Raw genomic sequence first — 264,918 nt, 5'->3', positions numbered from 1 at the left:
TCACAGCTCTTGGGGAACACCAGAACTTTTTTTTTTGTCAGAGCACTGAACCCTCACCCAGTAATAAAGCCAGCCCAGTTTTCAGTAGCAAAACTTTTCTTGATCTGGAATGGTGATTTGAAAAGCCATTTTTACCCCCCCCCCCAAATAGATTCTGTTTAGAAAACAGTTCTTGTGGCTTAATAATAATAATATAATAATAATAATAATAGCTTTATCTTGCAACATTATCTCAATTTCAGTAGCCTTTCCAGTTGTTAGCCAGCATTTGTTTCCTTTTAATCCCCATCACCACATACTATTTGTATAATGTGTATCCTACCAACTAAGTTCCCTTTGTTGATTCTGAAGCACATATGTTGTCTTACCTAGGTAGTCCACAGGGGGCAGTGTTGCCTCACATATATCTTAGGATCGCGGAGTTGGAAGGGATCTTCAGGGTCATCTAGTCCAACCCCCTGTAGAACAGAGGTAATTCACAACTACCATCTCTTATTTGAAGAGAAAATCATAGACTTGTTACTGTGAAGTGCAACTCTGTTCTAGGAATGATGGGGGCATGAATCTGCGGACCCAAACAAAGCGGTGTGCCATATTTAGCGTTGGAAGTCTGGGACTAGAGCTGGGGAAAGGTGGGGTTTGGCAAAGGCGAGTATAATGCCACAGAGTGCATCCTCCAAGGTCACCATTTTCTTCAGGACAACTGATCTCTGTCATCTGTAATTCCAGCCCTTGATCGAGGTCAGACTTGCAATTGAAAATTTCCCTTAATTTCACAGTGTCTGTGACTGCAAGAGGAATACTGTTCCCAATTTCAGTCACCCCCCTATTTTCCGATGGCTTACCTGGGAGAAAACATTAGACTTGCATGTGAGAAAACACTGTAATCCCTTGGATTGAAGAACAGTATTGGGGTGAGTTCTGGACAGCTCTCACCCCGTTTGACTACCTCTCTTATCCACAACCCCTAATCAGGGTCCAATGACTGGGCAAATGATATCCTCTTGACTAGCTTTGAAATCCCAGAGCCAGGACCCTGCGACCAATCAGATACAGCCCCTTTGCTATTGGTTGTTCTCTCCCGTGCCCTGCTCCAGGGAACAGTCTTGAATGAGCTTCCCATTTGCATGAAGGGGGCGACCTCTTGTCCTTGGGGATTTAAGAGAGAACTGGAGGATGCCGTCGAGATCCCCTCGATGGCCCCATCCATCTTTCCTGCAATGGCTCAGACCTTGCTTCTCCTTACAGTTCTGGTTTGCGTGGGTAAGAACAGTTCCCTTGATGAATGAAATAAAACACACTGGAAGAGCACAGAGAAATCCTCCATATTCTTCATGCTTGACATTGCTGACTTGTGAAATTTGCTTTCTTTCAGTCCCAAGTTTCCAGCAACTGGAATCCCTGAAGCCTTCGGAGACCGTGTCTCTAGGGGGGACCGTCACTCTGCCCTGCAGATTTAGCACTGGAACCATTTCTGATGGGAATTACCCCTGGTGGCTGCAACAGAGGCAAAGGGGAACTCCACGAGCTATTATATACACCACCAGCAGCAGACCATCTGGCATCCCAGCCTGTTTCAGTGGGTCGAGGTTGGGGAACACGATGTCCCTGACAATCACGGGGGTCCTGGCAGAAGATGAAGCGGATTATTACTGTGCTGTGTGGACTGGGAGTGAGAGGCACAGCCACACATTCAGATGGGGAAGTGAGACAAAACCCCTCCATGAATCAAAGCTGAAATGCTTATGCTAGCTTTTGTTCCTCACGAGACCTGGCGTTCAGGCTGGGAGGCAGAGAAGGCTGCAGTTATGGATGGTGCATCTTCAGAGAAATCTTCGAAAAGCCATCCCGTATTCTGATGTTTGATGGGAGTTTGGCTTGTCAAATTTTACCTCAGAATGGAGAACGTGAATTTTAACCTCGAATTAAAGACATGGGGACATTAGACCTTTTAATTGTTAGGATTTCATATGCAGGCGTCCATATGAAATGTTTTCAGCTGTTGCCTGTCAGGGCCAAATACCTTTGCAGGCTCACAGGTTTCCTAGGTCTACTGACATAAAACCTAGCCAAACAGTGTTACGTGTCATGTACTAAAAAATGCTGCATATTGACTGTGCATTGTGAAAGGCCAAAATGAAATATTGTCTATGTCAAATCCAGATCAGATCTTTAGAGAAAACCATATCCCTAAGTAGCATGGAAGTTTCCCTTTAGTGACAACTCCAGCTTGGTGTAGTGGTTAGGAGCACCGAATTCTAATCTGGTGAGGTGGATTTTATTCCCTGTTCTTCCTTCACATGCAGCCAGCTGGGTGACTGTGGGCTCGCCACAGTGCTGATAAAGCTGTTCTGACCGAGCCGGAATATCAGGGCTCTCTCAGCCTCACCTCCCTCACAGGGTGTCTGTTGTGGGGTGGGGAAAGGGAAGAGGATTGTAAGCCACTGAGACTCCTTCGGGTAGAGAAAAGTGACATATAAGAACCAACTCTTCTTCTTCAGTAATATCAGGACTCTCTCAGCCTCACCTCCCTCACTGTTGTGGGGAGAGGAAAGGGAAGGTGACTGTAAACCACTTTGAGACTCCCGGTAGAGAAAAGCGGCATATAAGAGCCAACTCTGCTTCTTCTTCCTATTGAGGCCTGTATTACCTATTTTATCTACAGCTAAAGCAGTGGCAAAGTAGAGTCAATCAGGCATTCTCTTGGCCAACCTCAGTAGAATGGCCCATTAAGTAGGCCACCCGCAGCTCCTGGCGAACATCAGAACCGCTCTGTCAGGGCAGCAAACCCTCCGTCCGTGATAAAGCTTGCCAAATGCTATGTGAGCATTGAGAATAGCTGGCGGCCATTTGATCATCAACATTCAGAGATATTTTGCTCTCAGAGTCCACATTTCATACCCAATTGTCAAACTGTGAATCTGAAACACACACCAAATCTGTGGGAGCCATCCTCAAACCATAGAACAGGGGTAGTCAAACTGCGGCCCTCCAGATGTCCATGGACTACAATTCCCAGGAGCCCCCTGCCAGCAAATGCTGGCAGGGGGCTCCTGGGAATTGTAGTCCATGGACATCTGGAGGGCCGCAGTTTGACTACCCCTGCCATAGAATCATAGAATAATAGAGTTGGAAGGAACCTCATGGGTCATCTAGTCCAACCCCCTCATGCACGCAATCTTGTGAATTTTTATTGGATGCTATAACCTTCAAGTCATTCCTGAATGTAGGCCTGGGTCATAACTTTTCAAAATGGCAGGATGTTAAGGATGCTCTAAAGTATTTTTTTTTCCTTTCCTGTGGTTCCAGGGGCAAGACGGGAAACATCTGCGCAACTCTGTCACTGGAATAAATGGGAATGCTGCGTCACACCTTTAAAAAAGATAGATTCAGTGAATAGCCATTTGATCCAAAGCAGCAGGGCAAGGTTTGGGCCCAGGGGCACCTTTAAGATCTACACCTGAATCAAACTAGGCTGGTTTAAGATACCCCCAGATTGGAACTTTGTTTTACCTTTATGTTGACTGCCTTTAGGGGGAGCTGTTGACTCAGTTTACTGAACTCTGACAGATGCAACAGGTGGTTTCCATCATCTGTGGTGTGAAGTGATGCAGGAGAAAGTTTCGGATACTTGAGTCCTCTCGGTGGTTTTTCAGATCACTCTTGCGTAGAGGACTGTGATAAAAACGTTTTTCTTCACCTTAGCCCGGCCTGGCCTAGGTAGGCATGTGCTGCAGCCAGGGCATAGCAGATGACCAAAAGTTCTTGGTTTGCAGCTTTGTGGCTGAAATGGGCTGAAATTTAATATTCATCATAATTGGGGCTTTCCAAATCTTGAAAGGAAAAGTGGGGCAAAGTTTCCACAATCAGTGTTAAACAGTGCCGTTCTCCTCTACATGCAGCCAGCTGGGGCGACCTGGGCCTAGTCACAGTCATGTTAGAGCTGTTCTCACAGAGCAGTAATATCAGAGTTCTCTCAGCCCCACCTTCCTCACAGGGTGTCTGTCATGGGGAGAGGAAAGGGAAGGTGATTGTAAGCTACTTTGAGTCTCCTCCGGGCAGTGAAAAGCCAGGGTATAAAAACCCAACTCTTCTTCTTCTCAGATATATTTTTGTCCTGGTCCAAAGGTTTATTTATTTGTTCCCTACACATGTCCTTCATGCACGTTTGCAACCGTGTTCACAGTCACTTTTTCTAACTGAAGAAGTGAAATTCTAGCAGAGTTGATGACCGTGAAACTCATTTGCATGTAGGTTCGCTTGTTGTGGATGAAGCAGAGGGAAGATCTCAGCTTGCTATCTGCTTACTTCAGAAAGCCAGTCTCCCATAGAGAATTTGCGATGGATTGGGTCCTGTTTTCTCTTGCAGTTCTGGGTTACTCCTCAGGTAAGGATGTGGAGAACTTATTTGACAAGAATAGACCTAGCGGGGCCATCCCTTTTGGGAAATTCCGGGAGGTTCCCAGGGAGGGAGGGGAGCTCAGCAGGAATGCAATGCCTTTGAATTCATCCTCTGAAGCTGCCATTTCCTCCAAGGGAACTTATCTCTGTAGTCTTGAGATCCATTGTAATCAGGGTTGCCAGCTTTGGGTTGGGAAATTCCTGGAGATTTGAGGGATGGTGGGGTTTGAGGATGGGAGGGACCTCGGAGAGGTATAATAGCACAGACTCCACCTCCCAAGGCAGCCTTTTTCTCCAAGGGAACAGATCTCTGTCTATCTGGAGACCAGTTGTCATTCTAAATGATCTCCAGCCACTATCTGGAGGTTGGCAACCTTCATTATAATTCTAGGAGGCCTCCTGGCCCCCTCTGGACAGGCCTACAACCTAACCAGAAAAGTCATTTATGTTGTGTGCTGGTAACACGAACAGTGCTTTTGTGATATCTGAGAACACAGAAGAGGAATTAAAGTATTTTTTTCTTTGTTCTTCTTTTTCAAAGGTGTCATTTCCCAGGCGACCTTGACTCAGCCTGCCTTGGTGTCTGTGTCCCCGGGAGAGACGGCTAAACTCTCCTGCTCAATCAGTGGCTGGGCTGGCAGCATTTCTTGGTATCAGCAGAGGCCTGGCCAGGCCCCTCGTTTTGTGCTCCATGGCACCAGCACCCGGGGAGAAGGGATCCCGGATCGGTTCACCGGTTCTACCGCTGGGAACATTGGCTATTTAACCATCACCAACATCCAGGCCGAAGACGAGGCGGATTACTACTGTGGCACTGTAACCTACTCTGATTTTACAACAGCGGATTGTGATCATGTAGAACTGACACAAAATCCTTCCTATCTGGAAAATGGGGAGTGCGGAGCTTAATCTGGTCTGCTCTTGAAGCTGTTTGGATCTTAGACCTGGAAGGAACAGACAGACTATCCCATCCTGGTTTATTTCTGTTGGCATTGCAATCAGCAAGTAATTTGGTGAAGTCTGCCTTGAAGGGCTGTTGTTAAGCTGTTTAAACAGCTGCGTGCTCACTAGTGGCATCAAGTGGTCACAGGTGAGGTTGCAATGCAAAAAAACCGCAAACACATGTCACAAAGGATTCCTTTGTTTAAGTTGGGCTCCTACCCACTTCCTCCTTCTTTGGGAATAGGAACTCTGTGTGTTTTTTAGAAGCAAGAGGAGGACTCCATCAGGCTCTCAGTTCTCTCAATCTGCTGATGTGTGGGCATGTAGTCTGCTTCCAGGCTAGACATAGAGGCTTTCAATGCGCTGCTTTTGTAACTTACTCTTTAAGCTTTTGTACTCTGTTTCAGTAAGGAGACTGAAGCCGATGAATATGATATATTTTTGTAAATAATCTTTCCAGTAAATATTACTCTCTTTCAAACCTTTCTAATATTACTCTTTCAATTTGTTATATATTTTTAAAATTTGTTAAACATTTATTGGGTGATACGACCATTGTGGTCATGTCTGCCCCCCTAGATCATAGAATTATAGATTCATAGATCATAGAATAATAGAGTTGGAAGGGACCTCCTGGATCATCAAGGGGTCCACCCGCCCCCTCCCAAAATGTGGGGGTTTAAATTGGGGTTTTATGGTTTGTTATTGTAATTTTTATCATGATGTAAGCCACCATGAGCTGGCCTGCTGAGAGTGGCAGCAAATGAATCTCAAAATGAATGAATGAATGAATGAGCAGACTGACTGACCCACCCACCCACCCACCCACCCACTGACCAACCGACCCACCAGCCTACTAAACCAAACCCTGGTTGAGAAAGCCTGCTCTATACTCTGCTTTCTGACTCCCTGGAAACAAGTAATTTACTTAGTTAACTTTTTAATTCAAAATGTCTTGAGTCATCAGTAGGGGACAGCAGAGACCATAATTTTAGAAATAGTCAAGTATACCAGAATACATTTTGATCTTATAAAAGAAAAATCTTGATTTTTTTTAAAATCATAATTTGAACATTCCTGTTTAGGGAATTTTCAGCCTGACATCTATTCCCCATTTTACATTTGAACAAATGGCCACTTTCCTGTGAACTCAAGGGCTATTCATTTATTAAAATACGAATGACCCAGACTCCCAATTGCATAAAACAAAGATTCCCAACCAGGTGTCTATGGCCCCCTGGGGGTCTGCAAGAGCTCTGGAGGGGGGGGGTCCACAGAAACTCCAGAACTCTTGGTTTCTGTGCCTGGGAGGGGGTGAAACTTGCACACCTGCTCCCACCCTAAACTACCTCCCGTTTCCCCCCCCAGTCCTCCTTGAGCCTGCCTGTTAACATGGGTGGTGATGTCACTTCCAGGGGGTGTGGCAGGGAGGCGTGGCCAGCTGATATCACTTCCGGGGTTCCTCGAAGCCTGAAAGGTTATTTCAGGGGCTCCTCCGAGGTCAAAACATTGAAAAAGGCTGGCATAAAAGGTTAATACAACACTGGCTATATTGTACCCGAATCAGAACCTTTCAGGCATTTCCCTCACGATACATGGAAATAAACCTGTCAAAGGTCCACTAAAGAAGGAGTTCTCCCCCTCCAAACAATGCCCTTTCCAGGCTGTAACTCCCCCCTCTCCCCCTGCAATCTCAAGGCATTTCCCAAAGCAAAGCTGCCGAAACTGCATGTTACATTTTAGGATTACGTTTTTTGAAAAGCTATACGTCTAAGAAAGCTGTCGCAGGGGAATGTTTTCTGAGGAACACTTTCTTGGGCTGCCTTCCAACCAGGCTGGTTTTTCTTCCCTGTGATTCAACGGAGGGCAACGGTGTCCATTTTAAGCTCCAGATTGTCACAGCCAGGTTTGTGCTGTGTTTTTTAGACACAGCTCTTTGTGAAGGCTTCATTCTCGAGTATGCGGAACGCATTCACACAACCGCTGGAGGCGTACTGGAAGAACCACGCCGTTCCTGGGAGAAAGGTCAACAGATAAGTGCGAGGAAATCCCAAGAAAGGTCATGGGCTTCCCCTGCTGCAGTGTGACCCGCTTTTCCATATTAAAGCAAAGCCCTGAAGTCCAAGAATTGACAGAGTTGCTCAAGAGGAAGCCCTGCTGGATTCAGTAGAATTATTTACTATGCAAAGGATTCCGGCTATGTAACTGGACCCCGTGTACTTGAACCTTGTAAATCCAATCCACCCCAAACCTGGAGGGCACGTAGAGGAGAGTCAGCTGCAGATCCTCCATGAATTTGGTGCCTTTGATTTACACTATAAAGTTGTGACGCTTATAGTTTGTTTAGCCCTTAAAAGTCCCTGACACTTTGTGGTTCATGATCCAAGCACACAACGAAGCATGAACTGAACCGCATTGTCCTAATTTTTCGCCCTCCCTAATGCTCAGTACTTTTAACCATCTCTTTTATGCAAATATGCTCCATGGTCATGGCCTCTACTGGAGTGGAGCATATCCCCTATAGAGACAGGAAGTTCTAGCATCACTAATGAGTGCATTTGCATGGGGAGGAGGACTATTATTCTGCTGGGGGGGATTAAATACAGGAGAGCAGCAGGAGGAGATGCCACCTGGAGATCTTTGGGTTTCAGAAAGTCCTTTAAAGGAACTCAGGATGGGCTGGACTGTGTTTTTCCTTGCACTTTTCTGTTACTGCTCAGGTATGGTGAATTTGCACAGTCCTGTAGACCAGGGGTAGTCAACCTGTGGTCCTCCAGATGTCCATGGACTACAATTCCCATGAGCCCCTGCCAGCATTTGCTGGCAGGGGCTCATGGGAATTATAGTCCATGAACATTCTGGAGGACCACAGGTTGACTACCTTTGCTGCAGACCAATCGCAAAGCAGCTTATTCTCCACAGGAAAATAATGTTTGGTATTTCACAGAGCAGATAGAAGTCACAGGGATGGATCCCACCAGTCCAATCTCACCTGTTTCTCCTTGGTTACTACTATACTACATGGCTTTTGTCTATGGAGGCCCCACCATTTGGTGGTCAAAGGCGACCCCTTCCTCTTCCTTTCACCTGTGGAGAAAACAGCTTCAACTGTTTGCCTTTTCTTTTTACACAGGTGTCTGTTCCTAGCCGACTTTGATTCAGCCTCCTTTCCAGTCTGCGTTGCCAGGACAAACGGCTAAACTCTCCTGCACGGCCCACGGCAGTGTAAGCCACACTCACTGGCTTCGACAAAGACCTGGCCAGGGCCCTGGCTTTGTCCTCACGGGTGCCAGCGAATGGGGACCAGGGATCCCAGACCGGTTCACTGGTGCGAAGTCTGGGAATGTCCACTCTTTAGTCATCGCAAACCCCCACGCTGAAGATGAGGCCGTTTATTACTGTGTTTCCTGGGACACCAGTGGTAACGTGTGCCACAGTGGTATACTCGGATGGGGAACTGAGATAGAAACCTCCCGTCTTCCTCCTTACAGAGGGCAGCACAGAAGAATAGCAGCGTTTCATTTGATCTGTGCTGGAAGAGAGGTTGAGCCATATTTAGAGAAGAACAGGACCGGAAGACCCGAAGGAGTTCCAAAGCACCTTCCCCTTCCTCCCCCAACACCCTATGAGCTAGGTGGGGCTGAGAGAGCTCTAACAGAAATGCTTTGTGAGAACAGTTGTGAGACAAGTGGGACTAGTCCAAGGTCACCCAACTGGCTGCATGTCGAGTAGGAGAGGGGAATCAAACCCGGTTCTCTCTGTTTCCACTACACCATGGTAGCTCTTGATGCCGTCCTGGCTTTACTCTTTGGGTTGGATTCAGTCACTTTTTTTGCTGGTCTCTGTGCAGCTGAGAGAGGTTCAGCTCTGATAGCATCCAAAACCATGAATGGAATCCATGGGATACCTTTTGTTAAAGTCAGCTCACACTGATTAAAAAAGCAGGGTGTGCGTCTGCATATGCTGAATCTGGCATAGAAACATGTTTTCAGATTCAGAAAAAAAGGCTGATCATGCATGTGGGTATTAACTCCATAGAACAGCCATCTTTCAATGTATTGGGGATTTTGTGGGTTGGGTAGTTTTATTCTTCTATTTAATCTTTTATTGTAAACCGCTGCGAGACTTTGAGAGCGGCGTTATATAAAAAAAGGTAAAGTTATCCCCTGTGCAAGCACTGGGTCATGTCTGACCCTTGGGGTGACGCCCTCTAGCGTTTCCATGGCAGACTCAATACGGGGTGGTTTGCCAGTGCCTTCCCCAGTCATTACCGTTTACCCCCCAGCAGCAAGCTGGGTACTCATTTTACCGACCTCGGAAGGCTGGAAGGCTGAGTCAACCTTGAGCTGGCTGCTGGGATCGAACTCCCAGCCTCATGGGCAGAGCTTTAGACTGCATGTCAGCTGCTTTATCACCCTGCGCCACAAGAGGCCCCGCGGTATACAAGTCAAAATATAAATAAATAAAAAATAACAGTGCCAGATGTGTTGCTAAAGAAAGGGCAATTGTGGGTCAACTTGCTACCAAACATTCAGAGGTTATGCATGCCTGGCACAGTTCATCTGTCAGTGGTCAGGAAGTGTCACTGTTACCTCATAGCTACAGGGTTTTTTAGTTTAAGAAGAAAGTCAGCATTTGCTTCAGGGAATTTTGATTCTGGTCTAGCATCCTACGGAGAGGCATACGAAGAGGAGGATGAAAAGACTTTCTGGTGTGCCTCAGAGCAGGGGGGAGGGAGGGGAGGCCCAAATGGTGGGGAGTGGTCAGGGTATTTCTGATAAGGGCTTGGAGGAGCTGGTCTCATGGCTTAAATGCCACTCAGTGCTCAGTGTGGCTGTCCTGCCCCTGAGTGCCTCCTCCTCCAACTGGCTTGTCTGTCTGTCCAGCAATCAGCTAGTTGCCTTCTGTCCTACACACCTGACCACCCCCTCCAACTTCCACTTCCCTCCGAGACTAGGAGGCTGCAGATCCCTGCTGCTTGAGAACTGCCCCTGCTGGTGAGTTCTCTTCCTGGGGGCCTCCAGCCTGCAGCCTTTCCAGGTCCTGGGGGAGGAAGAGGCCATCCGCAGAGTTCTTCCACCCCCCCCCCCAATCTAGCATCCATTGTATTCCCGAATGCAACGGGCTTATCTTGCAATTATTCAGGGGATTCAGTAATGTGATGCCTCCCCTCATCACAGAATTTGTGGTTCTCTGTCACAAAATCTACGTGCTTTCATTCTAGCAGTCTTGGCTGGCGGGCTTTCAAACTCTGCCTTGCAAAATTAACCTTGCAAAGGCTGAAAAAGTAACTTTTTATATGAATGTCATTCAAATGTGTTGGAGGAGGTGCTTACTATTTCTGGTGGGAAACCGGATACCTAATGGCCACCAATGAGCTTTGACTATATTTGCATTTAGATGGGAAGGTCTTAAAGTTTAGGGAACTGAAATGGATCTCATCCGAGGAACTGAGCTGGTGATACCTCTGTGCAAAAACCTGTTTGGCAAGGAAGCTGAAGGTCTCCCACCATGGCCAAAACCTCAATGCTCTTCCTGATTCTCACTTCTTTCTGGGGTAGGTTGGAGATGTTGTTAAAATACTTAATTGGCCAACTTTGCTTTCTTTCCCTTTTGCTACTTCATGGCAACCGTGTGAATCCTTTCGGTGTGATCCTTCTGTCCCACTCAATTTCTGACTCTGATTTTGTTTCCAGGTTGTGATGCACAAGTTACAGTGACTCAGCCTCCTTCCGTGTCAGCTGCTGTCACAGAGACTGTTAAAATCTCCTGTGGAAGAAGCAGCGGGAGCATGAGCAGCTCCTATAACTCCTGGTACCAGCAGAAACCCAGCAAGGCTCCGATGCTGCTCCTATATCTCAATAGCAGGAGAGCGTCAAGCATCTCTGACTGGTTCTCAGGTTCCCTCGACAGCTCTGCCAATGCTGTCATCTTAACCATCTCCAATGTCCAACCAGGGGACGAGGCCAATTATTACTGTTTATCTCATGACAGCAGTAACAAACACACGGTGATCCAACCCCATGGGGAAGTGAGACAAAACTCACCGGGTGGCAGAGGTGCTTTGCATGGGTTATGCTTGGTTGACGCACCAGCAGTGTCTCCTGTGACCAGTCTGGTTAACTAGATGTCACGGATGATGGTGCCACCTTCTATCAGGCTGTGCATCAGGCCTGAAGGGATGTGGAACAGAGAGGGGGTTTAATAGGAGAAGAATGTGCGGTGAGGTCCCAACCCACCTCTCACTTGCAGCCTGTTTCTTTGCAATCCCATCCCCACCTGCTTCTATTCCAGCAGGGCTCATGGGCAGTCTCCCAGCCCTCTTGAAGTGGCGTGGGGGTCGCTCTAGTGGACCCATCTTCTCCACACAGAATCACCCCTTCCCTCCATCCCCCCCTTCAGCTGCAATCTAAAAGGCAGGTCTGCCACTGGCATGGCCAGGAAGCCACCTAGGGACTTCTAGGGGCTTGAATATTTGTCAAGCAGCAGGCAGAGGCTGCGGCTCAGTCCCAATGGCATCCCAGCACCATAAATAAAATCCATGTAACGCCCTTTGTTCAAGTCCCCTTACCTCAATGAAAAAGCCCTCCGGGATATGTATATGCATGTCCTGAATCTGAATTCATTCATTCATTCATTCATTCATTCATTCATTCATTCATTCATTCATTCATTCATTCATTCATTCATTCATTCATTCATTCATTCATTCATGTGATTAATATGCCACCACTACCATACAATGGCTCGTGGTGGCTCACAAAGTCCTCATTAACAAGCCATTAAAGCCCCCATTAAAAGGACATAACAATACAATCCAGAAAGACCACAGCAAACGGCAATAAATAACTCTATCCCTGCGCCCAAAAGACTGATATACCCACTATCGGGGAAGGGAAAGGGGGCCTAGCTGGCAACAACCCAAGTGCTAACACCAGCCCTAGGAAGGGGGCGGGGGCGGCATGATCTTCCTCAATGCCCTGGCCTCAACCAAAGACCAGTTGGAAGAGCTCCATTTTGCAGGCTCCATTTGCAAATACAAATATGTGTTCAGATTTAGACAAAACTCATGCATATCAAAATAATAATGCCTAGTGTACTCTACCGGTACAACACAGGGGTAACACTGCCGGATGTGTAGCTTCCCCCAAAGGGTTAACGGTGTGTAAACCTGCGATCGAACATTCAGGTTATGCATGCCTAACACAATATGTCACTCAGCGGCCAGGAGGTGTCACTCATACCCCATTGCTAGGTTATTTTTGTTAAAGAAGAAGCAATTGCTTCTGCAAATACCGTGGAAAGGCTGGTGTAGAGGAGGAAGATGAGAAGAATTCTGGTGTGCCCCAGAGCAAGTGAGAGATGGGGTGGAGGACAAGTGGGGGGGGTTGCCCCCCCCCCGAAGCTACAGGTATTTCATCTTCCAAAGCAGGACTGGAGCATTTTGGCTTCCACCTAATAAGAGCTGGTGGATGCTTAGCTTTGCTCTACATGTCATCTTTTTAAAACTGGTCTTTTTATGTTTCCAATTTTTTCTATTGTGGGGTGGGAAGTTCAAACATCTGTGTCAACTTTGTGAATTCTTAAGGCTGCAGTCAGTTAAACAGGAGGGGACAGAACATAATAAACTTTACCTACCCCCCCCCCCCAAGTTTTGTGAGGATTGTTTTTTGGACAAGAGGCTTGGTCCCTTGGCCCCAGATCATCTTCGTCGCTCTCCTCTGTATCCTTTCAATTTTATCTACGTCCTTCTTGAAGTGAGGCCTCCAGAACTGCACACAGTACTCCAGGTGTGGTCTGACCAGTGCCGTATATACAATGGGACTATGACATCTTGTGATTTTGATGTGATGCCCCTGTTGATACAGCCCAAAATGGCATTCGCCTTTTTTACCGCTGCATCACACTGCCTGCTCATGTTTAGTTTACAATCCACAAGTACCCCAAGGTCTCGTTCACACACAGGGTTACCTGGAAGGACCCTTTGTAACTCATACGTCTCTTCTACTCCACAACCTCCTCATATTTAGGGAAAAAATCATTTCTCAGCATTCTTAAAAAAAAATAGACACGAAGCTCTAGCATTTCTAATGAATGCATCTTTGGGCTTCAGAAAGTCATTTACGGAACTCAGGATGGGCTGGACAGTGTTTTTTCTTGCACTTTTCCGTTACTGCTCAGGTATGGGGAATCTGCACAGTCCTGTAGACTGGCTGTAAAGCAGCTTATTCCATACAGGAAAATAGTGTTTGGTATTTCAAAGATTGTCAGACTTTTATCTTATCCCAAGGATGCAAACGTCACCTTGATACGGACATTATTCAGAGCTGTGGGAGGATATCTGTGACAAGCCCACAATGCCTCTGAGTCTGGAGGGAAATGAATTATCTGGTAGCACCAATGAGCTTAGCCCACATTTGCATGTAGGGAGACTTCTTAAAGTTCAGGGAAGAACCGAGTTCAGCCAAGAACCCAGTTGGGGATACTTCTGGGCAGCAGTCTTAGGAAACTGGGAATCGCTCAACATGGCCAAGGCCTCGATGTTCCTCCTCTTTCTCACTTCTTTTTGGGGTAGGAAAGAGACATTCCTAAGATACCCAACGGTCCGACTTCCCTCGATTTCTGCTTCTCCATTTTATGGCAACACAACAGTCGTCTTTTCAGTGGGATCCTTCCATTTGACATTAATTCGTGCTTCTGATTTCGTTCCCAGGTTGCGGGGCCCAGTTTACAATGACTCAGCCCCCCTCTGTATCGGCCTCTGTCGGAGGGACGGTGAAGATCTCCTGTAGAAGAAGCAGCGGGAGCGTAAGCGACTACTACAACTTCTGGTACCAGCAGAAGCCTGGCAGGGCTCCCGCAATGCTCATATATCTTAATAGCAACAGAGCATCGGGCATCTCCGACCGATTCTCAGGTTCCCTCGATAGCTCTGCCAATGCCGCCCTCTTAACCATCTCCAGTGTCCAAGCAGGGGACGAGGCCGATTACTACTGTTTATCTTATGACAGCAGTCTTCAGCCCACAGTGATACAACCCCACGAGGAAGTGAGACAAAAACCTCTATGCAGCAGATGTGCTTTGCAGGGCTTGTGCTTGGCTGATGCACCCGCTGGTCCTCTGACCAGTCTGGGTAACTAACCACGCTAGATAAAGGTACCGTCTTTGAGCCTTCTGTGTGCATCAGAGAGATGGTTTTGCAAGACAAAGAATAGGGGGTACCGAACCAACCTTCCGCCTACAGCGTTTTCATTCCCCTGCTGTTATTCCTTGTGGTTCAGGTACAGCCTCCCAGCCCTCTTGAAACAATGCATTGAGTAACCTCTGGTGGGCTCATCTGGTCCACTTAGAGACACCCCTACCCTCCCTCCCTCTTCAGCTGGACTCTGAAATTCAGGTCTGCCACCATCATGTCCATGAGGACACTGTCACAGTCCAATCAGCCCTGAGTTCCAACCCAGAGCAAATTCATTTCCCTCATCTTTGTGAATTATCAAGACTTGCTGAGCAACAACAGAGTCAGTTAAATAGGGCGGGGGGCCCAGTGTGATAAACCGACAGTAGGGTTCTGAGTGCAAAAGACACACAGCGCTATATAAATTTTGAAGTAAATCCAAACAACCATCACGAGATTATAACCATGTAATAGGTGAGACGATGATACAGAGGAAGAAGGGTTGACCTTTCTGCCCTTTCGTATCCACCCTACGGCCACAGGCTGAGGGGCTTCTTTCCAGGAAGACTCCACTCAAGCAGGCTTGGAGGAAAAATTAATGAACCATGAGAAATAAACTAAGTGGAAAGAGCTGGAATGTGAATGATTGCAGGACAATGTTGTGCGGAAACCCAGGGGGAAACCCCTGGGCAGCTTGGGAAATTTGTGTTCTTTGTCTGTATGGCGACCACCTTTAGTTTACAACAGATGTGTCTGGGGGGGTAGGTGAATACCTGAGGAACCTGTGCCCAGGCAAGTAGGCATGAGGGGCTCTCCAGCTCCTTCCCCCAAATACATGAATCATAGAACCATAGAACCATAGAGTTGGAAGGGGCCATACAGGCCATCTAGTCCAACCCCCTGCTCAACGCAGGATCAGCCCTAAGCATCCTAAAGCATCCAAGAAAAGGGTGCATCCAACCTTTGCTTGAAGACTGCCAGTGAGGGGGAGCTCACCACCTCCTTAGGCAGCCTATTCCACTGCTGAACTACTCTTGACTGTGAAAATTTTTTTCCTGATATCTAGCCTATATCGTTGTACTTGAAGTTTAAACCCATTACTGCGTGTCCTCTCCTCTGCAGCCAACAGAAACAGCATCCTGCCCTCCTCCAAGTGACAACCTTTCAAATACTTAAAGAGGGCTATCATGTCCCCTCTCAACCTCCTTTTCTCCAGGCTGAACATTCCCAAGTCCCTCAACCTATCTTCATAGGGCTTGGCCCCTTGGCTCCAGATCATCTTCGTTGCTCTCCTCTGTACCCTTTCAATTTTATCTACGTCCTTCTTGAAGTGAGGCCTCCAGAACTGCACACAGTACTCCAGGTGTGGTCTGACCAGTGCCGTATACAATGGGACTATGACATCTTGTGATTTTGATGTGATGCCCCTGTTGATACAGCCCAAAATGGCATTCGCCTTTTTTACCGCTGCATCACACTGCCTGCTCATGTTTAGTTTACAGTCCACAAGTACCCCAAGGTCTCGTTCACACACAGGGTTACCTGGAAGGACCCTTTATGACTCCTACGTCTCTTCTACTCCACAACCTCCTCATTTTCGGGGAAAAAACCATTTCTCAGCATTCTTTTAAAAAAATAGACACGAAGCTCTAGCATTTCGAATAAATGCATCTGGAGATCTTTGGGCTTCAGAAAGTCATTTATGGAACTCAGGATGGGCTGGACTGTGTTTTTCCTTGCACTTTTCCATTACTGCTCAGGTATGGGGAATCTGCACAGTCCTGTAGACCAGCTGTAAAGCAGCTTATTCCCTATAGGAATATAGTGTTTGGTATTTCAAAGATTGTCAGACTTTTATCTTATCCCAAGGATGCAAACGTCACCTTGATACGGCCATTATTCATAGCTGTGGGAGGATATTTGTGGCAAGCCCACCACGCTTCTGAGCCTGGAGGGAAATGAGTTATCTGGTAGCACCAATGAGCTTAGCCCACATTTGCATGTAGGGAGACTTCTTAAAGTTCAGGGAAGAATCGAGTTCAGCCAAGAACCCAGTTGGGGATACTTCTGGGCAGCAGTCTTAGGAAATTGGGAATCGCTCAACATGGCCAAGGCCTCGATGTTCCTCCTCTTTCTCACTTCTTTTTGGGGTAGGAAAGAGACATTCCTCAGATACCCAACGGTCCGACTTCCCTCGATTTCTGCTTCTCCATTTTATGGCAACACAACGGTCGTCTTTTCAGTGGGATCCTTCCATTTGACATTAATTCGTGCTTCTGATTTCGTTCCCAGGTTGCGGGGCCCAGTTTACAATGACTCAGCCCCCCTCTGTATCGGCCTCTGTCGGAGGGACGGTGAAGATCTCCTGTAGAAGAAGCAGTGGGAGCGTAAGCAGCTACGATAACTCCTGGTACCAGCAGAAGCCTGGCAGGGCTCCCATTCTGCTCATATATGAGGATAGCAACAGAGCATCGGGCATCTCTGACCGATTCTCAGGTTCCCTCGACAACTCCGCCAATGCCGCCCTCTTAACCATCTCCAGTGTCCAAGCAGAGGACGAGGCCGATTACTACTGTTTATCTTATGACAGCAGTCCTCAGCCCACAGTGATACAACCCCACGAGGAAGTGAGACAAAAACCTCTATGCAGCAGATGTGCTTTGCAGGGCTTGTGCTTGGCTGATGCACCCGCTGGTCCTCTGACCAGTCTGGGTAACTAACCACGCTAGATAATGGTACCGTCTTTGAGCCTTCTGTGTGCATCAGAGAGATGGTTTTGCAAGACAAAGAATAGGGGGATTCCGAACCAACCTTCTGCCTACAGCGTTTTCATTCCCCTGATGATATTCCTTGTGGTTCAGGTACAGTCTCCCAGCCCTCTTGAAACAATGCATTGAGTAACCTCTGGTGGGCTCATCTGGTCCACTTAGAGACACCCCTACCCTCCCTCCCTCTTCACCTGCACTCTAAAATTCAGGTCTGCCACCATCATGTCCATGAGGACACTGTCACAGTCCAAGCAGCCCTGAGTTCCAACCCAGAGCAAATTCATTTCCCTCATCTTTGTGAATTCTCAAGGCTGCTGAGCAACAACAGAGCCAGTTTGGTGTAGTGGTTAGGAGTGTGGACTTCTAATCTGTCATGCCAGGTTTGATTCTGCGCTCCCCCACATGCAGCCAGCTGGGTGACCTTGGGCTCGCCACGGCACTGATAAAGCTGTTCTGACCGAGCAGTGATATCAGCGCTCTCTCAGCCTCACCCACCTCACAGGGTGTCTGTTGTGGGGAGAGGAATGGGAAGGCGACTGTAAGCCGCTTTGAACCTTCTTCGGGTAGGGAAAAGCGGCATATAAGAACCAACTCTTCTTCTTCTTCTTCTTCTTCTTCTTCTTCTTCTTCTTCTTCTTCTTCTTCTTCTTCTTCTTCTTCTTCTTCTTCTTCTTCTTCTTCTTCTTCTTCTTCTTCTTCTTCTTCTTCTTCTTCTTCTTCTTCTTCTTCTTAAATAGGGCGGGGGGCCCAGTGTGATAAACCGACAGTAGGGTTCTGTGTGCAAAAGACACACAGCGCTGTATAAATTTTGAAGTAAATCCAAACAACCATCACGAAATTATAACCGTGTAATAGGTGAGACGATGATACAGAGGAAGAAGGGTTGACCTTTCTGCCCTTTCGTATCCACCCCAAGGCCACAGGCTGAGGGGCTTCTTTCCAGGAAGATTCCACTCAAGCAGGCTTGGAGGAAAAATTAATGAACCATGAGAAATAAACTAAGTGGAAAGAGCTGGAATGTGAATGATTGCAGGACAATGTTGTGCGGAAACTCAGGGGGGAAACCACTGGGCAGCTTGGGAAATTTGTGTTCTTTGTCTGTATGGCGACCACCTTTAGTTTACAACAGATGTGTCTGGGGGGGGGGTAGGTGAATACCTGAGGAACCTGTGCCCAGGCAAGTAGGCATGAGGGGCTCCCCAGCTCCTTCCCCCAAATACATGAATTATAGAATCATAGAATCATCGAATCATAGAGTTGGAAGGGGCCATACAGGCCATCTAGTCCAACCCCCTGCTCAATGCAGGATCAGCCCTAAGCATCCTAAAGCATCCAAGAAAAGTGTGTATCCAACCTTTGCTTGAAGACTTCCAGTGAGGGGGAGCTCACCACCTCCTTAGGCAGCCCATTCCACAGCTGAACTACTCTGACTGTGAAAATTTATTTCCTGATATCTAGCCTATATCGTTGTACTTGAAGTTTAAACCCATTACTGCGTGTCCTCTCCTCTGCAGCCAGCAGAAACAGCATCCTGCCCTCCTCCAAGTGACAACCTTTCAAATACTTAAAGAGGGCTATCATGTCCCCTCTCAACCTCCTTTTCTCCAGGCTGAACGTTCCCAAGTCCCTCAACCTATCTTCATAGGGCTTGGTCCCCTGGCCCCAGATCATCTTCGTCGCTCTCCTCTGTACCCTTTCGATTTTATCTACGTCCTTCTTGAAGTGAGGCCTCCAGAGCTGCACACAGTACTCCAGGTGTGGTCTGACCAGTGCCGTATACAATGGGACTATGCCATCTTGTGATTTTGATGTGATGCCCCTGTTGATACAGCCCAAAATGGCATTCGCCTTTTTTACCGCTGCATCACACTGCCTGCTCATGTTTAGTTTACAATCCACAAGTACCCCAAGGTCTCGTTCACACAGTGTTACCTGGAAGGACCCTTTATAACTCATACATCTCTTCTACTCCATAACCTCCTCATTTTCGGGGGAAAAACCATTTCTCAGCATTGTTGAAATAATCTGGTAAATTAAAGAATGTGACAGATGGATCCCCCTTATCCCACGACAGAATTTGGGTTGCTTTGCTGCGGGATCGATCTGCTATCATTCTAGCTGGCTGGTGGCTGGTCAAACTCTTGTGTTATCCTAAGGATGCAAGATTCAGTTGTGGGAGGAGCTTTGTGGCAGGCCCTGAATGCCTCTAGAGGGAAATGAGTTATCTGGCAGCACCAATGAGAATAGACCACATTTGCATGTGGGGAGACTTCTTAAACTTCAAGGCACTGAAATGGACCTCAGCCAAGAAGCACATTTGGGATCCTTCTAGGCAGCAGCCTCTTTGTCCCAAGAAACCAGGAATCACTCAGCATGGCCCAGACCTCAATGTTCTTCCTCTTCCTCATGTTTTTGTGGGGTAGGATGGAGGCATCACTAAAATACCTCATCTGTCAACTACCCCCAATTTCTGTTTCTCCTTTTTATGGCAAGTCTGAGATTCCTTGCAGTGTGATCCTTCATTTCCACTTCTTCTGATTTTGTTCCCAGGTTCCGACGCCCAATTTACAATGACTCAGCCGCCTTCTGTGTCGGCTCCCATCGGAGAGACGGTTAAGATCTCCTGCACAAGAAGCAGTGGGGGCATAAGCAGCTCCTGGAACCACTGGTACCAGCAGAAGCCTGGCAGGGCTCCCATTCTGTTCATATATGAGGATAGCAACAGAGCATCGGGCATCTCCGACCGATTCTCAGGTTCCCTCGACAGCTCTGCCAATGCCGCCGTCTTAACCATCTCCAGTGTCCAAGCAGAGGACGAGGCCGATTACTACTGTGCATCTTATGACAGCAGCTTTCAGCCCACAGTGATACAACCCCACGAGGAAGTGAGACAAAAACTTCTATGCAGCAAATGTGCTTTGCAGGGCTTGTGCTTGGCTGATGCACCGGCCGGGTCTCCTGTGATGAGTCTGCTTGACTAACCGTGAAAGGGGAATCGTGCCACTCATGGGTCCTGCATCGGGCCAGGTGTCACACTGAGTGGAAGTGAAAGAGAGCCGAGGGTTGCAGTGTGTGTGTGTGTGTGTGTGTGTGTGGGGGGGGGGGGTCTGACCCCAACTCCCACCTGCAGCCTTTCCCTTGGCAGACCCCACCCCCGTCTGCTTTCATCCTGGCAGGAATTGTGCACAGGCTCATAGCCCTCCTGAAACCTTGTGGGGAATGTTCAGCACCCTTCACGCCCCTCCCCCTAGTTCTCCTCTGAAGCCCCCCGTGGCCTTTATAACTAATCCAAAATGCAGGTGTTCCACTGACACGTCCCCTGAAGCTCCGAGGAATATTATTTATGTATTTAAGTATTTATTTATGTATTTATTTAGATTTTTATGCCGCCCTTCCCTACTGCTCTGGGCGGTTAACATAAAACATTTTGGAACATTTACATAGAACACTATCAATATCAATGTAACAATAACATACCAACTAGAACAATTAGAACAGTATTTCAGCAATAACTTTGACACTCCCTTGGTAGGTTCAACCTCTCCGTTGGGGGTTTCTTTGGAACTTGAATATTTATGTGGCTCCAGCTGAGACTGTGGCTCCGTTCAGACATCCCAAAATCATAAATGCCCACAGCAGCCTTTGTGAAGGCCAACCCCAGCTGACACACAAACCAGTGTGGGCAGGGTGGCCAGCTCTGTGTTGGGAAAGACCTGGAGACTTTGGGGGTGGAGCAGGGAGTGGACGGGATTTGGGATAGGGAAGGTCCTCAGTGGAGTCTAATGCGATGGGGTCCCCCCTCCCAAGCAGCCATTTCGTCCAGGGGAATTGATCTCTCTTGCCTGGAGATGAGCTATAATTCCAGGGAAACCCCAGGTCCCACCTGGAATCTGGCATCCCTAGACAATACCATATTGTCCACTCTCCAAAGCACCAATTAGGAAAATACAAACTTGGGATTAAAGAAGAAGATATTACAAACCACCACAAGTCGAATTTTTCTTTGCCCCACCTGGAATCTGGCAACCCTAGGTTATTTGCATGCACCGAACCTGAAATATGCCTTTTCTGCCAGATTCAGTCTGAATGGTATTGCATATTGAGATGATCATGTGTAGTGTGCTCTCCTGATGCTGGTGGTAGCCATGCCAGTAATGAGCCATTTTGTGCACACTTGTGATCAAGAACACAAAGGTTATATCAGCATGGCCCAGTATGAGAATGGCTGGGAGGGTGTCACTGCTACCTCACAGCTATCATTGAGGTTGGTGTAGAGCAGGGGTAGTCAAACTGCGGCCCTCCAGATGTCCATGGACTACAATTCCCACGAGCCCCTGCCAGCATTTGCTGGCAGGGGCTCGTGGGAATTGTAGTCCATGGACATCTGGAGGGCCGCAGTTTGACTACCCCTGGTGTAGAGGTTAAGAATATCAGCTTCTAATCTGACCAACTGGATTTGATTGTCCACTTGTCCACCTGCAGCTGGTGAGGCGACCTTGAGCCAGTCCACCAGGCTACAAAGGCCCTGGCTCAGGTCAAGGTCATGTGGATGACGTTGAGGCCAGGGATTGGCCATAAACTTGCACGAGACCAACGGAGTGCTCCCTGGGGAATATATTGAGAGAGCCGGTCCTTCAGGTCCCAGGCTGTGAAGGGTTCTAAGGGTCAGCACCAACACTTTTAACCTGGTCCAGAATTCCACTGGGAGCCAATGCAGCTGCTGGAGGACTGATCGAATATGGGCCCTTCATGGGGTCCTCATCAGAGCCCTAACTAATTCCCACACAGCGGGCAAGGGAAGGGAGCTGGCGACAGGACCAGAAGAACGGCAGCTGCCTGACTTATGCCCCCAGTTGCATAAGAGAGTAGCCAAGCTCAGTATGAAGCATCCAGAGGTTATGGTTGCCTGACAGTACACAGATGGCCAGAAGGTGTCACTGCTACCCCACAGGTTGTTTCTATTATTTTGGGTAGCCACAGTCCATGCCCAGCTCCTTTGAAGCCAGCCAGAGGAGGGAGTTGACCTCTCGGACAGATTCTCAGCTTGCCCCTTTGGAAATTAATCTCCCCATGGATCATTTCCCCACTGGATGTCCTCCCGTGATGTCACCCACTCCTGCTGCCTAGAGCCAATAGCGGCCAGCTCAATTTGCATAAAAGAAGCAGCCCTTTGCTTTAAGGGAAGAGCAGAGCAAAGTCATTGAGAAACAGAAGGTGTGGATTCCTCAGGCAGTCATGTGGGGACCTTTCGTTTCCTTGCTGGTGGTATTTGTCTCAGGTAAGGCCACCTCTCTGGCTGAAGGCTTCACCTGAGGCATGCGCATAAGTGTCCGTGCAGACTGAACGCCCTAACGCCCACGATCTTCTTACAGGTTGCACATGCAAGCTAGTGCTGACCCAGCCGTCCTCCGTGGACTACTCTCTAGGATCGACGGTTAAGATCTCTTGCGCCGTGAGCCGCGGCTACAGCGTCAGCAAAGACAGAGTCTACTGGTTCCAGCAGAAACTGAGGGGGCCTCCAGTGTTCCTGTACCACTATTACAAGAGCACCGACCAAGCCAGGAGCCCGGGGATCCCTGAGAGATTCACTGTTTCTCCTGATCCCTCCAACAACCTCTGGAATTTAGTCATCACGGGAGTTCGAGCCGAAGACGAGGCTGATTATTACTGCTTCGACTGGGACGAGCAGCTCAGGACGTGTCACGGTGATTCATCTGCGTGGGGAACCGAGACAAAAACCTTCAGCTAGTCACACACCCACAGGGCCAAGCATCTGCAGAGGAAACAGCAAAACATTGCCAGCTGAACTAGCCGAAGCGAAACATGGGACACAGCATGGTGTAGGGGTTAAGAGTGGCGGTTTCTAATCTGGTGACCTGGGTTTGATTCCCTGCTCCTTCACATGCAGCCAGCTGGGTGACCTCGGGCTCGTCACAGTCCTGATAGTGCTGTTCTCATCGAGCAGTCCTGCCACAGCTCTCTCAGCTTCAACTACCTCACAGAGTGTCTGTTGTGGGGAGAGGAGGGGAAGGGGATTGTAGACCACTTTTAGACTCCTTCTGGTAGAGAAAAGCAGCATATGAGAACCAACTCTCTGTGGTTGTAATCACTGCTATTCATTTTGAATAGTAGGCTGCTATCTGCGTAATTTTTTGAAAGCTCTAAAGAAGAAGAAGAGCTGTTTTTTACACCCCACTTTTCTCCACCCAAAGGAGTCTCAAAGCAGCTTACAATCGCCCTTCCTCTCCCCACAACAGACACCCTGTGAGGTAGGTGTGGCCGAGAGAGCACTAAGAAAACTGCGACTGGCCCAAGGTTATCCAGCTGGCTGAATGTAGAGGGCGGGGGGGAATTCAACCTGGTCCTCCAGTTCAGAGTGTATCACTCTTAATCACCGCACACACCACACTGGCTCTCAAGAAAGCCCTGAGTGAATGCTAATGCTTACATCAGGGGTAGTCAAACTGCGGCCCTCCAGATGTCCATGGACTACAATTCCCAGGAGCCCCTGCCAGCGAATGCTGGCAGGGGCTTCTGGGAATTGTAGTGCATGGACATCTGGAGGGCCGCAGTTTGACTACCCCTGGCTTACATGAATGTGCCCTGCAATTGACAGTCAAACATAAGGAGAAATGACAGGTCTACCCCCCCACCCCCAGGCACTGAGACCTTCTTCCAGGTTGAGGGGAGTAACCCCCCTCTTATTTCTAGATTGCACCATTAATTTCCTCCTTTTGCTTGGAGGATATATGCACATGAATACATGAAGCCACCTTGTACTAAATCAGACGGTGTCAGTCCATCCAGGTCAGTATGGTCAGCTCAGGCCAGAGTCTCAGGTAGAGGTCTTTCCTCTCACATGTGTGCTGGTCCTTTTAACTGGAGATGCTGGGGAGGGGATTGAACCAGGGACCTTTTGCACACAAAGCAGAGGCTCTGCCACTGAGCTACAGCCTCACTCCCTTACTAACTGATTGCAGTTGATTAGATCATTCTAATTGCAAAATGAGCTCCACAGAGTGTGATGGGACCAAGTGTCCAATGCTTTCCTGCTGAGGATGTTTCAGAAGTCACATTTCCTTCCAAAATCAGGTGGGGCACTAGAACTCTTGGCCCCAGCATGCCCATGCACTGCAGTTCACCGAGTGTCCTGAAGAGGGTGCTGGTGATACAGAGATGCCTGCTGCTCAGAGTGAATTTTGGGCTCCATGTTGAATCTCCAGCTGCCAATGAAAAGGAGATGATGCTTTGGATGATGTCCCTCAGAGCAGACACTGATGAGCTAGGGACCTGAATGGCCCAGGCAAACTTCATCCCATCAGGTCTCAGAAGCCAAGCAGGGCTGGCCTGGGTTAGTATTTGGATGGAGACCTCCAAGGATTTGGACGGAGTTCCTCCAAGGAACACCAGGGGTCATGACATGGAGGGAGGCAATGGCAAACCACCTCTTGAATGTCCCTTGGTTGGTTGCTGGACAACCCTCAGATTGCCTGGCTATGCTACATATATGCCATATAATAGATAGAATAGAGGGCCCACTAGTCAGAAAGCACAAAGAGCACCTTCACAGACACCTATTGGGAGAGGGACTCTCATACCCACACCAAGTGGGATGTTGTAATGCAAAGCTTCCCCAGGAGAACTTTGCAAGATAGAAAATAAATAAATAGAGGAGACGACCGAGAAGGGATCTGATAGCCATCTTCAAGTATTTAAAAGGGTGCCATGTAAAGGATGGAGCAGAGTTGTTCTCTCTTGCCCCGAAGGGACGGACCAGAACCAATAGGATGAAATTAATTCAAAAGAAATTCCGTCTAAACATCTGGAAGAAGTTCCTGACAGTGTGAGCGGTTTCTCAGTGGAACAGGCTTCCTCAGGAGGTGGTGGGTTCTCCATCTTTGGAGATTTTTAAGCAGAGGCTGGATAGCCATCTGGCAGAGAGGCTGGTTCTGTGAAGGCTCAAGGGGGTGGCAGGTGACAGTGGATGAGCGATAGGATTGTGAGTGTCCTGCATAGTTCAGGGGGTTGGACTAGATGACCCAAGAGGTCCCTTCCAACTCTGTTATTCTATGATTCTAATGGGCTGACTCAACAGAAAGTGGTCTATTTCCCAGCTACAGCATTAACATAACTATAAGGAAAAACAAAGAGACTGCAGGCAGCCCAGGCTGAGTGGCTTCCAAGTTCCTTGGCCCAGTTTGTACTGGTTCAGCCACCCTTTGTATCTACATCCCCTGGAGAAACTGTGCATTGCAATTGCAATTAACCACATATCCTGATATCAACACAAACCCGGCTCTATGACTCTAAGACAGGGAAGGAAGCTGTGTTCCATTCCCAATTCGAGACCTATCAATGACTAAGGTCAGACAGCCCTGCAAGGGAAAGCCAATGGGAGACAGCCACATTTGCATAGAAATCCCCCTGTATGGGGATTTAAGAGAACAGCTGAGTGAAGGCCTCCCTGAGAAAAGGCTTGTGTGGTTGTTCTTTTTGCACCAATGCTGGTCCCTTTGGTTTTGGTCTTGGGGGTGTTATGCCCAGGTAAGGAATCTCCAAGCGATTCATGGCTGGGAGGCAGAAGTGCAAATGCAGATTTGCCAGGCAGTGAGTTGTACAAGTGAGAGGGTCAGAGGAGGATCTGGGGGTCCAGTTTGGAATCCCTGCCCTGAGATCGAATCTTGCCGGGTGACTGTTCTTAGCATCATCTATGTTGCAGGCTGTGATTAGGAGGAGAACCCGGGGGACGGAGACAAAGTTTGAGCCCAGCGGTCCCTTTAAAACTGCCAAAGTGTTCGTTAAGGCGGAAGGTTTCATGTGTAACTGAAGGAGTGGGCATGCTCCCGAAAGCTCAAACTTTGAATAAAACTTTATCAGTCTTGAATGGGCAACTGGACTCAAACTGTGTTCTGCTACTTATGACCAACCCGGTCACCCGCTTGACTCTATGGAGGAGAGAGAAATGGTTTTATGAGCCGCTTTGTGTCTCCGTAAGAAAGACCGGTGTGGTATAAGCAAAGAAAATAACTTGGTCCACTGTCTTGTTGCAGGTTCCAGGTCCCAGCTAGTGGCGACTCAACCACCCAAAATGGCTGAAGCGCTAGGATCGACAGTTCATATCCCTTGCGCCCTAAGCAGCAGCCAGAACGTCAACTCAGAGAGGGCCCGATGGTACCAGCAGAAATCGGGGGGCGTTCCTCTGTTCCTCTACCACTATTACACGAGTGACAGCCAAGGCAGGGGCCCAGGGGTCCCTGAGAGATTCACCGTCTCCCCTGACTCCTCCAGGAACCTCTGGAATTTAGTCATCTCCGGAGTTCAAGCGGAAGACGAGGCTGATTACTATTGCAGCACTTGGGATATTAAGCTTCAAGGGTATCACAGCGGCTCATCTTCATGGGGAACTGAGACAAAAACCTTTCCTGTCTCGCACGGCCTCTTGCAGCAGCAGACGAATCTGGTTCGGTTTGAAAAAACACAATTCAAAGGAAAATCTGACATCTATTATAATAATTATATGGTGGTAACAATAGGAATAATAGTAGCATTACTACCCTGGGGGCTTTGCCTTGTGTGGGCTGGAAATGAGACAACCTGGACTCTTCCTCCAGAACAGGGGTAGTCAAACTGCGTCCCTCCAGATGTCCATGGACTACAATTCCCAGGAGCCTCTGCCAGCATCTGCAGATGCTGGCAGAGGCTCATGGGAATTGTAGTCCATGGACATCTGGAGGGACGCAGATTGACTACGCCTGCACCAGGAAATATACCAGTAATAATGTTTTTAAAAATGTCCTTTCTCGAGTTTGCTTTTAGTTTATTTCATTCCAAGGACGTCAGCCACAACGGTTTCCCAGATAAAATCCGTTTTCGATTATCTTTTCCTCAGTGGCAAGTCCTCTCTTCTTTTAAGTGCAATAAATCTAAGCAGTGTTTCTTCCACAACCTCAATACAAGTAATAATATAAATTTCCCGATGGCTCAAAACAGTACGGAGATCCTGGGCTAGAGGAGGGCTGGTTAAGGTGCTCTCTGAAAGCCACAGTCGGAACTGAACTTAGCTGGCTCAGTCGATAAGGCAACGTTACATTGATTGGTGAGACAGATACCAGAGAGATTTCTGCAGAAATCTGCAAGAGGGCAGCAGATTCCTTCTCCTCCTTTCATTTGAGAGCCAGTTTCTCTCACATTTTTGCCTTTTAACTCCCAAAGAGGTAGGGATGATTGAGGCTCCCCCAATGGACTGGCAGCATATTTGCAGGTATTTGCATGCTCCACTCCTGGGGGCTTAAAAATAAAGAGGAAGACCCTGTTCAGAGAACCCTTTTGTCTCAGAAAGACATCCAGCTTCCAATCCCTGGCCATGGCTCCTGGACCTTTCCTGCTCCTCCTCTTCACTTACTGCGCTGGTAACGGAGAACAGGCGTTTTTCTCATATCACATCCCCTCCCTCCTTGACGTCACATTTTCTTGTGGTACTGAACAGATCTGATGGATCCACAGACAACACGGCTCCTTTATGGAGTTCCTTCCCTTTTTTCTCAGCTTGGGAGAATAAAAACGTCTCGATTTCTCATTTCCTTCCAGGTGCCTTGGCCCAGTTTACATTGACTCAGCCGCCCTCTGTATCTGCATCTTCTGGAGAAACAGTGAGGATCCCCTGCGCCAAAAGCAGTGGCAGCATTACAAGCTACTACGTATCGTGGTATCAACAGAAACCTGGCAGTGCCCCTAAACTGATGATCTATGAGTTCAGCAAGAGACCTACAGGAATCCCAGATCGCTTCTCTGCCTCTACAGACACCTCTTCCAACACTGCTACCTTTGCTGTCTCCAACATTCAAGCAGAAGATGAAGCTGATTATTACTGTATGTCTTATGCTGGTAATGGCCAGTGCACAATGCTACAATCTCATGGGGAAGTGAGACAAAAACCTACTTCTAGCATTTTGCAGTGAGTTGCATTCGGTTGAGGGAAGGTCAGAGCCTGCTGGTCCCTTCTCTTGCCAACACTATGCAAATCTTCTCTAAATTCCTTGGGAATATATTTTAGCTTTTTGCACTCGGCTTTTCTCCCCAGTGGGGGAACCCAAAGTGGCACACATTGTCTTGCTCTCCTCCATTTCATCTTCACGACAATCGTGTCTGAGAGAATGTTCCTGATCCAGAGTCCCCAGCTAGCTTCCATGGCAGAAGGATTAATTGAAACCAGGATCTTCCACATGCTAGATCCAAACTCTTACCAGGGGTAGTCAAACTGCGGCCCTCCAGATATCCATGGACTACAATTCCCATGAGCCCCTGCCAGCAGGGGCTCATGGGAAATGTAGTCCATGGACATCTGGAGGGCCGCAGTTTGACTACACCTGTCTTAACCCCTATACGACACTGGCTTTGAGCTTGTGCTTCTCAGATGTGGTACCAAAGTAGGTCTTTTTGCTACAATTTTGGCTGAATTTGCAACTATATTTATTTTGGTCACTGAGAAATTTGGAAGTTCTACTGATGTCATTATATATATCTCATATAGTTATATTTATTTGAAAATATTTAAAAATCTTCTTTCCTCTATCCTTTGTCTAAAAATTACGAATAAACTTTATTTTTTTAAAAGCTGGCTAACTTACGGTGGTGGTTTTGGTGGTGGGAATACCCTGCCTTGAGGATCCTTGAGCATCCCTGGCTGGAATCCTCTATTCCAAGAGGTTATGTGAACACCGACAGACTCTCCCTTAGCAGGGCTAGCCTTATGAGCATCTCCACATGGATTTGGAGCCGTCCAGAGCACAGGGCTCAACTCCCAAGCAGATTTTCAGCCCCAGCACCTCTCATTCCAGAAAAATTCAGACCTGCGGAGTGAGGCCTACTGAATAGGCTTGAATGCAGGGATGCCAGACTCCAGGCAGGATTGGAGACCCCCCCCCCTCCAATTACAGCTCATCTCCAGGCAACAGAGATCAATTCCCCAGGAGAAAATGTCCACTTAGAAGGTGGACTCTTTGCCATTGTATTTCAGCGAAGTCCCTCCTACTCCCAAGCCCTGCCATTTGCAAAGAACTCCCCCAAAGGCTCCAGGCTTCTCCCAACTCAGAGCTAGCAACCCTGCTTGAGTTTGATCTTTGTTGGACTAGTTTGGGGACATTCAACAAATGAATCACTGTCTCTCCATAGAACCGCAGTTCTCAGAGCCAGTTCTGTATCTGCTACTTTTCAGGATCCCCATGCGAAGTCACTGCTTCCTCCTCCCCCAGTGTAAAATGGGTCAAACTCACAAGGAGCGGCCACTGAACAGGTTGAGAATTCATTTCCCCATTCTGGTATGTTCTAAATATATAGCAGCATAGAGAGACGGGCGGTGTTTCATGGTCACCGTGCGCATGATGTGCAGGGGCAAAACCAAATTTTCCATTGAGTCTCCCAAAGCCTTCCAGCCCTGCCTTGTGACCCAACCACAAGAGTGTCACAACCCGCTTTTGGGTTCCTCACTTACAGTCTGGGAAGCTCCACCATACAGCTTTTTGGACTCGAGGTCATTGGAGGAGGTCACACACCCCTGCAAGGGAAAGCCAATGGGAGAGGGCCACATTTGCATGGAAATTCCCCTGTGGGGGGATTTAAGAGAACAGCTGAGCAAAGGCCTCCCTGAGAAAAGGGGTGTGTGGTTGTAGGTTTTGCAACAATGTGGGTCCCTTTGGTTTTCTTCTTGGGGGTGTTATGCTCAGGTAAGGAATCTCCAACGGATTCACGGCCAAGAGGCAGAAGTGCAAATGCAGATTTGCCAGGCATTGAGTTGTACAGTGAGAGGGTCAGAGGAGGATCTGGGGAAGCCAGTTTGGAATCCCTGCCCTGAGATCGAATCTTGCCGGGTGACCACTCTTAGTATCATTTATATTGCAGGATTCTGATTGGGAGGGTAACCCGGAGGAGGGAGACAAAGTTTGACTCCAGTGGCCACCTTCAGGTAGAAGGTTTCATGTGTAACTGAGGTAGTGTGCATGCTTCTGAAAGCTCACACTTCGAATAAAACTTTGCCAGTCTTAAAGGGGCCACTGGACTCGAACTGTGTTCTGCTGATTCAGACCAACCTGATGATCTAGAGTAGCTTAGCAGTGGAATAGGCTGCCTAAGGAGGTGGTGAGCTCCCCCTCACTGGCAGTCTTCTAGCAAAGGTTGGATGCACACTTTTCTTGGAGGCTTTAGGATGCTTTGGGCTGATCATGCATTGAGCAGGGGTGAGCAGGGGGTTGGACTAGATGGCCTGTATGGCCCCTTCCAACTCTATGATTCTATGATTCTATCTGCCAGATTATACGGAGGAGAGGGCCATTGTGTTATCAGTCGCTTTGGGTCTCCATAAGGCAGAACGGTGCAGTATGAGCAAATAAGATAACATGGTCCACGATATTGTTGCAGGTTCCTGGTCCCTACTGGAGGTGACCCAACCACGCAACATGGCTGAAGCGCTAGGATCGACAGTTCGTATCCCTTGCGCCATTAGCAGCAGCCAGAGCATCAGCTCAGATCGGGTCCGATGGTTCCAGCAGAAGTCAAGGGGCGTTCCTCTGTTCCTCTACCACTATTACAAAAGCAGCAGCCAAGACAGGGGCCCAGGGTTCCCCGAGAGATTCACCGTCTCCCCTGACTCCTCCAGGAACCTCTGGAATTTAGTCATCTCGGGAGTTCAAGCGGAAGACGAGGCGGATTACTATTGTATCGCTTGGGATATTAACCTTCATGTGCATCACAGCGGTTCATTTTCACGGGGAACTGAGACAAAAACCCTTCCTGTCTCACACGGCCTCTTGCAGCAGCAGACGAATCTGGTTTGGTTTGAAAAAACAGAATGCAAAAGAAAATCTAGCACCTGTTATTGTTATTGTGCGGTAGAAGTAATAGCAATAATAGGAGCATTACTACTCTGGGGGCTTTGCTTTATGTGGGCTGGAAAGAAGAGTAGGAGCTTAGAAGACAGCCTGGACCCCTCCTCCAGGACACACCACAACTGACCTTCCCTCTGCAGAGCCTTCCATGAGAAGGTGGTCACAGAAGGAGCCGGAGATGGGAAGGCCCAAGGTGGTAGGGGAAGGGGGGAGCCTCCTGTCAGTGCCACCTCAGCAGGGTCAGAGTGTCCTAGCTCCCTCCCTCTGGGATGCTGTCACCGAACAGGTGCCATAGCTTTGTTAGCTGCAAGGCTGAACAGTGGGCAACACTGAGGGGAGGAGGGAGAAAAGGAGAAAGGAAGGTTGAGTCCATTAAGGCTGGAGGGAATTCCTGCTGGAGCTCCTGTGGACCCACAGGGGTCCGTGGCAGACCTCTTGTTGGGAATTCCTGCTTCAGAGCAACAGGACAACAGCCTCCCCAAAAGTTTTAGCATTTCCGCACATTGAAAAAAATAGCGTTACGCCAGCAGAATTGCGTAGCACTAAAAATTACCGCGCCTCCTCACCTTATGGTCTGGCTTCTGTTTGCTGTCTTTTCACACTTCTTACACTTCACATTGCCTCCTGGAAATGGCGGAATAGAGCAATGTGCTTTACATGCAACCTGTCAATCAATCCTGGCAACCAATCCCCTTTCTCAATGTTTTAAAGGGCCCACGATGCCCACTAATTTATTTTTAAATTAAATACTTCTCTGTAAATTAAATACTTCTCTGTAAATTAAATACTTCTCCACCCTTATGGAATCATGAGTCTTGCTGCAGGCTGTTCTTAATTTTTTAAATAGTACTTCCCATCCCCAGGAGAAGGGAGAGGGAGGTGAGGATTGAGGGCGGGACATTGGAGGCAGAGGGAGCTCTTCTTTGACGTCACACATTTCTGTGGCTGGTGGCCTGCTTGTTGCTCTGCCTTAGCTCATGCTAAATAGGTTGGGGAATCCACTTTTTGGGATTCCCCAACTAGCACTTTAATTCGAGGATGTAGCAAGCAGTTTTCTGCCTGAATGTAGCAAGCAGTTTTCTGCCTGAATGCTGGATGTTGGTGACGTCATGCGGAGCGGCCAGAATATAATAACTACCTAAGGTAAGCATTAAACTACATTTAACGTTTGCAGAATGGCCCTTTGTGTTTTCAAAAATATGTGCAATAATGCAATAATATGTAAATCCAAAATTGTTAGCCCTGTTTATTATCCAATCCTTGGAAGCCAAAGAAAATTATCTATAATTCATACAACCCCCCATCAGAGCTCCCGCAGACCCCTTGTTGGGAATTCCTGCTTCAGAGAAACAGGAGGCATGCATGCTGATCAAACCAGCAGATGGTGCCATTGCTCCATATTTGTCATTTCCCCCTATTCTCAGGAGATGGGACAGCTGTGTCTGGCAGCTGGAGGGGGATTAGCAAAGGTCCACTGTAGAACTTGCCCTGGGGATGGGGGAAGGGAGATATGTCCCCTCCCCACCCACCCAGCAATCTTCCCTGGCAGAAGCAGGGATCTTCCCTGGCAGAACCTGGGTCTGGATACTTAAGCTTATTCCTGTACACCGGACCCCAGAAGGTACTATAGGGCTTCAGGCATCACAGGATTTCCTTCCTCTGGTTTTGCTCCACCGGCTTCCTTCTTGATGCTCACCCATGCTCTGGCTTCTGTTCTGTCTCCACGTGAGGCGGACTGGGGAGATTTGCATCCAGCCTTTGCAACCCCACCCCGTTCCCTTTGATCATTTAAAGGCCCTGAAAATGTTTGTTATCCTCAAGGGTTAGGCCAGGAATCAAGAGCAAACCTCCCGCAGGGTTGGATCTGAAGGAGGGTTGCCGGCACATGAAAGCATATTCCTCGAATAAAACTTTGTGGGTCTTGTAGGTCTCCCTGGACTCAAACTTCTGGGCTCTCCTGAAACTTGCCTGATGATGGATCTGCTGACACGACCTCTCTGGCTGTTGGGGCTTTTCTTAACAGGTAGGAGCAATACCGTCAGAGCCCTAGGATAGGCCTCAAGGACCATCCAGCTCTTCTGCCTTGCCAGTAAAATAGCAGCGGTACTGCTGCCTTGCAAATCCCCCACTTTGGCCTAGGTAGGGGATGATTGCGGCTGTTATTCTAGTGCAGGGGTAGTCAAACTGCGGCCCTCCAGATGTCCATGGACTACAATTCCCAGAAGCCCCTGCCAGCATTCGCTGGCAGGGGCTCCTGGGAATTGTAGTCCATGGACATCTGGAGGGCCGCAGTTTGACTACCCCTGTTCTAGTGCTTTGCACGTGGAGTGGTTATGAGGAAAGTTATAGGGTTGCAGACAAGTTGTGAATTGGCAGTCTAGGGCGTTGTCACCGTGACCCACGCCTGTAGGTGTGCCTTTCGATGCCTGTGGTGTGTTTGTGTGTTCCCACAGCAGGTGGCACAGGAGCGACACTGTCTCAGCCCAGCTCCTCCTCGGCACCTCTCGGCAATGTTGTGCAACTCTCCTGCACCCTGGCAAGTGAGAGCATCACGGCCTACACGGTCTTCTGGTTTCAACACAGACTTCCCAGCCCTCCGAAAATGCTGCTGTCCTACAAAGACCCAGCGAACCAGCATAAAGTGACGGGGATCCCTGACAGGTTCTCTGCATCCAAAGACGCCTCTGGCAACACCTGCTCTCTGACAGTCTCCAGGGTCCAAGCTGCAGACGAGGCAAGTTATTACTGTCTGATCTCCAAAGGGGGAGAGTAGCACACTGCCCCAGCTTACTGGAGGACTGGGACCAAAACCCCTCCCCATCCCCGGGGGACACCCAAGCAGGCAGGTGCTGAGGTCACAGAGCTGCCGGATGAGTCTGGCCAAACATTTGCATGGAGATCTTATGCCTGGACAGTCTTAGACTTCCGTTGGCTTCTCTGAAGAAGAAAACTTGTTGTTTATACTCTGCTTTTCATGACCCAAAAGAGTCCCACAGTGTCATACAAACAATTTTCCCTTCCCCGCCCCACGACAGACACCCTTTAAAGTAGGCAAGGCCAGAAGAGCTCTGAGAGAACTGCTCAGTGAGAACAGCTCTGAGAGAACTGTGACTGGCCCAAGGTCACCCAGCTGGTTAGAGGTAGAGGACTAGGAAATCGAACCTGGTACTCCAGATGAGAGGCTGTTGCTCTTTGAACACAACACCACACTGGTCAGAAGAATTTTGCTACGATGTTGTCATGTCAAAGGTGTGCTCAGTGAACCACGATCTCAGCCCGCTGGGACCTTTCCCCGTCTCCTGTGTAAACAAATGGGGCACGTGCAAGGCAAACTGTTGAGGCCTGTTTGGGGCTTCCCTTCCCTTGAGAACCCTACAGGTTGGCTTCAACTTGGCCAGGACATTTGGGGCTTCTTGGGAAAATCTTACATGCATTACGCACATAGTTAGGTACTTATTTTGCAAACCAGTGCTGAGAATTCTCTGTGCCTTAATGACTAAACCTTCCTGAGAGATGAGGCTGATTGCTCCTGTTTTCCCAAAGCCCCAACAGCAATTCCCCTCACCCCCACAAATGTTCTGGTTTTCAGAGGAAACACATCTCCACTTAAGGCTGGAGAAGGTGCTCTCGGAGAACCATCTTTGGAACGGAACTGAGCTGGCTGAGCAGATAAAGCAGCTTTGGTGAATCAGAAATTCAGGGAGATTTCGGCAAAGAGGGAAGCGCTCAGTAGATTCACCCTCTCCCTTGTGCCTGAGAGCCAATCACTGACAGCAAACCTCTCACGAGCTTTTTTTCTTTTATCTCGCAAAGGAGGTAGCGATGTTTAAGGAACCCCCCAATGAACTGGAATCACATTTGCATGTATTTGCATTCTCCACTCCCGGGGCCCTAAAAGTGAAGAGGGGGACCCCATTCAGAGACCCTTTGTCTCAGGCAGGCAATCTCTGGCCATGGCTTCCGGACTGCTCCTGCTCCTCCTCTCCACTTACTGCACTGGTAACAGAGAACAGGCATTTTGCTCATATCACATCCCCTCCCTCCTTTAAGTCTCCTTTCCCCTGTGTTGCTAAACAGATGTGATGGATCCACTGACAACACGGCTCCTCCATGGAGTTCCTTCCCTATTTCCTCTGCTTGGTAGAATAAAAGCTTCTCCGTTTCTCCTTTCCTTCCAGGGGCCTTGGCCCAGTTTACATTGACTCAGCCGCCCTCCATATCTGCATCCCCTAGAGAAACAGTGCGGATCCCCTGCGTCAGGAGCAGCGGCACCATTGCAAGCTACAACGTATACTGGTATCAGCAGAAAGACGGTGGTGCCCCTAAAATGATGATCTATGACTTCAGTAAGAGACCTACAGGAATCCCAGACCGGTTCTCCGGCTCGACAGATGCCTCCGACAACTCTGCCATTTTAACCATCTCCAGCCTTCAAGCAGAGGATGAAGCTGATTATTACTGTTTGTCTTATGATGGCAGCAGCAAGTGCACAGTGATACAACCCCACGAGGAAGGGAGACAAAAACCTCCGTTCAGCAGAAGTGCTTTGCAGGAGTTATGGGGAAGTGAGACAAAAAACCTGTGTTAGTGGTAGGGAATATTTGGTTGGCCAGAGGCTCCCGATCCCTTGCATACAGATCACCATTGACAGATCTCCTCTAAATTACTTTTAAAAGTACATTTTAACCAAGAGCGGTTTGCTTGTTTCTTTAATTCATTTGCACCTGGCTCATCTTTCTATAAAAGAGTTCAAGGCCATAAACATAGCCTCTCCCCTGAATTTATCTTCACAGGAACCCTGTGATGTCGTTGAGGCTGCAACGCTGGGACTGGCCAAGGTCTGGACCTGACCATGGTTTTGAACTCAGGTCTCCCAGGTTTTAGCCTAGCCCCTTAGCTATGGCTTCACTTTGGTCATCTCATGGTTTCATTGTCCCACGGAGCTGATATTTAACCCTTTTTACACTAGGGATAGGGAAGTGATGCTTAAGGCCTCTTGTAGAATCCATCTTAAGTTAATACCCATCCTAAGTTATAAGTTAATACTGATGCTACTTTCCAGGACCTCCGTGCCCCTTTCCCCTTCCTTGGTATGCAATGGACAAAACTCAGAACTCATGGCAATTGTATATGTTGGTAATTTCCCCATTCTAGTATTTTCTAAATCTCAAATAACTTGGAGCAACAGGTGACGTTTCATGGACACTGTGCACATGATGTGCAGGGGCAAACCCAATTTTCCCACTGACTCTCCCAAAACCTTCCAACCCTGCCTTGTGACCCATCAATATGTGGAATTTCTGCTTGTACATCCTCGCATGCACAGTCACAGATACTGAAGTGACGCATGACGGGAGAATTCTGTTTCTATTAGCTTTGACGGTTATTGACTATTTTGTGTGCTGAGACCGAGAATTAATTGAGGCTTTCTGGCCATGCTTAGAAGTCGATCCGAAAATGTAAAATAAACTCTGCTACCTTGTTGTGAATGTCAAAAAGGAAATAGTGTAACAAAACCAACTGGGAAACAGACAGAAATGTATCCCCGAAAACCAGTTTTACCTCAGAGGAAAGTGACTGTTGGAAGTTTTATATTTGAACACTTTAATAGCATGCAAGTAAACATATTTATTCTTACTAAAGAAGCCTACATAGTTTATTTTTAAATAAGAAGAAACTGGCCAAGAAAAACCTGTTGTCACCAGGCAGTTGACACAATTTTCCTCATTTTGCTGAACAAACTCAGTCTGGGAGGTGTGTACAAGTTATCCAACTTTCACAAAGATTTCATTGTATTTTTTACAGTTTGGATATTGAAGGAAATATTCACCATTAGACAAGATCTGCAAGAGCGCCGTGACCTGTTTTTTGGTTTGAAAACTTCCACCACAGAATACTTCGAAATCGAGGTCGCCGGATGAGGTCACACAGCCCCCGTAATGTAAAGCCAATGGGAGAGGGCCAGATTTGCATAGAGGGGGTGGAGTTTGGCTCCCTGTGGGGGGATTTAAGGGAAGCAAAGGCCTCCCAGAGGAAAGGGGTTGTGTGGTTTGTTGCTTTTGCAGTGATGTGTTTCCCTTTGGTTTTCTTCTTGGCCATGTTATGCTCAGGTAAGGGATCTCCAAGCGCTTCACGGCTGAGAAGCAGAAGTGCAAATGCAGGCTGGCCAGGCAATGGGGTGTACTAGTAAAAGGGTCCGTGGAGGATCTGGAAGAGCCAGGTTGGAATCCCTGCTCTGAGATTGAACTTTGTTCTTAGCATCAACAGTCGATGGCGACTCAGCTCAGTCTACGGAGGAGGGGACAATGCTGCTATCAGCCGCTTCGGGTGGCCGGAAGACAGGACGGCACGAGACGAGCAAATAAAATAAAATTGTCCCCAATCTTGTTGCAGGTTCCAGGTCCGAGCTTGTGGTGACCCAACCGCCCTCGATGGCCGAAGAACTAGCATCGACTGTGAATATCCCTTGTGCTCTAAGCAGCGACTACAGCATCAGTGCTGACAGGGTCCGGTGGTTCCAGCAGAAATCGGGGGGTTCTCCACTGTTCCTCTAGCACTATTACACAAGCAGTGACCAAGGGAGGGGCTCAGGGGTCCCCGAGAGATTCACCGTCTCCCCTGACGCCTCCAGAAACCTCTGGAATTTAGTTGTCATGGGAGTTCAAGCTGAAGATGAGGCAGATTATTTCTGCTGCAGTTGGGATAATAAACTCCGCTCCTATCACTCATTTTCGTGGGGAACTGAGATAAAAACCTCCTGTGTCACACGCTCTCTTGCAGCAGCAGACGGCTCTGGTTTGCATTGACACCAAAAAGAAAACGTACTACCTATTATGAGTATTATTTGATAGTAGCAGTGCTTGGGGCAGTTCACAATTTTACACCAATTTTATTTTATCAGTACATTCAGATCGTTCCAGCATCCCCTTGGCTTAGCATCCCCCCTCCCGTTCTCCTTTAAGAAGCAAAATATAGTGATCTTGGGAAGCTCTACTGACTTGGCTCCCTCTGCAGAATCAGAGGCAGGCACAATGTAGCACATCAGTGGCCTGTAGGTGGCGCCGATGGGCCACCATTGCCGTTCCTTTTCTGCTGTAAACGGCTGTAACTTTGCTGCAGGGCATTTGGAGGATGAAGGACGGGGGACGCTGTTGCAATTCTTAGGTTTGCCCGGTTCTGTTCAGCGATATCCTTTTAAGTATGGTTTCCCGCTTTGGTGAATCACCCCCCTCCCCTGGACAGAGGCAGTCATAATCCAGGATGAGGCCCCCGAATCACTGTCACATTACTTCTGGCCTCCCCGTCCCCAGTGAGGCTAAGAAAGGGACAGCCCTTGCCCCATGTGAGGTGGGTAAGAACCACTGCCCCTGCTGGAAACCAGCTGCCCAATCCCCAGACAGGGCACGTTCAAGTGGTGGTAGATGCCTGCTCTTCTTTCCTCCCTCCTCCAGGGGGCAGGTTTGAGACTGGCAGAGCCTGAGGCACTGTTGCCCATTGGCTGAGACATTCCCGTCCTTGAGGCTATATCTTTTGCTACGCAATCTGTCCTGGATCAGCCTGACTCCCAATCCCCTCAGTGGATGGATTGTACCCAGTCTTTTGCACATCGGAAAACTGGTTTTGTACATTAGAAATATATTGCAGAAGCTGGAGTTGGATGGGCAGGAAGGGTTGTACTTGGCTCTTCTGGCCCTTTCTTGCGTGACCAGGACAAGCCCGATTGCCACTTTGGTGTTGGGAGTGGCCAGGGATTGTGTTTTTTTTTGGGGGGGGGAGGCATAATCTGAGCCAAGAATCAGGGGCACTGTGGGTGGTCCGGTGGTTGTGAGTTTCCTGCATAGTGCAGGGGGTTGGACTAGATGACCCCGGAGGTCCCTTCCAACTCCATTGTTCCACGATTCTCTCCACAAACCAGAGCTTCGGAACTTGGCTTTGAGGTCCAAGAACTAAAAGTGGTGGTGTTGCCTTCATCTGGCATGTGAGGGAGGCTTGTTTAAAAAGAAAACAATGAACAGGAAGCATATTTGCATGCATTTGAATCCTCTCTTTCGGGAGGGCTTAAGAGCAAAGATCGGGAACCCATTCAGAGGATCACTGACCTAAGAGAGCCAACCTTTTCCTCACCATGGCCTGGGGTCCTCTTCTGCTCCTTCTCTTCATTTACTGTGCAGGTAATGGAGAGAACAATTGCTTTTCTCCCCCCCTCCAAATATTTGCTTCCCTATCTCTGATTCCTATCTTTTTTGCTGCCCTACTGCCAAGGAAATTGTTCCTCTCTGACAAGACCATTCAGAAAAGAATTGATTGGTTTTCTCTCCATTCGAGAGAATAAAAGGTTTACCGGCAAGCACCTCTCTGTGTTCTGTGTTTCTTCCAGGTGCCTTGGCCCAGTTTACATTGACTCAGCCGCCCTCCATATCTGCACCCCTTGGAGAAACAGTGCGGATCCCCTGTGCCAGGAGCAGCGGCAGCATTACAAGCAACTACGTATCCTGGTATCAGCAGAAAGACGGTGGTGCCCCTAAAATGATGATCTATCAGTTCAGCTATAGACCTACAGGAATCCCAGACCGGTTCTCCGGCTCGACGGACGCCTCCGCCAACTCTGCCACTTTAACCATCTCCAGCGTTCAAGCAGAGGATGAAGCCGATTATTACTGTTTATCTTATTACGGCAACCAGGCTCACGATGATACAACCCCATGGGGAAGTGAGTCAAAAACCTCCTTGCAGCTGTCAGGTGCATATTGTGGATTGACAGGACGACAATACTGTACAATGTCTCCAGCATTGCTGTGATTATAGTCCTCCCCTTACCTCCCAGAGCTGTGTTGACATCGGTATTTTCCTCTAAACCTGGGTCCACAAAGCAGAACTTCCATTGACCGAACTGGCTGAGAGGAATTTGCTTCAAGTGTCAGAGAAAGGTACCCCAGAGGTGTAGGTAATGCTCCAGCCATTTCTCCTGTAATACAGGGGTAGTCAACCTGTGGTCCTCCAGATGTTCATGGACTACAATTCCCCATGAGCCCCTGCCAGCAAACTCTGGCAGGGGCTCATGGGAATTGTAGTCCACGAACATCTGGAGGACCACAGGTTGACTACCCCTGCTGTAATAGATCCACTGAGGTCCTTTCCTGCCTCAATTCCCACCCATCCTGGCTCCACCCCCAAAGTCTCCAGGTATTTCCTGACCCAGAGCTGGCAACCGAGGTGTTCTTAAAACCGATGGATTCTAGCAGAGCTAAGGTCTGACCATCACAGTTGAAAGGAAGCCTTGTGCAAAAGTATTTTCAGGATTGAGACTCCCATTTAAACCTGGGTGTGGTGGAAGAATACCCTGGAGATGATTGTAAGGGTAAGGGCAGTGGCTTCAGGGTCGCACTGCTCATGTGTCAGAAGCTCTGCAAACCTTGTTTTGGCCACCAAGAGAAGGAGGCTGAAGTGGAGCAGGATGGTGAGTAAGGGAGAAGGAAAAGGGTTGGGGGGAGGCAGAAGGGGCTGCTTTCAAGGCCGAATGTTTTTTGAGTTTGGAAGGTGTTGTGCTGCCAGACTTAACTACATGGCTTAATTTGTAATAAACCTTTTCTGGGTTTAGCCTGAGAACCCATTTCTAGCGCCTGGTTGTTGATGAATATGTAGGCTAAGACAGTGATGATACGTTCATGTATTTTAGGGCTGGCATCCCAAACAAGTTCTGGGTTTACAAAATGTCTTGTTTTACAAAGTACTAGTTAATGGGCAAGGACTGTAGGCCACAGTATGGCTTCCAAGTACACCTGAGCCCCGGGACCTCTTTTAAAAACTTAAAAAAGTTGTTGCCACAAAACTCACTCTTACCTCCCCCCTGGGAATGCAGTACAAGTTCTGCTTAACTTCTTGTAAAAAAAGGACAATTGGTTTCTTATGTCTTACTTTTTACTACCTGAAGGAGTCTCAAAGCGGCTTACATTCACCTTCCCTTTCCTCTCCCCACAGCAAGACACCCTATGAGGCAGGTGGGGCTTAGAGAGCCCTGAGAGAACTGCAGCTGGGCCAAGGTCACCCATTAGGACTCATGTGTTTCAAGGCTGCTTCCCGTCGCCTTCCCGTCTTCTGCCTACAACAGAGACCCTGTGACATAGGTGAGGGTGAGGAAACTCTGCTTGAGAAAGCCTCATCTAGACACTATGCCACATACTTTTTGTGTGTCCTAAATTTGACTTATATTGCCACCCTTTAGCTAATTATTTGAAGAAATTGAAATCCAGCTGTGTTAATGAGAAACATTGGATTAAAATAATGCGAAATGTGAGCAACTCAGCAATCATTGTAAAAGTAGCTAAGTCTTTGCTGGCAATTTTAAATGAAAATCTTTCTACGATGGAATCTACATCTGGAACTGTTTGAAATTTTCGTTTTATGCTTTGCAATGTTATGTAAATAAAGGTACTCTGACACTGTGCATTTCTTTAGCCCTATGGTTATAGCTAAAAATGGCTGGTAAAGACCTGACCAGTCTACAGATTCTTTCTTTCTTTCTTTCTTTCTTTCTTTCTTTCTTTCTTTCTTTCTTTCTTTCTTTCTTTCTTTCTTTCTTTCTCTCTCTCTCTCTCTCTCTCTCTCTCTCTCTCTCTCTCTCTCTCTCCCTCTCTCTTTCTTTCTTTCATGTTTGGGAAGAAATTATTAAATGGACAGTGCAGAGCATGGGGGTTGGGGTTGCAAGTATTTCTAAATACTGTTCAGCTGTTGAAAAGTTTGCAAATGATAAGAGGCTGAAAAGGGTACTTGGGAAAGTGCTCGGGACACAAGACACCCCCCCCCCAAATAGTTAAGATCAGTTGCATTCCTTGCGTGCTCATGTGATTGGCTCCGATGACCAAGTCGGCTGCTGGAAGGGCATGAATGTTTGCACTGGAGCCATAAAAGAGAAGGGCTAGAACAATGCCCTGAGTCCTTCTTGCTGATTGTTTGCCCTGCGCTGGAGAGACACTTGCTTAAGATGCAAGGCCAGGTCAGTATGCTTGTGAGATTGGGGATGAACCGACCAACCAATGTCCTTTTTTAAAACCCTGTTTTAGTAAGGAGGCCAGAATATTAGAAAGGCATCCTGACCTGCAGGCAAGTTAATAAAAGTGCAAGGTCCCTTTTTGTTGGAATTGCAATCAGCAAGTAACTGGGTGCATTCAAGTGGATAGCCGTGTTGGTCTGAAGCAGCACAACAAAAACAGAGTCCAGTAGCACCTTTGTGGGTCTTAAAGGTGCTATTGGACTCTCTTTTAATTGGGTGAAATCAGCCATGAAGGGCTGTTGTTAAGCTGTTTAAGCAGCTGAGCTGTACCTGTGCACTGTTGTGTGCATCAAGTGGTCCCAGGTGAATGGAAAAAACCCTGAACACCTGTCCTGGGGATTCCTTTGTTTAAGGTGAGCTCCCACCCACTTCCTCTTTCTTCAGGAAGGGGAGGGAGAGAGAAATCTCTAGTACATTTTCATGCAAAGAAAACTAGACTGTACTGGCTTTTGTCAAGCTTTGGGGATGGGCATCCTGGGCAGGCACACAGAGGAGTACTAGCAAGAAGCACATAGCATTGGAGGGCGGTGATAATAGAAGCTGAAACTATAACCAGTTGGGGGTCACAGATCAGCCTTTGGTGAGCTGGCTTTTCCCAGCCTCGTCTCTGAGGATCCTCTTTTCTCTGTTGCTTAGTTTACTGTTCTCAAGTTCCGTGGTCTGTCTGAGAGTTCGGTGATCTGGTTGGGGGAACAAGAAGAGCTTAGCACTTTTCTTAATTGGATTTATAGCCCGCCACTCTCGATAATCAGCTCATGGTGGATCACATAAAAGAAAATCCATACAATAAAAATTAAATAAAACCCAATCAAAAGCTCTGGGGTGGGGAAATCAAGAGAAGTCCATCTCCGGTGGCGACTGGCTCTCAACAAATCAGGAACGTCTGACTTTGTAACATGTCTTCTTTCCTTCCCTCATGTCCCCGGACGATGATCAGTTGGTGCTTGTGATAGGAGACCTTCACATCCCCCACCGCTGTGCCGGCCTTCCAGCCAAGTTCAAGAAGCTCCTGGTCCCTGGGAAGATCCAGCACATCCTCTGCACGGGAAATCTCTGCACCAAGGAGAGTTATGATTACCTGAAGACGCTGGCAGGGGACGTGCATGTTGTCCGCGGGGACTTGGATGAGGTAGAGGCCCTTCGGTACAGCTTGGTGGAATGATAGACTTCACGGACGGCTCTTAGCTGAGAAGCTATTGCTCAGGAGAGGGGCAGGTGGCAAACGGCTTTCATGCCGAAGGGCTCAGGTTCGGTCCTGGGTCTCCTAAGTCAAGGATTCTTGGTGTACGGGCTAGGAAAAGACTTGAGAACTTGGGTGGTCTTTTGAGTGCTAGGATTATGGTTCCCTAGCACTGGGTTATGGAACATCAACAGTCCCCTCTTAGCCCATGTGATGAGATATTGGTAGATGGGTTGTATTAGATTTGGCCACCTGTGGTTTCTATGATTGATGGATGTTCTGTTTTAATGGGGTTTTTATTGGGGTTTTTATGATGGATTGTCGTAACCCGCCACGAGCTGGCTTCAGGAGTGGCGGGGAATAAATCCAACAACAACAACAACAATAACTACTGAGAAACCCTGAAAAAAAATTATATACAGTCACGAACAATGGATCTTCATGCCATTGGTCAGTTTCGGTTTAATTGCTGTGAAAGAACATTTGTATAATTTTATAGTTGGGGGTCACCACCACATGAGGAACTATATTAAAGGGTTGTGGCATTAGGAAGGTGGAGAACCACTGGACTAAATGAACAACCATCATAAAGTTCCTGTAGAGCGGATGACAAGAGAAAACAGGCTGCATGAAGAGTGTGTAGGGTGTTTCGGAGGGGTCCCATATCCAAAATACCAAAGATGTTTCTTATAATGCAGTTTGGCAATGCAGGCGATGAATTCAATACTAAGAAGTGGCTGAACGGATTATGTTGGTGGCAGGAGAGAGATGGCTACTACTGACGACCAAATATCCTTCCCCCTTTTCCTAGGGCCTGAATTACCCAGAGCAAAAAATTGTGACGGTTGGGCATTTTAGAATTGGTCTGATCCACGGCCATCAAGTTATCCCTTGGGGTGACATGGCCAGCTTGGCAATTCTGCAGAGGCAGTTGAATGTGGACATCCTCATTTCGGGCCACACACACAAATTTGAGGCTCTGGAGCATGAGAACAAGTTCTTCATCAACCCCGGATCAGCCACAGGAGCCTACAATGCCCTGGAGAGGTGAGGCTGATATCCTTGGAAGTACCCTTGAGAACGTTTTCCCTTCTGTCTTCCAGGGGTTGGAACAGGAGAAAGGCATGTTTCTAGACCCTATTGCTACAGGAAGATAAATGTGATATTTCCCCCATGGGTCATGGGCCCAATAGGACATTCTGTGTATCTTCATCTTTGCTTTCACCCTTCTACAATGCATGACACCCGACCAGAACGTACAGTGCAAATTCTATATATATATATATATATATAAGGATGTGAAATTGGCTTTGACCAAGACCACGGCCTTTTCGGCTTTGGCCCCAGCCTGGGGGAATGCCCTGCCAGGAAAGATCAGGGCCCTGCAGGACCTAAACGAGTTCCCGAGGACAGACCTGCTCCACCAGGCCTACAGTCGGGCCCCCGAGAAACCTTCAAGAAATGCTGGCCTTGCCACCATGAACTCAGACTGGACCCTCCCAATCAAAACCGGAATCAGTTTCTATTTTATTTATTTAAGATTTAATTGTTTATTAATTGCTGTCACCTGCCCTAAGGGTAGGAAGGGTGGGTTATAAAAATAAAGATTATTAGTATTGAACTGTCAATATATTAGAGGTATATCCAGATGTAGGACAGAAGAACTCTTTGGGTTCCACGCTTCTTAGCTCAACCCGTGGAGGTGTTTGCGAGACCCAAACAACTGCACTCAGTAAGGCTACTGGCTTGCAGGTGAGCTGGGGTGTTTGTGTTAGCAGAGTAAACAAGGCAGTAAGGTTGCACACCCTGATTGAAGAATAGGAAAGGGTTTATTAAAGAATTACCATACTTGATAGTACAGAGGAGAGTCAGAGACAGGAGCTGACTACATGCCTAGCTAAGAGAGAGAGAGAGAGAGACTGGGACTGTGGCTTCCGAGAAGAAACTGGAAATTGCCCCTAAGTGTAGCAATCTGGAGACAGACAAAGAATGACACTTAACAGGAGAGAAGCTATGGGACAGTCTTCTTGCTGCCCTCTGCAGGGTCTTCTCCTCTTCTTCTTTGTACACCAGACATTGTCTATTCTGACAATTTGAGCCCTGATTTAATATCTGCCGTTCCTTCTAAATCTTTACAGAAATATCACTCCTTCATTCGTTCTGATGGACATCCAGGCCTCCACTGTGGTCACTTACGTGTACCAACTTATCAGAGGGGAAGTGAAGGTCGAAAGGCTTGAATTCAAGAAGTCTTAATTCGAGCCCCTGAACCAGAAGCTCTTTGCAATGTTGATGTTCGTGGATTTGGCTGCATGCGTACATGCGCTGAGATTCACCCACTGCACAGAAATACAGACCAGGATTATGCTGTACACATGCCTTCTTGGGGGTGTGGCGGGGGTCTTATTGTAAATTTCATTGTTCCTGGAATTTTGCTAGCAACAAAAGTGCATTAAAAATGACCAACAGTCTAAAATCCTAGTCTGTAAATATCACAAACTTCATGTAATGAAAAAACTGCTGGGAAGAACATGGTACGGATGGCTCAGAATGTACAAAGCTTTTCTAAATCCTTTATAAAGTAAAGCTTTTCCCCTCTGAAATACGTGATTGCCTGAGTGATTGTACACCACCCACACACTATGAAAGCTGTTAGGCAGAGGCTGAGAGTTATGCTTTTGCATGATAGAATTTCAGAGTTGAAAGGACCTCCTGGGTCATCTAGCCCCACCCCCTGCAGAATGCAGGAAATTCACAACTACCTGCCCACCCACAGTGACCCCAATTCCATGCCCAGATGATGTCTCCCCCCCCCCCCAAAAAAAAATAATTCCAGGAAAGTCTGAGTTAACAGGATCCTTTCTACTGTACGATAAAAATGATATCATTTCAGACATTTTAATGTATTTCAAATATTTCTTTCTTTCAATGGAGCTCAAGGTGGCTTACACTGTTAATACAGCAAGGCCAAGCACAAGTCCATGGAGAGGATGATCCATCAATGTGGGACTGCCAATGAAATGACCCTTTCTCCTGTACCCAACAATGTCTTTGATCAATGGGGTAGACAAGAGGGCCGTCTCTGTGGTTTTCTGTGCCCAACAACAAACGCAGTGGAATTCACCATCTTTTATCATTTTTGTTTATTGCTGGAGTCACAATTTGCAATTTTTTTTGCATCCTGTGTTGTTCTCCCTTTGGCCTGCAGGGGGAGCTATTGACTAACGCTCCTACATTTAAAAAAAAACAGGAGAGACCAACCTATGGCTCTCCAGATGTCTGTGGACTACAATCCCCATGAGCCCGTGCCGGCAATCGGCAGCCTGTCCATTTCTTTCTCTGTCCCAGAGTGATATCCTCAAATCAGACAGAGGGCTGGGACATGAACAAGGACATCCGATGGTGGCCTCAGTGCTCTGGATTATCTACAGGCCCATCTTGGAGAAGGCTGTGCTTAGGCTACAGTATTCCCAGAAGGTGTCGGTTAATACACACTCAATGAGGGTAGAACGTGAGGGAAAGAATACTGGGGCTCCTTTTGCATTGTGGAAACAATTTAAATGCTTCTTCTCAGCCGCGCAAACAACAAATGCGCATTGGAGTGACTTCTATCATCTTCTAGAAAGCTTCTTAGAGTTCTCTGTTTTACTATATAGCAGAGGTAGTCAACCTGTGGCCCTCCAGATGTCCATGGACTACACGAGCCTACGGGGAGTGGCGGGAAATAAATCTAAATAATAATAATAATAATAATAATAATAATAATAATAATAATAATAATAATAATAATTCCCATGAGCCCCTGCCAGCGTCATGGGAATTGTAGTCCATGAATATCTGGAGGACCACAGGTTGACTACCCCTGCTATATATGATTTTGGTCAAAACTACAAGTTACCATGGCCAAAGATGGGCACTCCCAAAATGAGGTGAGTGGGCGGTTTTTGCGGGTAAGTGAGAACGGAGAAGTGGGGAAGAGTCTGTCCCCCTTCTTTTATCCTTTCTACCAAAGCCAGCAGATGGGGTTGACATTTGCATGCCCCGCCCCTCCTTTGGACATGAAGGTGTTTAAGAGAGAACAGGGCAAGTTCTCTTGGAGATCTCCTGTGGCCACAGAAACGCCTTTTGACCGTCACCATGGCCTCGGCTCTGTACCTCCTCACAGTTCTGCTCAGTTGCTACTCAGGTAAAGGTGTGGCAGAGCAACCATTCATAGCTCAAGAGGGGGGGGGCTGTTCTGTTTTGTGTAGGTATCATAAAATAGAGTGATCATTGCTGGGTGATATTTGAGGGCATGGAAAATGCTCTCAATTTTGCCTGCTCTTTTTCTGTTTTGTTTTTGTGTGGGTCAAGGTGTCACTTCACAGCCATGGACTCAGCCGGCCATACAATCTGCGTCCCTGGGACAGACGGCAAAACTCTCCTGCGATACCAACAGTGAAGGTTACACCATTCATTGGCTTCAGCAGAAAGCTGGCCATGCCCCCCGCTATGTCCATTATTCTGGTGGCAGCCGGGGACAAGGGATCCCGGATCGGTTCACGGCTTCCGTCTCTGGGGGCACCGGCTATTTAACCATCACCAGCATCCAGGCGGAAGATGAGGCAGATTACTACTGTGCTAGATGGACTAGCAATGGTAGCCAGTTCCACAGTGGTAAAAGCTAAGGAGGAACTGTGACAAAAACCTTCCTTCTTCCTCCCTAGAGTGCAGAATTCAGAAGCATTTCCCCTTCAATTTGACCAGCACCTGCCATGAGAATCGAGGGCAGGACGTATTTCAGAAGTTAAGAGCTCTAAGAACATTCAGTCCAAAAGCAAAAAGTCAAATGAGGCCCATTTATCATCTCAATAAATGCTCAGAATCAGAAAGGACAAAAACCTTCCTTCTTCCTCCCTCGAGTGCAGAATTCAGAAGCATTTCATGTTTCATTTGCCACACACCTGCCATGAGAACAAAGGGCAAGATGTATTTTAGAAGTTAGGAGCTCTAAGAACGTCCGGTCCAAAAGCACTAAGTCAAATGAGGCACATTTATCAGGAAAATAAATGCTCAGAATCAGTCCAGGCTTTTTGCACAGACATTTAAGAAACCTTCCATTTTCCCAGGGAGCAGGAAGTAGGAGCCGCATCAAGGGGAGATGGACATGTTGGGAGGGCTTCTGAATTCGGTGTACGTGTGGATCCTGCATCGGCATAACCCTATTTCATTCTCTGGGGCTGTGCTCACCGGGCAGCGGATTTGTTTGCTGGTGCCACTGCTTTCCAGAGACTTAGTAGGATGCGGTGCTGAAGATGGCATGGCACAGCAAATCTGTTCTGCACATTGTGAAGGGAGGGAAGGGTTGTGGCTCAGCGGTAAAGCATCTGCTGGGCATGCAGAAGGGCCCAGGTGCAACCTGTTTAAAGGATCTAGCATAGGGGATGTTCAAGATCTCTTTCTGAGAAAGGCCTGGCCTCAGTGGAAGATGGTCTCTGATTCAGTACTAGTCAGATTCTACTTATAGAATTATAGAATCATAGAGTTGGAAGGGGCCATACGGGCCATCTACTTGTAGCCACAGGTATGATATTTTCTCTTGAAAATGTGCTGTGGATCCCAGTTCTGTTCCAGGGTCAGGGGAGGTGGAGGTGGGTCTTCCCTCCTGGGCCAATCCTGCAAACAGAGTGAGGGGTTGTTTTAGTCCTACTAATGGGGTCCACTTGTTCTGGAATCATCATCAATGAATTTTTTCTTCCTATCTTCGCTTCTCAATATACACCATCTTCAATGATATCTACAAGTTACAATGGCCAAAGGTGTGCTCTCCCAAAATTGTTTTGGCTTTCTCTGTCCTCCCCTCATACAGAAGGCTGGGAGATTAATAGGACTTCTCAAGGTGGCCTCAGGAAGCTCTACAGGCCCATGTTGGAGAAGGCTGTTCTTAGGCTGCAGTATTCCCAGAAGGTTAATACACACTTTACAGGGGTAGAACCTGGTGGAAAGAATACTAGGATTCCTTTTGTGTTGGGGAAACAATTTAAATGCTTCTTCTCAGCCCTGCAAGCAATAAACGTGCATTGAAAGGACGTCTATCATCTTCTAGATATCTTCTCGGATTTCTCTGTTATACTATATATATGATCTTTGGTCAAAACAACAAGTTACCATGGCCAAAGATGGGCACTCCCAAAATTGTTTCGGCTGCCATACAAATACGGGTTGAGTGGGCATTTTTTGCAAGTGAGTGAAAATGGAGAAGTGGGGAAGAGTTTGTCACCCTTCTTTTATCCTTTCTACCAAAGCCAGCAGATGGGGTGAAATTTGCATGCCCCGCCCATCCTTGGGTCACGGAGGGTATAAGAGAGAATGAGGGACGTTCTTTTGGAGATTTCCTGTGGCCACAGAAACGCCTTTTGACCCTCACCATGGCCTGGGCCCTGTACCTCCTCACAGTTCTGCTCAGTTGCTTCTCAGGTAAAGGTGTGGCAGAGGAACCATACATGGCCCTGTCTGTTTCATGTAGGTATCATAAAACAGAGTGATTAGTGGACACAGAAAATGCTCTCAATTTTGCCTGCTCTCTTTCTGTTTTGTTTTTGTGTTGGTCAAGGTGTCACTTCACAGCCGTGGACTCAGCCGGCCACACAATCTGTGTCCCTGGGACAAACGGCAAAAATCTCCTGCAATACCAACAGTGAAAGTTACACCATTTCTTGGTATCAGCAGAAGCCTGGCCATGCCCCCCGCTATGTCCATTATCCTGGTGGCAGCCGGGGACAAGGGATCCCGGATCGGTTCACAGCATCCGCCTCCGGGGGCACCGGCTATTTAACCATCACCAGCATCCAGGCAGAAGACGAGGCAGATTACTACTGTCTTAAATGGACTGACCATGATAGCCAGTTCCACAGTGGTAAAAGCTAAGGAGGAACTGTGACAAAAACCTTCCTTCTTCCTCCCTAGAGTGCAGAATTCAGAAGCATTTCCCCTTCAATTTGACCAGCACCTGCCATGAGAATCGAGGGCAAGACGTATTGCAGAAGTTAAGAGCTCTAAGAACATTCAGTCCAAAAGCAAAAAGTCAAACGAGGCCCATTTATCATCTCAATAAATGCTCAGAACCAATCCAGGCTTATTGCACACACAGGTGAGGAAAGTTCCAGTTTCCCAGGAAGCAGGAGCAGCATCAAGGGGGGGATGAACATGTTGGGAGGGCTTCCAAACTCGGTGTAAATGTGGATTCTGCATTGGCATAACCCTATTTCATTCTCTGGGGCTGTGCTCACTGGCATTGGCTTTGCTTGCTGAGACCAGCTGGTATATTCAAGATTTTTCAGCTGCTGTCTTGTCCTTTACGGCAGAAGTAGTCAACCTGTGGTCCTCCAGATGTTCATGGACTACAATTCCCATGATGGGAATTGTAGTCCATGAACATCTGGAGGACCACAGGTTGACTACCCCTGCTTTACGGGAGATACCAACCGATAAAAAAGATCGAGGACAAGGGAGCTCAATAATTTTTCTTTATTATTATAAGAAGAAGAGTTGGTTCTTATATGCCACTTTGCTCTACACGAAGGAGTCTCAAAGCGGCTTACAGTCCCCTTCCCTTTCCTCTCCCTCCTACAGACACCCTGTGAGGGAGGTGAGGCTGAGAGAGCCCTGATATTACTGAAGGAGAAGAAGAGTTGATTCTTATATTACCTCCCGAAGGAATCTGCTCCGGAGACAGGGAGGCTGGAGGTGGGCCTTCCCTCCTGGGCCAGTCCTGCAAACGAAAATAGCTCTCTCTGCATCTCTGTGGGTTTGTTGTGGGTATTTTTGTCCTACTTATAGGAGTCCACTTCTTCTGGAATCATCATCATCAATAAATACCTTCTTCTTACCCACCCTTCTCACTAGACTCAGGATAGGCAGCATCGAGAACAACAGATGTGGCTGAATTCAAGACCCCTGACCTGCCTTGCATCCCATGTCTTGTGGGGCTGCACCCTATGTTTAGCCTTCTTTCTCCCTGCATAAGAACAAAAGAAATGCCCTGAAGGTTCAGAGCCATCCCATGTCACCCACTGAGCATCCTTTTCCATAGAATGGCCAACCATCATCCTCGTAGGCTGGCAGACAGAGCAGAGATAGAGGCCATCCCTTGCCTCTGGATGCAGATGAGGGTTGCCAGAGGCAGCTGTCAAGGCTCCTGGTTTGCTAGCTTATACAAGCTGCAGGAGCTAAACTGGTTTCAAACCACTTTCCATTGGAGGTGCAAAGGTCCTCAGGATATTGGGCCAAGCATGATATGAGAGCATGGCGTAGTGATTAAGAGCAACGGCTTCTAATCTGGAGAGCTGGGTTTGATTCCCTGCTCCTCCACATGCAGCAAACTGAGTGACCTTGGCCCAGTCACAGTCCTGATAGAGCTGCTCTCACTGAGCAGTTCTGTCAGAGCTCTCTCAGCCTCACCTGCCTCCCAGGGTGTCTGTTGTGGAGAATTAAATCATAGAAGAAGGGAGAGGAAGGGAAGGCAATTTTAAGATGATTTGAGACTCCTTCAGTCAGTGAAAAGTGGGGTATAAAAACCAACTCTCCTTCTCCTTCCTCTTAAACCTCCTTGCTTGGTGCGCGCATGTATGAGCATGGGTTTGCAGTGCTGATTCACATGTGCTTCCGGGGAGGGGCCCATTATAGCAACGACCATTGACTCTTGACAGTGAATTTGCCTAAGCTTGAATTATATATTGGTAGTGCAGTAGAGGGCCCTTGGTCTCACAGAGCTCAGCAAATTTGGAATTGACAGCATGGCCTGGCCGTGGTTCTTCCTCCTGGTCTCCAGTTACTGCGCTGGTAAATTTCAGTTTGTTTTTCTTTGGCCCAAGTCGGGCATCAGTGTCTCTGCAGCTTGAAATCCCAGTGAACTCCGCAGCAGAATTGCCGAGGGCTGTATTTAAGTCATTCTCTCGCTTTCTCTTTTTCCAGGTTCTCTTGCCCAGTTGTCTTTGATTCAGCCGCCCTCCGTTTCAGTACCCCTTGGAGGCCCAGTGATACTCTCCTGTATGCATGGCAGTAGCGGTGGCACAGTAGGAACTGTCAGATGGTTCCAGCAAACGACTGGAAGGAACCCAAGATACTTGCTGTCATACAACACAGAGTCTAGCAAGCATCAGGGCTCAGGGGTCCCCGATCGTTTCTCTGCCTCCAAGGAGTCCTCCGGGAGAATTTGCTATTTAACCATCACCAACGTTCAGGCAGAGGACGAGGGTGATTATTATTGCCTTGTGCACACCACGGGAGGTGGTGTGCACACTGTGATTCAGTTCAATGAAGACGTCAAGCAAAAACCAACATCCTTCCTTCCTCAGGTTCCTCCAGTGGGCTCTAAAAGAAACCTTTCTCGCAGGGGCTGGGTGATTGTAGGGAAAAGTACCACTGAATTAGGTAAAAAATGTATCATATTATTTGGCCCTGTAGTGCTACATCAACGTATTTGATACAATGCCTGCTGGTCTTTCTTTGGTCTGATGTTGGTCTACCGTTCACATATTTGATAGGAAAAACACTCCACCGTACTTCTTGAAACTGCAGCCATGGCTTGCAATGAAGCAAATAAGTCATGCAGGATTTTTTTGCTTGGCTCTTTCTACTCATGCACAAGATCAAACTACAAACGGCGTCTGGCTGGTCCCTGCTCTGTCTCTGTGCCCCTCTGGTACAAGGGGACACATCCTCCAACCTGTACCTCCCTGTTCTGCCTATAGAGCATGCTTTCTCAGCTTTTTATTGTCAATAAACCCCTGGAACGTTCTTCTGCTCAACTGAAGAATTGATTCATGAAGAATCTGACTGTCGGTATACATTCAGAGCTGTAAAAGTTTTGTAGTGGAATACAAATTTGGTTTCCCAGAATCACAGGATTCCAGCTATAAAACCCCAAACTGGGAAAGTGGGGGGGGGGGGGATTCAGAAGTTGGCAAATGTTTGCAAAAAAGAGGGCATGCAGGCAGAAGAATTTGAATCTGTACCTTACAAGACCATTCCACTTAGGAAGATGTTAGGTTAAGTCTTTGTTTTGGCTCTTCCTCATAGTATTTGTGAATTCCCGGGCTTGCCTTGAATGTAAAAATTGTTGACACATATGCCTTCAGGATCAACCCCTCCCCCCAAGCATGGCTTATATATGTTGTTGCCACTGAGAACTGTGCTGCTGCTTGGACAGCATGGGAAGAGGTCACCCAAGGCCAAATACTGCCTAGGACCAGACATGGTCCAAAGACGTTGCCTGCTGAACCTCTCCAGAAACCTCCTGGGGGTCCACCCATGGTTAACTGGCTCAAGCCCACTTCTGTTTATCTGCTGTTCTGCCTTTGGCCTGATGGGGGAGCTGTGGTTCCATCTTCCACTCATTTCTTAGAATTGAATTCTTCCAGAGCCTTTGGCCAACCTGGAGCTGAACAGGAAGTAGTTGAGGATAAATGTGTTTCCTGGTCTCTCCTGTACACTGGTGCAGAAGAGTAAACCCCAGCCGTCCTTGGCAGAAAGGCCTGGCCTCAGTGGAAGATGGTCTCTGATTCAGTACTAGTCAGATTCTACTTATAGAATCATAGAATCATAGAGTTGGAAGGGGCCAGACAGGCCATCTACTTGTAGCCACAGGTCTGATATTTTCTCTTGAAAGTGTGCTGTGGATCCCAGTTCTGTTCCAGGGTCAGGGGAGGTGGAGGTGGGTCTTCCCTCCTGGGCCAATCCTGCAAACAGAGTGAGGGGTTGTTTTAGTCCTACTAATGGGGTCCACTTGTTCTGGAATCATCATCAATGAATTTATTCTTCCTATCTTCCCTTCTCAATATACACCATCTTCAGTGATATCTACAAGTTACAATGGCCAAAGGTGTGCTCTCCCAAAATTGTTTTGGCTTTCTCTGTCCTCCCCTCATACAGAAGGCTGGGAGATGAACAAGGACTTCTCAAGGTGGCCTCAGGAAGCTCTACAGGCCCATGTTGGAGAAGGCTGTTCTTAGGCTGCAGTATTCCCAGAAGGTTAATACACACTTTACAGGGGTAGAACCTGGTGGAAAGAATACTAGGATTCCTTTTGTGTTGGGGAAACAATTTAAATGCTTCTTCTCAGCCCTGCAAGCAATAAACGTGCATTGAAAGGACGTCTATCATCTTCTAGATATCTTCTCGGATTTCTCTGTTATACTATATATATGATCTTTGGTCAAAACAACAAGTTACCATGGCCAAAGATGGGCACTCCCAAAATTGTTTCGGCTGCCATACAAATACGGGTTGAGTGGGCATTTTTTGCAAGTGAGTGAAAATGGAGAAGTGGGGAAGAGTTTGTCACCCTTCTTTTATCCTTTCTACCAAAGCCAGCAGATGGGGTGAAATTTGCATGCCCCGCCCATCCTTGGGTCACGGAGGGTATAAGAGAGAATGAGGGACGTTCTCTTGGAGATTTCCTGTGGCTACAGAAACGCCTTTTGACCCTCACCATGGCCTGGGCCCTGTACCTCCTCACAGTTCTGCTCAGTTGCTACTCAGGTAAAGGTGTAGCAGAGGAACCATACATGGCCCGGGGGGGGGGGATCCTGTCTGTTTCATGTAGGTATCATAAAACAGAGTGATTAGAGGACACAGAAAATGCTCTCAATTTTGCCTGCTCTTTTTCTGTTTTGTTTTTGTGTGGGTCAAGGTGTCACTTCACAGCCGTGGACTCAGCCGGCCACACAATCTGTGTCCCTGGGAGGAACAGCAAAACTCTCCTGCAATACCAACAGTGAAAGTTACACCATTTCTTGGCATCAGCAGAAGCCTGGCCATGCCCCCCGCTATGTCCATTATCCTGGTGGCAGCCGGGGACAAGGGATCCCAGATCGGTTCACGGCATCCGCCTCCGGGGGCACCGGCTATTTAACCATCACCGGCATCCAGGCTGAAGACGAGGCAGATTACTACTGTCAGAAATGGTTCAGCAGTGTTAGCCAGTTCCACAGTGGTAAAAGCAAATGAGGAACTGTGACAAAAACCTTCATTCTTCCTCCCTAGACTGATGAATTCAGAAGCCTTTCAGGTTTAATTTGACCAATACCTGTCATGGGTACTTATTTCAGGAGCTCTAGGAACGTACAGTCCAAAAGCACTATGATCTAAGTTAAAGGAAGCCCAATCTGGAACTGCTTTGCTGTGTAATATAAAAAGCTAAGGCCCTCAGAATTTGGACCAATAGGGAGGCGACACAGCCCGCCCCCAACCAGGCCAGTGGAAATATGGCAAGCTCACAGCTTGCTGACAGGGACACAGTAAGTGACTGAGGGATGGTGGCCTCCTTCTCACTTTTGGCCACTCCTGGCTTAGATTTCCCCCAGTTTCTGAGATATCCCCTCTATCTAAATTGTCATTGAGTACCAAGTATACCAGCTCCCCATCTTGGCTTGGAAACACCTAACATCATTGTATAGACATCTGTTTCTATGAAGGGAGCTTGTTCTGCTCAACTGAAGAATTGATTCATGAAGAATCTGACTGCCGGTATGCATTCAGAGCTGTAAAAGGTTTGCAGTGGAATAAAAATTTGGTTTCCCAGACTCACAGGATTCCAGCTATAAAACCCCAAACTGAGAAGGACCTCTCCAGAAACCCATTGGTTCAAGCCCACTTCTGTTCATCTGCTGTTCTGCCTTTGGCCTGATGGGGGAGCTGTGGTTCTGTCTTCCACTCATTTCTTAGAATTGAATTCTTGCAACACCTTTGGCCAACCTGCACCTGAACAGGAAGTAGTTAAGGAGAAATGTGTTTCCTGGTCTCTCCTGTACACTGGTGCAGAAGAATAAACCCCAGCCGTCCTCGGCAGATGGGCACCTCTGCAAACTCCACCTGCCCCTGTACCATTACATTTCCCTTCCCCCAATCTGATCCTCCCCACCTGCTGCTGGTCTCGGATCAATGGTATTATGTCCTCACCCGGTTTTGCTTGCTCTGCATTTGCTTCTTTGTTCTCCAAACATGTAACGTTGCCAACCTTCTAGCTGTAATTCTAGTAGACCACAAGGCTGGCAAATTAAGGCAGGGAGCGACAACCCACATCCTGCAAAACCCTTTGAGGGCCAGGCGGGACAGGTATTTGCTAGGAGAACTTTCTAAGGACTTTGGTTATCCTGGTTGATTCAGTTGCTGTGAGCTGTCCATGGTCCTGATCTTCTAGGGATCCCCTTGGGCCTCACTTCTTCGTTGAGGGACCTGTAGAGGTTTCCTGAATGGATGGGGATGAGAGAATTTTTAATATATTTTTAAAATTCAGTAAACATTTACATGGTGGTATGACCATGTCTACCTGTTTCTTCCTCCCAAAACAGCCAGAGATGAACCTGGTGGGGAGGGGAGGGGACTAGGTGGGCGAGTACACAGCTATTGCTTCCCAGCAGCATTCTGCATGGCTCTGCCACTTCTGGGGTTTCCTGAAGCCTGAAGAATGTCTTGGGGGTTTCTCAATAGTAAAAAGAGTTGAGAGCTGCATTGGACTCATGCTTGGCTTTGCAGAATGTCTCGAAAGATCCCAGAAAAGCCTGTTCTGTCACAGAAGCAAAGGATGGCGATGATTTATTTTTAACCCACCCTTCTGAATGCTCAGGGAGGGTAACATCAGTAAAATCAACATGCAATTTAAAACTTGAAGACAATCACCATGCACAAATACCCCCTCTTAGTTCCCTCCAGGCCGTGAAAAGCTTTAGCTGCTCATTTTCCCAGACTAAGCTTCTATTCAATGGATGGGGCATCTTTCTCCAGGCCTGGTGGCATCCCGATGATGGACTTGGGCCTACAGGAACTGCAGATGAAAACTGGCTGGTCAAAAAGAGGAGAAAAATCCAAACAAACATCTCTATCCCTGTAAATTCCTTCGGATTGCTGTTACTCCCAGGTAAAAGTACAAGCAGAATGAAGTAAACATGATGTTATGTGTTGAAGATGTCAGGATGTGATGGTCTCCCACCTCTACTGGGTGGGTTAAGCATGGATCCTTTTACTGCTCATACACTGCTGAAACCTCAGCCATCATAGGATCATAGAGTTGGAATCATAGAGTAGGGTCATCTAGTCCAACCCCCTGCAGAATGCAGGAAATTCACAACTACCTACCCATCCTCCTTTGCTTTGTAAAGGAACCCTGCCTTCACTGGAGTAATGGATTTCTTTTGACAATTCTCCTACTTCCCTATGAAAGATCCCTTCACACAGCCAGGTTCTCCAGTCATGGGCTTGACTGCTGTGGATCGCCTGTCCGGAGGAGGTGTGGCCTTATGGGAGAAGCCAATGGGCACAGACTTATTTGCATGAGGAGCCCTTCCTCGGATCCTGGGGGATTTAAGAAAGCAAAGAGCTAGACCAGCGCCAGCTTCACATGTTCAAACCCCACTTTGTTGATGCCATGGCCTGGGCCCTGTTGCTCCTCACGCTTCTCACCTACGGCTCAGGTAAGGGGGCAGAAAGAAAGCACTGCTGTCTTTGTCACAGTATCACCATGTCTGATGATGTTTCAGAGCTCAGAAACGGACTATAGACGACCCTGGAGGTCCTTTCGAACTCTGTGATTCTGTGATTCACGCGTAGCTTTTTGCTGTTGTTTCTTTCTTGTCCAGGGGCCAGCTCACAAACCCTGACCCAGCCTCCCTCCCAGTCTGGCTCCATCGGACAAACCGTGGATCTATCTTGCACCGTCAGCAGTAACAAAAATCCTTTTGGCTGGCTTCAGCAGAGCCCTGGGCAGGCCCCTCGGTCTCTCTTTTACGGCAGCACAAGGGGGACCGGGGTCCCCGCTCGGTTCAGCGTTTCTGAATCAGGTAATGTCGGCACTTTACACATCGGGAACCTGCAGGCTGAAGACGAGGCTGATTACTACTGTTACATGTGGCCCAGCGGGGGCAGCCAGTGCCACAGAGGTAAAATCTGTCTTGGAACACAATCAAAAACCTGCTCACTTCCTCCCTAGAGAGGGGAAGCCAGAGGGCCTGCAGAGTGAAATGTGACACGGGCCTGATATTGTTAGAAGGGGACTGTTGGCTTTTATAGAAATTCCCTGGAATCCTACCTCCTGCTTGGGGAGAGGGAAGACATGGAAGGCCTGGGAGAGGCTGCCTGCTGGCCCTGGGGGACCAGGGGTGGCCTTTAAAAGCTGCTCTGTGGTACACCTGAGTTCGGGAGGGCTGCAGAAGGCTCTGGAAAGGCCTCCTACTGGCCCTATGGGGCCTAGGGTGGCCTTTAAGCTCTGCTCTGGGCCCTCCCTCTCTCTTTCTCCCTTCCCTTTCTCCTGTCTCCCTTCCTCTTACTTGCTTGCTTTCTTCCTCCGAGGGGGGAATCAAACCCGGCTTGCAAGATTAGAAGCCACCACTCTCAACTGCAATACTACATTGACTCTCTTCCAAACTCAAAGTCTATCCAGTTCAGCATTCTGCTGCCTGCAGGGGTCATGCAGTTGCCCTGGATGTCAAGGCCTTCCCCGAAGCTGCCTTGTTGCACAAGTGTCCAGTTGTTAATCCCTCTGAAGGTGGCAATTGGTCGGATTCGGCCCCTGAGGTTCAACTCTTGTTTTGAACTACACAGCAATTAAAAATGTTCTGTTTTTCACAGGCTCTTGCCTTCCGAAGTAGGCTGCCCTGGCTTCAAAGGAACCCCTTGTGCCGGTTTCTCCACAGACGGCAGAATGACATGGGCACAAGAGCCACCCCTTGCGTCTGTGACACGAAGTGAAGCAGAAGCGAGTTTGGAGTTCAGGGTTCCTCTCTCTGGGCCTTCCAGGTCACTCCCCACTGAACATTTTCCTCTGCCCTAAGGTATAAATTGGGGACTGGACTTCACTATATGGCAAGGATTTTCAGATGTTGGCCTGCAAGCTTTCCACTGGGAACATATCTCCAAGGTGTAGGAGTCTCAATTTGGAAGGAGATTATGGCACAGGAGGAAAAGGCTGAAGCCCTTCCATTCCTGCTTTTTTTCTGACCAGAAATGGATTAGGGGAGCTGCACTTTCCCCTGTAGCTGTAGTTCATTGGTTTGCCTACCATTTAGGCTCCTCCACGACTCACTCCCAGTCCTATCTATTCGGTTGATCGGGAGAGTAACTCGAGGATTGGTGTCCCTCTCTTGTGGTTCATGCTGAAGGGAATGGAGTTAATGGAGCATCGGCATGCATCTCCAGTTGAGGGCTAGGTTTGCCAGCCTCCAGGTGGAGCCTGGAGATCTCCCACCATTAAATTTGATCTCCACCCTGGAGAGGAGATGACTGAGAGGGAATCTGATAACCATCTTCAAGTATTTAAAAGGCTGCCATGGAGAAGATGGAGCAGAGTTGTTCTCTCTTGCCCCAGAGGGACGGACCAGAATGAATGGGATGAAATTAATTCAAAATAAATTCCGTCTAAACACCCGGAAGAAAGTTCCTGACAGTCAGAGCGGTTTCTCAGTGGAACAGGCTTCCTCGGGAGGTGGTGGGTTCTCTATCTTTGGAAATTTTTAAATAGAGGCTGGATAGCTATCTGACGGAGAGGCTGATTCTGTGAAGGTTCAAGAGGGTGGCAGGTTACAATGGATGAGCAATAGGGATGTGAGTGTCCTGCATAGTGCAGGGGGTTGGAGTAGATGACCCAGGAGGTCCCTTCCAACTCTATGATTCTATGATTGTACCCTGGAGAGCATGGCCACTTTGCAAGGTGGAGTCTAAGTCCCTCCCCCAAACAGGCTATCTTCGGGATCCACCCCCATAATCTCCAGGTGTTTTTCAACCCAAATCTGGCAATCCTATTGAAGGTACAGAAAAGTACATAGTAGAAGGATCATTGAGACTATTTCTGGAGTGAGGCAAATATTTGCACAGCTGGATTTGGACCCTGGGTCTCCAGATGTTTATCCCTACTCTCACGCAACAGATTTCTCTACTGGGCCTGGATCACCATGACTTTTAATTACTTTCTTGCATTTATGAGTGCGGAAGTTGCATTCAAAAAAGGCCCGTTACTCATAAGCTCAAAATGGGAGGTACCAGCAGGAGCCAATCAGTGAGGCCTTCATTTACATAAAAGGCGTGGTTTGTTCTACATTCTTGCTACATAACAGAGACCAGGAAAGTGCTGGGCATTTATCATTCATTTATCATTCAGCGCCTCTGACTTGATCTGCATCCCCCAAGATGGCCTGGGCTTTCCTTCTCATCTCATTGGTCACTTCTTATTCAGGTGGGGAGGAGGCAATGATGCAAGCTTCCGTGCATATTTCATATGGAAATGTTAAATGCTCATTCCCCCTCCCGAATCTGGATCCTGTTTTTAATGCACTAGGCACTGTTGCTATTATTTAACGTGCCTTCTGGGGTGCATGCAGTGCTCTATAAGGCATGGCCTACAGGGGTGTGAGAAGAACCCACTAATCCACATCTGTCTTCCAGGTGCAAATGCTCAGCCTGTCCTGACACAGCCACCTTCGGCCTCGGTCTCTCTCGGGAATACGGTGAAGCTCTCCTGCGCTTTGAGCAGCGGTTACAGTAGCTATGTTGTTGGGTGGTATCAACAGGATGCTGGAGAGGCTCTTCGATTCATATTGTATGGTGACAGCACTCGGGGGGACGGGATCCCCGAGCGATTCACCGGCTCCAAATCTGGTGGGATGCGTTATTTGACCATCTCTAGCATCCAGGTTGGAGATGAAGCTGATTATTACTGTGGTGCAGCTTATAACCTTGGTGGTACACGCGGGTTTCTCACAGTGACACGTTTAGAAGGGGAACTGAGAAAAAACCTTTCTCCTTTCCTTTCAGGGCACAGAGTTCAGCAGGTCTCTTGCACTGAAGGAAAGGAAACAGAAGAAAAAGAGTTGGTTCTTATATGCTGCTTTTCCCTACCCGAAGGAGGCTCAAAGCGGCATACAGTCACCTTCCCTTTCCTTTCCCCACAACAGACACCCTGTGGAGTGGGTGGGGCTGAGAGAGCCCTGATATCATTGCTCGGTCAGAACAGTTTTATCAGTGCCGTGGCAAGCCCAAGGTCACCCAGCTGGCTGCATGTGGGGGAATGCAGAATCGAACCCGGCATGCCAGATTAGAAGTCCGCACTCCTAGCCACTACACCAAACTGGCTCTCTAATAGTCTTCTAAAATAACGTGATAGCTTTGAAAGGAGACTGAAATGAGGATCAGACCTCTCCAGAAGAATCTCATATCACATTTCCATGTATTCTTCTTTATACACTTCAGCATCAATGCAAGAAGAATGGTGTGTTGAACCCTTTCCAATACTTTGAGAGAACCATCCTGTCCCTCTCAGCCTCCTCTTCCCCAGGCTGAACATTCCCCAGTCCCTCAGCCTTTCCTCCTAGGGCTTAGTCCCCAGACCCAGGATCTTTCTCATGAACCCTCTCAATTTTGTCCACATCCTTTTAGCAGTGAGGCCTCCAGAACTGCACGCAGGACTCCAGGTGGGGCCTGACCAATGCAGTATTCAGTGGGACGATGGCATCTTGTGATTTTGATGTGAGGCCTCTGTTGACGGAGCCTAAAACTACATTCACCCTCTTTATTATTGCATCACACTGTCTGCTCATATTTCGCTTACAGTCCAGAAGGATCCCAAGATCTTGTTATTTATTGATTACTTTAATTTATATCCCGCCACTCTCTATGGACTCATGGCAGGTTACACCAAAAACTGGTTAAAACCCCAGTAAAAACCAACCGCAGGTCCCCTTAATACCATAAAAGCACTCATACACATCAAAGTTTGCTTAGCTGTTGAGATGATCTATTGTTTTTTTGGAGGGTCTAGCATTCTGCCACAGGGAAAACTGAACCTTCTTGCACAAATATACTGTTCTCTATAGAAGCTTGATCTCCAAGCGTATGACTGCAGTAACGTATGTGAAAGCCTTTGGAACACAACTTGAATATCTTCCTATTCATGTGCATATATTTTAAAATGGCATTTCTCCCTGCTTTGCGATAGCCCCCCCCCCCAATCTTTTTTCTGAGTAGGAGTTCATTTAAATATTCTTTTAAAATAACGTGACAGCACAAAAGCGCTTCAGAATTGCTTGATGGAAAGAAACGCAGTCCTTGAGATCGTTTTACTCTTCTGGGACCGAAAGGGGAGGGCTGTCCAGCAGCTTTTGTAACCCATGGGCAAGCCAAGAATTTGCATCGAAGGTGGAGATCAAGTCCCGGGTCCACTTAAGAAAGAAAGAAAGAGGAGATGCTCATCAGAGCTATTTTTTTCTGCAGGAAGTCCAAGAGCTCGTCATGTTTCCCAGCATGCTATGGGCCATTCTCCTTCCACTTCTGTCTCACACCTCAGGTGTGTGGAGAAGACTTAAAAAAAAGAGATGTCTTTAAAATGCAAACCCACCCAAGTTATTAACAAATATCTTTGTATTTGCAGGTGTCAGCTCTCAGGGCACACTGACTCAGCCACCCGCAGAGTCTGTGGCTCTTGGGAATACAGTGAGACTCTCTGCCCGTTTGAGCAGTGGGGAGGAGAGCTATTACGTGGGTTGGTATCAGCAGAGAGAGGGGCAGACGCCTCGGCTTCTGGTGTACCGTGACAGCAGCACAGCCAGCGGGATCCCCGATCGATTCTCTGGTTCCAAATCAGGTGCTATTCGATATTTGACCATCACTGGGGTGCAGCCAGAAGACGAGGCGACATATTACTGTGGTGTAGGTACTAGCAGCTGGTAACCACAGTGCTACATTTAGTAGGGGAACTGAGACGAAAACCTCTGCTCCGAAGGAAGTAGGTTATATGAAGGAGAGGGAGTCTTTCTCCAAAATTTTGTGTTTGCCTTATCATGCTAATGCAGCCCAGGGGTGCATAGACAGGGAGGACCAGTGGGTGGGCATAACTGAACAAAGAGAATGCTGAACAAACCGCTTAATCAAGTTCTGGAAATTTAGGTACAAATGGGTAGCCGTGTTGGGTGCTACTGGACTCTGATTTTATTGTGGGAATTTAGGGTTGTTGCTAAAATATCTGTTATGGGGGGGGGGAAGCATAACATCAGAGGGATTCCGCAGCACTTCTAAATTTTTTTTTTTTTTACACAGAATGCAAATAGCACATTTACACATTCCAATGTATCTAATTATAACCTGAAAATGTTCCCAGGGAAAAAAAAATAGGGAAACCATTCCCTCCTCCCCTCCCCCACACATGGAGTGACAAGAATTCTGATTTGTGCCCTGTAAAAAAATACCCTAAATCCATTTCTGATCCAGTCAACGTTTGTACAGCTGTTTCTGCGGGCGAAATGTTTCATACAAGCAACGTCCTGCCGGTTCTCCTGCATTTGGCCTCCAGGAGGCGGTGTTGGTCCATCTTCTTCCCATTTGTCGGCATTCATCTGTAACAGAGTGTCCTTGCCCGACCTTGACCTGCCACAACAGGAAATGGTGCACGGAAAGTAGGGTTGTGTTCACTGTAGGGTTGTGTTCACTCAGGCCCAGAGACGGAACTCACTCAGTCTTGCACAAATTTGCCCCGGATTATACTTTACTCTCAGCCTACCTAGACGTTACGATCTGTGTGCAGCCTCCTCAGGGGTGTGGAGCTATACTGTAAATGCTGGTGGCAGTTCGTGAATGCCTGGAAGATCCCTGGCCCTAAAGAAGCCCGCCTGGCCTCAACCAGGGCCAGAGCCTTCTCTGTCCTGGCCCCCACCTGGTGGAACGAGCTCCCTGAAGAGATCAGGGCCCCGAAGGAGCTAAAACCGTTCCGTAGGGCCTGCAGAAGGGAGCTCCTCCACCAGGCATTTGGTTGACACCCTATGAGAGAGGTGGGGTTGAGAGAGCTCTGGAAAAACTGCTCTGTAAGAACAGCTCTATCAGGACTATGACTAGCCCAAGGTCACCCAGCTGGCTGCATGTGGAGGAGTGGGCAACCAGACCCGGCTCTCCAGAGCTCTTCTATAAGTGGGATGAAATCAGTCCTCTGAAATATTATTGTATAGAGAGAAACCCAATACTTTTGGGGCCAGCTTCCTTCTTCCAAACCAAAAAGGGGAGGGTCATCCGGGAGCTTTGGGACCCAGTGAGCATGCAATAAATTTGCATAGAGGACAGATCACAAATCCTGGACCAGCTCTTAAAAGAGGGGCGGCTAACCAGATCGACATTTCCACAGGAAACCCAAGGGCTCTCGATGTCTCCCAGCATGCTGCGGGCCACTCTCCTCCTCCTCCTTTCTCACTGCTCCGGTATACAGAGGAAACTTTCATCCTACCGCTTTAAATGCAATGCCAGGCCTGCTGCTAACACATATCTCTATATTTCCAGGGGTTTGCTCTCTGCCTACGGTGACCCAGTCGCCCTCAGAGTCTGTGGCTGTTGGAGGGACAGTGAGGCTCTCGGCCCACATGAGCAGCGGGTATGATAGCTACGGTACAGAGTGGTATCAGCAGAGAGAGGGGCAGCCCCCTCGGCTTCTGGTGTACAGTGACAGCAACAGAGCCAGCGGGATCCCGGATCGATTCTCTGGTTCCAAATCAGGCAGCCACCGTTATTTGACCATCACTGGGGTGCAGCCCGAAGACGAGGCGACATATTACTTGGGCGTAAGTGGAAACCAGTAAGCCACAGTGATTAAAGCACAAGGGGAACAGAGACAAAAACTCTGTGAAGGAAAGGAAGAGAAGCTTTTGCTTGACTGGTCCTCTTAGTTCTTCCATCAGATATTTTCAGAGCACCCCTCACGGTTAACCAAGGACCCTTGGGGCCATCAAGTTCTTGTGGCTGGTCACTGGTCTGTAAGCTTCCAGTAACGGCATTCTTCCTGTCAAGGCAGCGAAACAGCCACTCTCTGCCTCCTCATTCAAGAAGATTTGCGTGTGGTGTTACTCGAGGAAAGCAGCACATGATACATCAACCCTGAAGAAGGAGACTTGGTTCTCTGACACATATATGGGTTGTTAAGGAGAACCTCCTCTGTTTACGTCTGCCTAAGAAAGTGAGATCTACAGAGGCCTTCTTTGGACACTCCGAGTTTGAGAAGAACTCACATGAAAGGGCCTTTTTCTTTGGGGGCATATATACTTTTCTCAGCTGTTTACCTGTTACCTGAACTTTTCCATTTCAAGTGCCAGGCCAAGACTTTTCTGTTTACTCATAGCCTTGATTTTGTTGTTGTTGTTGATTATTATTGTACACTGTGCAGTTGAAGTCAATTTTATTGTATATTGTACATTCCAGTATGCTATTTTAAGTATTAAATGGTGATTTTATGAATTCAGTCTGTATGATTCACAAAGTTACTTGGGTAAATTATTAGGGATTATGGTCTGTACCGCTGAGTATAGTTTGCTGTAAGATGCATCCTACTATGTAATTTTGCATTATTTAGTGAGTCGTGTTAACATTTACACTTTGTTCATTTCTTTTTTTTAAATATTTCTGGTTGGTTCTACAATCCAAATCTTCCTTCCTTCCTTCCTTCCTTCCTTCCTTCCTTCCTTCCTTCCTTCCTTCCTTCCTTCCTTCCTTCCTTCCTTCCTTCCTTCCTTCCTTCCTTCCTTCCTTCCTCCCTCCCTCCCTCCCTCCCTCCCTCCCTACCTACCTACCTACCTACCTATCTACCTATATACTTTGCATGTAGGGATGCCAGCCTCCAGGTGTGACCTTGGGATACCTTAGAATTACAGCTCATCTCTAGACTACAGAGAGTGGTTCCTTTGGAGAACACAAGTATTTGGGAGGGACACTGTAGCCCATTGGGGTTCCTGTCCTCCCCAAGCTCCATCTCCAAATTTCCAGGAGTTTCCCAACCTGGATTTAGCAACCTTACAACCGCATCCCCCACCCAGCAACCCCTCTTGCATTGTATCCATCAATACTAAGCTAGGAAAAAATGGAAGAATTCACGCCAGAGAGGACAGGCTATACCATATTAGAGAAGATGTCTTGTCACAATCCAACCAAAGTCTCATGGCCTGAACAAGAACCCTATGTCATGGTTTACTGAATGCTGCGTTGTGGCTGACTTTATTGACTCCTTCTGTCTAATCCTCCTTGAGTCTCAACGAGAAAGGAGGCCTTCCAACTGCAAACAATTGACCGACCCTCAAGAAATACACAGCCAGAGGGCGAAGGTCCACCGCCAAACTTGTGAAAGTGACAATGAAGGGGAAGGGAGGAACCTGGCAGCCCTTTGCTTCCTGCACCCAGGGCTTGCTGCGTGGCGGGGGAGCCAAGGACATCAGAACGGAGCTGTCAGGTCACAATGTCTCAGAAAGTTCTAGAAGGGCGGCGCTGTTGTGGCAGTTGGGAGCGAGGACCTCTGAGGGCGGCAGCTCGGGCGGGGCTCCTTGCGGACGCAGAGATGGCGTACCCTGACCGAGGGGTGGCCAAAGCAGCCATGGGGCACTACCTGACCGAAAGCGCTAGGATAGCGCTCGAAGCGATGGAGCCGGAGGAGGGTGTCGTGGAAGTGAGTTCTGGAGGATCGGTGAAAGGAAAAAGCGGGGCAGGCCAAGATGTGGGAAGAAACCTCAGGGGGAAGTATCTCCCATATCCTGCCCTTGGGGGCAACCAGCAACACAAGCAGGACCAAGGAACATCCCGATGGTGGTGGGAGTTTTGATGTGTGCTGTTTCTCTCCTAGCTGGGCCCTGGGAAGCAGATGCCAGTCGTGGGTCCCAACCAGCTTCTGGACATGCCCCTGTTCAGCAAGACCCCTTTCCTGCCAGGCTCCAACACCTTGTTCTACACAACCAAAGTGGGAGAAAGGGTAAGCTGTGAACAATCATCAAACCCACCCTGCCCTGGGCCCATTACGCCCATGCTGGATAATGCACTTTAGAGGTAATCTTGTTTCCGCACAGGAAAATCCAGCTGCAAAAGCACACCGAAAGTGCATTATCCAACATGTGCAGGATGGATCATTGTCTATGCCATGTTTTGATGGTGCTGTTTGACAACCTTCTTAGAATAGTGCATGATTGTAGGAAAGGACTGCAGGGGTCAGCTAAATGGTAGGCCCACTAATGCACTTAGGGGAACCTTGATATCTTTTTAAACATTTCAGTTCAAAATATTTGCAACCCGCCTTTCCTTGGAATGAGAACGAGAGAACAACCCTGAGTTGGACAGCCCAGGCAAGCCCGGCCCCGTCAGATCGTAGAAATTAAGCAAGGCTGACCCTGACTAGTATTTGGGTGGGAGACCCCCAAGGATTTTGGGGGTAGTTCATCCAAGGACCACTAGGGGTAATCACACAGAGGCAGGCAAAGCCAAACCACCTGTGCACGTCCCTTGCTTGGCTGCTGGACAATTCTCAGATCTCCTGGGAAAAGTAAGCAATGATTAGCACTAAAGGGGAAGCTACAGCAGACATTAAATGACATGGTCCTGTGACTGAGAGATGGGAGATTCGGAGAGAACTGGGTGAGTTGGGGGCAGAAGCTAATGCATATCCCATCCCTCCTCTGGGGCTTCTTGGTTCTAAATTCCTGCAACTTGGGGCTTCTTAAGTCTTTGTGGGTAACAATCGATTAGCCGTTATGCATTAATTAATTATTCGGTAATTCCTTTTGGGCATTAATGCTCTGCAACTAGCTGTGAGTTCTCCACCTGTGGCTCTCTAGATGCTCATGGACTACAATTCCCATGACCTCCTGCCAACTCTCCAGATGCCCATGAACTACAATTTCCATGAGCCTCTGACAGCACAGGGGTTGGCCACTCCTGCCCTAGATCAAAGGGACGCTACCTCTCCGTGGTCCTTTCAATGCCTCTCTCCCTCCTCCAGCTTTATCAGCAGTCTCCTACTTTTGACCTGAACGATCCCTACTGTAAACTCATGGCACCAAAATACAACAGTCTCCATGATCCACACTTGCGTGCCTTCTACAAGAGGAAAGACAATCTGCAGAGATTGAAAAAATCCGGCTTCGTTACCGACAAAAACAAAGTAAGTGAAACCGAGGGAGGCTGGCAGAAGGGTGGTTAGGGATGTGAAGGTCCAGGGACTGGGGATGTTTTGACTCTTGGTCTGTTCATAGCTCAGTTTTGCAACCAGATCCATAGAATCTATAGAATACAAGCACAGAGAAATGTTTCCCAACCCACCTGCATATGCACAAGTATGCAAGCCATTTCTCCATTGAAATATGCAAGATGTGTAGGGCGCATGATAGAATAGATTATGGGAAATTTCCTGCAGGTGGCAGTGGAGGAGACATATAGTTAGCATATTTAGGTATTTTTTGGATATCCTCAGTGTCCTGATTGGCTGATGTGGAGATTTCCTACTCCCTTGAGCATACGTCCTCCCGGTTTGCCTCTACATTGGCCAGTGGGGAAGGGCGGAGTGACATTACCATAAACGGTCATATCAATAAAATTTAAGTAATATATTGAAAATTAATTAACCCCCCCCCCATTCAGGACACCCTTCTAGGGCCACCAAGAAACCACAGAGTTTCACAAAACCCTGGTTGAGAAAGCCTGAGTTAGATGGTTAGATCGCTCTCCTCTCTCTCTACATTTTTTTTCTCTTCATTTATAAAACAAAGATTCTTTTAAGCTGTCTGGTGCTGCAAAATGCTTCTTTGCATATTTAAACTCTGCAAATATTCTGGTCTAAAAATTGGGGTGGGGGAGCATGTTTTAGTGAAGCTTCTCTGTCTGGACCCCGAGAGGGAAACTGTCGGTGACCGAAGCAAGGGCTATTTCTTTACCTGATGATGGAGGTTCTGCCTTTTGTCGCTTAGGTTGTGTGCTCCCTGAAGGAATTCAACGACTACCGACAGTACCTGACTTCCCTCAAGCTGGAGTTTGAAAAGCATTATATACAAGAACAAGTAAGACTTGCAAGAAAGAATAGGCGGGAAGCAGTCGGGTGCCCATCTGCTGAGAATATTATGAGGTGGACAAACGGTAGCTCTACAGATGTCCATGGATTACAACTCCCATGAGCCCCTGCCATGATAGTTGCTGGCAGGGGCTCATGGGAATTGTAGTCCATGGAGATCTGGAGAGCCGCTGTTGGGCCACTGGTTTTATGGTACTTGAACCACTCCGCTTTTTGCAGGGAATGCTGGGAAATATACTTTGTTGAGGTTTCTGGGATGTTAAAGTTTTCTGTTCCCTCCTCACAGTTCTTCTGATTCCCACTGGAAAGGGAACGGCTGTTAAAAACTGGTTTAAATCCCCAATTTGGCCCACCCCTTCACAGGGTCTATGAGTTAGAAGCCAAAATATCACCTACAGGAGCTGGATCCCTCAGCAGAGCCCTGACCTGAAGAACCCTGGGCAAGCCCCATCCCGACAGATGCCAGAAGCCCGGAAAAAAAAGAGAGCTGTGTAATCGTGACTCCGTAACTATAGTAAATAATGCTGCCCACGGTGCAAAAATAGTCATTTATAAAGTATCATGAAGGCAATCCTAATAACCAAACAATATTATAAATGAGTGTATAACAATACAATAGTTTCAGCAAGTGTCACGTAAAAACAAATTCAGGCAAGAGTTCAACAGGTTGGTTCCAACTAAAATCCAAACGAAGAACCGGTGGTCCCCGGTTTTGCAAGGTGGCTTCTAGAGTGGACCTAAATAATTGAGGTAAAACAATGTAATGACACAAGGTCTCAAGAATCTGCAGGGCACAGTTTTGAATTTTAAAATAGTAAAGTGAAATGAAGCAGGGAGGACCCTTGGGTCATATTTGGATGGGAGACCTCCAAGGATTTGGGAGGCAATTCCTCCAAGGAACACAAGGGGTCACTTCTGAACATCCCTTGCCTGGCTGCTGGACAATCCCCGGATCACCTGGCTACCCTATACACACACTATACGATAAATGAATAAATCCCTCAGCAGAGCTCATTGGCAGATTTGTATGTTTAACTCATCAGAACGGCAGCTGCATAAACCCTCTCTGAAATATTTCCAAACGGAGAATTAGGGATGGCTCAACTTGAAAAAAGGACAGCACGAGCCATCATGCCTCACCAGGCCATTTTTCAAGTTGCTCCAAGAAAGGATGTTTTTCAAGGCGGCATAATTTACCTCAGAGCTGACACAGAACAACGTTGCAACTGTCACTATAACCGAGGGCCAAAATACATGTTCCATTTGATACGTTCGGTTCGTTTCGGGATAGGTCTGGCAGCCCTACGGCAACATAGCAAACCAACCCTTGAAATCGTCATTTTTATTCTCCTTTTAGAAAATGATTGAAAAACAAGTCACAAAGCTACAAGAGACTCCGCTTCTTCCTGAAGCTGCTGACACCTCCAAATACCGAGATTGGCTGCTGAAGGAAGAAAGGCCAACCGTAGAGGAGCAAGAGAAAGTGATGAGAAACCGGTAGGGATTTTACATAGCCTCTTGGCCTTTCTCTCTGCTGGGGGTTGCCAGCTCTGGGTTTGGAAACACCTGGAGACTTTGGGGGTGGAGCCTGCAGAGGGCGGGGTTTAGGGAGAGGAGGGATTTCAATGAGGTTCAATGCCAAACAGTTTATCTTCTGAGCGGCCATTTTCTCCAGGGGAGCTGACCTCTTGTTGCTTGGAGATGACCTATAATTCCAGGGGATCCTGAGGTCCCACCTTTTCCCAATGGAAAAGTTGTCTGCCTTTCTTTGGGATGCCTTCTGTGCTCCCAGGATCATTCCTTGGGTTGCCAACCTCCAGATGGGACCTGGAGATCTGCAGTGCCAACTCTGGACAACAGAGATCAGTTCCCCTGGACAAAACGGCTCCTTTGCAAGGTGAACTCTATGGCAATGTACCTTTCTGAAGTCCCGCCCCCTCCCCAAACCCCGCCCTCTGCAGGCTCCACTCCCAAATTTACCAACCCAGAGCCGGCAACACTACTTATGCCACATGTTGAAACGCACAAGACAAAATTACCCGAGACACCAACTGAGAAATGCTAATGTTTTCTTCTTCTTGTTGTTCTGAAAACAGATACTTAGAACTGATTAATGAGGAATTGGGAAAATTGGAACAGCTTGCTGAAGAGAACCGGCGCCTGGTTTTGGCACAGGATGGCAAAAAGAAGGAGGGACTGGAGAAAAGGAAGCAACTTTTGCTTCGCAAGAAAATGGAAGAGGTGAGGATGTGGCGGACATCACAAAGTCCGGCAGGTAGGGGTAGGGGGCTTCCAGGTGCTGGGAAATGACAGGTAGAGCACTGAAATATACCCCAGGAGCCAATCAGAACGGTGCTCTGACCCAACCAATAGGAGGTACACAGGTACTGGGGAATAGCTGAGAACTGATGGGTGTACGTTTAAGGTAAACAGGAGACAGGGTTTGAGGGTCTACAGAGAAGGGTTTGGATGGTTAAAAGGAGTGTAAATTGATAAATATCAGATATCTTTGGTTACGTTCCCCTGCCTGGGTAAACTGAGGTACTTCTGAATATCAGCAGGTTTTGCTGGGCCTAGCATGAAACTAAGCTTTAGCAAAATAAATATATTTATGTGTTATAAACCTGCCCGAGAGAAATTTGAGCATGTATGTTTTGTAACTGAATGTTTCCCAAAACTTGGTTACAAGTTAGTATTTACCTCAGTTGTGTGCATCCTTTCAGAATAAACATCTTGTTCATTTCTTAAAAACAGTCCCCCACAGTCAGAAGGTTGAAGCCAGCTGCACTAGTCTAATTTGGACAACCATGGAGGCCTGATTGCTCCGCCCCCCCCCCCCGCCACCTCCATTCTAATCTTTGTTGACTTGCATATATGTCATTTTCTAAATCCGGTCTGTGATGAAATCTTGTCTTTTTCTTCACCCAAGCCCCATACTCAAAGAAAATGGCCAACAGAGGTCTTAAAAGCAAATAAAACCATCACAACCATCCCCGTTGTCCCAAGCCTCCAATGCTTTAAAGCAGGGGTAGTCAACCTGTGGTCCTCCAGATGTTCATGGACTACAATTCCCATGAGCCCCCTGCCAGCAAATGCTGGCAGGGGGGCTCATGGGAATTGTCGTCCATGAACATCTGGAGGACCACAGGTTGACTACCCCTGCTTTAAAGTTCCTCGCAATCCTGTGGTTGGGATGACATCTGGTCACAGCTGCTCGGCCAACCTTTCCTCCGTAGGAATGGAGGAAAAAAGAGATGATGCTCCTGCTGAAAATCGGCAATGACGTGAAACGAGAAGCGAGGCTCGAAGAGCAGCGGCGGAAGAGCAAGGAAGAGAAGCTGAAAAAGGTGAGCAAAGCGGCAGCTGGATACTCAAGATGGGGCTGGTCTTGCCATCTTGTTCACGAAGCAATGACTTCTCAGTTGTCTTCTTCTGACGCTTATGGAACTCACATGGACACAAGGTGCCATGATGGCCACTAGGTTAGGACCAAGCTAAATGAGATGTTAGGTTTTGGGTCAGGATGCAGTTGTCCTGATCTTATTCATCTTCCCCTCAAGTGAGATGGCAGCTATGGGGAATTTTTCTCACCGAACATTGTAGGGGCCTGGTTTTGATTGGAACTATGGCCTTTAGGAAATAATTGGCTGATTATTTCCTGTAGAAAGTTGACCTGGCCTCTGTACTCTAATATGTCCTACGGATGATTGACCTAGCCATGGGGGTTAGCTCTACCGAATCAACTGTTAGTCATCCTCCCCAGTCTTAATAACATTTGAAGCAACATCCGTTTGGGATTGAGTTAGATCTAACCTTAGATTTTGGAGGCCAGGCTTTCCCATAGAAAATGGTGGCCCCTTGAAATTTAAAGGGAGGGAGACTTTGCCAAACCACTGTATGGAGAGAACAGCTTCCTCCCCCTCCCTTCATGTTTTTCCTTTTTATGGTGAACAATTGATAAGATGTTCCCCAACTGTCACAGCCCAAAAACAAAACAGTAAAGACAGTCCCTAAAATGTGGGCTAAGGAAAAGCATGCCCTTCTCAAACTCAGATCCAAAATGTGATTTTTTTGTTGTTGTGCGACCTTCTAGGTCCTGAGAGTAAAAAGCAGATCTTCTACCATCAAATGAACCTGGTTAGCCTCATTTTCAGGGTGTTGTAACCAGAATGAGGATTTTGGTGTTTAAAAAAAAGCAAAAGAAAAGAACCCAAATAGAGAAATTTTCATCCTGTGGTCGCTAACTTTAATCTAACCAGGCTACAAAAGTCAACCAATGCTGGTGTCAGGATTTGTGGTGGGGGAGTTTGGAAAGGCATGGTGGGCTTATTTCACCTGGAAAACTCTTGGGAGTACGAATCAAGAATTCTGTTGCACTGCCTCCAAATGGTGCTGAGGCTGTGCTCTGGAATCCTGCAGAAACAAGTCATCCTTGAGAAGAAGATGGCCTACCATCTGAAGAAACTGCAGGAGAGGTTCCTCAGGGAAGGTTTCCTGCCTCCAGACGAGATCTTCACCACCCTGGCAAGTGTTGAGAAGCCCCAGGACATTAAAAAAACAGGTAAAAGGGTTGAAACAGCTGTATCTTGATCTACCATGTCCAAGCTGCTCACCCTGCCATGACCCCTGTGAAATGGTCATTCAACCCCCAAAGCGGCCCCAACCCCCAGATTGAGAACAACTGACTGTTCTAAGGACAAAGAGGATTCTTGTATCTGATGACAGCCCTGCTTCCAACTGCGGTGCAGGGCCTAGGCCATTAGCCGCTGCCTTGCTACAAGCCCTGTGACTCCGGCTCATATATATTTATTTGTCTTGTCTCTTTCTCACCACCTCCTGCAGGCAGCTTACTCCAAGTAGCCAATCAGGAATTGCTAGCAAAAGGCCAGGATGGTGCAAAGGAGTTAATTACATCCCTGACAGACCAGTCTGGTGGCAAGGACATCCTAACCCAGTCCAAAGTCTCCCTTCAGGTAAGATGTTGGTAATTAATGAACTTTGAGTGGAGTGGATGGTTCATCCAATTGGGGCAGGGGCAGGAGAGGCAACGGTGGCTGTGAACTGCCAGGTGGGTTGTCCTTTACTCTTAACGCAACAGGTCCAATGCCAAGGTAGATGTTAAGTTCATTCCCTTTCCCACTGACGGCTCTAATGGTTCAGGTCAGTACTTCCTTCCCCTCATTGATTTTGTACAAATAAATGTATCCCCTTGCCTTATGCAGAATCAGGCTGTTGGTTCTTCAACCGGGCCTTCCTTGACCAACAGCAGGCATCTTGCAGAGGTATGCTGGAATATGATGGGGACTCAACTTGAGATCTCCAGCAGGTGCTTTCCCCATTGAGGGATAGTTCTGCCTTAACGTAGAGAGGAATGTGGACTTTTAATCTGGTGAGCTGAGTTCGATTCTGCACTCCCCCACATGCAGCCAGCTGGGTGATCTTGGGCTCACCACAGACCCGATAAAGCTGTTTTGACCGAGCAGTAATATCAGGGCTCTCTCAGCCTCACCTACCTTACAGGGTTTCGGTTGTGGGGAGAGGAAAGGGAAGGCGACTGTAAGCCGCTTTGAGACTCCATCTGGTAGAGAAAAGCAGCATATAAGAACCAACTTTTCCTCTTCTTCTAGAGCAGGGGTAGTCAAACTGCGGCCCTCCAGATGTCCATGGACTACAATTCCCAGGAGCCCCTGCCAGCGAATGCTGGCAGGGGCTCTTGGGAATTGTAGTCCATGGACATCTGGAGGGCCGCAGTTTGACTACCCCTGTTCTAGACTGACTCAAGCCATTGGTCCATCTAGCCTAGATGGAGCTAGGTGGATTTCTCTGTGGTATTTAAGAACTCCGGGGCAGCCACTGGAGAGGCCCTGCCATATATGGAGGCTTCCCTGTACAATTGGATTTGAATTAGGTTTCTCCAGATGATCTTAGTTATCTTAAGTTATAGAGTAAGTTCATACGGTAGTTGATTTTTGAGATACCAGGAAAGCAAGCTATTTAGGGTTTCTGGTGAGACCCAGCATCATAATAAGAATCTGTCCCAGAAATGTAGAGGTAGCCAACCTAGTTGCTTCGATGTTAGTGCATGATGGTTTTGTCAACTAGCATCTGCCAAATCCGGCTGTGACATTTCTGCACCAGCTGTGTACACTGTGTACCCTGCATTTAAGTAATATAAGTAAGATGTCTTTTTTTTTTTTAATGATTCTTATTTCACAAAAGGAATCTGTTCTACATGAAACCAACCTGAGCAAAAAAGGAAGTCTGGAGACTGAATCGGGTAAGCAGTGTCCTGTTTTCCAAATCCCAGAGCTTAAGAAGGTGGAAAACGGGAATATTTTTTGCATTCCTTCCGGGGTATTGCAAGCACTCCTGGGTATTCTTGCTCGGATTGATTGGTGACTCACCTCATTGTGGCAGCTCAGGGAGTACTATTGCAGATGGATTGCATGTGCAATAAATAGTTATGGGAAAATGCTTTAAAACTGCTCTCGGTTTAACTCTCCCTGCCACCATTCTAGCAGAGCTTATCATAGAATAGAATCATAGAATCATAGAGTTGGAAGGGGCCACACAGGCCATCTAGTCCAACCCCCTGCTCTACGCAGGATCAGCCCAGAGCATCCTAAAGCATCCAAGAAAAGTGTGTATCCAACCTTTGCTTGAAGACTGCCAGCTTAGGCAGTACTAGAGATGAGGCCTTGTAATAGATTCTGTGGAAGGGACTGGAATCGGTACATTCAGTATTGCTTCAATTTGGATGTTCTCAGTTGGACGCTAAATATGAGGTATGGGTTTTTTAAATGTGAGAAACCAACATGAGAAAATCAGCTTACTAGTGAGGGAAGCTCTTTTGGCTGACTTGATCATTAGATCCCAGCGCTTCTGCATGGATCCACAGATGTCCCTGTGGAAGGCCATGGCTGTGATCCATGGCTCCTCAAATGATCAGCCTCGACAGAGAATAATCACCTCATACAGGTCTTAAATGGGGTTGTTATGGCTTTTCTCTCCTTAAGCTGTTCTGCTGTAGCAACCCCTTGTTCTTCTCCGCAGTGGCTGAGAGCGTTCCTCAATCGATGGACAGCAAAGTTTCTCACCTGCAAGCCAAGGAGGTCTTCTCGATGACCAGCATGGATGGCGACCACACCCAGCCATCAGGATTCATCTCTGGCGGACCGGAGAGTATTAGCAGCAAAGTGATCCCTTCTGCCTCTGTGGAATGTATCAGTAACGAGGGCCCTGCGTCAGGCTGTGGGTCTGCCGGATGCGGCAGCAAGACCTCCTGCGGCGGATCGGCCGGTTGCGGCAGCAACACCTGCGGCGGACCTGCCGGCTGCGGCAGCAAGACTTCCTGTTGCGGATCGGCCGGCTGTGGCAGCAAGACTTCCTGTTGCGGATCTGGTGGCTGCGGCAGCAAGACTTCCTGTTGCGGACCTGCCGGCTGCGGCAGCAAGACTTCCTGTTGCGGATCTGGTGGCTGCGGGAGCAAGACTTCCTGTTGCGGATCGGCCGGCTGCGGCAGCAAGACTTCCTGTTGCGGATCTGGTGGCTGCGGCAGCAAGACTTCCTGTTGCGGGTCTGCCGGCTGCTGTAGCAACAAAGGATGCTGCTATAACAACGGCAAGAAGGCCTGCTGCGGTTCAGGCGGATGCGGGAGCAGCGGGGGCAGCGGGGGCAAAGCCAATCCCAGTTACGACTCCAGCGGCAGCAGTAGGCACGGGGCCAGCAGCGGCACCAGCAAGTGTCCTTTGTCATCCACGGGGGGTATGTCTCAGCATCCCTTGGCCGAGAGACCCCAGGCGGCAGGACGAAAACAGGGGCTGAAATCACTGGGCGGGGGGTGGGCGGGCGGAGAGGGGGATTTAGGTATTGCAGGATCAGATGATGAAGAAGAAGAGTTGGTTCTTATATGCCGCTTTTCCCTACCCGATGGAGGCTCAAAGCGGCTTACAGTCGCCTTCCCATTCCTCTCCCCACAACAGACATCCTGTGGGGTGGGTGAGGCTGAGCGAGCCCTGATATTTCTGCTCGGTCAGAACAGTTTTATCAGTGCCGTGGCAAGCCCAAGGTCACCCAGCTGGCTGCTTGTGGGGGAGTGCAGAATCGAACATGGCATGCCAGATTAGAAGTCCGCACTCCTAACCACTACACCAAACTGGCTCTTTCACTTTTAAGTTTTTGTGCCCCTTTCTAGCTGCACGCTTGCTTGGATTTGCATTGTTTTGTTTGAGATGCCTAAGGGGAAGTGGAAACAGGGCTCATTCTGCACAGGTTGGATAATGCACTTTCAATGCACTTTAGAAGATTATCCTGTTCCAGCTGCAAAAGCACCTTGAAAGTGCATTTCAGACGTATGCCTAATGGGCCCAGCTTTCATTTAATTAATGAATTAATCATGATGGCATATCAAATTCAAAACATCAACATTTTAAGAGCAAAACTTAGCAAAAAGGACTTCAGTTGTGTACACGTTACAATTGGAAATGCTCCTTTTGATCCTGATTATGCTGGAATGTCTCTTCTAAAATGTGGGGGGATACTGAAGGGAAGAAGACCATTTTGACAGCAGATCTTAACAGTGAACTTTGCCCTGCTTGCCAATTTGAAGTCATCATCCATCTCTTCTTTAATTGTAAGAACCTCCCTTGACTGGCCAAGGGTATTTATTGTGTCAAATAGAATCGTTAATATTGCTAATGTAATAGGAGTCTGATCAGTTGCTCTGACATAATTTTTAAAAGATGTTGAATCTATGATTCCATCTAATAATTAATTCCAGTCTTTACAGAGCTAAGTGGAAGCATTTGAGTCCAGAAAAGCAGGTTCACCAGAGATTACAAAAAGTCTATCTACTGGAGATGAGCAAACACATCTATGAATTAAACCTATTTTTTAAAAAACAAATTCTCCTAAGGCAAATCAATTCTTAACATGATGGTTGCCTGTAAAAAAGGAACCCCTGAATGTCTTGTTTTAAAACACAAATTTGGTTTTTTTTAAGTGTGTATATTGCACAGCGGCAAGCAAAAGGACTATGTTTACTTCTGTAGCTATCCATGTGGAAATGGATGTCCATTGAAAATAAACCTAAAAGCAGTCTTGAAATTGGGGGTATGCATTCAGCTCTTCCCAAGACGTGACTCCCCATGTTTGCTGTTTTGTTTGGCTTGGAGATAACTGAAACAACCCCCAACACTCCCCAAATCTGAGGATTTGTGAAAAAAAATCACCCCTCTACGTTTCAGAAGAAGTTTGGCTTTGGTGGGTAGTGGCAAATTTGGGTGTGGGCTCCTGTTTTCCTTTGCAAGTATTATCTGTAACAGCTGTGGCAAGTTGGGTTGCCAACTTTGGGGTTGGAACCAGGAGGGGGGGATCAATTGGGGAGGGACCTCAGTGAAGTCTAATGCTATGGAGTCCAGCCTCCAAAGCAGCCAGTTTTCTCCAGGGGAACTGAGCTCTTTAATCTGGAGATGAGCTATAATCCCAGGGGTTCCCCAGGTCCCACCAGGAGACTGGCATCCCAAGTGGCAAGGGAGGGGAGGGGGGAGAGAGAGTACGTTGAGTCTGGACTGCTCTATTACTGATGTCAATGCTGTCCTTTTAAAATTCCCTTTAAACATCTGAGTGGTAGACATCGCTTCTGGTCTCCAAACTCAAAGTCTACTGGCCTGGTTTTTAATGGCTGTAGACTTGGTGTCCACTGAAAACACTGCTAATTCCATGTTGGGAAATTCCTGGCGATTTGGGGTTGCAGCCTGGGAAGGACAGGGAGGTCTCTAAGCGGAAACAAGCATCGATCAACAGAGGTGGACAGGACTTCTTGTTGGTGCATCATCAGAACCTCAAGAAAATAGAACAGACCCCCCAAACCTCAGGTGCATCTCGATGTGTCGTACATACCGGCACTGCCCCAGTTTGCAGGATGGTGCCAGCAGGGGAATCGATTGTTTGTGGTTCAGAAAGCTGAGGAAACAGAGCACCAGCTAATCATTAACATTTTGATTTAGGAGGAAAATCATCTCATCGGAGTACTACGAAAATTTCCGCCAAAGCAAACGGGTCTTCCGCTTCCTCCCACAAGACTGCTACCGAGGGCTCTGGCAAAGCCAAGCAGAAGAAGAGGGAGATACCGGTGGTGAGGGACAAAATGGTCCGTGGCTAGATGAACGCAGCAATGTTGAGCTCTGAAGGCTGGGGGGGGGGGGGGTTCGATCATTGCTGAGGAAAAGGGACCGGGTGGGCAGCTGCAACCGTGCTGAGAACAGGCTTAAACTTTGGGCTTGTGTCTCATCAGTCTGGGGAGGTGAAGCATTCACCGGCGGATGCCCACTGGTCCTTTTTGATACTATCTTGCTTGATTGATTTAGGCTGAGCCAGAAGGGCAGCCAAAGGAAAGGCAGTCAAACAAGAAGAGGAGATCTGAGAAAAGCAAAACAGGTATGGATTACGTAGCTACATACTCCACAGTCAAGTAGGCAAGGTCATGTACTTCCTGGGTGTCTGCGATCATGCTGCAAATATGGAATTGGGGGGTGCACAGAAGTCAGCCTCTTAAAAATGCATGTTTTTCACTGGAAAACCACATACTAATTTGAGCTCTATTTCAGCCTCCAACTGGTGCAATGGCATCTTTTTCTGCTGCAGGCTATCTCTTGGATAAACTAGCTGTTTCTACCTCTGTGAGAGATGCACATTGCATATTAAGACCACAGTCAAGTAAACTCTGTTTAGATCATTCCAGAGGACTTTATTTTTAAATCAGAGATACAGGATGAGAAGAAAATAGATTACAACCCCATCCCAATCATGGTTGCCCCAACCCATGATATGAAGTCCTACAGCTGATTCTTGGACTACATTACACCTTGGAAGTTCTAGTCATGGAATTGAACACCCCTGTCTTATTTAGTTTTGTCCTAAAGGACCTGGCATTGAACAGAAGGGTTAGAGAGGAGGCAATTTAACACCTGTGGCTCCCTCTTACCTGCCCTGCTATAATGGCTCTCTCTCTCTCTCTCTCTCTCTCTCTCTCTCTCTCTGCCTCTCTCTTTAGCACTGGTAGTCTACAAACAGCTGAATTCTTCTTTTTCAGAGCATACCCCCTTACCCACTCAGGATAACGAGGGCACTGAATCGTCTTACTCAGCCTATGTCCAGTATTTGCTTTCGAATACGTAAGTGCTTCAAGACAACAGGATGCCAGCGTCTGTAAGCCAAAGCATAGAGCCCAAGGTGGCACTTTTCCAATGAAGAGGGTGTGTCTAGGCAAAGAGCAGCATGGTTGGATCTTAATGAGTTCAGGCCACCAGGGAGCAGTAAATGGGCACAACCCAAGGTTCCCCAATGTTGCATCTATGGGGGTCATGGTTCCTTCCCATGTTTTCATGGGTGGCTGCCAAGGTTTTCAGAAAGTGTTTGAGAACACTGTAAGGCAGAGCATGTCACTGCCTGCCCCTTTTCAAATGAACAAGTTTTCTTTTGGGGGATCAGGAGAACTGGTATTTCTTTAGTGAGTGATGATTCCCCTGACCCTTTGGGATTTCCTTCTTGCTGGAAGGAATAAGAAAGGTGGTATCCCATTCAGCTCTACCTCCCGAGGCAGCCTTTTCAGACCTTTACTCCATCTTTTGCTTTTACTTTTCAGGGACCAGTTGGCCATTCGAGACAGTCTGAAAGGAAAGGTAGGTATCGGGGCCACCACGAACAGGTAGAGAATCCAAGCAAGAGACTTACAGTATGCCAGAGGGCCCGGTCCTGTTGCATGCGGGAGTTTGTATCCTAAAACAAACTTGGGGGCTCCAACAAGCATGGTGACCTACACAAGGCAGTAGGGGACCTGCAGGTTTCCAAATGATCTGGCATAGATGAAAAATCCTTCATGGGCATGATCCCAAATTTACTGTGATACCCTTTTACAAGTAGAATTTTAAAATATTCATGAGGATGATGGCTTTGCTGTTTTTATAGTTATGGTTGCCTGGGAAAGCATCCTTACCATCGGGTTCACTGAGTGAGCTGCATTAAACTCAATTGGGTGTCTATAATGGAACACAGATTCTGAAGAGGAATGACATGTTTTGTTTTAGGGACTGTATTTGCTTCCCCTCGGGGCTTCACGAAGAAAAATATACGTGACCTGAAACAGGGAGAGGAGCTCTCCCAGCTCGGCTGGAGACTTTTGCATGCATATTACATGTTGAATCGTGTCCCATCTTTTCTCTCTTGGGCCTGTGCTAGGTATCTGCTGCCGAGTTGAACAACATCATCCAGAACGTCATGACCTGGGTGGTGTCGGCCGTGACCACCATCCTCTACCCAGCCCTCACCAAGTTTGAGGAGCGGGTGAGAACCCGAGTGTACACCGTTTCCGAAGAGTCTCTCCTCTCTTCAGACAACTCCAGCAGCTGCAGCACCTGCAACGAAGAACTTTGCGACATCTACGGAAGCCTCCCTTGCGCGTCCACCAGGAAGGTCAGCTTCACCGACACCAGCATCAAGCCCGCCACCTCTCCGAGCGACTTTCAGACCTTCAGTGGGAAGCACACCTCCGTGCTTTCCTCCAACTCCACTTCCTTCACCAAGAGCACCCACACGTCTCAGGATAGCGACCACTTTAAAAGGAAGTTCAAGAGAGGGAAGACGGCCATCGTTATGTCCCCGTCCAAGTATAGCGGGCTCCTGTCCACTACGACGAGTGTGAAAAGCTCCAAATCAGACAGTCACATTAGCCAGTTCCAAAAGTATTCCATACACCCCCCTGAGACGGCAAACACTTCTTTCCACAGCAAACGCAGACATGTGGCGCCAACCATGCTGACAACAAAAGCAGATAATGGCTCCGAATCAGAAAGGATGCCGTTCGGGGTTGGAGAACAGAAGCCTCCCAAGGCCAACACTAATCAAAAAGGTACCATCAAGGATCTCAGGAGCATTTTTGCCGAACTTAAGTCCTACCTCACCCAAATGGCTGCAATTCTACTCGAAGATGTATTTAAGCGAATATTAGAGAACCTGGGTTTCACCACAAGCTCTCTCTCCATTACCACTGAGGTTCTCTTGGAGTCCATTTCGGAGAGCCTCTTAGGCAGCCAGCCGGCGGACATCTCTCCAAGCGGTTCTGTCTCGAGGATTGCCAGTTTCATGGCCAATGACATTGTTGAAAACGTCCTGGACAAGCTCCAGGCTGCTGCTCAGAGGACCTACGTGGACGTGCTCTCCAAAAACGACTTGGCCGCAGGACGTAAAGTAACATGCTTAGTTCCGGATCCAGCTTTTTGGAGAACTCTGATCCTCCTCTCCTACCAATCGATGTATGGGGACGCCGAGGAAATCGTCGAAGTTATTATAGAAAAACTGAAGGTGTTCATTGCTTCCAGCCAAACAAAGCTGTACCAGTTTGAACTCTGTGCCAAAATAAAGGCTATCGGCATACCCCTGGAGCAGCTTTACGCGGCAATTCCTCCGCATACTGTGGAATCCGAAGCGGCAAGTTTGATCGTCAAAGAAACGATTCGCAAGATAGTGTCCCAGACGGTTGCTTCGTCAGAGACCAACATCCGCCAGTACGTGGAGGAGATGATCAGTAACGTTCTGAGCTTCATCCAGAGGCAGACGAGTCACGAAGAACTTCTTCCGACTCGGGAAAGCTCCATTATCCTGCAGCTCATCAACGATGTGTTTAACAGCTTGAGTACAGAAAAACTCAAAGGTTTTGCTCTGCCTGTAAAATCTAGAGCCGGACCTGAGGTGCAAGGCAGCCAACTTGCCCAGGAGGCAAGACCTACTGCGTCAACCACTACACTGTATACTGCCGAAAGAGGGATGAAAAGACCATTTCCTCCTGTTAACGTACCTGGAATGGTAATTGACGCTGAGGTTGAGGCCAAAGGGAGCGCGGAAATGGAGCGAAACGGTTCTGCCAAGGAGCAGAAAGTCCCGAGTGCGACGCAAAGCAAAGCAACCGAGAGTTTCCATCTGGAATCCAGAGAGAGAAGCAGTCCCAAGTCAGCTCCACAGGGCAGGGGAGCCTATCAGGAGGAAGGAGGAAAGGTGAAATCGACTAAGGTAGAGAAGACCGAAAGCAATTTAGACATTTTCGTGCAAAATGCCATTTCCAGCTCCGTCCAAGGTGAGGAAAGAGTCAGGTTTCCAGCGGAAGAAATGCCAAGCGTTGGGCAATCCGCCAAGTCGACGAGTTGGACTTTATATCAGGCCATGAAGAAAATTGAAAATGAGTTCAAGGAGGAGGAACAACCTCAGCTTCTTGAAACGGTGAGGAAACTCTTGGACGATGTTTTCCAGCACATTTGGGCTGCTTGGCCCATTTGGCCGCCCGCTCCTCCTCCTCCATCTCTCGCCCACTTAAATGTCCAGCAACACCCACAAGAGGAGCAGCCGGCCTCCAAAAGGCAGACTCAGTTCCATGGCCAGACCCCCTTCTCTGACTCCGATGTCAGCAATTTCACAGGGGATCTGGTGAAAACTCTTTTCCAGAAATTATCATGCGCAACTTTAGCCAATACTCAGGGCCGCTGCAGCCGGCAGTCCAGCCTGATAATCACCGATATCCTCCCTTTGGAGGTAATTGCCAATGCAGGAAAAGACTTGACAATGGTGCATTTCAAAGACCTTGAAATTTCCTTTGAAGCAGGGACCTCAAAAGGGGGTCCGCAACCCACTGCAGAAGATCTAGCCACGACAAAGCACCTTGAAATGCACAGCCTTCCGTCAAAACTCAGCCTGGCTAATGACCTAGTTGAAACGTTCTTAGTAAAACTGGAAACTTTTATCACATCTAAAGTCGAATCTCAGTTCTGTTCAGACATCCAGAACTTAAAGGCCTTGGCCAATTCAGATGTTTCTTCTAACATAGATCAAGATCTCAGGAAGCTTTTGGCAACCCACTACAGCTCGTTGCCCACCAACTTGGATGATATTTTGCATTCCGTCAGTAAATCTGTATTAGAAGTCAAGGAAAATGCTAAACACGCGCTCCCGCCATCTTACTCTGACCTCAAAACATATGCGGAGGAAGTTGCCAAGATGATTTTACAGAACCTAAAGCACGAATTAGACAAGGAGGTACAGATGACTGCGATTCCCCCTTTTATCTTTTCTGAAAGCATCGTGGCCAGTCAGATTATCAAAATGGTCTTGGCAGTTTTCTGCCCCCAGGAATATCAGACTGAGCTTCAGCACCAAGGCAAACAGCAGGAGTGTATCCTGGAAAAGCTTTTCAGGAAAAATCCGGGTTACAAAAAAAACCTCCAAACGCAAATCCACCACACTGTTGAAAGTATTTTAAACGAGGTCCTCCAAACAATACTGTTAGATACGGGCGATTTCCCACAACGCGGTCACATTCCTGAGTCTGCTGCCGACACCACCCGGAAAACCCTCTCCAAGGCAGCCATCGCTCGGTGTGATGTGTCGGCGGTGTCCGATGAGTTGGTCGACATTATTCTCGAAGACCTGCGGTCTGCTCTCGCAGCTGGCATGAGCTCGACGAGGGCGCTCTCGGACCGACTCCAGCCTCTGGTCTTTGATCTTGTGAAGAAGCTAGTTCAGCCCCTTACGCACCTGTCTAGCAGAGAGGCCAAGGCAGGGCTCAGGGGCCATTCGGCCGACTACGAAAAGGGCAAACACCCAATTCCAGGCTGGTCCAAAGCCGATAAAGTTCTGAGCAGAAAAGCGAACCTTTCGGGTTACAAGGAGTATTCCCCGGAAGGTTTCGCAAAATCCTTAGTGGACAACGTTCTCTTGAGGCTCGCGTCTTTTGCAGAAGAGAAACTGGTCTCTGAATTGATGCAAGTTGCACAATGGGAAAAACAGCTCCTGACGGAAGGGAGAACTGCTCCCAGTCATAGCGTTGGTTTGTTTCCCGCAGGACCGTCAGACTTCCATAGTCCAATGCTGCAGGGAGCCAGAGACGATGGGCCAAGCAGGTACCACCAGAAAGCAAAGATAATGGTTCAAGACTCCCAAACTAACTTAAAACTGTGTGCCGAGAAACTCACTTGCACCATTCTGCAGCTAGTTCGGAAAGACCTGGAAGGAGAGATGCTCTCTTCCCAGGCCACTGTCCCTTATAAGGAGAACACCTCCGCTCATGAAATCGTGAACAAGCTCCTCACCGTGTTATCTGCTCAAATAGCCTTAACAGAAAATGAAATTGAGAAAAGGGTTCTAAAAAGGATCTTCCGGAGACATCCGCTGGGTCATAAAATGACCTTCCCATTGCTGGCCAGAGTGGAGGAGGTCTTGAATCAGATTACCCAAAGAATAATGGGGGATTTGGGGCATTTGCCATCGCTCAACACCGATTCCTTGTTTCTCAGTTCAGAATCGAAGTCCTCGACCTACCACGGGGTGATGGAGACCGCTTCTCAGGTACGCGCCGGCAGCGTTGCCAGCGAGATTGTCGACAGCGTTCTTCATAAGATGTATTCAGTTGTCATGGATACCCTCTTTAGTTCCAGTGAATCAAAGTCAGAAGTGGATAGTTCGAGCAGCAATAAAGGCCCGCTACTGACTGACCCGTCTTGTCTAATGGAATCATCAGACCTCCAGAAGATGACTTTAGCCCTCTCTCAGCTCCAGCCTCCTCCACGCTCCTTGGGGGAGGAGCTGGTCCAAAACGTTCTGAATAAAATCGCCTGCTTTGCCGCAGCAAATTTGGAGGAGATTCTTCCGTTGTCTGCGCACCACAAATGGAAACAACACATGGCGTTTCTGTGTGACATACACGCTGGCGATGGGACAGTGTGTAGGCCCAGGACTTTCTCGGAAGATTCTGACGCCTCTCTCATGAGCGTGAGCTTGTCTAAGTCTGACTTGACCATCTACGCGAAAGACATCGTAAGCAAAGTTCTCGGAACCATCATGGATGAATTCAGAACGGAAGACTATCACAGAACAATCTTGCAGGTCAACACTTTATCTTCTGACCAGATCTCCCTGGCGAGCAACTTGATTCATTCCGTTGTGCAAGATTTGCACACTGACGACGCCCACCTTTGCCATCTTCACAAACACCCTACTTTAAGACATTTCAAAGCTGATGGGCTTCCTTCTACCCAAATGTACTTTCACCTCGAGTCGGCAATGAAGGATACCCGGACAAAGACAAAGTGCATCTTTCACGATGAATTTAAAGCCTACCTTAAAGAAGTCCTCCCCAAGGAAGGAATTTTAAGGCACATTTTTGAGCAGCAGCCGCTGACGGATGCCAACATTCACGAAAACCTCAAAATGCTGCAGGTGGCAGAGAATATTGTCAGTGAGGTTTTCATGAGAATCCAAGATTTGGAGCCATCCGTTTGCCTTTTGAAGAGAACTCCGGGGGAGCTCAGTGAGAAATTATTCTGCTACAGTTTCAAAAGGGCTGACACCCCGGGGTTATTCCACAGTGACTCCCAGGCAGAAATAGGCTCAGTTGCAAGAGATATTGTGGCCAATGTGTTCGAAAATGTGCAGAAATGTCTGGTGCACAGTGTGCCCGAGTCTCAAGAAAAGGACATTTTTCTGGGAAGGAGAGACCGGGCTTTCACCATAGGGTCTGCTAGGATCATCAAGCACAGATTCACTCAGCCCGAATTCCCTTTTTACAACATTTCGCTGAAAGCTTCAATGGATACAATTGACAGGATAGCCAAAGATACCGTCGAATGTGTTGTCCTCACCCTGGAGACCTTTGTCTCTCGGCATTTCAGGCGGGAATTCAAATGTAACTTTTTGGAAATTGTGAAATTCCCGCTCGAGAGCCTTTCTTTCGCGCAGCTGACCCGCTCTTTACATTCGCTCTCCACCGAAACGGGAAACGGGACGGAAACGTTTGGAAACGAGATGCCGGGAGCCGCCGGTCGAAGAACTTTGCCTACACTGGGATCGGCCCACAACTTCCTGGACATTTCTAAGCTGGGCAACGCGGTCACCAAGGAGTGCATTGAAGCTGCCTTTCGGCAGGTACAGATGCTCCATTCGGAGCTGGGGGTGTACGCGAACAACGCAGTCAGCAGCATCCTGGAAATTATCAAGCGGACCCTGGACAAGCAGCTGAGCCAGAAGGAAGCCACGCTCTTCAGCAGCTCATCCGAAAGCCTGGTACTAAGTGAGACTATCAGCGTCATGCTGGACCGATGCACCGAGAGCCTCACTGAGATCACTTCGGAATTAATGGTGGAGAACCTGCAGCTAGAAATGGCAGGGCAAGGCTTCGCAAGGGATAAAATCATCTCCCAGAACCCGGTCGTCTTTCCAGGGATGAAAAAGACATCCACGAGATATCGGAAGATAGACCTGAGCGATAGTTGCCCCCCAATCAACGTACCTGGAAAGGTGATCCGTTTAGAGGAGGAGGAAATAAAGGAAGAGATCCCATGTAGGCTGCCTTCCGTGTTCAAGTACTCCGAGTGCGATGTTCACACCATGCCGGAGAGACACAGAGGCATGCCCTGTTGTTCATCGGCAGCTCGGGCGAGAGCCCCCCGGCAACATGGTCCAAATAAATCGAAAGGATTTGCGGAGGACGACTGGCTTCCGAGACAAAGGTCGATTCCGAAGGGAAGCATTTTGGAAAAGCTGTTTGATAAAACGGAAGACCTGGAAACTGTTTCCAGGGTCTCCAGGCAGAGGAGCAAGGCTGAGCCCGGCCACTGTAAGTACTTCCAGGGCAGTCCGTCTTTTGTGAATCGGGAGAGCTCGTGCCACTCTCCCATTTGCCCCGCAAAGCTTGCACACACAGCTAAGACGATCGTCAACACTCTGTTATCTGAATTTGGACTGGAGAGCGAGCCTGCTGGGCGAGCCAGCTCCGTCAAGAAAATCAGACCCCTTTCTTCCCTGAAGGAGAAACTGCCTATGGGAACTTCTCTCTCTATGGTTTTTGGAGAACCCAAATCAAAGAAGCAAACCGTGTTCAGCCGATGGGAAAAGAAAATGACAGATTCCAGCGAGAAGACCAACACGTCGACAGAAGAGAGCTTGCTTCTCATGCAGGATGGGAGCACCCTGCTTTCCAAGTGGGAGAGCACGCAACCACTCTCCAAGAGCCCCGAGAAGCACAGGGAGCTGGAACTGCTGGCTTGCACTTACATGCCGGATCCCTGCGAAATCCAGATGTTGGCCGACCACATTGTGCTGTGTGTCATCAAAGAGCTGATCAATCTCACAACCAGAGGTGAGTTGCTCTAGGGCAGGGCTGGCCAAACCGTGTCTCTCCTGATGCCCAATGACTGCAATTACCATGAGTCCCTGTGAGCTCCATGCTGGCAGGGGCTCATGGGAATTGTAGTCCATGGACATCTGGAGAGACACAGTTTGGCCACCCCTGCTTGAGGGGTTCAGAGAGGTGGCAGGGGCTGAAAGAGAGGGTACTGCTCAAGTCAGAAAGATCCCATAGTATCCTGAAGGGGAAAGATCTGGCACAGGGAGAATTTTCTCCGTGATTTATGTCCCCTGCAGTGCCTCGGAGCTGCTCAACTTGTTAACCATGTTCACTTCGAGATCACAGTTTTCAACACAGCTTGTTTGTGTATAATTTGAATGTTTATCCCATCCGTTAGAGATACTCGATGCTCTGACTGAGATTGCTAATAGCGAAAGAAACTATATTTGGTCCCAGAGATATGAGGGTCACAGACCACGGATGGCCTTAAAGGTCAAAACCAAGTCCTTGAACTTGATCCAGGCCACAACCAGCAACCAATGCAGCTGCCTCAGCATCGGCTGGATGTGGGTCCTCCCAGATGTTCCTGGGAGGACCCTAGCAGCTGCATTTTGCACCAGCTGCAAGGCATCATTAGGGCTGTGAATTGTCCCCAGAATGTTAATGGAAAACTCATTCATTCATTCATTCATTCATTCATTCATTCATTCATTCAGGCTGAGGATGGTTTACATAAAATGTAGAAAACAGTACTCGGAACTTTCATAACAACAATAATATTGACATTAAAACTATAACAGAGGAAATGGATTAAAACAATGCAAACAGATCCAGAGAAAGCCATACGCCTTTGGACATTTCCCCCAGTGATCCAGATCTGCAAAACTTCCTGTCCTTCTTCATGACTGATGAACATGGGCAGCACAAAATATGGAATACAATCAAAATGCAAAAATGTAGTTATGTGAGGTTGTATTATTATAAAGATAAGTCAATCTACTCACACGAGGTTTAGTATCAGGAGAATACAGTTTTTTTTGGTGGGGGGAGGGCACAGAATTTGGATGGTTGATAATAACAGCTTGGTCAAAAAACTGCTCCCAGTGAGCCAAAGTTTCAGCTAGGCCAGGGCACAGATTTCATAGAACTCAATTTGGGAGGGACCTCCAGGGTCATCAAGTACAATCTGCTGCAGAATACAGGAAATTCACAACTACCTGAACACCCACAGTGACCCCAATTCCATGCCCAGATGACGCCCCCCCCAAATACCTGGCCGGTCTGGCCTGGAAGAAATTCGCCTCCTGATCACAAACTGGCGATTGGCATTTCCTGGGCATGCAAGAAAGGGCCACAAGAGCCAAGCTCAGGCTCAATCCCTTCTGCCCACTCACTAACAATTGGGCCCAGGATATGTAATTTCTTGGCAAGCTCACTGCCCTAACCAACGTTTCCTTCCACAGATTTCATGGAAGAGAAGGACTATGGGATTCCCGTACCATCGTGGAAGCAAAACCTCCGGGCACGGAGCTGGAAAAGTACATTCCCACCCCCTGGCCACCAGCTATCTCCATGCCTCGATTTGCTTTGGGAGCCTTTGACTGAGGCGGTCATTTCTAGCATCCTGTCAAACATCTCCAATATGAAGGCAAGGCAAGAGGGAAAGGACAGCTTTGAAAGTAGAGTTGCCATGTTCTGTTCCGTGGACTCGTACTGTCCTGAACACGGGCTGAGATCGAGGAGCCCTCCGTTGAACATTGACGAGCTGGCGTCCCAGATTTCCAAAGTCATCATAGGTGTCCTGGTTGAGAGGAACATTTTGCAAGAGCCTCCCAACCCGAAAGCCTTGTCAACGAGGAAGCCCAAGTACATTTACGTCCCGCCTCTCTATATGGCTGATTTCGACGACGTTTATCATCCTCTTGTGAAAGAGGTCGCCAACTTGCTGTCCTTAGAAATCAAAAAGAGAAGCAAATACAGGACAGAAAGAAACACTGGAGATTTCTCGGGCCAGTGCCATTCCGTGTCTCGCTTTGGCAGAAGTTCCCGTGCTGATACCAGGGGAACGATGTGTCTCTCTACAGTGGATCACACGTGTAAAAACCAGAGGCTCAGCTGCATTGCTTCCAATCTCGACCATTTCATCCACAGCCTGAAAACCGAGGAGTCGAAAGAGATAGTCAACAAAGTCCTGCACATCATTTTCAATTCGCTGCAGCCCGCTCCATCACAGAGAGGGGCCGCGGGGTCTTTCTCAGAGGTTGGCTCGCAAAACGTTGTGCCTTATCAAGATGCAGAACTTTCGGCCAGGACTTTATGCTCCTCGGGCTGTCCTCACGCTTGTAGGCTGATGAACAGCATCGTTGGCAGCAACTTGGGACTCTCTCCCAAATCGGTTCTCCTCTTGGATGTTGTCAGTGAAAAGCTTATCCAGTCCCTTTTGGAGAAATGCCTCACCACCGACCAGTTCACCGGCACTTATGCCTTCGATGAATTTCTGGAAGACGAGCAGATCTACGACATGAGAAAACACGAGAGTGAGAGTGCAGTCCTCTCGCATTCTAGACAAGGGATGCAAGACCAAGAGATGGACTCCAGCTCTTCCATCTTCACCTATGAAATTAAGTATTCAGAGGAACCCTGGACAGAGGTTCAATCGGGGTCTTCTTCCTATGAGTCGGCACTGGACAATTTGGCCCAAAACTTAGTCAAGCCTCTGATGACAGACCTCTCCCTTAGCATCGAGTACCCCAGAAGAATGAATGCCTTCTCCAGGAAGTCAGTCGGGTTCAGACAGCCGATCTGTAGGAAACCGTACGGGCAGCACGGAAGGCACAGCCGAAATGAGGCATATTGCTCATTGTCAAGAGGTCGAAGACTGGAATCCAGAATGCCCATTCCAGAAAGGCGCCATATACGAAAGAACACAATGCAGCACAGAACGTATGTCTCCAGAGCAGCAACGCCCACTGGCAAGTTGTACACAAGGAAGCCCTTCTCGGCTTCTCGCACCAAGAAATCTTACCAAAGAGAAATGGGTCGTGTGAAGAGCCGCCTTGAACACAGCCCTCTGCAGCCAGAGTTTTCTACAATCTATTCAGCGACCTTTCTGGAGGAAGTCATTTCTCAGCTCTTGATTAAGATGTATATCTCCCTCCGCACCAAATACAACAGTGTCTGCGGTAACGACATGCAAGAGATGAACGTGTTATTTGTGAATGCTCTAGCCGATGAATTCAAGAGGGCGGGCGTCGGGGTCCTGCAGAAGGCCGAGGAGAAGGTGTACTTCCCGCCACTGGACTGTCGGACCGTCAACAAAATCGTCGAGTCTATTTTAAGAGAGTTTGGATTCCAGTTGGCTTCTGAAAAAGACAAAGTGCGTGATGTCAATAGCATGGCTAAGCAGGCCGCTGAAATCGTCTTGGTGGAAATTCTGGATTACCAGCTGCCGCCGTTCTTGTGTAGGAAGTTGTCAAAGAGCGTGTGCAGAACTATCAAAGCTGAAAGCATCATCTGCAGAATAGAAGAGTGTTTCAGCTTTCCTAAAGCCCAAAGGCAAAAACAGCCCCCTCCAGCGTACATTACGATACTATCCCAAAAGTATTTAGAGAGGGTGATAAATCAAATCATGGCTCATTTTTTCCTGCCTTGTGATAGCACCGCCCAGGAGGAGGACCACAGGGAGACATCACAACCTGATTTTGATGACCTCTGTGCTTATATGGTTGACCAAGTGATGAGATCCATTGCGAAGCACAAAATATGGGTTGCCAAGAAAGATGACCGATGCCATTTGCATTCCCAGAAAGAGATCCAGAGCATGGTTGATTCAGTTTATACCAAAATATTGGGGAAGTCTGGCTCACAGTCTTCAGTACAGAAAGAGGTGACCTGTCGTAGCACCAATCTTGTTGATAGCATTGCCAGCTTCATCATTCAAGAGGTCACCCATCATCATCTCCAGACCTTTCTTTCAGCCGATGAAGAACCTTGCATGAGTCATGATATGGACGCTCTATCTAAGAACATTGTCAAGACAGTTCTGGATAGTGTCAGCAAACCTTCTGCATCTCCTCCTGGAGTCTTCCCAGCTAAACAGTTGGAAGAAATTGTTACTAGAGTTTTATCCAAGATCTTCCGTGGCTCTACAGGCAAAAAGAAAGTGATCAAAGGGTGGCTTGAAGCTGACCTCTGTGGGATTGCGAAAAGACTGGCCAACTCTATCAGCCTACAGTTTGGCAGGGCTGCAGTGATGGGGGCAAAAAAAGGAGAGGAGCAGAGCTTGGGAGCTCCTTTGATGGACGTCATGGATGACGTGGTTGACTCTGTTTGCCACAACATATCAAGAGAACAAGAACGAGTCCCGCATGGTCTCCTTGGCCCCCCCAAAGATGACACTGCCTTTGAAAACATTAAGAGTTGTATAGAGAAAGGGATCTCTGATTATCTTCTCCATCCCCTTTTTTCAGGAGATTTTCACAAGGACTCATTACCCTCTCTGGTTTATAATACCAAAGACACTGAAGACGAGTTTGGGGAAATCCAAGAGGAACGGGAGAGCAGATCTCCTTTCAACACCTTTTTGTCCTCAGGATTCTTAAAAGACATAATTACTGGGCTGTTGTCAAAAATCTTCCCTTCCGCAACTTCCAGGCACTCCACACCTCTTCATGATGAGACGCACCCTTCAGATTCAGACATGCGGAAACTCTCCACCCAGTTGCTCAATGACGTTCGGGTGAAACTTTTGAAGCACAAGATTAGAGTCACTAAGGATGCCCATCCAGAGCGGAATGAATTTTCAGAGGAAGACGTCCAGAACATGGCAGATTCTCTTTGTGGGAAGATCTTGCAGAACTCGGGCTCCCTAGAAGCTGTCCAGAGAGATGTGAAAAACAAGAGCCATCTTCTTATTGACCGAATAGCTGGCTTTCTCGTTGGAGATATCCTGAAACAACATGTACAGCCTTTTATATCCAGACAAGCCTCTCCTGCTTGGGATGCCGCCACCCCTGGGGATTCCACGAATAGGTTTGACATTTACAGAACCTTCATCAAACCTTTAGACCTAAAGCAAGCAGCCAAGGAAATGAGAGATGGCACTACCTCTAGCCTCTTCAGGGAAATTGTTTCCGGATTATTTTCAAAGATTGCTGATACTTTATCAGACATCCCACTTGCTGACTCTGAAGAGGAGCTGGGGGACACGGCCGTGCGGCTGGCAAAGTCAATTACCCAAAAACTTACCAAATCTCGGCTCAACACCCAAGAAGACCCTGAAGAGCAACTGGGCTGCTCTTCAGATATCAGAACGCTGGTAGATCGGATGCCGCTTTACAAAGGTCCTTCCGATGAGGAAGACAGCAGCCGTACTTTACCTGACCACTCAGCCACTCTTTCGTTCCAGGAAGACGCAGAGCAACAACTGTATTCAGGGCGTCCATCAAATTTGGCAGAAGTGAAATGTTTCATTCAGAAGAATCTATTTGTCGGTGAGGTTGATTCCAGGGCAAAGGCTCCTGCCCCGTATAGAACTGTGCTTTCCTGCCAGGTTTTAGAGGCCATAATTGATCGGCTTTTGGGACTCATATTCCCACTGTCCTCTAGCACTTCTGCAGGCTCTGCTCAGGAAGAAGGATCATTTGGACCTGACTTCTACAAGAGAATTGCCCAATTCAAGAAGGACATTATTGCCACAGTTTTAGTGCAGTCTGTCTGGATCAGCACTTATGGAAACGACAGAGAAACAAGGGTTTCTGAGGAAGCCATGAAGAGTATGGTGGAGTCTGTGTACTGTGATCTTCTGCACGAAGTTCTTTTTCAGCAACCCTTGCCAAAGGACAGAGAAAGCTTGAGCAACTTCTACGTCACTAAAATAGCTTGTTTCGTCATGAACGAAATGTTCAAGTATCACCTGCAGTCCTTGGCTGCTGAAGAGGCGTCTCCCTGCCTGGGCTACCACCTGACCGTCTTCCCTTACAGCCTTTTGGAAGTCATGCTCAGCCAGCTTTTGGAGAAAATCTTCTCCTCTCCAGAGAATACGGGAAAGCAGATCGACTTCTTAGACTCCAATTTCACAGAGATGGCATCCGACCTGAAGAGCTGTGTGATCACAGAGCTTTCTGCCCATGAAATCAGGCTGAAGGACATCCCAGAGAGAATCCCGGACATGGATCAAGAAACAGAGGAAGACATCGCCAATTCCATCTACAACCAGATCTTACACAATTCGGAATCCCAGCGCGAGCTCCGGAATTCTCTGCTGAGCCAAGAGAACGGGGTCATCCTCCGTGTGGCCAGTGTGCTCGTACGAGAAATTCTCAACTACCATCTCTGCCCGTTTTTGAGTGGTAATGATGCTTCTAAGATCAGCTGCATCAAACGGCAGGCGGAAACCGAACCACGTCCCTGTGACATCTACTCCGCGACGTTCTTAGAGGATATCATTGTCGCCTTCTTTTGTCAAATCCTGTCTTCCCCAAATATTCAGTCCTACTCCAAAGATGCCCATTTATCAGAAGAGAAATTGAGAGAGCGGATCACAGAACAAGTCAATGCTCTTGTGCTTGCCTTTCAGTTCTCTAGCATCAAGGTGATTCATTGCGCAGAGGGATGCTCGTACTTCCCACAAGTAACTGCCGAGAAAGTGATTCAGATCAGCAACGCCATGTATCAGAAGCTCATAGGGAAATTTGGATCGGAGTTGGAGATTTTCAGAGCTTTACAAAAAAAGAGTCATAGTTTAGCCGAACAGCTGACCCCTTTAATGCTACAAGAAATCTCTGGGTACCATTTCCAGCCTCTGCTCACTGGAGATACATCTCCTTACCTCTTCTCATTTTTGCAAGCTGACACTATCATTGACCGAGTTGAAACCCTCCTACCAGATTCCACCTACTCCAGTAGTAGCTTTGGAGAGAAGTTCTTGAAGATCATCCACAGGATATTTCCACTGTGGCCTTCCGGTGGTTCTGACGACCCAGAAGAACACGAGCCGACTGTGGACCGACTGGAGAAAAGAACTTATTTTACAAAACACAGGAAGGAAGACCCAATCTCAAAACCTCTGCCGGCTGAGGATGGAGCTGGCGTTCATTCCTCAGCCTTTTTGAAGGACATTTTCCGTGGACTAATCAGCAAATTGCTGTCTTCTTCAACAAACGTATGCATGCCAGATAGAGAGGAGAATGATCCAGAATCTCTTCTTAAACATTTAGTGGAATCCATATTTAAGGAGTTTGCAAAATCCCCCATTAAAGTTTTGCCAATGTCTAAAGGACAAGCTTCCCCAGCTGTGAGTGAAACCGAGATGGGGAATGTTACCCATTTGAGGAATAAGTTTCAAGGCTGGCAGCGTGATGACAAAGCTGAGGACTCGGACTCAGCAGATGGACAAGCTCTCGGGGAGATGGTGGACAGTGTTTGTGCAGGAATTATGAGAAATTCAAGCTCAGACGGTTCACTGTATGATGATTTGACAAGCCAGAATGAAGAGGCTGTTGACAGACTCGCTTGCTACATGGTGAGGGCTGTATCTAGGGGTGGCTTGGAGCAGAGCTCTGAATCTGAAGACGACTCTCCTTATTCCACCACAGTTATAAAGCTAGAATCCGACAAAATTATCCAAAAGTTTCTGAGTGACATGGAGCTGGTGAAACACAAGCCTGAGTCCTCAGAAAGCCTCGTCCCTGCGGTATCGGTGCTCTTTTTGGAAGAGATCCTAAGCCGATTTGTGACCAAAATCCTACTCGCGCCAACGAACGTTGCATCAACTTTATCCAAAGCAGAAGTGAATGAGATTGTTGACCAGCTGAAGAAGTCTGTGGAGATGCAGATGTCCAAGAACAAGATCAACCTGGTCGCTGAGGAGCAGCCCAATTTGCATCCAGAATATGAAGAAACAGTCAACCAAGTGGTGCATTCGGTGTTCAGCAATGTCCTGGAGAAATCCGGGTCCCAGGAAAGGCTGTACAATGACATGAGGAGCACCAAAGTGATATTCCCGGAAAAAGTTGCCAGCATCATTGTCGATGAGATCTCCAGCTACAGCATCAACAACCCTTTCGACGAAAACTCGGAAAACGAAACCCGCAGTGCTCTGGAGCTGGACCGGATCGTGAGCAAGGTTGTTGCTCAAATGAGCCATCATTTGGGACCTGAGAAAGAGTCCTCAACGGACATCATGACAGCTCTACCAGATACCACGACAGCTCTACCAGATATGGCACAGGAGACATCTCTGGAAGAAATACTCATCAAATCAGAGGAACTGCCTGTCAAAATCGTCCCCTGCCTTGGCAAAAAGACCTTAAATATTGACCCACATATCATTTCGGATCATTTGGCAGTGCTTTCCATCAAAACAGAATCGTTGGAAAAGCTGAACAGGACATGCCTCTCGAGGACTGGGGTCAGCCTTAATGAATTAAGGAAAGCGTCCATGTCGAGCCGGAGCGTTGTCAAGCACATTGACCAGCAGAACGAGAACAGGAAGAAAGAACGGCGCCCCTCACTGGATTTCAGCGGGCATCTGGATGTGAAGCCAAGGGAGGTAAGAGTGGCCATATGGGCAAAAGTCAGGGAGGCCCTTTAACACCATTAACTACTTGGGCCATTTCCACCCAGAACCTCCTCTGTGTATGCACAGCCTGCAAGACATTGCCCAGAAGGGCCCAGGTCAGCACAGAATCATAGAATCATAGAGTTGGAAGGGGCCATACAGGCCATCTAGTCCAGCCCCCTGCTCAACGCAGGATCAGCCTTAAGCATCCTAAAGCATCCAAGAAAAGTGTGTATCCAGCCTTTGCTTGAAGACTGCCAGTGAGGGGGAGCTCACCACCTCCCTAGGCAGCCTATTCCACTGCTGAACTACTCTGACTGTGAAAACTTTTTCCCTGATATCAAGCCTATATCGTTGTAGTTTAAACCCATTACTGTGTGTCCTTTCCTCTGCAGCCAATGGGAGCTCTGCATGTCAGAGTCCCCCAGTTCAGTCCCAAGTGTATCTATGGGGAAAGGCTCAGTGGCTAATAGCACAGGGCTACAGATGCCACCCATTAATCATTTGAGTATAAAAGAAAGTAGAAATCTCGGGCAATGAATTTGGAGCGCCAAAATGGGATACGTAATGAAGGACCTACCAGGATTGGGTCCTGTGTAAGTCCCCTTGAGTCGTGGAATTACGTATCTAGGATTCACTTCTGTGAAGAAGAAGACCTTCATAGATCATTGTCTCCCATGTTTCGGGAGCAAAAGGAAGAAGAGACATTTGGGTTTCCATTAGTTGAGGGCCTGGGCCTTGCGAAACCTGCATGTTGGAAAATGGGTACATTTTGCAAGGAAAAATCACCCTGAAGCAACAACAACAAAAGGCATTCATAAAGGGTATCATGGGTCAGATTAGCATGAGAGAAATGCAATTGAACTGTGATACAAGGCATAAGGGACAGGGGATCTGAAAGCATCTAATGTGTCCGGCCTTTCATCTTGTGTTGCAGATTGCCTGCAGAAACTCCTTCCAGAGCCTGATGAAACCAGACATCAGTAGAGTGGAGCTCCTGAAGGATGTGACGAGCAAAGAAGACCTCATGGTCCGCCTCATAGCGCATGACGTTGAAGATGATGGATTGAGCAAACATGACTTGGAGGCCGGAGACTCTGGGGATGAGGAGGAGGAAGAGAAAGTGCTGCAGGAGGAAAGTTCCTTTTTCTTTGAGGCTCCAATAATCCCCCCAGGCCAAGATGAAGGTGCAGCTCCTACGGTAAGTGGGCGGGGCTAGGAAAGGGAGAGTTTTATGTCTTATGTAGGGGGACGTCTCTTCTAGCCCAAGGGAGGGAGGGGGGTCTCAGTCAAGGCAGAAAAATGAGGGACATGAGAATCCTGTGAAGACATGCCATTAGGCCTAAAATCACGGTGGTTGCTGAGACGACAACTCTGGGAAAGTCAAGGAGAACCTGGCAGGACCATGAGGAGGAGAAGTAGCAAAAAAAAAAAAAAAAAAAAAAAAAAAAACCCAGGGCTGTATCTGCACTTACTTTGTTAATTCCATTATGGATCCTGCTGAATTCAAATTCCCCCTCCCCGATGAAACAGAAAAGTGTTCTGCATGTGATTAGGGAAGCTCAGAAGGGGGGGGGGAGATTGGAGACAGCAGAGGAGGGTGAATAAATCCAAGAGGAAAATCTCTGCTGAGAGAAGTTAGGGCTTCCCCCTTAAGGGAAGACTTGCAACCTGGGAACGAGGAAGCCTTTGAACTGATGCCCTGGCCAATCAGGGCTTTTCTACAGTGTTGGGGGCTTGAGGCAGCAAGTTAGTTCAGGGAAAAGCAGAGAGCCTCTGAGCATACTTCCTGAGCATACTTCCTCCCTGATTGCCTCCAAAACAGCAGTCGAGCAGACAGAATGACTGCAGTCAACAGTTAAACAGTTAGTTAAGCCTCTCTCCCTCTCTTCTTAATCAAACTATATTAATCTTTAAGCAGCCCAGTGCCCTACTTTCCAGCATATACAAACTCTGCCAGCATACCTATTGTTAACACAGTACACGCATTATAAAGGTACCTCTTAGGAAGCCTTCCTTTCATTCGATATTGACATTTGTGCAGTTTGTCGTCTCGTTAAAGACCCTCTGTGAAGCTTTTGGTTTTCCGGGTGGCACTTGGCGGGGTCTGTGTGGTAAGACAGCAGCGTGTCAGCGGAAATGTTGGATCGAGCAGGCGCAGGGTTCCCGTGCGGCCATCCGGAGGTGCTTCTCTTCTTGCCCCCTGCAGAAGGCGGCCCAAGAGCCTGTGCTGACCAAGATCCCCAGTGGCATCAGCAGGAAGAAGAGCCTGTACCTGAGCAAATGCTGCCCGCCTTTGAGCATGTCCAGTTCCATCACTGATGCGGACCTCAGAAGGAAAAGCACCTTCCCACCTGTGAACCTTCCCCAGATCGAGATTACTTCCATGACCTCAGGACTAAGCATGTCTCTCAAGAATGACCGACTGGAATCAGACACGGTAAGTCAAAAGGAATCCAGCTAACCGAGGACCACATTTTGTCCACAGAAGATGCCGAGAGCAGGTAGCATAACTATCTCACGGCTTGAGAGCCAGCTTGATGGGAGACAGCGGTGGAATCTAATTTGGGCTGCCGGGTTTGAATCCCTGCTCCTCCTCCACATGCAGACAATTGGATGTCCTTGGGCAACTCGCCGTTCTGTCAGAGCTCTCTCAGCCCCTTCTACCTCACAGGGTGTCTTCTGCAGGGAGACGAAGGGAAGGCCACTGTAAGCTGCTTTGAGACTCCTTCGGATCGTAAAAAACGGGGTCCAAAAAAACAGCTCTTCTTTCTTCTCAAAGTACAGAGTCATCGGGTGTTTGGTTTAAATCACGATGGCTAAAGATTTCACCCCAGGATACCTATCGGGCTCTGTTTTTGGAAAAGAGGACTGTAACACTGCTAAGGCTAAAAGAACTGGGGAAGGGGTGGCGAGAGAAACTGGATCCAAATGCCAGCAAGGTGCAGTGGTTAAGAACGGTGGCTTCTAATCTGACGAGCTGGGTTTGATTCCCCGCTCCTCCACGTGCAGCCAGCTGGGTGACCTTGGGCTAGTCACAGCCCTGATAGTGCAGTCTCTCTGAGCTCCCTCAGCCTCACCTAACTCACAAGGTATGTATTGTGGGGAGAGGAAGGGAAGACAATGGTAAGCCGCTTTGAGACTCCGTCGGGGAGTGAAAAGCAGGGTACAAACAACCAGCTCCCCCTCCTCCTCTCCATCATGATCATCCCTTCACCTTTGCTTCTGCATCATGTCCAAAGCATCAGCTGCTGAGATGCTGCTGCTCAGTTAGGCCCTTCCTTTCCCAGGTCTGGAAAGAAGCTGTTTTGGACAGTACCCCCGAGCCGGAAATCTGCACAAGCACTACTGATGTCCCCTCGAAAATTGATGAACCACCTGCATCGAGCACAGAAGAGTAAGGACCAGATGGCATAGCTCATTCTGTTTGAACAGGCCTCCTTTACGGGATCGTGGCCCTTGCTCACAACTGCAGCCTCCTGTGAGCAGTGCTCCTCTGGAGCGGTTCCCTACTGAGCATCACCAGGCGAGGAGGGCCCGGCGGGAGCACACAGAGAGTCACTGCCACAAGCACTCGGGGCCACAGGGTCAAGAGTTAGCTCAGGTTTTTAAAAGCAGCTGGAGAAGACTTGCCCTATGTACCTGGCATGGCGCATTGTGCTGAAAAAATCCCTTTGAGGGAGCCAAGGATTGGCTCATTTATATGGAGATTGGTCCTGAAGGCCTGAGCTATGGCGTGTCTCCTCCTGCTTGCTGACTCTGAATTTAAAGGTCAAGCGTGAGCAGCAGCTGCAGTTAAGTGGCATGCAGGACTGGGGTGCTATTTTAATTGTCTCCTCTCTTTTCCCTTGTCCTTTCGCAGGGAGCCTGAAGAGGAGAAATTGGAAAAAGGTTTGGTGTAACTTCAATCTCTTGTTGTTTCGTAATCTTTGAATCGTGGTCAAGAAAAGCAGCCCCACTTTGGAGCCTGGGGACTGTGTGGGGATGCACATGGTGCTCTCGCACAGATGGAGGCTCCCTGGTCTTAACAGTCAAGGGAGCTGGTCCCTGTGGCCAAAGGAACAGAGAGCCGCTTCCATAATCTGAAAAGAATAGGGGTGGCAGAGACCCCATTGGACACTCTAAACCAGGGGTAGTCAAACTGCGGCCCTCCAGATGTCCATGGACTACAATTCCCAGGAGCCCTTGCCAGCATTCGCTGGCGAATGCTGGCAAGGGCTCCTGGGAATTGTAGTCCATGGACATCTAGAGGGCCGCAGTTTGACTACCCCTGCTCTGAACTTTGTTAACAGTATAGCCTTTCCTGTTTCTCTTTTCAGCCTTGGTGGACATGCACCTTTCCCGTGACACAGAAGAGACTTCAGGGGCATTTGAGGTAAACAGATTTTGACATACATTTGGGGTGGGGGGTGGGGGGGGTCAACATGACCATGCATGGTCACGTCACCCGATAAACGTTTAACAGATTTTTAAAAATATACTAAACATAATTAATTTCCACCCACTTGGGAAACCCTCTCAGGGCCATCAAGAAACCCTGGGATTTCACAAAACCCTGGTTGAGAAAGCCTGAATTAGGGCAACCATTCCTCATGATCATAGAGCTGCCATTATAGAGTAGACAGGTCAATGGCCTGTGAGTGACGGAACAGCCTAAAATTTAATGTGGAGTTTATCCAGTGTATGTGAATGATGTATTAATCGTTCTCTATGGGAAGGGCAATGAAAATCGTCAGATTCTGAGATAAAAGTGGAACGGTTTTTCAGACCTATGGAGCCATAGGTCAGGTGTGGAACCACTTCACTTACCGTAAACCAGGGAGCAGTTCTCTGTGCTGTTTACAAGGGTTCGCTTCACTTTGGTGAAGAACCAAAGAATCCAGATTGGCCACAAACTATTGGCTGGTTCAGGGCCAGGCTATCTGTCCTCCCATGTTTAGAGTCACTGCCAGTTACTGGGGGTGGCAACGGGACAGGGGGTGGTCTAGCTTCTGTACCTTTCTTGGGGTGTTTCTGGAGGCATCTGGTCTGTCACTCTGGGAAACAAGACCTTGGAGCCCCTTGTTTGACCCAGTATGACTTGTCTTACATTCCTAAGACCACAATTCAGATTCTTTGTTAGGCAGGTTTGTGCATGTACTGATTTTTCATTCTTCTGCAGATCACCTCTGTCTATCAGGTCCATGACATTAATGAGTCTTTATCAGAAGGAGAAGAAGAAGAAGGTATGTTTTGTGATCCGCTCCCACCTAAACAGTTGTGAATTTGAGGGTCTCTCTGTTCTTTGAGTACAAGCAAGGGGCAGGCTATGCTTGTTCCTGTAACATCCATTCCCATTCAGCAGACTTTCTCAACCAGGGGTTCAGGAAACCCTGGGGTTTCTTGATGGCCCTGGAAGGGTTTCCTGAATAGGTGTGAGTTAATTAATTTTTAATATATATTTTTAAATTTGTTAAACATTTATCGGGTGGTATGACCCTATATACTCATGTTGTCTCCGCTCCCCAATGGCCAATTATGGGCCTGGAGAGTTAAAAAGGGGAGGGTCCCTGGGTGGGCGTGTTGTACACAGCTGTACTTCCCAACCATATTTTACATCATTATGCCACTTCTGGGATGTGAACATACCTATTCATTATGAGAAAGCCACTTGTATGTTCTCTAGAAAAAAAAATAATTAAATTACGAAACCCTTTTTATGAGCCTAGAGCAGGGGTAGTCAAACTGCGGCCCTCCAGATGTCCATGGACTACAATTCCCAGGAGCCCCTGCCAGCGAATGCTCCTGGGAATTGTAGTCCATGGCCATCTGGAGGGCCGCAGTTTGACTACCCCTGGCCTAGAGCAAAGAGGATATTGCATCTCTGCCTGAGTAGCTGTTCCTTCATTCCAGATAGATTGTTCTGGAGAGTGGATAATTTTTTCCACGTATCTGCATCTGCTGTGGCTGGATCTCCTAATTACTCCTACTGCAGAGATGCGGTGTCATGGCCCACCATCAAGGAAGTATGCCTGTTGTTGCAAGATATAATTCCTCCCCCAATTGGGGGATCTGTGCAATGAATCAGGAAATGAAAGAGACTTCTCAGTCTAAGGAAGGGAACAAAAACTTGGCCCAGTGACGGAACTCTTGAGAATATGTTGTTCATTTCTCTAGATTTTGTGTAGAGTTTTCCCTAGCACAAATGTTAATTTTAGGGAGTGTTATTACTCAATTATTGAATTTTTTAATGATTGTAAGCTGCCGCAAGTGGGTTTCACCGGGAGCGGCAGTTAATATATCGCAAATAAATAAAATTATGTTACCATTTGAGTGATAAGATGCCTGAAGGATTGCCCCACCTTGCATGAACCCCTGCACCATTCACTGTCCGACAGACTCCATTAGCAGTGCCCTCCATTGTCTAAATTGCTACCTTCTTGGTGAGGATTAATGCTTTTTTAAGGGGAACTAGATTTATGGAAGCATCCATGACAAAGTAGATGCCACGATGAATGGCAGCTTGGCACAGGGACTGCAGGACTGGATTTTTTCCAGATGTATTTTTGGTTCAATTTTATTTTAAAGGCTCATTTGTGAGCATTGGCCATTTGTAATTGAAATTCCTACAGGCTACTTAATCTATGATATGGTGACAGTTTTATATTGTTTAATTTATACTCTTGAGTCTTGGACACAGGATAAGTATACAGGGTGTTGGGCTAGATGACCCTGGAGGTCCCTTCTAACTCTATGATTCTGTGTCAGGGTTAACGTTTAATAACGTATAAACAAGGCCTAGTCTGCACACATAGGATAATGCACTTTCAATGTGCTTTAGCAGCTGGAGTTTCCTGTGCGGAACAGGATAATCCACTTCTAAAGGGCATTGGAAGTGCATTATCTATTGTGTGCAGACTAGGCCCAAGTCAGCAAATTAAGCCATCGTTGCAGGAACATAAATTTCGTGGACTCTGTTTGGTTCCCCAGCGGATCACACAGATACTGGAACAAACCCTATGACCTCCTCCAGCTCTGAGGCTGCCACCCTGCCTCGTCAGCAATCTTCCAGGTTTGAGAAAATCTCCATTGCTCTCTCCAGAGTGTTCTCACGAACTTCCACCAGCAACCTCAATAACCCTGAGCCAGCCAAAGAAAAACCCGATGCGGACAAGGCCTGAGATCAGATAGTCTACGTTACGTATTGGACAGAATATGTATTTTCCTCAGTGGTATAAACATATTGGACAGAATAAATATTTTCATCAGAGGTCGAGGCTCCTGTCCTATCTTGTGGATTCAAACCAACTTTTAATCTAGTGAGGGGAAGCAGCTTGTGTGAACAGCACCCTATGCTGAGAACAAACCCTTATCAGCGGCTCCTCCACCTCTATCGTTAATCTAAATCTACCGTCTTTAAGGACATGTCACATATGCTGAATTTCCTACCTGAATCTCCCATGCACAAGTGAGGGATTTGGAAATGCTTAGTTATATGGGACTCCCCCCCCCCCCTTCCAGGGGCAGTGGTCCTGAAACCGACACTCAGGTGGGGCATGTGAGTGATCGTGATGATGTCACAATAAAATCAGAGTCCAGGGGCACCTTTATGACCAACAAAGGTTTATTCAAGGCGTGAGCTTTCGAGTGCAAGCACTCTTCCTCAGACTATGAACTGACTATCATGACAGTGGGAATATAGAAGCAAAGGTTAATCCTGTTACATTAGTAAATTGTGTCACAGCATCCAAATACAGCCATATGATAATTCTTTGCTAAACCAGCCAATCAGTCTCCTCGAATTCAGTTGTCGTTCACAAAAACACAGGAGAAATAAAACTGTCCATGCCAGTGACGTCAGCCATTCCGTCGAGTCTGACTCTTGGCGATCCTCTGGCTCAAATGTTGCCACGATTTTCGATCTTCCACCACTTCTCTTAGTTGTGCAATGTTCTGGCCGGTGTGCATTTTGGTCATATCTAACCACCGTGTCCTTTTTCGGCCTGGCTTCCTTTTACCACTGACCCTCCCTAGCACAATCGCTCCCTCCACTGAGTTGGATCGCATGATATGGCCAAAGCGAGGCGGAGTTCTGTGATTTTGCTTTGTCGCTTGAGATTATATATTACTATTTCCATATCAGATCTGACTCCCATTTCAGCCGCAGTAGGCCTCAGCTGGGTTGCTTACAACAGAAAAGACAACCATCATTCTTGGTGGTCTCAAAGGTGAGAAATGTGATTTGGTTTGTAGTTTGTGGCATCCCTCATTCACGAACCACGGGCCATTGTGAAATTTGGGCTGCCTCATGAACCACCTGTCATTTCTCCAGAAAGCTCTTCCCTGGGGACAGTTTTGGGGGGCCATAACTCGAACTCAAGCTGTAAATTCAATCTTTGCTTAATGGGGAGGCCCGGGGAGGCCCTCTATGAGTTTTGTGATTCTAGTCTGTGCAAGATTTGTTCTATACACTCCCGAACCAGCACCTGTTTGATTCCCTGCTCCTCCACATGCAGCCAACTGTGTGGCTTTGGGTCAGTCACAGTTCACTCAGTGCTCTCTCAGCCCCACCAACCTTACAGGGACAGGAAGGGAAGGTGATTGTAAGTCTCTTTGACGATCTTGAGGATAAAGGATCTTGGAAAATTTGAACCAGGGTTGGATTAAGGCCAACCGATGCCCTAAACACAACCCACGAGTGTCTTTTGGAACCAAATAACTTCATTTATGTGAAAAAAATTAATAAATGAAGAGCGTAGGGGTCCGTTACACAAATCAGCAGATGAGTTAAATGCTAGCCTGACCCAGCCAGCTGTGTTTACTCTCGACGGAAGCAAAACTCTCACATTATAAGTCTGAAACAGGTGTGGTATCTATTGACACCTTTAAGCCATACTTTTAAACTTTAGTCATTCTCCATGCTGAAGAAAACTGTTTCAAAAACAATGCAAGCAGTGCAAGTCAAACATGGTAGATAAGGACAGTTGCAAACAATTCAACTGAAGTCGAGTGTGGCAGTGAAAGAGTTAAGGGCATAATAGCTGGGGGTGGGATCACTCTGTAGCTCTCTCCCTCTCTTGGTGCCTAAAACACATGTTGTTGTTGTTGTTGTTGTTTTTTGGGGGGTTGCTTAATGCTTAATCCAGGGCTGATGTGAACCCAAGTGTGTGCAAGCAGCATTATGGGAATTGCAGAATTGTATTTTCGCTTCCTCTCATGTTTCTTGTCCTTTCTTTGTCACAGCTAAGCATGGCTGCTCTGAGCAACAGCCTCCATGCTCCATGACGCTGGGTACTTTCATGAATGACACCATGTGAGATGGAAGACTATGCTTCTCAGAGGGAAAAGAAGTGAGGTTTAAAGAAACTGATGCAGGAAGAGGGACATTTGCAACCTTCTGCCAGAGTCTGCCTCATTTTTGCTTCCAGTTTCATGTGCTTCGGAGAACTGGGCCTGTCATGGTTAAAATGAATAAACCTATTCCTGTACTAAGAGGAGAATCTTTCCCCAATATCATAAAACCCAAACGTACAGGGATGACTCACTCCCTACCTGATTGGTCATCTGTGGGGAGGAGAGCCAGCACCCAGGAAGGACACAGTGCAAGTCTGCGTCCTAGTGCCCATTGCATTCCAGCGTGCAATGGCCATTGTGCATTTAAATATTTTCCTGTCTTTGGATAGGGTGAAAGAAATCCTCTGCAATGAAAAAAAAGGCTGTCTGATGGTTTTTTATTCCATTCTGCACATGTTGGGATTTTCAGTGCATTTTCGAAGTGGATTTTCCAGTTTCGTAAAGGAAAATCCGGCTGCAAAAGCACATGAAGAAGAAGATGAAGAATTAGTTTTTATATCCCGCTTTTCCCTGCCCAAAGGAGTCTCAAAGTGGCTGACAATCCACTTCCCTTCCTCTCCCCACAACAGGCACCCTGTGAGGTAGGTGAGGCTGAGAGAGCTCTGAGAGAACAGTTCTAACAGTTCTACTAACAGCAGCTGTCTCTCCAGGAAAGGTCTTTTACATCACCCACTATCAGATCCTTTTATTTGGAGATGCCGGGTTTAGAACCTGGGACCTTCTGCATACCACGCATAGGATTTTCCAGAGAGCAACATGAAAAGTACAGTATCCAATGTGTGCAGAATAAGCATTAATCTTCAAGACCAAAAGGGAGAGGCTTTCGTAGCCAATGAGCATGCAATCAATTTGCGTGCAAGGTGAATCTCAAGTTCAGAAGCAGCTTAAGAAGAAAAGATCTAATCATCGGCCAAAGAACTGTTATTTCCCTCCCAGCATGACTTGGATAATATTTCTTCTAATTATTTACTGCTCAGGTATGGGGAGAAGGGTCTATTTTGCAAATTTCAACTGTAAACTCCAGCCTCTGGTTCACTCGTATCTTTCTATTTCCAGGGGTCAGCTCTGTGCCCACGCTGACCCAGCCATCCTCAGAGTCTGTGACTCTTGGAAAGACAGCGAGACTCTCTGCCCAGCTGCACAGAGGGTATGAAGGCTACAGCGTGGAGTGGTATCAGCAGAGAGAGGGGCGGCCCCCTCGGCGTCTGCTGCACGGAGACAGTGACAGATACAGCTGGACCCCAGGGCGATTCTCTGGGTCCAAATCAGGTGGCGTTCGGACTCTGACCATCGCAGAGGTGCAGCCAGAAGATGAGGCAACATATTACTGTGGCGTAGGTGATGGCGTCACATACCCACTGTGATACATTTGGAAGGGGAAGTAAGACAAAAACCTATGCTAAAGGGAGATGGGGAAGCTTTTCATAGAATCATAGAGTTGGAAGGGGCCAGGCAGGCCATCTGGTCCGGCCACCTGCTTAACGTAGGATCAGCCTAAGCAGCCAGCATGAGTATCTGTCCAGCCACGGCTTATAGAACCATAGAGTTGGAAGGGGCCAGACATGCCATCTGGTCCAGTTCCCTGCTTAACGCAGGGTCAGCCTCAAGCATCCAGGATAAGCCACTGCTTGAAGGCTGCCAGGGAGCTTTCTTGCTGCTTTCCTGTCTCTCAGGAATTATGCTCAGAGGACCCCTCAGGGAGAATCGAAACACAGAATAGGGCAGAAGCATTCTGGGAAAAAGAGACATTCCAGGGAAGTGCCCTTCTGGTTATCCTTCCAGTAGGTGTGCTTGCCATTCTGTGCTGAGTCAGTCGACATGCCTATTCCTCTGCCTAAGCATAGAGTGAGGAAACCCGGATTTTAATGCGGGGATGTGTTTGTGTGGAAAGGAAGGCAGCAGGGAAGCTAAGTAGGTCAGCCCTGTTTAGTACTTGGATGGGAAACCCCAAGGAAGATTTCAGAGGAAGGCCATGGCCAGCCACCTCTGCTCCTCTCTCACCTTGCAAGCGGGGTTGCCATAGGTCAGCTGTGACTTGATGGCCCTTCACACACACACACACACATTTGTGTAGCACCCCTGCCCAGACTAGTCCCATCTCATTGGAGACTAAAGCTAAGTGTGGTCAGCCATGGTCAGAACATGAGTAGGACACCATCCAGGGAGACCAGTGCTGCTCTGCAGAGGAGGAAAACAGCCCACCACTCCTGTGCATCTTTTTCGCCCTACCTGCACAAATACGGTAGGTAAATTGTGCCGACAGGTGGCAACCAACTCACATCGACCCCCATGGGGTCGACGTGAGTTGGTTGCCACCTGTCGGCACAATTACCTACCGTATTTGTACAGGTAAAAATGCATGCTTTGTTCTGTTCACACAGCATGTTCCTATCAAGAAGATCGCGCACAAAGGAGCTTTCCTGCTGTGTGAGGTAGGAGTGCATATGGAGAGCATACCAAAAGAGATGCTTGCTTTTCTGCCCTTTGGCCTGCAGGGGGAGATGTTACTCCATGTTAGACTCCAATGAACAGAGATAACCCTTGCACCTGTGCATGAAATGAAGCAGAAAAATGTTTAGTAAAATATACCGTTTTTTCTTTCTTCTTCTTCCTCTCCTCCCCCCCCCCCCCCGGATTCTTCATGCTCCTTCAGGCACAGTGACGAAACCCTGTCAGTTTGATGCAATTTTGTATCACATAAACCTCAACTAATCTCAATATCCAGTTAGCGTTAGCGTGACTTGGGTTCAAATCACCACTCACCTATGAAACTCAAAGCATAGTCTTGGACCAGTCACTCTCTCTCTGCCTAAGCTATCTCACAGGGTTGTTGTGGACATCAAATGGAAGCAGGGGGAATTCTGCAATCGGCCCAAAGCTCCTTAGGAAAGTGAGGAAATAAATGAATAGATTCAAGACCATTAATGTCCTCTCCATATGTCTACTTCCTGCTGCCCCTCTGAGAAAGCCACGACTTGGTTATCAATTTCCGGTCCTGATGATGACTTTCAATCCAGATGCTTCATTATCTAGAATTGCAGGGCCAACATCAGGCCAGGAACCACCCACTCCCTGCATGTGGGAATTGTGGCAAGAACCGACCTTTCCAACTTCTGCCTGCAGAACGTCCCCTGTGTCTTCCTTTGCCCCGCAGAACCAGCCAATGTGCTTTCCAAGGTCACAGGTAGCTCTGTACATGTCCTGTCACTACATCACCACCAATTTGCTGAAGGTCTCAACTTTGATGCTCAAAAGTTTACATGTCCTTTGAAAATCTTGTTGTTCTCCAAGATGCTATTGGGCTTGAATCTAAGAGAAGAAGAAGAAGAAGAAGAAGAGTTTTATCCCTGCCGTGGCGAGCCCAAGGTCACCCAGCTGGTTGCATGTGGGGGAGCGCAGAATCGAACCTGGCATGCCAGATTAGAAGTCCGCACTCCTAACCACTACACCAAACTAAGTCTTCAGCTAACCCGCTACCCTCTGAAAGTATATCTACCTTTATTGAGAAACCTCCAAGCATGAAAAGAAATGCCAAGCAAATTAATGACCTGCCCATCGGACTGGCTAGGATGTCACATGTCCTCATTGGAGGAGACCTGTTTCTTGCAAGCCAATGGGGATGAAGACATTTGCATGCTGGGACCCTTTTTAGGTTCTTAAGAGGGGCTAAGAAAGGACGGGGATGGCCCCAGCCAGATACCTTCTGTCTTGGGAGCTCAAACCCCCCCCCCCTTTTGTCTTTCACCATGGCCTGGGCCCTGTTTCTGGTGACCCTTCTCTGTTCCTTTCCAGGTATTTGTGGGGAGTACTAACTCAACATGAACGAACTAGGAAACTACTTGTGTTTTGAATTTGCTAGAAGAAAGCATGACTTTCTGGGGTGTTTAAGAGCACAGGAAATGAGTCCAATTCATGTTGTTTGCTCTCTCTTTTTTTTGTAAAGGTGTCCATTCACAGCAAAATTACATTCAGCCTGCCATATTGTCTGCATTCCTGGGCCAAACGGCCAAACTCCCCTGCATTGTCAGCGGAAGCGTTCATGCTTTCCACTGGGTTCGACATAGACCTGGCAAGGGCCCTCACTTAGTCATCTACGGCAGCTCCCGGGGAGAAGGAATCCCCGGACGATTCACCGATTCCAGCTCTGGGAACGATCGCTATTTGACCATCAGTAACGTCCAGGCCGAAGACGAGGCCGAGTATTACTGTGCTGCTCATAGGAGTGATTTCATTCGCCACAGAGCTACAGCCCAATGAGGAACTATGACAAAATCCTTCAGTTGTCCTCCCAAGACCAAGGCCCAGGAAACCGAAAGCACTAAAAACTCTGTGCTCAAAGCATAAAGGGTGACATTGTGGAGAGCCAGCTTGGTGTAGTGTGTAGGGGCGCTGACTTGGAATCTGGAGAGCCGAGTTTGTAATCTTCAGCCAACTGGGTGTCCTTGGGCTTGTCACAGCACTGATAGAGCTGTTCTGACTGAGCAGGAATATCAGGGCTCGCTCAGCCTCACCCACCTCACAGGGTGTCTGTGGTGGGGAGAGGAAAGAGAAGGAGATTGGAAGCCGCTTTCAGGCTCCTTTGGGTAGAGAAAAGCAGCATATAAGAACCAACTCTTCTTCTTCAGTAATATCAGGGCTCTCTCAGCCTCACCCACCTCACAGGGTGTCTGTTGTGGGGAGAGGAAAGGGAAGGGGATTGTAAGCCGCTTTGAGACTCCTTCGGGTAGAGAAAAGCGACATATAAGAATTAATTCTTCTTCTTCTTCTTCTTCAGTAATATCCGGGCTCTCTCAGCCTCCCCTCCCTCACAGGGGATCTGTTGTGGGGAGAGGAAGGGAAGGTGAATGGAAGCCCCTTTGAGACTCCTTCGGGTAGAGAAAAGCGGCATGGAAGAACCAACTCTTCTTCTTGTTCAGTAATATCAGGGCTCTCTCAGCCTCCCCTCCCTCACAGGGTGTCTGTTGTGGGGAGAGGAAAGGGAAGGCAAATGTAATCTGCTTGGAGACTCCTTCGGGTAGAGAAAAGTGGCATATAAGAACTAATTCTTCTTCTTCTTCAGTAATATCTGGCCTCTCTCAGCCCCACCTACCTCATCATTTGTTCTGGGCTCAAGACCCTTTGAATTGGAGCACTGGAAGGGATTGAATTGCGACCTCAGCCAGATCGCATCTCCAGGGCAGGAGCATGCACCCTATAAACCTCAGTGAGATCACCCACTGCTAGCTGCCCCCATGCAAAGTGCATAGTCCAGCTTCCCCCCCACACACACACACATTTGTTAACATTAAATTATTGGCGAGAGCCTGTGCCAAACCTACGCCTGTCAAACCAGTAGGGCCACAGTGGTAATGGATGCAATGAATCAACAGGAATCTGTTTACTCCATACATGCACCTGGGGATTTTGAGGGGTAGAGCCTGGGGAGGGCAAACCTATAGAGTTCACCACCTAATGTGGCCATTTTCTCCAGGGGAACTGATTTCGATTGCCTGGAGTCTGGTTGGAATATCAGGAGATCTTCAGGCCTGACCTGGGAGTTGTCTACCCTAGGTCCAAAGAATCTTATCCCTTAAAGGCTTTCAAAGACCTGTCACGAAGGCCCAGCTACAGCAGTCTAAGTGGACTACTATTATGAAAACCCAAGCACAGAGAGCTAAATTTAGAGGACAACAGCAATTTAACACAACACGAAAGGAAATCAGAATCAGCAGAGTTTGCACATAGGAAGCACAGTTCTCCCAAATCACGGGTAGTCAACCTGTGGTCCTCCAGATGTCCATGGACTACAATTCCCATGAGCCCCTGCCACCAAATGCCAGCAAATCCTGGCAGGGGCTCATGGGAATTGTAGTCCATGGACATCTGGAGGACCACAGGTTGACTACCCCTGTCCCAAATGATTCTCTCTTCAAGGATTTCCCTTTGTGTAAATGGTTTCTACGGGCATGACATCACATCCCCCCATCTCCTCATTGGTGGTTCGCTGCTTCTCGTCAAGCCAATGGAGGCAATGACATTTGCATGAGGGTCAATTAAAGAACAATGCAGGGAGACCATGGTGAGGTATTTTCAGCTCTGGAACTCAGGTTTCTCCCCATTTCACCATGGCCCGGGAACTCTTTTTCCTTGCATTCGTCACTTACTGCGCCGGTAAGGACGCGAAAGAGCAATTTTAGGGCAAACAGCAAAGCTATTTGCGTTGTGCGTATCTTATTTTATTTCTCATGTGGCATGTGGATAACCTGGTGGTTGGTCATGACCTTGGCATTCCTTGAAGGTCACCCTCCCAAGTACTAGCCAGGGCTGGCCCTTCTTAGCTTCCGAGATTTCACAGGATCACGTTTGCCTGGGCTATCCAGCTCGAGCAGTGTGGTGGGGTTGCAATGGGCGGGAAGATGCTTTGGTGTTATTTTGGAGAAAACGACTGTAGGTTTATGGGTTTTGCTTCTTCTTTTTTCGTCAAGGCGTCGCTTCCTTGCCAAGTTGGGTCCAGCCTGCCTCGGAGTCTGTGCCCTTGGGCCAAACAGCCAAGCTTTCCTGCACTGTAAGTGGCACCCAGTATGAAATTTACTGGCATCAACAGAGAGGTGGGCAGGCCCCCCGCTATGTGCATTACGCTGGCGGCAGCAGGGGAGAAGGGATCCCGGATCGATTCACGGCTTCCGTCTCTGGGAACGTCGGCTACTTGACCATCTTGAACGTCCAGGCAGAAGACGAGGGTGATTATTACTGCGGCATGTGGTACGACAGCAGCAGCTGGAAGCATCACGGTGATGGAGTCTGATGGGGAACTGAGACAAAAACCTTCCTCCCCAGGGTGGAGAATCCAGAATCACTACAGTGCAGCTGGGTTCTTTCCTGTGCTGAATGCTGTCGGGGTGATAAAGCTGCAAAGAAGAGAAAGGCTTAGTTCAGCCTTTATCAACTTTTTTTTACCAGTGGGAAACCCCTGAGACATTCTCCAGGCTTCGAGAGACCCCAGAAGTGTGATCGTGCAGAATGCGGTTGGGAAGCAGAGCTGTGGACACGCCCACCCTTCCCACCTCCTCTAGGCCCATCATTGGCCATTTTGGGAGGGGTGGGTGGGTCCATAGGACCATATATGGTCATATCATCCATTAAATGTTTAACAATTTTTTAAAAAAAAATTAAAAATGAATTAACTCCCGTCCTTCCTGGGCCGTCCAGAAACCCCAGGGCTTCACGAAACCTGGGTTGAGAAAGCCTGGAATAGAGTATAAACCAGGGGTAGTCAAACTGCAGCCCTCCAGATGTCCATGGACTACAATTCCCAGGAGCCCCCCTGCCAGCGTTCGCTGGCAGGGGGCTCCTGGGAATTGTAGTCCATGGACATCTGGAGGGCCGCAGTTTGACTACCCCCGGACTAGATCGAAGAGATGTTACCTCTCCGTGGTCCTTTCACTGCCTCTCTCCCTCTTCCAGCTTTATCAGCCGTCTCCCAGTTTCGACCTGAACGATCCCTATTGCAAAGTCATGGCACCCAAATACAACAGTCTCCACGACCCACACTTGCGAGCCTTCTACAAGAGGAAAAGCAATCTGCAGAGACTGAAGAAGTCTGGCTTCATCACCGACAAAAACAAAGGGCCGCAGTTTGACTACCCCTGGTATACACTAACAAATACTTGCTATTCCATGATTTGGTCTGCAGGGGGAGGTGCTGCTCCATGCTAAAATAGCATACCTAACCCTTCCCTGACCAGCACCTGTGGCATGAAGTGAAGCAGAAAGCGGTTCAGTAAAATATGTATATTTTCCGGAGCCTTCACACTCCTTCAAGCACAGAGACGAAACCCCTGTCAGTTTGAAACACCTTTGAATCTGGCTGAATCTCAACGAACCTCTGCAGCCAGACAGCATATGACAGATTAGCACTTGAGAAAGTGAGGTTCACTCATCTGTGAAGCTGATTGGATGGTGTTGGACCTCTCTCCCTCCCTCCCTCTCCATAACCAACCTAAAGGTAAAGGTAAAGGTATCCCCTGTGCAAGCATCGAGTCATGTCTGACTGTGACGCCCTCAAGTGTTTTCATGGCAGACTCAATATGGGGTGGTTTGCCAGTGCCTTCCCCAGTCATTACCGTTTACCCCCCAGCAAGCTGGATACTCATTTTACTGACCTCGGGAGGATGGAAGGTTGAGTTAACCTTGAGCCGGCTGCTGGGATTGAACTCCCAGCCTCATGGGCAGAGCTTTCAGACAGCTGCCTTACCACTCTGCGCCACAAGAGGCTCATATAACCAACCTAACAGGGTTATTTTGAGGATGAAATCAAGTTAGAATCATAGAACCATAGAGTTGGAAGGGGCCATACAGGCCATCTAGTCCAACCCCCTGCTCTACGCAGGATCAGCCCTAAGCATCCTAAAGCATCCAAGAAAAGTGTGTATCCAACCTTTGCTTGAAGACTGCCAGTGAGGGGGAGCTCACCACCTCCTTAGGCAGCCTATTCCACTGCTGAACTACTCTGACTGTGAAATTTCCCCCCCTGATATCTAGCCTATATCGTTGTACTTGTAGTTTAAACCCATTACTGTGTGTCCTCTGCTCTGGGGGAGACAGTTCCCTCAGCCCAGCATGTAGGAGAATCTATGTCAGCTGGCTGATGAGAAGGACAAAGTGTGCTCAACACCATCTCAAAACATGTCAGGTAAATCTGTTCTCGGGCCATTGGCCAGGCCAGAGTGTCACACCTCCTGAGGGAGGTGGGCCATCTCTAAGTAAAGCCAATAGCTGTGGAGATATTTGCATGAGCAGATCCCTCTTTGCTTCTTTAGGGTTTTAAGAAAGAAGCTGAAGGCCTCTGCTAGATACACCTTAATTCACACATTCAGATTCACCTTTGACTCTCAGCATGGCCTGGGCCTTGTGTCTCCTCACACTTCTCGGTTATTGGTCAGGTAAGGTTGATGAAGCTCAGAAGGCTTAAGTTGAGAAGGCTGAGAGGAAAATGATTACTATTAAAACAAGATAATATTGGTGCAATCTTGTAGACGACACAAAATGAATCCATCCCATTTTTTTCCCTTTCCCTCCTTTATTCTTTTTCGTAAAGGTGCAATTTCACAGACTACTTTGACTCAGCCTCCCTCACAGTCTGTTGCTCCTGGACAGACGGTGAGACTCTCCTGCACGGCCAGCGGAAACAAAAACTATATCTGCTGGGTTCAACAGACGTCTGCACAGAAAACCCGCCATATCCAGTGTGCAGGTTATAGCAGGGGCGACGGGGTCCCGGACAGGTTCACTGCCACTGATTCTGGGAACGTCGGCTCTTTAACCATCACGAACACCCAGCCTGAAGACGAGGCTGATTATTACTGTGCCATGTGGCCTAGCGGGGGTAGCGTGTTCCACGGTGGTAAAAGCAGATGGGGAACCGAGACAAAAAACTTGGCTGCACACCATCCTGCCCAGGCTGGCCTGATCGTATCAGATCTCAGAAGCCAAGCACCATCTGCCCTGGTTAATTTTCTGATGGGGAACACCATGGCAGTCCAGGGTCCCTCTGCAACCACAAACCATCTCTGAATGCATCTAGCCTTGAAATCCCTATGGGCTTACCCAAAGTCAGCTAAGACGACGGCACCTCACACAATGTGAGGGTGTGTGTGTGTGTTTTTTTATTCAGCTGCTCAATCTGCTGTCCCAGAGATCTCATAGAAGAAGAGCTGGGTTTCTCTGTACCCCTCTTTTTACTATCCGAAGGCATCTCAAAGTGGCTTACAACTGCTTCCCTTAGTAGGTATGCAAAGCTGAGAGAGGTCTGAGAGAACCTTGTGGAGGAGTGGGGAATCACTCCCAAGATCCTGACCTTCAGTCATGGAAAAGTGTGGGTGCAAACACTGCTAAAATGGGGTGCCTCAAATACACTTGAAATTGCGTAGTAAAAGCAACCCATTATCTAATGCCTGCTGAACCTACTATGGCCCAGAGGGGGCGGTGTTCTTCAATCTTCCCCCAAATTTGTCACTATTGTCCCATTTAGGAGAGGCTCCACCAGGCTTGCGTCTGGAACATGAAGCCACGCAGGAAATTGGTCAGTCCAAATGTACATATTCTTCCTGGTCCTTCCTGCTCACTCCGGCTCAGAGAATCAACCCAGCCAGTTCTACAATCTTACACCTCATTAAGATGCACTCTGCCTCCGTGTCCCCAATAATGTCCTCCAAGCAGCCCAATTCATCCTCCGCGTTTCCTGTCTAATAAATTGAAAATGAATTGGCTCTTTCCCGCCCCTTTCTGGCAATTTGTACATTTTCAATGTCTTCACTTGGAATCGTAATAGAATCATAGAATCATAAAGTTGGAAGGGGCCATACAGGCCATCTAGTCCAACCCCCTGCTCAACGCAGGATAATATGGGGCAAGGGGTCATTTGCAGTGGGGAGTCAGTGGGAAGTCAGGGATGCTTGACACTTTCCTCAGTGTGGGTGCAAAGGAAGCCACCCTAAAATGTGGGTGCAAAGGAAGCCACTGCTAAAATGGGATGCCCCAAATTCACTCAAAATTGCATGGTAAAAGGAACACATTATCTAATGCCTGCTGAACCTACTATGGCCTGGAGGGGGCGGTGTTCTTCACTCTTCCACTAAATTTATTTCCATTAGCACGTTCTGGAAAAGCTCCACCAAGCATGCACCTGGATCATGAAGCCAAGCAGGAAACTGATGAGTTTTCTCAGGGAGGTGGGCCATTTTAAAGTCAAGCCAATCAGTGTGAAGAAATTTGCATGAGCTTATCCCTCTTTGTTTTGGGGGGGTTTAAGAAAGAAGGCAACAGCCCCTGCTAGACACGCCTTCACCTCACACATTCAGGCTCACGTTTGACTCTCACCATGGCCTGGGCCTTGTGTCTCCTCACACTTCTCGGTTTCTGGTCAGGTGAGGGTCTAGAATTTCAGAAGGCTTCAGCTGAGTAGGCTGAGAGGAAAGGGATTAATAATAAGATGATATAATATTGGTGCAATCTTGGAGATGAATCTGTCCAATTTTTTCCCTTTCCCTCCTTTATTCTTTTTCATAAAGGTGCAATTTCACAGACTACTTTGACTCAGCCTCCCTCACAGTCTATTGCTCTTGGACAGACGGTGAGACTCTCCTGCACGGCCAGCAGTAACAAAAACACCATCTGCTGGGTTCAACAGACATCTGGACAGAAACCCCGCTACATCCAGTGTGCAGGTTACAGCAGGGGCGACGGGGTCCCGGCCAGGTTCACTGCCACTGATTCTGGGAATGTCGGCTCTTTAACCATCACGAACACCCAGCCTGAAGACGAGGCCGATTATTACTGTTACATGTGGCCCAGCGGGGGTAGCGTGTTCCACGGTGGTAAAAGCTGATGAGGAACCGAGACAAAAACCTTCTGCCTTTCTCCTTGGAGAACTGAACCAACACCGCACCCGCCAGTGTAATGATTTACGAAGGGTTACACGGTGGCTGAAATGTCTTTAATCCTAGAGTGTCATCACAGGGAAAGGAAGCTCTTCTGTTCTTGCTTCCTTCTCCCAGGCCCTCACCCCCTCTGGTCAGTTAGCTCAGATCCACCTCCATGACCCACTTTAGAAATGATCACAAGTAGCTTGGGAAGTCGCTTCAGAAAGGGGAATACAGAACAAGCTCATTATAAAAAGGTAAAGGGAAAGGAATCCCCTGTGCAAGCACCGAGTCATGTCTGACCCTTGGGGTGACGCCCTCCAGCGTTTTCATGGCAGACTCAATACGGGGTGGTTTGCCATTCCCTTCCCCAGTCATTACCATTTACCCCCCAGCAGCAAGCTGGGTCCTCATTTTACCGACCTCGGGAGGATGGAAGGCTGAGTCAACCTTGAGCCGGCTGCTGGGATTGAACTCCCAGTCTCATGGGCAAAGCTTTCAGACGGCTGCCTTACCACTCTGCGCCACAAGAGGCTCAAGCTCATTATATATTATCATTATTTGAAGAAAATTTGGAGTGAAAGGCAGGGCCATACAAAAATATTACTTTTTGGGTTTGAGTGTACTGGATTGGGAATATATCCATTTTTCTGATACTCCCAAATTCCAGCTACAGATATGGCATTTCGATTCAGTTTTCCCCTCTAGGTTTCTGATTTTTTTTGGTCCATTATGAACCATGGGAAACTTTCTGGGAATCTGGGTGGTAGTTTTGAAAGGTACATGCACCAAAAGTTCCTTGAGAGTTACTGGTGCCTGTCCTTTAACACCCCCCCCCCCGCTAATTTTCAAGTTGATTGAACAAAGGGGCCCAATTCTATGAGGACCTGAACAAGATGCCTCCAGCTGTTCTATATTTCCCATGGGGGGGGGGAATGGAAAATAAAACCTCACAAACAAGCCAGCAATATATTTCCAGGGCACAAAATCCATGCTTGCAAGTAGCAATAATTCAGAACCAACAGCAGGTCCAACAGAACTATTGCAACCCCAGTAACCCCAGTAGAACTACATGCAAATGTGCCAAGCCAACAGAAGTCAAAACAGAGAATATTTGCAGTGGAAATTGAAGGCGATAGGGCACTTTTGCAAGCCAAGAAAAACTAATGGCAACATGCAGAAGCCCAGAGGAACCCAGGTCCACTGTAGCGGTTAGATGGGCAGACTTCTAATCTGCTGAGTTAGGTTCGATTCCCTGCCCTTCCACATGCAGCCAGCTACGTGATCTTGGGCTCGCCACAGCACTGATAAAGCTGTTCTGATTGAGCAGGAATATCAGGGCTCTCTCAGCCTCATCTCCCTCACAGGTGTCTGTTGTGGGGAGAGGAAAGGGAAGGCGAATGTAAGCTGCTTTGAGACTCCTTTGGGGAGAGAAAAGCGGCATATAAGTACCAACTCTTCTTCTTCGGTCATTTCAGGGCTCTCTCAGCCTCACCTTCCTTACAGGGTGTCTGTTGTGGGGAGAGGAAAGGGAAGGCAACTGTAAGCCACTTTGAGCCTCTTTCGGGTAGAGAAAAGCGGCATATAAGAACCAACTTCTTCTTCTTCTTCTTCTTCTTCTTCTTCTTCTTCTTCTTCTTCTTCTTCTTCTTCTTCTTCTTCCCTGTGATGCTGGTTAAGGCCAGGTCAAAGGCCTTTGGAACAGAGAAGAAGGTAGAAAACGGACAGCTCACCCTCATTGTGTCAGTCATTCTGTCTTGGCAACTCATCCTCCATAAAATTCAGTTTTTCTAGTCCCTTATCTCCAGCTGGGTTTGAACCCTGGTATCAGGTGAATGCGGGGAGGGGGGGGGGCAAGAGAAGCTGGATTGGACAACACAAGGAACCATCTCCGCCTAAGTATTAAGGTGGAAACATCATGCAAATTTGCAGCAGTCCCATTGGTCTGACTAGGATAGCCCCACCTCCTTCTTGGAGGTGGACTGCTGCTATTAAATTGGGGCTGCCGTGAAGGCATTTGCATCACAGGGCTAGTCCTCAGTCTTCAGGAAGGTCTTAAAGAAGAAGGAGACGGTCTTGTCTAGTTCTCTCTTCCTTCACCCATTCAGACTCCCTCTTGACTCTCATCATGGTCTGGGCCCTATTTCTACTCACAGTTCTCAGTTACTGGTCAGGTAAGGGGCCCAGGAATTCCTTTTGCATTGGTTTCGAGCAAAGCTATTCCCACTTTGCATATAGAAAGAGATGCTGTTGCAATCGTTTGTGAAGTTACGCTTTCCCCTTTTTCCTCAAGGTGCCAGTTCACAGCCTACGTTGACTCAGCCTCCCTCAGAGTCTGTTGCTCCTGGACAGACGGTGAAACTCTCCTGCACGGCCAGCAGTGACAAAAACTATATATGTTGGGTACAACAGAGATCTGGGCAGAAACCCAGCTTCATCCAGTGTGCAGGTTACAGCAGGGGCGACGGGGTCCCGGCCAGGTTCACTGCCACGGATTCTGGGAACGTCGGCTCTTTAACCATCACGAACACCCAACCTGAAGACGAGGCCGATTATTACTGTGGCATGTGGTATGATAGCAGCGCATGGAAGTATCACTGTGGTCAAACCTGATGAGGAACTGAGACAAAAACCTTCTCCCTTTCCCCTCACAGTGTGTGTGGCATACATTCACTCTGCAACAGATACTTGCTCTCAGAATCATAGAATCATAGAATCATGGAATAATAGAGTTGGAAGGGACCTCCTGGGTCATCTAGTCCAACCCCCTGCACCATGCAGGATGCTCACAGCCCTATTGCTCATCCACTGTAACCTGCCACCTCCTTGAGCCTTCACAGCATCAGCCTCTCTGTCAGATGGCTATCCAGCCTCTGTTTAAAAATTTCCAACGATGGAGAACCCAACACGTCCCGAGGAAGCCTGTTCCACTGAGAAACCGCTCTGACTGTCAGGAACTTCTTCCTGATATTTAGACCGAATTTCTTTTGAATTAATTTCATCCCATTGGTTCTTGTCTGTCCCTCCGGGGCAAGAGAGAACAACCTGTGCTCCATCCTCTATGTGGCAGCCTTTTAAATACTTGAAGATGGTTATCAAATCCCCTCTCAGTCCTCTCTTCTCCAGGCTAAATGGACCAAGCTCCCCCAAACTTTCCTCCTACGTCTTGGTTTTCATCTCCCTTTGGCCTTCAGGGAAAGATGCTGCTCCATTTTGGGATTAAATCATAACAGATAACCCTTCCCTGGCTGCACCTGTGGCATGAACGGAGGCAGAAAATGGCTTAATAAAGTATTTATTTTTCCTGATCTTCCATGCTCCTTTAAGCACAGAGATAGAACCCTGTCCGTTTGGTGCAATTTTTTACCTCAGTGGACCTCATCCAGTCTCAGAACCCAGCTCGCATTTGGGAGACCTGGGCCCAAATTGTCCCTCAACTGGGAAGCTCAAAGCATAGTCCTTGGCCAGTCACTCTTTCTCTCAGCATAGCCCTACCACACAGGGTTGCTGTGAAGATAATAGGGTTGGGAATCATAAGATTGCAAACAAACAACATGATATCCCAGTCTTCACCACTAGGGGGAGATGGTGACCTAGCATTGAGGAATGTGGCTGGGGACAGAAATGACCTGCAGCTGTGGGGTAAAAGTAAAGCCCTATTGAGCATGGACCAAACAGAGCTATTCAAACTGCCTCTTTTTGTAGGTTGTTGTTTGTTTGTAGGTTGCTGTTGTTTGTAGGTTGCTGTTGTTTTTGTTGTTGTTGTTACTGTTCTGCTTATTTAAATTTTTAAATAATGGCTCTCCTTCCACACTGTACAGGTCATTGACTTCTTTCATACCCCCTTCTTTTCCCTCCAGTGGGACCGCAAAAAGCATGGAGAGTTCTCCTCTCTTCCAATGTATCCTGAAGACAGAATAACAATAACACTCCTTTTCATTTTTTGTGAAGAATGCCCTCTCCTTCTGTTCCTGGCCAGTCTTCCCTGCAATAAATAATAATACTCGTTGGTTATTATACCCTGCTTTTCACTACCCAAAGAAGTCAAAGGGACTTACAGTCGCCTTCCCTTCCTCTCCCCACAACAGACACCCTGTGAGGGAGGGGAGGCTGAGAGAGCTCTGAGAGAACAGCACTATCCGAGATGTGACTGGCCCAATGTCATCCAGCTGCCTGCATATGGAGGAGCGGGGAATCAAGCCTGGCTCTCCAGATTAGAAGCTACTGCTCTAAACCACTACATCAGCAGCAGCAGCAGCTTGTGGCGCAGAGTGGTAAGGCAGCAGACATGCAGTCTGAAGCTTTGCCCATGAGGCTGGGAGTTCAATCCCAGCAGCCGGCTCAAGGTTGACTCAGCCTTCCATCCTTCCGAGGTCAGTCAAATGAGTACCCAGCTTGCTGGGGGGTAAACGGTAATAATAATATGTTCCTGCAGCTAAAATAAGCGTGCTAAAGCTGGTCCAAAGCTGCTCTTCATATAGATCTTGCAGCGTTCTGCAGCCGTCTACTTTGCTCCTGCCCAATGAAATACCAGTATATTTGCATAAAAGGTGTGGCCTGGAACTCTGGGTATTAAAGGCGGAGGATGCAAAAGCAACCCCCAGGGTTTTCGTGCCTTTGGAAGCCAGATATTACACCATGGGGTGGATTCTGCTGCTTCTCTCACTTTCCTCTTACTGCTCAGGTGACGGGTATCTCTTAATGTTTCCCTCATGCTCCTGTGGTTCGCACAGGGTGCCTTCCTCACCCTTCCTTGCCTTTCTGAAAACTTCAGCATTAAGAAAAATGTGTTGAACTCACAGGATGACCTCTCCCTTCTTTTCAGGGTCGCGGGCCCAGTTCACCCTCACTCAGCCCCCTTTCCAGTCAGCCCCCCTGGGAGACCCGGCTCGACTCTCTTGCACCATAACAGGCACGACATTTGGAGGCTTCGACTGGTATCAGCAAAAAGAGGGAAAGGGCCCCAAATTCATCCTGCGGCATAAAGTCAGCTCTGGAGAGACCAACTTTGGAACTGAGGTCTCCGGTAACTTCTCCGCTTCCGTGGACGACCCCAGAAAAGTCGCTTACTTAACAATCAACAATATTCTGGCAAAGGATGAGGCTACTTATTATTGTGTAGGATCTTACAGCAGTGACAGCAGCTATGTGTAAGCCACGGTGATGAACACACTGGAGGATGTGAGACAAAAACATCTGCGAAAAGAAGGAAGGAAAGGCTATACGGCACCGGTAGAGAGAGCAAGAAGCTCATGAACGAGAGATTCTCTAGCTCAAGGCACCGAAGAGAGGATGGGTGGGCGAAAAGAAGGTCTCTTCACCTTAGGCCAGCCTTTCACAACTTTTTTTACCATTAAGAAACCCCAGAAACAATCTTCAGGCTTTGAGAAACCCCAGAAGCGGCGCCATCAAGCAGAATAGAGTTGGGTGGCAGAGCTGTGGACACGCCCACTTAGGGTCCCTCCCCTCCTCCCCCCCTCCAGGACCATCATTGGTCATTTTAGAAGGTATGGGCGGGTCATCATGACCATATATAGTCATATTGGGCGATACATGTTTAACAAATCTTTAAACCGCTCCACGGTATTAAATAAAAGGCAACGGCTAAGTGGGAGGAGAGTGGGCGGGCACTGTCCGGGATAAAAACTCGGAGGATCGAATCAGGAGCCGCCAAGCTGCAACCTTCACAGAATCAGCCTCTCTGTCAGATGGCTCTCCAGCCTCTGTTTAAAAATCTCCAAAGATGGAGAACCCACCACTTCCCGAGGAAGCCTGTTCCACTGAAAAACCGCTCTAACTATCAGGAACTTCTTCTGGATGTTTAGACGGAATGTCCTTTGAATTAATTTCATCCCATTAGTTCTGGTCCATCCCTTCAGGGCAAGTTTGATGTAGTGGATAGGAGTGCAGATTTCTAATCTGTCGAGCTGGGTTTGATTCCGCACTCCCCTACATGCAGCCAGCTGGGTGACCTTGGGCTTGCCACAGCACTGATAGAGCTGTTCTGACCGAGCAGGAATCTCAGGGCTCTCTCAGGGTTACCTACGTTACAGGGTGTCTGTTGTGGGGAGAGGGAAGGGAAGGCGACTGGAAGCCGCTTTGAGCCTCCTTCAGGTAGAGAAAAGCGGCATATAAGAACCAACTCTTCTTCTTCTTCTTCTTCTTCTTCTTCTTCTTCTTCTTCTTCTTCTTCTTCTTCTTCTTCTTCTTCTTCTTCGGGAGAGAGAGACAGAGAGAGAGATCAACTCTGCTCCATCCTCTGTATGGCAGCCTTTTAAATACTTGAAGATAGCTATCAGATCCACTCTCTGTCTCCTCCTCTCCTGGCTAAACAGACTAAACTCCCCCAACCTTTCCTCATACATCTTCGTCTCCAAACTCGCTACCTCCCATGATCTGGACACGATCCTCCGTTTGATACAACTCCAAATCCCATTTGCCTTTTTAGCCACCGAGTCACACTGAGTCCTTGTCACCACATGTGAAAATGGTGCTTCTTCTGCATCTCCCATCAGCTGGGAGTGTTGTGAATTATGGCATCACTGCCTCACTTTCACTGCTTTAAAAAATTTCCTCCGTGCAAATCTGCCCTTGTAATTATTGGCTTTGCTAGGAAGTCCCATCCTCTTGGGAGAGAAAATGAAGCTTTAAGGGGCTCTTTCCCCAGAGGTGCCATTTGCATGAAGGGGCCGAGCTGCTTCAGCTCAAGAGGATATAACCCAGGAGGGGGGACCATCCCATCCGACAGCCTCTCTCTCTCTCTCTCTCTCTCTCTCTTGAAGAGAAGCTGCTTTGGAGAACTCACCATGCTGAGCGCTCTGTTTCTCCTTGTCCTTCTCAGTTACTGCTCAGGTAAGGAAGTGCAGGACTTTTCATAATTGTATTTTATATATTGTAGACCAGTGGTTCTCAACCTGGGGGTCGGGACCCCTTCGGGGGGTCAAGCGACCCTTTCACAGGGGTTGCGGCAGGGCAAGCAGCTTGGCCGGGGGGTCACCATCCACACCAGCCTTGCGGGTAGATCGAGATAAAACATTTGTCTTTCTGGAGCAGAGGAAAAGAGCGAGATGGGTATGGTGGGACAAAAGGCAGAACTGAACTGAGAAACTCTGGGGAAAAAAACAATTTATACACAATCATGAACCATGTATCTTCACGCCATTGGTCAGTTTATGGTTTAATTTCTGTGAAAGAACACTTGCATAATTTTAGGGTTGGGGGTCACCACAACAGGAGGAACTATATTACAGGGTCGCGGCATTAGGAAGGTTGAGAGCCACTGTTGTAGACTGCATTGTATAGCGTATGTTTTAAAATCGAAACAAAATCCTTTGCGATCTTGGGAGAACAGTAAGTGGATCAGGGTCACGCTTTCTCCTTTTTCTTTTCGGAAAGGTGTCGCTCCCCAGCCGACCTTGACTCAGCCTCCTACACTGTCTGTGCCCCTGGCACAAACGGTCAAACTCTCCTGCATCGTCAGCAGCAACATGAACACCATTTTCTGGCAACAGCAGAGAGCTGGGCAGGCCCCTCGATTTGTGCACTGTAATGGCTGCAGCAGCAGGGGAGCTGGGATCCCTAATCGATTCACTGCTTCTGCCTCCGGGAACACTGGCTACTTAACCATCACGAATGTCGACGCTGAAGACGAAGCTGATTATTATTGTGGCATGTGGTACAGCAACACGTACACAGTGATGAAGTCTGCTGGGGAACTGAGACAAAAACCTTCACTCTCCCTTCTCAGAGTGGGAAGTCTGTCTTCCTCAAACAGTTTCGTTTGACGTTCTGCCCCCGAAGCTGACTCGATCACAGCCAACCCATTGTGAGCATGTTTCAAGGCGATAAGCAAGGCAATCCGGAGCAGAGATGCTCCTCGTTAAGTCTTCTGGATTGGCTCGAGCCGCAAATGGCTACTCCAGAGCTGACATGGAGCATAAAACAAAAAGAAAAAGACACAGCTGAAGAGAAACAGCCCCCTCAACCTAGAAACATATTTCGACTTCCAAATCACGGCCACAAAGCCTGTAAAAAAGAAAATAAACATTTGATTTCAGCCATGAAAGCCTTTGACGCACCTCTGAGTAGACTCAGAAATCCATTCTCTCTCAAACAAAATCCTTTTAATCCTGCAGACGGGTTTAGGATGGGACTGTTAGTCCCATGGACAGCGCTCAGGAGCTGAGTTCACTTGGGACATTAGAAATGTCGGTAACAAGTCGTAAGTCACTCCCGTTGTCCGTTCCCATCTGCAACATGGAGATCTTGATGGAGCATCCTCTCACCTGGCCCGACCCCCTTCACTGAAATGTGTCCACCTGGGGTAGTCAACCTGTGGTCCTCCAGATGTCCATGGACTACAATTCCCATGAGCTCCTGACAGAACTACCCCTGTTCTAGCCTACAGGGCTGTTGTACTCCAGTGGTTTCAACCGTTCCACCTAAACCTCAATCTGATATAGGTGTGTTTGACCAGAAGTCACAGGGTAGGCAGCAGTTGCTCAGTGGAAGCCCTGTTGATTTACCTCATTGGTCCCCAGTTTTTTTTTGGGGGGGGAGGCTGCAAGAACATTTGGAATCAGAAGAGGATGAGATGGATACATACCACCTGAACAGCCCTGGTGACACTTCTGAGTCACATAGTCATGTCATGGTTAATGTCTTTTCCCTTTTTTTGGGGGGGGGGTATCCCATTTAAAGGGCCTTTTGAGTTGGGGTAATGATTGTCCTAAACAATAGGTTGCTTTTCATGCATATTTGAATTGCTTTTGGTCCTGATGCACTTTTGAACGCAATTTTAATTTTAAGTATTTTAAAGCAGGAAGTAAATATTTTAATGAATAAACGGAATGCATGCGCCTCAATCAGTCGTTGCTCAATAAGTTTCCAACGCATCATAATAAAAATAAGCAAACTAAAACTTTGGGTAACCATTATCATATGCACACCATAATGATAAGAACAAATGTAAAATCCTCAATGCAACATGATTATAAAAAACTAGATCATAACTATAGGAAATACCTCATTATTAGCTACTACTCAGGCCCTTTAAAAGAGATTTCCATTTACAAATCCCTACATAGCAATCCTTTGATACTGCATACAAAACAATATTACACATATCATCACAATCGAGAAATAAAAATGCTTAAATTTGGTTGTGGTATTTTCTGTATTGTTGAAAGAACACATGGGTTTGTTGTGGCTATCTGGGTTTTCTTGCTATCTGGGTTTTCGCCCTTAGGGGGAGCACTCAACCTGTCTTATAACAGCCCAGGTGTTTTAGTTTGTACACACATGGAAGAAAAAGAAGCAAGATCATATTAGGTACACCTAAGTTTCAGGACTCTGCTTACGTGTGTAGAGAAATGAAGTCGTCATAAACCTAGTTATGCCCAAGAGGATTCTGGGCTGCCCTGGATCTGACCCAGTGTCAAAATCCCCCATGTATTTCTGTCATGATTATATCTCTGCTGTGTCCATCTAGCCTGACCTGTATGCCCTGATGTATCCCTGTATGCCCTGATGGAGGGCAGGATGCTGTTCCCATTGGCTGCAGAGGAAAGGACACGCAGTAATGGGTTTAAACTACAATATAGGCTAGATATAAGGGGGAAAAAATCCACAGTCAGAGTAGTTCAGCAGTGGAATAGGCTGCCTAAGGAGGTGGTGAGCTTCCCCTCACTGGCAGTCTTCAAGAAAAGGTTGGATACACACTTTTCTTGGGTGCTTTAGGATGCTTAGGGCTGATCCTGCGTAGAGCAGGGGGTTGGACTAGATGGCCTGTATGGCCCCTCCCAACTATATGATTCTATGATTCTATGATTCTATGATTCTATCCCAGCTGCTTTCTTTTGACACCCCAATGTTGATTTCCTGCTGTTGTATTTTATGCATACCAACCTCCCCAAACATTCCTCACCTCCTCTCCCTTATACCCTCTATTTCCCTCCGTGTTTGGTGTCTTCAGTCCCCACATCTTCCTGTTCCTTGATGCCTGTATTGTTATCTCCATATTATGACTTCTTTTGAACTGTGCCTAGTTCAAGTTCCCAGGAGAGGGAACTTCTATATATAGAAGTTATATATCTTCTACCCTATACTTTGTGAGTCAGTTCTGACTATGCCTTCAATGTAGACGCTTGCATTTCTAATGGGGAAACTTTAATTCAAAGAGTTTGCTTATTTAGAATTCGAAGTCTCTCACACCCAGATTGAGTTCTTCTACCATTGTCCCCTTTTCCTTCTGGTCATTTCCATTGTGTTTTAAGTCTCTCCTCATGAAAATGCGGCCAATGGGGTCTGCCTTTTGTCCATGTCTTGCATATCCCCATGAAAGACATGCCAGTCTGCACCACATTTGCATGACTCTACACCGCATTTGCATGAGAGGGGGGCTGTTCAGCTCAGAAGGGTTTAACAAGGGAAGGGGGAAATGTCTCATCCAGTGACCTCTTTGCTTCCCCAAGAGAACTGCCCTCAAGAAGCTCCTCATGGCTCCAACATTGTTGATGCTTGCCATTTTCGCTTGCTATTCAGGTAAGGAAGTGGAAGACGGAGTTTATGAGCTAGGAGAAAGACTGCTTGCACTGTGTGACTGAAAGGCTGGTCTTGTTTGAGAGCCTCAAGGTCACGGTTCTTCCTTTTCTTTTTCCCTCCACAAAGGTATGAGTTCGGGGGCCTCTTTGACTCAGCCTCCATCGCAGTCTGAATCCCTGGGACAAACAGCCAGACTCCCTTGTACTATCAGTGGAAGCATTAGTAACTTCCACTGGGTTCGACAGAGACCTGGGCAAGGCCCTCACTTCGTCATCTACGGCAGCTCCCGGGGAGAAGGGATCCCCGATCGGTTCACCGATTCCAGCTCCGGGAGCAATCGCCACTTAACCATCAGTAACGTCCAGGCCGAAGATGAGGCCGATTATTATTGTGTTTCCTGGGACAGCAGTGGTAGCCAGTGGCACAGCGGTGAACTCTGATGGGGAACTGAGACAAAAACCTCCTCTCTACCTCTGCAGAGTGAGGAAACCACCAGCGTATTGAAGGTTGCAGCAGGAAGCTGCTCCGTTACAGAGTTGGAACACTTGCCCCCCGAAAGCCACCTACATCTACTTGCTTCTACAAGACAAGGGCACCTCCGGGCCAAACATGCACAAATCAGTCTACCCGTGCCCAATCTTGTACAAACTGAGTTTTAACTTTTACCATAGAGTTTTGCCCTCAAAAAGCCACCCAACATCCCTGATGTGTCTAATTCACTTCTGGGTTACCAAGGAATATTTTGTTTAAGATCTGTGTTCTTCCTGGGTTTTTTTGAGAAGGGGGTAATCCCAACCAAAACCAGCCAGCTGGCTGTCAGTGGAGAGGCAGGTCCTGAAAGTCAAAATCAAACTTTATTACACTAGGCCATAGAGTTAGAGTTTAACTAACACACACACACACACACACACAAAATAGGTGGATTTTTAATCGTGTGTAGCTCCACCAAACTGAAATCAGAAATATGTTGGCTACAGAAGATAAGGGTCTGCAGGCAGGGGAGGTCTAGCGTGCCAAAACTGCCCTGAAAAAATGGTCACCATCCTTTCTTGGCCATGACCCCAAAGGAGGAAGATTTGGCTGGTAATCCAGGGCCAACCAGATCAGGGTAAGAAGATTTTTGCCTTGTGTGAGACAGTCTGGGCAAAGAGAGTGTCACCTCTCGCAGTGGTGGCCCATTCAGGAAGCCCCGGGCCATTGGCCCACCAGGACAGTCCCCCCTGGCCTTAATGGCTAATCTTCCCCTGCTCAAATGAGGTGTTATCGGGGAGAATGTAACTACAGTTCCTGCCCTCTGATTCTCTCCTACAAACTCCCAGGGTTACCCCCGAGATGTATATATATTGCTACAATCCACCTTCATACCCCAGACCAGTCTTTCCTACTTGACCATTTGTGTGAGTTGTCCTACTCCGGCATCCCTTTCATTGTGGAACAAGCAAGGAGCCTTTTTATTTAAAATGAAACTCCCTTTATGCAAATATTCTAGGTTTATTGGCCTGTCTGAAAGGTGACATCTCATCAACGGAGGTGTCCCCTTCTAGCAACGCCAGGACCCGTGAACAAATTTGCATGAACGGCCATTTTTGAAATCTTGGGTCACTTCAAAAAGAAGGAGAGTGCTCTTGCTTGATGTCTTTTCTGTCTGGGGAAGAGCCTCAGACTGATTTGCAACATGGGCCGGATCCTGCTTCTCCTCACGCTCCTCAGTTACCACTCAGGTAAAGAGGTGGGGTCCTAACTTTAGGGAGTTTGACAGAAACGCTGTTTATACAGTATGAGAACAGTGCAGGCATGGGTCCTAGTGCCCGTTGCATTCCTGGGTGCAACGGGCTTTGTCCCTAGTAAAGACATAATTCAGAGCGCATGGGAAATCTAGTAAGCTGGTACATTTTCTGTGTTCTGTTTTATCAAGGTGTCGATTTACAGCCCCTTTCGATTCAGCCTGCCTCAGAATCTGTGTCCCTGGGAGCGACTGCAAAACTCTCCTGCACAATAATCAATGATGGGAACTACGTTTACTGGCATCAACAGAAGCCTGGCCAGCCCCCCCCGCTTTGTTCACTGCGTAGAATGCAGCAGGGGAGAAGGGATTCCCAACCGGTTCACAGCTTCTGTCTCGGGAAACATCGGCTACTTAACAATCACTGGAGTCCAGGCTGAGGACGAGGCAGATTATTACTGTGTTAAATGGTATTCGAGTACAAACCAGTTCCACGGTGATAAAAGCGAATGAGGAACTGAGTCAAAACCCTCACTGTTCCTTTCTAGAGTGATTCAAATGAGTAGCCTTGTTGGTCTGAAGCAGCACAATAGAATCAGAGTCCAGGGGCACCTTTAAGACCAACAAAGATTTATTCAAGGTGTGAGCTTTTGAGTGCAAACACTCTTCGTCAGATGAAGCATAGTCTTTCTAGAATGGGGACTCCCTCTCTTACCTCTCACCAATCGGCCTCCAACCACAACCATAATATTTTTAAATTTCTATCCCGCCGTTCTGTATCGCTCAGGGTAGGTAACAACAATAAAACCATACGCAAAGTTAAAATTTACAATTATTACTAATACACCCTCCCCAGGGGTGGTTTGGTAGGGGTGGTTTGGCCAGGATCTGGTTATCCAACTCTTCCCGTCCTCCCAGCGGTGAGACCAGACATTTCTTGGTAGATGTTATTTTAGGCTTTGACCATAAACCCTGTCTTACAGGCCCTGCAGAACTGATTAAGGTCCTGTCACCAGGTTGAGGCCAGGGCCAATTTCACATCCTTTGGACCAAGGACCCTGGGCAGATGCTGATCTGAAGCTCTAAGTGCTCTCATTCATTCATTCATTCATTCATTCATTCATTCATTCATTCATTCATTCATTCATTCATTCATTCATTCATTCAAGTGATGTATATCCTGCCACTCCCATACAATGGCTCGTGGCAGGTCACAAGGTCCTCATTAAAAATCCCATTAAAACCTCCATTAAAAGGACATACCAATACAATATAAAAATACATAGGTGAAATAACACAAGCCCTGCACCCAAGGGGAGGAGAGGGGACCTTGCTGGCAATGGCCAATGGTTTAAAGGTCAACACCTGGGAGCAGGAAATAAAGGCCAGAAGGAGGTGTTATGGGAGGTATCATTCACTCTACTCATACTTTTGATTCTTTCCTACAAACTGCTCCACCCTTGGAGTAACACTGGCTGCCATAAATATATTGCTGCATTCCACCCTCAATTCCCCCAGGTCAGTCTTTGCTCTTGTTACTTAAACTACTGCAACATCTTTTTATTCTGGACAAAGCAAGGACAACTTCTGTGCTTTAACCTGAAATATCCTGTATGCAGATCTCCCTTCGAGTTCCTCTCCTGTCTGAAATACCCCAGCTTGTCAGTGGAGGTGCGCCTTTCTAGCAAAGGCATTACACCTGAACAAATTTGCATGACAAATTCTTGAACCTTCGGGGCATTTAAAATCAAAGGCCAGAAGCCTCACTAGTTATCCTTTTTTGTTGAGCATCAACATTGTTTTGCTTTCCACCATGTCTGGGATCTTGCTTCTCCTTGGGTTCCTCAGTTACCACTCAGGTAAAGGTGTAATCTACGAACTTCAACCAGAAAGCTATTTGTGTGTTGTGTGTCTCATAAACCCACAGCCATGAGAGCATGGGCAACATAGCAAGGCTGTTCATTTTGTGTTCTCTTTTTCGTCAAGGTGTCAGTTCGCAGACTCCGTGGGTTCAGCCTGCCTCAGAATCGGTGTCGTTGGGAGGGACGGCAAAACTCTCCTGCGCTGCAGTCAAGGATTCCTATGCTATTTACTGGTTTCAACAGAAGCCTGGCCATGCCCCTCGCTATGTCCACTATGCAGGAGGCAGCCGGGGAGAAGGGATCCCGGATCGGTTCACAGCCTCGCAGCCTGGCAACACTGGCTATTTGACCATTGCTAATATCCAGAGCGATGATGAAGCAGATTATTACTGTGCTAAGTGGGACACCAGTGGTACCCAGCTTCACGGTGGTGAGACAAAAACCTTCTTCCTTTCCTGAGAGAGGATTCCGAAATCTTCTCAGAGCAGGTGATCAGTGCTGTCCAGTCGCCCCCTTGCACAGTCCAAAAAGCCGATCCCACACTGAGCTATGAAACATCATTATGCAAAAACCTGTGTGGTGTGATGTTGTGTGATTTGGATGCATTCCCAAACCAGGTCTCGGGAGAGACTGTGGCATATTGCAGAACTGCAGAACTGCTGCTTCTTGGTTCCGTTTTTCAACTACATTCTTCTTTTTTCTTCCCTTCAAGCAGTCTAGTTAGTCCGGTGGGACCACAGTCCCAGGCAAGGGTCAGTGGAGGATGGAGCATAGTCTTAAGCAAAGGTAAACCTCTCATACCCATTCCACCAGGAGGTATTCTGCATGGAGCCAAATAAAACAGTTTTAAAAACAACCAGTTTAGACCGCTTTATTATATTACAATCGTTGTTCAGCATTGAATATAGTCTGTTGAAAAACTACATCACAATGCTCCCTGCATGAACCAATTCATAGTTTTCCCAACTCCGCTTTGTTCTCTAATGCAGTCACTAATCTGCATAACTAAAGATCTTCTCTGCATGGCTAGTAGCCTGTCTGAGGCAGGCAGGAGAGAAATGAATCGGTGAAAAGCATCTTTCAGAAACAACACTTAAAAGACGCTTAAAGCACTGAAGAGGCAGTTCACCATGCAGAGCAAAATCAGTTTTGTGGAGTAAATTAACTCTTCTGTGCAGAGATCAGAAAAACAACGATGTATTTAGTGAGTTTTCATCAGCTTATCCATCATGCAGAAAAGGTCCAGGTCTCCAGATCAAGTGGAGTGGGTGGAAGGGCATGACGTCTTTCTACTAGTCATTCAGGAATCAGGTTTTCAGTATTAAAAAATCATTGGCTAGAAGGGGTGGGGAAGTTAACATTAGAAGGGATGACCCTGGTCCAAATCACTGTGGATTTTCACCTCTTGGAGGAGCTCTTCTACAGGAGATGGAGCAGTACAAAAAAGCAAGAAAGTGAGGCAATGCCCAGCCCCCAAGCACAGGCCTTCCCCTTCCTCCTGCTCCAGCTGGGGGTTTCTAGTGCCGATTGGCTTCCCATGTGTAACCAGAAAACAGCACCCGTTCCGTCTGCTAAGCAGCATCTGCAGAGTTTCTGAAGGCCTGACGCTGTTCTTGATTGTTCTGTATGCTTTTGAATTCCCTTTGGCTTGGAAGCCCAAACGTGGAAGGTGACCCACCTAGAATCATAGAGTTGGAAGAGATCCCCCGGGGTCATCTAGTCCAACCCCTGGCAGAATGCAGGAAACTCACAATTACCTGCTCACCCACAGTGACCCCAATTCCATGCCCAGAAGAGACCCCCCTTCAACTAACCAGGACTCCTGGCCAGTCAAGGCTGGAAGAAATTAATCTCCCAACCCCATAGTGGTGATTGGCATTTACCTGGGCATGCAAGAAAGGGCCCCAAGAGCCAAGCACTGACACAATACCCTTTCCCCACCCACTTACAATCTGCCTGTTCACAGAATCAACCTCCTGTCAGCCTCATCCTGTACGTACCTCCGCTCATCCCCGTTATCCTTAATTCCTGGCCCTACTGATCACATCTCTGGCACTGCCCTCTTGGCATGGCCCGGCACAACTACTCCATTCTATCAGATCCAATCTCAATCCAGGAATCATGAAAGAAGTACACCTAATAGCCGAATTCTTGGCTTGGGTGATACAAAAGGATAATCAGCTAAGTAAAAAATAATTCTATTCCATGGGCATTATTGTCGGTGTGAATTACTGATTATTGAGCATTCGATGGAGGAATGTATATTTGATTATCATTATTTTATTTCACCTATTCCTTGTTATGTTACAACTATGTGATCATTTTGAATTATTAATGATCAACTACTGCTTTTATATAGACGTTTTTTAATATGCCATGAAAGGTTTTTGAATTTGAATTTGAAAGAAGCACGCACAGGCTATGGCTGTCATGGTAAAGGGCATGCAGCCTAAATGTACATACCCCTTTCTCTCTCTGCTCTCCCACCCCCTTGCTTGGGTCCAGTCTCCTGAGAAGTACAGAGGACTTCACCTGCAGACACACACATAGAGATATTCTCAATCCAAGTCAAATTTTCAGAAACAGGCAATGAAATGAACAATATTCCAAAAACTATTTGTAACCGTTGCCATTGATCACACATTTCTGGACATAACTGTCTCCAAATTGAGTGGAATTCTTTAGGAGGAGGCACCCTCCTGCTTCATCAGCAGTTAGAATTCCCACTTAGAAGCAGAAATGGCCCTTGGAGTAAATTTCTCTGTTCTTTCCCAGGCTCCACAAAGGTCCGTTGTTTACTTGGGAGCTAGGAGGAATTATCGGTGGGGATGTCATCTGTAAAGTGTGGAGTTTGGAGGCAGACGACTGGGCCACGGTTTCCTTGATCCGCTTCTACCTCATGATTCTGCGAACAAATCTGTGAATATGTCACTACGTGAATCACTCCACTCCATGAAGAGATTTCTAGACGTTACCAGGTTTCACAAGGGGCTAAAGAGAAGCTCATCATCCAGCCAGTCCGAAACTGGTATCCATCAACGTAAGTCAAAAGTACCCCTTGAGCTTTTCCGTGTCTCTGTTGATGAATGGGAAGGGGGAGCGCAAAGAAGATGAACTTCTGCTGTTAGGAGAGAAATGATTTGCATGGAGGGGGTATTTGCATGTTGGAGGGATATGAAAAGGGAACAGGAGGGCTTGGATTCAGAGGCCCTGTGCTCCAGCAAGGGGAGTTCATCTTTGTTTTCTTCATTCCCATCATGCAGCGGGAAACACTCCTCGTCTCATTGCTTCTTCATTGCTCAGGTACCACAAAGGCAAGCTTCTCAACGCTTTGCAAATAACAAGCCAGAGAATAATCTCATAAGGAGATCTTCGCTTCTCTTTGCAGGTTCCTTTGCCCAGTATGTGCTGATCCAACCACCGTCCGTTTCTGTGTCTCTGGAACAAAACGCCAAAATCACTTGTTCTGGGAACAACATTGGGAGCAAGAATGTGCACTGGTACCAGCAGAAACCCAGCATGGCCCCAGTCCTCATTATATATTCGGATGACCAAAGACCCTCGGGGATCCCAGACCGCTTCTCTGGCTCCAACTCTGGCAACACAGCCACGTTAAGCATCGCCCGGGCCCAAGCAGAGGACGAGGCTGATTATTACTGCCAGGTGTGGGACAGCAACGCTGCTCACAGTGATCCAGACAAAGGGAGAAGTGAGACAAAAACCTCTTGTGAAAGGCAAATGCTGCCCTCTTGCATGCTGACCCTGGCAGACCTTACCATGGAGGTGTTGGGATGAACAGGACGTAGAAGCCATTTGCTTGGAACTCTTCTTGACTTCGTTGGTGCCCAGTTGTGGTCATTCAACTGCTCCCAATTACTACATTATGCCATTTTAAGATGACCGAAAAGGGAAGGATCACAGAGGGAGAGGCAAAGGCCACTGATATTGATTTATTGTTTATTTAAGAAAAAGAAGGAGAAGAGTTGGTTCTTATATGCCGCTTTTCTCTACCCAAAGGAGTCTCAAAGCGGCTTACAATCGCCTTCCCTTTCCTCTCCCCACAACAGACACCCTGTGAGGGAGGGGAGGCTGAGAGAGCCCTGATATTACTGAAGAAGAAGAAGAGTTGGTTCTTATATGCCGCTTTTCTGTACCCAAAGGAGTCTCAAAGCAGCTTACAATTGCCTTCCCTTTCCTCTCCTCACAACAGACACCCTGTGGGGTGGGTGAGGCTGAGAGAGTGCTGATATCACTGCTCGGTCAGAACAGCTTCATCAGTGCTGTGGTGAGCATAAGGTCACCCAGTTGGTTGTATGCGGGGGAGTGCAGAACCAAACCCAGCATGCCAGATTAGAAGTCTGCACTCCTAACCACTACGCCAAGCTGGCTCTCATGCCTCTGCCGCCTTTCCACCCAGTTCAGGGTTCCCAAAAGGCATCAGTCATTGACTGCTCCCATAGTGGTAGGTAAACAGACTGCCTAGGGCAACCAGGAGTTGTGGACTGCTGGCAATCTACAGGAGCTCCAAAAGGGGTCCGTGGTCTTCCCCCTCCTCCCTTAAGTGAGGGAACCGGCCACTTCATTGAGTTCTCGTCTGGTTTCTCTGCCTGGGAGGGAGCAGAGCCTTCACACCAACTTTTGCCTTAAACCCCCACCTGTCCCCCCCTCCCCGGTCCTTCTTGAGCCTGCCTGTTATTGTGGATGGTGATGTCACTTCCAGTGACATGTCACTTCCTGGCAGCATGGCAGGAAGGCGTGGCCAGCTCACATAACTTCTGGGGTTCTTCGAAGCCTGAAAAATTATTTCAGGGTCTTCTCCATGGTCAAAAAGTTGAAAAAGCCTAGGCTAGGGACCAATGTTTTTTTTTTGGGGGGGGGGAGGAGATCACTTGCAAGGATAGACCCTGCAGGAATTCTCTCTCTCTCTCTCTCTCTCTCTCTCTCTCTCTCTCTCTCTCTCTCTCTCTCTCTCTCTCTCTCTCACACACACACACACACACACACACACACACAATCACACAATCACCCAGGTGGGTAGCTGTGCTGGTCCGAAGCAGCAGAACAAAATTTGAGTCCTGTGGCACCTTTAAGACCAGCAACATTTTATTTTAGGTTTAAGCTTTCATGCGCATGTGATAGACTAGAGTTCCCAAATAGGCTAGGAATGCCACTGCTTGCCACAGCTTTCCACTTAGTTAGCCTTTTTTTAAATACTTTGCTTCATTCTGCTTTACCGCATCATGAAAACCAGCATCGTTCAAACCAGTACTCAAGACAAGGATGCCCAATGAAAAATTCAGCATGACCAACAAGTGCACTGGGAAAAAACAGCACAACCAAAATTTTAGCTTGTCAGGCTATTGCCCTTGGCCTTTATGGACACATAGACCAATAAGAAGAGAGAGGATTAGCCTAAGGGGAGGAGTATGCAAATTGTTAGATTGGGAACTAGGTATCAGGGACAGGCAGAAGGACAATTTCAGTGCAAGTGACCCTGTGTCTCCCTCAGCATTTCCATCATGTTTGGAGCGTTTCTTCTCCTCCTGCTGGGGACATGGGCCACAGGTGAGCACGAGGGAAACATTCCTTGCAGATCCTGGGACAGGGAACTTTGGCTTTCAAACTAACCAATATCTTCTTTCCACAGTTTCCAGTTCCCAGCCTGTGATAAGTCAGGTATCTTCAATGTCAGCATCCCTTGGACAGACCGTGAAACTCTCTTGTTCTATGAGCAGTGGGTTTCCGGTGCAGAACTATGAGCAAGTCTGGTTGCAACAGAAACCTGGCAGCCCTCCAAAATTCCTATTCTATTACTATACCAGTGCAAAGCCAGGCTCCGGGGACCTCAGCAGGTTCTCCTCATCTCGGGAGGGCTCCCAGAATATTTGGTATTTAACCATCAGCAATGTCCAGGCGGAAGATGAGGCTGATTATCACTGTGCTGTATGGTACAGCAGTGCCAGCGTGTTCCACGGCGATGCAGACCTAAGAGGAACTGAGACAAAAACCGGGGAGGCAGATGAAGTCTTAGCATCTTAAGCCTGGCCATTCTGAGGAGGAATTGAGGAGGTTGTGCTTCTTGGCCGCACAACGGTCACTGTTTGTATGGTAGCTCTCAGGTTGTTTCCTATGGGTGGGAAAATTCCTGGAGTTCTTTATGGCTGGAATCTAGGAAGGGTGGGGTTTGGGGACAGAAGGGTCCTACAGATTAGAGGCCACCACTGTTAACCACTCCACCAAGATGTTCCAGGTTTGTTGGAACTCAAAGAATAGTAAGAGGAGAATGTTTTCTATTGGTTATTCAGGATCAGTGTTTCCGTCCCCTGCCTCCACAGCAATTAAAAGAAGAATTTTGCAAGTCAGATAAAATGTTGTTATCTATTATGATGCTGCCAATTTTAACCACTTGGGGGAGCACTTATCCTGGGAGCTTAGTCAGGTGTGTGTGGGGGGGGGGCAGGGGAATGTGTTTATTAGGCATAAGGCTGATGCCCAGCCCACAAGGTCACGCCTCACCCCAGCTCCTACCCCTATTTGACGCTTCTCATCTTGAGTGGCCGCCCTTCCTCTAATCAGAAAGCAGCACATACCATGAAGGAGTCTCAAAGGAGCTTGCACTCGCTTTCCCTTCCTCTCCCCACAACAGACACCCTGTGAGGGAGGTGGGATTCAGAGAACCTTGTCAGAATGACCCTGCAGGAACAGCTCTAACTGCGACTAGCCCAAGGCCACCCCGTTCGCTGAATGTGAAGGACTGGGGAATAGAACCCAGGTCTCCAGATCAGAGGCCACCCCTCATAACCACTACGCCAAGCTGGCTCCTTGAGCCCTGTACCTGAGGGCCAAACATTGTTTTTATTTTAAACCAGGGTTTCATAAAACCCCGGGGTTCCTTGAAATCCCTGAAACGTTCTCCTAAATGGCTGGGAATTTATTAAAATTGTATGTATATCTTTGCAATTTGTTCAACATTTATTGAGTGTCAGGACCACATATGGTTTCCGCATATGGTCATGTTGATCCACCACCACCTCCCAAAATGGCCAATGATGGCCATGGAGGGGATGAGAAGGGGGGAGGTCCAGGGTTGGTGTGTCCACAGCTCTGCCCAACCATATTCTGCATGATCACACCACTTCTAGGGTGTGGCTGAAGAAAGTGTCATGGCTTCTCAATGGTAAAAAAAATAGAGAAAGGCTGTTTTAGAGCAACCCTCTTGATAGGACTGGATATTTGGCCAGGATTACCACCGTCCCTATGGTATTCCCCTTTCAGTTCCCTCCTGTTCAGTCTCTTAGAGTCAAATTTAGACCCCTGTATATGAGGCTACACATTGTAAAACTGGGGCGGGGGACATTCAAAATGACCACTCAATTTAATCTTCTCGTTCTTTGATGATTACCACCCTAGAGCGTTCAATGGACAATCTGCATATAAACAATTCTCTCCGTGGAATATGCACTGAGAATATGACCACAAAATTAATCAGGAACTATTGTTTAAATTGTAATTTCCCAAATGATTTGGAGAGTGTAGATTCCAGGTCTCCTTTAGTGGAATGTGACGGTAGAGACGGCAACCCCAAATTTCAACTCAGGCGACTGTTCTTGCGCTTTAAGCAAATGTAGACCAATGAGAAGGCAGAGGATTAACCTAAGGGGAGGGACATGCAAATTGGTGGACCAGGAACAAGGTTATGAGGGGCAGGCAGCAGGGGGCATCTTCAGTGCTTGAGATCCTCTGTCTCCCCAAGATCAAACTCATTTCCATTATGTTTGGGGCATTTCTTCTCACCCTGCTGGGGACATGGGGCACAGGTGAGCACAGGGGAAACATGCCTTGCTGCAACCCCTAAAGCAGATAACTTTGTCTTTCAAAGTAACACACGTTATTCTTTCCGCAGTGTCCAGTTCCCAGCCTGTGCTAACTCAGGAGTCTTCGATGTCAGCCTCCCCTGGACAGACAGTGAAACTCTCTTGTTCTATGAGCAGTGGGTTTCCAGTGCAGAGCTATAATCAATATTGGTATCAGCAGAAACCTGGCAGCCCTCCAAGATACGTCATCTATTACTATAGCAGCCCAAACACAGGATCTGGGGACTCGTCATCCAAGGAGAACTCCCGGAATACTTGGTATTTAACTATCAGCAATGTCCAGGCAGTTGATGAGGCTGATTATTACTGTGCTGTGTGGTACAGCAGTGCCAGCGTGTTCCACAGTGATGCAGACCTAAGAGGAACTGCAACCAAAACATTCAAAGATTCAGATCAGATACTCCTCCTATTCAAGGGTCTGTGGCAGATGTTCTTCAATGGCAGTTCTATAGCATGATATTTTTGGAACTCCCCAGGTGAAGAGACTTTGGACTGGCTCTGTAGAGGAACACTGGAAGATGCCTGATATGGAAGTTGGCTTAGGTTGAAGCCATCAAAGTCGATCTTGACTTCTCAGCATGGTGGCCATTTTCCAGGGTCAAGCTCCAACAAAGGAAATAACAATTTAAATATTAATTATCCACCAGATTTTTCTACTTCACCTTGCTCAAATATGGTAAACATAGCAAATTTGCGTTGGAGTGGGAATGAATTCCGCACCCTTTTAACATGTTAAATAATGTCAATGAAGGTATTTGATTTGATATTAACAGATGGTATAATTTACAAGCATTCCTCATGGATGAGCATGTCCTATCAAGCACGTGAAACCAGACTTCTGGTTTCTCAGTGGTCAAAAATAGATTAAATATGTGGAACACACATTCCAAGAGTATATTATATATATTTCACCGCTGAGTGTTGTTTCCTGAGATTTAAAAAGAGGAAAAATAAAACCCAAATATCATCGCTGAAATTGACATTATTACCACTACTAAACTCTACCTTCTGGTTGATGTTACACATGAGATGGAGACCAAAGAGGTTGAGGAGTCTAAAATATATTATAAATTATTAAATATATTAAATACACATTTTATTGCACGGTGTTAAAAGTCAATGAAAAAGGTCTGTAGAAAATACACAAGAATGCTTTGAGTAACCCAAAATATGCCCAGACAGCAAAATGATCTATAGCCAAACAATTTTGATGCCTTTAGCTCCAAATGGATCTTCTTCAGAGGTCCATTACAGGAGTGTGTTAGCATCTTAAGAATAATTAGCTGATACACCACTTATTTCCTCAGTTGAAGACACTTGTGTAAGTACAGGCGTCATGAGGAGGGACCCATAGCCCATTCATTCTCAACTTTTTTTTACCATTGAGAAACCCCTGAAACATACCTCAGGCTTCAAGAAACCCCAGAAGTGGCAAATTCATGAAGAATATGGCTGGGAAGCAGAGCTGTGGACATGCACACCTGGTGGCCCTCCCCTTCCCACCCCCTCCGGGCTCATCATTGCCAGTATGGGAGAGGGGTCGGTGGTGATATATGGCCAATAATTCTCAACCAATTTAAAATATATATGTAAAAAATTATTCTCCCACCCATTTGGGAGACCCTTCCAGGGCCATCAAGAAACCCCTGGTTGAGAAAACCTGTTGGATCCTGTTTTATATGTGACCCATATATATTTACACACACACATATATGTATATGCTTATGTGTGTACACCCCCCCCCCACACACAAACACACACATAGTATAAGGGGAGGTGCATGCAAATTGTTAGCCAATGAGCTAGTTATTGGGGTCAGGCAGCAGGGGACATTTTCAGCGCTAGAGGTCCTGTGCCTCTCCGAAGTCAAACGCATTTCCATCATGTCTGGGGCATTTCTTATCACCCTCTTGGGGACATGGTTCACAGGTGAGCACAAGAGCAACATTCCTTGCAGCCTCTAAAACAGATCACTTTGCCACGCGAAGTAACACATGTCATTCTTTCCGCAGTGTCCAGTTCCCAGCCTACAGTAACTCAGGAATCTTCGATGTCAGCCTCCCCTGGAGAGACAGTGAAGCTCTCTTGTTCTATGAGCAGCGGGTATCCAGTGCAGAACTATGAACAGGCCTGGTTGTACCAGAAACCTGGCAGCCCTCCAAGGTACCTGGTCTTTTGCCATAACAGCCCAGGCAGGGGCACCGGGGATCTCAGTAGGTTCTCGTCATCCAAGGAGAGCTCCCGGAATACTTGGCATTTAACCATCAGTGACGTCCGGGCAGAAGACGAGGCTGATTATTACTGTGCTGTCTATAGCAGCGTTGCCATACTCCACGGTGATGCATCCCTAAGAGGAACTGAGACCGAAACGCAAGATTCAGAGCAAATACGCCTCCAATGCAAAGGTCTCTGGCAGATGTTGTTAGCCAACTCTGGGCTGGAAAATTCTTGGAGGTTTTTTTTTTTTGGGGGGGGGGAAATGGAGTCGGGTGAGGTTAGGGAAGGAGAGGGGCTTCAATGGGGTTGAATGCTATATATAATGCCCATCCCACCCCACCCAAAAAATCAGCTTATGTTGTGTAGTTTGCTGTTTTGCATGCTGGTGAGATTTGTTTTGAAGAACTGATCATCACAGGGGGGGTGAACAATTTTGTTGTTTGTTGCACATTGTTCACCCAAAGAGGATCTTGGGTTTTTAACAGTGTCAGACAGGCTAATGAGGAGTAAAGACCCCCAGTAGAGAGACGAGACTTTTTGGGTGTGTGAAACTCAACTACTTTGGCCACCTCATGAGAAGGAAGGAATCCCTAATGCTGGGAGCGATTGAGGGCAAAAGAAGAAGGAGGTGACAGAAAATGAGGTGGCTGGATGGAGCCACTGAAGCAGCCGGTGTGAGCTTCAATGGACTCCGGGGAATGGTAGAGGACAGGAAGGCCTGGAGGATCATTGTCCATGGGGTCGCGATGGGTCGGACACGTCTTTGCACCTAACAACAACAATGAAGGGAGCTTGGGCAGGAACCCTTCATAGGTGAATAGGGGTTTCACTCATTGTTCTCTTGTTGCATCCCTCACATTCTTGTCGATATGTATGAGCAACCCAGACCTCAAAAGTGGGTCTTTCATTGATCAGCCGCTGCAAGGAACTAAGCTTTGAGAAGGTGGAGGAATGTTGACATTCACTGCCAGGATTTCCTAGTTTGATATCACTGAGAAAAACGGGCTGGTGATGGGGTGCATGGGATTGATAGCAAGATCCAATTAGACTGGATATTAGGGTCGGATCAGGGTGTCCTGGCTTGGGCTGCTCATTGGATCAGAACCCCAGGACTTCAGGTGAGCCGCATTTTTTAGAAAGCATTTTATTTTACTGGGGACACCAGGGGAGAAATGATTTCAAGGCATCATGCACTTTGATAACCCCAGCACGGCCACAACAACACAATCACAGCATTCAAGACTCCACATTCCCTCCAATGGCAGACACCTTGAACATTATTTGTATGCAGTCCCAGGGTAAACGTTTTCAAGGTCAAGGTCAATTGGGGGCTATTCTATACACTGGCACCAGCAAAAACCTGGTATGGAAGGGGTCATACAGGCCATCTAGTCCAACCCCCTGCTCAACACAGGATCATAGAATCATAGAATCATAGAATCATAGAGTTGGAAGGGGCCATACAGGCCATCTAGTCCAACCCCCTGCTCAAAACAGGATCATAGAATCATAGAATCATAGAATCATAGAGTTGGAAGGGGCCATACAGGCCATCTAGTCCAACCCCCTGCTCAGGGCAGGATAGCAAGAGGCTGTCTTTTCCCCTGGCCTGATAGCTAAAGTGGCAGGTACTCAGGTGCATTGCCGTGCAGTGGTGTAGGGGGAAGGGGAGGTCGACCATCCCCCTCTGGTGTTTTCCCTCTCACATACCCCGGCAGATCCTGAGGCCGGAAATAATCCCTTTTTTACTGAGGGTTGGGGAAAAAGTGCTGGGTGGGGGAGCAGACGTGCCAGGAAGGAGTGGGCAGGCAGAGTGCTGGAGAGAGAGGTGGGTGAGTAGGCAGAGAGTCAAGGAGGGCGGGATGAAGTCAGGCTGAAGAAACAGGGAGCAACAGGAGATCGAGCTGGGGAATGGAGCAGTGTTGGTGGAGGAAAGGGTACAGAAAAGGGGGAAGGTCAGAAGTCAGAGGAGAAAGCTGGGATCAGTGAAAATATTTCCCTGTGAGACACACTGGAGGCCCCTGCTTGTAAATCCTCTACAGTCATATGCAAAATGAAGCTTGCAGATTTGGGACAGGCATCTGAGATGAAAGCATCGGCAACCACGACCACCAGAGGGCAGCGTTGATTGAGAACGCATCGCCGGAGTTGCCATTTCTAAGGGGAGGAGAAGGGGTGGTGGGTTGAGCACCACGGTCAGGATCCCCCCATTCACGGTTAAGCTTCTTTACAAACCTCGTGCCCTGCTCAGCTGCAATGCTTGTTTGCACCCAAATCTGAAGTCTAGCAGTGCTGCAAAAAAAGACAATAAGGAGCCCGCTCAGTCCCCTCTAAAACCAAGTAAAGGTGTTCCAATCTCATTAAGTCTTTTTTCCCTTTGATTGTTTCAACAAGTCAGGAGTTCCTGGTGGGTCTGTAAAGTTTGGGGCAGGATCGATTCAGACAGGTGGATCACTTGCCAATTTCTTTTACGCCGTTGAGAGCCAGAGCCCAACTACAGTGATCTACCTCTGGCTCATATTGTATCATCTCACCCCTCAAAATCTAGAAGGGAAGCACAATGTCTCAGCCGAGTCTAAGCAGAGTATTGCTAGTGGGAGTTCAGTGGCAGAAGCAGCAGCAGCGTGAAGAGGCCAGGCTGAAGCATCACCTGTTCCGGGCGGCACATCGTGATTTTAAGTCCCCCTCTGGCCCTAAGGACCAATCAGGTTTGAGCTCATCTCATGCCAACGCTCCACCTCTCCCTGGAGGGGGGCTATAAATGCCTGCAAAGGGGGCGGCTTCCCTTTGCGGTTCTTCTGTTTGCTCTCCTCTTTGGATACCCGGATCTCCCCATCATGTTCTGGCTTCCTATCCTCAGCGGTCTAGTGCTGTGGAGCACAGGTGAGGGCAGGGGAAAGAGATGCTGCCATGATTGCTAAGGGGTGGGCAGGTGAGGCACCAGCCAAAAGGGGGAGTCCATTTCCACCGTGTCCTTTTTTCCAGGTTCTGATTCTCAGCCTGTGCTGACTCAGCGGCCGTCAGCGGCCGTATCTCTGGGGAACACGTTGAGGCTCTCCTGTGTCTTTAGCAGTGGATTCAGCATCAGTGGCTACTACATGTACTGGTACCAGCAGAAGCCAGGGAATCCCCCAAGATATCTCCTGTATTATTATTCCGATTCCAGCAAGGACCAGGGCTCCGGAGTCCCCACTCGCTTCTCTGGGTCCAAAGACACATCTGCCAACACCGGCTATTTAACCATCACCGGAGCCCTGGATGAAGACGAGGCTGATTATTACTGTGCAACATATTACAGCAGCGGGGGTACCTTCCTGTCAACACAATGGTGCACTATTATGTGGAACTAAGACAAAATCCCTGCTGGGTTTCGGACCAGCTGAGCTTTGCAAAATACAGCTTGCTGCTTGAAGGAACAGATTGCTTGGCTGCTCGGCCAGAGCTTCTGCTAGCGGCCAGATCACTCCCCGCTTTCAGGGGCCGCTGGCCCACGAACGCCCTTCCTCAACGTCGCCTGCACTGTTTGGGCAACTGTGTTGTTTGAGCCTATTTTTCACCCAGAGAAAAATGTTGCTATTTAACCATCACGGGAGCCCTGGCTGAAGACGAGGCTGATTGTTACTGTGCCGCTTTTCATGGCAGTGGCAGTTCCTTTCAGTGAACACAGCGATGCAGTTCAAGGTGGAACTAAGACAAGTTCTCTGCTGGGTGCAGAGGAGCTGAGCTTTGCACGCTACAGCTTCCTGCTTGAAGGAACCAATGTGGCAGCAGCCCTCCTCTTCATTGTGATGCTCCGCAAGGCAACACATTCTGTCTCTCCAATTCAGGCACAACTGGTGTCCCTGGGCTTACAGTCATAGACTTGCAGTTATATGAGTCTGGTTGTGAGGACCAAGACACCTTCTACACCTGTGGTTCTCAACCTTCCTAATGCCGCGACCCTTTAATACAGCTCCTCCTTGTTGTGACCCCCAATCATAGAATTGTGCAAGTGCTCTTTCACAGAAATTAAACCGAAACTGACCAATGGTGTGAAGATCCCCTGTTCATGATTGTATATTAATTGTTTTTATTTTTTTCTAGGGTTTCTCAGTTCAGTTCTGCCTCTTGTCTCACCATGCCGATCTCACTCTTTTCTGCTGCTCCAGACAGACAAATGCTCTATCTCGAGCTACCCTGCAAGGTTGTTGTGTAGATGGTGCCCCCCGGCCAAGCTGCTTGCCCTGCTGACCCCCAGTGATAGGTCAGGCTTCGTGAGCTCTAGTATTTCCTCGTTTGTGACTTTTGCCATCCACGATTGCTGATTGGATTTGCCCAAACATTGCCAAAGACAAGTGGAACTCTATGCCACTCCTCCCTGTAGGCTTGGTTGCAAGATTAAGGTCAAAGGCAACTGATATAGCAGCCTTAGGGGGCGTGGCCTGCTTTGAAGTGTCCCTCTGGTCACAAGAGCCAATCAAATGTGCACTCATTAACATGAAGAAGCTCCACCTCCAAAACTGGGAATTCTATAAAGGGCTACAACGGACGGGGCTCCCAGCATGGTGTCTTTTGTGTCCTCTCCTCCTTGGGCTGTCAAATCTCTTTGCCATGTTCGTGGTTCCCGTTCTGAGCCTTCTGATCGTGTGGTGCACAGGTGAGAAGCTATGGAACCGATGTTGAAATTCTACCAAGAGGAATGCAGCTGAGAAGCGGTGGGTGTGTGACCATTTCTGCCGTATTCCTTCCCCAGGTTCGAACTCTCAGCCTGTGATGTCTCAGCCACAAGCAGCATCTGTGCCACTTGGGAACACGGTGAAAATCTTGTGCGTCATGAGCAGCGGATTCCAAATTAGTGGCTATACTGTGGACTGGTGCCAAAAGAAGCCTGGGAGTCCTCCTAGATTCCTCTTATGGTATAGGTCAGATTCCAACAAGCAGCAGGGCTTGGGGGTCCCCTCTCGATTTTCCGGCTCCAAAGACACAACCAGCAACACTGGCTATTTGAACATCGCGGGAGCCCTGGCTGAAGACGAGGCCGATTATTACTGTGCAGTCTGGCACAACAATGCTTGTCACAGTGATACAATCAGCTGAGGAAGCCAGACAAAAGCCTTGGCTGTTCCCTAAGGGGCCTGGGCACGTGCACAGTTTGGAGAGTCAATGAGACAAATAAAGTCATTAGGCTTTACGAAGGGGAAAAGTAAAGAGCCAGTATCAGAGAGTTGGTGGTTAGATCATTGGGCTAGGCTAGGCTTTCTCAACCAGGATTTTGTGAAACCCGGGGGTTTCTTGACAGCCCTGGAACCGTTTCCTGAATGGGTGGGAGTTAATAAATTTTTATGTATTTTTAAAATGTGTTAAACATTTACCAGTTGATATAACCGTATATGGTCATGTTGACCCTTCCTCCTCCTCCCAAAATGGCCGATGATGGGCCTGGAGGGGGTGGGAAGGGGAGGAGCCTGGGTGGACGACTCCACAGCTCTGCTTCCCAACCATATTCTGCATGATTGCGCCACTTCTGGGGTTTCTTGAAGCCTGAAGAATGTTTCAAGGGTTTCTCAATGGTAAAAAAACAACTTGAGAAAGACTGGACTAGGTTCTCAGGGACTGAGGTTTGAAGCTCTCCTCTGCATATAAATCCTCTGTTAATGGGATTACCTAAATCCAGATAGAGGGTAGAGCACTGCAAGAATTAGAACTGATTTCAAGATGACAGAAATTGGGTCCTCTGGAGAATGTGGCCTTTCCCAACATTTTTTACCATTGAGAAACCCCAGAAGCATTCTTCAGGCTTCGAAAAACCCCAGAAGTGGCACGATCATTCACTAAGCCCAAAACCATAACTACTTCTTCCTGCTTTTTATTGGATCTCCTCCTTCCCCATCTAGAATTGAAACAGAACCTCAAACACAATTTTAAGAAACTATACTAGTTGCAGTGCCTCAAAGGCAGATGAAAGACTTGCCTTTAAAGGGCCTGGCTGAAGCACCTCTTGCAAAGGATGACACACCCTGTTCAAAAGGGCCTATCAGATATGAGCTGATCCCATGACAATACTCCACCTCCCCACACATGGTGGATATAAAGGCCCATGAATGGACCACCTTCTAGCCTTGGGCCTTTTGTATCTTTCCTTTCCATCCCCCAAATCTTCTCACTATGTTTGCACCTCCCTTTCTCTGCCTTCTAGTGATGTGGTGCACAGGTGAGAGCAGGTGAAACATGCACTGCCCAGGGGAATGCAGGTGAGGAGGAAATACTGTGGTATCCCTTTTTTTCCCCCCAGGTTCTGCTGCTCATTTTCCTCTGTCTCGGCCACCCTCAGCATCTGTGCCAACAGGGGGCACAGCCAAATTCTCCTGCATCACAGCCAGCGGGTACAGCATCCGGACCTACTCCATGGACTGGTACCAGCAGAAACCAGGAGACCCTCCAAGATACACTCTTACGCTACTGTTCAGATTCCAACAAGCAGCAAGACTGCTTGTCCTCTCTTGTTTCTCCACTTCCAAAGACACCTCCAGCAACACCCTCTACTTAAGTATCACGGGAGTCCAGGTAGAAGATGAGGTGCATTATTACTGTGGTACCACGGCAGCAGGAGCATCATTCAATAAGCAGTGCCGCAGAGTCAGATTCTGAACAAAGGCAAAAACTGTTTGGTTCAGAGCAGCCAAGCTTTGCAAGGTGTGGTTTCCTGCCCCAGGGCCTAGATCAGTCATCTGTGAGGTTGGCGCTTCTGCCTCATCTTCCCTGAGGTTCCCCAGAGACAACGAATCCTCTCTTAGGCCCAATTCACTTTTGGCAGGGGATCTTTCCCAGTCTTTACAGCCATGAGTTAAGACAGGCCCTTGTAGTGTGTAAGAAGAAGAAGAATGGTTGGTTCTTATATGCCACTTTTCTCTACCCGAAGGAGTCTCAAAGGGGCTTACATACATCAAGATGGAGTTCGACCTTAAGAAAGAAAGGACAGGAGCCTCGTCTTCTGATGAAAATATTTATTCTGTCTGATATATAAAGTAGACTTTCTACTCTCAGGCCTCGTCCCCAGGGGGTTCTTCTTGGCCTGCTGCAGCGTTGGCAGACGTTCGCGAGAACACTTTGGAAAGAGCATTGGAGATTTTCTCAAACTTGGAAGATTGTTGATGAGAGACGACAACCGTCTCTGGGTCGGTACCAGCATTCGCCTGATCTTCTGGAAAATAAACAGAGGCCTTGGGGTGGATTTCCATACCGCGGCGGGTTAATGGGCCAGCTTGCTTACACATTTTCTAAGGTTAGCTCTGACTTAATCCTGCAGTCAAGGCTCAACAATATAAACTAAACCATCTAAAACAGGGACAATATATTTTCAGCTGCTGGTGAAAATTTCAGTGCCCACAAATAAGGCTTTCAGACAAAACTAGACCCAAAAAAACCTCTCAAAAGGTCTAGTCTGGCAGTCCCTGTGCCCAGCTGCCATTGACAATGCCCTCCATTTCTCCATAGACCCGGCTTTCTTAACTTTTTTACTGATGAGAAACCCTTGGAACATTCTTCAGCCTCCAAGAAACCCCAGAACTGGCACCAGCGTGCAGAATATAGTAGGGGAGGATTGCTGCGGACATGCCCACCTGGGGCCCCTCATCTTCCCACCCCCTCCAGGCCCATCACTGGCCATTTTGGGAGGGATTTCACGAAACCCTGGTTGAGAAAGCCTGGTTTAGGTGGAGTAGATCACAAGACATACCTTCTTTCTCCTCACTTGATAAAGACTTGTGAATGTTTTGGTCCTGATAGACAGAGGTGATCTGAAGAAGAATGAAAAATCAGTCCATGCCTTACAAAGAATCTACCTTACAAAGAATCTGAATTATGGTCTTGATAATATAAGCCAGGGGTAGTCAAACTGCGGCCCTCCAGATGTCCATGGACTACAATTCCCAGAAGCCCCTGCCAGCAAATGCTGGCAGGGGCTTCTGGGAATTGTAGTCCATGGACATCTGGAGGGCCGCAGTTTGACTACCCCTGATATAAGCCATGTTGGATCAAACAGAAGAGGCAGTCCAAGATCTTTATTTCTCCAGAGTGGCAGATCGGATGCCTTCATGGAAGACCATAAGAACAGCATAAATACTAACCAATAGTTTGTGTCCAATTTGGATTGATTTGTTCTTCATAAATGGGAAGTGGGCCCTTGAAAACAATGCTGCTCCCTTGTTTACCGTAATGGTAGCAATGCGACGCTTTGGCTGGCTACCCAGAGACCTATGGCTTTGTAGCTCTGAAAAATCATTTCTGGAAGTAAAATCACTCCATTTTTACCTCAGAACTCAACCATTTCTGAAACATGGCCCGTTCCATATAGAGCTATTATTTACACCTCGTATACACTGGATAAACTCCACTCAAGATTTCAGGTTGTTTCTTCACTTACAAGCCATCTACCAGTCTATTCTACCCTGGAGAAAGGTTGCCCTAGTTGACCTTCTTCCTTCTAGCCTCTGTTGGGAAGGCAGTTGGCAATCTAAGGCAGGTTTTCCTAAGCACCAGCAGTAGGGAGTTGGCTGGACTCTCTCCTTGGACCCAGTTTCTGAGGCACAGCTATGTCTGTCAATATCTATTTACCTCAGGTGGCCCTGGAGTTTCTTCTGTGTCACGGGAAAGGTGCACATCCACCACAGCTGGAAGAAGAAGAAGAAGAAGAAGAAGAAGAAGAAGAAGAAGAAGAAGAAGAAGAAGAAGAAGAAGAAGAAGAAGAAGAAGAAGAAGAAGAAGAAGAAGAAGAAGAAGAAGAAGAAGAAGAAGAAGAAGAAGAAGAAGAAGAAGAAGAAGAAGAAGAGTTAACCAAGGCTAAAGCATCCAAAAGGGTCTTTTCAATGTTGGGGCAGGGCATGGAAGCAGCTCTTGGCCCCTTTGGGCACAGGGCCTGGCTCCCTTGACCAATATGGCCAGGGAGCCTCCATCTGTGCGAGAGCACCGTGAGCATCCCTGTGAACTTCCCGGGCTCCAGAGTGGAGCTGCTTCTCTTGACCACAACCCAAAGATCAATTGGGGGGGGGGACCCGACTGAGATTGCATCAAACCTTTTTCCAGCGACTCCTCTTCAGGTTCCCTGGAAAAGGGAAAGGGAGAGATTAAAAGAGAGCTACATTCCTGCATCCTGCCACATTGTCGCTGTCTGATCTCTCATCTCCCTGCCCCGTTTTCCATCTTCCTTTTCTCAGTTCAAAGTCCACGAGTAGGAGCAGATGCACCGAAATTCTAGCCCCGAGGGTGACTGCCTAGATCAGCCCTTCTCAACCTTTGAGAAGCTCTAATGCGCTTAATGAGCCTCTTGTGGCGCAGAGTGTTAAGGCAGCAGACATGCAGTCTGAAAGCTCTGCTCATGAGGCTGGGAGTTCAATCCCAGCAGCTGGCTCAAGGTTGACTCAGCCTTCCATCCTTCCGAGGTCGGTAAAATGAGTACCCAGCTTGCTGGGGGGTAAACGGTAATGACTGGGGAAGGCACTGGCAAACCACCCCATATTGAGTCTGCCATGAACACACTGGAGGGCGTCACCCCAAGGGTCAGACATGACCCGGTGCTTGCACAGGGGATACCTTTACCTTTACCTTTAATACACTTACAGGGCCCCCTGCTGTAGGTTGGCCACTTGCACAGCGAGCTAAGCTTAAAAAGGCCTAAGCTAAGAGTGAACTAACTGTACTCTTCCACCTACCTTGACTTATATATGCACAAGATGGATTTCTAGAACATTCGACCAAGAGATGCATGTGCATTAATTCAAGCACACACAAAGGAACGGATTGCATGAGTTTGTTTTCTTTCCCTTGACAAAGGGCAGACTTTCTTGCAATTAAATACATGGTATGTGACCAAAAGGGTCTTTCATCACTTCAGTTACTAGGGCTCCCCATAAACCCTTTGGCCTCCCCTTCTCACCTGTTTCAGCCTGTGGCCCCCTTCAAATGTGCCAGGGCCCCTCAGGAAGCTATATGGCCCCCATTGAGAATGGCTGTTTTAGATGACTGAGCCTGTTCTTGCTCTCTAGCACAATGTGCCATGCCACAGGTACAGGACAAGCCATCTCATGCTCTTTTTAAACTCTGCATCTATCTTGATCCTGTGGCACATGGCTCTGAAGCCACTGCTTGTGGCAGTGCCTCTCTGTATGCTCGCATTGCTGGCTCTACCATGCCCCCTTCACTCCGTGATGATCAGTAGGGGACCACTCCAGTGATACATAACTCCCAAGAGGCAACATTTCCCAGCAAGTGCTACGATCCCTTGAAAGAGGCTGATTTAATAGGAATGTTCCCTGGAATAAATTATGCCCTCTGGCTCTTACTTTTCTGCGCTCGACGGAGGAGGTCCATCAGCAGCCATGGGTGTGCCAGTCTTGCGATTGTTGAGTTCGAGGATAGAGGAAGTTTCTGCAGCAATTTTTCTACGTATCTGGGAAAGGAAGGGACTCTCTGTTGAATTGCAGTCAGCAAGTAATTCGGTGAAGTCAGCCTTGAAGGGCTGCTGTTAAGCTATTTAAGCAGCTGAGCTGTATCTGGATGCTCACTAGTGGCATCAAGTGGTCACAGGTGAGGTTACAATGGAAAAACTCCAGGCACATGTCCTGGGTATTCCTTTGTTTAAGGTGGGCTCCCGCCCACTTCCTCCTTCTTCAGAAAGAAGACCAGTGAGTGTGTGTGCTTTGCAGAAGCAAAGAGCAGTGTTCTCCATTAAGGCTGTCTGCTGATGTGTAGGCATGTAGTCTGCTTGAGCCAGCCATAGGGGCTTGCAATGTGTTTTCTTTGTAACTTTCTTTTAAGCTTTTGCACTCTGCTTCAGTAAGGAGACCGAATATGACATAATTTCTTTAAATAACCATGTAGGGAAAATTCTCTCTTTTAAACCTCAAAGTGCTGTGAGTCTGGATCTGTGCCTCATCTACAAAGGTAACTCATAACTGCAAGCTTTCAAAACCCTCTTTTATGTTGCAGTTCTGTTTCTCCAGAGGGACTCCAGAAAGTCTCCAAAAGTTCCAACACTCTCTTAGAGGCAGCATCTCAGCAACCGATGCTTTGGACATTTTAGAAAAGCAAAGGCGCAGGGATATACCACATTGGAAACTACTACTCCTCCCCTCCCTATTTTCTTTAGTGTTAACCCTGTCACAGTCTCCTTTCCCCAAAGCAAAGCTGACTAAGTCTTCAGGTGGGGAGGGGGGGTTAAGTTGGCACCATCCGTATTTAAATCAATCAAACCCCTGATGACTCTGGATGTCAAGAACTGTGAGAAGGCCCAATGACCTGTTCTTAGCATCTTCAGAAGACATAATTCAGTCCTTGGTGAACTGGGCTTCCTTTGGCTTACCATGTCTGAGTCTGATCGTTCAGGAGGCATGAGGGATAAACGACGCCCTGAGGTCCTGGTTGAAGTAGTTATCTGGGAAACATTCTCAGGAGGGAATTCACTTTTTTTTCTGATGGCTGCCTCAGTGGAAGAACTGGACAGAGTCAAAGCTGGACAGCACTTGCTCAGGGAGAGGCTCCTCTTCCGGCTGATGGTGCTGGGGGTCTTGGACAGCCCAGGATCTCCAGTAGCCTCCTGCGTGAGGTCAAGAAGAGAAGCACCTCAGAACATCTCAGAGCCCTGCAGTTCCTCTAGGGGTCGTTGAGCCCTTTGTCACTGTTGGTGGGGGATGTTCATTCCGGAAGTGGCAGGAGGGCAGAATGTAGCACGATGTGTCAACATCACACAGTTGTTCACATCTGCACATTGGCAACATGGAGGGGGGACGCTCTGGCTTTGGGGCAAAAACTCTATGGTAGAATGATTTTCTTATGAGTTTTGCCCCCAAAACAGAGCACCGGTCCCAGCTTGGTGTAGTGGTTAGGAGTGCGGACTTCTAATCTGTCGAGCCGGGTTTGATTCTGCACTCCCCCACATGCAGCCAGCTGGGTGACCTTGGGCTTGCCACAGCACTGATAAAGCTGTTCTGACCGGGCAGTGGTATCAGGGCTCTCTCAGCCTCACCCACCTCACAGGGTGTCTGTTGTGAGGAGAGGAAAGGGAATTGGAAGCTGCTTTGAGACTCCTTTGGGTAGAGAAAAGCAGCATATAAGAACCAACTTTTCTTCTTCCTCTGATGTCACTGACATGCCTGTATCGCTTATGAGTGATGTCAGCATATTACCTTTACTTCCTGCTTCTTCCTTCCCCGTGCCTGGTAAGTTCTCCCAGGTCCTGAAATCCCTCAAATGGGGGAAGAGGCTCCAAACCAGGGAATCTACAGGCCCCAACTGGGGACTGATAACCACAGGCCTGCACTAAATTAATAACGTTTGTCTATAAGTGACCCAAACAGAGAACAGCTTCCCATTCTGTAAAACAGTGAGCTTTCTTGTAAACTATGTAAACTTTCTTCATGCACTTTCTTCCTAGAGCTCTGCCTTACTTCCAATATGGAGCAAAAATAAGTCTCATGGCTGTGTTAAGGATTAGCACAATTATTTCACCCGAAATCTTGGCTAGAAGGGACACCTGACTACATGAGACACCCAGGACTCCCCTTTTCTACCCTGTTTGCTCACCTTGGGAGTTTCCTCTTTATGTCCTGCTGGAGTCGTGCTTGGGACCTCAAAATAAAAGGAAGTTTCAGCTTTCAACACTTGCTCTTTCTCCTCTTCCTCCTCCTTCACGGCGCCCTTGAACTCTCTGTCAGGTACATCCAGCAGTTCCTGGCCTGCCCATTGCATATCATGTGCCACAAGGCGGAGCATGAAGTCTTCCTGACTTGTCACATCCTTGAGTAGCTCCACTTTGGTGATGTTTGGCTTCATCAGGCTTTGAAAGGAGTTTCTGCAAACAACCTGCAAGGATCGATTATCACTCTTCCTCGCAACTTTTGGGATAACAGGGGAATGGACGCTGGAGGAGGCTGTTTTGGCCTTTGGGCTTTGGAAAAAGTGCTTGGGCCTGTTTGTTTTTCTTTTAATCGCTAGCTTGAACCTATAATGAGGCCCTGCTGGATTGGATCAGGGTAAGTCAATGAAATCCAGCATCCTCTTTCCCATAGTGGCCAGCTAGGTACCTGCAAGGGAAACCCGCAAGGAAGGCAGAAGCCTTCCAATGGTGTTTCGTTCCCCTAGCAATTGGTTGTTGGAAGAATCCAGACCTGGAGGTGCTATCGAGATGGTATTGTGATTTACCACTCAGCTATTTTTTGTTGGATAATTTAGTCCACTTCCATTTTACAATATTTTACAAATAAACTCATTCGTAGGGTGTAAGGTCTGAGAACAATGACGTTCTTCTGTCTAACCTAAGTAGTATCAGACATCCATGCCTTGCTGAATAGGACCAGTTTGGGGCCATTTAGTCCAGCTTTCTGTTTCCCAAATTGGTTGGCCACCTTGGGGATGCTTTCAAAGCCCCCATCTCCACTGTTTGGACTTGAAAACCCAGAGTTCAATTTCACTTCTCTTCTGTGCAAATCAAAGCCATGACTCCTTATATGCCATTATTTTATATTCCTTCAGGCCAACATTCCCATGCAAAATATACAAATTTAACACCAGGCAAACACCCTGACAGTTTCCAGTTATGGAAACCCAAGGTCCTCTTTCCCCCTTTGCTGTATTAACATAGGGGAAAATAATCTGAGAAATCGTAGAAATGAACCATAGCTGTGCAGCTCTAGAAGGTCATGAGGACTTGCACAGGAAACCTTGCTGATGAGGCCTTCACTGGGTAGCCTGCCATGTTCCACCCAAATTCACTACTTGAGCTGTCTACTTCCCTTAATCTAAAAATAATCAAATGATTGCCCTGGGAATTTTCTGCTTTTTTTTTTCTTTTCTTTTTTAACATTGAGCCCTTTCCCTCAAACATCCAAACCAAGTGCTTGGATGCTACGCTTGAAACCCCTTCTGGGCAGTGTCTTACAGGCTCTGCATACAAAGAATGTATTATGTTAAAACAGTGGTTCTCAACCCTCTTAATGCTGCGACCCTTTAATACTGTTCCTCCTGTTGTGGTGACCCCCGACTAAAATTATGCAAGTGTTCTTTCAAAGAAATTAAAGCGAAACTGACCAATGGTGTGAAGATCCATTGTTCATGATTGTATATAAATTGGTTTCCCCCCGGGGTTACTCAATTCAGTTCTGCCTCTTGTCCCACCATGCCCATCTTACTCTTTTCTGCTGCTCCAGTCAGACGAACGCTCTATCTCAATCTACCCCACAATGTTGTTGTCTGGATGGCACTCCCCCGGCCAAGCTGCTTGCCCTGTCGCGACCCCTGTGAAAGGGTCGTTCGACCCCCAAAGGGGTCCCGACCCCCAGGTTGAGAACCACTATGTTAAAAGTATTCCATCATCATAACTTGTACCAATATAGTTGCTCTTACCTCCCTTGGCCTCACATCCAGGTGCCCACCAAAATCCAAGGAGGAGCGTCTTTCCTTCCTTTTATACTCATGTGGTTGCTCAACATTCTTGAAGACACTCTTATTTGACAAGGACGCTTTTCTTAATTCAGTAAGGCTGACCCCAGTCCTTGAGAGGCACCTCTTGTTCAGCTTTTCCAATGGTTCTGTTTTGATCGCGAGTACCGCCAGATGTTCAGAAACGAGATTGGGGTCAACGTTTAATGGCTTATCCCCAAGGTAGGGTACTATTTTGACAGGTATGTCTTCTGAGTCGAGAAATCCATCTTCCAAGGACTCCTCCTCCATATCTTGCAGGTCCATCATCATGTCAATAGAAAGTTCTTCATCGGGATCCACATGATGGCCCATCCGAGCAACAACTTTGCTGACAATCCGATCCAGTTCCAGAGCGCTACGTGTTTCATTTTCTACGTTTTCATGGTAAGGGTTGCTGATACTGTAGCTGGAGATCTCATTGACAATGATACTCGCAACTTTGTCTGGAAATATCACTTTGGCATTCCTCATATCATTATACAGCTCTTGTTTGGACCCAGATTTTTCCAGGACTGAATGCACCACTTGGTCGACGGTTTCTTCGTATTTTGGGTGCCAGGTATGTCGTTTCTCAAATACCAGGTTGATTTTGTTCTTGGAGATATGCCTCTCTACAGATGTCTTCAGCTGGTGAGCAATATCGTTCACTTCTGCTTTAGATAACATTTTGTGCTCAGCCGATGCAACATCGTGTGGTAGAAGAAGGACTTTGGTCAGGAATCGGCTTAGGATCTCTTCCAAAAAGAGTACCGACACCACAGGGACTAGGGTGTCTGAGGACTCGTTATTTTGTTCCATGAGGTCTATGTCACTCAGAAATTTCTGGATGATCGTGTCAGATTCCAGATTTATAGTAGAAGTGGAATAAGGCAAGTCATCCTCGGACTCAGACCCTGGCTCAAAGTCACCCCTGGGAACTGCCCTCATCATGTAGCAAGAAAGTCTGTCAACAGGCTCTTCATTGGGGCTCATTAAATCATCATTCAGCGAAGCTTCTTCTGAGCTGGAATATTTCAGAATGCCTGCACGGACACAGTCAACCACCTCGCCTAGAGCCCCTCTGGCTTCTGAGTCTAACTCCTCTGCCTCGTCATCATGCTGCCAAACCTGCATACATTTTTCACTCCCCATTGGGGAATCATGACATTCTCCAGACCCCTGCAAGACTTTCACTTGAGATTCTTCAAACTCCTTAAGTATGGATTCCACTAAATCTTTAAGCAGAGATTCTGAATCAGGCCCCTTCTCCTCTGTCATACATGTCTGTGTGGATGATGGGAACAATTTGCTTATGAGTCTGTGAAAGATGTCCTTCAAAAAGTCTGATGAATGAACCCCGGCTTCTTCCTCAGTCAGCAGGGGCTTGGCAACGGAGTCTTCCTTCCTGTGTTTTGTGAAGTCATTTCTCGTATCCAGTCCGCCCACAGTTGGGTCTGGCTCTTCTGTGACATCAACCCCCCCAGGAGCCCACAATGGAAATATTCTGTGTATGATCTTTAAAAACTTGTCTTCAAGATTAGTACTAGAATAGGTGGAATCGGGGAGGAGGGCTTCAACTCTGTCAATGATAGTATCGGCTTGCAAGAATGAAAACAAATAAGGTGACGTATCTCCAGTGAGCAGAGGCTGGAAACGGTACCCTGAGCTTTCTTGGAGCATTAAAGGGGTTAGTTGTTCTGCTAAACTACGGCTCTTGTTTTCTAGCGCTTTAAAGATCTCCAGCTCCGATCCAGATTTCTCTAACAACTTCTGATAGATGGCGTTGCTTATCTGAATCACTTTCTCCGCGGTGACTTGTGGGAAGTACGAGCATCCCTCTGCACAATGAATCACCTTGACGTTAGAGAGCTGAAAGGCAAGCACGAGAGCATTGACTTGTTCCGTGACTCTGTGTCTCATTTTCTCTTCTGATAAATGGCGGTCCTTGGAGTACACCCGGAAATTTGGGGAAGACAAGATTTGACAAAAGAACGCGACAACGATATCCTCTAAAAATGCCATGGAGTGGATGCCATGGGGCCGCAGTTCCATTTTGCCTTGCCATTTGGCGAAGTTGCTCTTAGTGGAATCATTGCCACTCAAAAACGGACAGAGATGATGGTTTAGAATTTCTCTTGTGAGCAGGCTGGCCACTCGGAGGATGATCGCGTTCCCTTGGCTCAGCAGAGAATTCTGGAGTTCATGCTGGGAAGGCTGCTTTTGCAGAAGCTGGCTGTAAATCGAATTAGCGATGTCCTCCTTGTTTTCTTGGTCCAGGTCTGGAATTCTCTCCGGGATGTTTTCCAGCCTGATTTCATGGGCAGAAATCTCTGTGATCACGCAGCTCTTCAGATTTGCAGCCATTTCTGTGAAATTAGCTTCAGAGAAATCAATCTGCTTGCCTGTACTCTCTGGAGCGGTGAAAATTTTCTCCAGGAGCTGGGCGAGCAGGACTTCCAAAAGGCTGTAGGGGAAGACGGTCAGATGGCAGCCTGGAGAAGAGGATGTCTCTTCAGCCGCCGAGGACTGCAGGTGATATTTGAACATTTCATTCATAACAAAACAAGCTATCTTGGTGACGTAGAAGTTGTTTAAGCTTTCTCTGTCCGTTGGCAAGGGTTGCTGAAAGAGAACTTCGTGCAGAAGATCGCAGTACAAAGACTCCACCATGTTTTTCATGGCTTCTCCAGAAACTCTCGTTTCGCTTTCGTTTCCATAACTGCTGATCCAGATGGCTTGTGTTGAAACGGTTGCCATGATGTCTTTTTTGATCTGGGCGATTCTGTTGTAAAAGTCAGGTCCAGACGATTCTTCTTCCTGAGCTGAGCCTGCAGAAGTGCTAGAGGAGGACGGGAATATGAGTCCCAAAAGCCTATCGATGATGGCCTCTAAAATCTGATAGGAAAACACAGTCATGTAGGGCACAAGAGGCTTGACCTTACAGTCAAGCGTGCCTCCGAATAGATTTTTCTGAATGAAACATTTCATTTCCGACAAATTGGATGGCCCTCCTGTACTCAGCTGGTATCCTGCTGCTTCCTCATAGGATAAAGTGGTCACGTCTTGAGGCGAAGTATGCATCCCATCCTCCCGAGGGAAGCCCAATTTCTCTTCAGGGACTTCTTGGCTGTTGAACTGAGCTGTCGCGAGTTTTTGGGACAGCGATTTTGCCAGCATCACAGCCCCCAGGTCGTCTCCAGAATCAGGGAGTGGAATGTCTGATAAAGTTCCAGCAATCTTTGAAAATAATCCAGAGATGATTTCTTTTAAGATGCTTGGGGAAGAGGCATCTCTCGTGTCCTGGTCCAAGGGCTTGACAACAGTTCTATATATGTTGAATCTACTCATCGGCTCTCCTGTGGCGTCTGTTTGCCGAGCAGGAGACGCTTCTTGGGATAGAAAAGGCTGCAGATGTTGTTTCAGGATGTCTCCAATGAGAAAGCCCACGATTTGCTCAATAAGAGAACCGTTCTTGTTTTTCATGTCTCTCTGGATGGCTTCCATGGAGCCCGCTTTCTGTAAGATGTTGCGGGAAAGAGACTCGGCCATGTTATGAATGTCTTCCTCAGTAAATACGGATTGCTCTGGATGAGTATTCTGGATAACTTTAATTTGGTGTTTCAGAAGGTTGATTCGGATGTCATCGAGCAACTGGGTGGAAAGTTCTCTTGTGTCCGAATCCAAAGGGGGCTTTTCATCCTGAGGAAACACATGATCTCCGGCAGATGTGGAAGGGAAGATTTTTGACAGTAGCCCAGTAATCATATCTTTCAGGAATCCTGAGGATAAGAACGTGTTAAATGGAGACCTGTTCTCATTTTCCTCTTGGATGTCCCCAAACTCCTTTCCAGTGTTGCCTGTACAAACTGGAGATGAACGTGGATTCATGAGAAAATCTCCTGAAAAGAGTGGATGGAGAAGATAATCTGAGATCCCTTTCTCTATCCAACTCTTAATTGTGTCTAAGGCAGCACCATCTCTTGGGGGCCCAAGAACCTCATGTGGGACTTGTTCTTGTTCTCTTGCTATGTTGAGGCAAACAGAATTGACAATGTCATCCATGACGTCCATCAGAGGGGCTACCAAACTTTGCTCCTCTCCTTTTTGTGGTCCTGTGACCATAGACCTGCCAAACTGTACATTGATGGAGTTGGCCAATCTTTTAGCAATTTCACCTACATTGACTTCATGTGATGCTGTATCCATCTTCATTTTGTCCCCAGAGCCTTGGAAGATCTTGGTTAAAACTCTATTAACAATTTCTTCTAACTGTTTGGCTGGGAAAACTCCTGCAGAATATACAGAAGGCTTACAGATGCTGTCCAGAACCGTCTTGACAATGTTCTTAGACAAAGCTTCAGTATCAGGACTAGAGTAAGGGGCTTGATCCTTAGGGGCAAAAGTTTGGAGATGATGCTGGCTGATTTCTTGAATGATGAAGCTAGTGAGGTTGTCAACAAGGTTGGTGCTACGGCACGTCACCTCCTTCTGCATCAGTGACTGTGAGCCAGACTTCTTCAACATTTTTGTGTAAACGGAATCCACCATGCTCTGGATCTCTTTCTCTGAATGTAAATTGCACCGGTCGTCTTTCTTGGCCACCCAGATTTTGTGCTTTGCAATGGATCTCATCACTTGGTTGATCATATAGGAACAGAGGTCATCGAATTCGGCCTGTGATATCTCCCACTTGTCCTGCTTCGGGTCAGCGCCATCAGAGGGCGGGAGGAACTGAGCTACAAGTTGGTTTATTACCCTTTCTAAATACTTCTGGGATAAGATGGTAATGTAGGGTGGAGGAGGCTGTTTTGGCTTGGGGGCTGTAGAAAAGCTGATGTGCTGTTCAATTCTCTGGATGACTTTTCCAGCCTTAATACTTTTGTAAGCACTCCTGGGCAACCTCTTGCACACGGAAGGAGGCAGCTGATAGTCCAGAATTTCCACCAAGATAATCTCCGCTGCCCGTTCAGCCATGCTATCAATGTCTCTTACGGTGCCTTTCTCAGCAGCCAACTGGAACCCAAACTCTCTCAAAATAGAGTCAACTAGTTTGTTGATCGTTCGGCTGTCCACCGGTGGGAAGAGTGTCTTCTGCTCCCCCCTTGGCAGAAGCCCAACTCCAGCCTTCTTAAACTCACCGACGAGCGCATTCACAAACAACAGGTTCATTTCCTGCATGTTAACGCAGGAAACATCCTCGTATTTGGGGCGGAGGGAGGCATATATTCTGACCAAGAGTTGAACCATAATCTCCTCCAAAAATGTTGCCGAATAGATCATAGAAAATTTCGGGTGGAACTGGCTGGGGTCAGGATGGCTCCTCACACGGCCCGTTTCTCTTCCGTAAGACTTCTTGATGTAAGAGGCAGTGAAGGGCTTCCTTGCGCACAGTTTGCCGGTGGGTGTGGCTGCTCTATAGCCAAAGGTGCTGTGTTGCAGCGTTGACTCCAAGAGGGACCTGTTCTTCTCTCGTGCATTCTTTCGTGGAAGATGCCTCCCTGGAACGGGCATTCTGGGTTCTTGCTTTCTACCTCTTGGCATTGAGGAATATGTCTCGCTTTTACCGTACCTTGCATACTGAACATGGGGTTTTCTAGAGGCTGGCTGTTTGAACCCGACTGATTTTCTGGAGAAGGCATCCAGGTTCCTAGGCTGCTCAATGCTGAGGGAAAGCTCCGTCAGAACAGGCTTTACCAATGTGTGCGCCAGCATGTCCAGTGCCGATTCATAGGACGATGCCCCTGACTGATCCTCCACCCATGGTTCCTCGGAATACTTAATCTCGTATGTGCAAATGGAGGCGCTTGAGTCCACCTGGTGGGCTTTCATCCCTTGTCTTGAATGCAAAACAACTGCGTGGTCAGTCTCGTGATTTCTGACATCGCAGATTTGCTCATCTTCAGGGAATTCATCAAAAGCGAAAGCCTGGGTAAACTTGTCCGTCATGAGGCATTTTTCTAAAAGAGCCCGGATGAGCTTTTCGCTGACAACATCGAGGAGGAGAATGGATTTCGGGGAGAGTCCTAGATTGCCGCTAGCGATACTGTTTGTTAACCTACAAGCAGGAGGACAAATTGAAGAGCAAAAGCGTTGTTGTTTGGCCAGGAGTTGTGCCTCTCGATAAGACATCATGTTCTGACAATGGTCATCCAAAAAGGGCCCTGCAAAATTGCCCTGAGCCTGAGCTGGCAGCAGGGAATCGAAAATGATGTGCAAGACTTTGTTGACTACATCTTTGGATTCCTCATTTTTTAAATGATGGATGAAACGGTCTAGATTGGAAGCAATGCAACTGAGCCTCTGGTTCTTGTGGGAAATCAAACCCGCCGTGGGCAGACACATTGTCCCTCCAACATCACTTGGGTCCTTGTCATCTATTTGGGCATTTCTGCTAAAGTGAGGAGATGAGAAGTGGGGGTGAGGCAAGAAATCTCTGCTGTTTCCATCTGTCTCGTAGTTACCTCTCCTATCAATTTCCAGGGTCAATACGTTGGCCACTGCCTTCACAAGAGGATGATAAACATCATCAAAGTCAGCCAAACAGGGAGGTGGGATATAAATGTACTTGGCTTTCCCCACCAATAGGCCTTTCCATTTCGCAGGTTCTTGCAACAGATTTCTCTCGCACAAGACCCCCATGATAAGGGTTGAAACTCGGTTGGCCAGTTCTTCAATATTCAAGGGTGGGGTTTTTGACCCTGTTAGCCCATGTTCAGGGCAGTAAGAGTCCACTGAACAGAACATGGAGACAGTGTTTTCATTGTTGTCATTCCTCTCTTGTGCGTTTTGTCTAGGCCTGACATTGGAAATGCTTGAGAGTATTTTAGAAATTACTGCTTGGGTCAAAGGCTCCCAAAGCAGATCAAGGCACGAGGCTGACTCTTGGCTGGAAGGCAGGTATGTGCTTCTCCAGATCGGTTTCCAAAGCTTTTGCTTCCACGGTAGCAAAGAAGTTCCATGGTCTTTCTCTTTTGAGGGTTCTATGAAAGGAAATGGTGCTTATATTGAGGAGCCATTATTATCAACCACACAAATTCTGTGCCAAAAACATCTATAGAAATTATAGAGACCTTATCTGTTGCACATAATATATTTCTGGTAAGGCCTTGGAGGAGGAGCATGTCTCATAGCTTAAGTGCCACTCAGCGCTTAACACCCACTCAGGGCAGCTGTCCTGCCCCTGAGTGCCTCCTCCTCCAACCAGCTCGCCTGTCTGTCCGGCAGCCAGCCAATCACATTCCGTACCCCACCCTGGACCACCCCCTCCCCCTTCCACTTCCGTCTGAGGCTCGGAGGCTGCAGATCCCTGCCGCATGAGAGCTGCCCATGTTGGTGAGTTTCCTAACAGCAGCTTGCAGCCTTTCCGGGGGGGGGGGGAGGCTGTCCACTGAATTCTTCCACCCCACCCTCCAATTCTAGCACCCGTTGTATTCCTGAATGCAATGGACTTAGCCCCTATTTTTAAAATAATAAGTCTACATTTCATGTAGAATTTCGCTGCTTCACATCGTCTGTTAAGTTCTATTAGTCACAGAATAGGGAAGGAATATTTGAAAGGCACTGATTTTTCTGACCCCCAAATCACTGTGAAAACTTGATTAGTCACCTTTCTGGCTTTTGAGGTTTTGGTTCACAGCCCAGCTAATGGCTGCAGTCCACCTTGGTGCCACATGCAAATAGCATGAGCTGGTAAAATATGGCGAGCTGGCCCTAGACATGCCTACGAATGTTCAACCAGAAGGGATCAAAACATGGGTCTTAGAAGGTTTAAAATCTGAGCCCTGAGAGAAAAGGCTAAGACATGGGAATGTTCAGCCCGGAGAAGATGAGGTTGTTAGGGGACATTATTGCTCTCTTTAAAAAAATTAAAAGGTTGTCACTTGGAGGAGGGTAGGGAATGATTCCTGTTGGCAGCAGAGGATAGGACCCACAGTAAAGGGTTTGAACTCCGTGTAGAATACCACTGGCTAGATAGCAGGGGGTGGGTGGGTGGGTGGCTGGGATTCACTGTCAGAGTAGCTCAGCAGTGGAATAGGCCACCTAAGGAGGTGGTGAGCTCCCCCTCAATGGTGGTCTTTAAGCAGTGACTGGAGAGATACTTCTGCATGCTTTAGGCTGATCCTGCATTGAGCAGGGGTTGGACTAGATGGATTGTCTGGCCCTTTCCAACTCTATGGATCTATGATCCAAGATTCTCAGGAAAGCTGAGTTCTCAGCTCCATATCATGTTCTTCTGTGAACTTCAGACAACTGCACCAAAGCTGTTATGCTTTGGCATAAGCAACACTGGGGTCTGTTTCCCAAAATGAAAGGGTCCATATTTGTTCTACTTATTTATTTAGGATTTGATAACTCAACCTTTCTCCTAAAACGTCCAGTTGGCCTTTGCTTCATAAACCAAAGGAAACATAGAGGTGAAAATGAGAAATGGCAAGTAAAAGCACAACAAAATGAGAAAAGGAGCAGACATCATTACATGTAACATCCAACCAATGAGGTTTCTTGCAGAGTAAAAAAACAACAACAACCATACAGGGAATCTGATTGAGGAGGGAGTGATATATCCAACATTCCATTGCAGAAAATACGGCTCTCTGGTAGCTACCTTCTGAGTTACCTGGAGGAGATCTGAATTAATGGGCCAGTTTATAAGGGGGTCAAAGATGGTTTGGTTCCACCGGTCAAAGACTAAAATTTGATGGAAGACTACAATTTGATGGAAACCAAGGTTTCAGTTTCTCACTTGTGATTTGTGTAGGGTCTCGAGTCTTTTTGTCGGCTACCTACTCAAAGGATGTGGGGAGCTGTAGGCGTTTTACAGAGGGAGATTACTGAGGTTACTAGTGGGGTTTTATTCTTATTAGCTATGATTTTACTTTAGAATTATAAGCCACTTTGAGTCACAAGGGAAAGGTAGACCAGAAATACTTTAAGCCAATGAATACCTGGCAATTGATCTCTGAATGCGGATATGTAATGTTACTTATTATTGAAGGGAGGCGTTCAATTAGACCCCTTGGATAGTTATGAGATATTTGACATTTCCCCAAATCAAAGTAATGCTGAGACAACAGCAGATCTGGCTGCTGAGCAAGCATGGCATGATGTGTCCCAAGCTCTTCTGACCCACCTTGGGTTGTGACCTTGATCAGCTCTTTGATGACACATAGCACGATATGGTCGGCCAACATCTGGATCTCGCGGGGCTCCGGCATGTGAGTGCAAGCCAGCAGCTCCATCTTCTTGTGCTTCTTGGGGCTCTTGGAGAGGGGTTGCGTGCTCTCCCACTTGGAAAGCAGGGTGCTCCCATCCCGCATGAGAAGCAAGCTCTCTTCTGTTGACGTGTTGGTCTTCTCGCCGGAATCCGTCAGTCTCCTTTCCCATCGGCTGAATACGGTTTGCTTGGCTGGTTTTGGTTCTTCGAAAACCGAGGAGAGACAGGTTCTTGTGGGTGGTTTCTCTTTCAGTGGACAAAGGGATTTCAATTTCTCGATGCAGCTAGCTTGGACAACCGGCTCATTCTCCAGTCCAAACTCGGATAAAATAGTGTTCACTATCATATTGGCAGCGTGGGTGAGCTTCACGGGGCAAGTGGCAGGATAGCAGGTATTCTCTGGGACCATAAGAGGTCGACTGTTTGGAAGAGGTTCATGGTGGACAACTCCCACCTCCTCCGTCTGGCCTGCAGCTTTGGAAATAGCTCCTGGTTCTTCTGTTCTGCTAAACAGTTTTTCCAAAATGCTTCCCTTCAGAATGGGCTTTTGTCTAGGAAGCCAGTCATCCCCCAAGAAACTGAACTTTGATTTAGTTGGATCCTTGTCCGGTCCATGGTGTTTGGTGGCTCTTGCCCTGGCCACTGATGCACAACAGGACAGGCCTTTGTGCCTCTCTGCCACCGTGTGAATGTCACACTCGGAAAAATGTGACTTAGAAGGATGCTGAGATGGAATCTCCTCCTTGATTTCACCTTCCTCTAAATAGATGACCTTTGCAGGTCCTTGGATTGGGGGACAACTATCACTCACCTCAATCTTCCTGTATCTAGTGGATGCCTTTTTCATCCCAGGAAATGCAACTTGATTCTGAGCTGTGGTTTTATCCCTTACGAAGCCTTGCCCTGCCATTTCTAGCTGAAGATTCTCCACCATTAACTCAGAAGTGACTTCAGTAAGGCTCTCGGTGCATCGGTCCAGCATGACACTTAACGTCTCGCTCAGCACCAGACTATCGGATGAGCTGCTAAACAGCGTGGCTTCCTTCTGGCTCAGTTGTTTGTCCAAGATCCATTTGATAGTTTCCAGAATGCTACTGACTGCATTGTTCGCGTACACATTCAGCTCGGAGTGAAGCATTTGTACCTCCCGAAAGGCAGCTTCGACGCACTCCTTGGTGATCGTGCTGCTCCACTTGGAAAAGTCCAGGACACTACGGGATGGCCCTAAGGTAGAAAATGACCGTATACCAGCAGTTCCAAACGTTTCCCTTCCACTGCCCACTTGGGTTGAAAGGGAATGTAATGACCGGGTTGCTTGCGCAAACGAAAGGCTTTCCAGTGGGAATTTCACGATTTCCATGAAGTTACACTTGAACTCCCTTCTAAAGTGGCGAGTGACAAAGGTCTCCAGAATGAGAACAACACAGTCAATGGTCTCTTTGGCCATCCTGTCAATTGCATCCATAGAAGCCTTCAATGAAGCAGTGCAGAAATGAAGCTTTGGTTGGGCGATTCGATGTTTGCCTATTCTTGGGGACCCTTTGGAGGTAGCCTGGTCTTTCCTTTCTGGAAAAATGATCTGTTCTGGGGTACAGGGCACACTGTGTGCCAAACATTTCTGCACACTTTCGAACACGTTTGCCACAATATCTCTTGCGACTGAGCCTATCTCTGCCTGAGAATTGCTATGGGGGAATCCCAAGGTTTCACTCCTTTTCAAATTAAAGCAGAATAACTTTTCGCTGAGCTCTCCTGGAGTCCTCTTCAAAAGCCATACAGATGGTTCCAGGTCGTGAATCCTCATGAAAACCTCCCTGACGATATTCTCCATCCCTTGAAGCATTTTGAAGTTTTCAATAATGTTGGCCTCCGTCAGTGGCTGCTGTTCGAAGATGTGTTTCAAAATGCCTTCTTTGGGGAGAACTTCTTTGAGGTAAGATCGAAATTCATCGTGGAATTTACATTTTGCTTTGGGGGATTCGGGGTGAAAGTGTGACTCTGTCCAATGAAGGTCATCCAACCTGAAACTTCTTAAAGCGGGATGTTTGTGAAAGTGGCAAAGGTGAACGTCGTCCTTATGCAGCTCTTGCACAACGGAATAAAGCAAGTCATTCACTATGGAGATCTGGTGAGAGGACAACGTGTTGATTCGCAAGATCGTCCGTTGAAAATCTTCGGTTCTGAAGGCATCCATTATGGTTCCAAGAACTTTGCTCACAATGTCTTTAGCGTAGATGGTCAAGTCCAACTTGGTCAAGCTCAGACTCGTGGGAGAACCTTCAGGCTCCTCTGAGAAAGTTCTTGGTCTGCACACTGCCCCATCCCCGGCCTGCATGTTGCACTGAAAGGTCCAATGTGGTTTCCATTTCTGTTGAGCAGACCCTGGGAGGATCTCTTCCAAATTTGTTGTGACAAAGCAGGCAATTTTATTCAGAATGTTTTGGACCAGCTCTTCAGCCAAGGGTTGTAGTTGGGGCTGGCGATTAGATTTAGATGATGCCATCTTCTTGGTGTCTGAAACTCCCCTGAAATGGGAATCGTCCATCAATGCTGTGCCTTTATGAATGCCTGAACTATCCAAATCCAGCTTTGAGTCACTGGAGCTAAAGAGGGTGTCCGTGATAATGGAATACATCTTATGAAGCACACTGTCAACAATCTCACTAGCAACCCTGCCAACTTGTACCTGGGAAGCTGTCTCCATTCCACCATGGTAGGTCGAAGCCTTTGGTTCTGAACTGGGAAATATGGAATCATTATTTAAAGATGGCAAATGCCCCAAATCTCCCACTATTCTTTGGGTGATCTGATTCAGGACCTCTTCCACTCTTGCTGACAATGGGAAGATCCCCTTCTGCCCCAACAGATGCGTCCTAAAAATCTTTTTCAGAACCCTTTTCTGGACTTCATTTTCCGTGAAGGCTATTTGATCAGATAAGACTGCAAGGAGCTGGTTCAGCATTTCATGAGCAGAGGCATTTTCTTTATAAGGGAGAGTATTTGGGGAAGACAGAGCCTCCCCTTGGAAGTCTTTCTTAATGAGCTGCAGGATGGTAAAGGTCAGTTTTTCAGCACACAGTCTTATGTTGGTTTGCGAGTCCTGAACCGCTAATTTTGCTTTCTGATAGTGACATCCCACCTCGTTCTCTCTTGTTCCCAGTGGGGTTGGGCTTTGAAGACCAGGAGTTGCAACGGAGGACTTCCCTTTAGCTGTGGATTGCTTTTCACACTGGGCAGCCTGAATCCATTCTGATGCCAGTTTCTCTTCTGCAAAAGATGCAAGCCTGAGGAAAATGTTATCAACGAGAGATTTCATGAGACCTTCAGGAGAAACCTCCTTCAAATCTGAAAGCTTTTTATCAGCAAAGGGACTCCTATTTCTGCTGCCTGGGATTTGGTGGGAGCCCTTTTCAAAGTCTACCAAATGGCCCCCGAGGTCCGCCTTGACCTCTCTGTTTGATAGCTGTACGAGAGGCTCAACTGCCTTCTGAACAAAATCATAGACAAGTGGCTGGAGCCGGTCTGAGAGTGACCCTTTCATGCTCATGCTCACTGCGAGAGCTGGACACAGATCTTCAAGAACGATGTCTACCACCTTATCAGAAACCACTGACACATCGCATTTAGGAACAGCTGACTTGGAAATGGGTTTTCGGGTGGCATCAGCAGCTATCTTTGGAACAGGGAATTCCCCTATTCCACATGTGCTGAATGTCTCAGCATCTTGTGAAGAAGGTGGGAGATGGCTCCTATTGAACATTATCATCTGGTAGATTTCATTTAAAATACTCTCGACTGTGTTTTGGATCTGGGCGCGAAGATCTCGTTTATAATTCGGATTCTTCCGGAGAAGCTTTTCCAAAGTTCCTTCTTCCTGCGCAGCAGGATACTGCAACTCAGACTGGTGCTCTTGTGGACTGAAAATATCCAAAACCAGGTTGACAATCTGACTTGCCGCTATGCTTTCGGAAAAGATAATCGGTGGGGTAGCGATCTTCTCCATTTCCTGGTCTAAGCCATGCTTTAGGTTTTGCAGGATCACCCTGGCGACTTTCTGCGCATATGTTTTTAGATCAAAGTTAGGCAACAGGGGCATGTTTTCAGCCTTTTCCTTGACCTCCAAAATAGAGTGGTTGACAAAGTGCAAAATGTCTTTGATGTTGGTGGTCAAAGAACCAAACTGAGTTTCTAACAGTTTCCTCATGTCTTGATCTATATGGGAAGAAAAGTCTGAACTCGTTGAAGTCTTTAGGTTATGTACGTCTGAACAAAACTGAAACTCTACTTTGGATGTGACAAAAGCTTCCAATTTTCCTAAGATGGTTTCCACCAGATCATTAGCTAGGTTGAGTTTCAACGGAACGTTGCTCATTGACTTGGTGACTTCATCAGTCGCGGCTTGAGGTTCCCCTTCCTGGGTTCCTGGTTCAGACGCCATCCCTGGGTCTACAAAATGCACTGCAGGCAGGCCTTTTCCTGCCTCGCTGGCTTCTTTCTCGGTGTTTAATAGGCTGTGCTGCTTGCTGTTAGGGCCCTCAGCATCAGCTAAGGTGGCACATGATAATTTCTGGAAAAGAGTTTTCACCAGCTCCCCTGTGAAATTGCTGACATCAGAGTCTGAGATGGGAGGCTGGCCGTGGAACTGAGTCTGCCTTTTGGAAGCTGGTTGCTCCTCTTGTGGATGTTGCTGGATGTCCACGTGGGCGAGAGACGGAGGAGGAGGAGCAGGTGGCCAAATAGGCCAAACAGCCCAAATATGCTGGAAAACATCGTCCAAGAGTTCCCGCACCGTTGCCAGAAGCAGAGGTTGTTCTTCATCCTTGAATTCGATTTCAATTTTTTTCAGGACCTGATACAAAGTCCAACTTGTGGTCTTGGCAGGTTGTCCAGCATTTGGCATTTCTTCTGCTGGGAAGCCAACTCTTTCCTCCCCTTGGACGGAGCTGAAAAAGACATCTTGCACAAAAATGTCTGGATGGTTTCCTGTCTTTTCAAACTTGATTGACTTTGCCTTCTCTTCTTCCTCCAGGGATCCTGCTCCGCTTTCTGGGGCTGACTTAGCACCAGCTTGGCTTCTCTCTCTGGACTCCAGGTTGCGACTCTCATAGGTTGCTCTGCCTTGGGCCACAGTTGTGATGGACACTTTCTGATCCTTAGCATCAGGGGACGCCATTTCATTGAGTTCAATGCCTGCTGTTCCCTCGACTTCTGCATCAATTACCATTCCGGGGACATTAACAGGAGAAAACGGTTTTCTCATTCCTTTCTCAGCCGTGTAAAGGGTCGTGGTTGTCACAGCAGGTCTTGCCTCCTGGCCGGCAAGGTGCTCTTGCATTTCAGGACTGGCTCTGGATTTCACCGGTAGAGAAATACCTTTGAGTTTCTCTGTACTTAGGCTGTTAAAGACATCATTAATGAGCTGCAGGATGATGGAGCTCTCTCGAATTGGGAGCAATCCTTCATGACTCATCTGCCTCTGGATGAAGCTCAGGACACGACTGATCATCTCTTCCACATACTGGAGGATGTTGGTCTCGGAAGAAGCCACTGTCTTGGACACTATTTTACGGATGGTCTCTTTGACAATCAAGTTTGCCGCTTCAGATTCTACATTATGAGGAGGAACTGCAGTGTAGATCTGTTCCAGAGGCTTACCAATGTCTTTTATTTTGGCACAAAGTTCAAGCTGGTACAGCTTTGTTTGGCTGGAAGTCGAAAACACGTTCAGTTTCTCCCTGATCATCACAACCATTTCCTCAGCAATTCCCCACACGGAGTCAAAGGAAAGGGGGATCCGAGCTCTCCAGAAAGTCGGATCTGGAACGCTGTTTTTCCCAGAGACTACGATGCAGGTGGCTTTGCAGCCTGCAGCAAAGTTGTTCTTGGAGAGGATGTCCACGTAGGTCCTCTGAGCCGCAGCCTGGAGCTTGTCCAGGACATTATCGACAATGTCAGTGGCCATGAAACTGGAAATCCTCGAGACAGAACCGCTTGGAGAGACGTCCGCCGGCCGGCTGCCTAAGAGGCTCTCCGAAATGGACTCCAGGAGAACCTCAGTGGTAATGGAGAGAGAGCTTGCGGTGAGACCCAGGTCCTTTAATATTTGTTTAAAAACGTCTTCAAGTAGAATTGCAGCCACTTGGGTGAGGTAGGACTTAAGATCGGCAAAAATGCTCCTGAGATCCTTGAAGGCCACTGACCCTATCAGGTCTGCATTAACCTTGGGAGGCTTCTGGGCCCTGCCCCCAAATGGCATCCCTTCCAGTTCAGTGGCATTCTCTGCTTTCGGAAGGACCCCCTTTTTTTTCAGCATGGCGGGCAACATGTGCCTGCGTTTGCTGTGGCAAGAAGTGCTTTCCGTCTCAGGGGGGCGCACGGGGTATTTTGGGAACTGGCTGAGCTGGCTGTCCGATTTGGAGCTCTTCACACTCGTCATAGTGGACAAAAGTCCGCTATATTTGGACGGGGACATAAATATGGCGGCCTTCCCGCTTGTGAACTTCCTTTGGAAGGGGTCGTTATCCCAAGACGTGTGGGTGCTCTTGAAGGAAGCGGAGTTGGAGGAAAGCACGGAGGTGTGCTTCCCACTTGTGGTCTGAAAGTCACTCAGAGAGGTGGTGGGCTTGATGCTGGTGTCGGTGAAGCTGACCTTCCTGGTGGACGCGCAAGGAAGGCTTCCGTAGATGTTGCAAAGATCTTCATTGCAGGTGCTACAACTGCTGGAGTTGTCTGAAGAGAGGACAGAGTCTTCCGAAACCGTGTACACTTGAGTCTTCACCCGCTCTTCGAACTTGGTGAGGGCTGGGTAGAGGATGGTGGTCACGGCCGACACCACCCAGGTCATGACGTTCTGGATGATGCTGTTCAGCTCAGAAACAGATACCTAGCACAGACACAAGAGAGAAGAAAGGGAACATGACTCAACATGGGACATCTATGCAAAAGAGGCCAGGTGAGGAGCAGCATTTGTGGAGGTGGGAGAGCTCCTCTCCATGCTCCAGGTCACTATTGTTTTTCTTTCGATGAAGCCTTGAGGGGAGCCATGCTATGATGCTTAAGGCAAAAAGACTTTCCTGCTTTCCATTATAAACCCTCATTTCATTGCATGTTGACATTTTGGTGGTCATTAAGGAAAAGGAGAGCCGGTTTTTATCCCCTGGCTTTTTACTGTCTGAAGGCGTCTCAACGTGGCATACCATCGCCTTCCTTTCCTTTCCCCACAACAGGCCCCCTGTGAGGACCTCGGACAGGACTGCTTGGTCAGAACAGCACAATCAGGACTGTGACTAGCCCAAGGTCACCCAGCTGTCTGCGTGTGGAGAAGCGGGGAATCAAACCAGGCTCTCCAGATTAGAAGCCGCTGTTCTTAATCTGGAGAGCCTGGTTTGCCAGGCACCATGCTGGCTAATTCATTGGCTTTCCAAAAGTCAAAACCCACTTGACATTACTTAAAACTTAGAGTGAGCATCTCTCAGCAAGCGTGATGTTAATGTTGTCAAAGGCACTTCCAAAAAGAATGCCAAAGAGATAAAAATGGCATCATCATAAATACTGACAAATCCTCATTGTAAATAGACGGGAGACAGAAATTTGGGATCAAGCTCATAAAGGATTTCTTCCTCAAGTCCAGATGAAGGCCTGCAAGACGGAGCTCTTCCACCAGGGCTTTGGGTGAGGCCAAGGCTGTAAGATCTCCTTATATTTACTTATTTCTCATTGATTAAGATCCAGGCGGCTCCTCTAATCCACCTCCCCCCCTCCCCAGCAGATGTGTCTATCTGCACGAGCAAGAGGACAGGGAGAGTTATCAGTCGCCAATTGGATTGGTTTTTTTCGGATTATGTTGTTATTTTAAGGGGCTTCATTATGAGTTTTAATGTGGTTTTGCCATGATGGTTGGCCGCCATGAGCTGGACATGGGAGTGGCAGGATAGTAATGGAATAAATAAATTAATTAATGGAATGACCTAGAAATCTGCAAGCCCCCTCATTTCCTACTACCTCCTACAGGCCAACATTCCCCCGAACTTTGTTCTGCTACATGATCTCCTTGGATTCCATAGGACAGAACCTTCTGGTATACTCTGCGTTCTCTGCCTGCTCTCCAGGGCTCTGATACATACCTTTCCTTTCAGAACTTCTTGAATTTCTGACTGGCTTCTGAAAGGAGAAGGGGCAAAGATGAGAACCTCTGTTTAGACTTATTTAAGCTATTTGTGATAACAGGTTTCCTTCAGCTACCAATAACAACAAAAATAAGCCAGAGGTCTTGACACTATTGGGGGACTCAGAAGGTCTACAGAGGCCATGGAAGGTCAACACCACTCATGGCTGAGATCACTGGTGGTGATCCATTGACTGTAGAGCCCTTCCTAGGAGACTGTAAAACGCTAAAAGGAAACAGGTGAACTCAGCTAAAATAGCAATACTCCAGCCAAGAGCAATACCTTAATGCAGGGGTAGTCAACCTGTGGTCCTCCAGATGTCCATGGACTACAATTCATAGGAATTGTACTACAATGGACTACAATTCATAGGAATTGTAGTCCATGGACATCTGGAGGACCACAGGTTGACTATCCCTTCCTTAATGCTGTTACTACTGGGTCAAAGTAAGGGGTCATTATTATGCTGAAGGAAATCTCTTATCGTTGCCAGAAGGAAGATACACAGAGGGAGAGAGAGTACATTGAACAGATGTAGGGGCCGTACACTGCGAGCCAAACACTTTCTGTCTACTGCAGAACCAAGCTGGTCTCCCAACAGGATATCCATCAGAATGGGCCAAGTATACTGGGGTAAGTCAAGTTTCATCCCCAAGAATCTCTCCATGATTTTCACACTCACATACTGGAGGAAGATAAAATGTGCCCTTCAGGACCTAATTGGAGTATATGATACCCATTTACTGCTCCTTATCAAGAGTCAAACATGTTCCTTTTTGCATAACCACATCCCTGTCTTTGAATAACCCCACCCTCCCTGGGCACTTGGTCTTGGTCCATAGATGCTGCTATCCTGTTAACTTTGAGCACTTACATGTTGGAAAGCAGGTACTGAGCGTATGCTGAGTAGGATGACTCAAAGCCTTTGCTTGAGTTGGTATGTCCTGTGGGGGAAGAAAAGGAATTTTGGCTGGTTTGCTATCACTGGGTTAAAATGCTAGCAGGGAAGATGAGAGGGGGAATCCCAGATATGAAATCTTCTTACCGTTAACCTACTTATTCAGTGCCTATCTCAACTCTTTGACCATTGAAAAACCCCTGAAACATTCTCCAGGCTTCAAGAAACCCCAGAAGTGGTGTGATTGTGCTGATTATGTACAAACCCCACCACATCTAGGCCCATCATTGTCTATTTTGGGAGGGGAGAGGTGGGCCAACATGACCATACCTGGTCATATCACCCAAACAAAATTGTAATATATATTAAAATTTATATATGCCACTTTGAGACTCTTTCAGGTCTCCTCTGTCTTCCAACCATATTAAAAGGCATCTATTTCACACTGTGCCCATCTACAGCAGAATCCTTGCATTGGCTAGGAGGCCGAGAACAAGCTCAAATTAATACGCACTTCTTCAATGAAAATGTGCATTTTCATGAGGCGGAATGCCACGACCCATGCCAAATTTGCAGTGTGACATCAGACACAGCCTTCCCCACTTGGCTATGGCATATTTACACATGAAATCCATACCTGCTTTACTTTTCTCAGTTCTCCGCTTCTTGCTTGATCTCCTTTCTTTTGCCTGGACTTCTGGCTCATCCTAACACAAACAAGACGTATTTTTTTTTAAAAAGAAAGCAGCTACCATCTGCTGGTGCTTGCTTTGCCTACCCAGACTCAGGAGTCACAAGTCGAAACTTTAAGCCCGTCCTCAGCAAGGTTGTGTCCAGCTTTGGGCTGGGGAAAACCTAAAGAATTTGGGGGTGGAGCCTGCAGAGGGTGGGGTTTGGGGAGGGGCGGGACTTCAATGTGGCCTAATGCCCTAGAGTTCATCTTCTAAGCAACCCTTTTTTCCAGGGGAAGTGATCTCTGTTGCCTGGAGATGAGCTGCAATTCCAGGGGATCCCCTAGTCCTGCCTGGAGGCTGGCTTCTCTAACCCTCGTCCTCAGCAGTGATCGAAACACCACAAGCCTTCAGAGCTTGGCATTGCGACATTCATCAGGCAGTCGAGCATCTCTTTCCTTACCCCGGACATCTCTCTCTTCTTCTTCTTCTTCGTTTTGCTGTAGCCACCGCCACCAGCCTTGCGTGAAGATCTGCTTGTCCTAGTAGAAGCCTTTGCAGCGGTTCCATACGGTGGATTCTCTCCTAAAACAAAATTATATATACTGATGATGGGCACTTTGGTTTTGCAGCATCCAGAACCAGGGTCTTTGGGTTCCCCTGAAAGTACCAGCCTCCAACTTTGAGAGCTGCACTCGTACACACTGCAGATCCACTTATAATCTTCAAAATTTTCATTTTGGAGAGGCTTTTAGATGTGTTTTGACTGGGTGTATTTCAACTTGGCCAATGCCTTGTGTAGCCCTTGCAAATGGGGTAAGTAAATCAACTCATCGTTTCATCTTGCAGCAGCAGGAAAATGCTCTGTCAGCCTCCGGTAATTAGGACTAACTGGAACAGATTTGTTGGGTAGCTGATGTAAACCCTGCTGTAAGAAATTGGGGGGGGGGGGGTTCCTATGTTCCAATCCAATAGGATATGGTATTATTCTGAATAACCCACCTGCTGGATTCTATACATTCGTGGTTTAGATTCCCTGGTCCATTGTGAAAGTCCAGTGAGATAAGTTGCTAACTTCTAGGTGAGAATAGTATGGTCATCCCCCCACCCCCAATTCCAACCCCAGTATCTACATTGACCCCCCCCCCCAGTTCACCCTGCAACTCGAGGTCTCTCTACCAAGCTACACTAAGGCTTACCACCCGTGGATGAGAAAGGACACTTGCTGCCAGTACAGCTGGCCCCAGGTCTACTGCTGCCGCTGGAGTCGTAACTGGGATTCCCTTTTCCGCTGCTGCTTCCGCATCCACAGCAACCGCAGGAGGTGCACTTGCTGCTGCCACAGCAGCATCTGGGAGAACCAGAGCATGAAGACTTGTCCTTGCTACTGCAGCAGCCGACAGATCCGGAGCAAGAAGTCTTGCTGCCACACCCACCAGCTCCACAGCAGGTCTTTCTGCTGCACCCGGTAGCTCCACAAACCGAGGTCTTGCTGCCGCAGCCGGTAACTCCACAAACCGAGGTCTTGCTGCCGCAGCCGGTAACTCCACAAACCGAGGTCTTGCTGCCACACCCTTTCGCTCCGCAGCAAGAAGTCTTGCTGCCACAACCACCCGATCCACAGCAGAAGCTCTTGCTGCCGCACCCGGCTGGTCCTCCACAGGAAGTCTTGCTGCCACACCCAGCTGGTCCTCCACAGGAAGTCTTGCTGCCACACCCAGCTGGTCCTCCACAGGAAGTCTTGCTGCCACACCCAGCTGGTCCTCCACAGGAAGTCTTGCTGCCGCACCCGGCTGGTCCTCCACAGGAAGTCTTGCTGCCACACCCAGCTGGTCCTCCACAGGAAGTCTTGCTGCCACACCCAGCTGGTCCTCCACAGGCCATCGCGGCACCCACATCACTGATACTTTTGAGAGAAGCCGAAGGGGTCACTTTGCCTTTGCTGCCTTCGGGTCCACCAGAGTCAAAGTCGGCTGGCCGGGGGTTCCGGCCGCCTTCACTTGTGGTCGAGAAGATCTCCTTGGCTGAGGCGTAAGAAACTTTGCTGCCGGCAATGTGAGGATCGCTTTCATGCACTGCAGGGGAAGGGGGAACCGAGAGTTATGAATTGCTTAAAAAGAGAAGAGATTAAAGTTCTCTGCTGTTCTTTGACCACTCCCATTTCAAACAGATCTGTTGTATGTGGCAATTACTCTATGCCAAGGGTGTCCATGTCCCTTGATAACCCTTCCATTGGGAGGAGCATGCTCCTCCCAATGCTCAGTGGGAGGGGCATCTATGGGTCCAAGCATTTGGGAGGCTACATCCGTGCCTCACCTGTCAATTCTCAGGAAAAAGGAGAGACCTTTGTTAAATTTCTCAGGTCTTTTAAAGATTGGGTTGTGGAGTTTTACTCTTGTTTTACCTGTCTGATTTAATCCAACTCTTGTGTGTGTGTTTGGTATGTCCTGTGGTTGGGGGAGGAATTTGGCTGGTTTGGTATTACTGGGTTAAAATGCTAGCAGGGCAGATAAGAGGGGGAATCCCAGATATGAAATCTTTTCACTGTTAACCTACTTATTCAGTGCCCATTCCTTTAGAGTAGCCTATCTCCACTCTTTGACGATTGAAAACCCCCTGAAAACATTCTTCAGGCTTCAAGAAACACCAGAAGTGGCACGATTGTGCAGAATGTGGTTGGGAAGCAGAGCTGTGGACACGCCCACCTAAGGCCCCTCCCCTTCCCACTCCCTCCAGGCCCATCATTGGCCATTTTGGGAGAGGAGGCAGACTGACATGACCTTATACGGTCATAGCACCCGATAAATATTTAAATTTTTTAAAAAAAAAATATTAAAAATTAATTAACTCCCAGCTATTCCAGAAACCCTTTCAGGGCTGTCAAGAAACCCCAGGGTTTCATGAAACCCTGGTTGAGAAAGCCTGGTATGGGGATATAGGGCAAACATCATAAATGGTAGGTTCAAAAGGCAAACATTCAATGAAAGAGGACAGGACTGTGAGATTCCCTTGCAAGGCTCAAACAGACATAGAAGAAGGAGAGGGACCCTCCACAGGTGCAAGAGGAGACAACCAAACCACCCAGCCAGCCTTGCTGTGGGCCACCTTGTCAAGCTCATGGAATGGGAAGACAGGCCTCTGCTTACCTGATTCCATCTCCAGGCTTTCTTTTCTGCTCCGCTCGCTGTCATGTAGACTCGTTTCCGGCTATGAAATCAGAATCATTTCCAAAGAATTCTCCATTATATTCTTGCAATGTTCTTGACACAGGGCACTCAACTGATACAGAAACATTGCCGCCAGACAGCAAAATCACCAGGGACCAAGACTGATGCAACTAGGTGGGCAACCTGGACATTTTTGGGACAAATTCTCCAGGCACTGGCTTTTGCCTACAAACCCTTGGCAGAAGCAATGGACAGAAAGGCTACATTGAAGTCCAGAAAATGGAATGTCCTCTAAACCAAGTTTGCTACTGGAAATTACACATGTGCATTGAACGGTTGTCACAATGCCAGAACACGAACTGATTTAAATCACATTTTTGAATATTTTTTTTTCAGTGGCATGATTCTCTGTCATCACAGAGGAGGTTTCACTGAGGACTCTGTCCCTCCCAAAGAAACAGAATAGGATTTTCCTAAGAGGACATGTGATGAAAATTCACAAAACATTCACGCCAGGATGCAAACTGGTTTAAATCACATTTTCAAATACATTTTTCTTCAGAGGTATAATTTTCCATAATCATAGAGGAGGTTTCATGGAGGACTCAGGCCCCCGAAAGCAAAATAATAGGATTTTCCTATGAGGACGAGTTTTGAAGATTCATAAAACATTCATGCCACTGAAGAAAAATTTATTTGAAAGCGTGATTTAAATCAGTTCGTGTTCCGGCATTCTGACAACCATTCAATGTACAACGGACATGGAACCAATAAGGTGACACGACAGCAAATTTCCTCCAGGCCAGACTGGTTTTCTTGGGGCAGGGGCATTATCCGGGCATGAAATAGGGGTCACTGTGGGCAGGCAGGCAGATAGTTGTGAGTTTCCTGCTTTGTGCAGGGAGTTGGACAAGATGCCCCTGGAGATCCCTTCCAGCTCCATGACTGATTCCACTTTGCATGCCCGAGAGACCTCAGGTTCAATCCCCAGCATGTTAGATGGCACCAAGTGTCACCGGAGAACATTATCTCCTGGAAAGAGACTACCAGGCATAGCAATCCATACCGAGCAAGATGGACCAATGCTTTCATTTTGCAGAAGGCAATTGGACCTGCTTATTTGCCCCAAGTCAGTGAAGAAATCCAAGTACTGAATCTTCTGACCAGTCAGTAGAAAAACATTGAGAACTTCAATAGGAATGCTCTCCTTTTTGGTTGGGCAAGGAAACAGTCTATCCAGCAGTACCTGATTGCCATTCAAAAGGAGAGGGTGCAGAGGAGAACACTGAGGATGATCTGGGGCCTGGGGACCAAGCCCTGTGAGGAAAGGGTGAGGGGCTTGGGAATATTCAGCCTGGAGAAGAGGTGGTAGAAAGGAGACATGGTAGCTTTCTTAAGTATGTGAAAGATTGTGACTTGGAGGAGGGCAGGGAAAGGTTCCTGTTGGCCGGAGGGAATAGGAACTGAACTAACGGGTTTAAACTACATGCAGAACAGTACTGGCTAGATGTCAGAAAAAGAATTTCCCAGTCAGAGTAGTTCAGCAGTGGAATTGGCTGCCTAAGGGAGGTGGGGAGCGGGACAGAGACTTATCCTGGATACTTTAGGTTGATCCTGCATTGAGCAGGGGGTGGGACTAGATGGCTTGTCTGGATCTTTCCAACTCTATGGTTCTATGACTCTATAAGCACTGACTGGACAGAGACTTATCCTGGTTACTTTAGGCTGATCCTGCATTGAGCAGGGGGTTGGACTAGATGGCCTGTACGACCCCTTCCCACTCTAGGATTCTATGATTTTATCCCAGTTGGGTTGCTCATTCGGCCCACCCTGCAGCTACTTTTTATCAGCAACCTCTTACCTCCAAGGTTTCTTTGGACTGGCTCAGAGTATTCTTGCTAACTGGCTGATCTTTCAGAGATGCCACTGAGTACAGTGTGCTGCTCTGGCTTTTGGATAGCAGCAACTCTTGGCTGGAGAATGGATGTGAATCACCTGTTCGGAGAAAGAAGAAACCGGACAGATAAATCACCTCAAACAAGAGCTGCAAGAAGCAAGCCAGGGGCTAAATGCCTACTGTTGGCACCACAATTAGAAGTGATGCTATAATCAGAGGCAAGAATCTGCCTTGTCCTTCAAATCAGATGTCCTCAGCAAACCAGTATGGCCAAGGGTCAAACCCCCTCCTAGACCATTTATTTATTTGATTTTTATACTGCCCCTTCCTTGCAAGCAGGCTCAGGGCAGTATACAACAATATATAAAATAGTTAAAACAGTTAATAATAAAGTTCAGCTTATTAGGAACCCCCCACAGCCATTTTATCTCATGCCAGAAATTGGCCATAGGGTGGAGCGGGGGTGGCCAAACTGTGGTTCTCCAGATGTCCATGGGCTACAATTCCCATGAGCCCAGAAGCTCATGGGAATTGTAGTCCATGGAAATCTGGAGACTCACAGTTTGGCCACCCCCGGGGGGAATCAAGGAGAGGATGGAAACCCATATGATCTCTGCTGGAGGGTTAGTTCCATCACCCCACAAGTCAGGAGAGGCCCAGAAGTCTCTCCGTAAATGACAAGGACTGGTTCACCATCCTATCCTCAGCTTAACTTCCAAGTCCCTTCCCCTGCACCCCAATACTAGACTGACCTTTGGGAAACTCAAAATCTTTGGTCATAATCTCACTGGATGACTCTTCAAGAACCTGGGCCTCGTCATCCTCCGGAAGCCTCTTGTATATTGAAACTACAAGAACACAAACACGGTCAGCTTTGGCAGCGCCCACAAGCAGATCTCGGTGAGTTTTGCAAGTCTGTAGAAGGGCCGAGTGCAATTCTCAAAGTACCTGTTTTTCTAATGTTTTGGGCCCGCTCGGAGTTTTCCTGGGTAGGGAAAATTTCATCGGGAGGTGGGAAGCCTTCCTTGAGAAACCTCTCCTGCAGCTTTTTCAGATGGTAGGCCATCTTCTTCTCCAAGATGAATTGTTTCTGCAAGATTTCAGAGCAAAGCCTCAACACCATTTCCAAATTGTAGGGCACCAATAATTCTAAAGAACTAGTTATAATAGTTGCAGGTCCCAAAGAACACCAAGGTGGGAGGGCCCTATCACTGAGCCCACCACAGCCTTCCATGGTACCCCCATTTTCATCTTATATGGAGCACCAAGAAAAGTTGTAGGCAGTACAAAAGAGTTCCCACACTGTTGCAAGATAAAATGGCCACGTCTGAACTTGGAGGCTCCATTTCGCCTCCATGACTAATAACCCCTCTCCTCTTCTCTGGATTTGTGTAACCCCCTTGGAAAGATTCACTGGTGGCCACCATTGCCTCATGGCTCTGAATTCCACAAGTGCACAAAGAAGAGGCTAAATGCAAGTTGTCTGTCACTGAGGTGTGAAGACCACCCCCATGTCAGGAATCTGCCGCCATTCACCCGTTTCAGCTTCTCTTCCTTGATCTTCTGCCGCTCCTCTTCGATCCTCGCCTCTCGTTTTATGTCGTCGCCAATTTTCATCAGCAGCAGCATCTCCTTTTTCCTCCATTCCTGAAAAAAAGAAAGGTTGGCCGGGCAGATGTTACTTGTCTCCCGGGGGGCATAGGTTCAAGGGGGCTTTAGAAGATAAGAGGTGCTGAGAAGGCAGCAGGCTGTTTTACGTGCTTCAAAACCCCTCCTGTCCATTTTCTTGGGGTGCTGGGGCCTGAGTTCAAAACAGACTCTCCATTTTTCTTAAAGATGCCTGTTTATCAGGGTCCAGTTTTATTAAAAGGTATGTAGGCAAAACAACAAGGGCTGAGACAGATAAGAGCTGGTGAGGGTGTGGGACAATCATGCCTCTCTGATGTCCAACTAGATGACTAGAATGTTGTTTATGTGGGACGTCCTTAGAGTAAGACTTAGCATTTCCCCATCATGTTCAAGAAGAAGAAGAAGAAGAAGAAGAAGAAGAAGAAGAAGAAGAAGAAGAAGAAGAGTTGGTTTTTATACTCTCTTTTCACAGCTCGAAAGAGTCTCAAAGCAATTTACAATTGCCTTCCCTTCCTCTCCCCACAAAAGGCACCCTGTGAGGTAAGTAAGGCTGAGAGAGCTCTGACAGAGATGCTCTGTGAGAACAGAACTATAAGGGCTGTGATGAGCCCAAGGTCACCCAGCTGTCTACACGTGGAGGATCAGCGATTCAAACCCAGCTCGCCAAATTAGAAGCATCCGGCATTAACCACTACAGCACACTGGCACTCCGTATACATCATCCTTTTTTAAAGGAAGACCAGTACTCTTATCATCCCTAAATGGTAGGGTGTGGGGTGGGGCAGAGACTGAAGGAAGTGGCTTCCCTAAACCCACCAAGGGAGATTTGGACTTCCTGACTGCAGTTTATTATTTTATTTATTTTTATTTTTTATTTATCATACTTTTATACCGCCCTCCCCGGAGGCTCAGGGCGGTTTACATTATAACAGAGAACCATACATAAAACAGTCTGTAGAACATGTACACCAATAACCAACAATTGCAACCAAACACAACACAGTATAACAATAAACAATCATAACACAAACAGGTCCAGGGCTTGTTGATGGGATTCTGAGGGGGGTGGCTTATTGATTGAATTCTGAGGGGGGGTGGGGGGGAGCAGGGGCCCTTGGTCGCTGTAGATTACATCTGGTCTCGGCCAAATGCCTGGTGGAGGAGCTCCTTTTTGCAGGCCCTGCGGAACTGTTTAAGCTCCGTCAGGGCCCTGATCTCCTCTGGGAGCTCGTTCCACCAGGTAGGGGCCAGAACAGAGAATGCTCTGGCCCTGGTCGAGACCAGACGGACTTCTTTAGGGCCAGGGATCCTTAGCTGATTGGAGGCAGTAGAGCGCAGAGCTCTTTTGGGGGCATAGGCGGGGAGGCGGTCCCTCAGGTACACTGGGCCCTGACCGCGTATGGCCTTGAAGGTAATTACCAGAACCTTTAGTCTGATCCGGAATTCAACTGGTAACCATTGCAGCTGATGGAGAATAGGCCGGATATGGGACCTCCACGGTGTTGCCGTGAGGATCCTGGCTGCTGCATTTTGAACCAGTTGTAGTTTCCGGGTCAGGGCTAAGGGCAGGCCTGCGTAGAGCGAGTTACAAAAGTCCAGTCTAGAGGTGACCGTCGCATGGATCACTGTGGCTAGGTGTTCCGGGGCCAGGTAGGGCGCTAGTAGTTTGGCTTGGCGGAGATGGTAGAATGCCAGCCGCGCTACCTTTGTGATCTGGGCCTCCATTGTCAGGGAGGCGTCCAGAATCACGCCTAGGTTCCTGGCAGAGTGAGCCGTAGAGAGCTGCACGCCATCCAGGGTAGGCAGGCGCGCTTCCTCGCATGGGCCCTTCCTACCTAGCCACAGGACCTCCGTCTTTGAAGGATTGAGCTTCAGACGACTCTGCTTGAGCCATCTCGTCACTGCTTCCAGGCAGCTGGCTAATGCTTCTGGGGGAGAGTCAGGGCGGCCATCCATCAGGAGGAAGAGCTGGGTGTCATCTGCATATTGATGGCAACCCAGCCCAAACATCCGTACCAGCTGTGCGAGAGGGCGCATGAAGATGTTGAATAGGATAGGAGAGAGGACCGCTCCTTGTGGGACTCCACAAGTAAGTTGCCGGCGGCCTGATGTTTTCTCTCCTATTGCAACCCTCTGTCCACGATCCTGGAGGAAGGAGATCAGCCATTGAAGGGCTGTCCCTTGTATTCCAGCATCGATGAGGCGGCGAGCTAGAAGCTCGTGATCGACTGTGTCGAACGCTGCTGAGAGGTCTAATAATATCAGCAGTGCCGACCCGCCTCGATCCAACTGGCGACGGAGGTCGTCCGTTAGGGCGACTAGCGCTGTCTCTACCCCATGGCCAGGCCGGAAGCCAGACTGGGATGGGTCTAGGACCGAAGCTTCTTCCAGGTATTCTGTCAGTTGGTTTGCGACTGCCCTTTCTATCATCTTGCCCAGAAACGCTAAGTGAGACACGGGCCTGTAGTTGTTAGGCTCTTGTGGGTTTAGAGATGTTTTTTTCAACAGTGGACGTACCACAGCCTCTTTCAAACCCTCCGGGAATTCTCCTGTTGTTAGAGATAGGTTTATTATCTCCTGGAGGGGGCCCATTATCTTTATGCCAGCTGTTTTCAAGAGCCAGGATGGGCAAGGATCTAGTGGGCATGTAGTTGGTCTTGTTGTCGCTAGAATCCTGTCCACTTCGGTCAGCGTGAGTCGTCTGAAGTTACTCATAGTTTTCTCCAAAGATGGCCAAGGGGCCTCTAGTTCACTTTTTGTATCTAAGGTTGGAGGGAGGTCGTGGCGGAGTGTCGAGATTTTGTCCGCAAAATCTGGCCCCTGCTTCTATGACCTTGGAACATCTTGAGTAAGGTGATCAGATTTTAACATTGGTAAAGCGGGACACCATTGATCGGGAGGGTTCGTGATTAAAAATTTGGTCTATGTGGAGCAACAAAAAAGTTTCATAGAATGAATAGAATGCAAAAATAGTATTGTAATAGTATTGTAATATATATATTTTAATTTCAACATAAGTACAATTTGCCAGGTACCCCCAGATGTCCCTCCAAAAGTGGGACAATCTGGTCATCTTAATCTTGAGCTCAAAGGAAGAGAAATGTAAATCGCCCAGAGCCATAGGGAAGGGTGGTATAAAAATCCAAATAAATCAATAAATACTGCTGTCAAATATTATGCTGTTTTTAGTGACTCATTTGCTGGTTTTTGAATGGGGTTTTTTTTTGCTCTGTTACGGATCACTTTCAGTTTCCCCAGAGCTGTAGAAATTCTGCATTGTTCTTGTGACCAGCACCACCCAACAAGATTCTACCAAGCTCAGGGGTTGAGGAGCCTGACTAAAAGCCCTCCCAAGCCTGGATCAAGAAGTGAAGCAAACTGGCAGGCATGAGATGGGATTGCTTTTAAAAAGTGAACAAGGGGTATTTTCGCACAGGAATGGGTGTTGTCCACCTCAGCCTCACCTCTTCCATTTTCTTGCGAAGGAGGAACTGCTTCCTTTTCTCCAGTCCTTGCTTCTTTTTGTCATCATGCGCCAGAACAAGGTACCGGTTTTCTTCAGCAAGCTGTTCCAGTTTGCTCAGTTCCTCGTTAATCAGGTCCAAATACCTGTTTACCCAACCAAAATCGGGGCAGGGGTGTCAGAAGGCCTAAGTTGTGTCTCAGGTCATTTTAGCCCTGTTCACATGTTACTGAGAAGAACACAGGTATACCCTGCATACACACACACACACACACACATACACACAGAGGTGTTTGTTTGTAAGAAAGGGAGAGAAATACATTCCATGCACATTGGATAATGTACTTTCAATGTTATTTTGCAGCTGGATTTTCCTGTGCAAAGGGGTCCCAACCTCGAGGTAGCACTTAAAAATTTCCTGCTATTACAATGGGTTTCTAGATGACCAAGATCAGCTCTCCTGCAGAAAATGGCTACTTTGTAGGATGGACTCTATTTTACCTTGCTGAAGTCCCTCCTCAAACTCATCAGTTGGCATGTGCAAGGAGAAGATATGGACCTTTCTTATTGAGCCAAATTGATTCTGCCAACTCAAAACGACACAACAGATAATTTGGACAAATTGATTCAGTCTGACTCACCTATTGATTCAGATTGATTGATTCAGATTGATTCAGATTCAGACTGAATCAAAAATTGATTTGTCTAACTCACCTATTGTGTAATTTTGATTCAGCCAAATCGATTCGGATATGGCCAAATCGATTCGGTGCCATTGAAACAAATGGCACCATTCGCCTATGGGGATTTCCCCCTTTCTGTTTTTCCCGGGTTCTGGGGAAGTGGGGGTTTGGGACAGAGGCACCAAACTTGCAGCATGGCTGCAGGAGCCTCTCCTCAAAAGAACTGTGGTTCAGCAATTCGAGCAAGGTTGATTCAGCCATTTAAACTTATTGGGAAATGGCAATTTAGACTGGATTCGGCAGATTCGTGCCCAAATCAAGGCTGATTCAAGTACTTTGGGCTGAATCAAATGTCTACTCACCATCCCCAGGCTTCACCCCCCCCAAATCTCCAGATATTTCCCAAACCAGAGGTGGCAACCCTACCCTAAAGCCCTGTAGCATCCATACCTGTTCCTCATAACGTTCTCTTGTTCCTCTATAGTTGGCCTTTCTTCCTTCAGCAGCCAGTCTCGGTATTTTGAGGTGTCAGCAGCTTCAGGAAGAAGCCTGGAATCTTGAATCTTTGTAACTTGTTTTTCAATCATTTTCTAGAAGGGAGAAAGACAAGAAAAATGAAGAAGGCTTGGCATGAGTGCCTCCTTTCAGTAATGTATCTTATCAGGGGGGCATAAAGGAAGTGTGTTAGGCAGGAAGAGATGTCCCCCATGCCCACAACTAAAACTGGGAGGAAGCTACAACAAATAGGCAATGAGGCGTTATGTCCCCATAAGTCTCAGTCTTATCTGTCACCTGAAGCAAAGATACCAACCTATAAAGGGAGCTTGGAATTCTCCCAAACTTGCAAGTGATCTCAAGAGTACAGAGATCAATTCCCCTGGAGAGAATAGCAGCTTGAGAGTGTGACTTCATGGCACCACATCCCCTGCATCTCTCCCCTCTTCAAACTCTGTGAGGAAGTGGGTCAAAACTTGAGGGTCTAACAAGATGGCAGATTTAAACCATTTTCACAGTCTTTCCCCCTCTCGTGGGAATCAAAACTGGAAAGGAGGAATAGGGATGGACTCGATGACATCGTTCTGGAGCTCCTCCCACTACCCTCCCCAGGCTCCACCCTCCAGTCTTCAAGGTGTTCCCAACCCAGAGCTGGGGAGCCTGTAGATGAACCTTCAGTGTGGATAGCTTTGGGGGAAGTGGGGGGCAAAGGAGTCTCCAAGCCTTTCCCACTGCTTTCCGGTTACTTACTTGTTCTTTGATATAATGCTTTTCAAACTCCATCTTGAGGGAAGTCAGGTACTGTCGGTATTCGTTGAATTCCTTCAGGGAGCACACAACCTAGGAGATGAAAAGGAGAAGCCCCATCCTCAGGGGAAGAAATAGCCCTTGCTTAGGTCCCCCGCAGATTCCCTCTTGGGGTCCAGGGTGGAGAGGTTTCACTAAGGCTTGCTCCCCTCTAAACATGCACATTTAGACTAAGCAATGACATGCAGATAGGGCAGATGCCCTGGCATCATGTCCCATGGAGCTCTCTCCTCTCCCCAAGCTCCATCCTCTTCAGGTGTGATCCCCAAATTCCCAGGAATTTTCCAATTTTTCAAGCAAATTTAGAAGACGTGTAAAAATAAATTAAAGTGGGTTTAAAACCATTGAAAATGAAGGTAAAACCACTTTTGAATAAGCAGTTCGGGTGTTAAGAATGACTGGTGCGAGCAGAATGATGTTGTCTAGGTCAAGCCAGGTCATGGTCTAGATCATCCATGATCTTCCCCATAATAGTATGTGGGAAAGGTGGGGCGCATTAGATTTAGATGTTTCGTATTTCATTGGCCCCAATTAAAAGCCAGACAGAAGAGCTCCGTCTTGCAGGCCCTGCAAAACTGAGAATCAAAAAGTCTCCAATTTCTATGAACCACCCTTTTGACAACCACTCCAGGTTGCCCCTACTTTGTTTTTGTCGGTGACGAAGCCGGATTTTTTCAGTCTCTGCAGATTGCTTTTCCTCTTGTAGAAGGCCCGCAAGTGTGGGTCGTGGAGACTGTTGTATTTGGGTGCCATGACTTTGCAATAGGGATCGTTCAGGTCGAAACTGGGAGACGGCTGATAAAGCTGGAAGAGGGAGAGAGGCAGTGAAAGGACTGTGGAGAGGTAACATCTCTTTGATCTAGTCCAGGGGTAGTCAAACTGCGGACCTCCAGATGTCCATGGACTACAATTCCCAGGAGCCCCCTGCCAGCGAACGCTGGCAGGGGGCTCCTGGGAATTGTAGTCCATGGACATTTGGAGGGCCGCAGTTTGACTACCCCTGATCTAGTCCTTTGCCCCCCCCCAGATGCCCATGGACTACAATTCCCATGAACCCTTGCCAGCATGTGCTGACAGATGTCTCCAGACATCCATGGACTACAATTCCCATGAGCCCAAGCCAACACGTGCTGGCAGAGGTTCATGGGAATTGTAGTCCATAGATGTCTGGAGAGCCACCGTTTGGCCACCTCTGATCTAGGGGGCAATCCACAGCTGTTTTCACAGCATTAACACCCAGAAGGAATTTGGGCATAGCACTGCCTGAGAATTACACAATAGATCCCTTAATTTCCAGCAGCTAATTGGATGTGACCCACAAACAGGTTACAAGCCCCAAGTTGCTCTAAGACCAGGAGAACTCAGAACCAAGAAGCACCAGCCAGATGTACTGTATCTATAGTGTATAGATACACATTAGTGTATCTATAGCCAACACTCACTGGAGTCCGTTCTCTCAATCCTGCATTCAAACCTGTCCGACAGCGGGATTGAAGCATGAAATAGACAAGGTGGATGTTCAGGGCTTACCTTTTCTCCCACTTTCGTCGTGTAGAACAAGGTGTTGGAGCCTGGCAGGAAAGGGGTCTTGCTGAACAGGGGCATGTCCAGAAGCTGGTTGGGACCCACGGCTGGCATCTGCTGCCCAGGGCCCAGCTAGGAGAGAAACAGCACACATCTAAACTTCCGCTGGGCTTCATGTGACCTGTTGTGATTGAATGAGTGGCCCTGGGCACAAGGTCTCTGGCTTAGTGATAGATGACCTACTTTGCACACTGGCCGTTCTAGATTCAGTCCCTGGCATTCCCCATTCAAGGATCTCAGGCTGGTAGGGAAAGCCCGGGGATCCCAGAGAGCTGGTCCTGCCAGCCATAACGATGTACTAAGAGCCTGACTCCTTATAAGATAGCTGGTGTGCTCATTAATCCCATGAGTATCAATGGTGTAGTAGTTAAGAGTGGCAGCTTCTAAGCCAGCACTCCTCCACATGCAGCCAGCTGGGTGGCCTTGGGCTAGTCACAGTTCTGTTAGAATCTGCTCTTACCAAGAATTTCTCTTAAAGCTCTCTCAGCCCCAGCCACCTCGCAGGGTGTCTGTTATGGGGAGAAGAAGGGAAGGCAATTGTAAGCCACTTTGAGACTCCTTCGAGTAGTGAAAAGCAGGGTATTAAAACCAACACTGCTACTTCATGTTCTTCAGTATTTCTAGGACTAATTGTGCACACCCTCATAATGGAGGTTGAATGGCTTGTGCATTTCTTTCACCGGCTTTATAGCCTTTCTCACCCCAAGATTTTTAGGTAGGCGATGCTATTATATGCCGGAGGGCTTGGGAAATATAAAATCATATCAAGGGGGCCTAGAATGATTTTATGATGAATAAATATTTCCTCTATAAGAACAGGCCCTTTGCAGCCATTATAATGAACATGAGATGGAATCTCTGCCATGATCCTCCATGCCTGTACACCTTCTGACCCTTCGTTCTATCCTGGTTAAAATGCCTGAAGTGTTAGCAGAGTAAATCACACAGTGAGTTAGCACAGCCTGATTGAAGAACAATTAGAAGTTTATTCAGGAATTAGAATACTTGATAGTCCAGAGTAGAGACAGTTGCTAACACCATGTCTAACTGACAGAGACAGAGACAGAGACAGAGACAGAGACAGAGACAGAGACAGAGACAGAGACAGAGACAGAGACAGAGACAGAGACTGGAACTGTGGCTTCTAAGAAGCAGCAGCAAACTGCCTCTAGTAATCTGAAGACAGACACTTAACAGGAGAGAGGGTCCTAACCTCACTATGCTATCTAATAATCTTCTTGCTGACCCTTGCAGGGTCTTCTCCTCTTCTTTGTACACCAGACATTGCCTATCCCAACATGAAGCTCCAGAGGAAACGTCACTTACCGTTTCTGCAGCTTTATGGGAAGATGGAGCTGTTTTTTCCAGCCCACGGTTCATCCTCCCACTGCCCACCCCCCTAGAGCTGTGCCTTGGTCCTCCTTGCATTGCTGGTTGCCCCGAAGTCAGGATTGGGGAGATGTTTCCCATTGCAATTCCTTCCCTTCCTCCCTTCCCAGTCATCTGCCTTCCCCCCCCCCTCCGGGACTCACTTGCACCACGCCCTCCTCCGGCTCCATCGCTTCGAGCGCCGTCCGAGCGCTTTCCGTCAGGTAGTGCCCCATGGACGCCTTGGCCAGCCCTCGGTGGGGGTACGCCATGTTTGCGACTGCAAGGAGCTCGGGCTGAGCCTCTGCCCTCAGAGGTCCTAGCCTCCAATGGCCCCATCCACCCCAGCCCTTCCAGAACGTTCTGAGACATTGTGACCTAATATCTCCGTTCTGACAAGTGTGAGGTCAGCGCAAGGTCCATTGCAGTAAAAACAGAATTGTTTGATTGTCTGGGAAAGGAATAGAACTGTCTGGAAAATCTAGACTTCTCTCCTCCTTTATGTGGCTTATTGGAGGAGGCTGTCTTTATTTCATTGTTGGCTAATTTTTTTATAATGTAGTGTTATTGCACAGTGTTGCCTTTGACCCTTACTCAAAAACTGCAACGGGCCCATGTAAGAGAACAGGCCAAAAACACTCCTGTCATACATGCCCGCCAATCACATAGAATCACAGAATACTAGAGTTGGAAGGGACCTCATGGGTCATCTAGTCCAACCCCCTGCACTATGCGATTCTTCTAAAGTGGCCATGCAGAGCAGAGCAACGGCGGCTGAACCGGCCATGTGAAAATCTCAGGGGGAAACTATAAAGATGACACCTCCGTGGGGAATGCTGCCGAGTGTGATTTTTTTGGACTGTTACAGAAGACGGGAGCCTAGTAATGGCAATGCCGCATTTAACCTGGTGGGGGAGCCCTTGTTGTGCGGTGCGGACCGATGCGCGGGCGCGGCCCGATGCCCTGCCGGTCCCCAGCCTCAGAAAGGTTGGGGACCACTGCGTTAAAGGGACATGGTGAAGAAGTCAAGAGATTCTGGTGGTGTCTCACTGGACGTATAACCAGGTGGGGGAGCTCTTGAACAGCTCTGCTTTTTGTACAACCTAGCCCAAAGGAAGTGGTGCCCTTTAAAAGGCTTCTCAAAAGGATTGTCTATTGTTATCAAACCAAAATTGAAATATAAATATAAATAAATAAATAATTTCCAGGAAACCCTTCCAGAGCTGTCGAGCAACCCCAGGCTTTCATGAAACCCCAGTTGAGAATTCCTGGAGTAGATTATTGTTCTGATGTCAAATAGATTGACTCATGCTTTTCTTGTATTTTTTATTTGATTTAAATTCTTATTCTATCTTATTTAAGTTCACTTTTCTCACTGAAACTCAAGGCAGATTCAACAGTACAGAACAGGAGAATGTATATGTCAACAGATAACGTTTCGAATAAACAGCAAAGTGCAGGTGGGCTGGGCCTTCTGCGGGTGGGCAAGAGTAACACTTATCCCAATGTGAAAATTCTTCCCTTTGGCTCTCTGCTTTGTGGAATGGACTGTATAGAAGCAGACTGATGCTTCCTTCCCCTGAAGGAATAGCTGCTTGCCAACAGCCATCCTTCTGCCTCCTAAAGCTTCCTTTTACAATAGTGTGTCAGAGATGGCGGAGGTCTATGTGGTACAGAGAACTACCACCAGCAGCCAAAGTTATAACATATTTATTAACAATAAAATGTTCACAAGCATACTTTTAGCACATCACCAGAATGAGCAAGGCATTCTAAAAGAAATAAGTAAATAGCAAATCATCTGTTCCTTGCTCTATTCATGCCCTAACAGATGTTAAAATATAGGACAGGCTCCTTTAGTTAGGCAACTACATGGCTAATGGCACCCCTCTAGACTTCAGTTAAGAGTTCTGTCCACTTTGACATACTCATTGTCTCTAGCCAAACCTATTAGCTTTTTAAAGAGGTAGCTAAGATGAGCTTGGAAAGCCATTGAATGATTACTTCCCCCCTGCTTATTCTCTGCCAAGAGTGTATGGGGGGGGCAACTTTTACAACTCAGAGTGGTGGTTTGGCTCAATTTAAAACTCCAAAGAGAAAATGCATGTCTAATCACTTGACACAAGTTTATAAGGTGTGATTGTATAAAGTTTCCCCAGTGAAGAATGACTTAAATAAGATAAATCAATAAATTAAATCAATCCAGCCTTCTGAGGCTGGAGAAAGTTTCACTCACTCAAGAATGGAACCTCTTGACTTTATCAACGCCCATAATCCTTAGAGCCAATCAGATTACACGCGACTAACAGGAAGGCGGAGCACAGCTGCAAAGAGGATATAAAGGGTCATTACTGCTAAGACTTCCCTCATCTCTTCAACCTTTCTTTCCTTTCTTCATTGGATTGCCCAATTGATTCATCATGCTCCAGCCTCCCCTTCTTTTCCTTGTAGTGTTGTGGTGCGCAGGTGAGAACAAGTCAAATACACACTAAAATTGCTGTGAAGATGAGTGCAGCTGATAAGCCAAGCGTGCCGAACGTTCTCTTCCCTTTTCTCTTTTCCAGGTTCGGAGGCTCAGCCTGTGCTGACTCAAGCCCCATCGGTATTGGTCTCAGCAGGCACCACAGTGAAGCTCTCTTGTGTCATTAGCAGTGGATTCAGCATCAGTAGCTATGGCATATACTGGTTTCAACAGAAGCCAGGGAATTCCCCAAGATACCTCTTGTATTATCATACTGATTCCAGCAAGGGCTCCGGAGTCCCCCCTCGTTTCTCCGGGTCCAAAGACACATCTGCAAACAGCGGCTGTTTAACCATCACGGGAACCCTGGATGAAGACGAGGCTGATTATTACTGTGGTGCAGGGCACAGCAGTGGGAGCAGCTGGAGGTAAACACAGTGTTGCAGTTGAGCAAGGAACCAAAACAAAAACCTTCCTCCCTATACTCAGTGTGGAAACGTCACAAGATGCCGTTCTGTTGTGACTGGCAGGGTGCTGATCAGTTAACCTTAATAATAAAGCCTGAGCCCTAATCCCCCCCTCCTCCCACACACACACACACATATTTGGGGTAATAATACTGACCTACTGTGTGAGATTGAAGAGGAGAACTATGGAAACTGTTTTGGGTTCCCATTGTGGAAGAGGGTGGGATATGAATGAATGAATGAATGAATGTTCCAAAATCTTCCAAATATGAAGAGCTACACCAAATATGAAGAGCTTACATAAAGCTACACAGTGCCCTCTCGTTGCTTTAGGATGCTTAGGGCTGATCCTGCGTAGAGCAGGGGGTTGGACTAGATGGCCTGTATGGCCCCTTCCAACTCCATGATTCTATGATTCTATGATTCTATGATTCTATGATTCTATGATTCTATGATTCTATGATTCTATGATTCTATGATTCTATGATTCTATGATTCTATGATTCTCTGAGCCCAAAGACACATCTGCCAACACCGGCTATTTAACCATTGCTGAAACTCTGGCCAAAGACGAGGCCGATTATTACTGTGCTACAGCAGATGGTAATCGTGGCATCTGGAGGTAAACACAATGGCACAGTCACATGAGGAACTGAGACAATACCATCTTCCTGAGCTCGGTTTCAAACAGTCAAGTTTTGCGAAATGCTGTTTCGTGCTTAAGAGAGCATGTTGAGATCAGGCAGCTTGACGGTTCAGCATCATCTTTGCTGCTTCCTCATGGAGCCATCTTGAGCAAACAATTATTTCTCATCTGCAATCTGGGACAACAGTGCTGGCCTGCCTTATGTGGCTGAGGTGTTTTGGATCCATTTTTAGCCATTTGCTTTAAAAGACATAAAGTACATAAAATTAAATACAGAAGAAGAATTGGTTTTTACATCCTGCTTTTCACTGCCCAAAGGAGTCCTAGAAACCTTGAGTTGGAAGGGACCTCCAGGGTCACCTAGTCCAACCCCCTGGACAATGCAGGAAATTCACAACTACCTGTCCACTCATAGTGACCCCAATTTCATGGCCACTGATTCCCCCCCTCCCCCCACCAAAAATCTCCAGAATCCAGCCTGGCCTGGAGGAAATTCACCTACTATCCCACACTGGCAATCAGCAATTCCCTGTTATGCAAGGAAGGGCCACAAGTGACAAACACGGGCACATCCCTTCCTGCCCACCCACCCACAATCTGCCTGAGTTCATAAAATAAGCATTTCTGTCAGATGACTCTCTAGCCTCCGCTTAAAAACTTCCAAAGAAAGAGAACCCACCACCTACTGAGGAAGCCTCTGCAACTGAAGAAAGTGGCTTGATTCACTCAAAAATGGAATGTCTTGCCTTTAAATACACCCCCAGTTGTTAGAGCCAATCAGATTACCCACATGGTTGACAAGAAGGTGGAGCACAGCTGCAAAGAAGGGAGATATAAAGGTTCATTGTTGCAAAGATTTCCAATGTCTTTCCTTTCTTTCCCTCATTGGGTCATCTGATCCATTCGCCATGTTCTGGCCTCTGGTTCCCAGCCTTCTAGCATTGTGCTGCTCAGGTGAGAGTGGGTCAAAACCCCATGGGAATTGCTGCTAAGGTGAGGACAGGTGACACAACTGTCTCTACCATTTTCTCTTTGCAGGTTCCCACTCTCAGCCTGTTCTGACTCAGCCCCTTTCAGTGTCGGTGTCAGCAGGGAACACAGCCAAGCTCTCCTGTGGCCTGAGCAGCGCATATAGCGTCAGTGGCCAGTACATGTACTGGTACCAGCAGAAGCCTGGAAGCCCCATCAGATACCTCCTAAGGTATTACACTGATTCCAGCAAGGGCCAGGGCTCCCAAGTCCCCTCTCGTTTCTCCGGGTCCAAAGATACGGCTGCAAACACAGCCTATTTAAGCATCGCGGGAGCCCTGGCCGAAGACGAGGCTGTTTATCACTGCCTTACATCTTATGGTGCTGGTGGCAGCTGGAGGAATACACGGTGATGCAATCAAATGGGGAAATGAGACAAAACCTCCCCCCTGAGCTTGGCGCTGAACAGCCGAGCTTTTGGCTTAAGAGACCGAGCCAAGGTCTAGCAGGCTAGAGCAGGGGTAGCCCAATGGTGGCTCTCCGGATGTCCATGGACTACAATTCCCATGAGCCCCAGAGGCTGGGGCCAGGGTTGAAAAAGCAATACAAGGAAAAGAATTTTCCAAGTCAGAGTAGAACAGCAGTGGGATTGACCGCCTAAGGAGGTGGTGAGTTCCCCCTCACTGACAGTCTTCAAGCAGCAGCTGGATGTTTTGGGCTGATCCTGCGTTGAGCAGGGGGTAGGACTAGATGGCCTGTCTGGCCCCTCCCAACTCTATGATTCTATTCTAGAACCTATATAAAGATGGCAGTGCCAATCAAAACCACTAGGGGGTGGCCATGAACTATCAATAGTAGAGCCAGTCACATTGGCTTTCCAAGTCAAGAGGCAGAAGGACAGAACCTTATGTGCAATGCTCTGTTGTTTCCCCAAGAGAACATGAATTCTCTCGGCTTATCTCAAGCACCAATGGTTTGAGCACTGGAGTGGGGAAATGCACATATTTCAACCTTTTTTTTTTTTAGGAAGGGAAAATACAGTGAAAGACTTGGCCTGTTGCTGCAGACATAATTACATAGATTGGTCTAACCCCTGGGAGGAAGGCAATGTGGCACAGTATAAGCCACAAAGGTGTGATGAGCTCATGGTCACATGACATGAAGAGGCGGAGCCAGAGTGGTGAGCAGATGGTGTGCAGCTGATTGAGAAAGCTGGGGGTAGATGATAGAGGGTAGAGGGAGGTGTGCTAGAAGAGCCTCTTCTCAACGTTTGACTGTGGAGGAACCCCTGAAATATTTTTTCCGGCTTCAATGAGCTCTGGAAGTGGTGACATGCCCCTTCAGAGAGGCAAGTGCAGAAGTAAGATGCGGGAGCCAGCCAATCGATCAATCGATCATTAATTTCTTCTCCGTTGTGGAGAAAGAGACCAGGCTTGTAGAGCAACAGGGGAAGGGGGATCCAGTGATGTCTAGTGATGTCAGCAGCCATCTGAATTCCTAGGAAAAGCCGTATAACCCCTGAGGAGCTCTCACATAATCCCAGGGTACTCCGGATCCCTGGTTGGGAATTTCTATTCTAGGGTAAGGAACAAGCCAAGGATGGAAAACATAAAGCCATTAGCTGTACCACTGAAGGACGTTAGCTCCCTTTCTTGCCGCTTTCCTCAATAAGCTTGCAGTGAAATATCTGTGTCTGCACTGAGCCTTAACAGCTTTGGAAAACTGCAAAAAACAGACCCCGTGGGACACCCCAAGACAAAGGGGCCAATTCATCGGCAAGCAAGTCTAGTGAGACAAAAACGACACAAGCAATTCTAACCCCACACCCATCACTCCCCTCACTCCTGCTCTTTTAAAAGTCTGTTTAGGTCAATTTTGTCTGCCCTGAACAGTGGCTTTATCCTGTATCTTTTACTATAGTCTTCCCGTCAGGAGCTATCTGATGCTGTTCACTGGGGGGGGGGGGGGGTCCAGGGCTTGAAACCGGACTGGGAGCTTCTGCATTCCTGGTGGATGCTCCTCCACTGACCCAAAACAAACCCTCCACTGTCTCGCCGGCCTCAAGAGTCAAAACGTATTTAATCTTCCATCCTTCCAATGAAGAGAGGTCTCTAACGCAACGAGGCTGAAAAGGCAAGGCAATTCGTTCCTAGTCGCTCGATCCCAAACTAGTGGGAGAGCATGCCAGAGGCATCCTGGGTGCATAAAACGTCCCTTGCCTCCCAGGACCAAAATTAGTACTGAAACCAAAGATTCAGCACAGTCCCCAGATCTTTCTTACAGCCCCACAGGAAAGTCAAAGGGCATCTTTTGGGGGCTGACCTGATTGACATTTGCTTTATCAAAACAAAGCCCACTCGGCTTTTGTGTCCCTGGGACAGTCGGGACCAATCAGGCAGGAGCTGATTAGCATGAGGGAGGGGCATAGAGGTATAAAGGGCTGCTGGGGCCAGGCCTTCTGCTGCTTCCTGCCTTGTCTCCTCTCTCGTTGGGGGCCACCAAGTTCGCCGTCATGTTCTGGGCTCCCATTATCGGCCTCCTGGTCCTGTGGTGCTCAGGTGAGGTGCAACTAAGCACAAAGGGCAGCATTGCTGTTAGGAATGTGCCTCAGATGCAGCACCTGTGTGACCCTTCCTGCAATGCTCTTTTCTTCCAGGTCTGAACACCCAGCATGTGATAACTCAGCCAACCTCAGCGTCTGTTTCTCTGGGGAACACAGCCAAGCTCCCCTGTGTCATGGGCAGTGCGGACAGCATCAGCCGCTTTGGCGTAGTCTGGATCCAGCAGAAGCCTGGAAACCCCCCCAGATACCTCTTGCTTTACCACTCAGATTCCAGCAAGCACCAGGGCTCCGGAGTCCCCCCTCGTTTCTCGGCTTCCAAAGACACGTCCAGCAACACCTGCCATTTAAGCATCGCCGGAGCCCTGGCCGAAGACGAGGCCGATTATTACTGTGCATACTGGCCCGGCAGTGCGTATCACAGTGATGCAACCCGATGAGGAAGCCAGACAAAAACCTCTTCTGTCCCCCCAGGGGAGCTGAATTGCATTTCTATGACCGATTATGCACAGGGTGAACTTTCTGAGCTGGCGGTGACAGGGCTTCGGGGCAAATCCCCAATTGTACTCGATGTCGCCGCCATCCCAGGCACCACTCAGCCCTGGCCCAACCCAGGCCCATCGAAGGCCCACATTGAGTCAAAGCGGATTCTTCCAGGTTCCTGGAGCTGCCCTGGGCCTACGTGCATAATCCTCCAGCCTACGGCATCCCTGCAGGGACGCCTCTTGACCCTGTCAGCTCTGCGTTGCCGTGGAGCTGAACAGGGCTTTCCCCCGACCCCACCATGGTGAGAGGGCGGCATGCTGCTCTCCTGTCAGCGAGTGGTGGGGGCCCATGCCCCATGACCCCCCGCTGCTGCTGCTGCCGCCTCCATGCAGCATATCAGGCTTTCCAGCCCTGGCATTTTGCACACGCACACAAAACACCGGGGCAGTCCGCATACGCCGGGAGATTTCCTCCCCTGTGCATATGCAAGAAGCGCTGGGGTATGCTGCCCAACGCAATGACGCATAATGAGTCTATGAAGTAACAAGAGGCTGTTTTAATGTAGTGGTTAGGAGCGGCGGCCTCTAATCTGTAGAGCCGGTTGGATCTTCTGCTCCTCCACATGCTGCCAGCTGGGTGACCTTGGGCCAGTGACAATTCCCTCAGAGCTCTCTCAGTCCCAACTACCTCACAGGGTGTTTGTTGTGGGAAGAAGAAAGGAAAGCAAAACTGGCCAATTCAACAGCGAGTCCGGAGAGACAAAAACAACACACAATTCAAATCCCATTCACATAACCCCCCCTCACACACACACACACACACATACAGACCCACACACACCACTGCTAGTTACAAATTTGAATAATGTTTTTGTTTAGGCCAGTTTTGACGGCCTTATCCTGTGCCTTTTACTGTGGTCTCCCCATCATCAGCTCTCTGATGCCATCCACTGGAGGGTTCAGGGAGCTTCTGCATTCCTGGTGGGTGTTATTTATTTGTTTTGTATTTATTTTTCACATTTATATAGGATCAGGGCGGTTATAGTCACTCCCCCCCCCACACACACACACACACAAATAAACCCTCCCTTGTATCATCAGTCTCAAGAGTCAAGATATTTTCATCTTCCAGCTCCCAATGCAGAGGGGTCTCTAAACGGATGAGTCGGAGAATGCAGAGCAATTCATCCCCAGTCGCTCGATACAAAGTACAGGGAAAGGATGCCAGAGGCCTGGGTGCACAACTCATTCCCTGCCTCCGAGGACCAAAATTAGTACTGGAACCAAAGGTTCAGGGCAGCCCCTACACCAGGGGTAGTCAAACTGCGGCCCTCCAGATGTCCATGGACTACAATTCCCAGGAGCCCCCCTGCCAGCGAATGCTGGCAGGGGGCTCCTGGGAATTGTAGTCCATGGACATCTGGAGGGCCGCAGTTTGACTACCCCTGCCCTACACCTTTCTTACAGGAAACTCCAAGGGCGACCTCTTGTGCTGTGCTTGAAATCTGCTTTAGCGTAAAACCCATAGCCCACTCGGCTTTTAATTTCCCCTGTGACAGTCGGGGCCAATCAGGCTAGAGCTGATTAGCATGAGGGAGGGGCATAGAGGTATAAAGGGCTGCTGGAGCCAGGCCTTCTGCTGCCTCCTGGCTTCTCTCCTCTCTTGTTGGGGTCGCCAAGTTTGTCACCATGTTTTGGGGTCCTGTTCTCAGCCTCCTGGTCCTGTGGTGCTCAGGTGAGATGGGGCTAAGCGCATTGGGCAACATGGCTGATTGGAACGCAGCTCAGACACAGCCCCTGCATGACCCTTCTCTGCAATGCTCTTTTTTCCAGGCCTGAACTCCCAGCAAGTGATATCTCAGCCACCCTCAGCATCCGTTTCTCCAGGGAACACAGCCAAGCTCTCCTGTGTCATGAGCAGTGGGAACAGCATCAGTGGCTACACTGTAAGCTGGTACCAACAGAAGCCTGGAAACCCCCCGAAATACCTCTTGTATTATTATTCCGAATCCAGCAAGGGCCAGGGCTCCGGGGTCCCCCCTCGTTTCTCTGCTTCCAAAGACACGTCCAGCAACACCTGCCATTTAAGCATCGCCGGAGCCCTGGCCGAAGACGAGGCCGATTATTACTGTGTGGTGTGGCACAGCAATGTGTGGCACAGTGATTCAGTCAAATGAGGAAGCCAGACAAAAACCTCTTCTGTTCCCCCCAGTGGAGCTGAATCGCATTTCTATGAAATAACAAGAGCCCACTTGGTGTAGCGGATAGGAGCAGCAGATCCTCTGCTCCTCCCCATGCAGCCACCTGGGTGACCTTGGACCAGTGCCAGTTCTCTCAGAGCTCTCTCAGCCCCACCTACCTCGCAGGATGTGTATTGTGTCGTTAGGAAGGGAAGGCCATAGGAAGCCTCTTTTAGATTAATTCTGGTAGTGAAAATCGGGATATGAAATCTCACTCTTCTTCATTTTTGGACTAACAAGAGTATCGTGATAGGTGACGATGAACGTAAAATTATTCTCTTTTGCACTGCTCTTTTCCACAGTCCTCCCATATGCGGAAATTGCTTTCCAGCCAGTGCTTGAATCACATTCTTATGCAACCTCAGCAAAAATGCATCTTGCATCGTTCCTGAAGCCCATCGTAGTCTTAAGCTCCCGGTTGTCTGACAGCACCATTAGAAACATAGAGTTGGAAGGGACCATCTAGTCCAACCCCCTGCTCAACGCAGCTTCAGCCCAAAGCATCCTAAAGCCATTTAATTCCCGTAGTAACAGCGACTGGATTTCTTTACCCATTCCAACAATGCACTGAGTGAATGTTTCATTCACGCTGCACCCATACATGGTCTTGCACCCTTACATGATATTGAGAGCCAGTTTGGTGTAGTGGTTAGGAGTGCGGACTTCTAATCTGGCATGCCGGGTTCGATTCTGCACTCCCCCACATGCAGCCAGCTGGGTGACCTTGGGCTCACCACGGCACGGATAAAACTGTTCTGACCAGGCAGGAATATCAGAGCTCTCTCAGCCTCACCTACCCCACAGGATGTCTGTTGTGGGGAGAGGAATGGGAAGGTGACTGTAAGCCGCTTTGAGCCTCCTTCGGGTAGGGAAAAGCGGCATATAAGAACCAACTCTTCTTCTTCTTCTTCTTCTTCTTCTTTATATGTGTGAGGTGTGTGAACATTACAAGTCGCACCATCTGTGCATTAGCACGAAGCACCCGGGAGAGCAAGCCCATGAATGGAGCAAGAGCAGGGGGTGCTAGGAATAAACAGAAAATAAAGATACCATAAATGCATGGCAGGTGGGGGTGGGGACTGAGGTTTCATATACACGGTCGTGCTGACCGAGAATACCTTAACAATGCACATTATTTCCCTTTTAAAACCATTGCATCTTACAGCTGTGCCCATCATCAAAGAGAACAGAGATGGATGTTTTTCATCCCTTCCATGTCTGAAAAAGAGGTCTCATGGGCATCTGGGACTACCCCATTATGTTGGTGACCTGGTCTGTGTTGGGAAGAACTGGGGACTTTGGGATTGGAGCCTGCAGAGGTTTGGGGAGGGGAAGGACTTCAATAGGGGATGTTGCCATGCAGTTCTCCTTCTAGGAGGCCATTTTCTCCTGGGGGTCTAACCTATGTTGCCTGGAGATGAGATTGCTGTCTCCAATCTTCTCCGTGCCTCCCCCACCCCCTCCCGTTCAAGAACAGAAAGAGGCTCCTGCTGCACTTGGCTCACCCCCCTTTCTGAGCTTCCCTAATCAAGTTCAGAACACTTTTCTGCTTAAATGGCGGGTGGGATAGAGGAAGATCTGAGTTCAAATCGATCTGAATTCAGCAGGATCCACAACAGAATAAAGTAAGTGCAGAATCAGCCCAGGTCCACATAGGGAAGAAAGGAAGACTTTGGGGGTGGAGCCTGCAGAAGTTTGGGGAGGGGAGGTGACTTCATCAGTTACTTTTGTGACCTGCGTGAAATCTGCTCTAGCAAAAAAAAAAACATAGCCCACTGAGCTTTAAAGTACCCCTGGGACAGTCGGGACCAATCAGGCTGGAGCTGATTAGCATGAGGGAGGGGCATAGAGGTATAAAGGGCTGCTGGGGCCAGGCCTTCTGCTGCCTCCTAGCTTGTCTCCTCTTTCATTAGGGGCCACCAAGTTCATCGTCATGTTCTGGGCTCCCGTTCTCAGCCTCCTGGTCCTGTGGTGCTCAGGTGAGATGAGGCTAAGCGCACAGGGCAACATGGCTGATAGGAACATGGCTCAGATGTAACACCTGCATGACCCTTTCTGCAATGCTCTTTTTTCCAGGCCTGAACTCCCAGCAAGTGATATCTCAGCCACCCTCAGCATCCGTTTCTCCGGGGAACACAGCCAAGCTCTCCTGTGTCATGAGCAGTGGGAACAGCATCAGTGGCTATGCCGTATTATGGCTCCAGCAGAAACCTGGAAACCCCCCAAGATTCCTCTTATGGTATAGGTCAGATTCCAGCAAGTACCAGGGCTCCGGAGTCCCCTCTCGTTTCTCTGCTTCCAAAGACACGTCCAGCAACACCTGCCATTTAAGCATCGCCGGAGCCCTGGCCGAAGACGAGGCCGATTATTACTGTGTGGTGTGGCACAGCAGTGCGTGGCACAGTGATTCAGTCAGATGAGGAAGCCAGACAAAAACTTCTTCTGTTCCCCCCAGGGGAGCTGAATCGCATCCCTCTTTAGTAACAAGACATCTTCACATCTTCACAAGACATCTTTTCTCCGGACAGCTACTTAAAAAGAAAAAAAAGCACCACTCTTTCAGTAATACTCACAAGAAGAAGGGGGAAAAGTTACTAGATCAGTAACATGGAGTGCATGAGCAATTTTGGAATTTTTAAGGCAAGATGAGGCACCGCTGCCTGTCCTTTAAGTACCTGCATGATCCTAAAGACCAATCACATCAGAGCAGATTTACATGTGAGTGGAGTCTCAGATGCTCCGCCTCCCCAGACACAACCAATAAAGGCCCTTTAATCCAGCATCTCCATCTTGTGGGGTTTTGTTCCATTCTCTTGCTTGGGTCCATCCAGATTTCCCCACCATGTTCTGGACCTCCATCCTCAGCCTTGTTGTGGTGTGGTGTCCAGGTGAGAGAAGGTGAAATACACCTTCACATGACTGATAAGGTGACGGAAGAGAATGAGTGTTACCCTTTGCCATTGATCTTTCCCCAGGTTTCAGCACTCCACTTGTGGTGTCTCAGCCACCATCTGCCACAGTGACTCTGGGGGAAGAAGTGAAGCTGCCCTGCTCCATGAGTGTAGACACCAGCGTTAGGACCTACCATGTGTCCTGGTACCAGAAGAAGCCTGGGATCCCTCCACGATTCCTGCTACGTTTCACCTCTGATTCCAACACTATGCAGGGTTCCGGGGTCCCCTCTCGTTTCTCTGGTTCTAAAGACATCGCCACTAACGCTGGCTATTTGAGCATCGAGAGGACAGAAGCCGAAGATGAGGCCGATTACTACTGCACGGTTCATCCCTCCTATCACAGTGAACCAGGCCGATGGGGAAGCAAGACAAAAACTTCTGCAGGTGCTCCCTGCAGCCATGCGTAGGATGCCAAGACTTGGCTGGGGGAGCTCTTGACCACAAGGAGGAGCTCTTACATCATACTACAGGGGTAGTCAACCTGTGGTCCTCCAGATGTCCATGGACTACAATTCCCACGAGCCCCTGCCAGCATTTGCTGGCAGGGGCTCGTGGGAATTGTAGTCCATGGACATCTGGAGGACCACAGGTTGACTACCCCTGCCATACTACATTGTTGATGAGATAAGCAGAGGGAAAGTATGTGTATGGGGGAAAGGGGGAAGATGGCATGCTTGAAATATCTTATGACACCAAGCATAATTCATTCATGCATTCATTCATTGCCCACACCACTGCTGTGAGATTAAAGGTGAATTACGCAGAATAAGCCAGTAACATTCACAGACGGTGCAATGGGATTTGTACACATCTGGAAACCGAGCAGAGGTGAAGCCCAGTATAGGTATTAATGTGATGCATTAAACAAATGCAAAAGCAACAGCGTAGGACTTTTCTTCCAGCAACAGGTAACAGAAACGATGCACAGTGGAAGAGCCTAACACCCCTCACCCTTTTCCCCAAGCTTCTTTGTGAACCATATTGCTGCCCTGCAGCCCTAGGCCTATTCTGCACACAATAGATAATGCAATTTCAATGCACTTTAGAAGTAGATTTTCCTGTTCCGCACAGGAAAATCCAGCTGCCAAAGCACACTGAAAGTGCATTATCCTATGGGTGCGGAATAGGCCCTAGTTGCTGCACACAAGGCCCTCTTGAATCAATCCTGCCAGAGCTAAAACAATTCTGCAGGGCTTGAATTGTTATATCATAATCATAATCATAATCATATAATTCATTCAATGAATTTTCGAGGCACTTTTAGAATGAGATGCACTTTTGCACAGACTGAATCATGCACTTTCTCTTCCCTCTCACTCTGCTCTGCAACTATTTGACTGTGTTAAATGGAGAAATCCACTTGCAAACGAGACCCAACATGCTTCGAAAGTGCATTATCCAACCTACATGACAGCAGCTACAAGCCACAGGTGGAAACCTGTTTCTGAGTCTCTGAACTGGGGCAGAATTCTATTTCTCTGCTGTAATTAGGTAGAGAGGCATCCCTGCTTAAGGTTGCTTTCAGTCTGCACACAACGGAAGGGAAATAGCCGGACTATAAAAGTAGAGTCAGAAGCCCCATTCTCCCAAGTATACACCCATGACTAGAAGGACCAATCAGAGATCAGCAGACTGATGTGGAGGGAGGAGCCAGATGCTCCGCCTCCACAACCAGGATTTATAGAAGGGGGAGTTACATTAAGAACATCCACAATTCAGGGTTTGGTTTTTCTTTTTTGATTGGGGTTCAACGTCTCACCATGATCTGGCCTCCAATTGTCATCCTTCTAGGGATATGCTGCACAGGTGAGAGCAGGTGAAATCCAGAGCCCAACTTCTTGGCAGCAGAGTGGGGCTGAGGAGCCAAAAAGATCTGACCATTTCTATCCCTTTCCCAGGTTCTCACTCTCAGTCCGCACCGTCTCAACCACCGTCAGCCTCAGTGGCGCTGGGGAACACAGTGAAGCTCTCATGCTCTGGGATCAGTGGCTATACTGTGTACTGGTACCAGCAGAAGCCAGGGAGCCCCCCAAGATACCTCTTGTATTATTATTCTGATTCCAGCAAGCACCAGGGCTCCGGAGTCCCCTCTCGTTTCTCCGGGTCCAAAGACGCATCAGGGAGCACCTGCTATTTAACCATCGCGGGAGCCCTGGCCGAAGACGAGGCTGATTATTACTGTGCATATTTCCCCAGCAATGTGTGTCACAGTGATACAACCTGATGAGGAAGCCAGACATAAACTGCTCCTACAGTTCGCCGAAGGAACCTGACTTGAGCTTCTGAACCATGAAGGGAGGCGTCAAACATCTGACATCTGGTATAGAATTATGTGCCACTTCTCTCTCCCTCGTTTTGAGGCCATTGCTACAGTCAGGGTTACTTCTAATCTCCGGAAGTGTTTGGCCCTTTTCACCGTTTGGACCGACCCATACGCCAAAAATGCTTCCTGATATAGCTCACTTGGAATTGAGAAGTCTCTTTGTTCCAGGCGAGATGGATTCTCGCGAAAAGGAACTCCCTATAAGCAGAAACTGAAGCCCCCAAGTACACGCCCATGGCTAGAAGGACCAATCAGAGAACAGCAGACTGATGTGGACGTGGTAAGACAGAAACTCCGCCTCCACGACCAGCATTTATATAATGGGGAGTTACGTTATGAACATCCAGGATTCTGGGTTTGGTTTGTCTTTCTTGATCAGGGCTTCAAACCTCTCTCCATGATGTGGCCTCTGATTGTTCTCCTCCTAGGAATGTGCTGCACGGGTGAGAGCAGGTGAAATCCAGAGCCCAGATACTGGTCTGTAGAGTGGGGTTGAGGAGCTAAAGTTTCTACCCCTTTCTTTTTCCAGGTTCAAACTCACAATCTGCGCCATCTCAGCCACCATCAGTGGCCGTGTCGCTGGGGAACACAGTGAAGCTCTCATGCTCTGGGATCAGTGGCAGTACTGTGTCCTGGTACCAGCAGAAGCCAGGGAGCCCCCCAAGATTCCTCTTGTATTATTATTCTGATTCCAGCAAGGGCCAGGGCTCCGGAGTCCCCTCACGTTTCTCCGGGTCCAAAGACGCATCAGGGAACACCTGCTATTTAACCATCGCTGGAGCCCTGGTTGAAGACGAGGCTGATTATTACTGTGCATATAGGCCCAGCAATGTGTGTCACAGTGATACAACCTGGTGAGGAAGCCAGACAAAAAGCACTCCTATAGTTCCTCAAAGGAACCTGAACTGAGTTTCTGAACCATGAAGGGAGGCGTTAAACCTCTGACATCTGGTATAGAATTATTTTCCACTTATGTTCAGTTTTGGGCACCCCAGTTGAAGAGAGATGTGGACACACTGGAGCTTGTCCAGAGGAGGGTGACAAAGATGGTGAGGGGTTTGGAGACCAAGACGTAGGAGGAAAGGCTGGGGGAGCTTGGTCTGTTAAGCCTGGAGAGGAGACAACTGAGAGGGGACCTGATAGCCATCTTCAAGTATTTAAAAGGCCACCATATAGAGGATAGAGTATGGGTTGAAATTATTTCAAAAGAAATTCCATCTAGACATTCAGAAGAAGTTCCTGACAGTTGGAGCGGTTTCTCAGTGGAACAGGCTTCCTGGGGAGGTGGTGGGTTCTCCATCTTTAGAGATTTTTAAACAGAGGCTAGATAGCCATCTGATGGACAGGCTGCTTCTGTTCAAGGGGGTGGCAGGTTACAGTGGATGAGCGAGTGGGATGTGAATGTCCTGCATAGTACAGGGGGTTGGACTAGATGACCAATGAGGTCCCTTCCAATTCTATGTTTCTATGATTCTTTCTCCCTGGGGAGGAGGTCAGGACCTCAGCACCTACAGTGATCCACATGCCATGACGCATCCAGTCAAATCACATTTCATTTTGAGGCCGTTGCTACAGTCAAGTTTTCTTTTAATCTCAGGAAGTGTTTGGCCCTTCTCGCCATTTGGACCGACCTATAAGCAAAAACTTCATCCAGTGATTCCATTTGACCCTTGGCCACCAGGTGTAGACCCCCAGCCGAATCCCATACCAGGGCTGAGTCATGCATTCTTTCAACACTGCTCAACTTTCCCAGCTGTTAAAACTGGGCTCCAGCCACATCTTGTCTGGCACGGTGTAACAGTAGTGTGGCCGCAATCATTTTCAATAGGATGAGCTGAAAAATCTGGCTGCAACTGTTTGCTGTAACTCAAGAAAAGAGCTGTGTTTTATACACCACTTAAACTGTCCAAAGGAGTCTCAAAATGGCTTCCATTCACCTTGCCTTCCTCTCCCCACAACAGACACCCTGGGAGTTAGGTAGGGCTGAGAGAGCTCTGAGAGAACTGTGACTGGCCCCAGGTCATCCAGCTGGCTGCATGTGGAGAAGTAGGGAATCAAACCCAGTTCTCCAGATTAGATGCTCTTAACCACTGCACTAGGCTGCGTCTCAATAGTTGATGATCCATAGATACAACCAGAGTGGTTATAATATAAGGGTTTCTTCTCTTTCCATGGATTCATATGGATAAAAGAGAAGACTGCATTTGTGCAACTGATTGTTGGGCAAGAAATGACACTATTCAAAGGCCCTTCTTTGGGGATCAGGCCAGTCCTGGGCAGAGTTAGTGGTGGCACCTCTGATTCACGCCCCAATATGTGACGGGGATTGGTCAACACTGCTCCTTCCTTCATACGCCTTGGAGAATGCATTGCATGAATTTGCAATGCACTTTTAACAGTCATCTGCACTTTCCCACGTACCGAATCATGCACTTTCTATCCTCTCTCACTGTACATTTCAACTGGATTTGGCTGTGTAAAATGGGGAGATCCACTTGCAGATGATTGCTAAAGTGCATTGAAAGTAGATCATCTAACCTGCGCGAAAGCCGCTACAAGCCACATGAGTAGAAACCTGTTTCTGAGCCTCTGAACTGGGGTCGAATTCAATTTCTCCACTATATAGGCAGAGAGGCACCCTTACTTAAGGCTGGCTTCACCCCACAAAACAAGAAAAGTAGATTCCCAGACTATAGAAGCAGATGGAGGCCCTGCTCCTCCAGGTACGCTCTCTCTTGCAGTACACCCATGACTAGAAGGACCAATCAGAGATCGGCAGATTGATGTGGGCGTGGGAGGCGGACACCCCACCTCGACGACCAGGATTTATATAAGAAGGAGTTACAGAATGAACCTCCAGAAATCTGGGTTTGGTGTTCCTTTTCTGATTGGGGCTTCAAACCTCTCACCATGGCCTGGCCTCTGATTGTTCTCCTCCTAGGGATGTGCTGCACAGGTGAGAGCAGGTGAAATCCAGAGCCCAGGGACTGGGCAGCAGACGGGGAGGGGTTAAGGAGCAGAAAGGATCTGACAGTTTTTATTCCATTTCCAGGTTCTCACTCTCAGTCTGCGCCATCTCAGCCACCGTCAGTCTCTGTCGCGCTAGGGAACACAGTGAAACTGTCATGCTCCGGGATCAGTGGCTACTACGTGTACTGGTACCAGCAGAAGCCAGGGACTCCCCCAAGATACCTCTTGTATTATTATTCTGATTCCAGCAAGGGCCAGGGCTCCGGAGTCCCCTCTCGTTTCTCCGGGTCCAAAGACGCATCAGGGAGCACCGGCTATTTAACCATCGCGGGAGCCCTGGCCGAAGACGAGGCTGATTATTACTGTGCATACTGGCCCAGCAATGCGTGTCACAGTGATACAACTCAATGAGGAAGCCAGACAAAAACCTCTCCTACAGTTCCCCAAAGGAACCTGAATTAAGCTTCTGAACCATGGAGAGAGGCATTATACCTCTGACAGCTGGACTTCGATTGTGTTCTAGTTCTTTCCCCCCTTTCAGGAGGAAGGGTGAGGATGCAGCATGTACCATTATCCAAACGTCACAGGTTACAGTGGAAGAGCGAGCGTCCTGCTTTGTGCGGGGGGTTGGACTAGATGACCAGGAGGTCCCTTCCAACTCTATTATTCCATGATTCTAAGAACTATCGAAAGGACCATGAGGACAGAAGGATGCCTCACCCACCCAAGAATCCTCCCTGCTGACTTGAAACGTGCTAGTCATCCTAATGATTAGTGGTGATGATCAGGAAGGCGGAGCAAAGAATGGATTTCTACTTGGCATAAATGATTCATCATCATCGGAACTTCCAGGATTCACTTCGTTTTCTCATTGGACAGCAGATCTCCTCTGGCTTCCTATTATTAGCCTTTTAGTAAAGTGGTGTGCTGGTAAAACACAGCACAATGATAGCTAGGATCAATCTACCTGACAAGTCATGTGAGCTGGACCCTTGCAGCTATGTTCTTCCTTCCCAGGTTCAAACCCTCCATATCCCACACTGTCACAACCGCATTATTCACATCGCTGAGGAACATGGCAAAATTTTCCTGCATCGTGGCCAGTGGGTTCAGTGTCTGCGGCAACTATGTGAATTGTTATCAGCAGAAATTTGGGGATTCCCCCGGATTCATGGCTTGGTATCAGACCAAACCTCTCAAGGGCCCGGCCTCCAGAGTCTCCTCTTCTTTCTTGGGTTCCAAAGACACATTCAGCAACACTTGCCTTTTAGACCAGGGGTAGTCAACCTGTGGTCCTCCAAATGTCCATGGACCATAATTCCCATGAGCCCCTGTAAGCGTTTTCTGGCAGGGGCTCATGGGAATTGTAGTCCATGAAGATCTGGAGGACCACAGGTTGACTACCCCTGGTTTAAACATTTACAGAGCCCTCACTGAAAACAAAGCTGGTTATTACTGTATAGCCAGGCATGGATGTGTTTATCACAGTGACACAATCAGATGGGGAAGGGAGGCAAAAATCTCCTTTGCTAATATTCCCTAAAGGTTGTGAACGGTGCATGTACTGAATACAGAGATCAGTGCTAACAGTGCTATCCTGGAGGGACAGACCAAAACGAATGGGATGAAATTAGTTCAAAAGAAATTCTGTCTAAACATCTGCAAAAAGTTCCTGCCAGGTAGAACGGAACAGTGGAACAGGCTTCCTCGGGAGGTGGTGGGTTCTCCATCTCTGGAAATTTTTAAACAGAGGCTGGATAGCTATCTGACGGAGAGGCTGATTCTGTGAAGGGTCAAGGGGGTGGCAGGTTACAGTGGATGAGCAATAGGGTTTTGAGTGTACTGTATAGTGCAGGGGGTTGGACTAGATGACCCAAGAAGGCCCTTCCAACTCTTATTATTCTATGATGTTAACCAATCAGATTGCCTGAAGCAGCCTGTCACTCAAGTCTCTCTGTTTCTGTGGAGAATTAACCCTTCACAGTCCGTCAGCTGTTTGTATAGCCCTTTTTAGCTTTTTAAAAGGGCAGTCCGTCACTCTGCGATTCAGAGTTTTATCACTGGCATTGCTAACCCACAATCTACCAAGCATGCAACTCAACAGATGAATATTAATATAACAGCTCCTAGCAGGGACACCTGTCATGCAAATTGCACAGCTGTGCCCAACAGCTCAACTGAAGTAAATTCTGCAACTCTCATTTTATGTCCCTCTGCAATCAAAGGTTCAACACTACTTCCATATGACGCTGGGTGTCATTCATGTTCAACTGAAGAAAAAGTAGCTCGATAGTGAAATCACAGCAAAGCATCTCTCGCTCAGCTAAGAATGGCACAGCCTGTCTTTTATGGATCCTCAAACTGGGGAGAGCCAGCATGGTGTAGTGGTTAAGAGCCCGACAGCTTCTAATCTGGCCTGCCAGCTTGATTCTCCGCTCCCCCACATGCAGCCAGCTGGATGACCCTGGGCTCACCACAGCACTGATAAAGCTGTTCTGATGGAGCAGGAATCTCAGGGCTCTTTCAGCCTCACCCACCCCACAGGGTGTCTGTTGTGGGGAGAGGAAAGGGAAGGTAATTGTAAAGCTCCTTCTGATAGAGGAAAGCGGCATGGAAGGAGCAGTTTTTCTTTTTATGGAGCAGAGGGTTGGACAAGATGGCCTGTATGGCCCCTTCCAACTCTATGATTCTACAATTCTAAGGACCCAAGTGGCCCCCGACTAGCCCTACCTCACCTGACCTTAGAAGCTAAACAGATCTAGCCCTAGACAGTACTTGGATGGAAGATTATATAGAACAGGGGTAGTCAAACTGTGGCCCTCCAGATGTCCGTGGACTACAATTCCCAGGAGCCCCCTGCCAGCATTCGCTGGCAGGGGCTCCTGGGAATTGTAGTCCACAGACATCTGGAGGTCTGCAGTTTGACTACCCCTGATATAGAAAGTCTAGGGTTGCTATGCAGAGGTAGGCAACAGCACACAACCTCCATTCATCTCTTGCCTTGAAAAACCCTGCAGGTTCCATCTGAATCTGCTGCCCTTTCCACCCTGGTCTCAAGGACCAATCAGGCTACAGCTTATTAACATAAAGGCGGAGCATAGCTGCTCCTCCTCCAGCAATAGGGCTCTTATTGTAGGGTCCTCCATGATTCCAGGCACTGTTGTTTCAGGATTCAGCCTTTATTCGCCATGTTCTGGTTCCTCGCTGTCAGCTTGCTAGTTACGTGGGGCGCAGGTGGGAGCAGATTAAAAACACAACAGCAGTTATGTTGAGCTGAGTAGAGGTGATGAGAAAAGTGATAATTTCTACCATATTCTTTTCCCAGGTTCCAGCTCACAAAGTCCTCTGACTCAGCCACCCTTGGCATCCGTTTCTCCGGGGAACACGGTGAAACTCTCCTGCATCATAAGCAGTGGGTCCAGCATCAGTGACTATGCTGTACGCTGGCTCCAGCAGAAGCCGGGGAACCCCCCGAGATACCTCTTATGGTATAGGTCAGATTCCAACAAGGGCCTGGCCTCCGGAGTCCCCACTCGGTTTTCTGCTTCCAAAGACTCATCACGTGACGCCTGTTATTTAACCATCACGGGAGTCCTGGCAGAAGACGAGGCCGATTATTACTGTGGCACATGGGTTGGCGATGTTTTTCACAGTGATACAATCAGCGGGGGAAGGAAGACAAAAAACCCTTCACAGCTGTTCCCCTGGGAGACATGAACTGGTTGCTTCAAACTTCATTAGACATTCAGATAAGAGTACTGTTTAACTGGAGTTATTTTTCAGTTATTTTTCCCAGAATTAATACTGTGAATAACAAAAGAGGGAACCAAATTACCCAACCTGTATATACTACTTAGGGACCTGAGAAGGTCCTGTATGCATTTAAATATGCTTCGGATTTGGGCAATAGTGTGAGACCAATGTGGATGCTTTTTAAAAATTTTAAATGTGCAAATGAATGATAATAAATATTTGTAGTTTAATATTTAGCATATTCTTCTGCTGCTCAGCCTCTAAGGTTCCTAACTTCCAACCACACCCTTGCCAATGAAGCATCTTTCCGCTGCAGAGAAAAGAGATAGCAATAACTGGGATGAGTTATGAGCCATTGATGCCATGAAATGGGACATACCTTGGTGACCATACAGCCATGACATTGACACTACATTTTTTTAACATTCAGCCCTTCCACCCATCTCTGTCTGTCCGGAGCTGAGAGAAACTGATATATGATTACCAAGTATTCTATCTGCATAGCTTTCCACACCTTGTACATACTTGGGTTTGTCTACAACAGCCTTTCTCGGCTTTCTTACCATTGAGAAACCCCTGAAACATTCTCCAGGCTTCAAGAAACCCCAGAAGTGGAGCAATCATGCAGAATATGGTTGGGAAGCAGAGCTATGGACATGCCCACCTGGGGCCCCTTCCCTTCCCATCCCCTGTAAGCCTACAATTGGCCATTTTCAGGGTGGGAGTTCCACATGACTATTTATGGTCATATCACCCGATAAATATTTAACAAATTTTTAAAATATATAAGAACTTTATTCCCATTTGGGAAACCCTCCCAGGGTCATCAAGAAACCCTGGATGAAAACACCTGGCCTACACTGGGTCACAGTAGCAAAAACGTCTTTCAGAGCTGGTTGTTGTGGGTTTTCCAGACTTAAAACCCAAAGTCTCCCCATCTGAGGTGCCATGATTAAGTACAATTTCAGGCCTCTACGAGACTTGCTATGACGCACATGGAAAGGGAGGAAGATAACCAGATTGCGAAACCAGACAGAAGCGCCCTTCATCTTAGTACAGTATCTCTTGTATTCAAATACTTACTTACGCGAACCAACCAGAAGGCAGCACGAGATGAGGGAGGCGGGAAGAAGTTTCTCCACCTTCACAAGAACCATCTATATATAAGGGAGGTGTTTTGAATGACATCCAGCGTCAGGAATTCTGTTCTTATTTCTTGTTGGGGCATCGCATCTCCTCGCCATGTTCTGGCCTCCAGTGGTTACCCTTTTAGTGATCTGCTGCACAGGTGAGGACAGGTGAAATCCAAGACACAATGGCTGGTAAGCAAGTGTGTAGTGCGCATATTGAGAGTGAGAGATTCTCTCCTTTTGTCCTCCCAGGTTCAAGGGCTCAATCTGCACCATCTCAGACACCGTCTGTATCAATCTCACTAGGAAACACGGTGAAACTCTCCTGCACCGGAATCGGTACAAACAGGGTGTACTGGTACCAGCAGAAACCAGGGAATGTCCCTAGATTCCTCTTGCACTATTATTCTGATTCCAACAAGGGCCAGGGCTCCGGAGTCCCAGCTCGATTTTCTGGGTCCAAAGATGCATCGGGAAACACCGGCTATTTAACCATCGGGGGAACCCTGGCTGAAGACGAGGCTGATTATTACTGTGCATATTGGAGTGGCAATGTGTGTCACAACGATACAACCAAATGAGGAAGCCAGACAAAATCCTACCTCACTATTCCCTCTTGGGGCCCGAAGTGGGTGTGTAAGCGATGCAGGGACGTATTGAGCCCGTGAGATTAGGTACAGGGTCATGCTCCAGTTCTTCCCCACTGGGAGGATGTGTGCGAGGACAGTTTTGTGTGAAGCACGCACAGAAATCCTGAAGCCACACAGATCTGGGAAATCCTTGTTTTGGTTTTGAAAGAGTTGCTATATAGAGTCCTAAAGAACACTGCCGCATTCTCTACATATAAGCAAAAGCAAGAGTTATTGACTTATCTGGAGTCGCTTTTGCTGCCACAGGGCATGGATCAAGCAAAACGAGAGGGTTTTCCCTTCCTCCCCTTGGTTTCATGGGCTGGACGCATTCGTTGTGCTTGAGCAAATGCTACCAAGTTTATACCCAGAATCATCTGGAGGAGCAAATGATGCCCCCATACAGTCGCCCTTGCTGTCAAGCAGGGTGGGAAGGACGACTGACGTTCTAGAATGATTCCTTCTAGATTGTTCATAATTGTTAGAATGTCTAAGCCCCCCCAAAATTGGGAAATGCAAAATCTGCAGTGTGCATGATTGAACAGGATATGAAGAGTATCCTCCAGGGGACACTGAAAGAGAGGTTTAGTTAGCATAGTTCCATTAAGAATGTCCTGATCTTTTTCAAATACTCTCCTCCTGATTGGCCCAGTTGGAGACTTCTCGCTCATTTGAGCACACCTCTTCAGGCCATTCTATGTTGTTTCTGTCAGGCCGTTCTCCGGCTGTTTCCACTAAAGCAGATGAGGAAAATCTTGCAGATCAATAAATCCTGAAGAATTCTGAAGAATACGTCAGACTGCAATACTATAGTCCTATCTTTCCACCGAAGGTCAAAACGAAGCTGAGCAAGAAGAAAAGTATCTTGTCTTCAATATGCCATTTCAGAGTCACCATCAAACACCATCAAGATAGGTATCCTATATGTAAACTAGTTTTGTTTGGCTTCCTCAGTGGTGTGTTTATTGCATGCAATCAAATAGATTCAGGCAGAGCTCAGAGCTCTTGCAAAACAGAAAAGGGGACAGCCAGAATCTATTTTGGCTGTGTTTGCTTCCTTGTCTGCATTTATCCTCCCATATTTATTTCTACCTTGCTATCTCGGTTTCTACCACAATGGCACTCATAAGCAAACGAGGCTCACAAGCAATATTCATGGTTTCATGTCTGTAGATTTCTTTTAATGCAGCCATAAAAGAAAATGCATTGAACTTTCAAATAGAGCCACACCAAATTCCATAGCATGACAAATGCTGAGCGTGTGATTCAGTTAACCATGAACGGGGACAAATATTCATGTGATCTGTTCCTGTCATTCGAACCATCGATCAGGAAAGTTCTAGTGTAAGTACATCTTTTGTCAACGTACCATTTTGCACTATTTCTATATAACCAATTAAAACCAAATAATACACTCCTGAACAACTGAAGAAGGAGAAGAGTCAGCTATTATACTCCACTTTTCACGGCCCAAAGGAGTCTCAAAGCGGCTTACGGCGACTTCCCTTCCTCTCCCCACAACAGACACCTTGTGAGGCAGGTGAGGCTGAGAGAGCTCTGACAGGACAGGAGTGCTCTGTGAGAACAGAATTATCAGGGCTGTGACTGGCCCAAGGTCACCCAGCTGGCTGCAAGTGGAGAAGCGGGGAATCAAACCAGCTCACCAGATTAGAAGCCACCGCTCTTAACCACAACACCAAGCTGAAGAAGAAGAAAAGATGAAGGGAAATGATGTTCATTCACCAAAGGGCACGCCCTTCCTTAAGGCAGGACCAATCAGATCCTTGTTGAAGGCGGAGCAGAGATGCTCCACCTCCACAAACCGGACATACAGCATGCTCATTTATCTCAGGGCCTTCCAATACTGTGCTGTCTGTTTCATTTTCTCATGGGAGCCCTAAACCTCTTCGCCATGTTCCGGGCTTCCGTTATTGGCCTCTTAGTGGTATGGTGCACAGGTAAGACCAGATGAAATACACATTTCTTTTTAAAAGCCATATTCCTAGGGTGACGGCATGTGATGAGTACGATGGCTGTGACCAATTCTGCCATATTCTTTCCCCAGGTTCCAGTTCCGGGTCATCTGAGCTGTCTCAGCCACCATCCGCCTCAGTTTCCCTGGGAGACAGTGTGGAGCTCCCCTGTGTTATGAGCAGTGGGTTCATTCGATATTTGGGTTGGTACCAGCTGAAGCCGGGGAAATCCCTGCAGTCCCTCCTGAAATATTTCTCCGATTCTGACAAGCACCAGGGTGCCGACGTCCCCCCTCGTTTTTCTAGTTCCATAAATATAACAAGCAGCACAGTATATTTATCCATAGCCGGAGTCTTGGCAGAAGATGAAGCAGACTATTACTGTGGAAGATGGCACAGCAGCGGTCTTTAGCACGGTGGTGTGGTCTGATGGGGAACTGAGACAGAAACCGCCTCTTCGATTCCCTAAAGGGGCCAGAACTGAGTGTGTACATCAGCCTTTCTCAACTTGTTTACCCTTCAGAAACCCCTGAGACATGGTTCAGGCGTCAAGAAACCCCAGAAGTGGAGCAACCGTGCAGAATATGGTTGGGAAGCAGAAGGTCCCAACACAGAGAAGGTCCCAGGTTCAATCCCCAGCACCTCCAATTAAAAAGAGCAGGCAGTAGGTGATGTGAAAAACCTCCACCCATGACCCTGGGGAGCCGCTGCTAGCCTGGGTAGACAATACAGACCTTGATGGACCAGTGGTCTGACTCAGTATCTGGCAGCTTCAGGTGTCTTCATTAGTGAGCGCCATTTAATCGCCCCTCCATCCTCAGCAGTCAGAAGAGCTAGAAATTTGTAAAATGGCAGATCCTCTCCAGCTCTAGGAAGTGTTGTTAGAAATGGTAGAAGGAAGGGGGAAAGGAGATGGTCTGCCTCCACAAACTGGATGGATAAAAGGGCAGTTATTCAACTTCCAGCAGCCCTGAAAATCGCCTCCTTGGGAGGTTAGAATCAGGATATGGCTTGCATGGAGAGGAGAGGAGATGTGTTGCAGTCATCTGCTTTAAGTAATTTAAATATCATCTACTTAGCATCGATCAATACACACTAAACCCAAGGAAAAATCTACCAATTTCAAGGAGCATCTGTCATCAGTGTAACATAAGAGCCCTTCCAAAGCGTCATTGGTGCCTTCCATACAAGGACGCCTGCATGGAAGAGACCCCTGCTGGTGGCTGACTGTTTCCTTTCCCTTATTCCTGATTTTTATTTGTAGGTGGATTCAGAAGGCTTGTTCCCATTCTCTTTGGCTTTGCTGCCATCTTCAGGTTTTCCCTAAGCAGGGAAGTTATCCAACTGCAAATATTTGGTTTCAGTTTAGTTCTGGAATAGCCAGCCTGGCAGTTCAGGGCAGAGACACTAGATGGGGGTGTGGTCTAAGCAATAAGGGGCTGAACTGATTGGTCAACCTTATTCTTTGGAGCTACAAAGACCTCAGGGCAAAATCTGGAGAACGGACAACAAAGAAGGGCAGACTTACAGGGGATTCTCTCAAGTATGAAGCCAGGTTGGTCATGCAGCAGTGGCCAAGCTGTGGCTCTCCAGATGTCCATGGACTACAATTCCCATAAGCCTCTGCCAATTGGTCGTACTGATAGGGGCTCCTGGGAATTGTAGTCCATGGAAATGTGGAGAGGCACAGTTTGGACACCCCAAGCAACAGGACTAATTTTGAGTCCAGTTGTTCAGCCCAACAAAGCTTAATTCTGGGGAGAAGCTTTTGAGTGCATGCACACTTTCTCAGCTTATGAATGAATGGGACTTTGTTGGCTTTAAAGTGTACTCGTTGTATGTTCTGGACATGCTCAGAGAATAGTCATTTTCAGCAGCCCTGCAAATCTCCTCCTTGGGAGGTTAGAATCAGGATGTGGGCTTGCATGGAGAGGAGAGGAGTTGCACGGAGGCCAGCTGCACCAGCAGAGTGATGTCTTGGGCACATCCTCACATGGCTGGCTATGGCATTCACATTGCGGTATCACAGTCATTTGCACCTGGGTCCCCCCCCCCCCTAGGAGTACAAGGCCTGCCCAATTGCAAAAGACAACCATGGTGTCATAAAAGCACAATGTTCAACAAAGTGTGGATACAGCCCATGATTCTCACCAAATCAAAACAAGGTGATTTTAATGATGCCTGGAGCATCATCTTGCCCCATAAGCTTCCAAGACAAGGCCACCCTATGGGGACTGTGACAAGTCCCTCTGACTGCTGGTCTATGACCGTAACAAAGATCTGGCTGACTGACAAGTCCCTCTGGACTCCTTAGAGCCAGAGCAGAAAGGGTGAGAAATAAACAGCTCAAGCAGCTCTATTTATAGCTTGGTGTAGTGGTTAAGAAGGGCAGCTTTTATTTAGGTGAGCCAGGTTGCCCTGCTCCTCCACATGGCCAGTCACAGTCCTGATAGTTCTGTTCTTATAGGGCAGTTCTCTTAGAGCTCTCCTAGCCGGACCTACCTCACAAAGTATCTGTTGTGGGGAGAGGAAGGTAAGGTGATTATATGCCACTTTTAGACTCCTTGTTCCAGTTGTTGGGAGGATGGGTACAGTGAGCCTGTCGAATTTTTGCAACACTTCCTGTGGGCATTCTCAGCAGGTGAGCAAGAGGTCTACCCAGGAGCAATGTTAGTATGTTCCACTTAAGAGCCTCTCAGGTTGTGCTGACTTCCTTTCTGACTGTTACAGGACAGGATAACTGCATGCTTTTTTGGCTTTTTCCCATCCCTACTTCAAGTTGGAGGTTGGAAGCTGGAATGGAAGGGACTTTCGGCTTCCACCGGTATCCCTTTGGCACTGCTGCCATCTTCAGGAAAGCCTGCTCCCCCACGCCCCAAGTTTCAATACTGAATCTGCAGAGGCCTAAATGGCAGTTCTGATCCGATGCACTAGGTGGAGATATAAGCCAGGCAATATGATAACAGCTGGATTTGCATCCCTTAGGACAGGGGTAGTCAACCTGTGGCGCTTCAGATGTCCATGGACTACAATTCCCAGGAGCCCCTGCCAGCATTCGCTGGCAGGGGCTCCTGGGAGCTGTAGTCCATGGACATCTGGAGGGCCGCAGTTTGACTACCCCTGTTCTAGGGAGCCTGGGCAGCAGAAACAAGGACTCCGTGGCTTAGTAAAAGTCCTCCTTACTCATTCATAGCATCTTACCTGCAGGCAAGATTTCTGTTACCGCATCTGTATGCTGCAAAAAGTTTCAGCCACTGATTTTGGGGGGGGGGGGGCTTGCCAGCTAGTCAGACAAATTCCTTTAAGGGACAGGGACATGATCCAGTAACAGAATAACGATCCCTGATCACACGTCCTCTTGAAAAGATGAGGCCCAGACATTTGTCACATTTTTGTACCCTTTGCCTCATCATTCGCACACCCATTGGAGCTGCCTTATACTGAATCAGGCCATTGGTCTATCAGGTATTGTCTACTCAGACCGGCAGCAGCTCTCCACGGTCTTCAAGGGACCTTGAGGAAAGTCACGCATCAGTGCCTCGCTTTGCCCAATAGGTGGCAGTATTCCCCAGGCACTAGCTTTTTGTCGCCTTTCCCTTCATCCACTATCTGTCCCTTTAAGCCAGGGGTAGTCAAACTGTGGCCCTCCAGATGTCCATGGACTACAATTCCCAGGAGCCCTTGCCAGCATTCGCCAGCAAATGCTGGCAAGGGCTCCTGGGAATTGTAGTCCATGGACATCTGGAGGGCCGCAGTTTGACTACCTCTGCTTTAAGCAGAGGTGCCAGGGATTGAACCTGGGACCTTCTGCATAAGAAGCAGAAGCTCTTCCACTGAGCCACAGCCCCTCCCTTTCATGATGAACAGCTGAGTTGAACCTGTTCCTTTGTAGATTCATGCAAGGTGCCGATGGTCTTTGCCATCATCTGCTTGATTTTCCGTCTTCATGCAGAAAGAAGCCAGCAGAAAACATCTTTGAAGCAAAAAAGGGGGGGGGGGTTAACCTGATGAGCAAGTTTTGTTATGTCCCAGGGAACCTGCCCAAGGTGAAAAGAGGGATCCATGCATCTTTGGATACTGCGCTAATGTGACGATTCGCCCCACGAATGTCTTGTTCGTACAAGAATACCCAGATGGGGGATGATTAAAACAACGCAACAGGCAACAATATGTGCGTTCTGCCAGAACCTTGCCTCGCATTATGGGCTTCTAACCCCTGCTTGAAGGTGGATTCACTAATACAATCTAGACAGCAACACACAAGAATAGTTTTGTCATGCAGATGAGCACAGACAAGAAAGTCCTAGAGCAGGGGTAGTCTCAACCTGTGGTCCTCCAGATGTCCATGGACTACAATTCCCATGAGCCCCTGCCAATGCTGGCAGGGGCTCATGGGAATTGTAGTCCATGGACATCTGGAGGACCACAGGTTGACTACCCCTGTCCTAGAGTACTAGAAAGTACACAGTACTAGAGCGTTGTTTTCAGTGGAGAAAGGAACCGGTCCTAGCCCAGTCAATTCGGATATTGCCTCAGCTGCCCTTTTTTTCTTCTGCTGTCAAAACGCAGGAGAAAACCCCAAAACGATGGGAAGAAATGGATTCCGGTGATCTTTCCCCAACACTGTCTCCATCCCTTCTCTTTTTTTGCCTAAATATATATATGAGAAAGGCCAGTAAAATTCCATTCTATAATCCCCTAGCTGCTTTAGTATCCCTGATCAGGCAGAAAGGTAGGATACCAAGCCCTGTAGATAAAATAAATAAATGAAAGTGCAAGGTTGCGTTTGAACCAGTTCTGGCTTTCAATCTTTCCCAACAGAGGCCAACAGCAATTCCTTCTTCCTGGCAGATGTCTCCCAGTTGCCTGGGCCTGCCGTTCTAACCACTAACTGTTCTTATCGGCAGATGTTTGTCTAATTTTGTGAATGGGCGGAAGGGCAGTTAGACAGCTTCCTCTTTCCGAGCTCCGCTGCACAGAGGATGCAAGGTCCAATGACTACGCCCCGTGGCTTCAGAGATCGGCAGTTGGGCTTCAGCAGAATGGCCTTGGAAGAGCAGGCACCAGCTGCATACGTGTTCATTGGTGTAGCAGCACCCAGCATTTGCCATGATCTTCAGGAGCAGAAGGGCAATCATGGTGTCATGGATTATCAGAGCAGTGTGGGGTAGAAGACTTGCGTATTTTCTTTTTGGATGGATCCAGGAGCCGTTTTCAAGGGATGCTCAATGGATATCGACCTAGTTCTGCAGAGGATTAAAATATTTCATGGGCATGAACCTGGATTCCCACCAAAGGATGTTCTTCAGGTAAGATACGGACTACACTCTGGAACGCGTAATGCTCAAAGCATGGCAGGATCACATTTTGCACAGCCAGAAGCGATGGCCTCTCTTGGAAATATGATAATTTCGCCTAATGAGAAACGTGGAGTATAGTTCCCCACGGATGCCTTGGAATATTTTTGTTGCACTTGTGCAAAGGTTTTTGGATATGCGCGATGGTTTCCCCAGAGAAATGGATCCCTGTTAAAGACACCTCCAATTCGACCTCCACCTTCTTCCGTTGGCAGCTACAACTCGATAGCGAAGATCTGGAAATAAACCCTCCGGAGCTAGACGGGGTCTAACACGAGAGCACCTTTCGTCTCCTGCCGTATAACAACAGAGGGGGCACAGAAAAGCCAGTCAGGTAAGCTGGACAGTAGTTCCCTCTTGCGAATCATTTTCATTTCGGTTTATCACCCCCATTCTGAAAAAAAAACAACCAACCAAAGAGATCTCAAGGAACTATTGGTTCATTTGCCAAACAAGCGGGAAGAATTGTTTGAAGGGGTCTAGACGACATTTTGCAAAGGGATGCCATGGAGAATTGGACAGGAAATCTTTAACTGTGTGGGTCTCAGTTCTTTTGGGGGTTGTCTTTAACATGGCACGTAGTTCAGTTATTCCAGGGAAAACAGGAAAGCCTTTACAGATAAAATAATATCCAACTGCCTTCCCTGTGATAGACTATAAGCTCCATTTGCTCCTTTTTGCCAAGGAAACTGTCTGAGTCCTGAAGAATCTGGCCACTTCTTCTACTTTTTTTCACCTTCCAGGGATACCATCTCAAATTTCTGTTAATATGAGTTTGTCAACATTTTCTAGACTTAACTCCCTACATGGGCTTTTAAAAGCACCAATAGGAAAAGACGAAGAAGGGTTGGTACCTATATGCTGCTTTTATCTACCTGAAGGAGTCTCAAAGTGCTTCCAATCGCCTTCCCTTTCCACTCCCCAAAACAGACACAGATTTCCCCAAAGAACACTAGAACCAACTCTTCTTCTTATGTAATATCAGGGCTTTCAATTGTTAAATAGTTTTTGCTTCGTAAGAAGAAAACAGCCCATGCAGGAGCTTGTGGAGAGGCAGCCTCCATTCCCAACAGGAGGGATAGCTGTGGACCTGCCATTTGCAGCTGGACAGATTCTCTGCCAGTCTATGTGCATGGTATAGCTCAGGCCTCCCCCCACAACCCATCCAGCTACTAGATTGGGGCTGCTCTCTTTTCTCAACAAGTTATTCTGCAGAGACATGGTGGGCCTGGCTTCCCTCTCTCAGAAATTCTGTTTCATCCCCCTCTGTATCAAACTCCTGGCCTATGTAGAAGCTCGGCCCAAAAGAGGAAGCAACCCCGCTGATTATTTTTGTACAGCCGTGAGTCACTGTGTGTATGTCTTCGGCGGCGGGACCCACCTTGCCGTCACAGGTAAGTTGCTTTTAAACTCACCTCCAAATGCTTTCCAGACGTTATTTGTTTTTAAACGTTTTTCTATTTCTTCTGAAACTTAAACTGTGTCTTACTCCCCGACGGGGAGTCCGATGGGGTTGCCTTGATCTGCCTGAAAAGATGGCCAATTTGTTTGCCTTTCTAACATGGAAAGGCCGGGGTAGATCCGATCGATTTGTAGGATATTTCTGTCCTTTTCCAGAGAGGTTCAAGTCTGCCATGCTGTGCCCAAACGTCAAAAAAATTCCAATTAGCATCAGGGTAAATGTGCATAAATTTCAGTTCTTGGCTCCCTTTTGCAAATCTTTCTTTTGCTCACATGAGATGGTTGTCTTTGGGTGGCATTGCAATAATAACTGTATAGGTTTCCACCAGGAGAAAATCATCCCCCCAAAAAAGGTTGTGTTAAAAAAGAGAGAAGAGAAACAAATTATTACATAATCGATGAATACAAATACTTTTAATGACCAAGAAGCACATTTATGTCTCAAGAAAGGAAAAGAAAGTCTCATTTGAAAATGGATCTAAAATGATATTTAATATTTAGTGAATAAGTCATTTTTTTGGAATGATCTTGGATGACTCAAGAAAGCCTGTTTCCCCCCGATTCTTATGGCAGAATGTAGAATGAGTTGGTGCCTGTAAGTAACACAGAATGAGGAAAGAAGAGGGGTAAATGGGAATTTGCGGGGGGGGGGCAGAATTGTACGGTACTCCAAGTCTTTTTCTAGGCACAGCGACAGGCTATAGAGAAGGGCCGGTGCCTTTGAAAAGCAAGGTTAAAAAGAGGTCTTTAAAAGCAGAATGTCCAAAACACTGTTTTCTCAGCAATCAATCCTAGTTTTAAAAGCCCATGGCATTTCTTTTCAGATAACCAGCTTAGATTTCAGCGTTTTCTGTCTGCCATCTGGTCACTGTTTAAAAGTAGAAAAAGGCTGCCACCCTGGTCTTCATGCGGGTGGGGGATGATATCCCAAATAACAGTGTCGCAATTCCTGTCCTGGGGCCAACTAAAAAGTCACTAAAAAGGAAGCATGCTTTAAAGTTCAGTAAAATCCCTCATTGTTCAGCAAAATAGCAGGCAGGAAGACAAACCAGACATGATGGATCAATCCGCAGTTAGTCATAATCTTAGGATGGAAATGAACATCTATTATAAAACTCCGGATTAGGGCTTTCGTCCATATTGTGAAGAATTCAGAGATCTGGATTCGTCACTCTTCTGGAACTTTTTAGCTGGTCCGATGATTCGTATTTGTGTATCTATTTTGACAATTGGCACCTTTCCCTTTTTGAGTCCAAGGAGTACTCAGGGGCAACTTACGACAAAAACAAAATTCAGATCAATATTCAAAGTTAAACCAGACAAGCCTAAAAAGCAGTAGAAATGCAGAAAAAGGCTCAAAAGTGGAACAGGGAAAGAATACTTGCCAAGCAGCAAAGAATAAAGGTCATATTTTAAAAATAACATAGCAGCTGCAATGTACTACCACTACAGTTAGGTGATAATCTTATACAAATTTACCTGGTACTAAGCTCATGGAATAAGATGGGATTTACACCTGAGTAAATATGCATAGGATCTGTGGTGCTGTCACTGGATTTTGCACATCATTAAAGGGGATTGAATGAAATAAGGACCAACTCGAGCTCTGGGATGCTACCCACCACGTCGGTCTCCTGTACAAGCTGTTCCGAAATGCACATCCTGTTTATTTATTTGAACAGGCTTGTACAAAATAACTTCTAGGTGGAGTATGTCCCATGTTCATTAATGGGGTGCCTCTTCTGGGCAGGTTGGTTGGGATTTGGGGTCCCTAAGAGTCCAAAGATATTAGGCTGGCTCTTGATATAAAGAACAGAAAACTAATTTTTTTGTGATCGGAGTCATTATGGAATAGAAGTAGGAATACTGGACCGGTACCTGGGTCTAAATCACTCAGTATGAATCTCATTCTGTGACTTTGGGCCAACCACTTTCTTGCAGCCTTCAGCATTGCTGGGTTTTAAAAATGCAATAAAAAAATCTGAGAGTAAAGAAATTCCATCTCAACATCCAGAAGAAATTTCTGACAGTTAGAGCGGTTTCTCAGTGGAACAGGCTTCCTTGGGAGGTGGTAGGTTCTCCATCTTTGGAGATTTTTGAACAGAGGCTGGAGAGCCATCTGACAGAGAGGCTGATTCTGTGAAGGTTCAAGGGGGTGGCAGGTCACAGGGGATGAGCGAGAGGGTTGTGAGTGTCCTGCATAGTGCAGGGGGTTGGACTAGATGACCCAGTGGATCCCTTCCAACTCTGCTATTCTATGTTTCTATGAGAGATTTCTTTTCAGCCCAGCCAAAATTAACTCGTCTAACTTCACTTGATTTCAGTGGACAATCCCAGTTCTCTCAGAGATCTCTCAGTCGCTTACCACACAGGGTAACTGTTGTGGAGAGAGGAAGGGAAGGGGATTGTAAAATGCTTCAAGACTTTTTTAGGTAGCAAAAAGCAAGGTATAAAAACTCAACTCTTCTTCCTTCACCAGGCCCTTTATAATTATTTGCTCTAAAGTTTGGAGATGCTTATTCGAAAGCCCGAGGAAGTTGAACTAGGTCTCCAAACACACTTGGCAATGGTGCAGATGAGGCTGAAAGCAGACCTTGTGCGTGATCACCTTTGCCTCAGCATGGTTCCCCAGGTCTCATTTGTAGTACAGACACCTCTGATCCACTCTCTCTTATGCTTTGTCAACAAAAATAGCCCTATGGGATCCAATCAAACTTGTTCAGCACCCTCCTTCTCATAGTGACCAGCCAGATGTCCAAGAAGACCCGCAGAGGCCAAAGACACTCTCTGTCATTGGCTTCTCCCCAGCAACTGACATTCCAAGGTATACTGCCTTTGAACAAGGAGGCTCCATAGAGCTATGGTGCTTAATAGCCATTGAGGGAACTTATCCTCAACAATCCATGGCAGGGGTAGTCAACCTGTGGTCCTCTAGATGTTCATGGACTACAATTCCATGGACATCTGGAGGACCACAGGTTGATTACCCCTGCTCCATGGGATTGTCATGTCCCTTTTTAGAACCAGCTCAGCTAGTGGCAATTACCATGCCCAGTGACAGTAACTTGTCTTACTTGTGAGTTGTGTGGAGAAATACAGTGGCTTTGTTTCTGGTTTTTGGTCTGTTCTTATCTTCAAAAAAATTATCAAGGATTTTAAAACAGAAAAAGGGAAGGAAGAGAACGAACAAAAATCAGACATATCTTCATTACAATAAGTTTTCAATTTCCAATCAGCCAGTCCCTAAATCTTTATTTACTAATTCAGATTTCTCAGTTAACTTCCACATTTCTGACTTCCATTAACACTGAAATAATTTTAAAAATTACTTTCTTTCATCTTTAAAACCATGAATCATCAAATCATTTTTCCTCTGGCCTATTAGAAATCCATAAGAGGTTTCCAGTTAGTCATTAAGGAAGTTTTCACTTTTCTCTAATCGATGACATGAATCCAGCAATTGCTGCAAGATCTGTCATCTTCATCCGCCAGTCCCCTGTTGCAGGTCTGCTTGCTAGTTTCCAGTTCCAAGAATATAGTAATCACGCAGCTGTTACCATATATAAAAACAAAGTCCCAGGACTGTTTTCTAAATTTCTGTCTATCAGTCCTAACAGCAACGCTTGTGGCCTTGTTTGTAGGTTGTCTTTAAGGACTTTTATATGCATGCCTGTATTTGTAGCCAGAATTTCTTTTCCTTTTCACATGTCCACCATATGTGATAAAATGTTTCTGTCTGTTCTTATCAACAGATTAGAGGCTGAATCTGTTGCTCATTCACATGGGGACGTGGCCTTAGCCACTCTTCTGTCCTCCCTCCTTGCCTCCCCCACTTCTTCCACTCTTCTAGCCAGTTGTTGCCAATTATGGTGACTGTCATAATGGGAGCATATTTTGACGCAGATTCAATTCATTAAGGAGCAGAAGAGGTGGCATGTGTTGGGTACACTTTACCCTAATTTTTCCTCCCCTGAAATTGTGCTCCAAATCTACTTCATAAGTCTTCCAGCCTTGGTGCAATACATTACTAAGAGAACCTATTTTGGTAGCTTTCTCATACGAACCATGGGAGGCAACCAACCATGTGGGGGAGAGGCAAAGAATATCCATGCTCTTAAAACTCTTCCAAGGCTGCATATATTCTGTCTACGTTCTTAGAGATAATATAGTAAGGCCATACCAAATTTCCAAATGTTTACTAATTTAATACATGCAGCCTCATCTTAACTGAGTCCCTTCCCCCAAGACTGAATCAAATACTGGTAAATTCTATAATGTGATGCTGGGGTCTCTCTATGAAGTTCATTGATAAATTTCACATTAGCAGCAGTGTGTTCATAGAATCACAGAGTTGGAAGGGACTTCCAGGGTCATCATGATTCCCTGTATTTCTTGTGATATCAGGTTTGCATCCAATGAAACTTCTCCCACAATAATTCTTGAATGCTGCCCAGGTAAGATTGGGGTGGCCTTGTCCTCTATGCCTTTTATGTTGGCCCTTCAGGACAACTGTTAGACTACTGTGTGAACGAGGATGCTGGAATGTATAGACCCCTGATTTGTTTCAGGAGAACTCTGCTTATGTCTGTCCGCCCTTGCCCTTGGCTGTCTCACACAGACTCACACAGCTAACCTTCTCCCATCTTCCTTTACAGATCCAAATCAGCCCTCTCTCCCTCCCAATGTGAACCTCTTCCCTCCCTCTGTGGAAGAGAAGGAAAGCAAAAACAAGGCCACCCTGGTCTGTTTGATGGATGGCTTCAGGCCACCTGACATCACCGTCACTTGGCTGGCTGATGGCACCGCTATCTCTACCGGGGTGGAAACGACCAAGCCAACGAAGGTCAACAACAACTATGTGGCCAGCAGTTACCTGACTCTGAATCCCTCCGAGTGGGAAAGTCATGCAAGTTACTCCTGCAAGGTGACTCACAAAGGGATCGACTACGTCAAGAGTGTGGGCCATTCGGGATCACCATGCTCTTAACCCTCTCCTGCCCACAGAGCTTTGTTGCATCCAGAGCTCCGCTGCGTAAGGAGGAAAACTTCAGCTGGGCTGTGCAAATGGCTCTTTCTCTCCCTGCCCCGCACCTGCCCCACTTTTCCTTCTGTACCCCCACAATTTTCACACACATTCCCTGTCCCCTCAGCTTCATAGGTATCCTTGTAGTTTTAATGAATAATAAAACCTGACTCGTGCAATTTTGCTGTCTATGTATAGATTATTGCCAGTGGTGACTTAAAAAAAAAAAAAAGATTGTGAGTTGACCTCTGTGAGTCAATAAAACAAGACAATGCTTGATCAGCCATTGTTGTTCTCCTCCATCTGCACCAATCTGGAGGGAAATGAGGTAAGTCAAACTTTTCAGCCATGGCTCACGTGCTTTCCTTTCTGTATGAAAACATCATGTGGAGAATGGAGTTTTCTTGGGGAACCCGATACAATCCGGTTACCTGAAAGACTTCAGGTTTGTTGTGGGGCTGGGAGATACTTTTCTATGGGCTTTCAGCGTTCATGAGCCAGTGCACAATAACAGGGAAATTACATTTTCAGACTATGAAATCCATGGAAAGGGGGCATCCAGCCGTGAAGCCATGATTCACAGTAAGTTGAAATCAGGGCTTGACAACATAAAGAAATGCGCAGGAAAATAGAAGAGATTTCATTTGGAACCTAAAGCTCAAAGAGGGTAGGCACCAAGTGAGCAGATGTAGGAAGAAACGTCCATAGAGAGGGCACCACCACCAAAAAGGACCCGGGACAGATGACCTCCTGGTTAGTTCAGCAACTGGGGTCACACAGACCCATTATGCACGGGGGAAATAATGCACATTTGGGGTGGAATGGCGGCGACTAAAATCACTGATAACGCACGGTGCCGGCTGCAACTGGCCGCAGCTTCAGTGCATGCCGCCGAAAAAGGCACGTTAGCGAAATGCGGAAGAAAGCGCAGATCCGGGTGACCAGGGCGCAACCAGAAGCGGCGCCGGGATCGCCACGTGCATAATTGGTTACTCTGGGTTTTGCCGCTGTCACGCCCCGTCCCGTGCATAACCGGTGTGCGTCCTGTCTTCCCCCTCCTTGTTTTCCATGTGACCCAAAATCACTGTTTCGGCGGCCGTGCATAATGGCCCACAGTGGGCATCTTCCATTGATGGTCTATATAGCCAGCTAGGCAGCTATCAGGTTCAGGAGAAAAGGCAAAGCATTGGGGATTAGTAGAAGCTGAAGAGTCCACTATTTCACCAAGAAGATTTCTATCCAGCCTGGATTAAGTGTGGAATTAGACTTACGAACTCGGTCTTCAACACCACTAGGACCTCTACATGGGGTCTCACAAAGCTACAAAGTCTTTTTATTTTTTATTTTTTTTGTAATTATAAAAATGACATTTGTTCAGTTTCGTCCCCTCTTGAGTACCGTGCTTGAGTACCATGTTTTTCTTCTAAGGAGGTCCAAATGGAACATAGGATTGCCCTTGGCGCCACCATTTTGTCCTCACAACAATGGTGACTGGCCACCAATGCAGTGAGAGTCATAGTTCACTGGGGGTACACACCCAAGTTTTCATAGAATCCTACAATCATAGAGTTAGAAGAGGCCATAAGGGCTGTCTTGCCCAACCCCCTGCTCAGTGCAGGATCAGGCTAAAGGTGCTTGGACTACTAGTGAGGGGAAGCCCACCACCTCCGTAGGCTGTCGATTCCATTGCTGAACTATGGTGAAAATGTTTTCCTAATATCTAGCTGTTATCGCTCTCCACCTTGTTTAAACCCATGACTGCGGGTCCTATCTTCTGCGGTCAACAGGAACCTTTCCCTGCCCTCCTCTAAGTGACAACTTTTCAAAAACTTAAAGAGAGCAATCATGTCCCCTTGTGAGCCCTAGTTTATCCACTGCACCTCCCTGGACTGAGAACTGGCCACCCAGTGACACATGCCTTCTAAGGACATAAAAGGAGCATTGCTGTTTCGGTTTACAGACCAACAAGACAAATTGATGAGCAATGAGGCATGAATCAGAAGAGTAACAGTAAATTGCTGAAAACTATATCATGGAATGGGGGGGGGGGAGCCAGGGTGGCCAAACTATTGATCTCCAGATGTTGGTGGACTACAATTCCCATGAGCCGCTGCCAGCCCCTGCCATGAGCCCCTGCCAGTCCATGAACTACAATTCCCATGAGCCCCTGCCAACCTGTGTATGCACCCACCTGGGGCCCCTCCCCTTCCCATCCCCTCCAGGCTGGCAGGGGCTCATGGGAATTGTAGTCCACCAACCTCTGGAGAGCCACAGGTTGGCCACTCCTCCCAAATCCATTTATTAACAAAATTGCCAAGAGGACAGAGACATAAGTGTCACAAAAACCTTGCATCACAGTAGCCACGGCAACAGCTCCACCACAACGCCTGAGCAGCATCCTTGAAAAGTGTTTGAAGAAACTCTTTCAGATCTCTGGCTCTTTCAGTCTTGTCAACTCGAAGGCAGAAGAGCAGAGGTGTGGCCATCTTGGACTCACAGAGTGCCGAAGATGTGACAGAATGCCCTCCCAAGTTTAATTGGTCTGTTTCCAACCTTGGCAACATTTTCAAGAAGTTACCATCTCCATTCTCATCAATGCACTCCAGCCTTGCACTGAGAATCCCTAAGTGTACTAAGAGAGTCTTTATGTATGCAACTCAAGTGTTGCCCTGTCCCCATTCCATGTTATAGCTCCGCATCTAATTACTATTGCCATTCAGTTTAAAGACTGGCATCTGGTTCTAAATGGGACTGTCCAACTGCGTTTGATTCCCCACTTCTCCGCCACATGCAGCCAGCTGGGTGACCTTGGGCTCGCCACAGCACTGATGAAGCTGTTCTGACCCAGCAGGAATATCAGGGCTCTCTCAGCCTCACCTCCCTCACAGGTGACTGTTGTGGGGAGAGGAAAGGGACGGCAAATGGAAGCCACTTGGAGACTCCTTTGAGTAGTAAAAAGCAGGGTATAAACACCAATGATTCTTCTTTAAAATCCAACAAGTGGCTTACAATTGCCTTTCCTTCCTCTCTCCACAGAAGTCACCCTGTAAGGTAGGTGAGGCTGAGAGAGCCCTGATATTCCTGCTGGGTCAGAACAGCTTTATCAGTGCTGTGGCAAGCCCAGGGCTTCGTGAACCTTGGTTGAGAAAAATGTAAATCCATCTACCCTGAGTGAATTACAACTCACAATGTGTCCATTCCAGATGAGTTTCCTTGAAACACATGCATATTGTTGCAAATTATAGCAGACTACAAAACCCATGATGCAGTATCCTTGTGAGTCCTAAACATACCCACAGAGGAACCAAGGAGCCATATAAGGTTAAAAACTAGAAATTCGACAGGGAATTGACAAAAATAAGTATTCATAGATGCGATAAAGATTGATCATTTGATTTCCAGTTCTGGAAGCCCATATTTAACGGTAATATTTAAGTGTAATGGTAATATTTAAGTTTGTTGATTAGGCTCAGAATACAGACATGTCCAGCTTGTCATGAATTAGGAATCAATAGGTGTTCCTCACAAAGCTTCTTCTCCACTTTGGAAAAAATGAGGTTTTGCAAGGTCCCAGGACCAGCAGCCATTTCTTCGGTAGGTTCCTGCATTAAAAGTCCTTTAGGTTAAAAGTCCTTTAAGTCATAGCCGAAATTTTTGTTGAGAGGGACAACTTGAATGTTGATGCCCATCCATTTCTGGCCCTTAATTGCTGTGACTGTCCATACAGATTTGTTCATGCTCCCATCAAGCCAACTTGGAATCCCTGAGCCATTTCTGAGTTGCTTTTGGGATTCTCGAGTCATTCTGGAATTGAGCTGAGAAAAGTTGTCAATCATTACATCTGACTCTGAATTCCACCTCTGGTGAAAATTGGTGGTCATTCTCCCATGTCTAAAACCACCAATGTTTTAAAAGATTGCACCTCATTTCCTCTAGGCTCAACAAGTACAGGCAGTGAATTAAGGAAGTTCATATTTATAGTCAAAGGGATGCTCCAGTGCCTTGGGTTTAATGTACAGAAAGAAAGAAAAACCTTATCTGAGCACAGACAAAGCTTCGGGACTTACATAATCACCTGTGAGGCTTCTTTTAAAAATGATATTCCTAATCCAGTAAAGTGGATAACCCACTGGTGTCAAACCAGCAGCTTGGTTCTTCAGTTCAAGTTACAATGAACCAGGACCTCCTCCGACCTTCTAAAATGGAGTCCAAGCAGTGGATTGAAGTATACAATGAGGTGGTGACCTTCCAAGGGGGCTTTCTGACATGGGTGGTCCTAGAAATGACCATTCCCAAGGCGTGGAATGATAAACGGAATGTTCGCGGAGCCATGGACCTTCATGTGCCGAAATTATGAGCCAGGAGAGAACTCTCAGGAAACACCTGCAGTTCTGCTCAAGTCATGTCAACAAGACTGGGAAGAACTGGGCCAATTCCTAGTCGAGTTAATTCCCCTTTAAAAGATCAGAATCAGGTAAGATGCAAGAAGAAAGTGACTGCTTCATGTTGTTAGGAACAGCTAACAGGATGTTAGTCTTGTGGTCCAAGGAAGTAGCCAGTATATCTTTTAAAAAATGGAATAAAATCCATTAACTATGGCTTCCATGAAAATGGGAAATAATGCTTCTAATTAAATGTCGCTGTTGCTGTCTGATGCATTTGTGATTTCCCATGCGGAATGTGTGTTGAGGGCTTCTTTCTGCCAGGAACTGGAGATGGGTTTTTGTACAGCCTTGTGTCACTGTGGTGGGTCTTCGGAGGAGGGACCCAGCTGATAGTCACAGGTAAGTCACTGCATTTCTCCCGAATCTTTCCTTCTCGCTTGCCATTTTTTGAAAATTTGATTATTTTTGCCTCTTTTCTCTCTCCGACCCCAACTGGACCTTGGGTTTCTTCTCCCTGTTTTCACGCCGATTCTTTCATAGGAACTGAATTTTCCAGGATCACCAGACTACCAGAATAGAAAGTTGCAACCCCCTTTTATCTGTCTCTTCTCCCTGATTCCTCAAATTTGAAAGTTGGCTGGCTGAAAAAGATTGTGTTTTTTTCTCCACGTTTTCTGGGGAGAGGGAAATGGGCACGAATTCCGGAAAATCCCTTTGGGTGTTAAATATCAGCTTTCTTATGACGGAAGACTGATCAGAGGAGGGACTTTGAAATGTAGTTTCATCCTATAAGGATTGCAAACTTGTGCATTGGGCTGAATTGTTTTCCAATTCTGTTATTAGACTTTGTAAATGATTTGAATGGGCAGAGTAAGTTAAGGGATCAGTCAGACTCTTGGTCTGCTTAAAAATGCCACTGAGAGCCTGCAAATGTGTCCTGGTAGACTCAGATGCACATAAAGCTGGCATCGTTGCTCTTCTAAATGATGCCAAATTAAAACAGAATGGGAAATGCGAATTACTTGGAGCGATTATTCTGAAAATCACATTGTCAACCTTCAATTCACACTCTCAGCAAGGAATCCAATTGAAGTCAGTTGAGCCGTTCTAGAACAAATAGGGTGTGAATTGCAGTCTTATATGTGGATCCAAAGACTATGGTGAAAAAATTCCAAAGGTGACTTGACAATTCAGAGAAGTCGGGGCTTTCAAATACACCAAAGAGTGCCCTGGCAATCCACTTTCAACGCACTTTCTAAGCGGATTTTGGCCGTATGAAACCGCAAAATCCCCTTGCAAACAATTGCCAAATTGCCATGGAAAGTGGGTTGAATGCACATTATTCAGCATGCATGAAAGCGCATAGATAGCATAGCTAATGGATGCATGAGGTTTTACCCTTAAGTGAAATTGATGATAGAAAGACTGACAAACTGATGATGGATGGATGGATGGATGGATGGATGGATGGATGGATGATAGATGACAGACAGATAGATCGATAGATGACAATAGGCTATAGTTATAAAAACGGCTTTATTTATGTATTTATTTAGACATAAATAAATGTATAAATAAATATACAGCTGGCTGATGGTGGTTCGCATCAAATTAAAATACAACCCCACAAGTACCCCCCAACCCCATCCAACCCACCCAACGGGGAGGTCAGCGGTGTTCAAAGCTGTTCCCAGTTGTTTGGAATTCTGCTAAATTATGGTACATTATATCTGAGGATCTGAGGATAAATTTCGTCCAGAGGGTTTATGCCTGCTAATCCATATTGTAGGTTTATTTCTTTTTAAGGAGCTACAAGCAGGTATTGTATTTCCTCGGATACAATAGCTGTATCTGCCTATTATCATGTCCTACAAATTGAGGGATTCTTGTTTGCATTTGTCAAAACAGTTTGATTTTAAACGTTCTGAACCAAGGCCGGCCATGATTTTTCCTACTCCACGAAATTTGTCTACAGAGGGACTGTGTGGTCAAATATTAGCAAGGGATTATTACCCACAAACAGTTAACTGCTTCATTTTCATGACTGAAACAGCTCCTCTTTCTTATTAAAAGTTTTGTCATGGAGACGGAATGGGTGCGGAATGTTTTTATCGGTGGCAGGGAATTCATGTGTCATGTGATTCCTCACAATCTGGAGACAGAGAGAGAGAGACAGAGAGAGAGAGACAGAGACAGAGAGACGTTCTGCGTCTTGACTCTAATCAGCCCAATCAAACTCTTATTCAAGGAGTTCAAATTGTACGGCAGTCTTTTGGCTATATTTTCAAAAGTGATACAGCCCTTGTCTGTTTAGATGCTGTAAGGTGGTTATTTGCAACTTCATGTTTACTTGTATCCACTGGATTTTATAGCAGAGTGAGGTTTTGGTGCATTGTGGCATACAATCTGGCATTCTGATAAATGAGAATTTCCTGAACTATGTTTCGAATTTTCAGCTTCAGAAAACCACAGCAGGAAGTGGGAGGGTTTTAACTGGTCACAATAGTGTGGCCAAACTGGAAGGGGCTCATGGTAATTGTAGTCCATGGCCATCTGGAGAGCCACAGCTTGGTCACCTTAAGGATAATACTTACTTCTTTGTTTCTTCACCAGGTCTCTTAGACTGTTTAATTTCTTCTCGCCCCCCACCCAGTACCTTTTTTAAACTACTATTTTGTCCAGAGGGCTTATGCCTGTTAATCCATATTGCAGGTTTATTTCTCTTTTAGGAGCTACAATGAAAACTCAGCTAGTAGCCATCAACAACGATTTATACAACTCAGTTCTGGGTTGTTTGAAGAAATATAGTTTTGCCTGCTCTAAGTATGATACTTATCAACTGCAGGAGAGACTTGGGGAGGTTCAGACTGGGGAAGATGATGCAGAGAGCGGACATGGTTGCTGTCTTGAAGTATTTGAAAGGTTGTCATTAGAGGAGGGCAAGGAAAGGTTCCTGTTGGCCAGCAGACGATACGACCTACAATAAGGAGTATGGTACCAGTTAGATATCAGGGGAGGGGGGGAATTCATAGTCAGAGTAGTTCAGCAATGGAATCGACTGCCTAAGGGGAAGCTGAGCTCACCTTCACTGGTGGTCATTAAGCAGAGGCTGGATAGATACTTCTCATGAGTGCTCTAAGCTGATCCTGCAATGAGCAGGAAGTGGGGCTAGATGGCCTGTGTGGCCCCCTCCAACTTTATGGTTCTATGAGGCTGGATTCTCAGCCATTCCTCTGGCCTTCCCCCACTCCTACTTACCTGTCAATTCTTCGGAATCTCTACCTGCATGGTGCCTTACATGCTGACTTCAGCCAGGTCCCTTAATATGATGGCTGCATGTTTTGGAAGTCATTAAGGAGCGGAATTGGCACACGCAGGGAAAACTTGGCCCCAATTATTCTACCCCTGAAATTGTGTGCTGAATCTGCTGCCCAAGACTCTCAGCCATCCATGGGTGTCTGCAAGCTACTTGGCTAAGCCAACCAGTTTTCTTGGTATCTTTCCTATAACTCTGTATTCATAGTATATCATCAAGTTGTCAATCGGCTTGGGGAGGGGCAGAATATCCATGCTATCAGATTTCAAATGCAGCTTATGTTTAGCTGGAAATTTCCTGGGATAACAGCTGATTTCCAGGCAATTGAGATCAGTTCCCCTGACAAAAATACCTGCTTTGGAGGGTAGATTCTATAGCAGGGTTGGCCAAACTGTGGCTCTCCAGATGTCCGTGGACTACAATTCCCACAAGCCTCTGCCAGCATGTCAGGAGAATTGTAGTCCGTAGATATCTGGAAAGCCACAGTTTGGCTACCTCTGCTCTAAGACATTGTGCCCATCAAAGTCCCTCCAGAAGCCCTTCCGTCCCCAGACTCCATCAAATCTCCAGAAATGACCCAACCACTGCTGGCCACCCAAGTTATATTGCACAGGAAACTGATAACCAAGTTGCATAGAGTTTCTTTCAGTTCTTGGAGACGTGGTTAACAATATTATACTGAGTTCCAGGGTGTGCATTCTAGAAGAAAAACCTCTCAGGTCAGTCCTAAACAAAGGAATCAAAAGCTACAGTAAGGTACTGAGGTCTCCCTATTTCTTTGTTCTTTCTAGTGAGCAGGGAGATTCCCTGTATTTCTTGTAGACCAGGTTCGTTCCCAATGAAATCTTCTACCGCAATAAATCTCGAAGGCAGCCCAGGCAAGATCAGGAGTGGCCTTGGTCTCTGTGCCCTTTTGTTGGCCTTCTAGGGCAACTGTTAGACCAATGTGTGAACGAGGATGCTGGAATATAGAGACTCCCGGTTTGATTCAACAGGGCTCTGCTTATGTCTGTCCGCCCTTGCCCTTGGCTGTCTCACGCAGACTCACACAGCTAACCCTCTCCCATCTTCCTTTACAGATGCAAATCAGCCCTCCCTCCCTCCCAATGTGAACCTCTTCCCTCCCTCTGTGGAAGAGAAGGAAAGCAAAAACAAGGCCACCCTGGTCTGTTTGATGGATGGCTTCAGACCACCTGACATCACCGTCACTTGGCTGGCTGATGGCACCGCTATCTCTACTGGGGTGGAAACGACCAAGCCGACGAAGCTCAACGACAACTACGTGGCCAGCAGTTACCTGACTCTGAATCCCTCCGAGTGGGAAAGTCATACAAGTTACTCCTGCAAGGTGACTCACAAAGGGATCGACTACGTCAAGAGTGTGGGCCATTCGGGATCACCATGCTCTTAACCCTCTCCTGCCCACAGAGCTTTGTTGCATCCAGAGCTCCGCTGCGTAAGGAGGAAAACTTCAGCTGGGCTGTGCAAATGGCTCTTTCTCTCCCTGCCCCGCACCTGCCCCACTTTTCCTTCTGTACCCCCACAATTTTCACACACATTCCCTGTCCCCTCAGCTTCATAGGTATCCTTGTAGTTTTAATGAATAATAAAACCTGACTCGTGCAATTTTGCTGTCTATGTATAGATTATTGCCAGTGGTGACTTAAAAAAAAAAAAAAGATTGTGAGTTGACCTCTGTGAGTCAATAAAACAAGACAATGCTTGATCAGCCATTGTTGTTTGTTGAAATCATTTCTCCTCCATCTGCACCAATCTGGAGGGAAATGAGGTAAGTCAAACTTTTCAGCCATGGCTCACGTGCTTTCCTTTCTGTATGAAAACATCATGTGGAGAATGGAGTTTTCTTGGGGAACCCGATACAATCCGGTTACCTGAAAGACTTCAGGTTTATTGTGGGGCTGGAAGATACTTTTCTATGGGCTTTCAGTGTTCATGAGGCAGTGCACAATAACAGGGAAATTACATTTTCAGACTATGAAATCCATGGAAAGGGGGCATCCAGCCGTGAAGCCATGATTCACAGTAAGTTGAAATCAGGGCTTGACAACATAAAGAAATGCGCAGGAAAATAGAAGAGATTTCATTTGGAACCTAAAGCTCAAAGAGGGTAGGCACCAAGTGAGCAGATGTAGGAAGAAACGTCCATAGAGAGGGCACCACCACCAAAAAGGACCCGGGACAGATGACCTCCTAGTTAGTTCAGCAACTGGGGTCACACAGACCCATTATGCACGGGGGAAATAATGCACATTTGGGGTGGAATGGCGGCGACTAAAATCACTGATAACGCACGGTGCCGGCTGCAACTGGCCGCAGCTTCAGTGCATGCCGCCGAAAAAGGCACGTTAGCGAAATGCGGAAGAAAGCGCAGATCCGGGTGACCAGGGCGCAACCAGAAGCGGCGCCGGGATCGCCACGTGCATAATTGGTTACTCTGGGTTTTGCCGCTGTCACGCCCCGTCCCGTGCATAACCGGTGTGCGTCCTGTCTTCCCCCTCCTTGTTTTCCATGTGACCCAAAATCACTGTTTCGGCAGCCGTGCATAATGGCCCACAGTGGGCATCTTCCATTGATGGTCTATATAGCCAGCTAGGCAGCTATCAGGTTCAGGAGAAAAGGCAAAGCATTGGGGATTAGTAGAAGCTGAAGAGTCCACTATTTCACCAAGAAGATTTCTATCCAGCCTGGATTAAGTGTGGAATTAGACTTACGAACTCGGTCTTCAACACCACTAGGACCTCTACATGGGGTCTCACAAAGCTACAAAGTCTTTTTATTTTTTATTTTTTTTGTAATTATAAAAATGACATTTGTTCAGTTTCGTCCCCTCTTGAGTACCGTGCTTGGGTACCATGTTTTTCTTCTAAGGAGGTCCAAATGGAACATAGGATTGCCCTTGGCGCCACCATTTTGTCCTCACAACAATGGTGACTGGCCACCAATGCAGTGAGAGTCATAGTTCACTGGGGGTACACACCCAAGTTTTCATAGAATCCTACAATCATAGAGTTAGAAGAGGCCATAAGGGCTGTCTTGCCCAACCCCCTGCTCAGTGCAGGATCAGGCTAAAGGTGCTTGGACTACTAGTGAGGGGAAGCCCACCACCTCCATAGGCAGTCGATTCCATTGCTGAACTATGGTGAAAATGTTTTCCTAATATCTAGCTGTTATCGCTCTCCACCTTGTTTAAACCCATGACTGTGGGTCCTACCTTCTGCGGTCAACAGGAACCTTTCCCTGCCCTCCTCTAAGTGACAACTTTTCAAAAACTTAAAGAGAGCAATCATGTCCCCTTGTGAGCCCTAGTTTATCCACTGCACCTCCCTGGACTGAGAACTGGCCACCCAGTGATACATGCCTTCTAAGGACATAAAAGGAGCATTGCTGTTTTGGTTTACAGACCAACAAGACAAATTGATGAGCAATGAGGCATGAATCAGAAGAGTAACAGTAAATTGCTGAAAAACTATATCATGGAATGGGGGGGGGGGGTGGAGCCAGGGTGGCCAAACTATTGATCTCCAGATGTTAATGGACTACAATTCCCATGAGCCGCTGCCAGCCCCTGCCATGAGCCCCTGCCAGTCCATGAACTACAATTCCCATGAGCCCCTGCCAACCTGTGTATGCACCCACCTGGGGCCCCTCCCCTTCCCATCCCCTCCAGGCTGGCAGGGGCTCATGGGAATTGTAGTCCACCAACCTCTGGAGAGCCACAGGTTGGCCACTCCTCCCAAATCCATTTATTAACAAAATTGCCAAGAGGACAGAGACATAAGTGTCACAAAAACCTTGCATCACAGTAGCCACGGCAACAGCTCCACCACAACGCCTGAGCAGCATCCTTGAAAAGTGTTTGAAGAAACTCTTTCAGATCTCTGGCTCTTTCAGTCTTGTCAACTCGAAGGCAGAAGAGCAGAGGTGTGACCATCTTGGACTCACAGAGTGCCGAAGATGTGACAGAATGCCCTCCCAGGTTTAATTGGTCTGTTTCCAACGTTGGCAACATTTTCAAGAACTCACCATCTCCGTTCTCATCAATGCACTCCAGCCTTGCACTGAGAATCCCTAAGTGTACTAAGAGAGTCTTTATGTATGCAACTCAAGTGTTGCCCTGTCCCCATTCCATGTTATAGCTCCACATCTAATTACTATTGCCATTCAGTTTAAAGACTGGCATCTGGTTCTAAATGGGACTGTCCAACTGCGTTTGATTCCCCACTTCTCCGCCACATGCAGCCAGCTGGGTGACCTTGGGCTCGCCACAGCACTGATGAAGCTGTTCTGACCCAGCAGGAATATCAGGGCTCTCTCAGCCTCACCTCCCTCACAGGTGACTGTTGTGGGGAGAGGAAAGGGACGGCAAATGGAAGCCACTTGGAGACTCCTTTGAGTAGTAAAAAGCAGGGTATAAACACCAATGATTCTTCTTTAAAATCCAACAAGTGGCTTACAATTGCCTTTCCTTCCTCTCTCCACAGAAGTCACCCTGTAAGGTAGGTGAGGCTGAGAGAGCCCTGATATTCCTGCTGGGTCAGAACAGCTTTATCAGTGCTGTGGCAAGCCCAGGGCTTCGTGAACCTTGGTTGAGAAAAATGTAAATCCATCTACCCTGAGTGAATTACAACTCACAATGTGTCCATTCCAGATGAGTTTCCTTGAAACACATGCATATTGTTGCAAATTATAGCAGACTACAAAACCCATGATGCAGTATCCTTGTGAGTCCTAAACATACCCACAGAGGAACCAAGGAGCCATATAAGGTTAAAAACTAGAAATTCGACAGGGAATTGACAAAAATAAGTATTCATAGATGCGATAAAGATTGATCATTTGATTTCCAGTTCTGGAAGCCCATATTTAACGGTAATATTTAAGTGTAATGGTAATATTTAAGTTTGTTGATTAGGCTCAGAATACAGACATGTCCAGCTTGTCATGAATTAGGAATCAATAGGTGTTCCTCACAAAGCTTCTTCTCCACTTTGGAAAAAATGAGGTTTTGCAAGGTCCCAGGACCAGCAGCCATTTCTTCGGTAGGTTCCTGCATTAAAAGTCCTTTAGGTTAAAAGTCCTTTAAGTCATAGCCGAAATTTTTGTTGAGAGGGACAACTTGAATGTTGATGCCCATCCATTTCTGGCCCTTAATTGCTGTGACTGTCCATACAGATTTGTTCATGCTCCCATCAAGCCAACTTGGAATCCCTGAGCCATTTCTGAGTTGCTTTTGGGATTCTCGAGTCATTCTGGAATTGAGCTGAGAAAAGTTGTCAATCATTACATCTGACTCTGAATTCCACCTCTGGTGAAAATTGGTGGTCATTCTCCCATGTCTAAAACCACCAATGTTTTAAAAGATTGCACCTCATTTCCTCTAGGCTCAACAAGTACAGGCAGTGAATTAAGGAAGTTCATATTTATAGTCAAAGGGATGCTCCAGTGCCTTGGGTTTAATGTACAGAAAGAAAGAAAAACCTTATCTGAGCACAGACAAAGCTTCGGGACTTACATAATCACCTGTGAGGCTTCTTTTAAAAATGATATTCCTAATCCAGTAAAGTGGATAACCCACTGGTGTCAAACCAGCAGCTTGGTTCTTCAGTTCAAGTTACAATGAACCAGGACCTCCTCCGACCTTCTAAAATGGAGTCCAAGCAGTGGATTGAAGTATACAATGAGGTGGTGACCTTCCAAGGGGGCTTTCTGACATGGGTGGTCCTAGAAATGACCATTCCCAAGGCGTGGAATGATAAACGGAATGTTCGCAGAGCCATGGACCTTCATGTGCCGAAATTATGAGCCAGGAGAGAACTCTCAGGAAACACCTGCAGTTCTGCTCAAGTCATGTCAACAAGACTGGGAAGAACTGGGCCAATTCCTAGTCGAGTTAATTCCCCTTTAAAAGATCAGAATCAGGTAAGATGCAAGAAGAAAGTGACTGCTTCATGTTGTTAGGAACAGCTAACAGGATGTTAGTCTTGTGGTCCAAGGAAGTAGCCAGTATATCTTTTAAAAAATGGAATAAAATCCATTAACTATGGCTTCCATGAAAATGGGAAATAATGCTTCTAATTAAATGTCGCTGTTGCTGTCTGATGCATTTGTGATTTCCCATGCGGAATGTGTGTTGAGGGCTTCTTTCTGCCAGGAACTGGAGATGGGTTTTTGTACAGCCTTGTGTCACTGTGGTGGGTCTTCGGAGGAGGGACCCAGCTGATAGTCACAGGTAAGTCACTGCATTTCTCCCGAATCTTTCCTTCTCGCTTGCCATTTTTTGAAAATTTGATTATTTTTGCCTCTTTTCTCTCTCCGACCCCAACTGGACCTTGGGTTTCTTCTCCCTGTTTTCACGCCGATTCTTTCATAGGAACTGAATTTTCCAGGATCACCAGACTACCAGAATAGAAAGTTGCAACCCCCTTTTATCTGTCTCTTCTCCCTGATTCCTCAAATTTGAAAGTTGGCTGGCTGAAAAAGATTGTGTTTTTTTCTCCACGTTTTCTGGGGAGAGGGAAATGGGCACGAATTCCGGAAAATCCCTTTGGGTGTTAAATATCAGCTTTCTTATGACGGAAGACTGATCAGAGGAGGGACTTTGAAATGTAGTTTCATCCTATAAGGATTGCAAACTTGTGCATTGGGCTGAATTGTTTTCCAATTCTGTTATTAGACTTTGTAAATGATTTGAATGGGCAGAGTAAGTTAAGGGATCAGTCAGACTCTTGGTCTGCTTAAAAATGCCACTGAGAGCCTGCAAATGTGTCCTGGTAGACTCAGATGCACATAAAGCTGGCATCGTTGCTCTTCTAAATGATGCCAAATTAAAACAGAATGGGAAATGCGAATTACTTGGAGCGATTATTCTGAAAATCACATTGTCAACCTTCAATTCACACTCTCAGCAAGGAATCCAATTGAAGTCAGTTGAGCCGTTCTAGAACAAATAGGGTGTGAATTGCAGTCTTATATGTGGATCCAAAGACTATGGTGAAAAAATTCCAAAGGTGACTTGACAATTCAGAGAAGTCGGGGCTTTCAAATACACCAAAGAGTGCCCTGGCAATCCACTTTCAACGCACTTTCTAAGCGGATTTTGGCCGTATGAAACCGCAAAATCCCCTTGCAAACAATTGCCAAATTGCCATGGAAAGTGGGTTGAATGCACATTATTCAGCATGCATGAAAGCGCATAGATAGCATAGCTAATGGATGCATGAGGTTTTACCCTTAAGTGAAATTGATGATAGAAAGACTGACAAACTGATGATGGATGGATGGATGGATGGATGGATGGATGGATGGATGGATGGATGGATGGATGATAGATGACAGACAGATAGATCGATAGATGACAATAGGCTATAGTTATAAAAACGGCTTTATTTATGTATTTATTTAGACATAAATAAATGTATAAATAAATATACAGCTGGCTGATGGTGGTTCGCATCAAATTAAAATACAACCCCACAAGTACCCCCCAACCCCATCCAACCCACCCAACGGGGAGGTCAGCGGTGTTCAAAGCTGTTCCCAGTTGTTTGGAATTCTGCTAAATTATGGTACATTATATCTGAGGATCTGAGGATAAATTTCGTCCAGAGGGTTTATGCCTGCTAATCCATATTGTAGGTTTATTTCTTTTTAAGGAGCTACAAGCAGGTATTGTATTTCCTCGGATACAATAGCTGTATCTGCCTATTATCATGTCCTACAAATTGAGGGATTCTTGTTTGCATTTGTCAAAACAGTTTGATTTTAAACGTTCTGAACCAAGGCCGGCCATGATTTTTCCTACTCCACGAAATTTGTCTACAGAGGGACTGTGTGGTCAAATATTAGCAAGGGATTATTACCCACAAACAGTTAACTGCTTCATTTTCATGACTGAAACAGCTCCTCTTTCTTATTAAAAGTTTTGTCATGGAGACGGAATGGGTGCGGAATGTTTTTATCGGTGGCAGGGAATTCATGTGTCATGTGATTCCTCACAATCTGGAGACAGAGAGAGAGAGACAGAGAGAGAGAGACAGAGACAGAGAGACGTTCTGCGTCTTGACTCTAATCAGCCCAATCAAACTCTTATTCAAGGAGTTCAAATTGTACGGCAGTCTTTTGGCTATATTTTCAAAAGTGATACAGCCCTTGTCTGTTTAGATGCTGTAAGGTGGTTATTTGCAAGTTCATGTTTATTTGTATCCACTGGATTTTATAGCAGAGTGAGGTTTTGGTGCATTGTGGCATACAATCTGGCATTCTGATAAATGAGAATTTCCTGAAGTATGTTTTGAATTTTCAGCTTCAGAAAACCACAGCAGGAAGTGGGAGGGTTTTAACTGGTCACAAGAGTGTGGCCAAACTGGCAGGGGCTCATGGTAATTATAGTCCATGGCCATCTGGAGAGCCACAGCTTGGTCACCTTAAGGATAATACTTACTTCTTTGTTTCTTCACCAGGTCTCTTAGACTGTTTAATTTCTTCTCACCCCCCACCCAGTACCTTTTTTAAACTACTATTTTGTCCAGAGGGCTTATGCCTGTTAATCCATATTGCAGGTTTATTTCTCTTTTAGGAGCTACAATGAAAACTCAGCTAGTAGCCATCAACAACGATTTATACAACTCAGTTCTGGGTTGTTTGAAGAAATATAGTTTTGCCTGCTCTAAGTATGATACTTATCAACTGCAGGAGAGACTTGGGGAGGTTCAGACTGGGGAAGATGATGCAGAGAGCGGACATGGTTGCTGTCTTGAAGTATTTGAAAGGTTGTCATTAGAGGAGGGCAAGGAAAGGTTCCTGTTGGCCAGCAGACGATACGACCTACAATAAGGAGTATGGTACCAGTTAGATATTGGGGGAGGGGGGGAATTCATAGTCAGAGTAGTTCAGCAATGGAATCAACTGCCTAAGGAGAAGCTGAGCTCACCTTCACTGGTGGTCATTAAGCAGAGGCTGGATAGATACTTCTCATGAGTGCTCTAAGCTGATCCTGCAATGAGCAGGAAGTGGGGCTAGATGGCCTGTGTGGCCCCCTCCAACTTTATGGTTCTATGAGGCTGGATTCTCAGCCATTCCTCTGGCCTTCCCCCACTCCTACTTACCTGTCAATTCTTCGGAATCTCTACCTGCATGGTGCCTTACATGCTGACTTCAGCCAGGTCCCTTAATATGATGGCTGCATGTTTTGGAAGTCATTAAGGAGCGGAATTGGCACATGCAGGGAAAACTTGGCCCCAATTATTCTACCCCTGAAATTGTGTGCTGAATCTGCTGCCCAAGACTCTCAGCCATCCATGGGTGTCTGCAAGCTACTTGGCTAAGCCAACCAGTTTTCTTGGTATCTTTCCTATAACTCTGTATTCATAGTATATCATCAAGTTGTCAATCGGCTTGGGGAGGGGCAGAATATCCATGCTATCAGATTTCAAATGCAGCTTATGTTTAGCTGGAAATTTCCTGGGATAACAGCTGATTTCCAGGCAATTGAGATCAGTTCCCCTGACAAAAATACCTGCTTTGGAGGGTAGATTCTATAGCAGGGTTGGCCAAACTGTGGCTCTCCAGATGTCCGTGGACTACAATTCCCACAAGCCTCTGCCAGCATGTCAGGAGAATTGTAGTCCGTAGATATCTGGAAAGCCACAGTTTGGCTACCTCTGCTCTAAGACATTGTGCCCATCAAAGTCCCTCCAGAAGCCCTTCCGTCCCCAGACTCCATCAAATCTCCAGAAATGACCCAACCACTGCTGGCCACCCAAGTTATATTGCACAGGAAACTGATAACCAAGTTGCATAGAGTTTCTTTCAGTTCTTGGAGACGTGGTTAACAATATTATACTGAGTTCCAGGGTGTGCATTCTAGAAGAAAAACCTCTCAGGTCAGTCCTAAACAAAGGAATCAAAAGCTACAGTAAGGTACTGAGGTCTCCCTATTTCTTTGTTCTTTCTAGTGAGCAGGGAGATTCCCTGTATTTCTTGTAGACCAGGTTCGTTCCCAATGAAATCTTCTACCGCAATAAATCTCGAAGGCAGCCCAGGCAAGATCAGGAGTGGCCTTGGTCTCTGTGCCCTTTTGTTGGCCTTCTAGGGCAACTGTTAGACCAATGTGTGAACGAGGATGCTGGAATATAGAGACTCCCGGTTTGATTCAACAGGGCTCTGCTTATGTCTGTCCGCCCTTGCCCTTGGCTGTCTCACGCAGACTCACACAGCTAACCTTCTCTCATCTTCCTTTACAGATGCAAATCAGCCCTCCCTCCCTCCCAATGTGAACCTCTTCCCTCCCTCTGTGGAAGAGAAGGAAAGCAAAAACAAGGCCACCCTGGTCTGTTTGATGGATGGCTTCAGGCCACCTGACATCACCGTCACTTGGCTGGCTGATGGCACCGCTATCTCTACCGGGGTGGAAACGACCAAGGCGACGAAGCTCAACGACAACTACATGGCCAGCAGTTACCTGACTCTGAATCCCTCCGAGTGGGAAAGTCATACAAGTTACTCCTGCAAGGTGACTCACAAAGGGATCGACTATACCAAGAGTGTGGGCCATTCGGGATCACCATGCTCTTAACCCTCTCCTGCCCACAGAGCTTTGTTGCATCCAGAGCTCCGCTGCATAAAGAGTAAAACTTCAGCTGGGCTGTGCAAATGGCTCTTTCTCTCCCTGTCCCGCGTCTGCCCCACTTTTCTTTCTGTATCCCCTGCAATTTTACACCCTTTCCCTTTCCCCTCCGCTTCATAGGCATCCTTGTTGGTTGTAATAATGTTTAATAAAACAGAATCGTGCAATCTTGCTGTCTCCATATAGATTTTCACCAGTATGAAATTTTTAAAAATGATTGTTAGTTGACTTCTCCGTCAATAAAACACAACCATGCTTGATCATGCCATTGTTGTATGTTGAAATTATTTCTCCTGCATCAGCATTAATGTGGAGGGAAATGGGAGTAAGACAAATGTTTAAGCATTGGCTCATGTGCTTTCCTTTCTGTACGAAAACATCTTGTGGGGAAATGGTTGTTTCTTGGAGAGCCCGATAAAATCAGATCTTATGAAAGACTTTGGGTTCAAAGAGATTTTTAGCAGGCCTCTCTTAGCAGAGGTGCCACCACCAAAAAGTCCCCGTCCCTTACTTGAACAAGTCTTGGAACACAGAGGACTTTTTCCAGTGATTATTTAGATCAGGGGTAGTCAAACTGCATTCGCTGGCAGGGGCTCCTGGGAATTGTAGTCCATGGACATCTGGAGGGCCGCAGTTTGACTACCCCTGATTTAGATAGCCCACCTGGCTTATATTGTGGCAGATGGTTTTTCGCAAATGAATGTGAAAGGTTGGTTAGGGCTACTCACAGATTATTTATGGCTAAGAATGGAAGACTTTGGGTTTGAAGAGATTTTTATGAGGCCTCTCTTACCAGCTATGTGTTCAAAAACCACTAGGATCCCTAAAGCCCAGCGCCACACTGCCATTCATCTAATTTGTTTCATTATACAATTGACATTTATTTATTTTTGTCCCCTGTTCCTCCAAGGAAGAGTTGAGATGTTTATAACAACCCCTCCCCCCAATTCCATAACCGAATGATGTTGTTTTAAAAAAGGTATTCTCTTTCTCCAGGCCTTGGTCCATTTTATTGGTTATCCTGATGAGCTGCTTTTGTGAGACGTGAAACAGCCTTTCTCTCTTTCCCCTTTTTCTGCACAAGGCCCAAAACCATCCCACAGCTGATAAACCATCCCACAGCTGATAAATCACATTAGTGAATCCACTCTAAGATGATATCCATGGGTCCGAAAAGAGCAATGGGAGGTAACAGGCAGGGCCCGTTTTGCTCCTGATGCCAGAAAGTCACATTTCTCAGGATCAGACATTCCCAACCAGGGATCTGTAGACCCCCAAGTTGCTCTTACAGGGATCCATGTCCTTTCCCCTCCTGCTTTAATGGCCTCAGCCACAAGCTAGGGAACCAGCTGCTTCCATCGCTCCCCTTCCCAAGCCTGAGTTGAGTTCCTTCATGGTTTATATACCTGCATGCCACCTCCACCTTAAACCAACCTCCTGTGTCTCCCCCACTCAGTCCTCCTTGAGCCTTCCCGTTAATGCTGGTGGTGATGTCACTTCTGGGGGCAAAGTCAGGAGGCGTGGCCAGCTAACATCACTTAAGAACTCCTCAAAGCCTGAAAAATTGTTTCAGGGGCTCCTCCATGGTCAGAAGGTTGGGAAAGGCTGTTCTGGACTATATAAAGGATACTTTGAATCTCCAAGATGGAATATTCCACAGAAAAGTTGTAGTTTTTTTTTGGCAGGGGGGAAAATGGAGCAGGAAATGTCACCACCAAACTACACCACAAACATTAAACATGACACAGTCTGGGGGAGGAATCCAGAAGTAATGTTCATAAAATACACGTCACCTGAAGCCCACGGAACTATGGGTAGCCCACTCATGTGCTCCTGGAGCACTTCAGTACAATGGTCACATTGCATTCAGAACAGCTCAAAGGAACAGGCATAATGGCAAGTGGGGATAGGGTAGAGTGAGTTGCCAACTCTAGGTTGGAAACTTCTTAGAAAGCGGAGGGGTGGGGATTTGCAGAGGGGAAGGACCTCAGAAGGAACACAACACCATAGAGTCTCCCCTCCAATATAGCATTTTCTTCAGGGAACAGATCTCTTCAGTCTGGAGATGAGTTGCGACTGCAAGAGATCTCCAGATCCTACCTGGAGGCTGGCAACACTAGATGGGAGTTCAGCAACAAGCAGCTGGGGTCACATAAGATCCTAAGAACCATGAGAAGTCCCCTGCAGGATTCGATCTATGGTCCATCTAATTCAACACCGTGTTTCACACAGTGGCTGCCTACCAGTTGCCCTGGAGGTCCAACAAACATGACATAGAGGATAACCATTCCCACACAGTTGTCTCTTCCCACCAGTATTCAGAGCTCTCCTGTCTGGGGTGGCCATACTGTGGCTCTCCAGATGTCCATGGACTACAATTCCCAGGAGCCCCTGCCAATGCTCCTAGCACCTGGTGTATTCCTGGGTGAACTGGGCTTTGCCTGTAGTATACATATATTCCATAGTGCTGGCAGAAATAAAATAAGATGCAATCCACAGGTGCAGTGTAGGGTTTTGCTCTCCCTTGAGATCCTGAAAAAGTATATGCGGGAAGCATATATTTCAATCTGAATTCCATGCTGGGCTAGGTGACAGGTAGTAGTACCTTGTCCCTAGACCGTCAGTAAGACTATGCCAAGACAGGCTGATCAGTTCAGACCTACCAGCATCTGTTTGAGGAAGTTCACCTTGACAGTCAAAGGAATGGTCCAGTGCTTTGGGTTTAAGGCATAAGAAACTATTTGAGCAGAGAAAAAGCTTTACTGCCTGCCTATTCACTTGCCTGGTTTCTTGTCAAAAACATATTTTCTATCTGCTGAGCCATTGGTACAAAATCAGCAGTTATCCTGCACATCATCTACTACGATGATGTACTTTCCATGCAGGTTTCATCCAGCTCCCTCCAATCAAACATGGCGGCCAAGCAATGGGATGCATTGAGCAATAAGAAGCTAAATTTGCAGGTGGCTTTCCAACATGGCTGGCCTTTGGCACAGTCTCCATGGAACAGCCCAGTTGCCGGAATGTATCTGGAGAAGTTGACCCTTCTATGCTGATGTTAGAGGCCCAGATGGTGCTGCCAGAAAATGGAAAGGTTCTTCTGGATTCTCAGCAAAATAAGTCAGAATGACCCTGCCTGTCCCTAACGCAGCTGGTTCCTATTAAAGATCAGGTAAGAATCTTTCCATTAGATTCTGGGAGTCTCCCCAGGACACATGTAAGTGCCCTGGGGGTGGGGGACAGTGGTGGGTAAGTGCCCTGGGGGTGGGGGACAGGGAAAATGTGGTGCTTGACATTCTTAGGAACAACTAACAGGACTTTTGGTCCCAGAGAATCTCTAGGACAGTATATAATTTTTAAAGATTCCATTCACTCCAGCTTCTAAGGGAAATTATTTATTGAGCAAATGCATAAGTCATTGTTCCATTGATGCCTCTCTTCCTATTGAATGGATGTTAAGGGAGGAGGTGGTGTTGGGTTTTTGTACAGCCTTGTGTCACTGTGGTATGTCTTCGGAGGAGGGACCCAGCTGATCGTCACTGGTAAGTCACTGCATTTCTCCCAAATCGTTCCTTCTCGCTTGTCATTTTTTTGAAATTTCAATGATTTTTGCCTCTTTTCTCTCCCTGACTCGTAACGGACCCGAGGGTTTGTCTCCTTGTATTCTCGCTGATTCTTTACTAGGAATCCTTAATCCTTCTAGTGTCACTACCAGAGTAGATCTGTTTTTACCCCCTCTTTCTTCTTTTTCCCTCTTCTCCCTGACTCCTCACACTCAAGCCAGCAGAAAAGAATCAAGGATTTTCCTCTACCTTTTCTGGGGAGAGGTCAATGGGCACAAACTCTAAAAAAGCTCTCGGGGAGGTTCAATTCAGGCAGAATCCTGAACAGTGTCCCAGAGTATGTATTTTGAACTGTGAAACTGTGTCGCCAATGTCGTTTAAGGATGGCAAATTATTCCAGCTGGACCAGATTGTTTCCTCATTCTGTTATCAGACTTTGTAGATGATTGTAATCATTGCGTATCATGAAGGGTCAACCTGCTCAGAAACGGGGTGATCCAAATCACCCAGATTCTCCGCTTGCTTAAAAACACCGTTGAGAGCCTGAAAATGTTTCTTGGTTGACTCAGAGGCAGGTAAAATTCGTCTGGCCATTCAGAATGACACAAATTATAACAGGAAAAGAGATTTTCTCAATGTGATTATTCGGAGACTCCCACTATCCAACATTAACCCACATTTCTGTAAGAAATCCTATTGGAACCAGCGGGGCTAGAGTAGAATAAAGGGGGTGGAAACTGCAGCAACATGGACTGATCCAAAGTGTAGCAACAAAGTCCAAAAGGGTAGCCTTAATAAACTGATATGGAAGAAACAAACAAAAAAGAAGTGCTAATGCTAATTTAATGATAAGTGGTGCTTGCAAACACACAGAATCATGCGCTTGCAATCCACCTTCAATGCACTTTTCAAGTGGATTATACAGCAAAAGTCCTTTGCAAACAATTGCCAAAGTGCATTTAAAGTGGATTGAAAGTACAGTGTTTGGCATGCCCCTGGAAATAGCTATTAGAGGCATGAAGTTTTATCCTTGATTGAAACAGGAGGCAGAGACAGACAGACAGACATTCGCTGTAGCCATTAACTAGTGTATCTACCACTTTCTGATAAATGCTTGTGCCCCATTAAAATCATCTAAGGATACATTTCCATCCAGAGCAATTTAGTCTGCTTATTCATATTGCAGGATTAGTTCTCTTTGTCTTTATGGAGTTCCAATCTTATATTGTGTTTACCTGGGACGGACGAGCTGTGCCCGTCAATTATGATGCCTCACAAGTTGTGGGATTCTTGTTTGCATTCGTCAAGACAGGGTTTTTAAAATAGAAACCCAAGGCAAGCCATGATTGTCTGTGAAGCGGCACACAGTTTGTCTTCAGAGGGACTATGTGATAAAATATTAACATGAGACTATTTAATGGAACCTCAATGGCAATCTTCAAGCAGCAGCTGGCCAGATACTTATCCTGGATGCTTGAGGTTGATCCTGCATTGAGCAGGGGGTTGGATTAGATGGCCTGTCTGGCCCCTTCTAACTCTAGAATTCTATGATTCTGTTAGAAGTGGCCAGACAGTTACTTATCCTGGACGCGATAGGCTGATCCTGTGTTAAGCAGGGAGTTGGACTAGATGGCCTGGATGGCCCCTTCCAACTCTATGATTCTATGATTCTATAAGCAGTGGCAAGACAGATACTTATCCTGGACACTATAAGCTGATCCTGCATTGAGCAGATGGTAGGACTAGATGGCCTGTCTGGTCCCTTCCAACTCTATGATTCTATGATTCTATAAGCAGTGGCAGGACAGATACTTATCCTGGATGCTTTAGTCTGATCCTGCATTGAGCAGGGGGTGGGACTGGATGGCCTGTCTGGCTCCTTCCAACTCTATGGTTCTATGATTCAATAAGCAGTGGCTGGACAGATACTTATCCTGAACATTATAGACTGATCCTACATTGAGCAGGCGGTAGGACTAGATGGACTGTCTGGCCCCTTCCAACTCTATGGTTCTATGATTCTATAATCAGTGCCCCCCCCCCCCACTCTAGAGTTCTATGGTGCTTTGATTCTATGATTCAATGCAACTATTCATTTCATCCCAACAGTTCTTGGGGAATGTCTAGTGGAAGAAAGTTTCCTATTCAGTGGGATATTAAATATGTTTCTTGGTGAACTGCTTGAAGACTACTGGTGAGGGAATCACCTGACTGACTCTTTCTCCATAGAAGAAACCCCCTTGCAGTTGGTCAATTGGCATATAAGGAAAGGAGGAGCCTTCCTCTTGGTATTTTTCAAGTGGATGACTCATTTTGTCAGGGGCAGAGAGCTCATCTGAGATATGATTCCTCGTAGTCTAAAATGTTTCAGTCCCTGCACAAGTTGACTGCCTCATGGCAAGCTGGGCCCCTACCTTGATTAGCCTACAGTAATGTGGGTGGAGATCTTGGTTTTTGGAAAACTTAGCCCCAATTATTCTACCGCTGAAATTGTGTCCTAAATCTGCGGCCCAGGACTCTCATCCATCCATGGACATCTGCAAGTTACTTGGCTAAGCCAACCAGTTTTCTTGATATCTTTCCTGTATGTCTGTATTCATAGTATATCATCAAGCGGTCAATCAGCTTGGGGAGGGGCAGAATATCCATGCTATCAGATTTCCAATGCAGCTTATGTTTAGGGTTTCCCAACTCCAGGGGGGTAGCTGGAAATCTCCTGGGATTACAGCTGATTTCCAGGTGATAGAGATCAGTTCCCCTGACAAAAACAACTGCTCTGGAGGGTAGAAGGTATGGCAGGGTTGGCCAAACTGTGGTTCTCCAGATGTCCACAGACTACAATTCCCACAAGCCCCTGCCAGCCTGTCAGGGGCTTGTGGGATTTGCAGTCTGTGGACATCTGAAGAGTCATAGTTTGGCCATCCCTGCTCTAAGACATTCTACACATCAAAGTCCCTCCAGTCCCCAAACCCTTCGCTCCCCAGACTCCACCCCAACAAATCTCCAGAAATTATCCAACTACTGATGGCCACCCAAGTTATATTGCACAGGAAACTGATAACCAAGTTGCAATAGAGTTTCTTTCAGTTCTTGGAGACGTGGTTAACAATATTATACTGAGTTCCAGGGTGTGCATTCTAGAAGAAAAACCTCTCAGGTCAGTCCTAAACAAAGGAATCAAAAGCTACAGTAAGGTACTGAGGTCTCCCTCTTCTTTGTTCTTTTTAGTGAGCAGAGAGATTCCCTGCATTTCTTGTAGACCAGGTTTGTTCCCAATGAAAGCTTCTACCACAATAAATCTCGAAGGCAGCCCAGGCAAGAGTGGCCTTGGTCTTTGTGCCCTGTTGTTGGCCTTCTAGGGCAACTGTTGGACCATTGTGTGAACGAGGATGCTGGAATGGATTTAGCCCTGGTTTGATTCAGCAGGGCTCTGCTTATGTCTGTCCGCCCTTGCCCTTGGCTGTCTCACACAGACTCACACAGCTAACCCTCTCCCATCTTCCTTTACAGATGCAAATCAGCCCTCCCTCCCTCCCAATGTGAACCTCTTCCCTCCCTCTGTGGAAGAGAAGGAAAGCAAAAACAAGGCCACCCTGGTCTGTTTGATGGATGGCTTCAGGCCACCTGACATCACTGTCACTTGGCTGGCTGATGGCACTGCTATCTCTACCGGGGTGGAAACGACCAAGGCGACGAAGCTCAACAACAACTACGTGGCCAGCAGTTACCTGACTCTGAATCCCTCCGAGTGGGAAAGTCATACAAGTTACTCCTGCAAGGTGACTCACAAAGGGATTGACTACACCAAGAGTGTGGGCCATTCAGGATCACAATGCTCTTAACTCTCTCATGCCCACAGAGCTTTGTTGTATCTGGAGCTCAGCTGCATAAGGAGGAAAAATTCAGCTGGGCTGTGCAAATGGCTCTCCCTGTCCTGCATCTGCCCCACTTTTCTTTCTGCACCCCCTGCAATTTTACACCCTTTCCCTTTTCCCTCCGCTTCATAGGCATCCTTGTTGATTGTAATAATGAATAATAAAACAGAATCGTGCGGTTTTGCTGTCTCCATATAGATTTTCGCCAGTATCAAATTTTAATTGTTAGTTGACCTCTCCGTCAATAAAACACAACCATGCTTGATCATGCCATTGTTGTATGTTGAAATTATTTCTCCTGCATCAGCATTAATGTGGAGGGAAATGGGAGTAAGACAAATGTTTAAGCATTGGCTCATGTGCTTTCCTTTCTGTATGAAAACATCTTGTGGGGAAATGGTTGGTTCTTGGAGAGCCTGATAAAATCAGATTTCATGAAAAACTTTGGGTTCAAAGAGATTTTTAGCAGGCCTCTCTTAACAGTGGTGTTCTTATAGCAGGGAAATTACCTTTTCAAACCAGCACATCAGAAGAAAGCGAGCCTCCGCCCATTGAAAAAGCCACACAGTACAGAAGATTGCCACCGGAGACCATGAAAACAAAAGAAAAAGCCCAGACAATAAAAGTGTTGTGATTTGAAATTAAAAAACCAAAATGCTAGGCACCCAGTGAATCAATGTGAGGTTGAAGGTCTGTAGAAAATGAGCCACCACCAAAAAGACCCTGTCCCTTACTTGAACAAGTGTTGGAACACAGAGGACTTCTTCCAGTCATGATTTAAACAGCCAAGAGACACTATAGTCATTGGACAACAGGGCCCCAATATATCCTGGGAAGAAAAAAAATTCTAATAAACAAATATCTATTATTTGGCAATGGGGGCCCGAGAATAATTCCTGAGCACTACGCTTTCTAATTGGGATTATGGGAGGGGGATTCCATTAACCTCCCTGGCCTCATTGCAGCCAGGTTAATTTTGAAGAGTCGAGAACCATCCAAAAAACTAAATGGATCATGATGGAAGTTAGTTATTCATTCATTCATTCATTCATTCATTCATTCATTCATTCATTCATTTATTATTAAAATAAAGCAGTCTAACTAAATCGCTTCTATTCTGCACTCATTGGCAAATACCCTTTCAATGCACTATAGAAGTAAATGAGTATGAGAGACAAGAATCCATCTAGATGTATTTGGCGATCTAGTTGTAAGAAGTAGTGGGACGGACAGGACTTGAGATAACCAAAGTCTGACCAACCTAGCCCTATGACAGTGGGTTCAAATTTGGGGAAACCAAAGATGATGATTCAGTCATTCTCTGTGTAGAGTTATACTCTCCTATATGCCCACGGATGTCAATGAATGATGCAGTTTTCTAATAAAAGAAAATGAACATTTAGAACCTATACATTTGGTGAAAGGAGGGTTTCCAGGTCAGTGGGATCAACATCATCAGAAAAAAAAATTCATAACCATCCAGTAACACATAATGAGGTCTTTGGGGGGAAAGGCAAGAAGAGAATGGAGGAAGAAGAAAAGCAAGGAAAGCAAATAAGATAATAAATTCATTTATGTTGATGACAAAGGATGGGGCATGGGCGACTGTGTGGTGTTAGATCAACATGATGGCTTTGATAGCATCTCTTTGGATGGATGTTACTTAGGTCCAAGGACAGGCAGTTAAGCTCATAAACTCGCAACCAGAGTGGTATGTATGACAGGATACTATACTAGTCCTATTGAGTTCTATTTGTTCCCCTTTAGTCCTCCATGGCTCTTGAAAGCTCAAGCACATGCTGTTTGTTATCCCATTGTGAAGGATAGATGGTTCTCCTACATTAGTGGTTGGCAGAGGGCAGCCCTACATCCACATTCAATCCACAGAATACCATATTTGTCTTCCAAGAATGAATCAGCCTTCCCTTACCTCCAGTATCTATCCTAATCACTTTTGACCTGAGCCCTGCTGCGTTATAGCTCATTTAGGAATGCCAGTCTGCAGGTGGGACATGGGGATCCCTTGGAATTATTGCTCATCTCCAGGCAAGAGAGATCAATTCCCCTGGAGACAATGGCTGAGGTCCCTCTCCTTACCCCCAAATCCTGCCCTCCCCAGACTCTACCCACAAAGTATTTCCCAACCCAGAACTGGCAACCGTAAGCTTTTTCCATTTCAGTATGAGGCCTACTCCCAATGTGCCATACATCCATAGCCTTATGGCCAGGTGTCTTCTAGAACAGGGGTAGTCAACCTGTGGTCCTCCAGATGTCCATGGACTACAATTCCCATGAGCCCCTGCCAGCAAACACTGGCAGGGGCTCATGGGAATTGTAGTCCATTGACATCTGGAGGACCACAGGTTGACTACCCCTATTCTAGAAGATGGGTGAGATCCACCAGTCTTTCAGCTTCTGATCTCTAATTTAGGGTTGCCAAAGCTGAACTGCAAAATTCCTAGTTATGTGTGGATGGAGCCTGGGGAAGATGAGGTTTGAGGAGGGACCTCAGTGGAGTAGGATGCCTTGTCCATCCTGTGCAGCAGCCATCTCCTTCAGTGACTAGAGTCTGTAGTCTGGAGATCAATGGTCATTCCAGGAGCTTCTCAGCCACCACAGGAAATTTGTCAACACTAGATCTCTTTCCACCCGTAACTCTCTACCATCTGTCCAGAAGGAACAATGGGAGGTAATAAACTCAAATGACTTCAATTTCTGATGCCAGAACATAACGTAGGCCAGATTCCAGGTTAACGTCATGTATTGCAACCCTTGTGGGGATAGTCAAAATAAAGAGGTTATTTCCATATCGCTGCATGGTCATTGTAGCTCAGAGCTCCCAGGGGAAACAAGCATGGGTTTGGCCAGTATTGGATGGGAGACTGTGCTTTATTAGTGGTGTTCTAAGTCATCACAACCCATCAAGATGATGTTCTGATGTCTCCTATTGCACCTTTTTGGGATAGACTACACTTCGTCAATGCAGTGCAATGGTGATCAAACAGCTTCCCATTGCACTTTGTTTGGATAGACTACACTTCCACAATGCAGTGCAACAGTGATCAAACTACACATGCCAGCAAGTCACAGTTAACTTCCCTGTAGGTTTTTCAAGGCAAGAGACCAACAGAGTAGTTTTGCCACAGCCTTCCTCTGCATAGTGTTTCTCAGTCGTCTCCCATCCAACTACTAAATCCAAAAGCAATTAAGGTATTGTTGTTGTTGTTATGTGCGAAGTCGTGTCCGACCCATCGCGACCCCATGGACAATGATCCTCCAGGCCTTCCTGTCCTCTACCATTCCCCGGAGTCCATTTAAGTTTGCACCTACTGCTTCAGTGACTCCATCCATCCACCTCATTCTCTGTCGTCCCCTTCTTCTTTTGCCCTCGATCTCTCCCAGCATTAGGCTCTTCTCCAGGGAGTCCTTCCTTCTCATGAGGTGGCCAAAATATTTGAGTTTCATCTTCAGGATCTGGCCTTCTAAAGAGCAGTCAGGGCTGATCTCCTCTAGGACTGACTGGTTTGTTCGCCTTGCAGTCCAAGGGACTCGCAAGAGTCTTCTCCAGCACCAGAGTTCAAAAGCCTCAATTCTTTGACGCTCGGCCTTCCTTATGGTCCAACTTTCGCAGCCATACATTGCAACTGGGAAGACCATAGCCTTGACTAAACGCACTTTTGTTGGTATTAAGGTATATCCCCCCTCAAATTAAAAAAAAATGCTGGATATTTTGCCCCCAAATTCCATGCCAGGAGAAATTGAGTGGTAGCTTCTCATAGCAACTCAACAAGGCCATTTCAAATTAGTGCATTTGGTTTCTCTCATGGGTGAGCCATATCAGCAGCAAACTGGGGAAGTGCATCTTTACAGTCACAAGAATGGTCCAGTGCATTGGGTTTAACCTATTAAAAAAGACCTGAATATAAACCAAGCTTTACTGCATGCACATTCACTTGTGTGCTTTTGTAAGAAACATATTCGTCATCCACTAGGCAGGGGGGACCATGGATACCAAATCTATGGTTCTCCTATACAGCTCGAGATATCAAGATCTCATCTATTGTGTTTTCACATAAAACGGACTATTAGCAATGAGATGACTCTAAAGACCAGTTAGATGCAAGAAGCTTTTTTTTGTGTCTGGCACATTTTTGAATGCCTAGCAGGATCTTTATTGTCTGTTCCCAGAGATGAACCAGGGAAGTATATAATTTTCTTTTCTTTCCCCATGAAGCCATTAACTGCAGTTTTTTTCCTGCAACTAAAAGTTCCTCTTAAGGAAAGCCAAGAGCTGGTGCCCCAGATCCCACTCTTGCCCCTGTGGATAAGGTGGCTTTTCTCTGTGATGAAATGTTGCCAACAGGTTTTTGTACAGCTCTACATCACTGTGGTTCGTCTTTGGAGGAGGGACCCAGCTGATCGTCACTGGTAAGTTGCTGGTTTTCTCACGATCCTTTCTTTCTCTGCAGAAATATTTTAAAATTTTCCATGGTTTTCTTCTCTTTTCTTTCTTGGACTCTCTCTCCTTTATTCCACATGGGCTCTCTAAACAGGTACCACTGGGAATCCAGTAGGCTGCTCCAATCTCACCTCAAATTTCTCTCCTCCTTGACCTCCCAAATCTGGCCAACTGGCTGATGATGGGGCAAAAATTCAGACTCCAGCTCTTCTCTCCCGATGGAAATATGTGGCAGAAATTAATTTGAGTTGTGGAATTTTTAAGAAGCTGGTGTAGTTTAGGTGCTGCTAATCCTGCCTGCATGGTGTGTATGGTCTTGGACAGGGGTAGTCAAACTGCGGCCCTCCAGATGTCCATGGACTACAATTACCAGGAGCCCCTGCCAGCAAATGCTGGCAGGGGCTTCTGGGAATTGTAGTCCATGGACATCTGGAGGGCCGCAGTTTGACTACCCCTGGTCTTGGAGAATGGAGAGCCGTCTTGGTGGAGTGGTTAAAAGCAGGGGCCTCTAATCTGGAGAAGTGGGTTTGATTCCACACTGCCCTACAGGGAGACCGCTGGGTGACCTTGAGCCAGTCACAGTTCTCCCGGAGATCTCTCAGCCTCACCTACTTCCAAGGGTGTCTGTTGTGGGGAGAGGAAGGGAAGGTGATTGTGAGCTGCTTGGAGACTCCTTTGAGTAGTAAAAAGCAGGGTAAAAAAAAACCCCAACTCTCTTCTTCTTCTCTATTGATGGAAATTAATAATTCTGCCCTCCCTCTGTTAGACTTCCTTAGAATAAACCAGAGCAAAGGCGCTTGCCAGAATGAAATGGGAAACAGCCCACATGGGGAGCAAAGCTTTTGAGAATCACCCCATAAAACTGTCTCCCGTAGTCTGTTTGAGTAGTCCCACTGAAGCCAGTAGTGGAATCCCATTCAAACCAGTGGGACTGCGGCTGGAGTGAATAGGTGACCATAGATCCAAACTCCGCAGGGGACAAACTCGAAAGGGGTAAACGTGTTCGCAAATTAACAGGAGTGACAAAAACTGGGTTAAAATTGGCATTTGGAAGCAATTAAATGGTTGTGCATGTTTTTGTACTGAGCAGCTTCACCAGAGGCATGAAGGGTTAACTTAACCTGCCAGATAGTTCCACCCAAAGGTCTCTGTCATCTCCCACATGAGCAATCTGATCGTGGCTTGCTCTAACCCACAAATATTTCGATTCTGTTTTCCTTCTACCCTTCTGCCAAGGAGCCTAGTGCAGCTTACGTGGTTCTTCCTTCTTAATTCACAACACTAATGTAGATTCCGGTGGGTTGCCGTGTTGGTCTGGACCAGCAGAACAAAGTTTGAGTCCAGGGGCACCTTTAAGCCCAAGCAAGTTTTATTCTGGGTATAAGCTTTTGCGTGGTTGCACAGTTCTGCAGATTCTTCTGTCTGAAGAAGTGTGCATGCCCATGAGAGCTGATAGCTTGAATAAAACTTGGTGGGTTTTAAAGGTGCCACTGGATTCAAACCCGGCTGGAGTGGAGAGCCAGCGTGGTGTAGCAAGAGTGGTGGTTTCTAATCTGGAGAGCCAGTTTTGATTCCCCGCTCCTCCACATGCAGCCAGCAGGTCGATCTTGGGCCTGTCACAGTTCTCTTAGGGCTGTTCCCACAGAGCAGTTCTGTCAGAGTTCTCTCAGCCCTGTCTAACTCACAGGGTGTCTGTTGTAGGGAGGGGAAAGGCAGGCAATTGTAAGCTGCTTTGGGACTCCATTTGGGTAGTGAAAAGCGACATATAAAAACCAACTCTTCCTCTAGTAAACTGTGGGGAGATACAGAGTAACCCCAGATCAGCCAGTGAATTTAAGGGCAAGTGAGAATTCGAACACAGGACATTCCAGTCCTTGATCAAGTACTCTAATCATTTCATTGGCTTAAAAACCTTTAAATACGTTACTCTTTAAAGTGCTCCAAGATGCACCAGAAATCATCTTAGTTCTCTTCACGAGATTCTTTCTATTAAAAGGAAGAACTACATCTATCTGTCTGTCTGTCTGTCTGTCTGTCTATTAGATTTATCCCTCGCCTCTCCCCAGAGGCCCAAGACAAGTTACAAACTTTAGTAGGATTTTCTCCTAGGAGCATGCCTTTCACTGTCACATCCAATCCCATTGATTTTGATAGGGTAAAAAGGGATAAATCTAATTAGGATTGTGCTCCCAGTTCGTTCCATCCCTCTGGCCTGATGGTGACAGCTTGGCTATCCTTGGCAAAGACCTTCTTTCAAGCATGTCTGAATGCAGCAAATTTGAGGAGTAGCATGACAAACAGCCTTCTGATAGCATCCTTTGCCTGCTGGGAACAGGAGGAGAGCCACTTAAGTTTGAGGCTGGAAAAATGGGAAACTGTCAGACAAACCCTAAGTATTCCCTGATTATTCCTAGAAATTAGAGGCACCGCCTTCCTGGATTGTGTTGTCTAAACATCTGAACTCCAGAGCTGGTTTTACAGAGGTCTCTGTGCATACTTCTTGGATGAGCTCCACTGAAAGCACTAAACTTACAACTTCCCATGGGCATCAAAAGTACCAGCCGTAAGAACTCTCAGTGGGTTGCACTCGGGGTCTCTTTGTGTCCCCGGATTAGGCTTTTTCTGGGAATAACTTCTTTTCTGGAATGTGTTAAGGATTCCACAGAATCTCACGGAAGACACTTCCGTTCCAAAGGGTTTCGATTTGTCCTCTGTTGGGACATGCCGACCCAGAAGCGCTTCCTGAGTACTAGTGCTTTGTAAGTCTGTGCGCGCACTATGCTGTGTGCTTTCAAGGAATTCTAGCAGAGAAGCTCTCTCAGAGCTCTCTCAGCCGCCCCTACCTCGCAGGGTGGGGAGAGGAAGGGAAGGAGATTGGAAGCCACTTTGAGATGCCTTCGGGCGTAAAAAGCGGCATATCCAAACCAACTCTTCTTCTTCTTCAGTTGCAAATCATTGCTAAATTGCCTTAAAAGGGCATCCTCCCAACCTCAAACAGAATTAACATGTTGTGACTGGTGAGAGCACCAGATCCATCAATCCACCATGATGGGAGCTGTTGATCAACCTATATTTCTTTGGCCAAACAGAGCAGATATGGGGTTAACTGGAAACCATTCCCAGGCAGGACTTAATCAGAGCCAAGGTTCATCAGGGCTTGGCTTTTAGAACCTGTTGTCATGCATTCCCTACAGAAGCAAGGGCAGTGTGTTTCTGACCATGGGCAGAATGCCTTTATCAGACCGCAGAGTCCCCATAACTGAATCCAACCAAATTTTGGATTTGGAAGAAACCTTGTGGCTTCCAAATGGCGGGCAGTCCTCTTTTTCTAGAAATCTCATTGTGATCAAGGGGGCTAAGGGCAGGTAGAAAATAAAGGGATGGGGGGAGAGGTCCAGTGGAATTTGGATTTCCATCCCCCCCCCTCCATATTTTTTGATTTTGGAATGATTCCACTCATGCTGATTATTTCCTATCTTTGCACTCAGACTTTGAATTGGTAAAAGAGCAGATTCTCACAGTCATGCTTAATTCTATGGTTTTTTTATCACTGCCTTCAAAGCCTGAAGGAAAAGGCCATTCACCTTAGGCAAAATCTTATTTCTGTGAATGTTTGGGTCTTCTTCCTAAGGCAGAATGGAGCGACCTCCTGTCCTTTGCAGCACTGATACAACATCTGGCCTTCTGCTCTCTTGATGACTCTGAAGGTCACATACAAGCCAACCGTGAGGGACGCCTTCCCTTCAGACTCTGGATTTCTTTGTCACTTAATTCCTTCTCTTCCAGGTCAGCCATCAGTACCTCCCACGGTGATGCTCTTCCCTCCGTCCCCTGAAGAAATACAGACCAGAAACAAAGCCACCCTGGTGTGTCTGATAACAGAATTTAATCCGGGGGCAATCCAGGTCGCCTGGCTGGCCGATGGAAAGCTGATCACGGAAGGGGTGGAGACAGCCAAGCCCACCAAGCAGAATGATAAGTACGTAGCCAGCAGTTACCTGACTATGAGTGACACCGACTGGAATGGCTCGGAGGCCTACACCTGCAAGGTGACCCATGAAGAACGAGTCATCGAGAAGTTGGTGAGGCGCTCAGAGTGTCCTTAAAGTACGGGTGACTCCACAGCGGCCCTACTGCTGATGTCCCTCCGGAGGAGAGAGTCCTCCGTGTAGCCAAGTGCATCCCTCCCTGATTCCCTCCTCATGCTAGTTTGATAAATTAAGCCTGATTTCTGTCCCATGAGGTCCCGTCCCCATACCTTCCCCATGTGGATTCCCCAAGAACCCCCTTTGTACATCCGCTTCTACTGATAGCATATTAATAAAATTTGATACATTGAACAGGGTGTTGTTTCTTGATAACATGACTCTTTCCAGCTCCTTCAAGGTAGCGGTTTACATTTTTGGCACAACTGGTTTCTCCTGAAGGAAGATGGGCTGACTTAGGCCCAAATCTTTCCCATCTGGCAGAAGTCTAGTCAAAGTAATTTTGGCAGTTCTGTGACACAGCTTGGGTGTAGAAAAAGCTAGACAAACACTGTCTCTTTCTAGCCTGGCCCCGTGCCTATATGTGACAGTTTCATTTTGCCTAAAATGTAGTCTGAAGTCATTCTAGGCCATTCTACCACCTCTGTTGCTTCAGGACCACCTAACTGCATGTCTAGACCACGCCTAAGAGAAAAGTGAAGGCTGCATGTTCACTAGATCCAGTACCTTTTCAACTCATGTATCAAATCCATACCTTCAAAAAAATTTCAAGGGGAACTTAATGCAGTTATGGGACAGGATATGGGGTAGAGGTTTGAGCTTCAGCTTTGGGGAGGGGCTATGGCTTTTGTAGAGCATCTAGGTCCCAGGTAGTTATGGGTACTGCACAGGAATGATGAGTCCCACCAACATTCTCTTATCTGCTACTCAACATATCCCCCCAAATTAACATGTTGGCCTACAGCACCTGCTCCCCAAACACAGGTTTGATCCATTCTGCGTAAGAAAAACAGCAAGAGCCCCGATGGGTCAAACCAAAGAACCATCGAGTCCAGTATCCTGTTTCCAGCGAAAGATTTCTAAATGTGAAAGTCCAAAAGCAGGGCATGAAGGCAATGCCCCTTCTTTTCTGGCTGTCCTCTGGCAATAGGAAGTCAGTGATCCAGTGCCTCTGAATCATTGATTTTAAGCTATCATGGATAGACCTTCCCTCTAGAAAGAAATCCAGTACTTCTGTAATGAAACCTAAGCAAATAGATGGTTAGGGTTTTATTAAATGTCATTATTAATTGCTCTGAGTCCTTTGTTGGAGAACCGAAGGGGAGTTGCTTAAATTCTTAACTGAATGAACTAAGAGACAGACATAATTCTGCAGGCCACACGTAATTTTACCATTCTCCTTCTGGCCAACCTTTTCCTCTTCTTGCATTGGTCTCAGCATCGGTTTGCTGTGGAATAAGCAGCATCGGACAGTAGCGTGGGTACTTTACACTTTACGGCGGTCAAAGGGGTTTCAGGTTCACAGGAGCAGAAAAGCACAGATTACCTGGCAGGAAGAAACATCTGAGACCATGGAACGAGTTTGGCTGGGGATGGAAAATCCGTCCAGCCATCAAGATTTGCAGGCTGGTAGAGGCGTCTTTTTGCAAGTGCTGTAAGGTATTCATTAGTGGCCTTGATAAAGGCAGAATGGAGCTGTTTTAGTTTATTGTGTTATATTCACCGGGGGGATCTTTGGTTCTATTTGTTTTATTGGCGTTGGGATGCTTTAGGGCTGGACCTGAGATTACGACTGGGATTTCTGTACACCTCGACGCATACATCGATCCAGCTGCTCCATTAAATCTACTGCCTGACTCTAAAAATTAAAAAGTACAGAACTGCTAACTCCAGAGGCCAGAGGCCCATCCTAACCCTCTGCTATATTTACCTCCTTTTCTTTCTTCGGTCAATACCAGGAAATGTGGTATAGCCCTTTCATGTATTATGGGCTTATATTAGAAAATAACCACTCTTTAAAGTCTGCCTTCAGGCAGGCAGAAGGCTCCAATGGAAACTTTGGCTTGGGGGTGCTTTTAAACAAGGGAGTGCCCCATGTGTCTGAGAAGTGGTCCATGTGGGGAGGACTGTACCATATATTACTGGCCCACATGTCAATGGCAGGTCTTAAGCAGACAAGCAAACTCAAAGGAAGTGTCCCTCAAATTCTCTTCTACTTATCAAATAGCACAGAGGTTGCATGCCTTACTACAGAACTGCCTTCCAAAAAGCATAAAATGTGCAAGTCCATGTTTATTGCCACTGACCTCTGCATTAGGATGAAGGTCGCTCTGCCCCACTAAGAATTGGCAGGAGGGGGAAGGAATATAGTGCAATAAGGAAGCAAAGTTCAAAGGCTACATTTAAAAAAAACAACATGTAATAAATGTGCCATGGGAATGACTCTATGGAAAAGGCACAGGAAGGATCCAGTGTTCTCCACACATCCCACCAACAGACGGCATGATCATCCATGTTCTTTTGCATTGTTACATTATACGGGAGCAGCAAGCCATGCACAGCTCAGATTGGACACGGCTAGTGATGTCATGAACACTGACTCCATAAAATAAAACCAGTCTGGCTTTTGAAATGAACAAATGAACCAGAGGGTGGGTACAAAGGCTTTTATCTTTACAACAATCTTGTGAGGCAGGTTAGTCCGATAGTAATCCCAAGATTACTCAGGGAGCACCATGGTTGAGTGGGAATATGAAGGCAGGTCCCCCCAGCCCTAGTCCGACATTTGGATAAATGTAATTGCAGATTTAATAATTCTTATTCGGCATTTTAAAAATTAAAGGGACCAAACTATCAGGAGCGTGGAATAGGGAGAAGTTGGATGTCAGAATCAGTGTTCTGTTGTTACGAAACAATGGTTAAAGGTTAAT

At 47.3% G+C, this 264,918-nt stretch overlaps 7 protein-coding genes, 1 non-coding gene, 1 pseudogene and 1 gene segment (V, D, J or C); 8 read left to right on the top strand and 2 right to left on the bottom strand.

Moving 5' to 3' along the window:
* Positions 1-39,257: 39,257 nt before the first annotated feature.
* LOC143823039 (uncharacterized) lies at positions 39,258-55,384 on the top strand. Its single transcript, XM_077308838.1, has 7 exons — positions 39,258-39,337; positions 39,544-39,876; positions 49,989-50,239; positions 52,126-52,216; positions 52,349-52,740; positions 54,847-54,916; positions 55,068-55,384. The coding sequence occupies exons 1-7, from the start codon at positions 39,292-39,294 to the stop codon at positions 55,382-55,384; spliced, it is 1,500 nt and encodes a 499-aa protein (XP_077164953.1). The 5' UTR covers positions 39,258-39,291.
* LOC143822843 (vacuolar protein sorting-associated protein 29-like) lies at positions 40,479-46,001 on the top strand. 2 transcript variants are annotated; one of them, XM_077308494.1, is made up of 4 exons: positions 40,479-40,623; positions 43,154-43,345; positions 44,208-44,443; positions 45,535-46,001. In XM_077308494.1, exons 1-4 carry the CDS (start codon positions 40,513-40,515, stop codon positions 45,650-45,652), a joined length of 657 nt encoding a protein of 218 aa, XP_077164609.1. In that variant the 5' UTR covers positions 40,479-40,512; the 3' UTR covers positions 45,653-46,001. The 2 variants fall into 2 exon arrangements, with proteins under 2 accessions (XP_077164609.1, XP_077164611.1); XM_077308496.1 differs by lacking the exon at positions 40,479-40,623 and adding an exon at positions 42,008-42,159.
* Positions 55,385-60,512: 5,128 nt separating the features above from the next.
* Positions 60,513-64,977, top strand: LOC143823038 (uncharacterized). Its single transcript, XM_077308837.1, has 6 exons — positions 60,513-60,599; positions 60,809-61,105; positions 62,544-62,705; positions 62,790-63,084; positions 63,794-63,810; positions 64,682-64,977. The coding sequence occupies exons 1-6, from the start codon at positions 60,554-60,556 to the stop codon at positions 64,975-64,977; spliced, it is 1,113 nt and encodes a 370-aa protein (XP_077164952.1). The 5' UTR covers positions 60,513-60,553.
* Positions 64,978-66,667: 1,690 nt separating this feature from the next.
* On the top strand, positions 66,668-104,187 carry FSIP2 (fibrous sheath interacting protein 2). 2 transcript variants are annotated; one of them, XM_077308293.1, is made up of 24 exons: positions 66,668-66,827; positions 67,002-67,127; positions 68,148-68,309; positions 69,112-69,201; positions 70,570-70,709; positions 71,309-71,453; positions 72,449-72,559; positions 73,632-73,773; positions 74,055-74,185; positions 75,432-75,489; positions 76,266-76,976; positions 79,220-79,347; positions 79,580-79,649; positions 80,305-80,386; positions 80,857-80,893; positions 81,450-88,389; positions 89,841-96,928; positions 97,875-98,138; positions 99,147-99,377; positions 100,228-100,334; positions 100,800-100,828; positions 101,257-101,312; positions 102,099-102,162; positions 103,907-104,187. In XM_077308293.1, exons 1-24 carry the CDS (start codon positions 66,720-66,722, stop codon positions 104,095-104,097), a joined length of 17,211 nt encoding a protein of 5,736 aa, XP_077164408.1. In that variant the 5' UTR covers positions 66,668-66,719; the 3' UTR covers positions 104,098-104,187. The 2 variants fall into 2 exon arrangements, with proteins under 2 accessions (XP_077164408.1, XP_077164406.1); XM_077308291.1 differs by having other exon boundaries at positions 79,220-79,362.
* A 2,010-nt stretch (positions 104,188-106,197) lies between these two features.
* LOC143823037 (immunoglobulin lambda variable 7-43 pseudogene) lies at positions 106,198-107,634 on the top strand (annotated as a pseudogene).
* Positions 107,635-128,110: 20,476 nt separating this feature from the next.
* On the top strand, positions 128,111-262,342 carry LOC143823103 (immunoglobulin lambda-1 light chain-like). Its single transcript, XM_077309022.1, has 4 exons — positions 128,111-128,211; positions 128,338-128,632; positions 257,937-257,971; positions 261,789-262,342. Exons 1-4 carry the CDS (start codon positions 128,166-128,168, stop codon positions 262,106-262,108), a joined length of 696 nt encoding a protein of 231 aa, XP_077165137.1. The 5' UTR covers positions 128,111-128,165; the 3' UTR covers positions 262,109-262,342.
* Positions 148,881-190,690, bottom strand: LOC143823101 (fibrous sheath-interacting protein 2-like). 2 transcript variants are annotated; one of them, XM_077309020.1, is made up of 25 exons: positions 190,523-190,690; positions 188,937-189,062; positions 188,049-188,210; positions 187,350-187,439; positions 186,555-186,694; positions 185,423-185,567; positions 181,866-181,976; positions 181,278-181,419; positions 181,082-181,177; positions 180,294-180,427; positions 178,412-178,472; positions 176,465-177,340; positions 175,729-175,850; positions 175,232-175,301; positions 174,571-174,640; positions 173,655-173,691; positions 165,448-172,414; positions 156,261-163,297; positions 154,443-154,721; positions 153,223-153,456; positions 152,204-152,310; positions 150,938-150,966; positions 150,480-150,535; positions 149,602-149,662; positions 148,881-149,067 (listed from the first exon to the last, which is right to left on the bottom strand). In XM_077309020.1, the coding sequence occupies exons 1-25, from the start codon at positions 190,628-190,630 to the stop codon at positions 148,907-148,909; spliced, it is 17,421 nt and encodes a 5,806-aa protein (XP_077165135.1). In that variant the 5' UTR covers positions 190,631-190,690; the 3' UTR covers positions 148,881-148,906. The 2 variants fall into 2 exon arrangements, with proteins under 2 accessions (XP_077165135.1, XP_077165136.1); XM_077309021.1 differs by having other exon boundaries at positions 154,443-154,487.
* On the top strand, positions 197,374-253,814 carry LOC143823102 (immunoglobulin lambda variable 5-37-like). The segment is given in 4 exon segments: positions 197,374-197,459; positions 197,558-197,880; positions 249,614-249,647; positions 253,179-253,814. Coding segments are annotated over 4 exon segments (735 nt in total).
* LOC143823023 (immunoglobulin lambda-1 light chain-like) lies at positions 208,335-237,086 on the top strand. Its single transcript, XM_077308819.1, has 7 exons — positions 208,335-208,419; positions 208,516-208,821; positions 222,634-222,669; positions 227,392-227,722; positions 227,887-227,894; positions 232,466-232,543; positions 236,540-237,086. Exons 1-7 carry the CDS (start codon positions 208,374-208,376, stop codon positions 236,869-236,871), a joined length of 1,137 nt encoding a protein of 378 aa, XP_077164934.1. The 5' UTR covers positions 208,335-208,373; the 3' UTR covers positions 236,872-237,086.
* On the bottom strand, positions 219,695-219,767 carry TRNAK-CUU (transfer RNA lysine (anticodon CUU)). Its single transcript has one exon. It is a non-coding gene; the product is annotated as a tRNA-Lys (tRNA).
* Positions 262,343-264,918: the final 2,576 nt, after the last annotated feature.

Source organism: Paroedura picta, chromosome 13 (assembly GCF_049243985.1).
Source record: "Paroedura picta isolate Pp20150507F chromosome 13, Ppicta_v3.0, whole genome shotgun sequence".
NCBI lineage: Eukaryota > Metazoa > Chordata > Lepidosauria > Squamata > Gekkonidae > Paroedura > Paroedura picta.
This window is presented reverse-complemented; position numbering and strand designations above follow the sequence as displayed.

Excerpts from the sequence above, each read along its gene's own strand:
- LOC143823039 (XM_077308838.1), top strand. The coding sequence starts at position 39,292 with ATGGCCTGGGGTCCTCTTCTGCTCCTTCTCTTCATTTACTGTGCAG. Across the intron at positions 52,217-52,348 it reads GGTCTCCAGTTACTGCGCTG|GTTCTCTTGCCCAGTTGTCT; the intron begins GTAAATTTCAGT and ends CTCTTTTTCCAG. Across the intron at positions 54,917-55,067 it reads TCTGCTCAGTTGCTACTCAG|GTGTCACTTCACAGCCGTGG; the intron begins GTAAAGGTGTAG and ends GTGTGGGTCAAG.
- LOC143822843 (XM_077308494.1), top strand. The coding sequence starts at position 40,513 with ATGATTGTAAGGGTAAGGGCAGTGGCTTCAGGGTCGCACTGCTCATGT. Across the intron at positions 43,346-44,207 it reads TCCGCGGGGACTTGGATGAG|GGCCTGAATTACCCAGAGCA; the intron begins GTAGAGGCCCTT and ends CCCTTTTCCTAG. Across the intron at positions 44,444-45,534 it reads GCCTACAATGCCCTGGAGAG|AAATATCACTCCTTCATTCG; the intron begins GTGAGGCTGATA and ends AAATCTTTACAG.
- LOC143823038 (XM_077308837.1), top strand. The coding sequence starts at position 60,554 with ATGGCCTGGGCTTTCCTTCTCATCTCATTGGTCACTTCTTATTCAG. Across the intron at positions 61,106-62,543 it reads TGCAGCTTATAACCTTGGTG|AATTTGCATCGAAGGTGGAG; the intron begins GTACACGCGGGT and ends GGGCAAGCCAAG. Across the intron at positions 62,706-62,789 it reads ACTTCTGTCTCACACCTCAG|GTGTCAGCTCTCAGGGCACA; the intron begins GTGTGTGGAGAA and ends TTGTATTTGCAG.
- FSIP2 (XM_077308291.1), top strand. The coding sequence starts at position 66,720 with ATGGCGTACCCTGACCGAGGGGTGGCCAAAGCAGCCATGGGGCACTAC. Across the intron at positions 100,335-100,799 it reads CCTGCATCGAGCACAGAAGA|GGAGCCTGAAGAGGAGAAAT; the intron begins GTAAGGACCAGA and ends GTCCTTTCGCAG. Across the intron at positions 100,829-101,256 it reads AGAGGAGAAATTGGAAAAAG|CCTTGGTGGACATGCACCTT; the intron begins GTTTGGTGTAAC and ends TTCTCTTTTCAG.
- LOC143823103 (XM_077309022.1), top strand. The coding sequence starts at position 128,166 with ATGGCTCCAACATTGTTGATGCTTGCCATTTTCGCTTGCTATTCAG. Across the intron at positions 128,633-257,936 it reads GACAGCAGTGGTAGCCAGTG|CGTCTTTGGAGGAGGGACCC; the intron begins GCACAGCGGTGA and ends ATCACTGTGGTT. Across the intron at positions 257,972-261,788 it reads GACCCAGCTGATCGTCACTG|GTCAGCCATCAGTACCTCCC; the intron begins GTAAGTTGCTGG and ends CTTCTCTTCCAG.
- LOC143823101 (XM_077309020.1), bottom strand. The coding sequence starts at position 190,630 with ATGGCGTACCCCCACCGAGGGCTGGCCAAGGCGTCCATGGGGCACTAC. Across the intron at positions 188,211-188,936 it reads CGACGAAAGTGGGAGAAAAG|CTTTATCAGCCGTCTCCCAG; the intron begins GTAAGCCCTGAA and ends TCCCTCTTCCAG. Across the intron at positions 180,428-181,081 it reads AGATTTTGAGTTTCCCAAAG|GTGATTCACATCCATTCTCC; the intron begins GTCAGTCTAGTA and ends TTCTCCGAACAG.
- LOC143823023 (XM_077308819.1), top strand. The coding sequence starts at position 208,374 with ATGGCCTGGCCTCTGATTGTTCTCCTCCTAGGGATGTGCTGCACAG. Across the intron at positions 208,420-208,515 it reads CCTAGGGATGTGCTGCACAG|GTTCTCACTCTCAGTCTGCG; the intron begins GTGAGAGCAGGT and ends TTCCATTTCCAG. Across the intron at positions 222,670-227,391 it reads GACCCACCTTGCCGTCACAG|ATCCAAATCAGCCCTCTCTC; the intron begins GTAAGTTGCTTT and ends CTTCCTTTACAG.